This window comes from Lacerta agilis, chromosome Z, assembly GCF_009819535.1.
Source record: "Lacerta agilis isolate rLacAgi1 chromosome Z, rLacAgi1.pri, whole genome shotgun sequence".
Taxonomy (NCBI): Eukaryota; Metazoa; Chordata; class Lepidosauria; order Squamata; family Lacertidae; genus Lacerta; species Lacerta agilis.
Window position 1 is genome coordinate 29906400 of NC_046331.1, and position 286884 is coordinate 30193283.

General features: G+C 45.8%; 8 protein-coding genes and 1 long non-coding RNA gene across 23 annotated transcripts; 6 read left to right on the forward strand and 3 right to left on the reverse strand.

The window, feature by feature from the left end:
- Positions 1-24474: 24474 nt before the first annotated feature.
- LOC117039886 lies at positions 24475-89317 on the reverse strand. Its single transcript, XR_004425805.1, has 3 exons — positions 89164-89317; positions 71184-71357; positions 24475-24605 (listed from the first exon to the last, which is right to left on the reverse strand). It is a non-coding gene; the product is annotated as an uncharacterized LOC117039886 (long non-coding RNA).
- On the forward strand, positions 73300-105058 carry XPNPEP2 (X-prolyl aminopeptidase 2). Of its 2 annotated transcripts, none has more exons than XM_033137231.1 (21): positions 73300-73533; positions 77507-77580; positions 78317-78427; positions 79580-79643; positions 82375-82479; positions 84217-84303; positions 86863-87009; positions 87613-87714; positions 88744-88825; positions 89500-89698; positions 91527-91616; positions 92504-92613; positions 93164-93241; positions 97157-97228; positions 98998-99058; positions 100990-101059; positions 101872-101976; positions 102635-102694; positions 103236-103312; positions 104164-104262; positions 104855-105058. In XM_033137231.1, exons 1-21 carry the CDS (start codon positions 73485-73487, stop codon positions 105047-105049), a joined length of 2037 nt encoding a protein of 678 aa, XP_032993122.1. In that variant the 5' UTR covers positions 73300-73484; the 3' UTR covers positions 105050-105058. The 2 variants fall into 2 exon arrangements, with proteins under 2 accessions (XP_032993122.1, XP_032993120.1); XM_033137229.1 differs by lacking the exon at positions 73300-73533 and adding an exon at positions 73541-73632.
- Positions 105059-111301: 6243 nt separating this feature from the next.
- SASH3 (SAM and SH3 domain containing 3) lies at positions 111302-121405 on the forward strand. The gene is made up of 8 exons (XM_033137967.1): positions 111302-111395; positions 114647-114742; positions 116111-116263; positions 117850-117961; positions 118454-118611; positions 119418-119624; positions 120689-120839; positions 121127-121405. The coding sequence occupies exons 1-8, from the start codon at positions 111339-111341 to the stop codon at positions 121306-121308; spliced, it is 1116 nt and encodes a 371-aa protein (XP_032993858.1). The 5' UTR covers positions 111302-111338; the 3' UTR covers positions 121309-121405.
- Positions 121406-122946: 1541 nt separating this feature from the next.
- ZDHHC9 (zinc finger DHHC-type palmitoyltransferase 9) lies at positions 122947-145572 on the reverse strand. 4 transcript variants are annotated; one of them, XM_033137288.1, is made up of 10 exons: positions 145254-145571; positions 142718-142983; positions 129957-130117; positions 129080-129238; positions 128079-128216; positions 127864-127912; positions 127585-127687; positions 126689-126792; positions 125287-125437; positions 122947-125015 (listed from the first exon to the last, which is right to left on the reverse strand). In XM_033137288.1, the coding sequence occupies exons 2-10, from the start codon at positions 142882-142884 to the stop codon at positions 124914-124916; spliced, it is 1134 nt and encodes a 377-aa protein (XP_032993179.1). In that variant the 5' UTR covers positions 142885-142983; positions 145254-145571; the 3' UTR covers positions 122947-124913. The 4 variants fall into 4 exon arrangements, with proteins under 4 accessions (XP_032993179.1, XP_032993180.1, XP_032993181.1 ...); XM_033137289.1 differs by lacking the exon at positions 145254-145571 and adding an exon at positions 145148-145178; XM_033137290.1 differs by lacking the exon at positions 145254-145571 and adding an exon at positions 144708-144851.
- Positions 145573-146200: 628 nt separating this feature from the next.
- Positions 146201-166391, forward strand: UTP14A (UTP14A small subunit processome component). The gene is made up of 14 exons (XM_033137504.1): positions 146201-146371; positions 147600-147673; positions 148357-148421; positions 148898-149040; positions 150668-150823; positions 153477-153596; positions 153718-153812; positions 155011-155134; positions 155238-155315; positions 156481-156778; positions 161362-161717; positions 163950-164140; positions 164230-164329; positions 165641-166391. Exons 1-14 carry the CDS (start codon positions 146300-146302, stop codon positions 165929-165931), a joined length of 2163 nt encoding a protein of 720 aa, XP_032993395.1. The 5' UTR covers positions 146201-146299; the 3' UTR covers positions 165932-166391.
- Positions 166392-189169: 22778 nt separating this feature from the next.
- On the forward strand, positions 189170-231987 carry BCORL1 (BCL6 corepressor like 1). 8 transcript variants are annotated; one of them, XM_033137143.1, is made up of 14 exons: positions 189170-189230; positions 212530-212662; positions 215062-215152; positions 216564-218975; positions 220410-220548; positions 221503-221583; positions 222025-222438; positions 224278-224498; positions 225354-225560; positions 225660-225826; positions 227039-227184; positions 228269-228346; positions 229848-230001; positions 231380-231987. In XM_033137143.1, the coding sequence occupies exons 2-14, from the start codon at positions 212577-212579 to the stop codon at positions 231660-231662; spliced, it is 4479 nt and encodes a 1492-aa protein (XP_032993034.1). In that variant the 5' UTR covers positions 189170-189230; positions 212530-212576; the 3' UTR covers positions 231663-231987. The 8 variants fall into 8 exon arrangements, with proteins under 8 accessions (XP_032993034.1, XP_032993031.1, XP_032993030.1 ...); XM_033137140.1 differs by lacking the exon at positions 189170-189230 and adding an exon at positions 201973-202156; XM_033137139.1 differs by lacking the exon at positions 189170-189230 and adding an exon at positions 201973-202146.
- Positions 231988-236740: 4753 nt separating this feature from the next.
- Positions 236741-260052, reverse strand: AIFM1 (apoptosis inducing factor mitochondria associated 1). Of its 4 annotated transcripts, none has more exons than XM_033137402.1 (17): positions 259888-260051; positions 253589-253716; positions 252256-252349; positions 251825-251854; positions 250870-250994; positions 250643-250773; positions 249327-249417; positions 247812-247896; positions 247594-247670; positions 246394-246502; positions 244567-244674; positions 242735-242823; positions 242155-242295; positions 239891-240033; positions 237889-238013; positions 237323-237519; positions 236741-237017 (listed from the first exon to the last, which is right to left on the reverse strand). In XM_033137402.1, the coding sequence occupies exons 1-17, from the start codon at positions 259958-259960 to the stop codon at positions 236946-236948; spliced, it is 1818 nt and encodes a 605-aa protein (XP_032993293.1). In that variant the 5' UTR covers positions 259961-260051; the 3' UTR covers positions 236741-236945. The 4 variants fall into 4 exon arrangements, with proteins under 4 accessions (XP_032993293.1, XP_032993292.1, XP_032993295.1 ...); XM_033137401.1 differs by lacking the exon at positions 253589-253716 and adding an exon at positions 256917-257059 and having other exon boundaries at positions 259888-260050; XM_033137404.1 differs by lacking the exon at positions 251825-251854 and having other exon boundaries at positions 259888-260052.
- A 119-nt stretch (positions 260053-260171) lies between these two features.
- Positions 260172-266947, forward strand: MARS2 (methionyl-tRNA synthetase 2, mitochondrial). The gene is made up of 3 exons (XM_033137840.1): positions 260172-260440; positions 261236-261570; positions 265656-266947. Exons 1-3 carry the CDS (start codon positions 260191-260193, stop codon positions 266799-266801), a joined length of 1731 nt encoding a protein of 576 aa, XP_032993731.1. The 5' UTR covers positions 260172-260190; the 3' UTR covers positions 266802-266947.
- Positions 266948-272368: 5421 nt separating this feature from the next.
- Positions 272369-279447, forward strand: RAB33A (RAB33A, member RAS oncogene family). The gene is made up of 2 exons (XM_033138021.1): positions 272369-273145; positions 278853-279447. Exons 1-2 carry the CDS (start codon positions 272933-272935, stop codon positions 279288-279290), a joined length of 651 nt encoding a protein of 216 aa, XP_032993912.1. The 5' UTR covers positions 272369-272932; the 3' UTR covers positions 279291-279447.
- The last annotated feature ends 7437 nt before the right edge of the window (positions 279448-286884 follow it).

Sequence of the window (286884 nt, forward strand, 5' to 3'; positions counted from 1 at the left end):
CATCTATTCTGAGTAGAACTCAGTTGACTACTACTCACAGCATATCATGGAATTGTAGAGCTGGAAGGGACCACAAGGGTCAGCTAGTCCAACCCCCTGCAATGCAGGAATATTTTGCCCAACGTGTGGCTCGAACCCACGACCCTGAGATTAAGAGTCTCATGCTCTACTGACTGAGCTATGGGCAGATATATTATTTGATAAATTGTCCCTTTAAAACACTTTGGTTTTATCCTCTCTGCAGGAGTTGCTATGTCTGATAATTCCATCTAGTTCTGTCGAAAGGGAGTTGTTTTCTGATTTCTAAATTGTGAATATTTCTTTTTTTTTTGGAGGGGAGGCATAGGTGGAAAGGAGATACTCAGATGGACCAGAGTGAAATTGGGCTGAGCCTTTGGGGGCTTCTGGATGGCTTGTGGAATTTTAAAAGTATCACATCCAAACCAAAACTCTTGGTTGTTGGATGCCCCTGCCTTCTGTCATCATTTGAGTTTTCCTCTGTTTCCCTTTCAAGATGCTGTCTGGAAGGAGGCCGAAGCCCACTTAAACATAATAATGATTATAACAAAGCATTCATTCAACAGCCAGAGTTGAATGAAGATGATGTGCTGGGATGAGAATGAGATAATTAAACCATTCTGCAACACACACACACACACACACTCTGCAATCCAAACCCCAGTACTGTTATGAGGACAATGGTCACAACCACACATTTAAAGAACCGTTGCACTAAGAGTAACAGATTCACCCAACACATCCTGGGAACCTCTGTGTTAAAGATCTAACATCTCTCAGCACCCTTTGCAAACTACAGTTCCCATGATTCTTTAGGGAAAGCCTGGACTCTTTAAAAGTGGTGTAAGAGCTTTAAATGTGTGGTGTGGAACTCCTCCAAAATAACTGGGGAACTGCAACCCTCTCTCTCTCATGCTACGGTCCTGGCCCCAGGCTCAGGAGGAGGAGGAGGAGGAAGGCTCTTTATTAGATTAGGTTTGTATCCTGCCTTTCTATTTTAGCTGCTCAAGGCAGCTAAACTGTCAGAACTACATAAATCAATTATAATAATCAATACAATAAGAATAGCAATAAGAATTATTTACCAAATCTAAATAATCTAATAGAAAGTTGAGGGAGGGGTGATCTCTCCATTGGCTGCAGTCTTTGGACACAACATTTCAATGAACATTATTGTTGTTGTTGTTGTTATTATTTATTTCATTTCTATACCACTTTATATTTTCAAGAAAAATCTCAAAGCAGTTTACACTTTACATGTGGCGTTGTTTGGGATGCAAGTGGCACTGCGGGTTAAACCACAGAGCCTAGGGCTTGCTGATCAGAAGTTCGGCGGTTCGAATCCCCGTGGCGGGGTGAGCTCCCATTGCTCGGTCCCAGCTCCTGCCAACCTAGCAGTTCGAAAGCACATCAAAGTGCAAGTAGATAAATAGGAACCGCTCTGGCGGGAAGGTAAACGGTGTTTCCATACGCTGCTCTGGTTTTGCCAGAAGCAGCTTAGTCATGCTGGCCACATGACACGGAAGCTGAACGCCGGCTCCCTCGGCCAATAAAGCAAAATGAGCACCGCAACCCCAGAGTAGTCCACTACTGGACCTAACCGTCAGGGGTCCCTTTACCTTTACCTTAAAACATCAATTAAAGAATCTGAAGAAAGTCAAATATAGACTACAGTGGTGCCCCGCTAGACGAATGCCCCGCTAGACGAAAAACTCGCTAGACGAAGGCATTCGTCTAGCGGAAGGCTGCCCCGCAAGACGAATTTGTCAATGGGGCTGCCTCGCAAGACGGGAAAAAAATATTTTTTGTCTAGCGAAAACCGCTATTTGCATTGGTGCTAGACGAAAAAATCGCTAGACGAAAATACTCGCAGAACGAATTATTTTCGTCTAGCGAGGCACCACTGTATACAGTTAAAGCAACATAGTTAACAAAAAACTAAAATACAGTGGTGCCTCGCTAGACGAAAAACTCGCTAGACGAACGGCATTCGCTAGCGGAAGGCTGCCCCGCAAGATGAAAAAGTCAATGGGGCTGCCTCACAAGACGATATACTGTATATATATATATATATGCGAAAACTAGCGGTTTGCATTGGTGCTTCGCAAGACGAAAAAATCGCTCTACGAAGACACTCGCAGAACGAATTATTTTCGTCTTGCGAGGCACCACTGTATTAAATATTTCAAGATAAAACATTACAAAGGAAGTCAACTACAGAATACATATTTAACACAAACAAAGTTAAAAACAAAACAAAAAACTTAAGCATTCTCCCCCCACACACACAAACAACTGAACATTGCTAAGTACTGTAAAGTCAAATATAAAATGCACATTTAAAACAGCATAATTAACAAGAGAATAAAATATTATCTTAAGCATGACACGGGTGTTTAGCAGGCACAAAAAGATGGGACAAAAGAATCCAATAGTTGGGTTTGTTGTCAGGTGAGCAATGTCCCTCTGGTCTCACCAGGATCCTCTTTAGTAGAGCTGGTAAGTCTGGGCCCCGCCCACTCGGCCAGGTGGAAAGGGCCTTGCAGGGAGCTGCCTTCACAACTCGCAACCCGTTGATGGCATCATTATGACACACAGTTCAATAGGAATTCAATTACGATTCCAATCATAAACAGGCAACAATGTTTGCTAGGTGTAGTCAAAAGCCCTGTTCTTCTGTTTGCAGACTTCAGAAAGGTTTTCAAATTTTCAGTCTTGAGTTCGAGTGATACAGAGAGTCAGTTCCAGCATTGCAGTCTACAGGCCACACTTGGTTTAGGTCTCCTATTTTTGCAAGAGGACTTCGCTTCCTTTTGCTTGTAAGAGCTTTTCCTCAGCCAGCCACTTGCCTCTTAAAAAGTTAAGAAATGAGGTCCTTTCAGAGGCAGGGGAGCACACTGAGTAGAGTCCCAATGAGATGACACCACAGGTGTGGGGTGGGGAGATGCAGGAGGTACATTCCTTCGTTGTGTGCACACATGCACACGCAGGGAGAGAAAAGGGTTTTGTTTTTTTGCAGTAGGAGCTGCTAACACAGCCATTTACTTCACCCCCAGAGGCACACTCAATTGTCCCTTGAGACAGACATATGGCAGCAACTGTAACCTTTCCTGCAAAGTAAATGGGGCATTGAATAAATATCATGAAAGAACAACAGCAAACTTGAGCAACAAACACACACTTTCTCAGGCTGCATTCCTGGCCCCGCTTTGTGCTGATAATAAACAGAAATGTTGAACAACTCACTCTCTATCTCTTTCTCTCTGGCTACAATCCTGACCTATTCCTCATTAATAATAGCAACGCCTCTTTCCTCCTTCAAAATAAAATAATAAAAAAAACACCGAGGGTAGCCAAACAGGCAGGAGACACCTCAAGCCCAACCCAGGCACCAGCGGCGGGTAACAGGAAATCTGCAGCTGCCATTTGTGCACTTGTCATGTCCCCCCTACTGTTTGTGTTTTAAAAAATAAAATAAAATCAATAAAAGGAGACAATATGGAGGATGGGCCGCAAACGGCACAGACAAAGACTAGGCCAGGCAGGAGCAGGTAACAGGTGAGTCGTGGCAGTCATTTTTGCAAACCATTTTTACCCTCCTCCAATAATTTTTTTTTAAAAAAAAACAAGATTCAGGGAGAAGGTACCAACCAGGTTTGGGCTTCATGGGACAGGTTAGATGCCCGCCATCTTCACTCCTGACTGAATAAACAGACTAAAGGGGGTTTGAACCTCCAAGGGTTGTGATGCTCTGGACAGAAACAAATATATTGTAGGTCTGAGGGGGTCGGTCTGGATGAGCCCATTCCAATTCTTTGCATGTGGGTGCCCAATGAGGTTCAAATCTGACAAAAGGAAATTGCTGAACTAGTCATACAGGTTCCTTTGGAAGACAAAATATCTTAAGCGTCCTTATCAACTTCCTTAAAGAACGAGCAAGGCTGTTAGGGTTGCCATATTTCAAAAAGTGAAATCCAGACACAACTTGCTTTTGTTTTGCCAAAGTTGTTGAGCTTTTTTGCCTCATTCAAAGGAAACTGAACCCTGGGAAAGTGCCTAGTAGCCTACCCCTTACCACTCAGAGATTGGGGTAGCCTGTAACAATACACAGACGTCCTTGAACAGGATAATCTATGCAGGTTGTAGAATCTGGCATTTCAGGGAATATAAAAATATTATTGCTAGCAGGGCTTTTTTTTCCAGAGGGAATTTGCCAGAACTCAGTTACGGCACCTCTCAGGTGGGTTCTGGAACCTTTCAGGTGGGCCCCACTGCCATTCTAAGAAAAAGAATGGTGAGTGCCTGTACCTGTACCTCTTTTTCTATTAAAAAAAATAGAAATGATTGTTTTAGTATGATTATTAAATTTATGCTGCATCTTGGCTTGCAACTCAATCCTTGCTTTGGCTCATCAAGAGGCCTCTCAGCAAGCCCTGTTGCCAACAGCATCCCCAGGGCCCAGCAGGGTTGAAGCCAGGTGTTCCCTAGTCACTTCCAGAGCCAGTGGTTGCCACCCCATTTTCTCTGTCAGGCTACAGGCAGGCGTGGGCAGAGCTCAAGGTCCAACAGAAGGGCCTGGTTGGCGGTGGCCTTCAGTTGACGAGATCTGTGAATGCATTCAAGCGGTATCTTTCCACCCACCTTGTAAATAACAGATGGGCGAGGGGATCAAGACCATGGTACACAGGGAAGAAGGGGCTTATCCCCCCCCTCCCATAGTCCAAATGAAAACCGAACGTACACACACACCACTTGCAAAGCAGCTTTGAGGCAAGCAGTGGGGCAAACGGAAGACATCTTTTACTCATGCCTAGCAAGCACAGGAGAAACAGAAAACTGCTCGGACCTGAGCTTTCTAAGTACAGGACAAGCAAAAGCGTGGATAAGCCTTTTTTCATCTTTCCTGCTTGCTTCTGTTGAAACCAGTAACATATCCTCCAACATTTCTCCAGTGAAAATAGGGACATCCTAAGGAAAAGAGGAACATTCTGGGAACAAATCAGAAACTGGGATGGCTTCTGTAAATCTAGGACTCCCTGGAGAATAGGGACACTTGAAGGGTCTGCAATGAAACATTAATATTGGGTGTGTGAGAGAGATCTATTAAAATGTACACATCATTACAATAAAAACATCCTAATAACTCTCAGCACCTTTAACAAACTACAGCTCCCAGCATGCTTTGGGGGAAGCCAGGCCTGTTTAATAGTGGTGCCACAGTGCATTAAATATATGGCGTGAATGCGGCCTTAGTCTCTGTGTTGCTCTTGTAGAACTAGGCAGGGAGGAGGATGGGGGCAAAGCTAGAATTAGTTGGCTCTCTGGCTCCATACCCTCCAACATTTCTCCGATGAAAATGGGGATGTCCCATTGCATAATGATAATTTTACCATTTATACACCACTCATCTTACTGTGTTGTCCCAGCCACTTTGGGCAGCTTCCAACATATATAAAAAACATAATGAAACATTAAAGATTTTTTTAAAAATTCCCTATACAGGATTGCCTTCAGACAGCTCAGGAGAGGAGTCGAATAACTCCATACTCTCCAACATTCCTTCAATGAAAATAGGGACATTCTAAGGGAAAGTGGGACATTCAAACTAGAAACTGGGATGTCCCTGGAAAATAGGGATACTTGGAGGTTCTGTAGTAATGACACCTGACAGCCACAGGTTGTAGGCCTGTGACAGCCACAGGTTGACATCCCTGGTGTAGGCCTATATGATTTCATGCACTGTATCTTCAGAGTTAAGAAAAGCATTCTCTGTCTCCTTCCATTCCTGACCAGTGTCTAAAAGCTTAGTGCGTTTCCAACCCACATCCACCCAAAATAAGTGGAAACTTTGAACACTGAGATTCACTTCTGGTTGCCTTCTTGGATTCTCTTCTGCACAATCCAAACACATATTATTGCCATATATTCAAAATGGCTTATGTAACCCCTGTTTGAAAGAGGTGTATTTTTCTCCTGATACAACTTCAGTTCCTAAAATTTCTTTATCTCAGCTGTTTATCCTTTTTCACCCTCCCTGATATCAGAAAAGGGTTTGATCTAGCTTGGCATAGGCTTGTTGCTCATATCCTTTGCCCACATGCCGCACTGCACTTAAGTGTTTCCTAGTTAGATTGCAAACAAACACTTATCAAAACTATTAAATAGTGGGTGGACATAGTAGACGACACAGTGATTCTTCAAGCAGCTCTGTTTATTCTCAAGCTGGAACAGAACTGAAGGGCTCAGCAGCCTGCTTATATAGAACTCAGCTACAAGCAACAGTAACAACTTTCTGTAGTTACCCAATCCCTGAACATCACTTTCAATCCCTCATTTGCATGTGCGGACCTGAGTGAAAACTGCAGCAGAATGAACTATATACACACACCCCTAGTGGCCTAGGGTGAGAACTTCAATACATAACAAAAACAACAGCCTTCTTTCTGATGATTGGTGGCGGCTGACAGTGCCAGGTTCCAGCAGTAATTTATAAGCCATCGGGACTTCTCTGTTTTGGACATTCTATGGGAATTATCTTCTTCTAATTTTGTGGGACTGGCTGTACACCACCACATATGTCAGCAGCTGGATAGGTCCAGGCTGCATGCAGAAGGTCCCAGCTTGAAGTACCAGCATCTCCAAAAGGGGCTGGGAGAGACCCCTTGCCTGAAACCCTGGAGATCAGCTGCTAGTAAACAATGCAGAGTTAAATGGACCAGGCAGCTTGTCGTGTTTTACTCTGGCTGCTTTTGCCAGCACAAACCTAAATTATATTATTAGGAGGTGGTTAGGAAAATGAGGGCTCAGGCCCGGAGGAAATCCCCTGCCCATATGCAGCCTGTTGGACACAACCTGCAAACAAAATTCTCCAAAAACTGCACATTCACAGAAGCTTTTTCCTTACAAGTAATGCACAGTATTCGAGAGTACATGATCAGTTTGTTCAAGTGGTAGAGCAGCTGCCTTACAGACAGAAGGTTCCAGGTTCAATCCCTAGAATTTGCAGGTAGGGCTGGAAGTGTTCCTTGCCCGGCGTCCTGGAGAGTCACTGCCAGTCAATGTAGTCAGTGCTAAGTTTGATTTTCACAATGGTCTGATGCAGCGTAAGGCATATCCCTATGTCTAAACCTCGTGCATAATTTGCACTCATGAAGCTTAGAATGTAAGTTCTAATCAGTGCTATTTTTCTAGGAGAAGAGGTTCCGGAACTCACCGCGAAAACCCTCCCTTGTTCTCTTATAATGGCAACGGCACCCACCTGAGAAGTGGTGGAGCCGAGTTTCAGCAAGTTCCGGTTGAAAAAAAAGCCCTGGTTCTAATGCCTCTTTTAAAGAAAAGAATTATAACGCATGCCACATATTCCCTCCAAGCATAGCTTTTTTGCATGGCCCAAGGCTGCATCTCTTTATACCATCAGAACTATTAAGCCAATGGATCAAGAAAAGTCATTGTGACACTCCTTGAAGAAAATCATATTGTGACATCATAACAGATCCGATAACGGCATTAACAGATGTGGTACTTTCCGTTAAGGAGGCCTTCATTGTAGGCTTATCAACTGAAATCAAATCCAGACTACACGGGGGTGGTTCAGAGATATGGTGTTCTTCCTGCTGTGGAGAGAGATTTGGCCTCCAAGCATCAGGTTTGCAGCTTGGGGTGCTTTTTATATTTTTAATGTTTAGATTTGAAGCCAAATATGGGTGTGCAGGCGGAAGCTAGGATCGAAAGGTATTTTGTCAGTTTACATTGGTGTCACTAGCTGTGGCCCATCTTGAGAAGAGAGAGTCTGGACCCAAGTTATCCATGCTCTGATTACACCCAGACTACATTATTTTGTAGTGTGTTAAAGTTTAAATAGGAACTAGTTCTAATTCAACATGTCCGAAGAGGAACTAATTCCAGTTCACATTTGTCCCTTTGCAGAATGAATTAGTTCAGTTCACAGTTCAGGTTTATCCAAATGATCCTCAGCCACCACCACCCCTCCATGCTAGCTGCCGTGCTACTTAAGAAAGCTAAGAAAACATCAACATACACATAGCAGGATGTGAATTGCTTATTATTATTATTTTTGAAAAGCTTAAAGGCCCAAAGAGTCTAAGGAGTAAACAACCACAACCCACAGAGAATGAACTTGAAGAGGAACTCGAGATTGTTCAAAGTTCCGTTCCCAAAATGAACTTAATCCGCCTTCAGTTTACTCAGAAATTCTGGCAACAATTTTGGGGTGTAGCTCAAATAATCCATTAAACTAAGCTAGTTCACTGCCTTTTGAAGAACATACCAGAACTTGAACTGCTTCAGAATATGGCAGCTCCATATGTTACCTAGGACCAATATTACTGTTATGTATTGAAGTTCTCACTCTGGTCACCAGGGGTTTTGTGTATGTAGTTTTCACTCAGGTCCACGTCAATTAATTTAGGCGGGAAACCCTGGACTGTTGTTGTTACAATGTTGTCAGTTGGCTGCCTATAAAAGCAGGCCGGCTGAGCTGTTTGTGTTCAGTTCCAGCTTACTACCGGTATAAAGAACTTCTTGGAGAAATATCTGTATCGTCTGTTATGTCCACTACTTAATAATTACAGCATATCCACTAGCATCTATTCTGCTTTCAAGAACAATCTGGAGTGCTGGTTGTCATCTATAAAGCCCTAAACAGTGTGATACAATGGTTAGAGTGTTGGAGTAGTGAGGACCATGTTCAAATCTCCATTCAGCCATAAAGCTTGCTGGATGACCATTGGGACCAGTCCCTGTCTATTAGCCTCAGCGACCATAAGAGCAGTGGTGGAGGAAGGGGTGGGGGGGGTGCAGTCTGCCCCTGGTGTCATCACTGGTGTGGGTGTGGGTGTGACAAAATGAGTTTTTTTTAAAAAAAATGGGCTCACAAAACTTTTTAGGAGTGAGGTGGTGGCTTAGGCACCTGCAGGTTCCACACTGCCTGAAACATTTTGTGACCCCCCTTAGTGGTGACACCTGGGATGGGCTGCCCCCACTGCACCCCTGGCTGTTATTGGTATTCATTTTTTGCATATTTATATTAGATGTTATGATTTATGTTCCAATTGTTTTAATTTGGTTGTGTGCTTGTTAATGTTTTATTTATTGTTGCACACCAGCCAAATTTCTGAGCTTTGTGAGCCTTCAGGGGTTCAGGTTTTGTTTTGGAAATGAGGCACAGCGGAGACCGTGGTGTCTTTAGAATATATTGTGCATATGCACGCACATATGCAATCTGAGCCTACAATGGAGGGGTTAACAGTATTATCACCCCAAATGGTCTTGTATCTCCCATAGCTACAACCTTCAATTCAAGCAGAAATCAAACATTGCACTGACTCCCTCCAGCTTGCTGCTTTACTTTGAGGTCTCAACCCTGGCTTTTTCTGCTGAGGGAGGGTGCCCCACCCAGTTGCCATCTTGCACTGAGCCCCTTAAATCCCCCATCACCTCCCAAGGAAACTAGTTTGGCTATTTCACAGAATTAGAAGTCCTGATTAGCTTTTAACACTTGCTGGATCCAGGGAATAGCAAGGACTGACACACACAAACTGTGCCACTCAATCTCTTAGCACTATTATTTATGCCTACTTATGTTTTTTAATTAAGAGATGCAGGCGGCGCTGTGGTCTAAACCACAGAGCCTAGGGCTTGCTCATCGGAAGGTCGGCAGTTCGAATCCCCATGGCTGGGTGAGCTCCCACTGCTCGGTCCCAGCTCCTGCCCACCTAGTAGTTTGAAAGCACGTCAAAGTACAAGTAGATAAATAGGTACTGCTCTGGCAGGAAGGTAAACGGTGTTTCCGTGCGCTGCTCTGGTTCGCCAGAAGCGGCTTAGTCTTGCTGGCCACATGACCCGGAAGCTGTCTGCCGGCTCCCTCGGCCAGTAAAGCAAGATGAGCGCCACAACCCCAGAGTCAGACACGACTGGACCTAACGGTCAGGGGTCCCTTTACCTTTACTTACCGGTATGTTTGTAATTATGTGGGGTTTTTCATGTTGAAAGCTGTCTTGAGCATAGTTTTAAATATGGAAAGGCAGAATACAAATAAAATTATGAATGTGAGGCTTTTCTTTAGGGGGAACTCACTGGAATTCTGTTCCTGCACCTCTTAGGTGGGTACCTTTGTCATTATCATAGCTGTCAACTTTTCCCTTTTGTTGTGAGGAATCCTATTTGGAATAAGGGAATTTCCCTTTAAAAAAAGGGAAAGGTTGACAGCTATGGTCATTATAAGAGAACAAAGGAAGCATTCATGGTGAGTTCCAGCACCTATTTTTCTAGAAAAATAGCACCATATGTATGTATGTAATGCTACTTCAATCATATCCTGTTTGTGAGATTCCTCAAAGCCATCTCCTTGACCTCTGCAGGAACAGAACACTGGATTAACTGGACTCTTGATCCAGCACAGCTCTTGTTATAGTGCTGTACATAATGATCTGATCAAGGACTACAGTAAAGGCTGTACCCTGTCTTTTTGGGGCATGCAGCAGTCATGACAAAGGCTTTGGAGTACACCAAGGTACATGTAGCTATATTTTAATTCCTCCTGCTGTACTAACGCTTCAAGGTTGAAAGCAGCCCAACAATCTATGCAAGATGTCAATAACATTTCAGAATTCCAGGGGATTCTCCCGGGTTTGAAGAGGAATTGAAGTGCATCATTATCAGAGGGGTTTTTTTTTTGGGGGGGGGGGGGTTCCTGGCTTGATGTTTTTGTGGAGCTGTAGAGGCCATGATGCTATCTCAGCACACCTGCCATGTGCATGTGCTGCAGTGTGTTTCGTAATCCAAGGATGAGGAGATTGCACCCTCCCAGAAGTTGCTAGACTCCATCTCCCATCATCCTTGACCATAGGCCATGCTAGCTTGAGGCTGATGTCCAATAACTTCAGGGGCCTGGGCAAAGGTTAACTATTCTTGCTGTAATCACACCATGAGAGACAGAACTTAGGAGCCATAGGATAGCCCTGAATCTTATCACTGCTGCAGGGTTGTATTTTTCTTGGCTCCTTACCAGATTTCCTGCAAGCCAGGGACCTATTCTTGGCTAAATTGGGTACCGGCTGATGGGCCAGAAAACACGAGAGATTTGACAGAAATGTATCGAGGACCCTCTCTTAAACTGAAATGGAACCAATAAAATTGTGTGTGTGTGTGTGTGTGTGTGTGGTTGTTGTTTTTAATGAAATGGAAGTATTAGATGTCTATTGGCACCTGAAAGAGTGCATACCTTTTGACATTTTAGGGAGACTCCCCCCATTGCCTGACATTCTCCTTAGCAAGACCGTGACTCAGAAGCCCTAATGGAAGAGCCTGTCTGTTTAGTAGGACTGAGGAAACTCTGGCTCAAAGGCCCATTTAGCCAGAAGACTCACTGGGTGCTTGGGAGCCAGTCTCTCCCTACCCCACTAAATCTCTGCCTAACCCAAGGATGTGGGGCACAACATCATGTTGGAGGATTGGGAAAAATTGTGGAAAACTGGTATAAAATTTTCAGCATGCAACTTGCTTAGGGAGAATATTATGCAGATGATGTATAGGTGGTATTTGACATGTTAAATTGGCAAAAATTTATCATGGACAAAGTAATAAGTGCTGGAAATGTAAACAAACAGAAGGAACTTTCTTGCATATGTGGTGGTTGTGCCCGAAGGTAAAGGACTTCTGGGAAAAGGTTTATAATGAAATGAAAAAGGTGTTGAAAAACACTTTTAAAAAGAAACCAGAAGCCTTTTTACTGGGCATCCTAGGCCAAGAAATTCCAAAGTGTGATAGAACTTTATTTATGTATCGTTTTGCAAACCTGTAACCCCGCCCAAAGGTCTGGGCAGGGGTATTTATAACATTTCAGACAATGGATTTTAGTTTAACCAATCATATTTCATTACCTTATTTTAGTTTAGTACGCATGTACATTACCTAATCTAATACGCATGCGCAGTAAGCATTGCTAACTAAATCTTGATTCTCAGAGATTGTTACATTCTGTTAGTGTGCAAGGCATGGGAACCTGTGTTACGTGTAGCCATTTTCATTTAATAACTTATGTTCTAGCTTATGAATGCGTCTTTATGATTGAATATTTGCTTGTTCTTCTATCTCAGTGTGAGACGGCATCTTGCCAAAATCATCGGTTCCTTAAAGCAGCAGGTTACCATAATTCTCTATTAGAAGCATATTCAAATATTTATAGGGGTTCACATTATCACATTATTATCGCCCTTTGGACTACTGCCACATTCCCCACTTACAAGCCAAAGGTGTGAGATTACTCGCACCGATCAGCTTGACACTTATGTACCGGTAACTCATTTAGACCCCCCTGAGGCAGTTGGTGGTATTGCGAAAGTAACTGCTTTGGGGCCATGTTTTTGGGCTATATTGGGAAGGATTGATATACAGATTGTCACCTAAATTTGGTACAGGGTTGGCACCATTCCGTTTAGCCAATAAGACCAGTGACACTCCCTCTACTAACATGCAAAAATATATATCATTGCCATATTCGGGTGAGGGTGCTAATAATAGGGGAATTTTTTTAGATGTGGAGGTTTGTGTCCAAGAATCTTCAAGCTTCCTCTTCTGCATAGAGCAAACTAGCTTCTAGGGTGTTCTCTCGTCGCCTGTGCTGGTGCAGAGGCCATCAAAGGGGTATGCCCAAGAACCCACATGTGGAGAAAAAGAAACAAAACACGGGAGAGAGACTGCACTTGGTGACGTAATACGTATGTAGTTCACCAACCCAAATTATATTCTTTCAAAAAGAAAGAAAATAGATAACAACAACAACATTCACAACCTATACACTTTCTGGGCATTGTCCCGTCTCCCTGGTGTCTGCTGTGCCAGCTGTGCATTAATAGTGGTTGGCTCAGTCAGTAGAGCACGAGACTCTTAATCTCAGAGTTGTGGGTTCAAGCCCCACATTGGGCAAAATACTGCTGCACTGCAAAGTGTTGGGCTAGATGATCCTCGTGGTTCCTTCCAACTCTACGATTCTATGATTCTAGGTTGATCACCATAGCTTCCCCAAGGCCTTCCCTTTGGTATTTATGAGCTGCGTTAGGGGAAACCAGGGGGAAATGTAGAATCATACATGCAATCTGAACCTGCAATGGAGGGTCTTGCTTTTCCCATAACCACAGCCTTGGGTTCAAACAGAAATAAAACATCGTGTCCTGCCTCTCTGGCTTTCCAGCTTGCTGCTTTACTTCTGGGTCTCAACTCTGGCTTTTTTCTGCTGAGGGGAGGGGCCCCACCCAGTTGCCATCTTGAACCAAGACCCTTAATCTCCCATCACCTCACAAGGAGGCTAATTTGGTTATTTCACAGAATTAGGTTTGATTAGCAATTAACACCAGGACCCAGGTGGCGCTGTGGGTTAAACCACAGAGTCTAGGGCTTGCTGATCAGAAGGTCGGCGGTTCGAATCCCTGCGACGGGGTGAACTCCCGTTGCTCCGTCCCAGCTCCTGCCCACCTAGCAGTTCGAAAGCACGTCAAAGTGCAAGTAGAGAAATAGGTACCGCTTCAGCGGGAAGGTAAACGGCGTTTCCGTGCGCTGCTCTGGTTCGCCAGAAGCGGCTTTGTCATGCTGGCCACATGACCTGGAAGCTGTCTACGGACAAATGCCAGCTCCCTCGGCCTATAGAGCGAGATGAGTGCCGCAACCCCAGAGTCAGACACGACTGGACCTAATGGTCAGGGGCCTCTTTACCTTTACCTTTAGCACTTGATTAACACTTGCTGGATCCAGGGATTGGAGGGGTCTGGACCACAGCTTAACACCCCAAAGTGACTGGGAGATTTGAAGCCTGGTCTCCTAGGCTCTAGCCTTTATATTCCACTATTCCACAATGGCTCTGCTCGAGCGGGGGCGGGGGCGGGGGGATGTTTGATGTTCATGAAAGTCCTACAAGTCTCAGAAGCTATTGGGATTCCTAAATGGCAGTCAAGTCATAAAAAGTAATTTCCTTTGCAGGGTAGAGCTTTCAACAGCTATTCCATGCTGCAGTTTTTGTTAGACGTTTTTCATACATTCTGTTAAGCCACAAGGGGTGCCTCTATATTGTCAAGTGCTACAGTTAAGAGCTGCAGGCAAGATGTCTTTAGCTTACATGAATGTTCTTTCATATCAGCATTCTAAGTTTTTTATCTCATATATATGAATTAACAATATACCAATATTCCTATATCTGATGTCTTATACAGTAATAGTTTATATAACAAATCAATTGGCAGGAATATATACAACACTTTAGCGCAGGCTTCCTCAACCTCGGCCCGCCAGATGTTTTGAGACTACAATTCCCACCACCCCTGACCACTGGTCCTGCTAGCTAGGGATCATGGGAATTGTAGGCCAAAAACATCTGGAGGGCTGAGGTTGAGGAAGCCTGTCTTAGTGTATGATTTAGTAATGCATATTAATGGAAGATATTATGGATACAGGTATAAGTAATCTCAAAGTAATTTGCTTCACCCTTTCAAATTCTCCATAAATCAGTATTAAAAATACTCTAGTTTATATGGGGTGGGGGAGAGAGAGAGATGAAAGAGATGAGAGGGGTGGAAAGAGGAGAGAGAGTTAATAGGAGCAATTTGAGTACAATAATTCTAATACGACAGGCCGCTTCGTTGTTGAGCTTTGTTATTCTAATAGTCAATAAAAAGCCATGCTTCTATTTAAATAAATTCTGTAGTTAATTCCATCTCTTGCTCCTTTCTCGTGACCTAGCAAGTTTCGCGGAAGATGTTAAAACTCAGTTCGATTTTTCTCTGCTTCCTTTAAGTCAACTTTTCTCCAAATGGGACAAAACTGCACAACTCCCAGATTGAACTTCACCACAGACTGCCACTGGAGGGAGCTCCAGACATTTGAATGAGATATTTAAAGCCACCTTTCCCAAACCACACACACACACACACCCCAACGCACTTGTCTTCGCTTAAAACAGTGCTGACTTGCTGCAGCCAGCACATAAAAGTTACCGGTAGTCTAATTGAATTTGGTGGGACTTCTGAGTCAGAAGGGATGGAATTCCACTGCAAAGCCAGTTCCAGGTTCTGGAATGTCCTGAGCCAAGTCACCCACCATGGGCTCCTCCTTCAGTCTACCTCAACCTTCTCCAGCTTGGTGACCTCCAAGTGTTTGTTGCTGGACTACAACTCCCATCACATCCCTGACCATTGGCCATGCTGTCTGGAGTAATGGCAATTGGAGTCCAACAACATCTGGAGGGCACCAACTTGGGGAGAAACTGCTCTACCTGCTTGCCATATCTGGTTGAAACCTCTGCAGTTTTGAAAGGTTCAGCCCACCATCTTGATTCAAAAAGGTGTCCAGTTGTATCCAAACAAAGGCAAACTCTGTGTTCAGCATCTTAAGAGGTGTCGAAATGCATAGAGACTTTTCCCTAAATATATAGTAGATTAGGGAGATAGAGCTTGATTTTATTATATAAGAACAAAAATGGAATCGCATGTGGTGTGCATTAAGCACAATATACATTATTGTTGTGGGGCTAATCAAACACCAGCTACACTAAATAAGACAGTCACACAATTTAGAAGTTGGAATTGTTAAGCTGTTGAGACAAACTTTATATACTGTGGGATTGCCAAGTAGCATATGATTACTAGAAGCAAATTATATCTGTTTATATATCAGAAGTAAGAGGAAGATATTTAAAAGGTAATGAAATCATTAACTATGAACTTATTGATTGGGACAAACATCATGCAGGCATGTAACTGGAAAAAAGCCCAGGTATACAGAAGTATACAGAAATGGTTATTGAAATGCATGGACCTTGCAGGGTCCATTAACCAATATGAATAGGAACATAGGATACTTCATTGTATTGAGTCAGACCCTTGGTCCATCTAGCTCAGTATTGTCTACACTGACTGGCAGCAGCTCTCAAGGGTTTCAGGCAGGAGTCTCTCTCCCAGCCCTACCTGTGGCTCTTATCTTTCTACAATTCTCCCATGTACACTTTCAATATGACATCTCTGTAGCAGCTGTGCAGAACCTGTGGCCCTCTATATGTGGTTGGACTTCTACTCCCATTGGCCCCAGCCAATGAGCAGGGATTATGGGAGCTGTAGTCTAAGAACACCTGAAGACCCATAGGCTCCCCATCCTTACTTTATGGGACACCTTCAGCTCACAGCTGAACAGTTAGTGCATTTGCTCTATATGTGTTCATTGTTCTCTGATCTAGAAAAAATATTTTGATACCCACATTTTTGGCATTGAAATCTAGGGTGCTCTGTTCATTGGGTTGCCACACATGCCAGCTGGCTGCTAATGAACTCTTCACTCTCGTGGAGAAATACTTGCAGAACTCTCTTTTTCAAAAACCTATCCCAAAACATCCCCTATTCAACAAACGAGTTAAGCTTCCAGATATAGAAGCAGGGATTGAGTGCAGGAACTTCTGCATGCAAGACGTTAATGGAACATGTAGTTCAGCAACATTCTTTGGAGCCAAAGTTTCCCTACACCTGCTTTAATGTTATGAAGTTTGCTAGCCTCGCCTTTAGAACAGGGTGGGGAAGCTGTTGTACTCCAACTCCCATCAGCCCTGCAACCAGCATGACCAATGGTCAGAGATGATGGAGATGGGACCCACCATCTGGAGAGCCACAGGTTCCACATCCCTGGACTGCAGCATTTTCAAACAATTTGTCTTCCCGCTCCTTCCCCTCTATCACAATGAATTTTGAGAGGTGAACTTCACAGAAGCCACCACACTTTTACCATATGAACCTGTTGGGACCCAGAGATCATCATCCACGGTCCTTCTCTGCATGCCACCTCTGAAGTCCAGACAGCATGACATAAACGGGTAGCAGCTTTATGGTATGCTCTTCCCAGGAAGGCCTGGCTAGCATCAATCTTGTCATCATTTTGGTGCCAGGCAAAGATGTTTTAGTTTTCCTAAGTATTTGGTCCGCACCAATAAAATGATACCATGCTGTTAAAATTTTCTTTTAATGTAATGTGATTTTATGATTGCAAATTTTTTCTTGGTGGTAAGTTGTTTTGGAACTTTTTTAGTGGAATGCAGTAAACTAAACAAAATGGTCGTAGCATTTGTACCCAGGAGCCACAGTTAAATCTGGTTCTTGTCTTTCTCAGGGTCTTAGCCAATTCCTGTAACACGTCAGCCTCAACATAGTCCCAATGATGGTAAAGGAAGTTGGGATTGCTGGTCTAGAGCCATTCTTCTCACTTAGGCTCTGAGAGGATCCGGGTTTGAATCCTGGCCACATCCTGGTGAGAGAAAGATGCCAGAGTCCTGGGAAAGGAGCCTAGAGCCTGGATCATATACATTGATTAAAGGTTACAGGTTGAAGCATGGATACCTCCAGTTGAAAAGACAAGGCAGCCAGTGATGGGAAAGACCCTTCTCTGCTGGGCACCCTGAAGAGCCGCTACCTGTCTGAGCAGAGCAGACAATACTAGGCTTAATGGACATGAAGTCTGGGCCACCGTAAGGCAACTTCCTCTGTTCGCCAAGAGGGTCCCTATTCCATGGAGTGATTTCTTAATGCAGAGGTGTGGAACCTCAACAGCCACATTCCCTTCTGGGCGACATTCTGAAGGCCACCTAAGAGTGGTGGGTGTGGCCAGAGGCAAAACTGGGTGGAGCAATGAATGGAAACTTTTTCTTTGTACCATAGTTTAGTTTCCACACAAACTCACACTCAGGCAAGCAACAGGCATTGTCAGTGTCAGAATCATAGAATTGTAGACTTGGAAGTAGTCACGAGGGGCATCTTTCACACAACATGGGGCTCGAACCCATGACCCTAGGATTAAAGATGCTCTACTGACTTAGCTGGGACACAGGTGGCGCTGTGGTCTAAACCACAGAGCCTAGGGCGGGGGTCAGCAACCTGCGGCTCCGGAGCCGCATGCGGCTCTTTTACACGGCTGCCGCGGCTCCGGGGCTCCGGGGCGGATACGCCCGCCCACTTATCCAGCTGGCAGCGACCGCTCTCCAGCTGGCTGGCGGCCCGCCCTCCGGAGGCTGAGGGCGCTGCTCAGGGGCGTACCCAGGATCACCTGGCCTTGAATAGCGGGGCTCAGAGGCGGTGGGGACGCAGTAGAGGTGGCGCAGCTCAGCCGAGGGCTCTGGCGGGGAGTGCGCCTGAGGCGCGCACGCTCCTTCGGGAAGAGATGGAGCTGGGCGAGCGGGAGGGGGAACTTTGAAGACCCCGCCTCCGCCTCTGAAGCAGGCGCCCATGGGAGAGGCCGCCCCCCGAGCCTGCCTGGCGGGACCAACCCTGCCCAGCTCCGGGGGTCTTCCTAGCGTGGGAGGCGGCCTTGGGGCGGACAGGGGAGCTCCGGGGTCGGCGGGTATGTGGGACCCCTCGGCATCCAGAGGCAGCTGGGAGGCGGGACGGGATGGGGGCAGGAAGGGGGCCTTCAGACGCGTCCCCGCACGGGCACTGGAGGCCAGGACTCCTCGGCTGGGTCGTGGGACCGCGGGGGAGGGCTGGCCGCGGTTCCTCTCGGAAGGCTGCTGGCTGCTGCGTTGAGGCGACGACGAGGTAGGCAGCTGCGGGCTGGGCCAGGGGCGGCGGGCGAGGGGGGAAGCCCTCTTTTAAAAAATGATCGAGGAAGCGGCGCCTGTTTCCCTGCCGCTGCCTCCTTCGCTCCTGGTTCCGCTCGCAGCCTCAGACCGCGCTCTCGCGGGCGTGCGTCTCTCTCCACCCCGGAGCAAGGCTGGGACGTTTTGCAGTTTTTCCTCTGTCCTGAGTATGTGTTAGGGGAGCCTTGACAAAGCACCTGTTGGCGTGGAAGAGAGGAGTCCTAACTTGGATCTGTGCATGTGCAAAATCTATCGCCATTGTCATTAAGGCGGCAGGGAACTCCCCTAAAAAGGTTTGAACACTATGAACTACTACAGCCACCTGTATGCAAGTCAGCACAAACATCACAGGCTTCTCTGGTGCAATTCTGTGCTTTATTTAGCAAGAGATGAGGTTGGAAGAGGTGAACATAGCCTCTGGTCTGGAATATTAAGGGTAAAAGACACTAAGATTATTGTAAAAGCCAGCAGTCTTCAATAAGACATGGGACAAACATTTAACACAAGTGTGCAGTTGAGGACTCATTTTTTTAAAAAAACAACAACAAATCAAATATTTGTATGCTGTTGCAACCCACCTTGGATCAGGCTGTGACCTGGTAGTGGTCCCCAGGGTGGATAAAAATGAATGATTTTTTAAAAAAAAAAAAAATTGGATTTTTTAAAAATTTAAATCAGATTTTTTTATTTAAATCGGATTTTTTAAAATTTAAATCGGATTTTTAAAAATAAAATGCAGTGTTATATTTGTTTTAAATGTCGCAATGGTTTTGCGGCTCCCAGTTTTTTCCCCCCCTTCGGAAACGGGTCCAAGTGGCTCTTTTGGTCTTAAAGGTTGCAGACCCCTGGCCTAGGGCTTGCCAATCAGTAGAAGAAGAGTTTGGATTTGATATCCCGCTTTATCACTACCCGAAGGAGTTTCAAAGCGGCTAACATTCTCTTTTCCCTTCCTCCTCCACAACAAACACTCTGTGCGGCGAGTGGGGCTGAGAGACTTCAGAGAAGTGTGACTAGCCCAGCAGCTGCATGTGGAGGAGCGGAGATGCGAACCCAATTCACCAGATTATGAGTCCACAACTCTTAACCACTACACCACACTGGCGGTTCAAATCCCCACATTTGGGTGAGCTCCCGTTGCTTGGTCCCTGATCCTGCCAACCTAGCAATTCGAAAGCATGTCAAAGTACAAGTAGATAAATAGGCAGGAAGGTAAACGGCATTTCCGTGCACTGCTCTGGTTCGCCAGAAGCGGCTTAGTCATGCTGGCCACATGACCCAGAAGCTGTACGCTGGCTTCCTCGGCCAATAATGCGAGATGAGTGCCGCAACCCCAGAGTCAGACATGACTGGACCTAACCAGGGGTCCCTTTACCTTACTGACTGAGCTATCTAGCCTCAATGGGACATCCCAGCTGGGCAGAAACAATGAGAGTGCAAAGCAGGGTCAATGAGGCCTGGTGTGTGGCAGACTTTTGAGGGCCAAGGAGAGAGGCTTGGAGGACCATATCTTGCCCTGGGCCTGAGGTTTCTGTGGGATTTCCAGTCAGATTCACAAATCCATGATTGCTAGACAGGGACGTGAGGGGCCGACACTCCTAAGAGTCCCTGAATCAATACAGAAGCGACTGTATGGGGTCACTTCCTTAATGCTTTGGCGGGAATTTCTAACAAAAGAGACAATCCTTTGTACTTCCTGTCTGAGCTCTCTCGCTCTTCTTTCGAGCCAGCGAAGTGAGCAGACATACATGCTCAGAGCCCAAACTCCATTTTGGGAACTAGTTTTGTATTTTTGTAACCAAGAAGCATTTTTACTTGAATAATACTTAGAAGTATTAACTGGCACCACTGAATGTAAACCTTTCTATTCTTACAAAAATATATCATTTATTCTTAGGAAAGGGGACAGAGAGAGGAAAGGTCAGCAGATCACATATAAACAACGCCTAAGTGGGTTTACTCTGCTAAAAAGAGCTTCACAGCCTGATTATTCTCATATTTCTCGCACACAGGTGGGACAGGTTAATTTTTTATTTACAGATTTAATCCTCAATCCATCTGCATCAGTTCCCCGTTCCCAGCTGTCATGGCTCAGCCCACCAGTAGCCTCCCCACAAAAAGGAGGGCAAGGAAGGGAAAAAAAAACACTGCCTGCAAGTTCAATATAATAATAAGGGTTTATTGTTTTCATATTTCTTTATTATAAAGCTATATTTACATAAAACAAATCTTTACACACACAAACACACGGAAAACCCAGTTACCAACAAAGATCTGACACAATAAGATGTCCTCAGCTGGTATAAATTAGTGTTTTTGTACAAAGAAAGTCAACAGCCACCTGAAAAAGGTTATACAGATGTGAGCTTCCAGGCCAGGCTCCTGCTCATCGCCAACACATGCCATTTCCTCACAGCAAGACCCCTTGGCCAAAACCGCCCTCCCAGTGCAAAACAGACAGCAGGTACACCCACCTCACCTGATCCATGCACACACACACCTTAAATGCTTAACATGTGCCAAAGCCACAAGCAAAAGTGAATTAAAGAACCCCAAATGCCTCTGGTCAACCAAATCAGCCCATTACCACAACACTTGGCACTTACATAGGTGTTCAAAGTGTTTTTGTAGATATTTACCTCATTCATCCATACAACACCCCTATAAGGTAGGCCCATGTTATTAACCCTGGCTTGCAGATAGGCATATCCCTGTTCTCTCAGCCTAAGGTCACCCAGTAAGTTGATGATCAAGGTTTAAAGTCCGAACCAATTCTTTCTGACTTATTGTTTAGCTGGCTCCCACTAGGTCACTACTTCTGGCCTGCCTCTCTTGTCCTCTGGCCAAATAAAGTGGTTGCTGTACCCACATAACCTGTTACAGCTGCTGCTGCTGCCTTGAAAAGGTCAAGTTGCCAAGTGGGTTGGCCAGATATCCTGTGTCCTGGCTCCATGTGTTGGAGACCACGTCAAACAGTGGAGAGTACAAATTGTAACAAACCTTCCCAAATTGGTCAAAACTTGCTTTTGGAAAAGGCCAAGGGACAGGTTTTAGCAGAGGTTTTCCAAATGAGTCCTTACTTACAGTGACAGGATGCATGTGTCAGAGTATGTCCAAATTCTGCACCAAGTGGTAGCAGATGGATTGGTGGGATGGCAACACTCTCCTGACCTCCCATCAAGGAAGTCCCATCTACCGCCTACAAGGAGGTAGAGCGAAGGATGGTGTGGTGTAAACGCACCAGCAGGAGCACTGGATTGGCTCAGCTTATACACCGCATGGCGCCAACCACACCACTTCCCCCTTCACCTCCCAGTAAGCAGCAGCGACTCAACTGATGGGAGGTCAGCTGAGCACCATCTGCTCCTGGTACCAAGAAAGGTCTAGACTTGTAATCTGGCATAGAAAAGGGTTGCGATTTTTACCCTAGGCAGGGCTCTTATACCTAACAACTGTAGGGCAGGCAGTAGGTGCAGCTTTTCCCTAGGGTAGAACTGCATCTAGAGGAAAAGTTCTAGCGGCTGCATTGCTGCATTTCCGTGCATACGTCAGAAGCACAGGAGCCTCTCCAAAGGGGGAATGGGGAGCTGGCTGCCCTATATTAAGAGGGCCCAGTGATGGGTCAGATGCAAAATGGGGTGGCTGAGACACCTGGGTGCACATTCTGCGTCTGACAAAGTGCTTCTCACAAGCCAAAGGCCTTCTGGATCCAGCTGTGTGCTCTGCTGCAGCAGGGGCCCAGCAGCTGACTTAGGGGGACAGGAGTGCTTTTGCTACAAGCTACACCTTGGCACATTCCTCCAAACACGAGGGACATGACACAAGGTGTAGAGATCCTTGCAGGCCCGTTGCTACCTGTTTCTTCATCTCCCCCACTCCCATTCTGGGTAACCTCAGCATCTCCTTCAAGACACCATTCCCTATCCTGGTGCCATCCAGAACTACAACTACCCAGCAGCCTTCAGAAAGCACCAGGTTGCAGAAGGGTACTCTAAGCCTCAGCCTCTGGTGACACTAGCTGAGTTAAGGCGAAGAGAAGGAGGGATAGAGAAGATGAGGTGCAAGCAGCTGAAACCAGCCTGAGTAGGAGATAACACTAAGAGATAACGCAAGAGGACAACAACAACGCTGCACTCGTACATCCTTCCACTCGGTGTCATCTAGGCCGGTGGGGTCACATTCTACCATGGGTGGAAGCCCCATGCAAGCGGATAGTTTATCAAGCAGAGCAGACGCATGAAGGCTGGCCTTTCCTGTGCGGGACTTGATCCTGCAAACAAAGACAAAGGAACACTTAGTCAGGGAGCTTACCTGATTTTCTTACACTAACCGCAGGGTGGAGAACCTTTGGCTCTCCACAAGTTGCTAAACTACAACTTCCGCTATCCCTAGCAAGCCTGGCCAATGCCCAGGAATGATGGGAGTTGTAGTTCAGCAACACCTGAAGGGCCATAGGAGGTTCCCCACTCCTGCATTTCCAAGCCAGCCTCCTTCCAAAGCTGAGACAGGTATTCGGGTCAAGGCACCCATGTCTAACAACCCCTTCTGCCTGTTATGAAGGGGAGGATACATTTAGTTTTGTTTGGTATAAACAGCAAGACAATGTGGGCAGTTGACTTCTACTATGTACAGTCTCTAGACCAGTGTTTCCCAAACTTGGGTCTCCAGCTGTTTTTGGACTACAGCTCCCATCATCCCTAGCTAGTAAGACTAGGGATGATGGGAATTGTAGTCCAAAAAACAGCTGGAGACCCAAGTTTGGGAAGCGCTAGTCTAGATCAACTTTCCCCACCTGGTGTCCTCCAGATGCTGTGGGCTACAACTCCCATTATCCTCTGACCACTGGCCATGCTGGCTTGGCATGGTGGGAGCTGGAGTCCAGCAACATCTGGAGAACCCCACACTGGCTACCTCTGGTCTAAAATAAATTTGTACAAATACATCTCTGAAAAACTTCCCTTTTATACTTAGCTTTCCGAATGGGTTTTACGGTTTATTGTCTAGTCAATGCTGTTTTATTTGTTTAGTGGTTGTTGTTTTTTACAGGCTTGTTTCTTAATAGGGTGTTTATTGTTTGCCCATTGTGAGGGTTTTAGCTGGAATTTGCTTTAATGTAAGAGGAGCCCGTCTACTCCAGCATCCTGTTCTCACAGTGGCCTGTCTGATGCCCGTGGGAAACCTGCAAACAGGAGATGAGCACAAGAGCATTCTCTGCTACCCAATCAACTGGTCTTTCAGAAGCAATCCTGCCTCCAGCTGCAGAGGCAGATCACAGCCATCATGGCTAGCCGCTACTGGTAGCCTTTTCCTCCACAAAGGATAGGCTTGGCTAGAGAGTGGCTTAAACATGCTGTTCAACAAAATAAAATCTGGGCATTTATTTAGAGTCCTCTTTTTGGACGAGTGCTTGGGCAAGCAGCCCAGTACAACCCCCACCCCAATAACCTCAGCTGCCATCAGAATAAGGCCTACAGATGGATGAATGCACTCCCTTTTTATTCTTCCCCACCCCATGCCTTGGGAGAGACCAAAATATGAAAGCCATTCTATCATAAGCATTGTCAGAGGACCACAACACTCTGGATGCTGGCACTGTATTGTCCTTGATCGGGGGGGGGGGGAGGGAGAAGTTGCAGCTCAGTGGCAGAACACCTGCTTGGCATGCAGAAGGTCCCTGCATCTCCAGAAAGGGTTGGGGAAGACTCTCTGCTTGAAATGCTGGAGAGCCACAGGCAGGCAGTGCAGACAATACTGATCTAGACAGTCTGACTTAGTATAAGGCAACTTTGGAAGTTCCTATACCTGCTCTAGAAAGGCATAGGCCCCTTGTGCGAAAGGCGAGGACGAGGGCGCCGGTACTTCCGCCAGCCATTCTGCCGATGCCCCACAGCACTCCGAACTCTCTTGGGGTGCACCAGGTTCAAGACGTGTGCTTCCGCAGGTTCGTTCCCATCAGATGTTTCTGACAGAGGTCCTGAGAAGGGTGGAAGCAGAAAGTTACTGAATGAAAATGCACCCCAAAATCTCCCCGTTTCCACTCTCAAAATGTTGTATGCAAAGACAAGCCTTTGCCAACTCCAGATGTTGTTGGACTGCAGTTTCCAATTGTCCTAGCCAGCATGGCTAGTGGTCAGGGATGATGGGAGTTGTAGTCTAGCAACTTCTGGAGGGCCACAGGTTCACTGCCCTTGCTTTAAAGCAGGATTTCTCAACCTGGTGCACTCAAGATGTTTTGGGGCTACAACCCCCCCCCCCCCCCGCCGTCATCTCTGTCCACTGGCCAGGCTGACTGGGGCAACAACTGGATGACCATATGTACACCACCCCTGCTTCAAATAATATAAAGGATTACATATTTCTCAGGAATATGTGATGGCACAGCATAAACGTGTCTCTTGGATAACTGTAGGAGCATGCACTCACAAACACCTGCCTCCTCAGTGTTGGGCCATACACCTAACATTACTGCAATGAATCAAAAGATATTTGTAACTGTAAAAAAAAAAAAAAACCCTCTCCAAATACCATCCAACGAGATCAATTCAGAGCACAGCCTGGAATCTTTTAATCTACTTTTAAGACTGGAGATGGTGTTCTCCTTTTCCGCCCTGAGTGTTGAAGGCAGTGTGTGTGAGAGATACTGCTGTGTTTGGTGAGTACGCACTCATCTTGCCATCACTTCTGATAAACAGATTTCCATAGTTTGTAAAAAAAAAAAAAAAAAAAAACTCTTGGAAAAATAGCAGCAGCGGCGAGACAAAATAAATGTGCATTTGCACCAAGAACAACACTCATTCAGTCATGCTGCTCCCAGGTCTCAAAACGGCCAATGACAACAAGGACTAGAATCTTGTTTTGCGAAGGAGTAAGAGAAAGAGGTAAGAATATCAGGACACTGAAATGTGAACTATATACCGAATTACATGCACGTACGTGAAACGGATACACCCCAGGTACAAGTCAGTGCCTGGCAGAACAAGGTAAATTACAGGAGAACTTGGCAGGTGTTTCATAGTACTTCATCCCTTGCAACTGTACTTAACCAGGCAGCGGCAAGACTTACATTCTCAAAGTACAAGGTTCCTTGCATATCCTTAATCCATACTTAAAAGATGACAGGCATTTCTCCATCAAACATACCTAATTGCATAGCATGGTATCATCTTTTTAAGGCAGGAATGAGGAACCTGCTGTCCAACACATGTTGTTGGACTTCAGCTCCTACCAACCCTAATGGTTGGCCATGATGGCTGATGGCAGCTGGAGTCCAATAGTTTCAGACACAGATTCACCATCCCTGGTCTAACAGTAAATTGGCCAACAAATGCTTTGTCGGTTGAAAACAGCAAGTTCAACTGAAAACAAAAAGTCTCATGGAACCTTAATAAATATCATTATAGCATAAGCTCCATATAGCATATGCTATTCTGTAATGGCTGCTGATTTGTTATCAGGTTAAATTCAAAGTATTACTATTGGCACATAATGCCCACAACAGCTTGGGATCAATTTACTTGGAAGGATCGCCTCAACCCATCTGTGCCTAGTTGATCACTTAGATCTGCAGAGCCGGCTCTTTTACAAGCATCAGTTAATCTCCATTCTGTACTTGCAAAAAAATCAATCTCTTAAGTGTGGCAGCACCAACACTTTGGAACTCCCCGTCCATTGATATTTAATAACAACAACACCATTTATATGCCAGCCATCTGACTGGGTTGCCCCAGCCACTTTGGGCAGCTCCCAACAAAATATAAAAGACACAGTAAAACATCAACCATTAAATGCTTCACTGAATAGGATTGCCTTCAGAAGTCTTCTAAAAGTGAGACAGTTGTTTATCTGTTTGACATCTGGTGGGAGGGCAGTCTTCACTGAATTGTTTTCAGTGCCTGCTAAAATCTTTTACTATTCCAGGCATGTAATTATGACAGGTGATTTTTGTAGGTACAAACGTTTTAAAATTACTGCTTCTATTTTATATTTCAATGCAACTTGTTTTTAATGTTTGCTCTTATTGGTATTTTAAATGAGTATTTCAGATCGTCTTGTAAACTGCTTAGAGCTCTTTTGCTCTAGCAAGCGATATGCATGCACACTGAGTTAACTTAAATAAATAAATAAGCTTTCGTGGACTAGAGGCCACTTCATCAGGTGCACCGAATGAAGGCATAAGTGAAACAGCCGTTACAACCAAGCACATCAGAGACTTCAGAGCTTTAAGAATTAGAAATTTGCCTTCTTTTAACGTTGGAGATTCCTGCAAAACTGAGTGAGTACCATTCTGATTTCACACTAATACCATGAAATCACACACTGTGTGCAGTCCTGATCTAGAGATGTGTTTGAACGGGTGAGCTTAGAACTCAACCAACAACCAGATTTAAATGTTTTCGCTAAACCCAGAACACTGAATTTATAAGCAATGTATTGTCAGGTGGCCATAAAGCAGCATGCATGCCCCACAGGACCACACATCCTCTGTCTGCTATGGGGGAAAGTGCATGTTGAAATGAGGGTTTCAAATCTCCTTTGGAAGCGCATGTTCCTAGGGTCCACAATGACCACTCCTTACTCTGACGTGTGGGCGGACTTGCAGGATCCAGAAAGGGGGGGACACTGCACCTCTGGGAACAAAGGATTGTGCTCCTCCATGCTCCATCCTCTTAAGGAGGAAGCATCAATAAAAGGGGGGGGGGAGGATATTTCTGGAATCTCCCTGGGGACTCCTGACCTCATCAGGTCACACAAGTTCCTTATTCCTACTATATACATCCATACCCCTACTTCCTCTTCCTTCTGTTTCATCCGTGTCAACTTTCCGCCAGCTTTCCATCCCAGGTCTTGCTGCTCAAAGTGGCTTGCGTGGAGTCAGGGTCAAATGCAGTAAACCAGAGTTTACTGGTTCAACACAAGGGCCACATTCCCTCCCAGGCAACCTTCTGGCGGCCACAGTGGGCAGAGCAATGAATGTGTTGCTTTTGACACATTCCTCTCAGTGCTCCGTCCGGGGCAAACCAGAAGCACTGATCTGCTTGATATTTTGGAAAGCTACCACCAGTCCTGGGCTAGATGGGATCAGTGGTATGATTTGGACTTGGTACAAAACAGCTCCTTACACAGGGCTGAAAAGTCCAAACTGTGCCAACCCCTAAAGCAACACAAGCATGAACTGGCACATTCATCTGTCTTAAGCTTGATCTGCCAGGGCTGTGTTCATAATCATACATATGGAATATTTTATTTCTTGAGGTGTGGGAAGTTAAGAAGTCAAAACCATTGATCTGGAAGTCATGACTCTATATCTTCTAAGAGCCTGAGAGTAAGGTGTAGTTACTCGAGTGAGGCAGGAAACACACTGCGCATGCTCAGGAGCATTCTTCACCAGACACATATCACACACACACACACACGGCCTAATTCTGCAGCTTGGCTGAAATCAAGCCTTGCCAGTACAGATCACATTTTCTCATTCATAAAATGTACAAATGGGATTTTCAGAATAAAAAATTTGCTTGTGCCACACTGAACTTTTCATTAATAGGAATACATTTGAAAAACAATGACAACTAGCAGTGTTTGGTTTATAACACAGAGCACAACTACTTTATATATGATCGTGGGATATCCAGAAAGTATGAAACAATGCAACTACATAAAAACATGAATCTATTCCCAAAATATAATTATAAATGAGCCTCTTACATATCATGTACATTAAGTATGTATACAAACTCAGTGAGAGGTGTGAGATTGCTTTTAGGCCTAATTTGAGACAAAATAACTCTCATCTCCTCATTGATGCAAATTAGCCATACTCTTTTCTGATCTTTCATATTTGTCAGAATTGAAAATCCCGTTTCACAGCAATTAAGTTCTCAGCATCACTTGATGCTCTTGCTCTCATTTCGGGGGGGGGGGATTCATTTTGCATATAAAATTTTGTTTTGATTCTATACCGTACTACACTGAAATGTAGGGTTGCCAGGTCTGCTTCCAAAAAATAGCGGACAAGCCGGGAGGGTGTTAAATTAAATTAAATTATATATTTTCTTAGAAACATTTTAACACGTATTAAAATACCATTTCATCATAAAGCTTTTGAATAAAAAAGTCCACTATTTTGTGAAAAAAAATAGTGAACATAATGTGAAAAAGTGGACTGTCCACTCAAATACTGGACACCTGGCAACCCTACTGAAATGTTTAAATGTTCCCTTGATTGTCCTTCAATATTCCAGGCACACTTGACACCCTCTCCTGCCACATCAGTGTTCAAAACAGTAACTATTAATTACCAGTACTCATTCGTTCAAAATCCAGTTACAGGTAGGTAGCCGTGTTGGTCTGCCATAGTCAAAACAAAATAAAAAAAATAAAAAAATTCCTTCCAGTAGCACCTTAGAGACCAACTAAGTTTGTTCTTGGTATCAGCTTTCGTGTGAATGTACACACTTCTTCAGATATGAAGGAATTTTTTTATTTTTTATTTTGTTCAAAATCCAGCTATTAAACTATTTCGTTTAATTAATTCAACAAAGCTGATGAACTTGATTAACTTGATGTCAATGTCTGATAGTTACACCTCCAATTTTTTCCTCCCATTGCCTCTTAGCAGCCCCCTAGGTAATCCCCTTCCCCCCAGGAGCAGTAGTGCCCAGTTTGAGAAGCACTGCACTACATTTTCCTTAGAGTAGACCCATTCAAATTAACAGGCTTAAATTAATCATGTTCACTAATTTCAATGGGTCTACTCCAAGTAGGATTAGCACTGAATTCAACACCCAACACATTCCAAGATTATGGTTTGGCTTCCTTGTGCTATTTAAGGTAAATTGCCCAGTAGTCATGGCAATGGGCCCAGGCCTCAAAGCCCATTTCCTCAATTATCTCAAACAGGAGCCATTCAGTAGTAAAACTATTTCCTTCAGCCCCACAACCTGTTACTTCTTACTGCCAGCTCATAATGTGCTATCTGCTATGGCCACATTCACACCATTTTTAAAAAACAAACAAGCAAACATGATACCACTTTAAGCTGTAATGGCTTTCCCTAAATAATAATGGGAGCTGTAGTATGTTAAGGTGCCAGAAACTGTCAGAAGCTGCCTCCCGCAGCTACAATTTCCAGAGCTGTCTGGGAAGAGGGACTGGCTGTTAAATCACTCACAGAATTGCAGCTCTTCCTCTGTGAAAGAGCTCAGGCACATCTGGCCCAGGCAGCATAGCCAATAGCCAGAGATGAGGGGAACTGGGAGTCCAGCAACATCTGGAGGGTGTGAAGTCACAAAAACCCCATCTGCACTATAGATTTAAAGCACTATTATATCACTTTAAAAACAATCATGACTGGAGGGGGGGGGAGAAGAATCCTGGGAACTGTAGTTTGTTAAAGATGCAGAATGTTTTCCCCATCCCACAGAATTTGAAGTCCCAGAGTTCCCTGAGACAAGGGATTAATTGTTGAACCAGGAGAAGGGCTATAGTTCAGTGACAGAGAATCTGCTTTGTTTGCTGAAAGTCTCAGGTTCAATCCCCAGCATCTCTGAGTAGGGCTGGGACTCTCCTGAAACCCTGGTAAAAGGCAGCTTCCTATGTTCCTAAGCACTCTGAGCACCCTTAACAATCTACATTTCTAGTAGTAGTAGTTATAGTAATAATAATAATTTATTATTTGTACCCCGCCCATCTGGCTGGGTCTCCCCAGCCACTCTGGGCGGCTTCCACCAAACATTAAAATACATTTAAAATATCACAGTTTCAAAACTTCCCTAAACAGGGCTGCCTTCAGGAATTTTCTGAATGTCAGGTAGTTGTTTATTCCCTTGACTTCTAATGGGAGGGCGTTCCACAGGGCGGGCGCCACTACCGAGAAGGCCCTCTGCCTAGTTCCCTGTAGTTTTGCTTCTCGCAGTGAGGGAACCGCCAGAAGGCCCTCGGCGCTGGATCTCAGTGTCCGGGCTGAATGATGGGGCTGGAGACGCTCCTTCAGGTATACAGGACCGAGGCCGTTTAGGGCTTTAAAGGTCAGCACCAACACTTTGAATTGTGCTCGGAAACGTAGTAGTAGTAGTTATAGTAATAATAATATTTATATCCAGCCACTCTGGGTGGCTTCCAGCATGTATGGAAAACATAATAAAACATAAAACATCAAAAACTTCCTGATACAGGGCTGCCTTCAGATGCCTTCTGCAAGTTGTTTAGTTCTTTCTTTAACTGCTTGACATCTGACTGGAGGGTATTCCCCTAAGAGGGTGCCACTGCTGAGAAGACCCTTAGTAATTATTGGAGGAAAGCCACCACTGTTTTCAAAGTGCTGCAAGAGTGCTTCAGATGTATAGCACAGAGGCAGGGTTGTAATTTAATCCAACAACATCCAACACTGGCTGATGGAGACTGAGGATGCAAAACGAACAGATTGTCTGGAAGCGACCTTGGCTTTCTTCCTATAACTCCAGCACCCATGCTGCTAGGAGGTTTAGGTGCAGTAGCCAATTTGGGACCTCAGTCCTGTCTGGTTTTTAGCCAAGATGCCCTTTGCTGGCTGTGCCACAGTGGAGATGGCACTTTTCTTGGGGATGTTGTCTTGACTTCCCTTTCCAGACTGTGTGGCCTTCACAGGATGGTGTTTGTTACTGCCATGAAAAGAGCTTTGTCTGAGCTGTTATTTTTGGGTGGGGGGGGGGAAGGGAGGAAGAGCATAGGATTCCTGTCAACAAAGGCCCATCGGCCAGACCTGCATGGCGGCAAGCATCTGCCTGACACGCACCAGAACTAGACACGTTGCTACTGGAAGCAGCATCAGAGGCTCTTTTCTTTAAATTAGGACCCATGGCAATGGTCCAAGTTGAGTTCAGTGATGGGGAAAAAATGTCAACGCCGCTGCCTAGATGATATTGTCTTGCCTGTGCCTTGGACAGATATACCATTTTATTTATTTATTTAATGGTAAATTACATAATATTTGGCTGTATGAAAGGACATTTAATTTCCTTTTAAAAATTATTATTTTTATAATAATACATTTTATAATAAACAAATACCTTCCATTATCTCCTCAAAATCATTTCTCCTACATATTCCCTGTCCTACCTTAATAGCACTTGTTAATTTATCATTAATAGCTATATATCCCACACCTCTTTTTACCATTCTTTCATTTTATATTAACCTTGCCCCATGGCATTTCATTCTCATGCAGAAATGCCTCCGAGAGACAAGCTAGCACGAGAGATGGTCTAAACTTGCTGAGCAACATGCCCAGAGCTGGCCCAAGGGATGCAAGCACTTTATTGTGGACATGGTGATGCATGCATGGAAGTTTATAGTGTAGCATCCACACAACATAGTCCGCACTGAGGTGACATCCTATACTCCTTTACCATTTCATATGGATTTAACATTTCCACAGAAAATCCAGTAAGAAGAAAAACAATGCAGAAACTGTCCCGATTAAAGGGGGTGGAGAGAAATATGGGATGGCATTTTGCAGAGGGTGGCTTCATGCAGATGCCGTGATAAAGCTGTATGTGTGAACAGCACCAATTCCACAATAAACTACTGTGTGAAAGCCACACCAGTTAACATTCAGCATCTTATAGACAGTGGCATACCATCACTCCCCTACACCAGTGACAAAGAGAAAGACCTGCCTCCTTTGATGATATTAACCAATCCTCCTTTCTATTGGCTGCATTGCAACACCCTGTGTTACGTGAAGACACGTGTCCTCTTTCAGGGTTACTAACAGAAGCTTCAATAAGAACCTTCCAGAGGATAATAAAAGCAGGGGGTTGGGGGGGTGAGGTGTGTGTGGGTTTGTAGAAACCGTAGCAGTTGCTATTTAAAGCAAAATAAGGATACAGCAAAATCAAATACAGTTGAAGTAAAATTAAATTAAAAATCCTGTGACTCCTTTAGCACTGCATATCATTTTACCCTAAATCTCACAGTTTTGTTACAAATTTTCAGAACTATAGTGATTGCAAGAAGACTGTGAGATGACCAAAGCTGTAAGCAATTTGCCAGCGCCCTGTTTCACATTTCTTGCACTGCTGGGTGGATAGAATTCTCTGTCCTGTTTCTATTTCCTCTCTTTTCAGTGGGGACCTGACTCCTTACCACTCTGTAAAGCACCGTGCATAATGATGGCAATCATCATCATCATCTTCAGACTAGGATAGAAGTCTACATTTCAAACAACTGGCGAGAGATCCTGATTTTATGGCAGTTGCTACTTGCTAAGAATTGGCACCTCTGTGTAAAGACAGGAAAACAGGTATCCAATATCATATGCACAATGCAACATCCAGGTGCTCCAGTTTAATTAACCCATGCTCTGGTTCTATTTTCACCTGCATTAGTAATCTTCACTCTGTATACCTGTCTTCAAACGCCATCTTTTCAGCTCTTTAACTTTATTGACAATGTGTCAATAAAGTGGTTGAAGTGAATTAGTCTAACATAGATTTACCCTTCTATTCTGCACATACCTTTAACATGTCCTGCTATAATTCAAATGACAGGGCCCTGCTGAGCAGTGCTGGGAAAACACACACACATGCACAATTGTTCTGCTATGGATTAGGCAAGTGTATGCTACCCTACAACACACCACAATAAGCATCTTCTGCCTAGATTCCAAGTCCCAGCCCCCCTGTGGAGACACTCCTCCCCAAGAACTTTATTTCCCTCCCACAAGTGTCTGCACTCCATGGGACTGCAAAAGCTGTCCCCCAAAGTACTTGCCCATTTGTGGATTTAATTGAGGGTAATGGAACTTTTCGCCATCAGCATGCAGTAAGTAATGCAGGAAATGTCTTTTACATACACCTGTCCTCGGAGGAAGCACCAGCTTCACCTTCTAAGAAAGGGCCATAGCTCTGTGATAGTGCACATGCTCTGTGTGCAGAAGGTTTCAAGTTCCATCACTGGCAATCTCCAGACATGACTGAGAAATTTCTCTGAAAACACTGAGAGCCACAGCCAGTTAGTGTAGACCAGGGATGTCCAACCAGTTGATCGTGATCTACCGGTAGATCCCCGGCTGATTCTGGTAGATCGTGGGATCCTTATCATGCACTAAATGTTACGGGGGGGGGGGGAGTGAAAAAACTTTGTGCAATCCTCCCTCCTAAAAAAAGCTTGTCAATTCTGGGCAATCCACCCACCCTACGCACACTCCTCCTCCCTCCAATGACAATGGGTAGATCCACTGGCAGTTTTTTTATATATACTATACTGGGAGTAGATCACAGTCAGGGGATTTTTATACTGGGAGTAGATCAGAGCCTCTTGGGAGTTGGACATACCTGGTGTAGACAATACTGAGCTAGACAGACATAAAGCATCTTTCTGTGTTCCCAATAGGGTAAAAACATTCCCCTCTATCTAATAAGGTAAGGTGAGGAACCTGTGCCCCTCCAGGTGTTGCTGGACTTCAACTCCCATCAGGCCCCAGTCAGCATAGTTAGTGTTGAGAGAGGATTGGAGCTGCAGTCTAACAACATCTGTAAGGGTCACAGGTACACAACCCCTGCAACAACCCCTGTTTATTTGCAAATGCTTTAACAGGAGCCCTTAAATTTCCCTGTGCGCTTGACGGTCAGGTCATGGAAGACCTTTGCTTTCTCCTGCTCTCATCAGGACTCACATTCAAATGCTACAACAGTGCGACTTTTATGAAAGGTATGGCATAGGCACACAAAACACACCTCAAGGGGAAGCACTTGAAAGTGTGATGTTTACACAAGCGAGGCAACTTATCTGAACAGCTGAACTGTTAAGATTTTGGGGAGGCATGCTGCAGGGAATGCCCAGAGCAGGTCTGTCCTCCCCACCACTAATTAAGATATCTATTTTTCTTTTTCAAGCAGCACAATAACAAGTTCACCTTCCACTCTCATTTATCCTCAGTTTATTCTCCATCCCACACACTCCCCTCCCAACATGCTTTGCTCCTTTCCTGCAGCCCATCCTGGGCAGCTGTTCACGAACAGCTGTTGCTTGGGCACTTCCCATTCAAATGTTGCTACTCAGAGTCACTTCTTCACACACCGCAGAAATGCATTCCTTGCAGACTGTAAAGTGAAAGAAAGGCATAAGTCGCTAATTCTAAGCATTTGTACTTGGAAGTCAATCCTGCAGTTTTCGATGGAGCAGGATCTCAGTGAACAGGTCAGAACCAAGCTCAAATATAAACTCTGTCATTCAGTCCCTAGGTGTCCTTGTGAAAGCCACCATCTCCATGTCTTATATCTGCAGTATAAGGATAATAATACCAACCCCCTTGCATGGTTAACATTTTAATGATTACTGATACTGAAGCATCTTCAACAGCCCAATTACAGGGGTTGTTATTTTTCACTAATGACCAGCTATGGTACATACCAGGTTTTTCAACTATGACACATGACCTGGTTTAGATGATCCTATCTCACCTTAACAAGTTAACATATATGCAAGTCTTGTGGCTTGCTGGAAGTGTCCAAATAATCATCGTTTCCCAGTTCCTCAGGACTAGGAAATAACCCGGGGTGCTTCCAGACTGACGCTATTTTGGAGTGGGATTGAATCACATGCTGGCAAATTCAGGTTGCGCATTTAAGGTTGCATTTGGTGCTCTTGTGCAATGAAACCACTTCCTACAAAAAAAGCAAAATAAAAAATTCTTTCCAGTAGCACCTTAGAGACCAACTAAGTTTGTTCTTGGTATGAGCTTTCGTGTGCATGCACACTTCTTCAAAAAAGCAGTTTGTCTTTACAATAAAGAAAGTAAGGGGAAGTGCTTTGGAAAGTGTTGGGATAATAATTGCTCGATGCAACACCATCTAACTTCCCTGCAGACAAAACAGAATGAATGTGCAAGATACATTCGGTGTCATCTAACCACCCCGGAAACTATGTGCAAACAAATCAGGATGAATGTTCAATAAGCAGGTTTCCTGAAAGGACCACCTGTTTGGAACAAGCTAGAATCACAAAACATGCTTTGAAGTTTGTTTACAATCCTGGCTTGTTTCCCAACCTGGTAACCATAGTTTCCAAGTTCAGACAGAATAGGAAACTATAATTCTTGGTAGACTTATGCTGTAACTGACTTGTGCTGAGAAGGAAAGGGTGATGTACCCATCACAAAGCTTGTTCCCGGGTACCACTGTACAAACTGGATCAATGTAAAAAAAAAAATCATGTTCACCATCACATTACATGCTAAGCATGTATTTATGAGGCACATTTGAAATCTGACACACATACATATTCAGAGGGCTAAGATGCCAAATGCTTGAATGTCAGGCTCAGTGGAGAGGAGGATGCAAAGCAACCTTGTACAGTATTCTCTAAGATGGTCAAATGCTTGTGAGATCACCCTATTTCAGCTCCCTTCCCTACCCCACCCCTCTGGCTGTCTTCCAAACCTCCATCCTCTGGCTCTGCATCCCTTTGGGGCACTACCTCAGTCCCTGGTGCCTTACAAAATGCCCATGACCTACCTTGCCACCGTGGGGCACAAACTGGAGGAAAAGACAACAACAGAAAGATCACGAGTGGAAATGTCAACGGGGAGGGTAGAGAAGAGACAAGCACAGTGGCTCAAACCTAGTTAGAAGCCACACCTTTTGCTTCCCATCAGTTTCCAGATACTGTATGGGGAAGCTGGCTACAGATTTATAGTAGAGGGGAGCGCACAGTGCTCTCTGCCCATGCTCAGAGGCACTCCTTCTCCACAGGGTCCAAGGTGGAATGCCAGCACTGGAAATGGGTCCCAGGACTAAACCCTGCCTCAAATTAACCTTGGCAGTAGCCATTAACCACAAAAGAATCCCAAGTACACACAGAGGGACATTCTCAGCACCTGGCAAGCGGCACCAGCTTGAACAGCCGGAAAGAGTAGGCTAGTGCCAGCCTCCTTCCTCCCATTCCAACCTGGCCATGAAGTGGTACTGTACTAGAATGCACCACCCTGGGCAAGCTGGTCCTGGCTGTGCCAAGGGGGGACGTGCTGAGATCTCACATTGGCTACAGTCCTTTGGCATCTTCTGACAAGGAGTGGAGGGTCAGGTAGTGCTCCAGTCAGCTGTTGCTCTTTAAGCCCCCTAAGGGCAGCACAAAGCTGCCCTCTTTACTCCCTGCTGCTACAGGTACCATGGTGCACCATCAAGGTCTCCTCACCTTGAAAGCCTCTGCAGCCCCTTTCCCCTCAAATTGGAAAGCACTCCCCAGGCTAAGAGTTGTTCTATTTTCCCTGCCTCTTTGCCCCATTGCCCACATGTGGCTCTTCATTAAAAGAGCAGCCAGGAATTCAACAGATGAAGCCTTCCCCAGCAGGGGGTGCAAAACGTTCCCCTTTGGGACATCTGCTAGTGGAGCCACTGCAAAACAGGCAGACATTCAGCAGATAAAAGTATTCCCCAGAAGAGGTTGCATAGCCTTCAGCAGCTGAACCTACGCCAATTCAAGTGGCAGCCAATAGGCAGGCATTGAACAGATAGAAGTCTGCTGGCAGAAGGTGAGCCGCCTTCATCTGTTGAACATCTGCCAGCAGAGCGGAGGCTAACAGGCAAGATCCTTGCAACCTGCACGGGACTCGTGTTGGAACCCTCCCCGCCCCCAAGGCAAGCGGGTTCTGGACAGCTGCAGGGTGGCAGGGAGAGGGTGAAAACCCCACTTCCACCAAACCCACGCTGGTTTGTGATGTGCTCGCGTGCAGAGAAGCATGCCTGCCGCGCGCAGGGAGCCGGGGGGAGCGCAGGCTTTCCCGATCTTGCTGCAACAGACGCTGCCTGCCAGGGGCGCAGCAGAGAGCAGAGGAGGACCGGCGCTGCTGCCCGCCCGCCATCTCGCTGTCCGTGCCAGGCCGTCTCTTTCTGACTCTCGTAACCGGAGAAGGGGGCGAGAGGGCGGCGCGCCGCCTGGCACGTCCCCTCCTGGCCGAGCGGGCGCCCCGACGGCGAGCAGAGGGCGAGAGGTCGGGCAGCAGCTTGGTCAGGAGCGCTTCCTTCGCGAGGGAGAAGAGGCGACCCGGTCGACGCTGATCCCTCCTTCCCACCCCGCCGCTTAGCGTGCGTGCCCGGCAACAAGTGCGGCGCTCTGAGCCCCGATCCCGCCAACCCTCGTGGGTCAAGCGAAGCGAAGCAGTCACCCACCTCCGGAGCCGGGGCTGAGAGCCAGCCAGAGAAGGAGCAGCGCCAGCAGCCAACGCCGCACGCCCATCGCGACGCCGAGGGCCGAGCCACGCCAGCCGGCTGCAACAGTCACGCAGCGAGAAGCAGCAGCAGCAGCGATCGCACCCGCTCCCGCCGCGGCCCGCCTGCATTTGTAGGCGGGCGTCGGGGGAGACCCAGACCGTCCGCCTTGGCTCGCAGCCCGCCCGGTCATGTGGCTGCCTCCACACGCCCCCCCCCGCGCCTCCTGCCGCCACCTCCGCGCTCTCCTCGTGCAGCCGCCCTCCCCCTCACCCCACCCCACGCCCCACACAGCAGCTTTGCCTCCTGCGGTGGGCGAAGGACGCCCCCGCTAGGAAGAGCGGCTTCCACCTCCTCCGCCCATCTGCGGGATTTACCCCACCCCTGACAGAGCCGTTAAGGACACCCCCAAGAGATGATCACATCCCCTCCTCCATAAACACAACTGGTACTGCAGTTCCCAGCCTCTCCCCTCCCCCCAACCTGGTTCTCAAACCGGAAACCCCTTCCTCCCCTCCTCTTCAAACACTCCAAGGCACCCCTTCCAAGGCCTACCCCCAGGACTGTGTCTGTGGGTAAAGGTAAAGGGTAAAGGGACCCCTGACCATTAGGTCCAGTCGTGTCCAACTCTGGGGTTGTGGCGCTCATCTCGCTCTATAGGCCGAGAGAGCTGGCGTACAGCTTCCGGGTCATGTGGCTGGCATGACAAAGCCGCTTCTGGCGAGCCGTTTACCTTCCTGCTGGAGCAGTACCTATTTATCTACTTGCACTTTGACGTGCTTCCGAACTGCTAGGTTGGCAGGAGCAGGGACCGAGCAACGGGAGCTCACCCAGCCACGGGGATTCGAACTGCCAACCTTCTGATCGGCAAGCCCTAGGCTCAGTGGTTTAACCCAAAACGCCAAGTCCCCCTTAAACTTAAAGTGCATCCACTTGGCCCTCAAAGGGTTGTCCTGATAGGAATTTGGCCCTCGGACCATAAAAATTTGCCCGTCGTTGGTCTTTCCCAGGCATGGGGAGCCTCTTGCCCTCCAAATGTTACTGAAGCACCATTCCACTCATCCTTGGCCATTGACCATGTTTGCCACAGGCTGATGGGAACTGCAGTTCATCAATATTAGGGCAAAGAGGCCCCTACTCCATCCCCCAGGCATTTTGCTACCCAAGGCAAAGGACAAGATGGCTTTACCCTGCTCAGTCCTCATTCAAAAGCTGAGAGTGTCATTTCTGTACTGTTGATGACACAGGACAGCATCCCATAGCCTCACCAGAACTCTATAGCCTAGTTTGGCTGATGCAAGGACACACAGCCCTGCTCTTCACCTGGACAGCACTGCTAGTCCTCCAGCAGCTGTTGCCTGAAGCAGCTGCCTCATTCTGTCTAATGTTAGGGCTGGACCTGCTTCCTACCCCTGAGAACTGTCACCTTTGATTTACTCACCTTTGATTTAATTTTCCTCCTCCATCAACTATATTTTATCCATACGGAAAAACCACTCACTGCACAATCTAAACGGGCCATAATATATATGCCAGTATACTCGCCATAATATATCAAATTTAACGCATACCGATTTCTTTCTTGTAAATGACTTGGATTGAACCAAGTGCTCCATATATACATTAGAAATATTAAAAGCAACTGGACTCCCCATAATAACTCCATTTACCGGTACTTGGTTTTTATATTATATATATATATATATATATATATATATATATATATATATATATATATATATATCCCAGGCCGTTGGCTAATTAAGCAATCTGTGGTGTTTACAGGTTTTGGGGAGGGTGTTATTGTTTTGTTTGTTACTGCATTGTGTATTTCTGTGTTTTTAAATTGTAAACCACAGTATAGAAACGTAATAATTATACTAATAAAATTATTTGGGAGGTGAGACTTCTACCGCCACCACCCAGCTGCCAAGCATACATGTGAATGAACCAACATCCCAGGTAATAAATGACCATGGATAGAATGTCTGCACCAGTTTGTTGCTGGATCAAATACTTTGCAGTGGAGAGGCAGTTTGCATCATCAAGGAATGGTATGCCTGGGCTTGGGATGAAATGCCCCCCTGAGTCTACAGCAAAGGTATCAACTTGCTGTCTTTTGCTCCAGAGGAACTAATGGGTGGAAACAGCAGGGAAGTTGGGTTTTGAGCTAAAGATTGGAGGGAACTTCCTAGCTAAAGGAGCTGTGGAACAGGCTGCCTCAGGAGCTGGTGACTCTCTTTTGCTGGAGATACTTATGCAGAGGCTGGGCAGCTGTCTGTCAGGGATGTTGCAGTTGCATCCTGTATTGCAGATCCTACACTGAGGAAAGGGTTGGACTAGATGAGGTCCATTTCAAGTCTATGATTTGAGTCCATTCACCCCTTTGGGCCACAATCCCTTTTTGAGTGAGCATAATCATGGCATGCTTCCTTATTTCCCTTCTTCACTATTCATTTTCCCAAATGTCTCCCAGGTGTGTTTAGCATCCCTTCATCAGTCATCACTATTTGGAAGCCAGCCACTGAGTTTAGCCTCATTGCTTGTCACTCTTTGGTATGCACCGATCACTCCACTTAGAAGATTGCACTGAACCAAGTGGTGGGTACATATGCACACCAGAAAGGGAGGTGCTGTTGGACTCCCAAGTCCCATCAGCTCCCTCCCCACCCCACAGCATTCCCAATGGTCAGGGATGATGAGAGTTGTAGTCCTGCTACATCTGAATTCCCTTATTGTCTTAAGTCCAAAAGTTCATCTAGCCCAGCACTCTGCCTCCAACAGTAGACAGCTAGGGAATGTCCCGGGAATGTTGGTGTGCAAGAGACATAAGAAGATCAAAGGTCTTCCTAGTTTAGCATCCTGCTTCCACTGTGGCCAATCAGCTGTACTAAAAGAAGAAAACTAAATAAGGGAGAGAAAGAGCAAAATAACTCAGTATGGAGAAAAGCTATGAGGAAATGCAAAACAATTGTCACTTTAAAGGAGTTTGCTTTAAGTTGCTACACACGCCTCGGTGAAAGAAAAGATAATGGGAGCTGCTTCTCCCCAAAATCATCATTGCAACGTGGGTTGGCCCATCCCCTTTAGTTGGGAGGAGATCTTATGTGCTCATCTTACTCTTGAATCTCTGGAGCATTTCTGCTTCTCCAGGCTTTTGCAATTTGTGTCTTGGCAGCTGTTAACTACATGACAATTAGGCCTTTTCTGAGAAATCCTCCCAGATTCAGTGCAGTCAAAGCGTGCAGCCACTGAAGTAAAAGGCATTTTGAAATAGGTTTTTTTTTTTTTAATGGTTTGCTATCCTTCCCCCACCCCTCCACACTCACAAACCCCTAAATTCTCTCTTTCATCACCACCATCAAACATGTAATACGTGCAATGCAACCACATATTTTTGCAGCGTGGTTTAGAATGACCTTTCCGTAGTTGGTTTACCACTCATGTGAAGTTTCTCTTACGTTAATACAGAACAGGGAGGTGTTTTTTTCTGTCGAGGGCTGCATTCCCTTGGGAGTAATCTGTCAGGACCTGAATGCCAGCTGCGTGGGAGGCTAAACCAGTGATGGACAGGGCTGAAGCCAGTGGTAGCCAGGGTCAGTGAGCCAGGGCACTCCTTTGTGCCCTCCCCCTCCCCTCTTTTTCTCAGACCAAAGCCAGTGATGCCTAGGGACAGACCTGAAACTGAGTGCAGCATGACTTTGCTCCCTCTCTCCTGCCACCCCATTGTCTGTCTGTCTGTCTGTCTGTCTGTCTGTCTGTCTGTCTCTCTCTCTCTCTCTCTCTCTCTCTCTCTCTCTCTCTCTCTCTCTGCAGCACACCTCTCTCAGCTCAGTCTCTCAACATGAGACTTAAGCTCAGAGTTGTGGCTTCAAGCCCCATGGTGGGTGAAAAATCCCTGCATCGCAGGGGAGGTTGGACTAGATGATTCTCATGGTCCCCTTCCAACTCTGCAATTCTGTGGGTCTAGGATTCTGCCATTCTTTTTCTTCCCTCTCTCTCTCTCTCTCTCTCTCTCTCTCTCTCTCTCTCTCTCTGCCACACCCTTCCACCCCTGTTCCCTCTTCTTGCTACCTGCATGAACCTGGACTATTGATCTATAAGTTGTCCATGCCTGTATTGAAAAGAGGAAAAGAAGAAGAGCACTCCACCCAAAGAAGGTCTTCATGTTTTGTTTATATGAATGTACAGCCCAGCAGTGATAAAAGGGGCCATGTACACATGCATAGATAAATAGGTACCGGTACTGCTCTGGTGGGAAGGTAAACAGCGTTTCCGCATGCTGCTCTGGTTCACCAGAAGTGGCTTAGTCATGCTGGCCACATGACCCAGAAGCTGTCTGCGGACAAACACCCGGCTCCCTCGGCCTATAGAGAGAGATGAGCGCTGCAACCCCAGAGTCGTCCACAACTGGACCTAATGGTCAGGGGTACCTTTACCTTTACACATGCATATACCTGTTCCTTGGTGATATTTTCTGACACAGATCTTCAAGAAAATCACAGTATAGTACACATGGCAGTGCACATCCCAGAAAAATGAGCAAATCATAAGGTTGCTGGTAAAATAACAGTTCTACAAGCCCCAGCCAAGCAGCTACCCTTCCTACCCTCACTCCCCGAAATCTATCCTTTGTTGAATGATTCTTTATCTGAATGCTCTCAGAATTTGACAGAAACAAAAGCATGTTGAATTGTCGCCTTCAGGCTTAGACTGAAGAGAGTAAGGGGGCCTCAAGTGATCTCTCTTTCTGAAATTTGCTACTCGCTGTCAAGCTTCCATCCAAACAGCTGTGGTCAAAGGGGATCTGGGCGGAGGTGGGATAGCTGGCAGAGGAGACTGCCAGCAGAGAGACCACCAGGCCTTCAGAGGGTGTTGCTGGGTCAAACTGAGGGAAAGCCAAGTGTGCACCTACCCACCCACCCACCCACTCTCACTCTCTCATATAAAGAAAGCTCAGGCCTCAACCTCGCATCACTTAAGGGGTGAGTATGGGTGATTGTGTTAGGGCTGACATATTTTGAAGAGCAAGAAAGAGGACACGTTTGCCAACTTCTACATTTAACTATGACAACTCTTGTTTTACATACCCATAAAAAGAGGACATGTCCTGGAAAAAGAAGACATATGGCAGCCCTATATGTTAATCTCAGCTTTCTCCCCATTTCTTATTGTCTTAGTCTTAAACTCAGTTCTCTACACTTACACATCAGGTTTTTTTAATTAAAAAAGCAGTCCTCAATAAAACTCATCAGCAATTTACTGTGAACTTCTCCTGATCTATCTACCTATCTATCTACTTATCTATCTACCGTATCTATCTAATCTATCTATCATCTATCTATCTATCTATCTATCTATCTATCTATCTATCTATCTCTATGTAAGGCCACTGTCATGCTGCAGTTTGCATGGCTGCCAACAGGTGGCCATGCCAACTCCACTGTGAGGAACAGCAGGCAACCGAGCTGTTCAGCATTATACAGTGGTACCTCGGGTTACAGATGCTTCAGGTTACAGACACTTCAGGTTACAGACTCCGCTAACCCAGAAATAACGCTTCAGGTTAATAACTTTGCGTCAGGATAAAGACAGAAATCGTGCTCTGGCGGTGCAGTGGTAGCGGGAGGCCCCATTAGCTAAAGTGGTGCTTCAGGTTATGAACAGTTTCAGGTTAAGAACGGACCTCCAGAACGAATTAAGTATGTAACCAGAGGTACCAATGTAAGTGCCTGCAGCAAGGTTTAACAGAGGAGGAAGGCACTTATCTCCCACAAACAAAGCACAGGTAACCCAAGAACAAAACTTGATTACAGCTCATACCCTGTTTCCCCGAAAATAAGACATACCCATAAAATAAGCCGTAGCAGGATTTCTAAGCATTTGTGCGATATAAGCCATACCCCGAAAATAAGACATAGTGATAGGGGTGGCTATGCAGCATACCAACACGGAGCGGTTAAGAAGACGGTCAGCAACTGACATAATAAAAATAAGACATCCCATGAAAATAAGCCACAGTTGTGTCTTCCTGAGGAAAAATAAATATAAGACAGTGTCTTATTTTCAGGGAAACACGGTAGTTTGTCACAGCTTAGCCCTGGGAAATGGAGATTCACCCATCCCTAGCAAGAACTGTACTGCTACCACTTTCATCTACAGGTAGCCAGCAGCCAAAAGACATTCGTTTTTGCTTCCACTGAAGATTGCATCAAACTAATCATCTTACCAACAAGGGGAGTTGTGAGGAGATGGAGCGGGGGGGGGGGGGGCTCTTTTGCGCTAGTCCTCAGATCTCATGCCCTTTTACCGTTTTTAAAACACTGCTTACAGGGGGGTGGAAAAGAAAGAAGCTTGATGAGCTGTAGCCATCCAAACAAAATAGGAAATTCTTTCCAGTAGCACCTTAGAGACCAACTGAGTTTGTTCTTGGTATGAGCTTTCGTGTGCATGCACACTTCTTCAGATACACTGAAACAGAAGTCACCAGATCCAGATTCTGTAGCAGCCTCTCTTTCCCTGATATTGCCACTACAGCAGCATTTGAGGGACCATCTTACCCTGAGAGGGTGGGGAGGGGGAGAAAAAGCAGAAGTGCTGTCTTTTCCATTATTTTACAACTTTCATTTTTTAAAATAAATAAATAATGCTTATTGTTGTAAAGACCTTATGTGAACCACTTTCTGAGGTCCGCCTCAAAAGTGATGTAACTTTACTGTAAATAAATAGATAAAACAACGGTTGGTTTCCTTGCTTTCCATCCTACCAAATCCAATGGTCACCAGCCACAACTGCATGCAGCTGGAGGTTTCTGAAATTGTAAATTTTTGGAGTTCACCACCTCAGTTTCTAAAAGATCTGCCTCTGGGGGATCACCTTGTCTTTACTGAATGCATAGGTGAATGCATGACCAGAAGCAACATTAAATCAGTAGCGTATAGCCGGCCAGCTCACATACTGCAGCTGCTGAGCTCTCATTTGAACTGTTGATAACCTATTGTAAGATTATTATTTTTCTAGTGCTCTATTATCTAAGCAAAAAGGACACATGCTATCCTGGCTTTTAAATCGGCGGAAGACAAGGCTATTGCGCAGTAAACAATTGCCGCGCAATGGAAGTGTGGTGGACCTTTCAGCATTTTTGAAAGCTTCCATGATCTTCCCCACTATTAAATACTCACCCTTGCAAAAAAAAAAAAAAAAAAAAAAAGCCACCCAATAGCCCTACTCAAGTCTACTCAGAAGCAAGTTATACTAACTCCAATAGCTCTTACTCCCATATAAAATGAGGCTAGGATTGCCACCTTAGTAGCTAGGATATGGGGATAGTGATTCTGATCTGCATTACATGGTTGTTTTAAAGATCGCAGCAAGAGGATACCTGTAAAATGCTTGGCCCACTTGAAAAGCTCACTCCTTTGGGAGGAAGGGCGGGATATAAATTGAATAATGATGATGATGTTAAATATTTATATAGCGATTACATTTCCTGGATGTGTAATGCTTACATGAGCTAGAATGAACATACGGTTTTAAATGGGGACACTTCCTATCCTGCACGAATAGATGCATGTAAAACACAAGAGGATTAAGATAAGCTTTTAGGGTAATGTGTGAGAAGAGTAATACTTGAAATCTGTACAGTGCTTTCAAGTGTTTAAGGTATTTCTAAGATGTAAACCTTACCGCAACCTTGTTGTAAAGTAGGAATAGGTAAAACCTTCCAGATTTTCCTGGACTCCAACTCCCATCAGCCCCAGCAAGCATGGGGAGATGTGAACTGGAGTCCAATAGCATCAGGAGTGCCATAGGTTTCTTACCTCTGTTATAAGGTTAATTTGCTATTACTGCCCCCACATTTGCAGAATGAGGCTGAGAGAAGCCTTAGGCCACCAGGTGAGTTTACGGCAAAGGAGAGGTGCCTATCAGGGACTTCCTGGTTCGCAGCTCCATCTCTTAATGCTACAGCACAGCAAATATTCTATGCCAGAACCACCTCCAGCTTTTCACAATCTTTTTAAGAGCTGCAACAACCCAAGCAACAAAACATTTTCAGCCTTACGAGTTTGGGCCAATCAGCTGATTAATCTGTCAATTAGATTTGTGCACATCTTTATGTTGTTAGAAACCATAATGCCGAAGCAGGAAAGATACTTCCTTTGTTATTAGATAATGCATAAACGTGTTGCAGCAAGCATCACCTTAGAAGAGTATTTCCCTCCTGGGTACGGAAGAATGGAGAATGCCTCTTTTATTACGGGGCTCGTGGCATGAACTTTATGACTCCTTGTTTTTTCAAATGGAGTAATAATACGTTGGGTGCCCCTGTCCCTCATTTTCCCCCCTTGTCCAATTAATTGAGAACAAATTTAGTCAACTAAACGTATTTTAAAATTAGTTAATCTAACATTTATTTATTAAATTTTGTAGCCCTAATTATAATGTCAAAATGTCAGATTGAGAGGTGTTCTATCCTGTTCCGCACTCAAGGTTGGATTTCCTTATGGGCTGGCAATCTTTGGGCTTTTCCAGGCAAATGTTCATTATGGGATGGGCGTTCCTCATGAATGCACCCCCCCCCCAGCATTCACACAATGAGTTGTATTCAACAGAGTCCTACTCAGAGTAGAGCCACTGAAATCAATGTGCCTAAGTTGTCATGTGCATTAACTCCGGGTCCACTCTAGGTTTATTATCCGATGCCACGCAATACCCTTCCAGGGTGACCCGATGCTAAGAAAATCCAATGACCCATTTGTGATATCTGAACAACTCTGCAAGAGGAATGGGAAACCTATTGCCCAACAGCCATCTCCAAGGCTTGAGTCACTTGTGTCTTGATTGAAAGCCCTTACTGACATCTATCTTGGATTTTGTTTTTTTTGCTGATGTTTAAAGATTACAAGGGTGTTGTTTTTGTGCTCCAGACACCTGACAGAAACATAAAGAGGAAAAACGTTAGAGCAGTGGAAGCATTTTTGCAGCCCTTAACTGGCATGGGTTGCCAAGTTCCTCCTGCGACAGAAACATCTGCATCGCAAGCAGAGCCAACACAACAAAAGATGTAGGGCAGGGGATGGAGAGATTAAAGAGAGGGAGGGAGGGAGAGACATTGAAGTTCCTCAAGGTGTTTCTGCAAATGGCCTGGAGTCTGGGGGATAAACAGGAACCAGCCAAGGAAGTGCTCTTAAGAGGAAGGATGCTGTGACAGAGTTGGTCTCAAGACAGCTCATGCTCTTGGAATGTCAGTATTGACCTGGATGGAAAGAGGGGGGGATGGGGGGGAGCATTTCCCCAAACGCATCTGCCACAAAACCTCTTCTGCCCATTGCAATTTCGGTGGCTCATGAACCACTCACTCTGTGTCTTAATCATCAAGAATGTCTCTGGTATCTTTAAAACATCACTACTCCTGACCATAGGAAGCTGCCTTATATTGAGTCAGACCATTGCTCCATCCAGCTCAGTAGTGTCCACAATGATTGGCAGTGGCTCTCCAGGATTTCAGACAGTGGGAGTCTCTCCCAGTCCAACTTGGAGATGCTTGGAAATAAACCTGGGACTTTCTGCAGGCAAAGCACAAGCTCCGCCACGTCCCTTAAATGTACCCAAGGCTAAGTTTCTCCAGCAATTATTTTTTCTTTGTTCTGGGGGTAACAGGGCCCCTTTGAGAAGTGCCAACACTTGCTCACTATTCCATTTTGATTCCAGTGGAAGATAAGGCTTGCAGTGGGAGCTAATTCAGGCAATGACATATGCGTGTTTTGTTTGTTTATACTCAACTTTTTGACCCGAAAGCTCCCAAAGTAGCAAACAGCATGTTAAAACAACAAAATATGGAGTAGATTACAATACAAAATGCCTAAGTCAACCATCAAGTGACACACTCAGTGGCTAGTTTCACAAAGTCTGTTGCATTTCACCACGTGCTCCTTAGACACAGTCATGGTCAAGCAACCTATCCCAGGGGAGCAACCAAAGCAAAGCACTACCACTTAGCTAAGTATTTCCCCCTCAGTTGGGGTTCATGTCCTAGAGAGCATTCAGAAGTGGTGTGACAACTGGCTGGGGTAATTTTTGATTATTTATTAAAAGGAAACCCCATCCAGCTACCTATAGGCCTCTATTGGGGTTGGTTTCACAGAGCTTTCTACAAGGAAGGAGCCAAGGCTCAGTGGCAGAGCACATGATTTGCATGCAGAAAACCCCAAATTCAATCCCTGGCACCTCCAGTTAAAGAAGGAACAGGTAGCAGATGCTGGTAAAGACCCCCTAGACCCCTGATTGTCAAGTCGTCTGACCTGGAATTATGGTCCATGCCTACATGGTACTAGTAAGTCTTCTCTACATCACTGATATCTGTTTTTCAGAAGGGTGATGGTTAGATTCACTTGCGCTATCCTGGAAGGCAAAGTACTTGGTGCCAATGTGTCAAAATAAAGTGGAGGGGGGGACGGTAAGAGAAATATTCAAATCTAGTCTTCGCTAACCTGGTGGCTCTGGAGGTTTTGGGCTGCAACTCCCATCAGCCCCAGCTAACACAGCTTGGACTACTGCAATGTGCTCTGCGTGGGGCTGCCTTTGAAGGTGACCCGGAAACTACAACGAATCCAGAATGCGGCAGCCAGACTGTTGACTGGAAGTGGCCGCCAAGACCATATAATACTGGTCTTGAAAGACCTACATTGGCTTCCAGTATGTTTCCGAGCACAATTCAAAGTGTTGGTGCTGACCTTTAAAGCCCTAAATAGCCTCGGCCCACTGAGGTCCAGCTCCAAGGGCCTTCTGGTGGGTCCCTCTCTGCGAGAAGTGAGGTTACAAGGAACCAGGCAGAGGGCTTTCTTGGTGGTGGCACCCGCCCTGTGGAAGGCCCTCCCATCAGATGTCAAGGAAATAAACAAGTATCTGACTTTTAGAAGACATCTGAAGGCAGCCCTGTTTAGAGAAGTTTTTAATGTTTGATTTTTTTATCGTGTTTTTAGTAGTCTGTTGGGAGCTGCCTAGAGTGGCTGGGGAAACCCAGCCAGATGGGTGGGGTATGTTTGTATGTATGTATGTATGTATGTATGTATGTATGTATGTATGTATAAATAAATAAAGTTGTAGTCAAAATATCTGGCAGGCACCAGGCTGGCAAAGGCTGTTTTGTCATCTCTGTGATTTAGGGCAACCTTTCTCACCCACGTTGCTAAGGGCCAAATTTAATCTGCACTAACTGTGTGGATGTGCTTTTTTTTTTTAAGTGCAACAGCACAATCTGGATTGGGACCCTGGCAGGGGAGGGGAGATTTACCCCTTTGCCCCCACCAAGGTCCAGATCTGGATCAGGGAGCCTCATGCTTGCTGTTGGATATGTGTGTAACTCCATGCTGAGGCTTTATAGGACCAAACCAGAATGCATAAAAAAAATCAGACTGATCCTGAAACATCACTCCTCAGCCCACATTTCCGCAAAGATATAATGCTGACAAAACGCCACCTTCTCTGTGCGCCAAGTGAATGATGGAATCATCTATTTGTGATAAGGGGCAGCTGTCACCAGTGCAACCACAGTTGTGTGACAGCTTTATCTACACTTATATTTTTCCGTGTTCTTTCCAGGCACAGGTATGCACTTAAAAGCTCTGTGTCCAAGCAGATGCCGTTCCCTGCCCCCTGCTCCCCTCCTGCTCAGAGCTTTCCCCATGAAAACCCACTGTTTATTGTTAAATTAAGGTAAATGTCCGTTTAGGTTTTCTGCGAATTGCCATTTGCTCTGAGTCAGCTTGAAAGAGAGGGTGTGTGTGTGTGTGTTTTTTTGTAAGGAAAGCTCTGGAGCAAAAAGGAGGGGGGCACTCAGACATGAAACCTTAAAGTGTGGGCTACAGAGGAAAGGTAAGCATGGATAAGCCCTGAATAAGCACTCAATCAAAGCATGTCAACAGTAAAGAGACAGTATAGTCACCAGAAACAGCTGAGCAGGTCATATAGGGAAAAGAGAGTTTCTTTTCCCCCCTGTTCTGTATTGTATGCAAGGGAGCAGAAGCCAAGATGACAGGTATCTGTGCCACAGAGACATTTTCAAAGACCATGTGTGTGGCAGGGTTCTATAGAAGCACAAGAAACACAAAATGAGGAACAGAGGAACACAGAATTCAGCTCCCAGAAAATCTTTATTTAAAAAAAAAAGGAACCAAGTCTCTAGCACTTAAGGCTAAGAAGAACTGCTTGCAAGAACTGCTTGCAAGAATGTGGACACTGCCTGCTAAAATATCAAAAAACCAGAAGAGTAGCTGAAGATTTTCAGTGGTTGGTGGCTATGCCTTGCATAGTTCATTGCCCCTCCCCTTGATTTGCATAATTTGCATAATTAGAACAACTTATTGCAAAAGAGTAAGTATTGTGGAATACATTAAGTTAATTTTAAAGTACACAGCGCTTTGCTGGATATTTTAAATCTGCACAGGCTGCAGCATCTGGTTTGATCAGTGCCAAATTTTGATGGTCATGGGGCAGAAATTCAATATTATAAAGCATGGTGTATAGACAGCCTTGGCCACCCCTTCCTTTTCAGTTATCCTAGAACTGGAAGGTGCTTTGGATGTCATTTGATCCAACCCCTTGCTTCAATGTCGAATCTCTGATACAGGATGCAACTAGAGTATCCTTGAAATACAGCCTCCTAGCCCCCCCTGCTCAAAAACCCCCAGTGAAGAAGACCTCACCACTTCACAAAGAAGTTTATTCCAACTGGTGGGCAGGAGGCTCCATACCTATGACTCTGTGATAACAGAACTGGGGACAGATGCCCAAGGTTGTCTGTACAATGTCCTTTAAAAAAAAAAAAAAACTGCCCCCCCCAGCCATCCAGATTCAGAGGATGCAGAATGTCTCTGCAGAAAATCTCTATCTTCTGCCCACAATATCTGTGCCACCCATTCCCTTCAGTCACTTCACAGACTCACTTTGTGCACCAGTCTCAAGCTCCTGGGGCAGGGTCAGATGACTGGGACCCCCCAACACACGCAGTAGCCACTTAAAAGCTTTCTGTGCCGCGACGATAATCACATAAGGAGCCAGTCTTCAGTAGCCTTCAATTACAGTGGTCAAACTCACTGTTATCACTGCCACCCCACAGGCGCTAGGAAATCTAGGAGACTGGAGACCACCAAACCAGCCAAGCCTTTCCCAAAATTGCTCTGTGGATCTCTAGGATTTGTGTTGATTGTTGTCCATCAGCTAAAAGGGTTTTGCAGAAGCTCCTGCCAGGGTGCCAGCTGACCATCTGGCTCTACTGATGGGCAGTGGTGGGGGGTGGGGTGGGGTGGGAATGCTGTATCACAAGTCTACATCCTTTTCCACTTCTGTTAGTGAATTTTCCTTGCTGGGATGGATGAGAAATCCTGGTGATTCTCCAATACGTGTGTTGCTGTTTGGCTTTTTCTCATTCTGCTGCTTAAATGTTATTTTGTAATGGGGTGGGAAGAGAACATTGCACTTGTGTGCCACAAATATATATATGACCATAGGGAAGTGCGACATTTGCACAAGCACGAAGGCCCACACCTCCCCTGGCTGCACAGGCTGCAACCCTATGCACACTTACCAGGGGATAAGCCCCTTTTGAACACAGTGGAGTTTACAGCTGAGAAGAAATGCACAGGGTTGCACTGTTAGTTTAGGAATGCAGAGCGAGGCACTATGTCTGTCCTCCATTAACTGTGAACCCCCAAATCTGGTATCTCCCCCCCCAAAAAAATATGCCAAAGTTGTGTGTTGATATTATTAAAAATTGTGTTATCTCTGCTTCACCACTGCTGCTTAAACATGGGTAGGGGAAGTGGCAGGGCTGAGGGGGTGGGGGTGGGGAGGCTTATCTCTTAATTCTCTAAGTATAGCATCTTTCATATAGTTTTGGAGGGGGAATCTAATTGGAGAGATCATAGTTACTGAGGCAACAGAGATGAGCTGTTGGGCAGAGAAACCTTTTTAATAGTAGCGCTCTCTATATACAAGAGAATAAGGGCAAACACTGTTCCTTTTCTTCATAGCCTGAGGACAAAGTATGAAAAAGGAAGGATCCCGGAAGGGAAATGCTTTAAAAGGGAAACTAATGTGGGACTAAACTACCAGTGCTCACTTCCAGATGAATTGTTTATTGAGTGTTTATCCTGATTTGTTTGCATAAGTTTTGTGTTTAGACAAAGTTGGCTATTTATTGAGCACTCATTCTTATCTGTGGGGAAGTTAAGACACAGTGCATCAAACCATTGTTTTCCTAGGACATTTCTCTATCACTTTCCTTGTCATGAAAAGTCTGCTTTTGGGGGCACACTTGCTGCACAAATCCACTTTAATTGTGCAACCTAAATCTGCCGGTACGTGATTAAATTGCATTCAAAAATAGTGACAGTCTGGAATTACCCAGTACATGCAAAATAAAGATTGAGTTTACAGAAAAAGAAGCAGATTGGATGAAAACCACATCTCTTAGCAAGTAATGCCATCCCGCCTTCCACACTATTAATCAACCCACAGGTATATCTATACTATAGAGCTAACCTAGATGCATAATTTGAAATGCTCAGACAATATACCACTTTGATTTCTCTCCCTTCTGCCCCCACCCACTTGACAGTCCCACGTCCAACACTGCCAGATGTTTGTGTGTGTGCATAACATTTGGGTAGTGCATATGTACATAAAATTCAATGCACATAAGCCTGAATGGTGCAAGGAATAGCCCTTACAAAATCCAGGACTCAGCCATGCAATCCGAGCCTATGGATGGTAGGTTTTAAATGCATACGCCCCTCTTCAAATGTATGGGCACATAGTGGTGTCGGAGTCATGACAAGAGAACCAACTCTACAATTCTGTGCTTCTATTATCTCTATCACACATGGGAGAGCGATCTGGTAAAAGTATGTGATGAACTCAGCAATGGAGGCTTGGGTCACCTCCCTTTGGCCCCCTCCATAAAATATTTGAGGGGGCTGCCCCCCCCCCCAGTCAATGGACATTGCCATTCAAATTGTGTGTGCGTGCTGCGTCTTGTGATTATGTGGGGCAGAGCTTACCTGCCCTCCCCCCAATATTTTATTCAAGTTGGCAGCCCTGCTCCTATCGCTCCAGGACAAAATCTAAGTGGAATGGATCCTACTGACATCTAAACCAAAATCATTACACAGCCTCAGCAAGGTGATGATCCAAGGAGTACGGGGACCAAAAAGCAAATCTTGCAAGGTTTGTTAGAGCTCCAGGAAGAAATAGACAGAGCTTTGTCTGAAGCTTCAGAGGAGGCTTCAGATGTGACCAAAGGCAACATGAAGGCCCCAAAAGGTGGGAAAGTATCTGCCATAATGGAAGAGATTCAGTTGAGTACATTAAGTAGGGAGAGTGAGTTGCGCTCCTTGTGGGTTTCCCACAGGCATCGATCTGACCACTGTGAGAAAACAATGCTAAGACTACATGGGTCATTGGTCTGATCCAACAAGGCTCTCTCATTCTATGGGAAGTGGTTCATAAATGGAATCCAATAATGTTCTCATATTAAAACAAGGCTGCAATCTTAGGCATGTTTACATGACAAGTTAACTCCATCACCAGGACTCACTTCAGATAAAATATGCTTAGTATGGGAGTGTTAAGGTAAAATATGTGGCTATTTCTCTTTCAGAGAGCTAACATGTGAAACAAATCTCCCTTCTCCCTTCAGGGTAGTGGGAGAGAGGAAAGTGGGCAGGGCAACAGACATCTTTCTACAAGTAGGCAACGTTTCAACCATACAAAAGCCAGAGGATTGTATATGAACAGCTCACTTCATCCTCCATCCAGGCATTATCACAATTCTAAGGACACATTTCAATGTGGAAGGGTGTGGCCTGGCGTAGGGAGAGGCCTGGAAAGGGCCCCATTGACCAGTTTGAGAGGCCTGATTTGGCCCCTGTGTTTGTGGTTCCCCTTTCCTCTGTTACATGGTAAGGAAGCCTGAGAGGAGACCATCTGGTTCCCCGGAATGCCAAACCGTCGCTACAGTCCCTGGCAGCTGCTCACTCCAGATTCTCCTGAAACACCTTTCTCTCCCCCCCCCCCATCATAATCCACAATCAACTAATTTTCCAACATTCTGGGGAACTCTTCCTTCCACCAGAACCCCCCCCCCAATATCCGCATTCCTGCGTTCCTTGGCCCCCACCCCAGGCCACCTCACTGCCATGCATCCTGTTTCCTAGAGACATAGCAAGGGCCTGAGTCACGCCACCGATGGCTTCTGCAGGTGACGGAAGGCTAACAATAGCCAACAAAGGGAGGATGTCTCCCTTGCGCACGCTCCCGGGCCAACCTGGAAAGCATCCTGCCACAGTCCTTCGAGGAAACTCCAAACGGAGGACAGCAGCACAGATGAGCTTGGCAGCTCAAATGAACGTGCCTTTTCCAAGGAAATTCTATTTCCTGTTTGCAAAAGAATGTTTTGTTTGGGGGTGGAAGGGATGATGAGGCTGAGGGAATTGCCCTCCGAAGCAGGTGCTTGGCAGGGGCACCATCTCCACACCTTGCAACTAGGGATGGAGCAGAAATTTACTTTGGCTTGCATTTAAAGGCGAACCTACCTGATTTCCAAAACAATGCAGCCACTTGTTAGAAATCTGCCCTTCTCTTAATTTTGCGATGCAGTTCTCCTACAAAAGAAGGCATAGAAAAATCCATATATCCAGGGAAAGTGTGCATAAGGGTGCATGTGTATCTGAAAGCAGCATACAAGAACGCATCATAATGTGGAAAACTTGTCTGCAAAAATCTTTTCAATGATCAAAAACCACACATAGAAATGTGTTCATTTGTACTAAAATACTGAAAATAGTGTTTCACTTTCTTGGGTTCCACGATCACTGCAGATGGTGACAGCAGTCACGAAATTAGAAGACGCCTGCTTCTTGGGAGAAAAGCAATGACAAACCTAGACAGCATCTTAAAAAGCAAAGACATCACCTTGCCGACAAAGGTCCGTATAGTTAAAGCTATGGTTTTCCCAGTAGTAATGTACGGAAGTGAGAGCTGGACCATAAAGAAGGCTGATCGCCAAAGAATTGATGCTTTTGAATTATGGTGCTGGAGGAGACTCTTGAGAGTCCCATGGACTGCAAGAAGATCAAACCTATCCATTCTCAAGGAAATCGGCCCCGAGTGCTCACTAGAAGGACAGATCCTGAAGTTGAGGCTTCAGTACTTTGGCCACCTCATGAGAAGAGAAGACTCCCTGGAAAAGACCCTGATGTTGGGAAAGATGGAGGGCACAAGGAGAAGGGGACGGCAGAGGATGAGATGGTTGGACAGTGTTCTCGAAGCTACTAACATGAGTTTGGCCAAACTACGGGAGGCAGTGAAGGATAGGCGTGCCTGGCGTGCTCTGGTCCATGGGGTCACGAAGAGTCGGACACGACTGAACGACTCAACAACAACAACTGAAAATAGTGTTACAAAACACTGAGTGGTGGAAAAAGCCCATGGACTCCTAGGTATGTACACTGGGTCTGTGTCCCTTTGGAGAATGGAAGTCATGGCGGAGACTGTCGTGCTTTAAGAAATAGGGTTTATTCACCTACTTACACCTTCAGTCTGCATGGAGGGAGTCCAGATCTTACGGCATAGGCATTTCAAGAGGCAGCAACGCAGGCAGCCTCCAGTCTGCCTCTGCCAAAGATGGATCCCAGACCTTGTCATGTTGATTGTTCTATTGATAGCCATAGCTCAGCCATGTTGGTTTGCATAAGCCAGCCCAGGAAATCCTCCGCAGCTTGTATTTCTCCCTTCCCACCCCAGATAATCAAAATCCTGGAATTTATTGATTTCTAGGGTTTGCCCTAAATCTATAACAATACTAACGAGGCTTTTTTAAAGATAATGAATTAATTAACTTGCATCAGACAACTGAATTTAAGATAGGGAAAATGGTAAACTGAGAGAACCAAAACACCCTTACTTGCAGCTCATGCTGGCAAATGCCCCTCATCCCCAAAGGGACAGATACCATCACAGCCCCATTAAGGTCTTCAGAAAATGTGCTCAGCACACAGGGTCCTTTATTTGTGTAAAAATCATTATTATCAGACTTGACATGTTGGGGTCAGGCAATTGGTACTTCTAGTTCCAGGGTTCAGTTGCCAGCAGCCCCAGGAAAATTCATAAACAGGACAAGACAGCAACATTCACCCACTAATAGTAAGGGAAATCAGCAGAAAGTCTCTCTCAGCACATTTGCTCCAAGATTCAAGAGGCACTTAAGAAAACGTTGTGGCTCTAGACAGGGGGCTTCCAGAACTCCTGTTCCCACCCAGCAGAGGGGCTTTGAATCAGCTCCTCCTTTCAAGAGGTGGGATGGGGGACATCCCCCCTTCAGATTGGGTTGAGGGACATCTCCACCACCACTCCAGTGAAAAAGCTGGATGGCAGAAGGCCTCCCTTCTCACTGGCTTAGCATGAGGGGAGGTGTTCCACATAGCTTTGCCCTTAGTCTCCTCCTGCCCCTGGAGGCCAGGGAGACCAGTGGCAAAGCTAGGCAGTAGAACAGGGGTGATGACTCTTGGGGGGTGCCGCCTGAGGTGGCTGCCTCACCCCACCTCATATGTGGGCCAGCTCTGTCTCTAGATACCCAGATACCTTTGGTGGTATCCACCCACATTTTACTCAGAGTGGACCCTAACTTAGACTCAGAGTAGAACCTAAGTTAGGCCCATTCATTTCAGTGGGTCTACTCTTGAGTAAAGCTTAGCTGAATATTATTGTTATTATCCATTATTACAACTTCTTCGCCATAAGGTCCAAGGGCAGGCTGCAACAACATAAAAATGCAATATTAAAATCAATTAAAACAATTGACTGTACAGCCAGATGAAAATAGATGGATCCTAAGAATTATATAACTCAGGTATCAAAGGCCAAGGTAAAGAAGTGTATCTTCAGAACATAGGGAAAGCTACACCATGACAGTGCAAGATGCACTTCTGTGGGAACGGAATTCCGCAGCTCGGTGTCAAGTATCAATTAAATATCAACATGATGGACAGCGGTGGATGGCGCCCATTGGGACTGGAAGGGCAGAAGGCAGGGAGACCAACAGGAGATGAAGCCAGATTCAATGACAAGCAGACCCCCCACCCAATTGGCTATCAGTAAGAAGCCAGACAAATGAGGCTGGCTGACAAAAGTCTGAAGTTGGAGGTAACAACAACAACAACAACAACAACAACAACAACAACAACAACAACAACAACAACATACCCTGATAGTGTCCCAGTTGTCTTAATGGAGCAACATCCACTAATTACACTTTAATTAACTGTTTCCAGAGGGGTGGTCATGTTAGTCTTTTTCAGCAAAAACAATCAAGAGTCTCATGGCATCTTAAAGATTAACATGTTCATTATGACATAAGCTGGCGGGGATGTGATAAAATTAAAAATTTTGGGGGAAATATACACGAGGAACCGAAAAAAAAGTTTAGAACAACAATTGGTAAAAAGCCGAAAATATTCCTTTTAGGAATCATAACAAATGACATCCCCAAAGACATGAAGATATTTTTTTTATATGCAACAGCCGCCACAAGGTTATTGATTGCTAAAAATTGGAAATCACAAGAAGCACCATCAGTGATAGATTAGCAACATAATTTTTTTTGAAATGATTGAATTAGCAAAAATGACGGCAACAATTAGAATGCAATCTAATCAAAATCTCAAACAGGAATGGAAGTGTGTAGAAGAATACATGACCAAAAGATGCTCCAACAAAAATTTATTGATATGCATAGACTGATTTCTCAAAGTTAAGTTAAACAGATATATAAGAATCATAGCTGTCAACCTTCCTTTTTCTTTGCAGTGGGAAATGGTGCTGAAATAAGGGAATTTCCCGCAAAAAAGGGAAAGTTGACAGCTATGATAAGAATGTATGTTTAATTATTAAGACACAAAAATGCAATCACAATAATGGAGTTATAAAATAAAAACAGGGAAGTCACGCACGGGTGGAGGGAAGACACAGGGTAAGAAATAAGCAAATAAGAAATGACTAAATGCTGGTACATAATGAAATGTGAATTTACAAATATAATGTATATGTATTACTGTGTAAATATTTCATATATGTATCGTAACATCAATAAATAAATTAATAAAATAAAAAATAAATAAAAATGACATAAGCTTCTGTGGGCTGCAGCCTCTCAGAGGCATGATAATTCACAGACTAAAACCTGGTTCATTTTTATAACTCAGGAAAACATTTCATGCATCTGAAGAAGCAGACTAGGTCCCCCACCCCCACCACAAAAAAGCTTACGCCATTATCATTCTGTTACGTTTTTTAAAACACGGCTAAGGCTGTGTTGTTTTTGCATGAATTAACACATTGCATCTCGGGTTCTTGAAATCTCGAATGGCCCTGCAGAATCTCGCGATGGCATCCAGAGCCCACGCGAGAGTCTCCCAGAGCCTATATGCAGGTTAGAGAGCTTTAAAAGTTCTTTCCACACTGGGTTTTCCCACCACGGAAAACATTTCTAAGCCCTCCACTTTGCTTACTGGGCTCTGGGAAAGTCGCACGCAGGCTCTGGGAGCCTTAGTGAGATCTCATGAGATCTTGAATGCTCCTGTGAGATCTTGTGCTGGCTCCAGAAGGTAAGCACAGGGTGATGGTTCCAGGGGATTGTTGTGGCTTTACACGATTTTGCTTTTCCAACGCTACACCTCTGGAATGCAACCCCTACGGAAAATGCAATCCTCCCGTATTATATAAATCTGCCTTATATTGGGTCAAGACACTGATCCATGTATCCCACTTTCCTCTGCTCCGACTGATAGGGATCCTCCAGGAAGGATCGCATGTGGGTATCTTTCCCTGCACTTCTGTTATGAGATAGGGATGGGTGAATCTGTCAATTTTGGTTTTCTCTCAGTTTCTAATTTTGCCAGTCCTAAATGCAGTTCACCACATTTTCGTGTCAGTCTGCAGTTACAATTTTTGAAGTCCTCGTGAAAACTTGTCAGCATTTTAGTGCAATTGTTTTTTTTTAAATAATATGCACATTACCTGCATGCAATTTTCTCCAACATAATGCATTATTGTGTGTTATTTCCCCCCAATATAAGGTTTTCATGTTTGCATTCCCCTAATATACCCATTTCTGTACATATTATTTGCTGGGAGAACTACAAGATTTGGAGATGGGCATGGCTCATTAAAAGCATGGCTCATATTGTTTCAGGAAGTATGAAGGTTCATGGAAAAATGTAAACGGAACCACATTTCTCTCCCACCCTTAAATTCTGATATCCTTTTCACTGGTGATGGGAAGGATTGAACCTGGGAAATGCGTGCTCTACCACTGAGCAAAAAAGATGGACAATTATTTCACAGAGGGAATGTTGGGCACTGATTTGAGAATTCCATCTGAAACAGAAACACTCTAGCAATCCTTACGGTTCCACTTGCAATAATGCCCCTAATTGCTGCATAACAGACAAGATGTTGGCAAGAGAAGTTTTTCCCTGGCATGATGATGCAGCAATGGAAAATTTCACCTGCTGGTTTCTACCTGTTATGCCATGGCACAGGGCCACAGTCCACAAAAGACAGTGTCATACTTTGCTTTTAGCATCCCATTCAACAAGTGCCTGGAGTGAACATAAATATAGATCACCTAATCCCTGATCTATTATTATTTCACATTGCACTTTTATTCTACCTTTGCTCCACAGAGGTCAGAGCTCCACCCATTTTATTTTTATCATCACAACAACAACTGACCCAGAGCTTCAATGCCATCATGACAAAATAGAGATTTGAACCAAGGTCTCCCAAATGTAGTCCAACATGCCAGCTATTACACCAAAGGTGGGAAATCAGTGACCTTCCAGGTGTTGGTGGACTACAACTCCCATGATCCCTGCGTATTAGCCATACTAACTAGGGGTGATGGGAGTTGTTCACCTGGAGAGCCACATGTCCCCCATCCCTGTGCCACACACTATACTGGATCTGGGGCTGATTCACCCATGCGTTTTTCATCATGTGATCACTGCAGCTTCCAGTGAGGCCTCACACTTGAGTGTTAGTCTTTACAGATCAAATAGTAGAGAAAGCTTCCATGTCAACTTAAGCACACAGTGCATTTCAGCGTGGAGCCAGTTCAGTGGAGTCAGTTCACACTTTCGGTTACTGGTCAGCATCTGTTTGCTGAGTAACCCAGTAAGGAGAAACCAAGTGATGTAAAGGGATGTGTGAACCAGTGCTTTGTGTTCCTGGTTTTATTTTACTCCAGGGCTTTCTGGATCAAGGGGTGGGGGTGGGGGGAAATCCTAGGAGCTTTATGCTCCCTTCTTCAGCAGGGTTTCCAGGTATCAGCAGGCATATTGGAAAGACAGAAAAGTTGATGATCTGCCTCTTCAAAGCTTAACCCCTTTCCCCTCCAAGAAACCGATTAGTGGCAATCTCTTGTGCTGGGATAAAAGGACATTAACCAGCAGCCTGGGGAAGTTTATAGGAATGCAGGCTCAGAATCACTGACAAAGGGTGAGAGGTGCTGGCCCTGCCCTGTGGCCTAGGAGGCCACGACCTCTGACCTGGCTGTAAATGGTGATACTTTACAGGCTAAGTTGAGCAGCCAAGGAAGCACACACACAACCCTCCTTGGCTGTATTTTTGACTTGGCTGAGCGGCCACAAGTTGTTTGCCGAAATGCCTCCTTCCTATCCTTGCACAGCTGCATCCAAGCCCTAGCATCATCATGAGGCTTCCCAGGGAAACCCTTTTTTGTAATCCTCCCAGGGTTTGAACTAGAAAATCTGATAACAGTCCCCTGATAGTAACTTAAAGCAAAACGGGCACTTGTGCTGCTGCCTCAGTCAATTTATGTTGGTGTGACCCCTCTCCTGTGGACATCTGTTTATGCTCAGCTTAAGTAGAACATGTTCACAGCTCACAATCCATGCAGGTAAGGCTCAATGAACAGCATTCGCTGCTGACCCCAGAGACATTTTTGGGAAAGGACATAGATCTCTCCAATGAAGGTACTGTATTAGAATGTTGCTTTCCAAATGCTGCCAAGTTATTCAAATCATGCAAAACTGCACACATACACACAGACATTTCTATCATTTATAACTTGTTCTTGGTAGAATATATTATAAAGAGATCATTTGTTTGTTCGTTTCCTCCAGAAAGGGAGTGTTTGGTGCAAGGGTTTTAGAGGAGTTTCAATGCACTGAAAAACAAACAAAACAAACAAAACTTTAAAACTGCCCATTTTACTGAGGTTTGCTATGCAGAAGTCAACAAGTAAAGGCTACTTGCTCGTTGATCCAGATGGAGTTGCTGTTAACAGAACAACTTCAGTTCAAAGTTGGCAGCCCTATTTTAGTTCCATCTCTTATGTGGTGTTACTCTATGGCAGCATTGGGAAAGTCAGTCTCCAGCTGTCTCATCACTTTTTAGTTTCACCTGGCTTGATACATTGGCATATCTTTGGCTACTACTATTCGTTTATATTATTATATGTATCAGAGCAGGCCCTCCAAGTTTTCCAGGGACCTCCCTGATTTAGAGAAGCTGTCTCGGTTTCTGATTTGATCCCAGAATGTCCCGCTTTTCCTTAGGGTGTCCCTATTTTCATTGGAGAAATGTTGGAGGCTATGGAGTTTTCCAACCCCTGAGCCGCCTGAAGGCAATCCTGTATAGGGAAGTGGGTTGTTTTTTTTTTGGTATGTTTAATGTTTTATTATGTTTTTATATGTGTTGGAAGCTGCCCAGACTGGCTGTAGAAACCCAGTAAGATGTGTGTGGGGTAGGGTATACATTGTAAAATTATCATTATGGAATGGGACATCCCTATTTTCATTGGAGAAATGTAGGAGGATATGTCAGAGTGGGGGGAGCTTTTTCAACCTGAGGGCCACATTCCCTTCTGGGAAGCCTTCCAGGGGCCATATCAGTAGTGGGCGGGACCAGATGAAGAAGCGAGCAATAACAACGAAGGCAAATATTTCGTTCTATAGGCTTTCTGTACCTTTTCTATATCTAGATGGGCAAAATCCAAAAGGCATTATCCTATGAGGTGGCGTGGCTTGGGAAGAGTTTGAAGGGCCATAGAGAGAAGTCTGGGTGGCCATATTTAGTACCCAGCTCAACGCTTCCCCACTTATTTTATATATAAAGAACCTGTAAGGCTTTCCACTCTATAAATACTCGGTATTCCTGGGACAAAACGCCAAACATAAATATGGACTTGATTATATATATATATATAGTTTCAGATGGAAGCTCTCTATTCAGAAACCTGTTTGAAGGTCCAAATGGATTAAAGTTATTCAGAAAGCCCGTAGGTATTCAAATTCCAGACCACGGTTTGTCAAGAAATGACAGAAATACTCAAGCATCCCATCTCAACTTCACTGCAACTTTGATTCGAAATCTATGGGATGTTGAAAGGAAGTCCTGACGTGGATTTACTTGCCCGAGAGTGGAAAATCTTGCAGGATTTGCTACTTTTGGTTTTGTTATAAAAAATATGTGGAGTTTAGCCTGAGTTCAAAAAGTAACTCGTAAATTACCATGTTGCCAAAGGCTTGGAGGACCCTGAAAAATTATGTGTTGTTTTGTGGAATTTTATCTTATACTGTATGGAACAAATACACACACACAAGATTCCCTCCCCACAGTGTAACATGAATACAGTGTACATCACGGGCCTTTTAGTTTAGTGTTTGCTACACCAGCTTCATTCAGGTGGTCAGGAATGTTTCTTCAAAGATCAGCAGGAGCAGCACATTAAATATTCATATTGCTTTTTAATTGAATTTAATGCTTCTTTTCTTTCTTGTTGTGTATTTTATTACTTTCATAATGCATTCTATGAAATTCAAATTGCAATACAATAAAATAAAATATAAGCAATAAAAGAAGCAATAAAAGAAATACAATTAAAGCCATACAGCATCCAGCAGAGCAATTGCTACTATAGGCAGAAAAGTCATTTAAGTGGTCTGTCAAGACCCTAAGCAATTTTCAAGTGGTCTGCAGGGGGTGGGGGAGCTTGGAAACCACTGCTCTACACTGACTGGCAGCAGTTTCTCCAGGGTTTCGGGCAAGAGTCTACTTCAGTCTTTCTTGGAGATGCAAAACATGAAAAGCAGATGGTTTTTCATTGAACTATGCCCATTCTCCAAGGAATAAACTAAAAAGACAAAGCATCCAAGCCATCCAGTCCCCCTCTCCTAATGTGCATAATTAAATGTTACCTGATAATATTATTCCTATCTCTGGCATAAAATGAGTAGCAAAATATGAGACCTTTCCCCCGGCCGATGATTTTGAATAGTGCTGCGGGGGAAGATGATGCTAGGCTGAGTTATCTAGATTGCCATTAAAAGAATTAAGATCCTCAAACGGCAGGCTGGTCACCATATGAATGGCAGGCTAGAGAAGTGGCCAGTTAGGATGCTATTTTTAATTACTAACAGCAGTGGAAAGAAAACCCTTGCCTCCTTGTTGCCATGGCAACTTTCGTTCCCATCAACCTGAAACTTGGGTTGCCATAGCGACATGAACTGCCAAGCCACTTTCCATCACCAGGCCTCAAAAAGGAATCAAGATGGCTCCTAAAGTAGTTACTTGGAAGTTTTCCATACCTGAAAATCTTGGGTGCTGCTATTTCTCCAGGGAGGTGGTATAGGGAGAAACCAATCATTGCTTATTTGCCTATGATAATTAATAAAAATGGCAAAGCACCCCCTTGATTGAACTGAGATTGATTTTAAACACATTAAAAACCATTTCCTAAAAAAATAATGCTGTTATATGACACCCATTTGATGGCTAACACATGTTAAACAGGGGGGCTTCCTCCTTTCAAAGGATACCCCACCATTTCAACATGTCTCTAGCATTAGTTTCGCATTTCTCTGTAATAAAGTCCCCTGAAATCCCTATAAAAGTGGGGCCCTACTTCTCAGAACCCCATAATGGAGCTATCCTCCACTCAATACAGCCCCACAAGTCTCCATCAAATGCAGGAACTGTGGCATGAAAATGTAATAAATAATCAATAACTGTGTTCCAGGTCAGGAGCAGATCATTACTTTATGTGTCACAGGTTCAAGCCTTGCTAGTAAACTCAGGTGTTCTGGGATGGATCCTTGACTTATATTAGGGCCTTCCTGCTCAGCTGCACTAACACCAAACCTGAGATCTAGGGGCTGCCCCAGTAATATCATGGAGCTGAGCCCTGGAGACAGAGGTTAATTGGGAGAGGGAAAGAGTGGAGGGAAGACACCCCGCCCCACCTCAGAGTAATTTGTAGGCAGGGATAGCCCACCCATGAGGTAAGGTGAGGTGACTGCCTCATGGAGCAGGATCCACAGGGGCAGTAGACCTGGCCTCCAAGGAATGCATTGCCTACTGCTGCTGTGGTAAAACAGCAGCTGTAGCGCACTCCTTGGAGGCCAGATCTGTTGTCTCCTCGGCAGCTGCCCCCCAATGCCACCTCTGCAGCAGCCTCTTGGTGACTGGGGGCGCTGCTCTTCTTCTCCCACACTAGTTCTCATTGTAGATCTTTGGTCCCCCTTTGTTCCTAGTGTAGCTCTTCACAGGGGCGTACCCAGGATCAAAACTGGGGGGGGGGGGACAAGCCATGGTCGTTCAGGTTCTGACATTTCAGCACGGAAAGGCGAATGAAACCAAAATTTTAGGAAAATTATATATAATTATAGCAGTGCTTTATTACGGTAGTTATTACAATTATTTGCTTGAATTTTTTTAAAATTTTTATTCTAGTTACATGTCTTATACCAGGGGTGGCCAACTCCAAAGAGACTGGGATCTACTTTCAGCAGTGATCTACCCCCATTTTTGGGGGTTCAGCTCAAAGTTGTTGACCTTTTTGGGGGATGAGGAATGCCCCGTTTTTTAGGGGTTCAGTTCATTTTTAGATTACTGACCATATTATGTAAACAGCAAACAAAAACAGCTTCAAAAAACAGAAAAACTTTTTCCCCCCCAAACAGAAAGCCCCCAAATGGCTGAAAAACTCAGTTTCCTAGGATCCTCGGCCATCGCAACTCACTATGCAAGGGAACTGTTTCCAAAGCTCATTTGCAACAATCAGCCGGCGCAACACACACACACACACACACACACACACAGTGGCTGGCTGCCCGTCGGCAGAGCTCAATTGTTATTTAGATTTTGGGAGGGGGAGAAAGACCGGTAGTTGAGCTTTTTAGGAGAGCTTTTTTTTTCCTTTTAGGCTGCCAATAACCATTTAATTATGATTATTATTATTTGCTTCTAGGGGGGGCAGGTGCCCCCTCCCCCCCCTTGGGTACGCCCATGGCTCTTCACTCATTTCACTCATCCCTTCTTCCCTGGTGGAGGGAGGCAACATTTTATGGTTCACTACAGGAGTCAAAATGTATTGGGTTGGCCCTGTTTGCAGCCAGCTCCTGCTTCTTGCTGGACCTCTTCTTCTTCTTCTTCTTCTTCTTCTTCTTCTTCTTCTTCCATTTAATTAAAGACATTTTCACTCACTTGCAGATCCAATCCCGTCACCTTGAGGGGACCAGGCAGACCTAGAGGCGTTACGTCAGAAATGGAGGTCTGGCAACCCTAGTTCCAGGATCCAGCCCCAGCTATGAAAGCGGTCTTGACATCAATTAAACACAAAGGAACCCTACATAACAAACAATATGTTCTACCCCTGCTGTTGGAAATACAGTAAGGACCAGGCCTGAGTTTTAAGGAGACGTATCTCAGTTAAATCCTCTTTCATCCCCAATATGGGAAGGAGATGTGCGTCTTTGTGTGCTTTTGCAAAAACCCCTGAATTTTGTATGGTGGAAATGTACCCTCACTGTAGAGCATAGCTGTCAACCTTCCTTTTTCTTGCATTGGGAAACAGCACTGGAATAAGGGAATTTCCCGCAAAAAAGGGGAAAGTTGACAGCTACGGCTGTAGAGTCTCATCCGTTGCCCCACCCATTTTGCGTTTGACTTTGCCCACTGCTGGAATGTGGCCCTTAGAAGCTTACACTTAAGGGGATGTGGCCCTCAGGCTGAAAAGCTTTCCCCATCTGTGAGGTAGGTAGATGAAAGCTAGAAGATAGAGAAACAGACAGATACCCCTAGGATGGCAACGGGAATCAGAAGGGGGCCATTTCTCAAGAGTAGAGAGCATATTCCTTGGAAGACAACAGTCCCTTCAGTCCTTGGCATCACCAGACTCACAGGTACCAGGGCTGAGGGGAAACCCCATCTGAAGTTAAATAACCAGACACAGTAGGAAGCACCAGGCTAGACACACACCAGAGGTTTAACCCAAGACAGGACCACTTCATAACCGTTACTTCCTTGAACAGCCTTCTTCCTTGCAAAAGTATTCATTCAACCGGGGAACGCTAGCGCCCTCTGCTGGCTCACAGCAGAACAACATGTTTCACTGCCATCCTGCAAATCTCTCTTTTGCTTTTCACAAAAGGGCCTCAACACCTTTCTGAGGGCGCCAGCACCTGGCCAATATACAATGCGACTGGAGTGCCACCTAGTGGTTTGTCCAAGATGCTTCCAGGTAGTCATTTTTTTATTATACAGGACATTTTGTTATTTTAAATGATTTCTTCCCTTTATTGCAGGACTCTGTTTTGTCATCGTGCTTTTCTGCACCGATGGATACAACCATATCCTTTGGTCTTTGGATCCTGTGCCACTATTCATAGAAAAAATAGGGTCAAGGGAAACTGCCTAGGCAGACCAATAGTCCATCTAAGCTCAGTATTGTCCACACTGCCTGAAAGCAGTTTCCCAGGGTTTCATATAGAGAACACCTCCAATCCTACCTGGTGGTGGTGAGGATTGAACCTGGGACCTTCTGCATGCGAAGCAGATAATCTGTCAGTGAACTATGGCTCCTCCTAACATCAGTGCAGGAGACTCATCAGTGCAGGAGACTCACAGGGGACTCTCCAGCAAGGTGTTTGGAAATTTGCTGAGATATAGAATGAGAAAAGTTGACAACTTTTCTCTGCCATTAGTGTAAAAAGAATAAGACTCCAAGTTACATAGAATGCTTTGTCAGGCAGCTTCCATACCTAAGTACTTAGCAGTTTGAGACTTGGGCCTCCCCATAGCTTGCTTCCCTGTGTTCCATCATAATGTTAAGATAGGCATTCTTTTGTTTTGCCCCCACCCCATTCCTACCTTCTTTCCTTGTTCCATCCCTATTCCGATACTATTTTAGGTGGAATTGGTGGGGACTGGATTTAAGCACTGCCTAACACTGCCCCCCCCCTCAGGCCATCACTGGTCCCACCACTTAGCCTTACCCCTGGCCCATCTCAAAGAATCAACATAAAAGCACCAAGACATTTCAAGCAATCTTTGCAAGTCCATTAAGTTCTGGTCATCAGACGCCTTTCGGTTTCAACAGATTGCTGAACAAATGGCTGGATTTTGAGAATGTACAGATGTTTGGCTAAGGATAAGTCCTTCCCTTCCCACATCTTGTTTTGGATTCTAGGAAAACAAAACACTAAACAGCTTGAGATGCAATAACAGTTACAGTCACTAGTTTTTCCTCCCTGGCCATGGGCAGGCCTTGCTTTTTTTTTTTTGCTCGGCAAAGAGTAATTAGGGCTGCATATTTCCAATATGAGGGAAATGATCCAAAGGTCCGGTTTTGCTGCTGCAGCCATGTGCGGGATGCCAATGGCCATTCCTGTAGAAGGACGTCAAGCTGTAGAAACTGCAGCTGGACTTGTCTCTCTCTGTCAAGTCCAGCTCCTCAGCTTGAAAGCAGGTGGCCCAATGTCAGCCCCAAGGGAAGAGCTGGAGAATGCCCTTTGGAGACCTTGAGGAGCAGCTCTGCAGCTCCACATGCTGTCAGCCTTCCAGAACGAGAGAGCCTTGCTATGGACCTCTGTAAAGCAGGCCCCACTGGCAACAAGATTCTGCCAAATCAACAGATGCATCATCTTGTGGACACAACTTTTATCAGTATGGGGTAGGGATGGGTGGATCTACAAATTCCAATTCTCTCGATTTCCTGTTTTTCAAAATAAAATTAGTTCTCCATATTTCTGCAATTTGTGGTTTAAAAAACCCAACAACCTAAAGAAGGTTCATCAGCATTTTAGTGCAGATTTCATCTAATAAACACGTTTTTCTAAGCAGTTTGGCCTAATATAGACATCTTTGCAAAGCGATTCCCCCTAATATCATGCATTTCTATGTTATTTTCATAAATTTATGCAATATTATGCACAAACATGTTCAATTTCATATGTATTACTGGGCAGGAGAATTGCATTGCAAAATTCAAGTAATGCAAATTTCAAAGGATGGCTGTTCTTCGTTTTGCATACTGTTTCACAAAGTGCAAATTTGGTAATTTTTGAATTAAAAGAGAACTTAAGTGAATGCATCCCCATCCCTGCTTTCCCCTAGCAAAATCTGCTGATTACCACTGAATCAGAGCAAACATTAATGAGTTTTTCTCTAGGCAGCAATGTATATCTCCATGCTGGTGCTGGGAGCTTCACCTGCTCAGGTGAGCTGCTTTTTCAAGTACAGTCCTCTGAGTCCAAGTGTGGCAAGGAACTTTCTTCAGAAACAAGGTGTTGGCTATCCCAAGCCTGTTCTGCTCCCTCCCTCCTGTACATGATTTCCTAAGCACTTTGCATGTTAAGATTTGCATATGCTTTCAGGAGACCTTGATGCACCAGCTGAGCAAGCAATGGGAAGGAGTTAAAAGTGTTGAGCTGGCCGGCTTCTCTGTTTGGCAGCCAAGGAAGAGGCTTCCTCGGAAAGCTGCAGTGTAAGGGATCGGTTTCCCTTGGAATTTGCCTTTGACTGAGTGAACGTTCTTGAGGATACAAGAAGGCTCAGTGGTAGGCGGGAGACAGTCTTAGCTAAGGACAGCAACAATAGCATGTTCATTAGAAACCGAAGCAGAGCCCTCCAAGACGGTTCTAGGTGGTTCCCTAGAACAGGACTTTGTGACTGGGTGGCAGCAGCTGCAGCAGCACATTAGAAGAACAGAGGAAGCAAGCTGCATGCAATATCCAAGTTCTAACCCCTGGATTCAGCAAGCATTAAAATACACGCCAGGCTACTTTCCTGTATTGAGGTGATGTCCTGGGTTATGGGCCATTAAGAGAGCAAAGGGAAAATGAGAAGGCAACTCAGAGATACTCCTCCCTCAACTCAGAAAAGCAGCAAGCTTGAAAGAGAGTCAAATCAGCATTTGAGAGCCGTGTTTTATTTCGGCTTGAACCCAAGGCTGTGGCTATGGGAGAAACAAGACCCTTTGGGGGTGCTGATGCTCCGCACCCCTCCATCACAGCCTCATAAAGCCTCATACATCATAAAGACACCACTGTTTCCACTGTGCTTCATTCCAAAAGGAAACACAAACCTTGGGTACCCCCCCCCCAAGAATCTCACACCGCTCAGAGATTGGTGGCGTGCAACAATATTCAGAAGCTCAGGGAAAGCAAGGAAATGCGAATCCAAAATGTCTGAGGTCTGTCATTACATCTCTGGACAGGTGTTTGTAGATAGATTCAACAGCAGGATTGTTACTTCTGACAGATGCTGCTCACAGTTCACCAGGGGGTGTGTGTGGGGGGGAACAGTGTCTCTTTAGGGTCACTAAGGAGTTGAAACTGAAAGGCATTGAAATACCCTTCTTGCAGTTGGCAGCAGTTGTTGGCATAGGGCTAACAACACCCCTGGAACAGCCTGCAGGTTTTGATTGTGCCCTCCTTTCGCACAGCACTAACAGTCAAGGGAGAAGCAGACAGAAGATTATCTTAGGCAGCAAAACTCTCGCTGAAATAAGGGAGTGGCTAATGGAAGCTTTTCCAGGAATCTGTGCGTGCATTTCTGCACGTTAGCAAAATCATGAGAGGCTTCCCGCAAGGATCATAGAGGGAGGGAGGGAGGGGTGTGTGTGATGGTGTGCCTTTTGCCAGCACCCCCGGGTAAGGATTGCCATGCCCAGAAGGAAATAAATGATGCACCAGCTGCCCGCTGAGGGCAAGTGCCTTGGCATAGCCCATGGAAAGGAAAGCAGCTGACTCTCCTGCTTTCCTAGAGAGACTCCTGTTCATAGTCACGCCTTGCAGGCACAGCCGTCTCCACTGTAATTTGAAGAGCATTTATTAGACTTACATAACCCAGGCGGATTGTGGCACTCTCTGCCAGCTGCCTTCTTGAACAGCAGAGTCAGAGCAAGGGCATGGATGGCAATTGAAATCCTCTACTGTTGAAAGACAATCTGGAAACGGCCGGGGGGGGGGGGGGGGGAAGCAGAGGTGTTTCTCTGGCCCTCTCGGCTACTGTACAAGCAGTGAAAGAGGCGGCAGCAACGGAGCAAAATGTACCAGTCGTAAGAGCCAATGCCAGGCTGTTGATGCTGTTCCCATGGTGACAGCATCCCAGGGGATGCCTGAACGCAGCTCTTCCACTTCTTTACCCACAGAGGTGTAAGTAGCAACCCTTGCATTATTGCCAGTGCTTGGAGTTAGCTAGTTTTGGGGGTTCTTTCCTGAAATGTTTTATTTGGGCGAATTAAGGCCCAGCTCTTTGGACTGGAGATTCGCCTTTAAAACACCCAGCCCTCACAAGTTTGGGGAGGTACAGCCCCAAACCCCTTCCAAGAGCATAAAGGAACTCCCCAGGATCACCTTGGTAGTCTACGGCAGGTGTGGAGAACACATTCCCAAAGCGGTTTAACTACTGATCCCTCTTCCCAGCTCTGTGAAGGGAATAGGTGTCTCCTATCAACTTTCAGCACCCTTAGCAAACTACAGTTCCCAGGATGCTTTGGGAGAAGCCACAACTGTTAATGTGGTATAACAGTGCTTTAAAAGTCTGGTGTGGATGGGGCCATTGTTTGGTTTGCTTTAAATTGCATCTTCTTCTTCTTCTTTTGGATTTTAATATTATGTGCTTGTAACCTGCCCAGGGACCTTATAGTTAAGGGCAGGCAAGAAATTTCTGAAATAAATACCTAATAATTAAATATTTAACAAATCAATGATGACGACAATAATCATCACCACCACAGCATGCAACATAAAAGGAGTCTGGTATATACTAAAAAAATAAATATGCTTGAATGGAAAATCTATTTATTTCACAAGATTCATATACCTCTTGTTGTAATAAAACCTCAAAGTGGTTTACAAATCATACATTTGGACACAATTTATTCACATCATTGTACCCTTAGTTAAACGAATGTCTAAGGAATGACATTTCCTAGTGTTTTATTCAATAATGATTTCGTGCTTAAAACACAAAAACAAAAAACAACTAAAAAAAACAACTACCTTGTAATTTATTTCTTCCTTTACCACCAGGTTTCAGGCTGACTGTTTTCAAGAGAAATGCAAAGCCGACCACCACCAACTTCCTCTATTAAACGTCAGCAGCATCAAAGGACGATTTCCTCTGTTTATTACCTTCAGCTCCTTTCAAGTTGCTGCACTTTGGTTTTAAGCAATCTGTGTTAGATGAAACCACAGAGCAGTTCAGCTAGAGTACATTGACTCTGATAGGACAAAAAACCTTCAACAGTCTGCGTACTCTGGTTTGGGGCAGGACTTGCAGTTTGAGATAAACACGGACTTCCCCAATAGCTTAACCCTTCTCCTGCCTTCAGCGGTTAGGTAATTTTATATTATGGAGTTATTGGGGTATGGGCGTTTGGGGTGGGGAGTGCATTAACTCCACGTACTTCAGAATAAACAGCTGAGCTTCAACGTGGGGGGGGCGGGGCGGCGGCTTTTGTTCATTCTGCTACGTGGGACCCTGGACTTTTGCCCCAAAGTCCCACCCAGACGGTGCCACTTCTTGCCTGCAAAGTTCAGTTCTCTCTTCCGATGCTTGTAAGCTCATAAATAAAAATTCCGTTGAGGGGGAGAGAACAACTTTGAGGGAGGGGGTGTTTTTTCTTTCTTTTTCTTTTGCAATAACTTTTTTGTTTTCCAAAAAAATAACTGGGTACAAGTCTAGTAATGTAATACAATCTCCACCAAAATCATTTTTTTAAAAAAAAAAAAAACCCATTGAGTGTCATTTCAAGCATATTCTTAAGACGTTAATGGTTAACATAGCCTCTCCACAGCCAAATTTGAGTAGTTGGTGGGAGAGAATTGTTATCTTCTTCCCTTACATATGAAAAGAAAGAAGATCAGGTTTCAACAAAGGTATCTCTCTTTGTAACAACTTTTGCTACCCTCCTAAGTGACAGCCAGATCCCAAATGTTGTTGAACCATACCTGGAGGCATAGCTCAGCCTGGAATTTCCAAAACTCTGTTTATCTTGAGCAGATTTTGCAATTTCACACATTCCCTACACTAAAAAGGAGAGGAAACCTGAACTAGCGATATCTGCTCCTTGCCTATACCGTTTCTGTGATGGTTTCTCCATAGAAGTCAGTAGTTCTTATCTACTGTAATAGTCGATCCATTTATGACTCTGCTTTAGTTAGGTAGCTTAACAAGGAGAAAAACAGGAGTACTTTTAAGAGTATTTGCAAGTAACAAAAGAGGAAGGTGAAGGAGAAGAGGAGCTTCTGGCCCCAAAGAAGGTGTTTTAATACAGTTTGGGCAGTTTTGCCTAAGTATGGAAACTGAGCACATTGTAACCTTATGTACATGCCATAAATAGCATTTCAGTAAATGCTATCTCTGACATTGCCTGTCACATAGGTACTTAATAAGCACAGAACCTCACATGTCTGATCTCCTGCTTTTTTCAAATCTGACATTATCGTTATCAGCTTTCCAACTGAACAACTTTTTTTTTTACAGTTCCACATTTTGTATCCACCTGCACACTAAAAAGACAACAACAACAACCACACACAGGGTAGTGACATCCCGCCAGGTTAAATTATTTTAGCTTATTACATATAACAAGACAAAGGTTTGAGAGGTACAGAAGAGAGCAATGGCTTGCCTCTTTGATATCATCTGGTCCACAGCTTAAGAGAGAAAATGATTCTGAGCAGAGAAATGGTTATTGCAGAGATATAAACAACGCCACAAATAATAAGATCATGATTCCACACAAACGGGGTGGGGTGGGGGGTGTATTTGCTGGGAAGAATTTGTGGGAAAGAGAGGTATTAATCACCACACCCACCCACCCACCTGCCAATTTCACCTACAAATACCCCTCCCCACCTTGAATCACATTATAACAGCAAAAGACACAAGAATGGGAAAGGACTTTTGAGGATAATGTGTGGTTAACTTTTGCCCTCAGATCTTTGAAGCGTTTGACGAATAATTTAAACTAGCTTTCTTGCTTAACTGCAAAAAAAAAAAAAAAATCACTAAAGGTGTTCCCAGAGATAACAGGACTTCTCTGCTGCCTGGAAGTTGGACTTTGTATCCCTATCATGTGCCTCATTATCTGTTTGTTTTATCTGGGGAACAGAACCTGATCTCTGGAGCACAGAGACAGATGTAATCTGGAAAGTTATCTGGGCTCTCTTGGGCCACTCTGCCACAAGAAGCACACATTTGTATTGGCAGGACACAGGTTTTCTAGCGCTGGCCGGGTGTTTTAATCTTTCTTCAAAAACCTTACCTTGCTGAAGAGTCTCCATTCTGAAAAGGACATGGTCTGCTCCACCTGCATCGTGGGAGTCTGGATTTTTCTTCTTCATGGTATGTATGCTGGTGAAACAGGGACCATGGAAAGAGGGAGGGCTTGTCTGCAGAACCATCCCCAAAGACCAGGCCAGTTCATATGGCCACATGTTCATGGTGAGTATGGCAGAACTGAATGGATCTTCTGGACTGATTTGTCACACAAGGCTGACAAAATTTTGGTTGCTTTTCTCCTGAGCATCCAGTTTCCCATGCCATTCCACTTCCCTCAGATTGCTCAGGGCCTGCAGATTCAACTGCTTCAGCACCTGCTACCCATGAGGAAAGCCTTGGTTTATTGAGCATTCATCCTGATTTGCTTTCACAGAGATTAGATTATAGTATTCATTTAGCATTAGGGATGGGAGAATCTTACAATTTCAGTTCCTGTTTTGTCATTCTTAAATTTAGTTCACCACATTTCTGCAGAGGTTTGCTACTTAGGGAAAAAAGTACTCATGGAAATTACGGTATTCAGCATTTCAGTGCAATTTTTCTTCTCATAAGCACATTTTCATATGTAGCTATGACCGGTGTACATATTTTTGCAAGCAATTTCTTCTAATGCTATGCATTCTTGTGTGTTATTTTCACTAATGTATTCATTTTTACACACACTTTCTCCTAATACATGATTTTTTTTTGTAAACACTCTGGCTGGAGAACTGCATTCTTTGTCATTTTCCAAACTGCAAAAAACAAAACACCATTATGCATTATATTAGGAGAGTGTGCTTTCCCAAATGTATATATTAGATAAAACAGCACACAAACAAATGTATACAGTATTAGCACAAATGCTAAAATGCTGGTGAATTTTCATGAGGGCTTTATTTCCCTTTTTCAAAAAAAAAAAAGGAAACTGGTGTAGAAATATGGAGAACTGAATTTAAGATGGAAAAAAAGATAAGAAAAGAAACAGAGAGAGAGAGAAAAATTGAGAAATTCACCCATCCCTACTCTTCATAAAGGGAACCTGTGGAAAGAGCAGAAACGTCCTGCTTCAAGTCCTGGCTAACTCTGGTGCCTTGTCAACTCAGACTCTGGTAAACTGCTCAATGGCATTCTCCAGTCAATTTATGGCAGTTAAAATTATAAGCCGGAGGGATGCTCAGCAAATCCTACATTGTGCCAAACATAGCCAAGAACCATCCGATCTATGCTTGTCAGGTTCCATGATTTGTGTCACTGGGCTTCCACCCTGTTATCAGCTGCTGCTCCCTTAGGGGCAGCGACAGAGAACAAGACACTGAGTTGTCATTAATTGCACCTGTCAACGCAGGCACTGGATGCAGGCATCATGCAGGCTAACTCTCCAAACTCACAACAGTACAATGCAAATTATCTCCCCTACCCCATTCCCAGGCCTCCCCCCCCCGTACCTCTTTTTCTAGAAAAAAACAACAACACACTGCCCGTTCCCATGGCTTTTGCAATTTTAAAAGCAGCAGAATCTGGGAGGAAGATATAGTCAACAGACGCAGAGGAAGCCTCCTTGCTACCTGGGGCGGTGAATGGAGGCACCCCCTGGGGGCAGGGGGTCGTGACATTGCGTCGTGACATCACGATGCAATATCAGGACAGAGTGCGCATGCACGAAATCCGGCGCATGCGCGCTCCGTCGCTGGGCCGCCACTGCTCCCGCGGCGACCTTTCGAGCCGCTGAGCGGTCGGCGGCTCATGGGGTTGCCACGCGTGAAAAGCAGCATGGCCTTATGCCCGCCGCTCGCGCTCAGCAGCCCCACGAGCCGCCAATCACTCAGCAGCTCGCAAGGTTGCTGCAGGAGCACCGGCGGCAGCCCACGAGCTGCCGATTGTGCGCGGCAGCCCCATAGCGGTGCTGGCAGGTGGGCCGCAGGGCGGACTGGCCTCACTCTGCGGCTTGCTCGCAGGCCGCCGAGCAGGTTTGCGAGCAGGCTGCGGGGCGAGGCTGCCTTGCTCCACGGCTTGCTTGGGGCCTGCCGGCGGGGCAGGGCAGGGCCGGCCCAAGTGTCACCCCCCTCCCTTGGAACCCATGGCGACCTGCCCCCTACACCCCGCCCTTACTACGCCACTGATAGTCAAATTACCATTAGTTGATTCTGCCTGCCATTGGCTCTGCCTCCATTTACTTCTCTCCTCTCTGTTCCACCAATCCCAGTAGGCACCAGCCAACACTGCCCAGGAGCCTAAAAAGAATCCTAAGATCACAAACCATTTTCCTTTGTTTACTGTACCTACTTATTTATTTATGTGTCCTTTAACAGTGTCTCAGCATGCAGAACATATTAGGGAAAGGGAACTTTTCCTGGCATGAAGATAAAAGTGACAGATATAGTTCTCCTTGTTTGATTTCTTCCTGTCATCAGGTGACTGTTAATTTGAAAAGAAAACCCAATAGGAGCAAGGCCGTAAAAATATAAGCAGACCCACCCCCCAAAATTTCCATGTGCTCTGTTAACTCTATCTAAATATGCTTTCAGCCCCTGGGCATGACTAGCTGCATTTCTAAGGCTGCAGCACAGAGCCAAAGTACTGTATAGCACTGCATGCTCCTCCGATGATGTAAACCTCTGCCTGCTGCCAGCAGGGAAAACGTGGCACATCTGGTGCCAATTGTTAGAGCTGATTACTCTCTTGCCATCCTTGCTAATGGAACGTACCACACACTCTCACGCCAAGTGTCATCCCTCTTAACTGGAAACCAATGGTAGCATTAATCCAACGGGATCAGCTCTGCTGAAGCCTCTTCTCAACAGGCGCAGTAAACTTGAAAAAGTTCAGGAAACTTGTACAGTTTGCCTGGGCAACTAGGATCAGTGCAATACACCTGAAATCAACGAAGAAGCAAAGGCAAATGGTCATTGGGACTCCTACACTCAGTGAATAGGGGAAGAGCCATAGCTCAGTGGCTTAGCATGCAGAAGCTCCCAGGTTCAGTTCCCAGCTTCTCTGGGTAGGGCTGGGAGTGCTCCCTGCCCGAAACTCTGGAGAGCTGCTGCCAGCTAGTGCAAGAAATACAGAGCTAGATGGACCAATGATCTGACTCCACAGAACAGCAGTTTCCTACACCCCAGATTTAAATATTTATGTACCTTGTTGGTAATTTTTTTGCAAAGTTAGGCTCATTCACACGTGCAGGTTGATCACTGCAGGACCAACTGGTGATTTGCATGTGTGAATAAGCCACCACTGAGTTAGCCACCAGAGGTCTTGTCTAAAGTTTGTAATGTGTCTTAATTTGCAATACAGTCCTCTGTTTGAAGGATTGCCAGAAGACAGCCCTCTCTTTGAAGGGCCGTCAAGTCCAGTTTAAAGATATAGAACCAGGAGCACTGGTTGGTTATGAAAAGACTAGAGGGGAAAGCTGAAGTGGTGGAGCATCTGCCTCACAAACAGGAAGATCCCAGGTTCAATCCCCAGCATCTCCAGATAGGACTGGGAACGTCCCCTGCCTGAAACCCTGGAGAGCTGCTGCCAGTCAGGGTAAACAATATTGAGCTAGATAGGACAATGGTGTGACTCTATATAAGGCAGCTTTCTATGCTCTGAGAAGACTATACATATGTGGAGGGTTCCCACCCACCCCCCAAGCATATTTACTTTTAGAGACTTTCCTATTCCATGAAGCATGATTCCTGCAGGGGCTTGACTTCCCTGCTCACCTTCCCCAGATATTTAAGGCTATCTTCTCTTCCTGTTAAGTATCTTTCTGATACAAGAGGAGATGCGAAATCAATATTCCATGCAAGCGCTCAGTGGATTATAAATCTAACCCCTGGCTTCCAATGATGGTCCTACTCAGACTAGACCCAATTGAGATCATAGGCATAACTGCCTTAGGTCCAATGATTTCAATGGGCCTATCTCTGAGGAGGACTATAGCATTTTAGCAAACAACTGCAACAGGACGGGTGAACAAGCATTTGGCCATACATCCTCTCCCCCGCTCCCCATACACAACTCAGACATTCTTACTTGAATATGGATGGAGTGTTTCATTCTTTTTTAGGCCTCATCACAGGTTACCCCAGGAAAAGAAGTTCTGAATCAGAAGACATCAGAAACTGTACAATCACCCCTCCGGTGAGATCCTTAATATTGCTCAAAATGGAGAAATCGATTATTTGTGTTTGTGTGTGTGCATGAGAAAGAGAGGGGGGGGAGAGAAACACCCTTCCCAAAATGTCTAGCATCTAGGGATGGCAGGGAAATTCTATTCAGTTCACATTTAAAGGCAACTTCATCAAATTCACACTTAACTGAAACAATACAACTACCAAAATACAGCTGTGCTCTGAAATTTGCACTTACCTGAATTTTGTGGTGCAGTTCTCTAACCAACCTTTAAAAAATAATAATGTATGTATTAGGTTAAAACATGCATACAAATAAATATACTAATGAAAATAACATGCAAAAGGGGCATCACAAAAATGTGAATTTTAGTCCAAAACTGAATACAAAAGTGTGCATATTGGGTAGAATTGCATACAAATCTGTGTATATTCAGAGAAATTTGCACTACAATGCTGATGAATTGTCATGTGTATTTAAAAATAAATAAACTGCAAATTGCTGCAGAAACGTGTAAAAATGAGAAACCAAGAGAACGAAAACTGACAGATCCCTACGAAGGTGTAGTCCAGCCCTATGAAGCATCTAGCCTGGCAAGCAACTTCTGAGACCTGTCCAAGTTTCAGTGTTGTGCTGAGACCATGAGGCAACATAGAGAAGGGGCCGGTGGAGCAGTGTGAATGGCTGCCCTGACCCCATTTTGTTCTCCTCTGCCCTTGCACTGATTATCTATTTGTGCTTTCAGCACTTGCCTCCTACAGTCACCAATACGAGTGAGCGCCTGACCACCCTGCGGCTGCACATGCAGTCTCACAACCTCTCTGCCTACATCATCCCTGCCACAGATGCACACATGGTAAGGCAAAGGGTGCAGCAGCTCCACCTTTATCAGGGATGGGAAGGGACTGGGTTCTGCCCAAAAAAGAAACACTACGTTTCCAGACCTGAAGCTACAAAGATAGGATGGGCAAGTGTGTGTCAAGGCCTCATAAGATACCTTGCCTTGTATGTGACTTCAGATTCCCATGACTAGCAGAAGCAGGATAGGTTATACAAAACAATCTTTGTGCATATGGTAAATGTGTGGGTGGCATTGTGGTCTAAATCACTGAGCCTCTTGGGCTTGCCGATCAGAAGGTCAGTGGTTTGAATCCCCACGATGGGATGAGTTCCCATTGCTCTGTCCCAGCTCCAACCTAGCAGTTTGAAAGCACACCTTGTACAAGTAGATAAATAGGTACCACTGTGGCGGGAAGGAAAATGGCATTTCCGTGCACTCTGGTTTCTGTCATGGTGTTCCATTGCACCAGAAGTGGTTTAGTCATGCTGGCCACATGACCCAGAAAGCTGTCTGTGGACAAACGCCGGCTCCCTTGGACTGAAAGCGAGATAAGCACTCCAACCCCATAGTTGCTTTTGACTGGACCTAACCATCCAGGGGTCCTTTACCTTTTACCTTTAATTTGAATATATCTGCACACTTTGTATAATGTACAGTCATACCTTGGGTTGCGAACGTGATCCGTGCGGGAGGCACATTCGCAGCCCGCAGCGTTCACAACCCACAGCGCCGCGTCTGCCCACACATGTGATGCAATTCAGCACTTCTGCGCATGCGTGTGACATCATCTAACACTTCTGCGCATGCTCGAGCACCAAAACCCGAAAGTAACCCATTCCGGTACTTCCGAGTTCGGCGCAGAGCGCAACCCAAAAACGCGCAACCTGCAGCGTTCACAACCCGAGGTATGACTGTATGCAGATTGCAGAATTTTGTCTTTCTGGACACATAATTTTGATTTCCTAACTGCATATGTTTTCTGTTTTGTTTTGGGTTTTTTAAGAGGAGATAATATACTGCTATGTTATTAGAAAGGGGAACCTTTCTTGCACTTAAGTGCATTGCAGGGGGTTGGACTAGACGGCCCTCAGGATCCCTTCCAGCTCTACAAATCTATGATTCTATGAAGGCAGTTCCCTGCACTCAGAGGGCTTTTCTGTTTCCCAGAGTGAGTACATTGGTGAACGGGACAAGAGGCTATCCTGGATGACAGGCTTCACAGGATCATCAGGTGAATACTCTTTCAGACTTACCACCCCACTTTTCCTGGTCTACATTGGCCAGTACCCTAAGATACACAGATCCTGGACAATAAATGGGGGACGTGTGGCCCTTTGCAAGTTGTTGGCCTGCAGCTCCCGTCAGCCCCAGCCATCATGGTCAGTTATTGGGAGGGGGGGAGCTCTGTAGTTCAGCAATATTTAGGTCCCAGGTTTCCAATCCCCAGCCTAGGCTTAATATAGACTTCTGTTCACAGGGAGTTAGAACCAGCACCTAATTTGAATGCCAAGTAATGGAATGTGCGTGGAAATATCAATAGCGCATTATTGTTAGCAAAGTCGCTTCTATAACACAGGAGTCCAGAGTGAAATGAAATCCTGATAACACGTTACTCAGAAAAGCTGAACAAAATGGTATATAAATTGGGAAGAAAAGAACGAAGAGATTTTATCTTTCTTACTTCACAACATCCACATAACCAAACATACAGAGAAAAGAATTCTCTCAGAACTACACAGCCTATCAGGGCACGTGCTATCTCAGCAAAGATCATTCCACCCTGCCTGCCTTCCCTAGAGACACTTCTGTGGAAATATGTCTTTAGTTATTGGATAACACTCTGGTTTAGATTACCTAACTATTATATACCCCAATGCCTCTGGCGCGATGAGTTTAATAGCCCTTGGGCCAGTAAGATTCATGCTAACCTTTTATCTATTGGAATCTCGCCCACAGAAGTCTTGAACTATGATCTTACCTTAGCAAGGAAGATTATTAATCAAAGATTGGACGACATAAAGTGGCAGCGTAATCTTATGCTTGGTGGGGGGCTATGTTCCCCACGTCAGTTGGGCGTCATTCCACCAACTCATGTGCCATCTTACCTTTCATCTCTCTCTATTGCCAGTCATCATTTTGCTTTTATTAAAGCGCGTTTCAGTGCGTTCCCTTCGAATACCCTTTTTCGTAGATTTTCTAGGGGTCAAGTCTCGGTTTTATGTTCCTGTGATAATAGATCGATCGAAACACTTCAACACATAGTGCTCATATGTCCTTTATATATTGTGCTGTTCGGAAGAACTTACTGTTACCATTAATCCATAAATGGCCTGGGCATCTGGCAGACTTTTGCTTTCGTATTGCAAGATACAGATCAGTACGTAACTCTTCAAATGGCGAAATTTTTAACTTCTGCTCTGACATATAAGCAACGTAAAGGACTGCTGCTTGGAAAGTGAAATTTCCTTATAATTCCCATATTTAATTTTGTATCCTTATTGAGGCTTTTATTGTCATTAATTTTTAAATTTAATGTGTGTGTGTGTTTTTCTTAGTGTTGTTTTATATGTGCTTAAAGCTGAAATAAAGTGATTGATTGATAGATCGATTGATTGATTGAATGCATGCATGCATTCCACCCTGCCTGGCTGTTCCCCTCTTGGCTAGTTGACTTTAGCATTAACAGAGCTAGCCCTCTTAAGCCATATGTGGGGAACTGCTGATCCTCTGGTTGTTGCTGAACTACAATTCCCACCAGCACTTGGCATGGTCACTGTCTAGGATTTCACTGTCAATTGACTCATTTTGAACATGTGAAGGAAGGAAGGCAGAGAATAAATGTATTTTCTGAATTTTTGAATAAGAAAAGTACCTGCATTTAATGTTTTAAAGATGTTAGGATGTGTGTGTCGTATTCAAGGCACTGTATTTGCTTGTTTAAAATAAAATAATAATAAAGGGGGGGACACAAACAGCAGAAATTTGATTTCTCACACCTGTAATATAAGTGTGAAGCTTGTATTGGCAAAGATGCACATGTGGTCTAAACATGGCTCTCAAGTTCTCTGTGTCTTTTCATTGACATCATTTATAAATGATGCACTTCACATGAAAGAGCACTCACAACATCAGTTGTGAAAACACATTGCCACATCCATTATACACCATGCATATAAAGGACATTTAAAGCACATGGCTCCCGCCCCCACTGCAATGAACCCTGGGAACTGTAGTTTATCATCACAGAGCTACAGTTCCCAGCACCCTTAATAAACTACAGTTTCCAGATTTGGGAAAAGACATGTGCTTTAAATGTATGGTTTGGATATGACCTATTTAGGACGTGGGTGGTGCTGTGGTCTAAACCACTGAACCTCTTGGACTTGCCAATCAGAAGGTCGGGGGTTCAAATCCCTGTGACAGGGTGAGCTCCCATTGCTTTGTCCCAGCTCCTGCCAATCCAGCAGTTCAAAAGCACGCCAGTGCAAGTAGATAAATAGGTACTGCTGCAGCGGGAAGGTAAACAGCGTTTCCATGCGCTCTGGTTTTCATGGTTTCCATCACAGTGTTTCGTTGTGCCAGAAGCGGTTTAGTCATGCTGGTCACATGACCCAGAAAGCTGTCTGTGGACAAACACCGGCTCCCTCAGCCTGAAAGTGAGATGAGCGCTACAACCCCATAGTCACCTTTGGCTGGACTTAACCAACCAGGGGTCCTTTACCCTTTACATTTTATTTAGGACTTGTTTAGCTCTGGGATACCAAGATGTAGTAAAGAAGCTTCTAGGCATGTACAGAGTGTATTTCCTTCACCAAGTAGTAACCAGTTTCAGCAAGTGCTTAGGAAATAGGGCTGATTGCTTAAGGAATGTGTTTTCCAAGCAAGCTCAAGTCATAGCAACTCTGATTTTAGGAATTAATCATGATATACACACATGAAATTGTTGTGCTTGCTTGTTGTAGGGACCGGTGTGGTCACTTTGCAGAAGGCTGCCCTCTTCACTGACAGTCGCTACTGGACCCAAGCTGAGCGCCAAATGGATTGCAACTGGGAGCTGCAGAAATCAGGTTAGTGCCGCCCACCATAAAAATGTATTGGGGTGCAGGTCCCCCTCTGGCCACCAGGACTGCATAGAGATGGGGAGAAATTCAATTCAGCTCACAATTAAATGTGAACCTTCTTAATTTGCTTTTCCTGAAACAATATGCAGGCTGAAACACAGCCATCTTTCAAAATCGGCACTTCTGAATTTTGCAGTGGACTCCTCCAGCCAAATAATGTGAAGAAAAATGCATCTACTAGGGCAAAATGTGCATAGAAATGCATATATCAGTGAAAATAGCATACAAAGATGCATTGTACTAGGGGAAGTTGCTTTGTGAAAATGTGCATACGAAAATGCGAAGATGAATATATTTGCACTTAAACGCTGGTGGATTTTCATGAAATATATATATATATATATATATATATATATATATATATATATATACATCACACCCAGATGTGGAAATGCAGAGAAGTGAACTTAAGATTAGAACAATGAGAAACTGAAATTGACAGGTTTGTTCATCTCTAGTGCCACACGCCAGCGGACAAGCCCTTCTAGACTAAGGCAGGTGTCCTAGGAGACCTCAGTGTGAAATGGGTGACCAGGTCAAACAGATACTCCAACCACAAGTCCTCGGCTGCTTCCACCGTGTGAATTTCTTGTGAAACAGCTTTTTTAAAGGAGGCACCTGCATAGCTAATTAACTAATTCCATTCATTAATCAGTGCCCATAAAATATCTCAATATGATTTCACAACAAATTCACACCAGGAATAAAAGCAATTATGCTATTTCATATATGAAAAACAGGCAAGCAGACTCGGGAACCACTGACAAATGACACCTACATCTCGCTAGGATTCAGACTCAAGTCTGCCGACCTTCATCAAGCCCATCACAGAGCAACTGGCCCAGGGCTAGCACAGCCTCTCCTGATTGCCTCATATAGTTATTGAATAACACTGGGGGCAAGATGGTACTATTTGGCACCCCCCAAGCACAGCGGCCAGGGAGCCAGAAGGTAATCACCCAAGGCTATTCTCTGAAACCAACCCTGGAAGTGGTATCAGAGCCACTGTAAAACAGTGTCTCTTGCACCCATCCCTCCCCCCCCCCCGCCCCCTGTCTGTTCAGGAGGATACCATGCACAGTGGCAACAAAAGCTTCTGAGAGTGCAAGGAAAAATAACAGCATCACCCTATCTTTCTCCTGATAAAAGACATCTGTTGGGGCAACCAAGGTCAATCCAGTCCCATAACCAGGACTGAACCCAGATTGAAATGAATCAAAACAATTGGTTTCATCCAAGAGCGCCTGGAGCTGTTACAACACTACCCTCTCAATCCCCTTATCCGAAAAGGGAGTATTTGTAGCTGGGCAGTAGACACTGCAAACCAATGAGTCCAGTGTGGGCTTTTTCAGGAGTGATCAAATCACTGCCCCTTTGACAATCACCATGACCACTCCCACCCCCACCCCTGAAAAGATGCCTTAGTCACATCCTGGACCCACTTGACCCATACCCGCTGCCCCGCCCATACTTCATCTAAGTATGCTGCTGTGGTGTCAGCAACAGGAAGGCAGCTCCACCCAACGACATTGGGTGCTACTGGCTCTGCCATTGAGCTATGGCATTAGTTGACTCAATGGCCAATGTTACCAATGGAATTGCAGCTAGCTTCTTCTTCTCCTGAAGTGGTCCGTGCAGTTGCTGGAACACTCACCAAAGTGTTCACTCTCCTTTCTCTTGCAGCCTGGATCGACTCTATTGGGCAGTGGATTCTTCAAGAAATTTCAGCTGGGGAGAGAATTGGATTGGATCCCTTACTCTTTTCTATTGGTAAGAAGCACTGTTTGTCACATCTGCACTATGCATTTAAAACACATGCTTTCCCCCCAAAGAATTCTGGGAACTGCAGCTTACCCCTCACAGAGCTACAATTCCCAGCAGCCTTAACAAACTACAGGTCCAGCTCACACTGCCCTTACTCCGCCTCTGGTCTGTCTCCTTTTGGAAAAATGAGGCACAGCAGAGACTATGGTGTCTTTATGATACATGGTTTATTTACATATATATACAACCTGAAGCCTAGCTAGAGAGGGATGCAGAGCACCACAAGGCTTCTATTTCCCCCCTTGTTGCAGCCTTGCAGCTCAGCAGCAAATCAGTCATCTCTAACTTTCCCCTGACAGCTTGCATCACTCTGTTCCTCTCAAGCTTTAGTTGTCTCGGCCTCACTCAGGAAGAGGCCCCACCCTTTCATAATGCTAATGGCTCATTATCCTCAGTGTTGTGTATTGATTCAAGGGTGGTGTAGTGGTTACAAGTGGTAGACTCGTAATCTGGGGAACCGGGTTCGTGTCTCCCCTCCTCCACATGCAGCTGCTGGGTGACCTTGGGCTAGTCACACTTCTCTGAAGTCTCTCAGCCCCACTCACCTCACAGAGTGTTTGTTGTGGGGGAGGAAGAGAAAGGAGAATGTTAGCCGCTTTGAGACTCCTTCGGGTAGTGAAAAGCGGGATATCAAATCCAAACTCTTCTTCTTCTTCTTGTCATATCTGTATTACTATTGTCTGTATTCACATTAGGGGAAAGTAACTGCCTTCCTGTTCCAGAAGGAACAGCTACTATTGGTTCATTCAAGTTGCTGCATTTGGATCCTCAGTCTTATTGGTTCCCACCAAAAGGCAGCTTTGTGATTGCTTGAGATTGTTCCCTCCAAAAGGTATCCTTTCTAGCCAGTTTTCTGTCCCTATAAATGTAGCTTCCCTCTCCTCAGTTCCCCAGTCTTGTTTGCCTGAATAAAGAGTGTTACATGAAGAAACTGTCTCCTGCCTGCTATGTCAGAGAGCTGAAATCACTTGCTGAATCACTATCCCCACGCTACAACACTCAGGCCACCACCTCAAAGGGAATTAAGATGACTCCATTACCTTTCAACTCATGCTGATTTCCCAGCATTAAGAAGTGCCTAATACACAACATAGGAAGTCTGCCCAGCATAATATGCTAATTAAATGATTAGGACACAGGCCAAATACACACATGGAGTTAAACACACATGAGTGCGCCTATTTCCTGGTTCTATTATCCCAACTTTAATTAAATTCTAACACTAACCCGATCCAGAATTCAGGGTGTCTTGCACCACAGATTCGTCATAATGCAATAAATAAAACAAGATTACTTAAACAACATGCAGCATCCAATAGCAAAAATAACAAGAGAGCTTCACAGTTTCAGCTTAGTGCTAGAGATACCCCTCCCATTATGTTGCTCAGTGTCCCTCTCCTGCATTCACTTGCAAGGCTCCCAAGCAAAAGGAGTTGGGTAGTTGGAAACACCCCTCTTGTGAGATTTAAACATACTACTGTGTAAATTCACACTTAGCTATGGTGCTCAGTGGGTGATTTTACCGTCTAAAGAGGGACGGAGAGGCCTAAGTCCACCCAGAGTCTAAGAGTAACTGCTCTACTACAGGTGACTTGCTCTTCCTCTCTCCCACAGAAAGAAAGGAAAGCTGTGCTGTACCTGTGGGCAGCTATGGAGTCATTTTCAGTCCCTGGATTGAACTAATTCAGTTTAATTAACTCAAAAAATGAATGAATGAATAACGCATGAAAGCAGTTGCTATAATTTCCCAGTGAACTGAATGTGAAAGAAGGGCTCATCCCCACTTCCATCTGTCCAGTGCAAAGAAAGCATGATGGGTCTGACCAGTTTCGCCTTTGCTCCCCAGCCCAGCCCACTTCCCCCAGAAAACATGCTCTTTAGCGATTAATTGGAACAAATGGCAATCTGCAGGAAACCTGATTGTCGGTTGCTGCAATGCAACTCTAACCGTGGGTTTTCCCAGGGGAAAGCGGTGGGGGAAACAGAAGTGAGACAATCCCTAAGTTCCTTCTGAGTGGAACTTTGGGAGGTTGTATTAATTCAATTCAATTTTCATTTTCATTCAATAATTTTATACATGGGGCTCCACCGCGCTTAACTCTGTGTTTGATTGTGGTCACTGCGTTCCACATTTTTTACCTATCTAAAAAGTAATGCTGCTATTCAAGTTCAAATATCATAATTGTTGGGGAGGAGGAACAAAACAATCACTCATATTACATAGTGTGTTTCAATGTTCTTTTAAGTACAGTATATTTTCTAATTTAGCAGATACTGAAGGCTGGGGAGAAACCACCGAGGACGACATGAATAAACTGAATTTAACTGTGGACTGAACTGGAAGGGAATCAGTTCCCTTTGGGAACAAAATTAGTTCTAATTCCTTTTCTCTAATTGTTCTTGGCTGCTGTTCAATGTGAACTGGAACTAATTTCTTCTGGAAATGATATTTACAATCACTGGTGGTTTTTCTGCATCTACCTGCCTGACATACTCTTTCCGCAGATAACTGGGAGCTCTACAACCAGGTCCTGGCGGGTTCAGATATTATCCTCATTCCCCTAGAGGACAACCTGGTGGACCAAGCATGGGGGGCACAGAGACCTCCTCCTCCCACCAACACCATCTACCAACTCCATGACAACTTCGTTGGTATGTTCTTGAGCCATGCATGAAGACTGGTGCCTGCCTTGGGGAAGCACCACACCTCAGTGGCAGGGCTCCTGTCCAGAACAAAGTCCCAGGTTCAATCCCCAGCATCTCCAGGTACAGTGGGGAATATCCCCTGACCCCTGTCTGAAACCCTGGAGAGCTGCTGTTAGCCAGTGTATACAGTGCTATGACTATAAGATGGCTTCCTATGTTCATATATTACACTAGAGTTACTTGGCAGGATTGGCCTGTTTTCTCTAAGATTAATGAAGTGCAGGGGAAGCAAGAAAAGACATTCAAGTTGGCATGCTTCAGTGTCCTAATATTCCCTGGTTCGACTTGGCACCAGGAGATAAGTTCTTATGTATATATTTCCTATTTTCATCTGTTTGGTTTATCTCTCCTCCCATTGCTTATATAATGTGCCCTGTACACTGATAGCCCAATGCTGTCCAGGTTTTTACAGCTGGCTCTAATAACTTGTTTTCTGGACCATTGAAACTGGTTCTTAACTGCACATGGTCTTGTGGAGCCACAAGGTTAGCGAAGGGACAGGCAGGTGCCAACCAACCTCCCATTGCATCTCACCTCCTCTTCTTTCAGGGAGCAGTTGGCAAGAGAAGATTTCTGTTATCCGGACTCAGATGGAGAATCATGGCAGGAAGCCCACAGCAGTCCTGCTTTCTGGTCTCGAGGAAACCGCCTGTGAGTGCTCCATTGTAATCAAGTTAATGCACAGCTTGCTTTCTATATTCCCACATTGCCTGTTTCTGCAGCCTTCTCAGCTATGTCAGTACACATTCCCTTTGTTGTCTTCACTAGCTGTTCCTGAGCTACTCCCACCAGGGCTGGCTCCAGAGAGTGGCATTGTTAGGAAGGTTTCAGATGCTTTGGAAGCAGAAGGTCACATGTTCAGTCCTGTGCTTCTTTAGGTAGGGCTGGGAAGTTGCCTTTGTGAAACCCCAGAGAGGTGCTGTCATTCACTTTATACAACACTGAGCTAGATGGACCAATCACACCCCTGCCAATTAAGATTGAACAGTGGAATACATAGAGGGGAGGGGAGGGATGTGGGGAGGGGAGGGGAGGGAAGAAGAGATAATTGGCACGTATATTATACTTTGTGTTGGCTATGTAAATTATTTTCATTATGATTCTCTTATGTTTAATTTGTAATGACTGAAATGAAATAAAGAATTATTTTTATTATATAAAAAAAAGATTGAACAGTGGATTGGGAGATATTGCACGTCAAACTCTTTCTCCCCAAAAGATCAGACTTTTTGTTATAAGGAAAGCGATTGGGAAATGCACTGGAGAACGTGTTGATAACATTTGCTTTGGCGCAATGTCATCTAACCTCCCCACAAACAAATCAGAATAAATGCACAATATATCCACCATGGTCTGATTTCCCTGCAAACAATTCAGAATGATTGCTTAATAATAATAATAATAATAATAATAATAATAATAATAATAATAATAAAAGGTCATGTGAATGTGCCCTTATATACAGTTGCACACCACCCCAATCTCTGAGCTGTGCAAGATTCCAGGGATTTCAGGACGACCCATGTTCATGTCAGAGCCTTCTCCTCTGCTTCCCCCTGTGACTCTAATCCTGTCTCCGTTCTGCAAGCCACTTTCCCCATAACCCTACGCTGCTTCCTTCAACCACTTAAAAGAAGAAGGGGGGGAAGGAATTTGTAAGAAACTCCTGCCTTTCCACAGGGCTCTTCAATCTTCGGGGAGATGACATCCCTTACACACCTGTCTTCTACGCTTACACACTTCTCACCAAGACAGATATCAGGTACTTGAGCAACTTACCATCTCAGACAAGGGTCTGGTTCAAACAAGTGGGATCCAGAATAAAATTGCTGCAGTGTGAGATGCTCTCCTCAGGGTGTATGCCAGCCAGCCATGCCCTCTTCCAGAACACTCCATTTCCTATCCTCCAGGGATTAAGTCATGATTTATTTCTGTTTTACCTCCCCTCCCCCAAAACAGGAACTCAACATTTTGTCCTGACTAAGCATTAGGGATGAGGGAGAAAGTCTATGCAGTTTGTATTTACAGGCAACGCTACCAAATTCTCACTTTCAGTCTTCGTATCGTTCCAGAAACACAGCCCTCCTTTGAAATTCTCACCTATCTGAATTCTGTGGTGCAGTTCTCCAGCCAAACGATGTTTACAAAATTCCCATAAGTTCCCTGAGAAGAGGGATGGGCTGTTTTAAAACCACTCTTGAAAACTGGAGCTCTGTGAGGGGAATAGAGGCATCCAAACAGCTCTCAGAGCCCTTAGCAAACTATACTTCCCAGGGTTCTTTGGGGCAGGGGAGGCCATGACTGTTTAAAGCGATTTTTACTGTTTACTAGCACAGTAAATGTATAGTGCCAGAGGGAGCCAAAGTGAATCAACAAAGCAACACTTAGTTGTTTGTTCTTCCAACCTCACTTGGTTTGCCCCCCACCCCTCCTTAGTCTGTTTGTGAATCAGAGTCGTCTGAGCAAAGAGGCATCCCAGTCACTGGTCTCTCAGTGCCCAGGGCTCCTGTGTGTGCAGTTGGAGGACTATGATCAAGCAAGGGCAAGTCTGAGAAAGTATGCCCAGCAGGATGGCGTTCGAATCTGGATTGGGACTGAATATACCACCCTAGGACTCTATCGAGAAATCCCCCTGGTAAGTAAGAAAGATGGAGGGACTCTTGTACAGGGGAACCGTTGAACCAGAGAGGAGGCTGCATTGGAAAAACTGGGGAAGAAGCATAGGTATCCGCCTTCCATTGAGTCAGGCCATTGGTCCATCTAGCTTAGTATGGTCTACTACACTGACTGGTCAGGGATGTGGATGGCGATGTGGTCTAAACCACAGAACCTCTTGCGTTTGCCGATCAGAATGTTGGCAGTTCAAATCCCCGTGACAGAATGAGCTCCCGTTGCTCTGTACCAGCTCCTGCCAACCCAGCAGTTCAGAAGCACACCAGTGCAAGTAGATAAATAGGTACCATTGTGGCGGGAAGGTAAACAGCGTTTCCGTGCGCTCTGATTTCCGTCACGGGGTCCCAGTATGCCAGAAGTGGTTTAATCATGCTTGCCATGATCCGGAAAGCTGTCTGTGGACAAACACCGGCTCCCTCAGCCTGGAAGTGAGATGAGCACTGCAACCCCATAGTCGTTTTTGACTGGACTTAACCATCCAGGGGTCCTTTACCTTTTACCCTCCCTTACACTGACTGGCAGCTGCTCTCCAAGGTTTCAGATAGGGGGCACCCCCAGTCTCACGTGGAGATGCCAGGGATTGAACCTGGGACTTTCTCTGTGCAGAGCAGTTGCTCTGCCACTGAGCTATGGCCCTTCCCAGGTGAAAAGGAAGAACATAGAGACTGAGCCATCATCTCCACTCATGGTTTGGAAACTTAGGATAGGAATCTGCCTTGTACCAAGTCAGACAATTGATTCACCTAGCTTAGTATTGTCATTCCCTGGGCCCATCCATACGGAAACCCCATTTTGTTTGCTAAAAGCAAAAGTTTTGTTATGTTTTCACATGGCACCGAATAGTGTATCGCCTCCATTCACTGTGCAATTTAGAACAGAAGAGCTTGCTGGGTCAGGCTAGTCCAGCATTCTGTTCTCAGTGGCTGACCAGATGCCTGTGGGAAACCGGCAAGCAAGACCTGAGCACAAGAGCATGCTCTCATCCTGCAGTTTCCAGCAGCTGGTATTCAAAAGCATGCTGTCTCTGAGAGCGTAACCAACATAGCTCGTAACTTCCTGCACAGGAAGCTCCCTGCATGGTTTTTGCATGCTGTTTGCTGTCTTAAATCCTGAAAAGTTTCTGTGCCACCTGAAAATGTTTGCAGTGGGTGGCTGTGCATGACAACTGAGCTGCCGAGCCTTGCTTTTTAGGTCACACAAGCTATTATTAGGCACACCTCTCCTTTCACTCTGGTTAGGGCATATGCATTTGCACAGAAAGTTACCTTTGCAGGGATGTGTGTGTTTTTTCTGGGTGGTGTAAGTGAAGTCTCTTTTTTCTGCACTGTATTTCACCACAATGCCTTGTAGAACTAACAGGGGGAAAGTTGTGAAAATGAAATAAAATGCCATGTGAATGCAGCCTGAAATTGGAAGATTTGCTAATCCCCTAAACCTAGATAGACCTTTCATCTGATCCAGAGGGACTTTTCCTCATCTTATGTTTGTTACTTCACAAGTGTTTTGTGCTCTGGGATTGAGACCAGAGCCCTGCTTCAAATGGAGCTCATTGAGGGACACAGCAGAAATCAGGAGATGACCGTGCATGCATGCATGCATGGAGGCACTCTAAGATATGCTATGGGAATTGCCACATATAGAATGCAGCATAAGCAAAGGGGAACTGCACAAAATGCTCTGTGAGTGATGACAAAGGCCTGCTTCCAGCTGGTCTGTTTCAGGGTAAGCCGACAGGTGCATCCCCCCTGAGAATGGCCTGTTGACATGGCTGCCTCCTTCCTGTCTTACAGGAAAAACTCTTGGCAACGGACTACTCTCCTGTCATGCTCACCAAAGCAGTGAAGAACTCCAAGGAACAAGAGATGCTGCGAGCTGCCCATGTACGTAAGCCCACCACGAGTGCAAATAATAATAATAATAATAATAATAATAATAATAATAATAATAATAATATTTATTATTTGTACCCCACCCATCTGGCTGGATTTCCCCAGCCACTCTTCCAACAAAAATCAAATACATTAAAATATCACACATTAAAAGCAGTGGAACGTTGTGGTGCAATGATCTTTGTGAGTTTAGATTGGGGTGAAAGCTCAAGGGAGTTCTCCTAAACCACAGCAAGTGGACCCTTTACCCATGACTGGTCTGGACAGTGTTGCCTGAAGCCTTTAGGGCTGGCACCCATCAGGACTGGTGGGGGAGAGGGTGGCTCCTCATCTTTGATAGTTTCAGGGGTTCTTCATCAAGTATCAACTTGGGGGAGGACCCACAAGGGGATCTTCAGCATTGGGGACCCTGCCTGCTCCCCAAGATCCTCAACCGATGGGGTGTCTGTTTTGTCCTTTGAGGACTCCATGTCCAGTACCAGGTCAGGGCTAGGCATGATGCTGGAAGAGATTATACCATAAGCCCATGTTGCAGCCATATAGTGCGGCTCCAGCCAAATATGATGCCTTCTGCAGATGAAAACTTGATGCAGGGTGTAGACAATCAAAATAGGACACCTGTGAATGATGTGTGCATTCCAGAACAGACATGATGATAAAATGATATTTGAATATTTATTGCAATCATGTGTTCCATTTGGGAGGGAGGGAGAGAGAGAGAGAGAGAGAGAGAGAGAGAGAGAGAGAGAGAGAAGGGTGTTTTTTCGGTCATGCTCATAAATTTTCAACGTGGCTATTTATTATTTTGCCGTAAGTTTCTCTCTGTACTTATTATAGAAAGGCAGGATAGAAATACTAAACAATGATTACAACCACAGGTACGAGATGCCATTGCAGTGATTCGGTACTTGGTCTGGCTGGAAAAGAATGTTCCCACCGGTTCTGTGAATGAAATCTCTGGCGCCCGTTATGTAGACCAATTGCGTAGGTCAGTCTGAAAAGGGCAATGCTTCATTTAGGCTAGTTTTGCCATGGTCTGATGATTATGATATTGTGAGAACGTGGAGGAAGGCCTTTTCACTGGTGGCACCAGTGTTGTGGAATGTCCTCTCTGATGAAATATGAGAAGCCCCATCTATATTGGCATTCCCCCAGCTATTGAAGGTGCACCTGCTCAAACATTCATTCCCCTGAACTTGAACTTCTTGACCTATTTATTTTAAATGGGGTTTTTAAAAACTGTCTCATTCTTATGCTTCGGGTATAGGGTGGCATAGAAAATAAATAAATAAATAAATAAATAAATAAATGATAAATTAGATAAATGATAATGATATTAAATCTGAGTGGTTTTACTATTTTGGTAGAGTTGTTTTATTCTTTTATTTTAATTATGCATCTAATTTATAGTAGATTTTATACTTGTAAATGGCTTAGAAGCTATTGTGGCATGTGAACAGTATGAAAATCAATCAGTGGTTATGATGCTGCAGAGGGTGGAAAGGGTGCCAACCAGAGTTTTCTCTTTCCCTCCACAGTGAAGAAGCCAACTGCAAGGGACCCAGCTTTGAGACAATCTCCGCCACTGGTCTGAATGCAGCTCTGGCCCATTACAGGTAGGGATTGAGGAGAAATTGGTTTTGGTTTGCAAACCTACCTGATTCACATTTACCAAAACAATACAGGAACACAGGTAACCTTTGAAATTAACAGTTCCACAACCCAAAACATATGGACAGCTCCCTCTCTCGGAACCAAAGTAGTGGAGGACTCTACCATTTGCTTCTCATATCACTCACCATTTCCATCTCCTTAACTAGGGCCTATAATTAGGGATGGAGGGCTCTGCCCTTATCAATTCCCCCTCGTTCCTCATTTTTCCACTCTTAAATTCAGTTCTCCACATTTCTGCAGCGATCTGTGATTTGTGAAAATTCATCAGCATTTTAGTGCAAATTTCTTCTAATAAACATGTTGGGTTGTTTTTGTTTTTTTTGTTTTTTTGTATGCAGTTTCGACCGATGTACACATTTGGAGGCTCCATCTACATTATACATTTAAAGCAGTATCACCCCCACTTAAAACAGTAAGGGCTTCCCGCAAAGAATCATGGGAAATGTACGGTGATTTGTTAAGATTTCTGAGAGATGTTGCCCCTTCCCAGAGCTACAGTTCCCAGAGTATTTTAACAATCAATCCCTCGTACCAGGGAACTCTGGGAATTGTAGCTGTGTGAGGGGAATAGAGGAATCCTAACAACTCTCAGCACCTTTGACACAGTTCTCATGATTCTTTTGGAGGAAGCCATGATGATATTACTTTAAATTATAGTGCAGGCAGAGCATTACAGTAGGCTACATTCCAGCAACACAGAAATCAGGCGGGAAACACACGATCCTATCCAAACGATAAAATTTAAAGCACATCTATGCCACTTGAAAAGTCACGGCTTGCTCCCCTTGAAACCTTGGGAACTGTAATTTCCCCCCAACAGGGCTACAGTTCCTAGCACCTTTAACAAATGACAGCTCCCAGGATTCTTTGAGGGAAGCCGCGTGACTGACATGCATCAGTGTGGCCTCTTCTCTCCCTCTTTCAGCCAGACACAAACGCCCAAGGAGGAGCACAAAATGGGGGTGGTGAGAAGCATGGCCAGGGGAGAGGAGGTGTGGCCTAGGGAGGTGGCAGGTCCAAGGGAGAGCCCCAAGGGGTCAAACAGAAAGGCCTCGGGCCTGAGGTTCCCTACTTCTGCCTTACTGCCTCCTTGCATTCTCCACGAGAACAGTTGAGAAATTGGGTTTGTTAAAACTAACGTCACAGCCTGTGAGAACTTATTACCACTTGCTTTGGCTCCAGTGCAATCCCACTGCTGGTGTCTGAAGCGATGCACACATGATATTGAGCCACGATCCCTATCCATGGAGTTTACTACCTGCTTTGGGCTGCATTCCCAAGCAACCCGACTCTGAGAAGACCCGGTCCTGGCGTGCCGGGGGCCTCTACCGGCCTCACACCGTCCACGGGCACCTCTCAACAGTTTCACGCCCTCTTGAACTCTCTCTTCAAAGTTCTTTTCAACTTTCCCTTACGGTACTTGTTGACTATTGGTCTCGTGCTGTTGTTTCTTGAGATATACTGCTGTTTGATGCAGCTTCTACCCGATTTGAAAACCTAAGCCATGCTCACTTCACAGTTAAGCTGAGGCGTGTACATTCGAAGCAGATGTTGCACATGTACAGATGGCAGATTCACAAATAGCAATGCTGAGCCGGGGATTGGGGGGGGTAACCAAACAGTTAATGTGCATCAGCTGAAGACATCCCCCCACCCCCTCACTGGTTTGAACAGCAACATGCAAGTGCGATGTTTTGTGTGTGAGAGACAGAGAGACTTTGTTGCATTTTAAGCTACTGATGTGCACATAGCCTTGGTCTGCAATGCTCACATAAAGGAGCCCGTCCTAAAAGCCATGAGCATGAAAAGGGAAACCACAGAGCTGCCAAGAATCTGCACAAACGGGGGGGGGGGGGCAGGATCTAAAAATGGCATGCCCAAATATAGGTTGTGGTTTGTGCACATGGGTTCCTGAGCGTGCATGTCACACCTGCCTCTGCAAAGCATAGGGAGAGAGAGCTCTGCTGGTGAATTCAGCATCCTGTTTTCTCACAATGGCTAGCCCCATGCCCCTCAGATGCTTCCAGGAAACCCACAGAAAGGCACAAAGGCAATTATACCCCCTACCCACCTGGGAGCCTTAGGACATGGGGGTGCCACTAGGGAACTCACTCCCACAAGAGGCAATAATGACCACCAATTTCAATGGCTTTAAAAGGAGATGGTTCGTGGAGGATACTGATGGTTGCTAGCTCCTCTGTTTGTATGCTGCCTCCAGAATCAGAAGCAGGCTGACTCTCTGGGGAGCTATCCTGGGAGAGAGCTATCACACTCTTGCTCTGCCTTTGGGCTTTCCAGAGACACCCAGGTGTGGACACCCGGTGCATTTAAGTATCTGGGAACTCTAGTTTCTTCAGGGTGCTGGGAGTTGTAACTGTGAGGGGTAAACTCAGGGGCTGGCCAGGTTAGCCCACAAGGGCACAGGCCTAGGAAGGCACAAGAATTGCACCTCTGGCTTGGAGTGGCTAGGAGCCTGCACATTCCCTCCGCTGTTTGGGCAGCCTGGTCAGGCATACAGGCTCCTCTGGCCATCTCTGCGGAGGAATGCAGTTGCTGGTGTGTACTGTTGTAGCTAGGTGGGCAGGAGCGCAACTGGACCTAACGGTCAGGGGCACCTTTACCTTTACCTTTACTGTTGTTGTAGCAGCCCTGTGGAACCCTCTCCACTTGGCTGGCAGAGCTTTTAGAAGTGTGAGCAGGGGCTCAGAGAGAAGAAAGACAGAGAGAGCGGGGAAGAGTTGTAGGAGGAGGGAAAAGGAAGGGGAGGAGGAGGAGGCAGAAGGGAAAGCATGAAGCAGAAGGAGGCAGGCAGGCAGACTGATGGGGGGGGATGGGGAACAGAGCAGACCCAACTCTGATTGCCAGGGAGAAAATCACTGTCGAAGTGCAAAAGGTGAAGAAAAGCAAACTTTAAGTTTCTGCTCCATAGTTCCTCCTGGCTTTGGAGGCACCAGTACAATTCCTTGCCAAGGGCACAAATGAGACTAAGTTTGCCTCTGGGTAAACGGTGATTCCCAAGATTCTTTGAGGAGGTGCTTGAAATGTTTGGTGTGTACATAGCCCTGGTTGGTCACTGTAGAAAACAGGAAGAGGGTGCTGGATTAGTCTGTCCTTTGGTCTGATTCAGCAGGGCTTTTCTTTTTTTACTAGCAGACTGTGTGGTGAGGTGGAGCAGCCCTCCCAAAACCAGCATCCCTGCCACTTACTGGGTGGGACCACATACTGGGTGACCCATGCCATGGTGGTGGCTCGGATGGGATGCACCAGTGAGAGTGGCAGGTTGGCACTCAGTGCAGCCACACAGCCCGGCCTTACCACAACCTCACTCCACACAAGGCACATTCAGATAAGCTGCATCAGCCCCAGTGCTAGGAGGATGGCTTTGCAGCACATTCCCACCCCTTGGGCCACTATAGCTTCTTACATTCTTGCTCTGTTTTTCTGATTGTAAATTGTTGTGATCTTTTGTTTCTATATTGTTGTCATCTGCCATGGGACTTTATGGTGAAGGGCAGGGGAGGAATAAAAACCATCATCTAAACAGAGGCTGTGTACAACCCATGCCTCTAAAGCACATGTCTTTCCCCCAAAGAATTCTGGGAACTGTTTGTTAAGGGTGCTGGGGATTATAGCTCTGTGAGGGGTAAACCACAGTTCCCATGATCCTTTGGGGAAAACTCTGTGCTTCCAAATAACAGTAAGATTCCTTTACTCTTATTGGGTGAATGTTGCCACCTTATCCTGTTTTCGAATTTCCCTGCGTCTGCTGGCGACTGAACACTGAGCTTGGAGGCACAATTGCCTGACCCAACATGCTAATTCTGATGTTCCTCTGTGTCTTTCTTTTCCTCTTTCAGCCCATCCAATGCTACCGCCCGAAATCTGACTGTGAATGAAATGTACCTGCTGGACTCAGGGGGCCAATATTTGTGAGTATGGGATGTCCTCTCTCTCTCTTTGGCCAGGCTCAGGTGCCTGTATCTGGCAGAGGGTTTTATGGAGAAGCAGCTCACCTTGCGGGGCAGAGCCTCTGTACTGGGTTGCTGGCAGGTAAATCACTGTACCATAGGAGGGAGAGGGGAACATGGCAGGAAGGTCAGCGGAGTTCAAACACACTGGCAGAGCCAATGTGGCACTCCTGCTGATGTGCTTACACATCACCAACTTCCCCACTGCCTCACCCCTCCTCCTCCTCCTCCTCCCTCTCCTGGTAAACACCAGTGAGCCATCTGCTGAGAAGGTAGCAAAGAGACTCCTCCCCACCTAGCAAGCTGCTTCTGGATTTATGGTGCTTCCTCCTATCAAGGATAGCACTCTGAGTATGCCCAAGTGACACCTCCTTGTACTCTAGGGTTTGGTTTGATCTATTGATCTCTGAAATACAGCGTCCTTCCCTACAGACCGTTTCAGAGGCAGATTTAGGGAAGTGCAACTGGTTTGGTTGCACTGGGCGTAGAGCCTGGGGATGCCACAACTATTACTGGTATTTAGAATGCACTGAAAGAGGCAGGGGGCACCAAATTTTGGGGTCACACAGGGCACTGCTAAAGTTTGAGAAACTCAGCATCTGCCACTGACCATATGGAGTGTTAAGAGCAACAGCTGGGACCCTCTTGATAGTTCTGCTGCCCTCACAGGCTTGTGGTGGTAGAATAATAGAATCATAGACTTGTAGAGTTGGGAGGGACCCTGTGGTCATCTAGTCCAACCCCCTGCAATGGAGGGAAGTCCCTGTGGCAGCCTCTAAATTGTGGAACTTCCTCTCCACAGAGGTACATATGGTGCCTATATTATGTAGTTTTTGTCATATGCTGAACACATATTTACCTTGGTTTTAGGACTCACATGTGATTTGTTTTAACTGTTTTTTAGGACTCACCTGTGATTTGTTTTAACTGTTTTAAAATTGTTGTAACCCACACTGGGACCTGCTGGTGTAGGGCGGGTAATGAATTTGTCATAATACTTGTTGTTACAAATTATTGGCCGCTTTCTCTATAAAGTCTGTAAAATGTTGTAAACAGGTTACAACATATAAACAGCCAGAATATTTACTACCCATCACAAGATACAGATGAAATATCAAACTATGCCTAGGAGGAAGAGCAGAGGTGCTCCCAAATTGTCATTAGTTTTGTTGTTAAGATTCATTTGCAAGCAAATTAGGGTCCCTGCTCAGGTCATGTGGAGGACCCAGGGTTCAGGCGCAATAAATGATATTTTAAAATACAGCTACTCAGAATAAAAACAGGTAACCAGAAGGAAGAACAAAGGCATTGCTAAAAAACCGAAACCCTCACTTCCTAAATCAGGGTGAAGAATCAGACAAGTCTCTCGGAGCAACAGGTTCCACGTTGCAAAGGGGGAACTGCTGCTCTCAAAGGTTCTCCACGTGCTCCCCTGAATATATTTGGCACAACTTTGAGGCTAAGTCAGGGGAGCCCCATTCACCAAACAGCTCCTGACAACCTAAAACTAGGTAGTTTTATACACTCTGGACTCCTTAAGGAGTGGGGGACATGCCTCTTTACATGGCAGTTGTATTACCTGACTTACTTCAAAATGTGGTAAGCCAGCCTTGCTACATTTTGGGAAGTCCTCCAGCTCCTTCTGCCAAGTGAGGCTGTGTACCTCTGCTGCAAAATCATGACCATTGCCTGACAAAGCTCCCTTTGCTTTGCTTCTCTCACCTCTGCAGAGATGGAACAACAGACATAACCCGGACTGTCCACTGGGGGGAGCCCACAGATTTTCAGAAGGTACTGTTTCTTCTTCCTACACGTACACCTGGATTGCACACCTGGGGACTCCGGGACAAAGTCTTGTTTTCCTTCTGCTTTATTTCCACCCCCCACCCCCTTGTCTAAGTTACTTTGCCCTTCTTTTCTCTTGCTACCTTCAGGATGGCTATGGTAAAGCAGGTGGCTCCCAAATGCTTTATTATTATTATTATTATTAATAATAATAATAATAATAATAATAATAATATACCTGGAGGTTTCAGGGTGGTTCATAGAAAAGATCACAACATATATAATCAGAATAAAAACAACAACCCAATAACACCCACCCCACCCCTGAAAAGAGCCACATTTTTAAAAGGTATACGACAGGCATAGGCAACCTAAGGCCCATGGGCCGGAAGTGGCCCATGGGGGTCGTTTAAGCAGCCCATGGACCCCTGCCGCCCACTCAGTCAGCTCCTGTGCGCCGTGCTAAACTGGCGCGGATCAGAGCAGGGACCGCCTTCCGTGACACTGGGCAGCTTCCCATTGGCTGCAGGAAGCTCCTCCAGCCAATGGGAAGTTGCGCACACCTCCTCCACGCCTGGTGCCTAAAGGTGTCTAACGAAGGCTCCATCACTTTGGGCAGAAATATCTCAACTGGTTTACCTCCTGAAACCTGTCCCCACTCTAGGGAGACCCCAGCAGTAACCAAGCCAAGCGGTATATTGATTCCCATGTGGAACCGATGTCTCTGGTACCTCTGCCCATATTGGGCACTTGGTGAGAGTTGGTACAGGTCTCTTCCCCCCCCCACACACACACCTCACACCATGCATTTAAAGTGTACCCCTCACAGAGCTGCATTTCCCAGCACCTTTAGGAAACGACAGTCCCTAGGGTTCTTTGGGGGAAGTCGTGTAATTTAAATGTGCTTTGAATATATGGTATGTTTGCAGCCCACAAAATGCAAAGTGCAGTACCGTTCCCTCTGTTTCTGATGTTCAAGTGGCACATGCTGTAGCTGCCCATGTAGACAGAATGGCACCACCCATCCATAAGAAGGAAGTATCAGCAGGCCTGGGGAACCCTGAGGTTTGCAAAAGTACCAGAAACAAAAAACACACAACCAACAACACTTTTCAGGGGAGGATTCTGGGAAGGGGAGGGGACAAAAACAGCTGAATAAGAAATAAGTATGCTCAGTGGAATGTCCACAGAATGTGGAGGGTGGGGCTGGAATGGTAAAGGAATGGACTGCAGGGAAGGGCAGCGGCCGGGCAGCAGCACTCAACACTGCAACATTTTGTTGCAGGATTTGCATGCCGGTTTCAGTTCATGACTCTGAATGGAAACTCATCTGCTGTGCTCCGCAAGGGGCTTCCCAAACCAGACAAGGAAACTGGATGCTTCATAAAACATATCTTTCACAACAGCAAGTTGTTGGCATCCATCTGTCTCGAGAGACAATGGCGTGTGCCTCCGAGGGTGAAGTCAAACCGCTGCATTAGCACCAAAGTGACCTCCCTGAGGCACAAACCTAGGCAGTTTGTATGGAGGTCCTGGGCTGCCCAAACAACAAGACCTGTACACACACACAAACACACACACACCTCACTGGTGTGGTCCAAAGGAAAGGAAAGTAATACCTTTGGTTGAGGAACAACAAATAAGGGATTGTTCTGTAACTCAGGGAATTCTGGGTGAAGGGACGCTGGGTGGGTGGGTGAAAGAGGTCTTGGAAAATATGCTTTCCCCCCTTCATCCCTGAGTGCTAGGTCAGGGTTGGGTTCCTCGCCCTTCCCTGCTGCCCCTAGTACTAAATAAACCAGTGGTTTAACAGTATAGGGCAGGTTTTGTGTGTTCTTATGGCAAATAAATTTTCCATGAATCTGGCTCATCTTTTTTTTCCATTTCAGACATGCTTCCTTTCATCTCATTATTTCTTCTTCTCTTCCACTTCTTAGGAAGCCTATACCCGTGTGCTGATGGGAAACATTGACCTGTCCAGACTCGTCTTTCCACTCAGAACTTCAGGTAAGAGGGGGCACCAGATAAAGTCAGCCCAGCTTCTGATATAGAGGGTTTGCCTCCTCCAAATTTAATTTCAGCTCTAGGAGGGGCAGCCCAAGGTTACACCCACACCATACACCTAAAACGCATTTAAAGCACGTAAACGTATGGTGTGGATGTGGTCCAAGACGTTTTGCTTCCTGAGGCAAATGAAACGATTCCATGGACAGAAGCTGGCTGGACTGCTGGTTGAGTCTTACACAAACACCAGTGGTGTTTTCCACCATAACTGACAGCAGCAGTCTAGTTTAGTAAGGGTGGTTAAGGCAGACTACGTGTGATACACGTGATACTCTGTCTTCCAGCAGCTTGCTGCCACTGCCATCAGCACCATTCTTACCTGCCGCCTGAGGCAGCTTCCTCACTCTGCCTAAAGATAGAGCTGTCCCTGGGAACATGCTTTGGGCATAGGTGAGAGTCTCTCTGCAAGTTGTTCTGTTCCTGCTCCCACACTGCTTTCCTCCTGTGTCTCAGTTTTATTTAGACCCTGACCCAACAGGCACTTCTCCAGACCTACAGCCTCAAGGGTCACCTCTCAGGCCATGTCACATAAGATGTAGTGATGGCTGCCAACTTAGGTGGCTGTATAAAAGAATTAGACAAATTCTTGGAGGATATCAGTGGCCACCAGGCATTCTGGTTATGTTCTACCTCCACTGTCAAAGGAAGGATGTCTTTTATTACCTGTTGCTGAGATTTGCAGGTGTGGGAAAGGGTGTGCGGGAAAACTAAGTGTTCTCTCCTGTTTTTCCTCAACAAAACTTTTTCTGTTTTAGGGAGAGTTGTGGAGGCCCTTGCTCGCCGAGCCTTATGGGAAGTTGGACTCAACTATGGCCATGGCACCGGTCATGGCATTGGCAACTTTTTGTCTGTTCATGAGTGTAAGTCACACCAGGTTCAGGTTGAATTGTGCTTATGTTGCCCTTCAACACTGACGAACAACGAAACAAACATTTTAAAAATGGTAATCCACATTCTACGCTACTAGAAGCTAGGTTCTGGAATCTCTATATAACAGCCTGCCCTACACATTTGCTTATAGATTGGGTCTGCTGTAGCAAAGGCCAGTAATCTGCACAGGGCACTGAAGCTTTTCCAAGCAGGGGGGTCACCGGAGGTGTGGCCAGTTTGTTCCAATTTCCTCCCCGTCCTCCTTCCTTGCAGATATGTTGTTGCTGTTCAGTCGTTCAGTCGTGTCTGACTATTCGTGACCCCATGGACCAGAGCACGCCTGGCACGCCTATCTTTCGCTGCCTCCCGCAGTTTGGCAGATATACTATGGGCATTTAACTAAGCTCAATCCTATCAGGATACTTTCAAGCTGATCTCTGTAATCTTCATGACCAGAAACTTGGGGAGTTTTAACATGAAAAAAAGAAAACCGAGATTTCTCATGATATTATGTCTGTTTGCGGGGGTTGTGTAGCTTTGGTGAAATGCCATGGGAGAATTGGTTTTCATAGTTCATAGTTCAGTAGGGGGTGGCAAAATCTCTTGGGCTGGTTTTCTGATAGCAATAACTGATCCTTTCACCTTTAGGGCCTGTGGGCTTTCAGGCCAACAATGTGCCCTTGGAAAAAGGCATGTTCACCTCCATAGGTAAGTGCCACATGATCTTCGTTGGTTGTGATGCCACGAAGCCTTGCTTCTCCCTCCCCATCCTGAATCGCAGGCAGGGATTCTTTTTCTTTCTGGAGTTTGTAACTGGGGACTGCTAGATGTTTTATTCACTACACCATATTCTAGAGGGGTACTTGTGTTGTTAGTCTGTTACAGCGAGCAGAAATAGGATTTTTTGCAGTTCTTTAAAACACATGAAATCACAATAATGTGCATGTTTACCAAAAGTCTTAGTGTGTCCATAGTAAAAGCTGTCCGCTGTTTCAGTCTAATAAGATTTATTGCAGCATAAGTCTTTGTCATTCAGAGCCCATTTTGTGAGACCGCCTTCCCTCTGGATTTCCACCCTCCCCACCCAGGAATTTGCATTGCTAAAGAGGGTCTCGTTTAAATAAACAGCCTGACTGGTTTGGGTAATAAAGTAAGAAGATTTGCGAGATTGGTGGGGAGGAAGAGGCACAGAAGCACTCTGAACTCTCTCTCTCTCTGCCTCCTCTCTCCTTTGCCCCATTCTCTCCAGAGCCAGGTTATTACCAGGATGGTGAGTTTGGGATCCGCTTGGAGGACATTGCGGTTGTGGTAGAAGCAAAGACCAAGGTGATGCTCCTTCTCTGCTTTTGATTGGTCACTAATGGGTGGCTGCAGGACAACCTGCAGGACATTTCCTGTACAAACTGTGAGCTGTAACCTTTAAACAGGTAGAGATTCTGCAACATACAGGTCAGGCCTTAAGGTATTTGGAATCCTCCTCAAAGTCTCTTTCATTCCCATTCCCCATTCTAAGGAGGACCTTTCTGCATGTTCAAAGGGGGAGGGGAGCATTGATAATTGTCCTTTGTGGGAAATGACTGCAGCCCCTAATCCAGGACCAATTGCATAGAAAAAGAACAAAGGGGAACTATTTACCAGTAGGGGAGCCTTTTTGGTTGAAGTGTGGTGCAAAAATACAGCTCCCATCATCCCTGACCAATGATCATGATGGCAGGGTCAGATGGGAGATGTAGTCTAGCGACGACTGGGCAGCCACAGGTTCTTCATACCTTCTATAAATCAATATCCAGGGCAAGGGTAGGTGGTCATTGTCACCCGTAGGATGGTGGGGGACAACCCCATCATCCCTTGGGTTTCCCTGGGGCTAACTCAGTCGTGTATGGACAACATTTGACTTATTCACGCTATAACTTGACGACAGGCAATTATATCTGTGAACAGACTTCACTAAGGGCCAGACTAGATGTTGTTGTTTTTTAAAAGAAAAGTAAATGTGGTGTGTAATTTTCATTAGGACTGTAGTATGTGAGGAACCCCTGAGTCATTTTGGCTTGTTCACACGTCCGAGTTGCCCTTTGATTCTACAGAAGAGAGAACGTACATGCAAAACTCAACCTCACAAAATCGATGCAACTGCTAAAAAAATGTGAGCCGCCTTCTTTCTTTGTCTGCCATAGTACCAAATATCTGAAGAGCCTTTCCTGACCTTTGAGGTGGTGTCCCTAGTGCCCTACGAACGGAACCTCATTGATGTGAACCTCCTGTCCTCGGATCAGGTGGGTGCAAGCTAAGGGTGGGCAGATCAGTCTGTTTCTGGCATTGTTCATTCATTCCAGCCCATTTCTACACCCATCTGCAATTTTTAAGAAAACACATACATTATATTTGCATGCACTTTTATCCCAAAATATGCATTTTTGCCCTGATAGGGGTACATAAATAATCATAAAACGTGCATTTGGTGTGCATCTAAAACATGCATTTTGGTATATTGAGCCAGGAACTGCAAAATTTGGAGAAGTGCAAAAGCTAGAGGAGAACTGTGCTTGATCTGTGAACTAGTATTTATTTAATTTAATGGGATTTCTTACCAGTCCTTCAGCATAAGGTCCTGGGTGGGTTGCAAACATGCACTCATAGAATATTAAAACCCAATGAAACAATTTGAAACAGACCAAAGAAGGGCACAGGGTGTATGAATTAAGATTTGTTTGCTTAAAATTGCAGACTGATTAAAATCCTCAAGCATCTCTAGCAAAAGCCTGGTGGGTAAAGACAGCAGGGTAGTGCAGAGGGGAGGAACCTGCCACGCCAAACACAGTGTTCCATCTGTCTGTCTCTGTCTCTCCCACTCTGCCCCCCCCCCAGATTGAATATATCAACAGGTATTACGAGTCCATCCGTGAGCACATCGGCCGTGAGCTACAGAGACGCAACCTGGATGAGGAATACTTGTGGCTGGAGCAGAACACAGAGCCCCTTTCTCACACCAGCATGCTGACAACATCACTAAGTAGCCTGGCTATAGGCAGCTTGACCTCTACTCTTCTGCCTAGGGTGTAGGGCTGTTTGGAGCATGGTCCACATCGCTGCACTTAAGCCTGCCTCTTCTTGCTGTCCCACCTCCAAACGTAGCCTACAGTTAGCAGCCATCTATGGCTGCCGGACACTGTTGCTTCCAAAGCCTTCTCCCCATCAAGTCTCCTGCTCCTTACAGGACAAAATATATGCAAACAGCCCTTGATCTACAGAGATCCAGTCTGCTCTGAGAATTTGGAGAATCTGTGCTCATCTGCACCTATATCCATTAAAGGGCTCCGCTGTTAGGCCTTAAAAAGAAGGAACTGAGATGTCCATGTTCATTTTATGCCCTTCTTCATTCTTACTGCATGATGTATCAGTGTCATTCCCCCCCCCCAACTTAAGAAAAAAAATACATCTGTATGTAAATATGGCACACAGAAAAAGATACATCCTTGTTTGACATCAGGATTTAATACAGCAGTATATATAGCCCCAAAGAAAAAGAAAAACCCAAAAGGAGGAAATAATGTACTTGATTCCCTTGAGTCAGCACCCCATCTGCGCATGGGATTGTCTTCTTCACGTTTTACTAACTAACATGGAGCATCTGGGGCTGTCTCAGCCTGGTTCCCTCCAGATTTTGGACTACAGCTCCCACAAGCCCTTGCCCACTGGCCATGCTTGTTGGGAATAATGGGAGTTGCTGTCCAACGACATCTGGAGGGCACCAGGATGGGGGGGAACATCAGTTTGGATTTTCTGTGGATTGCCATTTGCTCCAATTGAGTTTTAAAGAGTAGGGTTTTGCAGAGAAAGCTCCTAAGCAAAAACAAAAACAGACACTTTGACATGGAGCTTTAAAGCACGGACTGTTCCTGGGAAGAGCAATGGTAAATGTGGATAATCCCAATTTCAAGTGCATATTGTAACTTCAGTTTTTTTGCAGTTTGGAAAGCAATAGAGAAATGCCTTGAAAGTGTGGCTTGAAACAATGATTAGCTAGATGCATTAACACCTGCAAGCAAATCAAGATGAATGAGGGACAAACACTCGTTGTATAAAACCACCTTGCAAAACAGATCAGAATGTCATATATTTTCTCCCCTCTTACTGCACTTACGATCATGATCTCTCTGCCCTGCTGCGATTTGGGGGTGGGGGAAGGGTACAGAGAAACAGATCTGAAAACAATGCTATTTGGATAAGGAACGGGTTAAAGTGTATTCCTAGAGAGGAGAGATGGACTATAGAGAAGGAAACGTTGGGAGCAACCCATACAGGGCCATAACCAGACAAAATAGCTGTGCAATAGAACATCTAAACTTGGGGGAAATGCACAGCAATTCCATTATGCTTTAAATGTCCGCTTTTCTGAGGTGAGAGGAAGGTGAATGGACCAAAACAAGAGAGGAGCATATTTTGATTATGGTGTCATGTAGGTGTCCCATAAAAAGCGAATGAACACACAAAATTCCATAATAAATGTCCAGTGTGGAAAAAGCCAAAATGTCAACTTCACGTGTATTTCCTGGAGGCATGGTACACTGTTATGACTTGCTTGGACAATAAACCCTTTACTCTTTTTTAAAATAAAGCTCTAATTATTCCAGTATTTGTTTACGTGAACAGCATGTGTCTTCCATTCCTGACATTGCATGGAGCCTGATTGCAAATGTCACACAGACCCATAACATTTTGTATGTTGTGTGTGCCTACAATCTCCTTGGCAGGGCTGGACTGTAATGAATTTCTCCCTCTTTTTTATTTCCTCTCCCCCACCCCTCTTTTTTTTTAAAAAAAGACATCCCTCTTTTACTTTCAGCCTGCGACTATTATTCATCCACTTTGTTGGATTTCATTTTTATTGCTTGAGCTTGCTGCTTCAAATCACCAAGGTCATACTCATCTTCTGTGGGAGAGATTCATTGTGAGGAAAAATAAGATGGTCGCAGTAGCAGCTGCGACACGGAGCGCATAACACGGGCACACACAAAACACATGCACAAAGCGCATACGGCAGGGTTGTGCATATTACTGTGCGGATAGGGCATGCCATTTTAGCGGGTGAAACTTAATTTTTGTGAATTTCTTCAGTGAGGAGTTTTAAAACTATGTTTTTGGGTGTGAGGAATTCAAATCTGCTTTTATTTGTGACTAGACGTTTAGCTTGGTAAATCTACATGTGGTGAAGAAGCATAAACTGCTCTCAGAAAATCGAATAATTTTAATTTTATCTTCTGAAAAAAGCCAGGTAATGCAAACAAACAAACAAATGCAAGTATCTGGCAATCATTTTTAATGATTTCTATGCAATTTTACAATTCACTTAACCAAGCAAAACTAAACTACTTTAATATAACCGAAGTATCTTTTGAATTCCCAAGTTATGTTACAACCTTTTAGCACCTCCCATTTGCTGAATTTGAAAGCTGAAAAATTCAGCATGTCCTACTATGCTGGCCAGTATTGCTACCAGACTATTGTTTTATTCTGGGTGTATTCTGTAACAAGTTATTGGCACAATAATCATGCACTAGTGCTGTATTTAGTCTGCTTTAGTTTACTCTGTGATGCATCCACAATGCTACCACCTTATTGTTGTCCAGAGGAGCAAAAGTGCAGCAGAAGTAGCCCATGAAACCCCATTTGTGGCAATAACAATTACAGGTATTAAGTTACGGGATATGTACTTACTGAAAATGAAGCAGTTTGATCACCTCAAAACTTTTTCAGGTGAAAAACAGTATTGAAAGTGAGATTGCACACCGGGGGGGGGGGGACTTTGGTAACATGGTGCCCTGAGTGAGGACAAAATTTGGCTCACCCCCACTCCCCACCCCAGATTTCTTATTTTCACAATAATTCATTTTGGTACAGTTGCCTTTTTCTGGATCTTCTCAATAGTGCCCTAGGCCCATTGCTATTGCACATGACCACCCTAATAGCATTGTGGGCACAAATCATCATGAAGGCACATTAAGAAGTACCAGTATGTCTGGAAGTTGCCTGCTCAGAATGGAGTTTGTGGCAAAATATAGTATCCTGACAGTGCGAAATCATGCTGTGAAATTATAGACTTTATGAAATCAGCTGCAGTATTCACCCAGGAAGTGCTATGTTGCTTTTAGTGCTTGTGCAGTGAGCAATCTGTCACTATCCTGCACAGGAAACTCCCAAGGCCTCATTCCAACTTATAAAGTTAGATGAGCTTAAGCCCGTTGATTTCACTAGGCTTCAGCACGTCACACTTGTATTGTGGTGGCCTGTTTAAGCTGTTCAGAAGACTACAAAGCCCATGATGTAATGTGACTTTGGAGGCTGACTGGGTGACTTTCAGCTAGACACTCTCTGAGCCTATCCTACCTCTCATGGCTATTGTGCAGATGAAATGGGGAGGAGCGCCTGCTAAATTCCTTACAGCGGGTGGTGCAGGTGACCATTGGATCTCCAGATGTTGCCGGCCTGCAGTTCCCATCACCCCTGGCCATTGGGCATGTGTGTGCTGCAGCTGATGGGAGTTGTGATTCAGCAATATCTGGAGAACAAGCTGGTCATCACAAACACTCTTTTCCAACAACACAAGAGACGACTCTACACATGGACATCACCAGATGGGCGACATCGAAATCAGATTGATTATATTCTCTGCAGCCAAAGATGGAGAAGCTCTATACACTCAGCAAAAACAAGACCTGGAGCTGACTGTGGCTCTGATCATCAGCTTCTTATAGCAAAATTCCAGCTTAAACTGAAGAAAGTAGGAAAAACCACTGGGCCAGTAAGATACAATCTAAATCAAATTCCTTATGAATACACAGTTGAAGTGAAAAACAGGTTTAAGGACTTAGATTTGGTGGATAGAGTGCCTGAAGAACTGTGGATGGAGGCTCGTAACATTATACAGAAGGCAGCAACGAAAACCATCCCAATGAAAAAGAAATGCAAGAAAGCAAAGTGGCTGTCCAATGAGGCCTTAAAAATAGCGGGGGAGAGAAGGCAAGCAAAATGCGAGGGAGATAGTGAAAGATACAGGAAATTGAATGCAGATTTCCAAAGAATAGCAAGGAGAGACAAGAGGGCCTTTCTAAACGAGCAATGCAAAGAAATAGAGGAAAATAACAGAATGGGAAAAACCAGAGATCTGTTCAAGAAAATTGGAGATATGAAAGGAACATTTCGTACAAAGATTACCACAATTAAGGACAAAAGTGGAAAGGACCTAACAGAAGCAGAAGACATCAAGAAGAGGTGGCAAGAATACACAGAGGAACTATACCAGAAAGATATAGAGGTCTCATACACCCCAGGTAGTGTGGTTGCTGACCTTGAGCCAGACATCCTGGAGAGTGAAGTCAAATGGGCCTTAGAAAGCCTTGCTAACAACAAGGCCAGTGGAAGTGATGATATTCCAGCTGAACTATTTAAAATCCTAAAAGATGATGCTGTTAAGGTGCTACACTCAATATGCCAACAAGTTTGGAAAACTCAGCAGTGGCCAGAGGATTGGAGAAGATCAGTTTACATCCCAATTCCAAAGAAGGGCAGTGCCAAAGAATGCTCTAACTACCGCACAATTGCACTCATTTCACACGCTAGCAAGGTTATGCTTAAAATTCTACAAGGCAGGCTTAAGCAGTACGTGGACCGAGAACTCCCAGAAGTGCAAGCTGGATTTCGAAGGGGCAGAGGAACCAGAGACCAAATTGCAAACATGCGCTGGATTATGGAGAAAGCTAGAGAGTTCCAGAAAAACATCTACTTCTGCTTCATTGACTACGCAAAAGCATTTGACTGTGTCGACCACAGCAAACTATGGAAAGTTCTTAAAGAAATGGGAGTGCCGGATCACCTCATCTGTCTCCTGAGAAATCTCTATTTGGGACAAGAAGCTACAGTTAGAACTGGATATGGAATAACTGATTGGTTCAAAATTGGGAAAGGAGTACGACAAGGCTGTATATTGTCTCCCTGCTTATTTAACTTATATGCAGAATTCATCATGCGAAAGGCTGGGCTGGATGAATCCCAAACCGGAATTAAGATTGCCGGAAAAAATATCAACAACCTCAGATATGCTGATGATACAACCTTGATGGCAGAAAGTGAGGAGGAATTGAAGAACCTTTTAATGAGGGTGAAAGAGGAAAGCGCAAAATATGGTCTGAAGCTCAACATCAAAAAAACTAAGATCATGGCCACTGGTCCCATCACCTCCTGGCAAATAGAAGGGGAAGAAATGGAGGCAGTGAGAGATTTCACTTTCTTGGGTTCCATGATCATTGCAGATGGTGACAGCAGTCACGAAATTAGAAGACGCCTGCTTCTTGGGAGAAAAGCAATGACAAACCTAGACAGCATCTTAAAAAGCAAAGACATCACCTTGCCAACAAAGGTCCGTATAGTTAAAGCTATGGTTTTCCCAGTAGTAATGTACGGAAGTGAGAGCTGGACCGTCAAGAAGGCTGATCGCCGAAGAATTGATGCTTTTGAATTATGGTGCTGGAGGAGACTCTTGAGAGTCCCATGGACTGCAAGAAGATCAAACCTATCCATTCTCAAGGAAATCGGCCCTGAGTGCTCACTGGAAGGACAGATCCTGAGGCTGAGGCTCCAGTACTTTGGCCACCTCATGAGAAGAGAAGACTCCCTGGAAAAGACCCTGATGTTGGGAAAGATGGAGGGAACGAGGAGAAGGGGACGACAGAGGATGAGATGGTTGGACAGTGTTCTCGAAGCTACTAACATGAGTTTGGCCAAACTGCGGGAGGCAGTGAATGATAGGCGTGCCTGGCGTGCTCTGGTCCATGGGGTCACGAAGAGTCGGACACGACTGAACGACTGAACAACAATATCTGGAGAGCCAAAGGTTCCCCGCGTCTGCCTTAGAGGAAAGGTGAGCTAAAATGGAAATAAATATGGAAGTGTTAGTAGCTAATCCTTTCCTTTGGCTCTCCAAACAACCCCTGTGCTCCAAAGACCCACCACCACAGCAAGGGCCCCCACTGTGGTGTTTTCAGGGGGAAGAGACACCCTTGTGAGTCTCTCATTTCCAGAAGACAGGCATCAACCTCTCACTTGGTCTTGGGTGGAGAAGTCTGCCTGTGCATGTAAGTTGCCACTTCCTTCCTGTGCAAATGTGCAAGCGTGGGGCTGGGGCCCCGACTTCTGCTGCTTGAGGCCCAGTTGCTGGGAAAGGAGCCCATGTGATGCAGTGATTTCCTGCCTACTTCCTGGCCTCTGTCGCTTCTCATACTCGCCTGCTGCCTCTCTCCTGCTTACTCTCTCGCTCTGCCCGACACTTAATGTACTCTTGGAGAGAGAGAGCACCATGTTGCGCCGGAAGCCATCCAATGCCAGCGAGAAGGACCCAGTGCAAAAGAGGAAGGTGAGTGGTTGGGGAGGCAGGGACCAGGTCCTCAGCTCTTGCCCAACAGATTGCTAGTAGGGGCACAACAGCAGCGCTTGACTTATGGGATGAGGCTATGAAGAGCACCAGGGCCTGAATTGCTTACGTTTGATGCCAGTCCTTTGGTACCTATTGTTTTCAGAAGGCTATTGGGGGGGGGGGTGCATAGTTTGCCAGCCAGAGGCTAGGGTGTGGATTTCCTTAGGGGCCACACTTTGGTACAGGGGTTGCTGTAGCTCAGTGGTAGAGCATCTGCTTTTCATGCAGAAGGTCTTGGGTTCAATCCCTGGCAACTCCAGGTAAAGCTGGTAAATGCTTCTTAGCTGAGACCCTGCAAGGCCACTGCCAGCCAGCATAGACAATATTGAGCTAGCTATAGCAAGGTTCTGAAAATATGGCAGATTCTATGTTCCCCTTTCCCCCATAGTGCTTGGCACCTGCTGTTCTAAAAGCTGTCTTAGGTCCCTTTTGTGGTTGTGCTATGTTAGGCAAAGCTGGATCCAGCTCGGTTCACAGCAACTGCACAATCCGCTCAATGTTTCCTTGGGGTGAGGTTGTCACACCAGTGAAATTGAGTGCCACAATCCTAGAGGGGTTCTCCAGGACAGTTGACAGCCCTGCAGCTATCCAGAGTACCAAACTGTCTAGGACAGATGCTTCTTAGATACGAGTCCTCCAGTTTGCTTCATGGGCAGGGCAGGGGTGGGTAAACTGTGGCCATCCAAGCCTTCCATCTCTGCTTTGGGAGGGGGGGCTCAGTTTCCTCCAACAGGCACCCTTGTTATGCAGCGTCTGCGTACTGTATATGTGGATGTGTTTGTTTTCTGACTCTGAGCTTGTTCTAGTTTAAGTGGTATGATGGGCAGAAAATCATCAGGGACATTTTCCACACCACGGAAAACAGCAGCTGATAAATAGTGCTGCACTTATGCCAGGGCATAGGGGAAGGAAGACTTCGTCTGTAACCAAGAAACACAGGAGAAAAAAGGAGTGAAATGATCAAGCCATAGAAACATAGAAGATCAGAGCTCAGTGCCCACTTTGTTCTCTGCAGCCAGAGGGTGCTCTTTCTTAGGCCTATTAAATAAATGTTAAAGAGTTTATAATATGAGTATTGGTCATTAACCTGTCAATTAAATTTGCACACGCTAAAAGCAAATGTTTATGAAGCAATAAGTCTGTTTTTGGAACAAGAAGCTGCATTCATGCTGACTATTGGGTCCATCTAGTTTAGTATTGTCTACGCTGGCTAGATAGCAGCTCTCCAGGGTTTTAAGCAGGGATCTTTCCCGGTTGTACTTGAAGATGCCAGGGATTGGACCTGGGACCCCCTATATGCAAATGTAATGCCCTATGGCTGTGCTATGGCTTTCTCCCAACTTTTAGCCTATGCGCATGTGTTGTGTAGCTTGCATCATCTTCAAAGCTGCTTTCCTCCTGGCCCTAAAACAAGGAAGATGGTGTTTGTCATCTGCAGGTTTTATATATTTTCCAAACAGCAGCCTGATTGATTTCAGGGCATATTATTTCCCATTTATCTCACTCATTAGTGGATTAAATGATACTGCCCCAGTTTCTTCCTCTCTCATTCTGGGGGGGGGGGGGATGCTGTTCCTCTCACCTCTTCATCTTCTCCTGTCACCCCCCCTTTTCACTTCCTCATTTCCCTCTTCCAAAACCAAACAATGGTTCAAATTCCCACAGAACAGCACCCCCTCTAGAATATCTTCTTGCTGGCTTCTTACGGGGGAGGGGGGGGAGGCAGAGCTTTGCTAGGCAACAACCTACCTCATCAGATGCATCTGTTCTCGGATGCATTTGATGAAATGGGCTGCAGTCCGTGAGATCTCAGGCTGCAACTCAACTACAGACCGCAAGTAGAGCTGTCATTGCACGGTTTCGTTGCGGCCGGCCCTCAGTCCCGAGTTTTGCACAGCGCTGCAAGCTGCAACTCCGACAAGAGCTGAAGCGAGCCTTCCTACGTGTGACCGGAGGGCTACCGCAAAAGAATTGACTGTGCGTGTTTTTGGTGTGACCGGCTGATAGTCCTGTTCGGGGGCGGGGGCGGGCGCAATGCAATGATGAGCAGCTTTTGCATCGGAGAGGAGTCGTGGGCTTCGTATTGTGTGGATGATCTGGTGTAGACTTGCCAGCAGCTCCCAACTCCCCACATCCACCCGTTCCTCCTGCTTTGCTTATGCACCGAGGCGTGAACTCTGGTTTGCAAGCATTTGCATTTCCAGACCTCAATACCCGTCCTCTGACTTCGGCGGCTTCTCTGTTCGTAAGCTAAGCCCCACCTCCCGCAACACCTTTGCCGCTCTAGCGCTTAGGCTCGAGAGAACTTGCTGTTGTTGGTGGTGGTGGTGCCAAACCACACACTTCATTCGCTGAGTGGCGATTTTTGTAGCGACCTTACAAAAGAAAAAAAAGAGATGCTCGCCAAGATGTGAAAGCGGGAACGGCTAAGTTGGCTTAAGGCCAGTGACTCTTTCGTGCACCCCTGTTTCCCGTCTCTGATGGCGGGCAGCGCCCCGCGCTCCAGACCCAGAGCAAGGTATTAATGCAATGCGTGTATATTGCGGGGGGGGGTGGACTCCAAGTGATGCTAACATTAGGCCTACACTAATTGGAGAGAGAGCAGGACAGGAGCGACTTGGTCTTTCCTCTTACCAAAATGTATAGTCAGATCGTGAGCTGGCGAGGAGGAGCGTAGACGTGCAGCTTTCTACTTCCCTCGTAACAACAGTTCATGCTTCCTTCCCGAGCCACGCCTTCCCACAGTTCCCCATTTACACACACACCCCAGCCAACATATTAATAACAGAGCTTGATGTGGGAGAAGTTGTTGTTGTTGTTGTTGTTGTTTAAGGTATAGCCATTGCCAAGTTAGTACCCGCCCCAGCTATTTTGGACTACAACTCCCATCAGTCCCAGCTACTCTGACGTGAGTGCCACCATCCGTGCGCATGGCACTTCATAAGAGGCCAGATCTCTGCCCCGCGGAGCTTTCAATTCTAAAAAATACTGCACAGTGAGTGGATGCAAGAGAGGAATGAGGAAATGAGAGGTTGGGTTAACAGGAAGAATCTGTATTTTCTCCAGTTACACCAGCTTGGATTTGGTTGCAGAATTAGTTACAACACGAGGACTAGGAGGCCGTTTCCCAATGTGTGCTCCCTGCTTTTTCCTATATTTACTTGCTGCCCTCTCTTGCTCCCCCTTATCAGCTGTCCCTGCAGCGATCCAGCAGCTTCAAGGACTTTCCTAAATCCAAACCCAGCTCCCCTCTACCAAGTGAGAAGGAATTCAACCTAGAGGAGGAGGTGAGTACCCCCATTTATTTGCTTATAACAGGGGTCAGCAAACTTTTTCAGCAGGGGGCCGGTCCACTGTCCCTCAGACCTTGTTGGGGGCTGGACTATATTTTTTTTTGGGGGGGGGGAAATGAATGAATTTCTATGCCCCACAAATAACCCAGAGATGCATTTTAAATAAAAGGACACATTCTACTCATGTAAAAACACACTGATTCCCGGACGGTCCGCAGGCCAGATTTAGAAGGCAATTGGGACGCATCTGGCCCCCGGGCCTTAGTTTGGGGACCCCTGGCCTATAACATTTGTAGGACACCTTTTCCTCCAGGGAGCTCAAGGTGGTTCTCCCAGTTTTATCCTCACAACAACCCTGAGATATGGTGACTGTCCCAAGGTGAGCTTCAGTGCTGAATGGGGATTCGAACCCTAGGCTCTAATACTCTAACCATATCACCTTCATCACAGAGCATCTGGCTCTGCCCAGGCTTATTCACATATTAATCTGTTTATTTTCTTACCCTAATATCCCACCTTTTAACCATTATGGAATGGTCACATTCTTTTCTCCAAAGAATTCTATCTATGGACTGTGATTTATTTAGTGTACTGGGAATCGTAGCTACAAATTATAATTCTTTGGGGGAAGCCATGACTGTTAAAGCAATATAAGCGAGTTTTAAATGTATGGTGCTACCAGGCAACATCTATATGGCTCCGACCAGTCACCTTCCAGGTGCTGACCAGCAAGGCAAGGAGTCATCTCATGTACCTTGGGACCATACCTGTTTCCATCCACTGCCTACAGTCAGTCCTGCTCTTGCCTGCCTTGGGCTTCCATTGCTGCAGCCCTGAATCAGCTGCATCACATTTGCCTCTCATATTGCAGCTCATGTTAGCTTCTCCTACCTGTGACATCCAAGAGCTGTTGGGGCTCTCATCAGCCTCAGCCAACATGGCCATTGGTCAAGGATGACAGGAGCTGCATCCCAAATGGCATCCAAATGGTCACGGGTTCCACATTTCTGTTTTATACTGACAACGTTAGAGCTCCTGCCCCTTTCAAGGGATGTCGCCTGATCCTTCCGTGGTTCCTGCACTGTCCGAAACGCTGTGCTGTCCATCTCTGCCCCATCTCAATAGCTACAGTTCAGCAATTGCACATATATTTATGTGCACTTTCCCCACTCGTATTCAGTGAGGAAAAAAGGTGTCAGGACAGCATTGCAATAGCACAGCCTGTCTGAAAAGGCAGGCCTCTTCATATCTGTTGCTGGGGGCATATGGAAGGTTTGATTCATCCCCATCCCAAACCCAGCAAGGAGGCATCCTCCTCCTTTCCAGGCCAGCTCCTCCCAATACTTTACCTCTTCTGTACAGGTCCCAGAAGGCAATCAGACAAACTCTGTGCCCAGCTCAGATGACTCAGGCCGAAGCAGCACCTCAAAGCTGGGTAAGAGATGGAGAGCTGCCATCTCCCGTACCATGAACAGGAAGACTGGCAAAGCAGCCGCCAAAGCTCTCGCAGAGCAGGTGAGAAACGAGGCAGTGTGACCAGCCGACTTTACTTTCCCACTGGACCTAATCTGCGTCATTGCCTAAAGGGAGAGGCTTGCTCTTTTCTTGCTCTTTTCTCGGCCCTCATGCTTGCAAGGGGAAAGTGAATAGGCAGCAACAGAAACGGAAGAGCAACGCCAGAAAAGAGGCTCTAGGGATTAGCAATGGGCCCCTTGTACAACTGCCTGATGATGTCAATTCATGCAGCAAGGCCTGGGTCTGGTGTCCTGTGCAAAACAAAACCACCAAGGTCTGTGATGCTTTGACACGTAGCACACCTTGGGTCAAGGAGCCAACAACCTTATGCTTTCAGCACCTGCTAAAGACTTTTCGTTTCACCCTAACCCTTTATGGAGTAGCTCTCTGGCTGTGCATTTTATTGTCTCTTACTTGGCCACTGTGATGCTTGAACAGGTTTTATTTCAGTGGTTGGCACCGTGTGCCTTTTATCCTTTTCTACACTGCTTTGCGATTTTTTTGGATGCTAAGTGGCTTATAAATACTTTATTAATAATAATAACTCTTTGAATACTTGCCCAGAGCCTGATAAGACTGAAGCCTAAGCACCCAACAAGAGATGACATTTAAATGCATCATTAATCAGTTTGCTTGTTTTTTTAAAAAATTAAAAATTAATAACAGGTGCAGAGATCCATGAGCTGCTGTTAGCCCATCAAGAAAGCACCAGCAGGAACTTTTCTTGAGCTTAATAGCAGCTTGGGCAAGGGGATATTCATCTAGAGCAGGGTTTCCCAAATTTGGATCTCCAGCTGTTTTTGGACTACAATTCCCATAATCTCTGACCACTGGTCCTGCTAGCTAGGGATGATGGGAGTTGTAGTCCCAAAACAGTTAGAGACCCACTTTTGGGAAACCCTTATCAAGAGCACAGGGCAGGGGGAAGAAATGGCCAGAATGCTGCAGATAGGAAGCTGACTTACACAAAATCACACCTAAGGTCCATCTAGCTTGGTACTGTCTCTACTTGTTAATGCTTTCTGGAGTTTCAGACGGGGTTCTCTCCCAACCCTACAAGGAGATGCCAAGGACTGAAATTGGGACACATGCAAAGCAGATGCTCTGCCGCTTCCCTGTGTGGGTGTGTAAGAACAGATACATGATTGCTAATGACATGTTAAGCACTCACAGCTAACCATAAAGTTTAGGACTTTAAATGAGAAATCCAGATCGGAACTCAGCAGCATGGCATCTGAACACTTATGTAGGGTTAACATACCATATTTTGAAGGGAGTGACATAATTCATGATACCCTCTAAAGGTTTGGGTGTGGGGAGAGAAGGAACATACAACCATTAATTCCAAAATATATGGGCCCTAATAGCTCAGTGATGTACCACTGGGCATACAAAGCACATGTTCTAAGTTCAGTTAAAGGGTTGCCCAGCTGGGAGACTTTTGGTAGTTAGGGGAAGAACAGAACCAACCAGGATGCTGCAAGAACACAGGGTCTAGACACTAGACCCGAGCAAAGTCAACCCGCCCTTCTGTCTCTTCTTCAAGCGCAAAGGGGTGTTCATTGTGCCTTATTGCCCTAATGCAGGGGGAGGCTGAAGACGAGGCTGCTGCATCTCCCATCAGCAGCCCCACTGAAGACGAAGGCCCAGTCTTTCCAGAATCAAGTGAGGAGACCAGCAGCTCTCAATCGCCAAGTGGTGAGTCCAGCATGAAGGCTTAGCACTGAGGCTGGGCTATATAAACACTTCAGACTGCAGACAGAAGTTCTCATAAGAGGACGCCTGTCTGTACAAATAAAACCCCGCAACACCAACACCAAGCTTCCTCCATACAAGAAGCAAGGCATCGTGGAGGAGGGTTTAAACATTACTTTTTTTCATTGGCACACTAGCTTTTTGTTTGCAGGGATTTCTTTTTCTGGATGGAGGAAGCAGGAGAAAGACCACAAGCTGGAGGGTAGCTTTATATCAGCACACACTGCCACACACTGAATGATGTGGCTTGGCGAGATCTCCTAAACCCTGAGTAGCTCACCCCCTGCTGAAAGGGGAGGAGACAGTTTGCCTCCATCAATCACTCGGTCTCCATTTCACTGAACCTACCAGAGGTCCAGTGTCCAAACTTTAAGCCCCAGCAAAAATCAACCCACTACAATTTCTTCCTTCTGATCTGAGCCTCTCCTTCTGCAGGGACTGAATTGTCCAATCCCAGACTGATGGGAGGAAGCAGTAGCAAGAAGGGAGACGAGGCCAGCCCCATACCGTACGTTGGCCCTTTTTGTGGAAAAGCCAAAGTTCACACAGACTTCCTCCCCAGCCCGTATGATAAAGACTCTCTGAAACTTCAGGTGGGTAACAATGCAACACTTGGCATTTCTCTTCCCGTGCAAGTCTGCAAAGGCAGACCTGTTCTAGCAGAGAGATCTCTTTTGTCATCAGCCTACAAAAGAAATATTTCATGCCAAGTTATTCATCAAGCCAATGTGGCATCATCCTGAAAAATGGTGACCCATCGTAGGGTTAGGACTGTGTAGCAAGAGTTGGCTCTCCAGCTGTTGTAGGACTCCCAAGTCCCAACACTGCAGCCAGCATGACCAGTGGTCAGATATGGATAATATAGTCCAGCAACACCTGCAGGACCATAACAACTAAGAAGGATAAATTAAATTAAATCGTCATTTCTCAAGTGTTGGTTCTGGCTGTCTTCCCTGCACTCAGTATAACAGCAGGTGAGAAGCCTCTTTTTTCTAGCCAAAGGGCCTCATTCCCTTAGGCAACTTACCGAGGTCAGCACACCAGGGGTGAGCAAGGCCAGAAGCAAAAAGTGGGTGCAGCAACAGATGTGTGACCATTACTTGTGTACAGCTGGCAACACCACAGCAACATGAAAAGAGTGGGACTAGTTTTCAGAGGGTAGCTATCTCAAACAATACAGATCTAGGCTGATGGCTCCTCTCTTGGAAGGCTGTAGCTTGACTGAACCATACCTGAAGGTTACAGAAACCCCGCATCCTCAGTTCGGGGAGGGGGGGGGAAGTAGAGAGATACCAGGCTGATATCAGCACCTGAATAGTCATGCTGTGTGGTGCCCACAGACAGAGCAGAAGAGCTGTAATATCAACTAAAAGATGTAATGATTTTGCCTTTGGCATAGAAAGGAGATGTCATCCACATCATTGCAAAGGCACCTGCAGGCACCTGGACTGGTCTTTTGAACAACAGAGTGGGCTCCTTCAAGTTCATCTATGTGGACATCATCCCAGAAGACCCTGCGCCAGTTGCAAAGAGCAGTTCGCGAAGCAGGAGCAAGAGGCCCAAACCCAAGACCTTGCATGAACTGCTGGAACGCATGAATCTTGAGGTGAGGATGTTGCCCTACCAGCAGAGCAAAACAGCAAGGCTACTAGAGGGTTGGGTTTGTGGTTCAGGGACTGGGCACACATTTTGCATGGAGGAGATCTAGGGGTCCGTCTCTGGAATCTCCAAATATGGCTCAGAAACAACACCTGTCTGGAACTCTGGGCCTTACTGCTAATTAGCAGACTATAGTTAGATAGACATTGGATGGGCTAATGATTTGACTTGGTGTTGTTTTTGAGGAATGTTTGTAGGGTGCATGTAGCTCTAGTTCATTGCTGGCATTTTGCTGTACAGAGAGGCTAGGAACAAATGTGATTAACTAGCCCACGCTAGCATATAGTCCACATGTGTACATACAGCCATAATTCATTCCCTGTAAAGGAACAATAGGCCAGCCTGAATTTTAGCAGCCCAAGTTCACCCATATAGAGCTGTCATAGCCATTGCATAAAATCTCTTGCAGCTAGTACAAAAGTGCAGCAATGAAGGATCAAAACTTATTGGCAAAAATTCCACAAGAACTAGCATTTGAGCTCCATTGCTGAAGATCTGTTCTGATTGCATCTATTGTACAGATGTAGGGTATTCCCCCCCAAGCTGCTAGTCCTCACTTTTTAAATCCTCCCTCTCTTTAAAAACACTTATTTATGTTGTTGCACAGAGGCCTCTGTCAGAACTGTTATTGCCTCTGCTCTTGTTTCTCCCTTCAGGGGTTTACAATGAGACTTACTTCTTCAGTGAAGCCTTTTATCAGCATGTAGGACCCTAGGGCAGTTGTTGGGGGCAGGGGCTAGATCCTTGCTTTGGACTCCACTTGAAGAAACAATTTGCTTCCTTAGCACTGGGTGATTGGGTCTGGTAGCCACCAATAAATTTCCCTCAATGCTCAGGACTTCTGGGGCATTGTGGGAAATTTAAATGGAAGCAACCACAGCCCAGCACAGTTCAGAATGCTGCTGTGGCCAATATCAGGTAAGTCTACCCATCTACACATGAAGTCCCCCAGTCACTGAACCTGGCTAGCTGCTAATAGCCAGCACATTGATGCCCTTTCCCATTCATCAGGAGTATGCCTCTACATTGCTACTGAATGGCTACCAGACCTTGGAGGACTTCAAAGAGCTGCAAGAGACCCACCTGAATGAACTGAATATAACTGACCCACAACACCGTGCCAAGCTGCTAACAGCAGCAGACCTCCTGCTTGATTATGACAGTAAGTGCTTTTATTAAAAAGCTTGTTTCTTCCCCTCCCATTCACAGACTCTTTAGCAGATCTTCTGCTTTGCCTGCAGATGGTCCTAGATTCAAAGCTTACAATCTCCAGTTAAAAGGATCAGGTAGCAGACAATAGAAGATACCCCATTCTACTTGAAATCATGGGAGGCCACTGCATTCAAGGGCAGACAACACTGGCCAAATAATCTGGAATCATGTCCAACAGCTTCCTACTTTCCTACAGGTGGGCTTTCCAGTAACAATGGTTGCTTTCTCTCTCCCCAGCAAGCAGTGAGGCTGAAGATGAAGAAGGAAGCTTGGGGGCTCTGGGGGCCCCTGGAGAGCCAAAGGGAGACATTCCCCGTGATTCTGGCTGCTTTGAAGGGACAGAGACACTGGACAGCGGGCGTGAAGACTCTAAGCTGGGGGAAGAGCTACAAAATCTCTCTCTGGGTGGCTCATGCTGAGAAAAGGTTTTTCCTTCTTCATCCTGGGGGTTGTGTTGGCAAATGTAAGCAGTCATCCAAAATGCATCTGCCTCCAAGACAGAAGATCCAGCTGCAAAATCAAAAGCTCCCTCTTCAGAAAGAGCAAGAGCATAGCTGCAGCCTTACTACTCCCGGAGTATTGGCTGGATAAATCAATAAATCTGTCAGGTCCCAGAAATTCTGCCTTTCCCCAGGCTAGAGATTTTAAGAACAGGTTTTTGCATTTAGAAAGGCTTGTTGTTTAGCCTTCTTGCATGCAGTTGGCTCAAGCTCTCCCCCCACCACACGTACTGAGAATTATTGAACCTGCTGCTGAGCTGAGGATGGTTACTGTTCTCCCCATAGGCTCAGTACCTTCTGGCTCAAAGGACACCCCCCTTACTCAAAATACAGAAGCAACACAATAGAGGTCATGACTGAAGGCTGGAGGTAGAACTAAATAATTGTGGTCTGTATCCCTGAAGAAGAGCAGCAGATGCAGAGATTAATGCTCTGAATGTAGCCATTGCTTTCCCCTTCTTTGTATCGTGGAATGGAAAAAGGCTCCCCAGGAGCAACAACAACCTAAAAAGCAGAGTGGCTTGCTCTAATGTGGGGAGGAAATGAAGATGGACAATTTACTACTTTTTCGTTTTGAATATACCCATAATTATCTTGTTTAAAATGACGTGTGGTACTGCAACAAGAAAAAAAAGCAGGGAAGGGCCATAACTCAGTGGCAGAATGCATGTTTTACACAAGAACAGTCCCAGGTTTGATTCATGGCATAGCCAGGTAGGGCAACAAGATGCTTCCCATCTGAAACTCTTGGGATGCTGCTGGCAGTGTGGACTAAAGCTCGATGGACCATTGGCCTGGCTAAATATAAGGAAGCTTCCTGTGTATCTGGTCAACATCAGGTAGGTGTAATTCCCAGGCTAGCTGAGCTGCCTCTGAGAAGCAGCACCATTTGGACTAGGAGGTTTGCACTTTACTGGCTGGGATGTTGGGCTGTGTTTGGCAAATTGAACCAGGGGTTCTTGGGGGTCAGATTTAGCCTCTTTGTACAGGATCCCAATAAAGTACATTAACACCCCCCCAAGCACAGGTCTGGTACAGTACCTTTTGGGAAAAGTGGGTTTAAAACCACCACTCTCTACCCCAGCAGCAGAAAAAAGAAACCCTCCACTCTGCTGTGGAGTGAGGCATACTGGCCCCTCTCGCACAACAACCAGTTCATCCTGTTTGTTTCCATCAGCCCCTCATCCAATTGCCCTACGCCAGCCTACACAGAAGCCATGTCTTATGAAAACTTGAAGGCAGTTCTCCAAGCAGGCTTCCATGATGATGACTGGCAGCAAGAGATGTCAAGTATACCACACCTGGTTCTCCCGCTTTGCCAACAGTTATGGCCACTGGTTCAGTGTGGCTTCTCTGTATCAAAAAGGTGGTGTCCTGGCAAAGTTCCACTTCACAAGGCAGGCTGCCTCTTGTTTTACTACGGAAGATTCAGTTTAAAGTAAATGCTGCACCATAAACAGAGGCAGGGGAGCCAGGCTACCTACAAGCCTAACACCAATAATGGAGACTAGCAGTGGAGACAAACTGGTGCCAAGGCAACACACATAACACACCAAATAAATTCCAATACCTTCATTGAGATCAGAGGAGCACACCAAAGCTTCAAGGCAGCCAGGACCATCCTGCTCCCTGGAGCAATTTGACACAGTACATTAGAAAATATAATCCAAACAAGATGGTTGCAACACTGGAGATTTGGTCAGTAATTGGGGAAATATGGGAGTAGCCTCTACCTTTGCCACAAGGAAGGAGGGCAGCACTGGCAAGGCATCAAGCAATGATGGTTGGAGATGCTTCTGCCTATTCCTGGCTCCCACCATGCCCAGTGGGGGAAATAAGGAAGCTACATGGACCACACCACCACGCTAGAAGAGGAACCACCTTTCTCCCAGTCATTGCAGGGGACTTGCTAAACACACAGATTCTACCCCTGCAAATGAAGAGAGCACAAACTTGGCTAGAGTACTTCACTACTTAGAAACACAGTGGGAAGAACTGGTGATGCGACTGTCCTAAGCCAAGTGGGAATACACTGAGATATAACCTCTCACAGCTGCAGACCATCAGGGAGAGAAGGTGAGGGGAAGGTAAGCTTCTCTGCTGCCCTGACCTGAACAGTTAGCTAAATCTTAGGGATAGGCTAAGCAATGCTCTGCTCCCACCTCAGAAATGCTGTTCATTGCACTTTGGATATGGTCTACTCAGTGACAGCTGAACTATGCTAGAATTGTGTGATGCAGGAAGAAGGTTAGTTTTTCAGGGAGTGAGGGTTCCAGCTAGTTTTCTCCGCCATGTAATTGGCTTCTTATGGGGAGGGGGAGTGTTAAAAAAGGAGCATGTCCTTACCAACAGTCTGACCAGCAGTCACAAAATTATCCTATGGTGAAGAATCCTGATAATGTGCAGTTAAGCTGTATGAGTCTTGCTTGAAATGGCACTGAAGGCTACTTCCCCCGCCCACCCCAAACATACTACCACTCATTCAGAGCCCTTTTTTGGCAACTCCCCTCCGCTTATAAACAAGGAGGGATTGGGAGGCACAAGAAGGTCTGGACAGAGCAATTACCATTTAGCCAGATAATACAAAGAGCATCACTCAACACTCGATCAACTGAGCTGAAGAGCACCAGGTGGTTTATGGGCCACAAGGAAGTAATGGAACAGGGGCACACCTCCTATGCCTGTATAGTAGTATCCTTTCCAAGCAAATGCCAATGGCTCTATTGCTCCCACGTCACTTTACCACCTTGTGGTCCACCCTGCCCCTTCAGTAGCCCTGGCTGAGCTGCTTAGCAGTATGGAGGGGTCAGCATTTACCAATGCTACCTCAGAAGACTGGAATGGTGGGGAGGAGGGACTGAGAGAAGACCAGGAAGACATACTGGGAGAAAAGAGGAAAGAGAAAAACGTACCAGAGTTTCAATATCTAGACAAATAGAGGGAGTTGGGGGCAAGGACAAGCTAGAGCTCCCTTGGCTGGTTGTTTGATAATTTAGGACCACTTGGGGTTCAGAGGTACCATACGGCACGGTCTGGCAGGGAACATTTGGAAGGAGCGCTACGTAGAAACCTGGTTGTCTATGTTCCCATTATCAACTTGGTTCTGCTGGCTGCTGAGTTCAGCCAACATAAAATACTGCAACCACAGGTAGAAAGACAGTACAGAAAAATGCCATCAGCTCCATCTTCTACCCAGCTGGCTCCATGCTTCAACGATGTCAGGCTAGAGAGGCACTCGCTTAGAAGTGTTAAGAGACCAAAGACAGGGGAAGTGGGCCTGCCCTAGGCAGCAGCAATTGCCTTTTGAGGGGGGAAGGGTCCCTCAGCAGCATAGTGGGTGCTCAGCATCCATTTAGAAAGGGGAGTGCTGGCACTCATCAGTTTGTAGACACAGGTCACAACCACTGGTGAACAAACAGCCAAAGGGAACAGCAAGGCCACTGTCCTGCCAAGCTGTTCCCTGCCCTGGTCCTCTCCACAAGGAGTATGCCAAACAAAAACAGCGTTCATGTCCACTTCGAAGGCTAGTGCGTTGTATGCTTGTGATCCAGGGATGGAACAGATGGTTCTGCTGCAGAAGGGGGCTGCACTGTTTCCTGTGGCACCTTGCCTGTTGGCACAGGGAGCTGGAGAGGAGAAAGGAAAAAGAGGGAGAAGAGAATGAAGGGTGAGTCACAGCAGATTATTTTTTTAAAAAATCTATTTCAGAAGGAAAACTGACAATTCCCGGAGGTTTCTTTTAGGACTGCAAAGCAGAAATGACACGCACACGCACACACACACACACACACACACACACAACCAAGAAAACCCCAACCAAATTCCCTGCCCATGGCCACCAGGAGATTGCAAAGCTGCTGAGTACATTCAAAACAAGCTGGCATCTACCACACTTACCACACTCTCCTCTGGGAGGGCACTGTCACCACTGGTTTCCTGGGCACTGGGTTCTTCTGTGGTCCCCTCTTCTTGAGTGTTGGGCTCAGGTCCAGCACTGCTTTCAAGGGCAGCACTCTCCTGCTGCAAGATGCCTCGCCTATCCAGCACACTACAAGGAAAGGATGTGGTGGGGTGAATCAAGAATAGTAGTATACATTTTTTATCTTTCTAAAACATTTTATTGTGTTTTAATCAGTGGAGCGTGGATCATTAGGGTCTATGCTTGGTTTGTTTTTTTTTATTCCCCCCTTCCTATGTTTTTAGCTGTTCTTATTTCTTTCTGTAAGCTGCCTTAAGTCCCTTTCAGGGGAAAAGGTGGGGTATAAATAAATAATAGTAATAGTAATAACTGGGTCACAGTTGCACCAACCTCAGTTGCTCTCAGCAAGCCCTCACCTACCAGGAAGAACCAGCTGCACAAATATAAGATGGGGGACACCTGGCTTACTAGCAGTACGTGTGAAAAGGATCTTGGGGGTCTTAGTGCGCCACAAGCTTAACATGAGACAACATTGTGATACAGCAGCAAAAAAGTGAATGCTGTTCTAGGCTGCACCAACAGAAGTAGTGTCTAGGACAAGGGAAGTAATAGTACCTTGCTATTCTGCCTTGGTCAGACCACACCTGGAATACTGTGCCCTGTTCTGGGTGCAACAGTTTAAGATATTGACAAGCTAGAATGTGTGCAGAGGAGGGCAACCAAAATGACCAAGGGCCTGAAAAACAAGCCTATTGAGGAACAGGTGAAGGAGCTGGGTATGTTTAGCCTGGAAAAGAGGAGATATGAGAGCCATCTTCAAGTATCTAAAAGGCTGTCACACATAAGCTTTTGTGCACGTGTCTGTAAAAGTATCTTCAGCCATATGCCTCAAATAGGAGCATAATTGCTATCAATTCTCCAGATTAGTAGAAAGAAATGCTTCTGCCATTCTAACTGGTTGTTTTAAGTTATTTGTTTTATCTGCTCTTATTTTATATTACTGCGCTGATGGATATTATTTGTAAATTGAGTTATTGTACCCCACCCTGGGATCACCTGTGATGAAAGGTGGGCCAAGAATATTTAAAATAAAATAAATTAAATTAAATGGACTTGAAACAGATGGATCTGTCTGTCTCTCCTTGTGACCTCAACCTGAAGCAAGACAGGGAGATGGAAACAGGAGGAATTAAAATATTGAGCTGGTAGTCAAGGAGGAAGATTATCTCACCTAATTCCCAGAAGCTGCAGAAAATGCCATTAGTCTCTCATCACTTAGATGCACATGAGGGCCTTCAGTCCAAGCACCCCATACCCTACTATGCCCAGCACTATTCTCAGAGGCATAATGTAATATCCAAGCCCAAATCAGACCATTACCTGGGAGGCAGAGGGCCACACAAAACCTCACAGCAGTTCTTCATAATGTTGCCATGGCTATAGGGATTCTGCACACGGTTCTTCCCTGTCCAGGAACCTTTGATCTGAAAGAACAGCAAGAGGTGGAAGGAAGACCAAACACCGAGACCTCCCCCTCACAGACCAAAAAAGCACCTGTCTTGTTATCCTGTTTCTCCCTCTCCCCTTACGCTTCTCTAAGAGGATGGTCCCTGCTGCTTTCTTAATTACTTTGGTCCTAATAGAAGCCTTCCTCATTTACAGAGCAGATTTACTCGCAGAACATGAGCACAGCCGGGGGTGGGGGTGGTGCAGCTGCCCCCCATCATATAAATAAATAAAAATACTTAACTTACCAATTGCATCACAGATAACTTATTCTTCCCCACCACAAAGCCAACCCCTCCCCTGCTAACATATATCTTGGCTATGCCCATGTCCCAGAATCTGGTACGTCACTGCAAGACTTGACAAACTGTTGTCCAGCAAAATTGTTGTCTTGCCTATTAATCTGCACTTGAGAATGTTTCTTACTGTTTGGTAGTCTCTGGAGGCTATGACTGAAAAAGAGGCTCCCAAAGTAGAGAAGCCAGAGCTGCACCTTCCCCCCACCTCTAAAACATTTCAGAAAGAACTAGGGATTTAAAAAACAAAATAAAAGAAAGGCTCTGCAATGTTATTTGAAGGAATCCAATTTATTTCAAATCCATCCAAGAGATGTTTTGGACTATGTTCCAATGGTATTTAACCACTCCTGCCCATCAGGATTCCCAACCCATGTTTTCATTTAGCAGCATTTCTACAAAGAGCGTGAGGAGTCAGGTATGAAGCTGGAAGGCTGCTTGCTGGAAGGGGTATATCTTTTTATTGACACTCACATCTTCGTTAGTTGTCTGGTTCAGCGCTACCAGAAAAGTGTGGAAGCCAGTTAAACCCACCACAGACCATAGTGTGAAGAAGCAGATCAAAACCTCCAGGACTGTGAGCAGCTGAGTTAGGGATCAAGAACTGCACTACAGATGGCTTATCTTCCCCCCACATTGCAGATAACCCCACCCTGATGCCCCTCCATTGGAATAAAGATGGAGATGGTCTCTCTCATTCTCCTCCTGCAACAGGCAGGTTAGAGACAGCTGCAGCGGAAGCAAAAAGGATATGTCCCTGGGGTTTCTTTCAGAGTATTCAAAAAGCCAATCTTCAGGGATTCTATGTGAAAGGAGAAAAGTTAGTTAGTCTACAGATGCCAAACGAACCAGGAAGAGCAGGGATTGTTTCCCAATAAAACCACCCCCTTCCCAAGTGCTTTTTCAATCCCCAGCAACACAGCCCCTCTTCTCCTCCTCCGCCCCCCCGCCAAAAAACATGGACTCACTCAGGGCAACGTAGACAATGTTGAAGGAGAAGATGTAGATTGTGAGAAGAGACAAGGAGAGGATGAAGAGGTAGAAGTAACGATAGTTCCTCTTTCCCACGCAGTTGCCCACCCAGGGGCAATGATGATCAAACCGCTCTGCAAGAGCCAGACAAGCATGTCAGCAGAGCCAAAGCTGTACCTCTCCACCCTAGCCGTATAACTCTCAGCAAGAAGTCAGTACATACATATATAAATATATATGTATTTGAATTCCACTAACATGTCAAAGATAAATTGCAATTTCCTGTACTAAGTTGCTAAGGGACAGATTCACACACCCATTTTTGGGGTGGGAGAACTGCCATAGAGCAACTTTTCCCTTTAGAACCCAAATGGTAAAAACAGCCCTTTTGTAAGTAGGCTTTTGTGATTATATCCGAAGTGGCCACATCCCAGAAAAAAATACACTTCTTTTCTAATCTTTCACAGGTATAGAACAAGCACTTTTACCACATGGATTTTTTTGGCGGGGGGAGGGGATTGGTGTAGGGCAATGCCTCCTCCCTCTGAATCTGTGACAACTCTTAAACACAACTGCTAATGCACTACTCTCAGGAAGATGTAACCTAACCTTGCTATTGGGTAGGTTCCAGATCATAGCACACCCAGACTGCTTGATGACGGTCTAGGCACCAAGAATAAAAACTGAGAATGTAAAAAAAACTGAAAACGCTTTTACGTAACAAAACCAAAATCAAGTTCCTAGCCTTTATGGCTGAACAGAGGACTGAAGGTGTGGAGACCATGTCTGGTCAAATTTTACATATCTTAAAGATGGAAATTCAGTGTTCCTTCCATGACTAACAGAACCAGGACACAGAATTCGGCCATTTACAGCAGGGAACTTCTTTATTTGTAGTAAATATACAACAGTTTCCTTGTGACCTCTGTCACAGATTATCAGGAGAACTCCTTTATTAAGCTTCTTTTTCAACCACAATCACAGTCCCACTACTCACCCACACAGTTGTCACAGATGCTGCAGTGCGAGGCACGTGGTGGACGGAAGATCTTGCATGTGTAGCAGTACTTAAGCTTCACTATCTGGTTATTGATCTGAAAGTTTTTAATGCGTGGGGGTGGCCGCTGACCTGGAGGCACAGTCCCATTGGTTGCCTCTGCAAATGAAAACCAGTTTGAATAAGGCAGGGGTGGCTACCATTTTCAGTCAAACTTCTGAGAGGTGTATGCCAGGGTAAAAGTGAAAGTGGGCACTACCATTCTACACTCTCTCACACAGAATAATCACCACCCACCCACCCAGGCAGACAACTATACAGATATAAGTGTATCTTTCTCACACACAATGCACAAACCACTGCACAAAACTTAAATCTCTGCTCTTTGGAGACAGTGGTTTTCTTCATAATTTTATTCCCTATCACAGGGCTGGGCTGGGAGGAAGCAAAGGCACTTCTTCCTGCTATTTCCAGTGTTTATTCTTTCCCTTGTGCTCTTGCTAATGGCTTAGAGGTGCTCAGGAAACAGGAAGGAGCACTTCCTGTTTCCAGAACACTCTGATGTCATAGCAAAGGCAGTGCACAAAGGGAGGGAAAGGTGCATTTACAGGGGGGCTGACAAGCCACTTTGGACAGCTTGGCAGGCCTGATTAAGCTCATGGGTTCAGCACCCTGGTACGCAGCATAAAGCTGTACGCCCATATCTCTGGGCAGGACCCTACCCTCTCATACCCTTCATCATCCAGGAGCAGTGGGGGAATGCTTTCCATACCTGCAGACTCAAGTGGTTAAACTATGCTTGGAAGGTTTGAAAAAGGCACCACCCAACAGGCTGGAACTATGTTTGGAAAGCTTGAGGAAGATGCCGCCCACTCACCAATCTCCATTTCAATGAAAGCTGCCTCATCAGGCATGGCTCGAGGAATCACTCCTGGGTCACTGAAGCTTGTGCGCAGGAGGGTAGCCATTGCAAATAGGAAGAGGACAGCTCCAAAAACAGGGATAGTTGGGGACAGATGGACAGCAAGATAGCGACACCTGCAATGAGAGAAAAGCCCATAGCAACTGAAATCAGACACAAAGCCTGTAGTGTGCCAAATTACACTGGGGGGGGGGGGGCTAAAAAAACTCCAACATAATTGCTTTAAAATGTTGCCCTTTGACTTCATGTCTCCTTGATGCTCAGAGGCAGTGAGGCATCAAGGAGAATCAGGATTAAAGCAAATGCCATAGATTTCCCAAGTCCCCTGAGATGGAGGGTAGAAACTGATATTTGCTGCAGATTTCTGTGTTTTTATTTTCAGAACCCCTCTTTTCAAAACAAGATTTTAATTCTGCCATATTTTTTTTTAAAAAAGTACACTTTTCAGTCCCATTGTTTGTTGACGAGAAGAACTAGGAAAAAGCTGAGCAAATGCTACTGAAGTCTGATAATCGAACAAAGTCTACACAGCACACTTTTGGGGCCTTCTCATATACTTATGATTGAAAGTTAATGTTTGAAAGCATTTATCTGCCCCAGGAAGCACTGAAATCAAAGGGCAGTCTTTTAAAAGGCAAGACACTGGCAAAAGCACTTGTTTGCACAATGTTTTTGAACAGCCCTCAAGTACAATGTACTGTATATACCCGAGTATAAGCCGACCCGAATATAAACCGAGGCACCTAATTTTCCCACAAAAACCTGGGAAAGCTTATTGACTCGAGTATAAGCCGGTTCACCTTTGCTGCTGTGGAGGAGGAGGAGGAACGGGCAGCCCAAAAGCAACCCTTTGGGCTGCTCCTTCCTCTTCTTCCTTTGCCAAGTTTGCATTTATGCGAGCAGTTCAGGAATGGAACAAGCTGCCTAGGGAGAGTAAAGAACCGCCGTTCTTGTACACTTCTTAAGGAATGGTTGACTGGGGAGAGCGGGTGGCGGCACGAGCGGAGAGAAAGGGCTTCTTTCTCGCCACCCCCACCGCCCGCCTCACTCGAGTATAAGCCGAGGGCAGCTTTTTCAGCACAAAAAATGTGCTGAAAAACTAGGCTTATACTCAAGTATATATGGTATTTGCATCCATAATACAGGCTGGACTTTCCATTCTAGCATCCGAGCCTTTTGGGCAGCAAAATAAAGGGAACTCAAACAGCAATTACTTTTAGAGATGCAAATGGGGTGGGAGGGGGAGGAAAAAAGCCCTGTATGAGAATAGGCACACTGTACTGTTTTCTACCAGCTAATGACACCCACTCCCAGCCACCACCTGGGATTTTATTTCCATTTTATATCCCACCTTCTTCCAGTCAGAACTGAGGGTGATGTGGGGAGGGTTCCTGGATGTTGAAAGCTGTCTTATACAGTCAGATCAACAGTCTATCTAATTCAGTATTGTCTTTTTTTTTTAAACAGAATTTATTGACATTTTCATAATATAACACAAACCCAACCCCACACCTACAAATACCAAAACAAATACATATACACATAATGTCAGGATTCTTCTTCTTATCTATATACTTTACAGAAAAAAAAATTTTCTAGTTCTGAATCTTGACGTTTGACTTCCCCCGCCTATACACCTTCGGTTTTAAATCAATATACCATTTTCTTAACAACTTTTCTCTATAAAAAATTTAACTTTACTTAAAAAGAAAAAACACCATTGTCTTAATCTTTGCATTATAACCTAAATCTTAACCAAGTATTCTTATAGCTAAACTTATTTCTTCTATCCTTTATCATGCTGCTTATAACTTAAAATTCAATATCTCCTTACTTATTTAAAATAAACTTGTAATTAACAGACTTCACACTCCGATTTCGGATACCATGGCAGACCATTCAGATTATACATTTGAGGCTTCAACCCACTCCCCCTCTGTCCATTGTCCTTTTCTGTCTTTCTCCACAGCCAAATCCCTCATTGTCTTCCTCTGAGTGTCCACAGATCCAGGCAGCGTCCACATCAAACCCAGCATCGAGCCTCAGGGCGTTCCACATCTCCATTCTGGGCGATTCTTTTGCTCCTTCTTCTTGTAGAAATCTTAATTCCATGTCTCTTGCCCCCGAGCTGCCACCTCGGGGTCTGGATATTGTAAATTTTCCTGTTTCAGGTTCCTTTTCCATTCGCCCAGCCATTTCCGACCATCCTCCAAGCGCCCCTCCCAGCTCTTTGCCAAGGCTTGATTCCATTGTGTAGAACTTTTGAAAAGCCTCCTCTGTGGAAAGTACATCCTTTTTATGAATAATTCCACTCAAGACCTGTAGTTTCCGATTAAGCAATTCCATCTGCAAAATAGTGAGCATTTCCTCATCCCTTAAATCAGAGCTCGATGCCAGTGCGATCACAAAGTCCAGCATTTTGAGAGAGAGGGTGAGTATCAGATTTCAGTTCCTGTCTCTTCCTTCCTTTGTCTCAATTTTTCCCACGACAAACCAAGTCGCCGCCATTTCTCCGAAGCCGGAGTATAAAGACCAAAACTTCAAACGGAGATATTTTTTCCCCAATTAACCCCCGAAGGGAGATCTCAACAGACTCAGTTTTCAAATTCCAAGTACTTTCTATAATTGTTGTAGCAGCAGTCACTTAAAGGGTTAATCTCTTTCACCACTCGAAGGGAGGGAGGCGGGCTGCCTTTCTTCTTTCCCCCAGAGCATTCCAGGAATACAAAGAGTCAATCAATTACTCACAGCCTCTGGGTTCTTATCAGCTCCTTGATGACAGGTAGAACTTAGACGCTCATCACAGGCTTTGCCGCCGCATTTACATCCCGGTTGGGGCATGTCCCCTATAGCCCGGCTCCGTAGTCCCTTCACCCCCACTCCCCCTTTACAGGGGGCGCGGGGGAAGGGTTCGGAGCCACAACGGGCACAGCCGGGGAGCCCAGGGCACGGGACGCTCTTCCCGCACCCCAACCGGAGCCCCGCTATGCGGCTGCAGGGCTCCTGACCCCCGGGATGAACTGGGTGCTTCGCAGCCGAAGCAACCCACGACCACCCATAATGGCGTCAGCCGCCGGAAGCCCCAGTATTGTCTACACACTAACAGGCAGTAGATCTCCAGGGTTTCAGACAGGAAGTCTTTCCCAGCGGCCTACCTGGTAGGACTGAGTCTGGGATGTTCTGACTGCAAAAGATGTAACCCACCCAAGTGCTGATTGGACTGGGACCACCAGCTTACTTTCAGAATGGTTGCTACAACATGCACCTTTGCATCACTATCCTGGCCTTTTACAGTTAAAAAGAGAGAAAAAAGGACAGGACAGGAAGCAGGGGTTTGCAGAACATCACTGTGTCTATCCTATGCCTATCTTAACAATGTTTCTGCCCAAAAGGACAATATCACTAAGACAACAAAGAGGTAGGTAAACTGTGGAGGAAAATCTAGCAAGAGCAGCAAGAACAAGAGAAAGAAAGGAGAGGGGGAGACAACCCCTTTCCCCGCAGCTAAAGCAGGAAGTGGGATGCTGACAGTAGCTCTGCGGCCTCCACATCCCTGCTGGAACCAGCAGGGAACAACCTCTGCATGGAACACAACCCATGAAGAACAGCTGATTCTCTGGCACTGCTGAAGCCTTCTCTTCTCTCCCCCCCCCCACCTTGTTTTCTCTTTTTTTACACACACTCTCCTATTGAATTAATATCTAACAAGAAATCCTGCGACACCATTTCCAAGTTTCTACCTCTGGTTTAACTGCTCACTGATATGACAAGACCCCTGTATTTGGAAGTCAGAATAATTAATCATGGAAGTGTGCCCATACTTCTTTTGCACAAATAATTCTGCTTTTAAGAATGAGGTGTTTGCAACAGTACCTGTTTTAACAACTGTTAGAAGGGAGGGAAGGAAATATAATTGAGATAGGAGTCAACTTGAAAGGTCAAAGCAGCTAATTAACAGCCTTCGGAAATGGAAAATCACTCTAAATGTTCCAGTGCCTCTTGCACCATTTTAGAGTATTTACCGGTATTTGGAAGAAAACAGATGATATTACTAGTATCAAGGACAAATTTTTACAGTTTTCAAACAGAAACCTGAGGGCTAAATACATGTTACATTATTTACACTTCATAAAAAGTATGTGCTTAAATATTAGCACTTTTATTTGGAAGAAAAAGTTGTGGGGCCCCAATCTAGATCAGGAACCAGCAGCAGTTTTCTGTTCAAAAACTCCTACCTTTCAGGAGTACATTGGTATGGGCCACCAACCTGGAATGGGGCCTCACGGCTGCTTTCTCTAAAATAAAGGTGGGTGAGTTTTAAACACACTTTAAGAAAGAAGAATGAATTATATTGTTATTTGGCCCCATGTCTAGTACTTTAGAAATCAGTAGCTTGCACAAGCCACCAGAAATCCACTCCAGCAGCTACATTCTCCCAGCATTCTAATGTTGCTTCACACATATTTTTGGCATTCCAAACATTCAGAAGGCTTGTTTCATTACTCATCTGATATGCTCTCTTTAGCGAACTAAAATTAAACTTTCAAAACAAAAACACCACCATATGAACAAGGGCGGGGTCATGTGCATCAGCCAGCTAAACTTGTGTCACCATTAGAACAAATCAACTGGAACTGACAGACAGAATTTCCTTCCACGCCCTCATTAGAGAGAATATGGGAAGAACCCCAGAAAGAGGACTCTTTAGCTGAATGTCCAACATGCCCATAAGCCAAACAGAAGCCCCACTTGATAGTGGCTACCAAGTAACAAAAACAGTCCATGCCTCTCCCTCCATCCCTTAATAGGAAATTTTCAGTATATGGACCACACTTAAAATCTTTCCAACCAGCACCCAGGCAGCTTACAGTAATAGAAATTCCAACCAATCAATACAGTTAAACACAAAAGTAGAAAGAACAGATGAAGTCGCAGCAAGAGCGGCAGCAACCACCACCCAAATCCAGCCAAGTGGTGACTTTCCCACTCCACAATCAATCAATGCTGAAAGCTCATCAGCATCCACAGTGAAATGCTTTTCAATGCACTCTTCTGCACTCCAAGCAACCTTCACATTACTAGCAAGTGGGATTGCCAGCCACAACCCTTTCAGTGAAAACATGCTTCCAATATCTGAGATCAAATATTTAGCCAAGGGTGGCAGAAGCAGCTTAGTCATGCTGGCCACATGACCCGGAAGCTGTACGCCGGCTCCCTTGGCCAATAAAGCGAGATGAGCACCGCAACCCCAGAGTTGTTCACAACTGGACCTAATGGTCAGGGGTCCCTTTATCTTTACCTATGGAAATTTTGATTTGAAAGCACTAGAAGTATGGAGGCAGGCAGGGAATATGTTCAAATTCAAAGGGCACTTTAATCATTCATGGAAACATGAGCAAAAAACTTCCAAAAAAAACACAACTTATTTGTAGGCACAACTATGACACAGAAGCTTGGTACTTTGACAGGAATTTTGCATACTATCAATTATGAAACTGATGTAGCCAAACCTGCAGGTTCATTGTGCATCACCCTAAAAGAGAATCTCTGTTCTTGGTGTCAAGTAAAAAAAGCATGTTCTTTGTCATTTCTTGTTCCAAGACTCACATTTTAAGACCTGTTTTTCTACATGTGCACAAGTCACTTAATATATCCAGATCTATTTCACCAGACAGATCTCTAGGTAGAATAACTTTAGAAACAAATTGGACAGAGTCATGACTCATCAGGAAGACATACACATCACGTGAATCTCTTGTCAGCCCACTAGCTTCCTTGGGAATTCCATCTCCCCTCTCAGGATATAATATAAGGGTTCTTCCCTATTAAATAATGTTTAGCTTGCCGGGCTTTCCTCCACAAAACCAAACACCAGCCAGTGAGGCACCACTAGCAAAAGCAACAAGCAAGTCCCACTTGTGAAGGAAACATCTCCTGGCCCCACCATTCCTAAGTCAAACTGTCATATAACTTCCTCACATGCTCTTCAAATGCAAAAAGGTATTAAGATGCCTACCTGGGAGACTTGAGTTACCTGCCCAACTAGCTCTGGCCCCCATTGGTTAGAAAGAGTCAAAGGTCAATCCCTCAAAAGAGAGGGAAAGAGCCTTTAAAAAGTTGAGCTGCCTGCCTTGCAGTTGAGTCCCTGGAGAGGTGGGGTTGAAGATTGGGATTTCCATGCCACTGGGATGCTGACCATCCTTGCAGCCTACTCTTAAATATATTAGAAGTATTATATTGTAGTGGGTGAATTAGGATTAGCCCAGTTTTAGAGCCACAGTGCTATGGTTTATTTTGTATTTAGTTTTCACCTTCCACCTGCTTCTCCTCTATAAAATTTCACAATTTGGCCACTGATGTGTGTACAATTGCCAATATCAGGATTCTAAAATCTCCACGTGCCATCTGGGTGAGTCTTAGGGAGTGTGGACTGCCTTTAAACTCTGAATAACTTAGAAGGTAGCTGTCTGGGAAATGAAGAGTGCATTGGTCCCAGAATTCCTGGGCTTTAGGAAGTTTGGGAGGGGGGTATGTCAGGGAAACAAGCAAGCTGCTTTGATATCAGAGTAGGAGAAGGCAATTGGAAGCTAGCCATGATTTTCCTAGAAAGTTGTGTGCAAGTTGAACCAAGGAGTGCAGAGTACACTGGCTCAGAACCTTTTTAAAATTAACTTTTTTGTGCATCCTCAGTTTCCCCCCTTGCTTCTGGGGCTGTGGGTGACAAAAAAGAAGGGTGGCTGAGAGCAGGACCCAACTGATAATACTGCACAGCTGTTGTGCAGAGTTGGGCAAAGAAGGGGATGTAAGAGGCTCTCCTGGGCATGCCTCCTTTGCCACATCACTATCATAATAGCAAGGCTTAAATAGTCATGATCAAATTGTACCAGGAAGCAAATGTGTCTTGACACAGTCGCATCGCATTAGCAAAATAGCAAAACACATTACTGAAAACAGACTACATGGCATACCAGCTGGGCAGCAAAGAGCAAGTCACACACCCACTAACACAGCCTTGTGAAGAAGAAGAAGAAGAAGAAGAATGTTGGGGGTGATCATTCATCTCCTGTTCCACTTGTCTATGCAGCTTCTTCTCCCTATCTGTTATATACAACTGCTGGGTCATTTATTTTTATTTTATTTTTATTAAAGATTTTCTTGATTTATAAAGGTGTATGCAATGTCTCTCTCCATGTAACATTTTTACAAATCAGTTTTGGTTGTTGAGACATTAGGAAGAAAAGGGGGAAAGAGGTGGAGAAGGGTGGGGGTGGGTGACAATGTTTCTATTTTACTTAATATATGTAGGGTTTGATGTCAGCTTCGCTTGTGCAGGTTCTCTGTTGTTCGCTTGTGTTCCTTTAATGGTGAGAGAGGTTGGGGTTGGCCTAGGGTGTGGTTGTTCATTTGTGGTTGGCTGTGGTGGTCTTTGTTTTCATGGTGAGTGGGGTGGGTGGGTGTTTTGGATCAGGTTAGCCATATTGAATTGTATGCTGTTGGTGGATTTTTGTCATTGTCTTGTTGGGCTGTGTGTGTGTGATGAAGGGGAGCCATACCGGTGTCTTCTTCTGTTTGTCCCCATGTCAGTTTCAGGTTACTGGTTAGTTTTTCTAGTAGGGCTGTTTCCCACACTACTTGGTACCATTGGTCCATGCTTACTCCTGACAGGTCTTTCCAGTGTCTGGTTATGATGTTTCTGGCTGCTGAAAGTAGGTGGGTTATGAGTTCTTTGTAGTATAAGTGGGCATTATTGTCTTGGAAGATGTTTAGTAGGGCCAATTCTGGCATGATTTCTAATAACTGCTGGGTCATTTACAGTCAGGAGTGGCTCTGCACTTCTTTCCCATGCAGAAATCCCAAATATGCTGGTTGTGCCAGTGGCACACTCTCTCAGCACAGTCTCTCACACTTCTTTGCTTTAAAATGCCAGTACCGGTAGCTCTTTGAAAGCTACAGAACCAATACACACCCAGGGGGATTTAAGCTGCTAGTCCCAGGTTTAGGTGCTAATGCTAAAAGGTATAGCAGTGTCAGCAGGTAATCAATGGCTGATGTGAAGCAAAGTGGCCAGAGCATAGGAACATGGGGGTCAGGTGAGCATGGCTACACTAAGATTAAACTGAATGACCGTTTATTTCCCTTTCTCTTTCGCTTGTGCAAGTATTTCCCAATAAAATACATATTTTCAAAGGTTTAATTCACTGCATCAGGTTTGGAAGAGTCACATTTTGGGAGGCACTCTACAAATAAAAACAGAAGGGCAGATGGTGCATATACAAAACATGACTACACCTTGCTGGGACAAAAGCCAAGTTGCCACATGACAACAGTAACAGAGCAAACTGAGGTCATGCCAAACAGAATTTAATAAAACTTACATTAGATAGTTCTTGTAACTAGAGAGCACACATGCATCCCCAAAAAGAGTAATTGAGAAGCTGACTTTCACCAAAGGACTGTAGCTCTAGGACAGCACCTGCTCTGCAGGTAGAAGGTCGCAGATTCAGTCCAGGTGTCTGCAGACAAGGCTGGGAGATACCCATCAAAAACCCTAGAGAGCAGCTGTCAAGCCAGTGTGGACAATATTGAGCTAGATCAGGAGTGGGAAACTGGATCTGTCTGGTGGGTCAGATCATCACCACACTATGGGTAGGGCCTATGGGCCCAATCTGACAAATGGATAGGGCCACCAATCTGTCAATCACCTGATGACACAATGCCAAGCAATGCCAGGACTTTAAAACACTATGCAGGACTCTTTACAAGTTTCTTACAAAGAACTCTGACCTGTACTTTGAAGCTGCTAAACAGACCAATGGTCTGACACAGTATAATTCACAGTATGTTTCTAATCCAAGGATAAATGGATAGAAGTGTCCTGAGATTTCTTCCATGGCTTGAACAAGCTCTTAATTCAGTTTCAGCAGGCAATTCAACATCGCTATAGTTAAAACAGCAGCAAATAGGCACTCTTCTACCCAAAGAGGGACTCAAGTAACAGTCAAATGAATAGTACATTAAGATTTTCAGGAATCTGTGACACTGATTTGACCTCCTTTAGAAGACAAGTTCAAACACTGAACATTCCAGACTTTCTCCACAACTCCATTTCAAAAGTGAAAAGGTTTTTTAAATTTTTTGTTTCACTTTGACCACAAGAAGGGGAACAAATTGCAATAAACCAATTAACCTAACCTCTAAGGTTAGACCAATACAACAGAATCAGCAGTAAGTTGCAGGGTATGTACACACTGAATGTACATAGCTGTCCTTGATTTTACCCTTCACCATGTCCTGTTCTCATTTCTGTTATTGTATTTGCATAAGGAGGTGGTGCCCAGGACCTTAGAGAAACACAAGAGAAACGGAGTGGTACCAAGATTCAAACTCTTCTTTTCCCTTTAAAAGCACTCCCCAACATTACAGATGAAAAAAAAATCCCTGCACAATCTGCTTTCAAATGTGCATCAGGGAAATAGAATGGCTGGGGAAACCCAGCGAGATGGGTGGGGTATAAATAATCAAATTATTATAGTGCAACAGCTGCACAAAGTGCCAGGACCTGGTTACTCCAAAACCTCTTCCCATCCATAGTCAATTATTGTCAAAAACACTTACCAGTAAATGGCTTGACAAATGTTCAGTGTTCTCAATTAGGGATCTACCTTATCCAAACAAGGACCCATCAAGGAGCATGGGTCACTCAACAAGAAGATGCCAAATCACACAACAGTCAAAGGAGTCTTGGGTGTTCGCTGTTTTATCAGAATCTGCTGCTAATTTGGCAATAACTTGCTGGGCACTACTATGGTGGTAGTGATGATCGTCACTCCCAACCCAGGATCAGAGGGCAGCTTCTCACCAGTCAGTGAGGTATAGCAGCTACAGTAGTGTATGTACATCAAGGGAGACCCTGGTTTGAATTCCTATTTGGCAATGAAGGTCACTAGATCACCTTGAGCCAGTTACCATCTCTTACTGTAGCAATAGGGAACCTGCAGCCCTCCAGATGTTGTTGCATTACAACAACATTACAATTCCCATCATCCTAACCAATGGCCATGCTTGTTGGCACTGACAGGAATCCAGCATCTTGATGGCCTCACCCCTGTCTTAGCCCTGTCTTAACGGTGGCACTGTGAAAATAAAAGTGGTGCTGGAAGAGAACTATGTATACCTTAAGTTTATTGGATAAAAGGCATGATTTAAAATATAATAATAAACTATTATGCTAGTTCTGAAGCATCAGTTCATATGCTTCCCACAGGTAGCTGGGGTAGATCTGTCAACTTGTTTGCATCATGTTTAGAAGAGAAGTCAAAGTAAACCTTCAGGCAGATAAACCTGGAGACTCAACATGCATGGAATTTGAACATAAGAAGACCCTTCTTGATTAGGCCAATGGCCCATCTAGTATAGCATTCTGTTCCTAAAGTAGCCAACCAGATACCAATGGGAAGGCTCCAAGCAGCACAGGAGCACTCTGCCCACTTGTGATTCCCAGCAACTGGTATTTAGAGGATTACTACCTCAGACAGTGGAGATAGAACATAGCTATCATAGCTAGTTGCTATTGATAGATAGATTCACTGAGGATAAGGCTAACTCTCTTTTAAAGCCATCCAGGTTACTGGCCATTAATGACTCCAGTAAGTGGGAGTTTCATAGTTTAACTATGTGCTGCGTGAAGAAGAACTTTATTTTATCTGCCCTGAATCTTCCAAGTGGGATTAGAAATGCTAGCTTAGTTCTACCTACCCCTCCCTCCCTTGAGTGCTTAGCTAGGTGAGCTGCCAATGATGTGAGTGCCAACACACAATCTAGTTTTGCGCAACAGCTGCTGGGTAGAAACTGGATCAATCAGTCTATTATCTGCCAGAATGTCACATGCACAGTGTCTTAAGGGGCTCATTACAAACATAAGGTAGCAACATCTCTAAGAAAGAAGGCTGAACCTGTGGCAGCACCCATTATTTCAGGATCTTGATATGACTTCTTAGACATATATATAGATTAAGAAATCAAAGGATCATAACCCTTAAGTGATTGTGCGATTCTATGTTAACCTCTTTGTGCATAATGTACCATCTTTAATTAATTACTGGGGATTATTTCCAAGTAAATGTACATAGGATAAGATCATAATAATGATTTTAGAAGATACATTCAGAATAAAGTAAATATGACCATGTTTAGGTTGCAAATCAGAATTCAAGTTTGCTATTGCGAAGATGTGCCTTCTAAGCTGATTCTTTATGAGAGCAGAGTTAAATCTAGCATCCTGCACTGATATAATTAGTAGACAGACTTCATGCTTGGCTACATAAAATGTTGATATCAAAGTTTAGAAGCCTTCACAAACATTGTGTTACATCACAAAAAAATCGCAGTCTCAATAACTTCTTCTTTGTATCATTTCTTGCAATGACACATGAACTCAAAACAATCGCATCTTAAGAGTTAAAAATCCAACACATATTTCCAGGGATGATCCTAATTTCAGCTCTCAACAATGCAATCAAGGTGAAACTATGGGATTCTTAGCAATATTATTTCTTATATAATAGAGTTGGACCATAAAGAAGACTGGTCGCCGAAGAATAAATGCTTTTGAATTATGGTGCTGGAGGAGACTCTTGAGAGTCCCATGGACTGCAAAAAGATCAAACTTATCCATCCTTAAAGAAATCAGCCCTGAGTGCTCACTGTGAGGACAGATCCTGAAGTTGAGGCTCCAGTACTTTGGCCACCTCATGAGAAGAGAAGACTCCCTAGAAAAGACCCTGATGTTGGGAAAGATGGAGGGCACAAGGAGAAGGGGACGACAGAGGATGAGATGGTTGGACAGTGTTCTCAAAGCAACTAGCATGAGTTTGGCCAAACTGTGGGAGCCAGTGAAAGATAGGCGTGCCTGGCGTGCTCTGGTCCATGGGGTCACAAAGAGTCGGACACGACTGAACGACTGAACAACAACAATATTGCAGCATGGTTTCAATAGCTCCTTCCAGAAAAGCACACTCATTTGTCCTAGGTAAGTGACCAGCCACAAGTTTATTAACCTGGACATTCAACAATCTGAGTAGATAAACTTCAGACCCTCTGTGTTACCAAATGATTCATAAGCTCTAGTGATGAGCTGTTCAGTTAGCAAGCCAACGGCTCTCACAAATGACGCTGTAAGCATATTTGGCAGAAACAAACTGAAGTAACATCTTCTGCAATGCCACTTCCTAGTTTACAAGCCATCATATTCAGATCATCTTTTCACAAGCAACTCACACGTATCAAATCCACAATGGCAGCAGCAAACCACTAAGAAACAGTATTCATATCTTCTGTCATCAACCAAAAACAACACCTTTCAGAGGTTGTACAGTACTTTATACAGGCTAACAAGGCCCTGTGAATCTAAAGGGCCTCACCCTTCTTCACCCCCTTTGCATGGGACAAAGGCAAAATGACTTCCAATAAATTCATACAAGTTTGAGTTGGCTGGGTCAGATTATGAATCAAAAAAGGATTTTAAAAATAACAGAGTTTCACAAATACGTCTCAAGACTGATAAAGAAATCTGATTACCAATCTACTCTGCCCTTACAATTTCCAATGAATATAGTCTCTTCTAACAGTCAAAGCAATTCAAAGAGTAGAGCCATTCCAACCAACCACAGCCTTGAAAACACCCACACAAGCAAAAGTTTCAACCACTGTGAACTTACTCAAAAGCAAAGAAGAGAGCACAAGTTCCCACAATGAGGAAGAGGGTGAGATAGAAGATGCCTTTCTGTCGAGCCATCATGATGCGCCCATCACAACAGAATGTGTTTCTTCCTGGCAGCTTCTCCCATTTCCGTATCACTTTCTTCCTTGCTATCATCACAGACATGGCTGCACCTTCACAGAAGGCAGGACAACTGAGCAACAGTTGATCTCCACACTAGCCACTGGGATTCACACACCATTCTCAGAGATCCAGCCTCAGCCCCTGGAGAGGTAGAAGACAAGGAAGTTAGTTAGCACGGTTGTGCACGTGATACCTGGATTTTAAAAATTGTCTGAAATATCATTGCGGGGAGCATTTCCTTCCTGGTACACTCACATCCTACTCCCAAGCTTAAGTCACTCACTGAACAGCACTCTTTTAAATGACATTAAGTGCCTGTCTTATCCCACAGGAAGCACAGAATATGGCTTGTGCCATAACTCTAGTATGAGGAAGGCGTACACACTCCCAATGCTTTACAGTTCATCATCGATTGCAATAAAAGAGACCTCACACACACTTGTGGCTGGGTGTGTTCCTCAGAATCGTTCCCTATACCACAACCAGGATGGATGCCAGACAGGTCCCAAGAATTGCAATAGATTTGCTCTTCTCCCAATGACTTGCCAGTTTGGATCACAAAGAGCAAAGTCTTACCCTTGAAGAAATAATGTTTGACATTCATTACATTATAGTATAGTATGATCCATAATGGCACAAGGGATTTCCACACCAAATGAACATCAACCATTTTCACACCCTGCATCACACAGATCACAGAACTCTCTAGCAGGCTGCTCCTGGACCCAGCCCAGGGTTTATGGCTCAGCAGTTAAAAACAAAAAACAAACAAACAAAAAACCTCCCTGGTGCTTTGCCCCAGAATAATCCAGTGATTGAACCCACTCAGTTTCTACAGAGTATTGTCCAACAGCTGTTAAAAATCACCTTCCCATCTATTTCTTGGTTCTCTGTTGATGCCCAGCAATAAGAACAGACAACCATGAAGAAGAAGAAATCCCCGCTTTCCACCTTGGCTTTACAAATAGCCATCTCTCATAGCCATTGCTCTCTAAACTATCCAACAAGGATATATGGTCGATACACTACAGTACTGTATAGGTTTCTTCATGGTGTTCTGGAAATGAAATAGGCCACTAATTGTCTGGGATTCTGGACCCAGGCTCAATAACTTAGAATATATTCTTTCCCATTAGAATTTTCTAGCCACCCTTTGTAGTAGCAACAGTAAAGTAGCAAGGGTTTTTTGTATTTAATAATTTTTCACACCTTCAAGAAGCAGGTTGATTAATTGCACTACAATTGCACTACAATGACTGAGCAGTAGGGAGAAATAACCCAGCCTATCTAAACAGAAGCGAAGCTTAGGCTCTTATCGATGTGACATTTGCCTATTCTTCCTTTTCCTTGGTCGTTCAGCACGTGGGACAGCAGGAGCCTGTTTGGGAAAGGGGAATGTGCGGGGTGAGGGGGGGGGGGGTCGAGGCTATCGATTGTACTGACGCGCCTACCCATGAAAACACTCGAGAATCTGCCTTTCTTTCTTTGGGATTAAAAAGCACCCGCCCAAGACACCCGCTTTGTTTATTTTGGTTTCGATTACTACAAGGTCTATCTTTCTTCAGCGGCTCTCTGCTGTCTCCACGTTTAATGCCTGTCGTTCTGCACAGACAATTAAACGTACAAAAAACAGTAACAACAACATGCATTACAAAACTGAACGCGATTTCTATTCTCGTCCCACCCCACCCATGCCCACTCCCAACCCGATCACAACAAAAGCAACCACCATTAACACGGGTGGTTATTAATACGTGAATAGTAGCAATAGTAGTTATACAATTAATAAGGGGGAGAGGGAAAGCCGAGTAGACACAACCGAATAAAACAGACACAGACAGACACACACCACCTTCTCTTACAACCTGGCTCCTGCAACGGGCTCCCCAGACCCACGCGCGGCTGCCGCCCATTGTTTCCAGCTGGGCGCTCCGCGACCTTGCACCATCCGCAAGGATCCCGACGACAGTCCGACACGTGTCTCTCCCAACTCCCACGTGCGGCGCGCGAGAAGAACCGCCGCACAATGAACGCAAACACACACACACACACACACACTACGATCAGCGGCAGCAATGCGCTCCTGCCGTGCACGGCTGGCTCCACGGAGCAGAATGACAGCAAGGGAAGCTCGTGTCGGGGTGACAGGGAAAGGGGCCCACTCGCGGACCACGCCCCACGCGTAACAAAAAGAAAGAGGGGAGGGGGACACCACGCCCACCGCCGCGACTGGGAGCAGGACAGGCCGTTTGTGTGAGGAGCAGAGTGCGCCGTCCTGAGGGAACACCCCGGGCCCCGATCTCACCCGTTCCAGGAACGGGTATGGGGGTGCTTCATTCTCCTCTTTTTTCCATTGCCGTTTTTCCCCGATCTTCCTCCCTTCCCCCGCTCGCGTATTTCTGGCCCCTCACCTGCCGCTCAGCACCTTCGGGGCCGAGGCTGGGCTGCGTGCCGCCGAGGCCTTTTCTCTGGCAGATCGGCTGCTTATTGGTTGAACTGTGCTTCAGCACCGCCTCCCAGCTCAGAGGGGATGGCTCGATTGGCTGAGCTGAGGATCGCTCACTCACAATGTGGTGAAGGGAAGAGGGTGAGGCTAAGTTGCTGGGCCTTTTCTCGCTCCCTCCCACCTCACCCATTAGGATCTTGAGTGGGGGACGAGCAGTGGTGCGCTTGGCTCAGAGGCCGCTTCCTAAGATCAAGAAAGCGGCTCACCAGCAGCGGGGCGGCAGGTTGTTTACGTCAGGATCGTAGTAAAAAAAGGGGGGAGAGGTTTTTTCCTCTCCTGAGGAGAGGAACTAGGCTTTCCATTGGGCATCTCGTTCTCAAGATCCGCCTGCTATCCCTGGTTCCGCATTTTCACTGGCCGAACCGCACGTCATTAAAAAAAAAGCCACGAGAGGGGCGGAACGGCCTGATGGGCAGAGATGAAGGGCAGGACCCAACCTGAGTTTTTTTGCGTCAATGGATCAAAGGCGGGCATTCACGTGGTTGCTGTTTCGGGCACATCATTGGCCCTTGCCAAGCCCCGCCCTCTGTGGTCTTGTCCAGATTCCGAATGAGGCGTGGTCATGAGCTGGTCACGCCCCCTTATTAAAATAGCAATTAGCCTCAGGGAAGAAGCCTTTGTACCCTTCTTGCTCGCTTCCCTTTTAGATTGCGAGGTACGGGTGTCGTTGCACGTATTTGCATAACTGGCATATTTAAATGAGGGCGGGTCACGTGCGACATGTCCTTGCCCTCCCAGAGCAGCGCAATAGCGGCCCCTATGGCCTCACCAGTGGGGGAGGGAGGGGAAGTACTGCAAAAATTTAGGTTCGCAGCCGGAAGTGCTGCTGCGCTTTACGGCGCGCAGGGTGCTATTTGCTCCCTGCCTGGGCTTGACCATCCACGTGCTCAACCTCCCTTCCTAGACTGAAGAAAAAGGGAAGGGGGTTATTGGGGTGTCTGAGCTCCCCCCATGGCGGCTGCAGAAGAGGAACATCCCTTGAGGAACGAGCTGGTCATGAGTGAGGACGATGAGGAGAAGGAGGTGAACTTTGAAGCCCAACCGTATTTATTTCCAAAGCTGTACTCTTTTGTGATCCCATGTGTGTGGGAGGGAGTGGTTTAGAGCCATCCGCGCGTGGGGGAAGCGCTCTGTAAGCTCGGGGGGGGGGATATTTTTGTTGCCTTCTCGGGGTGCTGCGGTATTCCTGTTGAGCCGCTTTAATACAGTTGGCTTTAAGGATTTCTTTGCCCGGTGCCCCGTGAAAGATGCCCAGGACAGCATGCCATAGGCGTAGCCAAGGAGGAAGGGGGGGAACAATCACTTCGGTTCTGCCCCCCAACAAAAGTCCTGCTCCCCAACGAAGTCCTGACCCACCGCCCGCAAAAATTCTGGCTACGCTCATGCAATAAGGAATAAATATATTAAAGCTCTGTGAGATTAAATAGCAGAACTGGATTGATGCCTCCTTGCAAAGGCTTAAATGGCTTTTGAAAATTCTACTCCTAATCCTGAGTTTTGATCCCTATGTCTTTGTCTTCCCTTGTCCTTTTCTTTTTGCATTTTTCCTTACGACCACTCTCCAAAGTTATAAGCAGTGAGTTTTTCTATTAAAAGAAATGCTGGAACTCACCATGAACTCCTGGCACCCACATGAGAGGTGCAGGAACTCTCATTGGCACCCACATGAGAGGTGCAGGAACTTAGTTCTGGCAAGTTCCAACGGGGGGGGGAGGCCTGGCTATAACGCAGTAAGTCCAGTGAGCAGGTCAGTCTGATCAGCTGGCAGCTGCATCTCCTCACAGGTTAGCACTGTCATGCTAGTGCATGGGTAGGCAAACTAAGGCCCAGGGGCCGGAGCCGGCCCAATCACCTTCTAAATCCAGCCCGCAGAATGTCTGGGAATCAGCATGTTTTTACATGAGTAGAATGTGTCCTTTTATTTAAAACACATCTCTGGGTTATTTGTTGGGCCTGCCTGGTGTTTTTACATGAGTAGAATGTGTGCTTTTATTTAAAATGCATCTCTGGGTTATTTGTGGGGCATAGGAATTCGTTCATTATTTTTTTCAAAATATAGTCCAGCACCCCACAAGGTCTGGGGGACAGTGGACCGGCCCCCTGCTGAAAAAGTTTGCTGACCCCTGTGCTAGAGGCTAGGTATGCTCAGTGGTACCCTTTGAAGTTATTATTCATCTTGTTGCAAGGATAAGTTCAGTCCTCCGTGAGACGGTCCTTGGCCCTTATTCATTGGTAACCTTTTGTTCCCCAGGTAGAAAATGAAGAAGCAACAAAGAAGCACCACCAGCTTGTGGATTCACTCACTGCCTTGGCTGGAGCGAAGAGGTAAGAAGGAAGGAAGACTGTTTCATGGCCCTGGTGATGGAGACAAAGAATGAGCGATCTAAATAGCTTGATTTTCCATTCCTAACTACGTCAATGTCCTTCTCTTTTTTTGCAAAACAAAATCGAAAATTCTTTCTAGTAGCACCTTAGAGACCAACTGAGTTTGTTCCTGGTATGAGCTTTCGTGTGCATGCACACTTCTTCAGATACACTGAAACAGAAGTCACCAGATCCTTAAATATAGTGAGGGAGTGGGGAGGGGTATTGCTCAGAAGGGTGGTGGGAATGGGTGATCAGCTGATAGGTGTGGAAAATGGGTGATCAGCTGATAGGTGTGGAAAACCTGTTGAGGACTCTTAACGGCTGTAATTAGTCTTGCAGGGAAAGGCAAGTGGTGAGATGGCTAAAGATAGCTTTGTTATGTAAAATGAGATAAGAATCCAATGTCTTTGTTCAGACCAGGTTTCTCCGTGGTTTTAAGTTTGGTGATTAGTTGTAATTCAGCCACTTCTCTTTCCAGTCTATTTCTGAAATTTCTTTGTATTAAGACAGCTACTTTGAGATCTTTTATAGAATGTCCTGGGAGATTGAAGTGTTCTCCTACTGGTTTCTCTGTCATGTGATTCCTGATATCAGATTTATGTCCATTTATCCTTTTTATGTCCATTTATCTTTTTTTGCAGACGGAGGGCAGTTGAACGCACTGAGGCGAGCAGACAGATCTCGGAATTTGATCTTTGTGGTGGAGGTGAGAGCTTTCCCCTCAAGTTCTTGCAGCATAGAAATTGCTGGCACAGATGTATCCTCTGTTACCCATGGGGCATGGCTAGGAGGGAGCATTTGACCAGATCCATGTACCATTTCTCAATCTCTAGCAGAGAGGCATGACTATAGAACAAGTTTGTCCATCCACATGTTACTGGACAACAACTCCCATGATCCCTAGCTATTGACCATGCTTGCAGGGCTGATGGGAGTTGTAGTTCAGCAACATCTGAAGGTGCCAGAGGTTCCCCACACTTGCTATAGAACATATGCTTTGAATGCAGAAAAAAGTCCCTGGTTTGGTATCTCCAGGTTAAATGGTCACAAATCAGGTGATGGGGAAGGTCTCTCTGTCTGAGACCCTGAAGAGCTGCTGCTAATCAGAGTGATGATACTGGACAAGACGATGCACTCAGATCTGGCCTATTATCCAGTGTTACCATGTGTTGTGCATTGCAGGTGCTAGAGAAAAAGTTCTCCTCTCAGAACTGCTGCAACCAGCTTCCAGCTCACCAGCTCTGGGTTCCATTCAGAAGCAGCTGAAGAAAGCCCAGAACAAAAAAGCCACCCAACTCCCACTGAGCAAGGAGGAGAATGAGCGGGTGAGTTCAGTGGGCTGCTTTGGGTGCAGCTGTGCTTGGGGTGGTGGCAGGGAGGAAGATGTTGGCATTGGACGTAGAAATGTGAAGGAAAGGACACTGGAGGGAGAAACCAAAAGGAGAGAAACAGAGGGAAAGTGTGTGTGTTGGCAGAAGTAGGATAGACTGGCAAATGTACTTATTCCTGTGGTACAGGTGATTCTCAACTTACACAGGTTACGTCCCGCCGTTACAGCATAAAGCCAAAATCACATATAGTCACAGCACATTGGGTACAGTGATGGGTGGGATTGCCATTTCCCCCCATATGCACCCTGCCTCTTTCAAGTTTTTACAAAATTTGTTCGCCAAGCACGTGAAGCTGAATGCACGGAAGTTCAAAGTGTGTATATTGTGAGTTACCTGTACTGTACATCTCTTAATTTATGTTGTGAAATTCATTTTCTCAAGGTTTGCTCCAAGGCTTATCCTTTTAAAAATAAAAATAAAGGGTCCTATAAATTAATGAGGAATAGCTCCATCAGGGGTTATCGGCTGTAACAGAATAATTCAGAGGCAAAAAAAAAAAAAAATCCTTCCAGTAGCACCTTAAAAGGTAAAGTAAAGGGACCCCTGACCATCAGGTCCAGTCGTGTCCGACTCTAGGGTTGTGGCGCTCATCTCGCTCTATAGGCCAAGGGAGCCGGCGTTTGTCCACAGGCAGCTTCTGGGTCATGTGGCCAGCATGACAAAGCCGCTTCTGGCGAACCAGAGCAGCGCACGGAAATGCCGTTTACCTTCTCGCTGTAGCAGTCCCTATTTATCTACTTGCACTTTGACGTGCTTTCGAACTGCTAGGTGGGCAGGAGCTGGGACCAAGCAACGGGAGCTCACCCCGTGGCAGGGATTCGAACTGCTGACCTTCTGATCAGCAAGCCCTAGGCTCTGTGGTTTAACCCACAGCACCACCTGGGTCCCCACCTGGGTCTCTAAGTAGCACCTTAGAGACCAACTAAGTTTGTTCTTGGTATGAGCTTTCGTGTGCATGCACGCTTCTTCAGAGGCAGTATGCTAGACAGAGCATAAACAGGAAAAAGCCATCACTATTGTGCTATGCTGTTGAAGGTGGAATGTAGAACTAAATGTTCTTGTCTTGTGTGATAAAGCAAGTTTTTTTCTGCCTTATGAAGAGGAGGGGTTCATGGACGTGAATTTAACTTGGGTGTGCTGTGTTAATGGTTTCAGATCAAATAGATGGAGCGGAAGTGATATCTGGCTACATTGCCAGCTGTCACTAAATGAAGTATTGAGATTCCAACAATGGGATTCTGTCATATCCTGGGTGAAGTAATGCCTTCCTAAATAACTTATACTGAGACTTGAGTATGGGCATCCTTATACTGGGTGCTCTAAAATATGCCTCTGGGAAAGCTCACTGTAGTTGGTCCACCATATATATATATTTATACATATATATACATACATGCATGTGTGTGTGTGTGTGTATTCAGACTAGTCAGAGCCAACAAAGGGTCACACTGCCAGAAATGTGTTCTGGCTTGACAACTCCCACGTCTCATTAAAGAAATACCTGTGTGTCACTGGGATCTTCCTACTGAATGTTATGCTTGTCTTATCTGTCTACCTGCAGGTGGTGAGGGAAGCTGCCTATACTCAGACATCTCAAGCCCTGGCTAAGTGGCATCCAGTGGTGCAGCAAAACAGATGTGCTGAGCAGCTAGTCTTCCCATTGCAACAGGAGAGAGTGACTGTCGCGCCCATTGAGGAAGTGATAAATGGATGGCAGGTGGGTGTTGGTTGACCTCAGAAGAAGTATTAGGCTTGAGTTGGACCCAGCTGTTGCATGGTGCTCTTGCCTCATGTTCAAGCCAAGCTATGCCCCTTGGAGTGTAGGAAGCTGCTCTTCTACTGTGTCCCACCTAACTTAATATTTTCTGCATTGACTGCCAGCAGCTCTCCAGGGTTTCAGGCACAGTTCTCTCCAAGCCCTACCTGGAGGTGTGTGGGTGTATCAATCATCTACTGTGGCTTCTGTAGCTTGTGGTGTGGTGCAGAGGCATAGCAAGCCCAAGTGGTACCCGGTGTGGATTTTTTTTTTGTCACCACCTCCCACAACTGCCCACGCCCTTTCAAGTCACAGCGAGCATTTTGCGTTCCCCCCCACACACAATGCTCTGTGGCACCTCATTTGCATAGGGGTGTGGGCGGATGGTACCCCAGTCCACGACTGAGTAAAGCAAGCACAGCTAATGCTTTTGCAATGCTGTGGTGAGTTTTAAGCCCAAAGCCACTGGATTTGCTCTGGCTTGTGCTTGAGGCTCTAGGTGGAGGTGCCAAATGTCACCCCTTGAAAATGGTACCTTTGTGCCCCCTGAGAGGGCAGTGCCCTGGTGAAATGTGCCAGACTGCTGGGTGGAGCCCTGGCTGGACAGAGCTGTGCTTCTGTGGCTCTTCCCAGCAGGAAGAAAAAAACAAAGTATGTGCTGTATAAGCCAGCTGCTGCACTGAGCAACTTATGAGTTGTGGGGTGGGCATGCTGAGAGTCACCCCCCTCCCCTGGAACCCGGGGCAGCCCGCTCCCCTTAGCAATGCCCCTGGTGTGGTAGACGGAACTCTGACTTAGCTATTCAACTTCTTAGCTCTGATCTCCTATTTGAGCAGAACTTACCAAGTGGCTGCATATAAGTGACCCTCTCTTTCTCAGTTCCTCCTCTGAAAAAAAGAGAATTGGAGAGACACTTACCTGTTTTATTGTGCAGATTAATACCTAGAGAAGATCAGCCAATATTTGGGAACAGTCACATTATCCATATATTTGGCACAACCCTTGAAGCAGTCAGTGGACAAATAAAGATAAATTGGGGAGCAGGTTTTATAAGCAGCAGTCATGGAGAAATCTGCATCAATATCTTTAACCTGAAGTTTAAGAATACATTTTGCCCAGTAGTGGTACTGAGTAGGGAAAAAAATCAACAAAGGTCTAATAACTGTAATTTATTGATACAGGCTTTGGAATTTTCTTCTTTTTTGTTGTTGCTAGAAATAATATATGGCAATTATGTGGTAATGCTGTCTTATATGGATTATCCAGTTCCAGCTGATCTTTGTCCATACTTCTGAGTTACTTTTAAAAGGCAGCTGAAGAAAAATCTAGAGAATTTAGCCACAGGTGCATTTTTCTGGAAGAAAAGTACCCTTCTGAAAGTTTTGTAAGTGTTTACATCTTACTTAAGATGATGTGGCACTTTGAAAACTGGGAAGTGCAACAGAAAAGGAAAAGGTAGCAACCAACCACTTCCCTCTGTTTCTGTGCCCATTCAAGCTCTGTCACTTTAACTGCTCTTCCTGCCTCTATCATGCTATTTGGTCTCCATGAGCCTGTTCTTTTATACAACTTTGCCATTTCAGCCAAGGCAGCCCTCCCTCTCAATGTGTTTGGAGAGCACTCATTCTTAAAACTTCCTGTCTGTATTGGAACTAAAACCTATCCTTACTAAAGACTCTGAAAGGTGTGGTATTCTCCCTCTCTTGAAAAGGGGGATCCTGTAGAAATTATTCATGAGTTGTTATTCAGTAGGGGTGCAGTATAAATGTAACAAATAAATAATAATACATTCTATCTTTCTATCTATCTGCCTGCTATGGTTTTTGCTCGGCCAATAACTAACATTCTCTTGGTACAATGAAAGCAGTGAAACAATAAAATAGGAAATAAGTTCTAAAAAGTAGTATTACAACAGTCTGCATAGGGACAGAGGAAAGCTAAAACCACAATGACAACATCTAATCACACACCAAAAAATTTCAGGGGTAAAATAAACAGTTTGAATGCCCATGGGGGGGGGGTTCTCCCCCCCCCTTTTAAAGGCTTTGCCTGGTTCTAAAACAACATTAGAGCTCAAGCAATCCCCTCTTGCGGAGGGTCTTATGCAAGTCGGGGCCACTTCAGAGAAGGCCCTCCAATGATAATCTTGGGGCACTTGTGGATACACAGTGAGATAATAATAATAATAATAATAATAATAATAATAATAATAATAATAATTTATACCCCGCCCATCTGGATGAAGCAATCCTTCAGATACTGCAGCCCTAAGCCATGAAGGGATTGAAATGTCAAAACCAGTCGAGCCTTGGAACTAACTTTGAGCCCTTGAATATGGGAAAGCACCTGTGTAACATGCTCATAACTTCGTTAGTTCCTATGTTGCCTCAAGTTTACAGATAGTCTCCAGAGGCAGCAAAGACAAGCAAAGTCTGCAAAGCAGAGGTGGCATCCCTTCGCCTAAAATCAGACTCGCAAATAAAGTGTTTTGAGGTCGGGGGGGGGGGTCCCCTGTTTTGTTAGTGACCTTTTGCAACCTTGTTGGACTAGTCTTTAGAGTAAGCTGAAACTTACCTCTCTCTGTCCACCCTTCCCTCTTCTGACCCGCTCTAAGGCACGAACACCCCTGGAGCAAGAAATCTTTGATATTCTACACAAAGGAAAGCAGCCAGTGAAGGACCCGCTCCTGACGCCACAGGAGAAGTCCTCGCTGCAGGCCATGAGTCTGGAGGAGGTGAGTCTAGACCTACCTGTTTCTGTCCCATTCTCCATCTCTCCCTCCATCCTGGATCCCACACTGCCTTGCTCTGTAAGCTTTTACAGTCGGCCCTCCTCTCCGTTTGTGCGCATTTCAGGCACAGTTGCGACGTATGCAGCGCCAGAGGGCTCGAGTCCTGCAGTCCTACTACGAGGCTAAGGCACGACGTCAGCGGAAGATCAAGAGCAAAAGGTAAGCAATGGTTGTAGAGCAGCAGCTGGGAACCTACAGTCCCATTAGTTCTGATAGCAGACCACAGAACTGCCCCCGTCCCCCGCAAGCACAGTTAACCTGCTCCATACCTGATATCAAATTTTACATTGTGTGTGGGGGGCAGGTAAAGACATGGCTGTGGAAGAACAATTGGGAAGCTGCAAAGTATGCTCCTAGTTGTTCCTGTTCCAAGAAAGGCTTGCTATTAGTGCTGATCAGATGATTGGTCGCGACAGTAAGGCTTGAAGAACTCCTTAGTTCAACTGATCCCTGCCCAAAGCAGGCATTGCTGTAAGTGCTGATCAGCAGAATTAAGTTGGCTGCCGAAAAGAAATGAAGGTGGGTGGGAAAAGTCCTCTTCTCACTTTTGTGGACAAGCCCTGTTCAGTTTCTGCATAGTTCCTTGCAGCCCACAAAGGACTAGGCATCTTGCAGCTTGCTATACTGGGCCCCTTTGGGAGGGAAGGGCAAGACATAAATGTAATTTTTAAAAAATTAAAAAAGTTTGGAGTGTGTTAGAATGAGGAATTCTAAAACAGATTCAAATCCCTATGCACGCAAAATGAAAACATGCAGCCCCATGCATGGTATCTCTGTTCCCCAACATGTGTGGGCTCTGTTTATTTTTTGCATTTTTCTTCCAATGATCTCTCGAGAAGATGGTGTACATTGCTCTCCCCCTCTCAAAGTCCCCATGCCCATTTTATCTTTATCCTGTGAGGTGGGTAAGGCAGAGACAGTGACTCAGTCAGGGTGACCCATTGAGCTAGACAGCTAGCAGGGATTTGAAACTGAGACTTTCTGGTCTTAGGCTGATACTCCAAACAAGGGGTGGGGAACTAGTAGCCCTCAATAAGTTGGTGGATTCCAACCCCCATCATCCTTGGCCATTGGCTGTACTAGCTGAGGTTGAGGGGAGGGCAGCAACATTTAGAGTCAGTTTTCTTGTCCCTTCTCTAACCACTTCACTGACACTCTGCTGCAGGCTCTGGCCCTCCAGATGTTGCTGAACTACATTTCCCATCAGCCTCAACAAGCATTGCCAATGGCCAGGGCAAACAGGTTCTACACACCAGCTCTATTGCCTCCCTTGAATCAGGAGGTGGCAGTGATGTCAGTTAGCTGTGTGTCCCCTTTCCCTCTGGCTTCTGACATTGCTATCTTCCTCTTCCTGAAGGTATCACAGAATGCTTAGGAAGATCAGGAAACGCAAGGTGCTGAAAGAATTTGAGATGTTGCAGAAAAGTAACCCCGAGGCAGCTCTAGAAGAACTAGCTAAAATTGAGAAAGCGCGTATTGAGGTGGGTGCAGCCCTCTTCCTGTGGTACCAAGATGAGGCCCCTCTGCCTAGTGGAGGGCACTCTCTTACTGTACTCCACTATTTTGCCTTATTTCTCTGTGCAGGAGAGGATGAGCCTGAAACACCAGAACAAGGGCAAGTGGGCCAAATCTACAGTCCTCATGGCAAAGTACAACCTAGAGGTGAGAGATGTGTGGAGGGAGGAGGCTTTATCTGCCAAAACTCACTCTTAACATGTAATTAAACCAAGGCAGGTGCTTGAGAGATTTGATCGAGCTGAAATGTAGCTTCCAGAAAAGGGTTGGCTGAAAATATCAGGCTATTCCCATAGAAGTGCTTTTTAGAGCACCTTTAACAACATTTGCAAGTGGGTGATAAAAGGTCTTTCTTTTGTCTGCTTGCCTGCCCGCCATTGGGTGGATTTACACCCAAAGCAAAAAACAGATGGCAAATCATTTTCTGGCCAGTTGCAATTCATACCCTTTCTCCTGGGAAATTGACTTTCTTTGAAGAGTATTGTTTAAAATTCTTACTTGGGAGGGGGAGGAAATAGTAGTGAATTATTCTAAGTTGCGCTGGGCTGTTAAATATTTTACTTGCTTCCTGGGTGGTTGGTTATTAGATGGATGTATGCCTTGTGGCTGAAAATACGGGATACTGTAAGTCAGAGGAGGGGCAAAGATAGATCTACAATCTACTGGTAGATTGTTGGACAGTTTGCAGTAGATCAGCAAGGGTTTCTGACTTCTGATTGTTTAACAACACCTGTGTCAAAAAGAATCCTCCGGCACCAGACCCTTCAAGCTCTTATCTGAAATAATACAGAAACAGGTTTGTCTATGCAAACCATCTCAGTATCCATGTTGGCATTTGGGGTGCAGCAGATAACTGTCTCCTCCCCCTAAGACTCCATTTTGCATATGGCGCCACCTTCAAAGGTAGAGTTGTCATATTTCAAAAGGTGAAAATCCAGACATAAAAGTTGTTGAGATTTTGGGTGGTTGTTTTTTTGCCAGAGTTGTTGAGGTGTGTGTGTGTCAGACATTTTTAAAGGTATTTTATGGAAAATAGGCAAAAACGACAATGCTGACATGAGTTACCATACATCCAGATTTTCCCGGACATGTTGCCGATTTCCACCTGGATACTGCTTCCAACTTCAGTATTCCAGATTTGTCCGGGAAATTCCAGACGTATGGCAACCCTATGCAAAGGCTCTACTCTTTGCATCTGGCTTTGGGGGTTGGATGGACCTGGGGGGTTCTACTGAAGAAGCAAAGAATAGATTTTGTAAGCCTAAGGTCTGCAAGTAAATGCTATTGCGTGCCTGCCTTCCTGCCTTTCTAGGCTAGGCAAGCCATGCAGGAGCAGCTGGCCCGGAACAAAGAACTGACCCAGAAAGTACGCCCGGCATCTGATAGCGAGGAAGGTGGCAATGACACTGACGCAGAGGGGGATCTTGTGCCAAGTGTTATCAATGAGAGGCCTGCTGGGCTGGATCCAGACAACCCCTGGATGTTGGGATGGCCCCACGCAGAGCCCAAGGAGGACCTTCCAGCTGCACCAGAAGACAGCGAAGAGAGTGATGAAGAGAAGGAGCCACCTGCAACTGAGGAGGAGACTTTGCTGCAAGGCTTTGTTGCAGGTCAGCAGGGCCAGGGCCATAAAACAATGCATGGTGTGGGGGAAATGAACAGATGTAATACAAGGGCAGGGTCATCCAGTTAAAACGATAGGCTGTATATTATTATTAATTTTGTTTTCTCATAACAATTATTCAATATCATCATTTAACACCCGTTTTCTAGTTTCCCCCCTCCCTGTTGACTTCCCCCAACTTCTATTTCTGGTTTGTTATAACAAATGTTGCATTCTGCTGTTTATACATAATGTTCAGTTATCACTAATTATATTTCTTGTTCTCTGTAAATAAAGTTGTGAATGTTTATTTAAATCCTGCCAACGAGTCCATTATTGTTGTTGTTTCCGCAAGTATGTTGTAAAGGGTTCCCATTCTTTTCCAAAGTCACTATTTTCCTTTTCACACAGTTTGTCCGTTAATTTTGCCAGTTCTGCATAGTTCATCAATTTTTCTTGCCATTATTATTTAGATTGTATTTCTCCAGTCTTCCAGTTTTATGCTGTTAGGATTCTTGCTGCCATAGTAGGGTACATAAATAATGTCCGAATTTTCTTCTGCATTTCTTATCCTAGAATACCTAACAAAAAAGGCTTCTGGTTTTTTCACAAAGGTTATTTTAAACATTTTTTTCAATTCATTATATATCATTTCCCAGTTTTTTAAAATAATCTTACAATCCCACCACACGTGATAAAATGTACCTTCCCCTTCTTTACATCTCCAACAGTTCTTTTGTTCTGTTTTGTACATTTTGGCCAGTTTTAATGGTATAATGTACCACCTGTACATCATTTTCATATAATTCTCTTTCAACAATATACAATCTGTAAATTACAAGTTCACTTTCCAAAGCCTTATCCAGTCCTCAAATTGTATGTTATGACCTATGTCCTGTGCCCACTTAATCATTACTGCTTTAACTTCCTCATCTTTAGTTTCCCATTCCAACAGAGTATTATACGCCTTCTTTAACAATTTAGAATTATCATCTATGATATCCTTTAGGAATTTGGAAACTGTAAGTGAATCCTCTCTTGTTATCTTCCTTGAAGATTTCATTTAATTGCCTATAATTCAACCAACTCTGAAGGTGTTCCTTTATCTCATCGTAGTCTTTCAATTTCCACTTTCCTTCTTGTTCTACTAATAAATCTCTATATGTTGACCATATTCCTTTCGTTGTTAACGTTTTAAGTGATAATACTTTGATAGGTGACAACCACCACAGAGTTTTGGATTCCAGTAATTCTTTGTATTTTTCCCATGCCCTTATCAGGGACTTTCTAATTATGTGATTGTGGAATCCTTTGTGTACCTTTGATTTTCCATACCACAGTATGAATGCCAACCAAATCTGTTATTGTGTCCTTCTAACTCTATTGCCTTCTCTTTTTCCAATTTAATCCAACCCCGAATCCAAGTAAGGCATGCAGCTTCATAGTAAATTTTAAAATCTGGAAGAGAAAAGCCTCCTCTCTCTTTTAAGTCTAAGTATTTTGTGCTTTATTCTTGGCCTTTTCACTTTCCAGATAAATTTTGAAATATCTTGCTGCCATTTTTTGAAGCAAGCATTATTAGTTATTGTCGGCATTGTCTGAAAAAGGAACAGCATTTTTGGCAATACATTCATTTTTATTGCAACAATTCGTCCTAAAAAAGAGAGATTCATCCAATTCCATATTTCCAAATTCCTTTTTATTTCATTCCAAATTTTTTCATAATTGTCTTTGTAAATATTAAGATTCTTTGTCGTCAGCCATATTCCTAAATACTTTACCTTTTTGTGGATTTCTATATAGGTCTGGTAGTTCTTTCTTTTCTAATTCTTTAAAAATTTTAACTAGCAGTTTTGTTTTGTTTTTATTAAGTTTAAAACCTGCCACTTGTCCAAACTTTTGAATTTTTCTATTACTCTGGGGAGAGAGGATCTTCTACAGTAATAACCAAATCATCTGCAAAGGTTTTCAATTTATGTTCCTTTTTCTTTATTCTTATCCCTGCTACTTTATCCATTCTAATATTCCTTGCCAGAACCTCCAGGACCAGAATGAACAAAAGCAGTGATAATGGACATCCTTGTCTTATTCCTTTTTGTATTTTACATTGGTTTGTTATCACCTGGTTAATAAATAGTTTTGCATTCTGTTCTGAACAGATAGCTTGTATTCCCTTGTTAAATTTTACTCCAAATTCCATTTCTTCAAGCACTCTTTTCATGAAGTCTCAATAAACATTATCAAATGCTTTTTCTGCATCTATAAACATCAATGTTGTTTGTTTTTCATTTTGCACTTCCAGGTATTCAATTAAGTTTTAAATGTTTCTGATATTATCTTTCATTTGTCTACCTGGAAGAAATCCTGCTTGGTCTTGATGTATACGTTCCTCCAAAGAACTTTTCATTCTGTTAGCAAGGATATATGCAAAGTTTGTAATCGTTGTTTAATAGTGAGATAGGCCTATAATTTTTTACTAATGTTATATCTGAATCTTGTTTTGGTATTAATGTTATATAGGCCTCTTTCCATGTTTCTGGGACATCCCCGGTTTTTAAAATCTCATTCATCATATCTTTTAAGGGAATCACAAGCTGTTCATTTAATTTTTTATAATACTTTGCTGAAATTCCATCTGGCCCTGGGGATTTGCCTGTCTTTGCTTGATTTATTGCATCTAATATTTCCTGCCATGTTATTTCGGCATTTAATAATATCTGTTTTTCATCTTTTATTTTTGGGAGATTGCTACTTTTTATATATTCTTCCATCCGTGTCTTCTTTTCAATTCCTTTTTTATAAAGATTTGTAAAGTACTTAATGAAGGCTTTCCTTATTTCCTTTGGTTTGTCAGTGACCTTACCATTATGTTTTATCTTATTTATATAATTTTTTGCTCACTTTTCCTCATTGACCATGCCAGTAATTTCCCTGGCTTGTTGGCATGTTCAATATACTTTTGTTTCATCCTTTTAATTTCCCAACTTATTTCCTCATTAATCAACATTGAGTATTGAATTTGTAATTTAATTGCCTGTTTAACTGTGTATTTATTGGGTTTTTTATTAATTCTTTTTCTTTCTCTGAAATTTCATCTAAAATTTCTTTCTTTTTCTTTTTTCTTGCCTTTTTCTTAATTGGGTTTTGTTGTATAGCTAAACAGTTCCCTCGTGACTGCTTTGCTAGTGTCCCATACTGTTTGCAGCCTGGTTTAAATTATTAAGATTTAATTCAAAGTAATCTCCCAGAACCCTTTTTGCCTTTTCTAACAAGTTTTTATCCTCTAATAGATCTTCATTCAATCTCCATCTAAAGTTGTATTGACTTTCTTTCAGAATTTCCATTATTATAGGACTATGATCCAACAATTTATTTCATTTTTAAAAAAACTTTTTATTCTAATTCTTTTGAAATCCAAACTGCATCCAGTCGGGCACTACTGCCATGTACATGTGAAAAAAGGTGAACTGTTTATCAAACACATGTTTTACTCTCCAGATATCTATTAAATTCAATGTCTCTGTCGTATCAAAAAAAGCTTTGGGTAGCCTACCTTCTTTGGTGTCTTTTTTTCCTAATTGTTCTGTCCATCTATAATGATGGTACCCCATTCAGATCTCCCATTAGTATTACCTTCTCATCTGCAAACTCCAAAAGATCTCTTTCCAATTTTTGAAAGAATTTTGATTTATTTTCATTTGGTGCATATATTCCCACCAATACTATATTTTCTCCTTGGACTTTGATTTGTCCCACTAGAACAGTGTTTTTCAACCAGTGTGCCGCGAGATGTTGCCTGGTGTGCCGTGGGAAAAATTGAAAAATTCAAGAGAATTACTTTATATATAGTCAATATAGGCACAGAGTTAAATTTTTTAACATTTTCTAATGGTGGTGTGCCTTGTGATTTTTTTCATGAAACAAGTGTGCCTTTGCCCAAAAAAGGTTGAAAAACACTGCACTAGAATTCTCCATTTTTCGTCTTTTTGGATTAGCTTGGGTTCAAGTGCAGGTTTAATGTAAAGTACTACGCCACGTCTTTTAGCATTGTCTGATGAAATAAAATCCATCCCTAATTTGTTATTAATCAGAATTCTTTTGTGTTTGTTTCCTTCGGGGGGGGGGAGTATATTTTGACTGCTGTAAGAAGCAATCGTTTTATTTAGCTAGTTGACAAAAGCTTGCATACTGCTTAAATCTCCACACAGTTTTAGAAGGAACAAACTGAAATATTTTATTTTAAAAATACGGACAAATGCAAAAACAGGTCAACATTTATTTTAAAACTCAAAAGAAATATAAATAAAATTGGTTGTATTAAAATGATATGCCTGGGTAGGCTTGCTGGGGGACGGAGGGGGAATGTATTCAAAAAAGTTGATTAGTGAAAGTTTTGGGTCTGCCGATATTAACCATGATGGGAATATGGAGCATCCACATTCCAAGGCAATGTACCCTTGAGTACCAGTTGCTAAAGAGGAGCAACGGAGAGATGCTGGGCTAGAGTGGAGAGATGCTGGGCTAGAGTGATGTCTGATCCAGGAGTGCCCTTCAGGATTTTTGTTAATTTGTGTCGTGTTCTTGCTGCAGGTCTTAATGGTGAAGAAGCGGTGCCCATGCTGACGGACGTGGTTTTACCAGCACCTCCAAGTCCTGTGCCAGAGGGGCCGCTCCTGAGTGAGAAGCTGGAACGGCTTCGTACCTTAGAGGATATGGAGGCCATGGAGCCAGAGGAAGTCCCACAGGAAAATGGAATGCCAGAAGTCAACGGTGCTGAACTTCATCAGCCTCCGGAAGCTGAGTCCTCGCTACACCCCAAGGGTGGCAAGACCAAGACCTCCAAGAAGACAGCCAAGCGCAAGGCTCTGATTGATCTGAAGGCAGTGCTGGCTCAGCCACTTCAGCCCATGCAGTGTCCGTTTTTGCCTTCTGCTGTACAGGATGAGGTGAGCACCGTTAGGAGGGGCTAATCAGGGGTTCCATGGATCCGGAAGAACTAACTGCTAACACTTTACTTGCACTGTGCCCCTTCAGGCTAATGGCGTGGGAAGCATTCATCTTTGAATGCTCCCTAATGGGAGAAAGCTAGTATGTCAGGGAGAAGGTTTAATCTCATTTGACGTGTTTGTTTTCCAGCTGCTGGGAGCCTTATCCCAATGCATCAGGGAAGAGACCAGTGGTAGAGAGCATGCTTTACATTAGGGACGGGGCGGGACTGTGGCCCTCCAGGTGTCATTAGTCAACACCCATCAGCTCTAGTTAGCATAGCCAACTATGCTAAGGGTTGTTGTAGTCCAATAACATCAGGAGGTGCACAGGTTACCCTTGCATCACACATAGAAGAGCTTTGGTTCATTCCTTGTTTTATTTCTCGTTAAAAACTGATTCTGGGCAGCAGAGCTGGAAGCAGTATTTGCCTAGAGTTATTGGAGAGCCAGCACTGTGCTAAAAGGCCCAACTGTTTCACTGTATGAGAAAGCCAATCATTGCCTTCACAGATTAGCTTTTTCAGAGCAGGTTGGCCCAGATCAGAAATGAATGGCAAACTAGAATTTGTTGTTAGAAGAAGAAACCTGAGGCTCATGCACTCTTCCACACGTATGAGAGGATCCTGAAAGCTTCTACTTTATCCCCTTTAAAAAAATGTTTTTATTTGAATGCACACACATTTTGTGTGTGTGTGTGTGTGTGTGTGTGTACATACTAATAGAGTATTAAGAATGAATAATAACCTGGTGAAAGCACCTAAATATCAACAACAGCAATTACAAAAAAACAAAAACCAGGCTATTAACATTAGTACGAATTATATGCATAGAGAAACTTAGACATTAAATAGAAGTAACTTAGAATACAGTGGTACCTCGGTTCTCAGATGAAATCCGTTTGGCTTCCGAAACGTTCGAAAACTGAGGCACAGCTTCCCATTGGTTTCAAGAGCTTCTTCCACTCAGCGGAAGCCACATTGCATGTTCGGCTTCCAAAAAGCATTCAAAAACGGAAGCATTTACTTCTGGGTTTTCGGTGTTCGAGAACTGAAATGTATGACAACGGAGGCATTCGGGAACCGAGGTTCCACTGTATAACCAAAGGGACAATATTATGCTTTCACTATTGAATTAATCACAGTTCCCTGCTAAGTCCAAACTTGAGGAACTCTGGTTAGTTGTCTTCAATATGCTGGTTTATTTTTTAATGAGCAGCAGATAAAACAAAATTGTGTTCCACAAGTGCAGATATAACAGGGAACTGTCCAGAGCTTACAAGCAGGTGATTTGAACCTCCTTTCACATAAAGAAGGGGGAGAGGAAGGGACACCAGCAGCACACTGATGCTAATACAATCATAGAAATTTAGAGTTGGAAGGAACCATGAGGGTAATCTAGTCCAACCCCCTGCAACGCAGGACTCTTGCCCAACAGGGGGCTCGAACCCACAACCCTGAGATTAAGAGTCTCTTGTTATGCAAGTGTATTAGAATCTGATCAACCCTCCAGGTGTTGTTTGACTGTGGCTCCCATTATCTGTAAGCATTGGTTTTGCTAACTGGGGGATGATGGGAATTTGAGTCCATCAGTATTGAGGAGGGGGCACACTGGGGTAGGCTGCAGTGTGACAAAGCAGGCTTTGTCATTTAGTTTGAATCATGCCAGCATGTCTCAAACAGACAGCTTGTGTACTACAGGAAAGTATTTGAGGACCGAACTGCTCCAGAGAATTCTTGCAAGCGAGCTGAGTCACATGCTGCTGGGAAAGGGAAGGAGGTGTTTTAAAATCCAAACACCAGAGCTCCTGGACAGTCCTCTGGGCAGAGAAATTCCTTCCTGCTCCAAATCCCCGCACTGAGTCAGACTCTGTGAGCAGAAGCAATTCAGCAATCTCCTCGAATGAGCTTTCATTGGATGCAGTTCCGTGCCACTCAGCAGTATCTTGCTTCTCGTTGGTTAAGGATGCAAAGTGGGGAGGAGACTCATTTGTCTGTTCTCTTCGTTCAATGTACACCTGTCTTCAAGGGCCTTCAAGAAAGCTTACAGCACCTTCCATAAAACAATTCCAATTCCAATTGAGCATCAAGGTCACTGTTAGATTATACTCTTCCTGTGTTAGTTACCTATTGTCTGGAAATCCTGTGAGACTCTCTTGTCTACCTGCCTGCTGATCTTTTTTCTCCCTTGCAGCTAGAGATGGGCAAAGACCAGCGACGGGTGATCCAGGAGGCCTTTGCAAGTGACAACGTCATTGCCGACTTTATGAAAGAAAAGCGTCGGGCAGAGCAGAACAGCAAACCGAAAGTTATCGATCTGGTGCTTCCAGGATGGGGCGAGTGGGGAGGCGCGGGACTACGGCCGAGTAAGAAGAAGAAGAGACGGTATGTTCAGGGAGGAAGCTTAGTGGTCTGTCACTGCCAGCTGTTACCTGCTTCATCTCCCTTCTTCCTTTTCTTTTTTTGCCCTCTAGGTTCCTTATCAAACCAGCAGCTGGGCCCCCAAGGAAAGACAGGCACCTGCCCAATGTTATCCTGAGTGAACAGCGCAATATTTTAGCAGCGGTGCATCAGGTGAGTTTATCACTCTGCCTGGTAGGCTGCCCTTCATGCTTTCACCTGCAGAAACAATGTGGGGAAAAGGAGATGCAGTATAAATGTTCTCAGAATCATGGAATTCTAAGCTGTTGACTTCTTATTCTTATAGAGTTGGAAGGGACCACAAGGGTCGTCCAGTCCAACTCCCTGCAATGCAGGAATGTAATTAAACTCTGTGAATTTAACTGAGGAAAGACCATAGCTCAGTCAGGAGAGCATTTGCTCTGCATGCAGAAATTCCCATCTTCCATCCCCTGCATCGCCAGTTTAAAAGGATGAAGTGATGGGAAAGATGTCTGCGTGGATTGCTGAGAAGTAGACAGTTCTGGGACAGATTGATAAATAGTCCAACCTGTTATAAGGCAAATTCCTATGTACTTGATTGGGTATTGTCAGGGATTTGCCTTCTCCTCGTGAGGAGAGCCCGGGCGGGAGTACTCCTCGCAGGGAGAGCGAGGAAGGTGATCCTGCTAGTGGGGAGGATCAGGGTAGGGAACCTCCTCAAGAGGAGGTCTTGCTGAGGTACAGGGAGCCCCAGCCACTGCTGTCATCTGACTCTTCTCAAAGCCCATCGCCAGAGCTCTCTCCCGCGGAAGAGGAGGAGGAGTCGAGGGTCAGGGATGCTGGGCAGAGACCCAGCAACGCCAGCCAGAGGCGATCAGAGGGGACATTGCAGCTTCCGGCGCCAGCACAGCATCGGGGGGTCAGGGGACACAGAAGACGTCGTTTCAGGGTGCCGAGGCTTTGGTGCTGGGCGGGAAACAGGAGAGGGGCACTTCCGGATGCTGCAAGTGACTGAGCGGTCATGTTTTTAGCTAGCTCTGCACTGTAAATAGTTATGCACAATAAAGTAATCTTTAGTGTAAGAGGACCCTGACAGGTATATACAGGCAGGTATATACAGGCAACACCCTGTTTGCATGGGGGTTGTGTTCCGGGTTATTGCACGCGTCAGCAGTTGCGCATAAACCCGTTCTGCCCTGTTCTGTGGCCAAAAGCAGCATGCATGTCAGTGGCCAGGTGACAATCAGATGTGCAGAAAATGGTCACTGCCTGTACTATGTACCTGGTAGCAATTATTTTCTTTTGGTATTCTTTATAAGGATTGTTTTATCTACCTGAAGGCTGATAGAGCAGGTTGCAACTACAAAATAATAAAATGCAAGCAGCTCACCAAGGCTTTGTGCATGTGCCCCCTCCCTCCCAGGAAGTGCCTGCTTAGCTGTGTGTTGTTCCTAGCCTTCCACTTTAAGGGTGCCATTAAACTACTTCTTCACTACACTGCAGGTGAACCAGCTGCCCTTCCCCTTTGAGGACAGCAAGCAATTTGAACGCAGCATCCAAGCACCCGTGGGCCCCACTTGGAACACCCAGCGTGCTTTTCAGCGTCTGACAGCTCCTCACATTGTCACCCAGCCTGGCCACATCATCCGGCCTATCAGTGCTGAGGACAGTGAGATGCTCTGCAAAGTGGAAAAGGCAAAAGCCATGGGAAGGAAGCCGGATTTGGCACTGTCATTGTCACCCCGCAATCATCACCCACGCCACGCCTCGAAGAGGAAGGCTCGGCGGAGCTAAGTCCTACAGTGGCTCTGCCATACAGGCCAGACTCCTTGGGCTAACTGGCGTTGTCGTCTTCTTATTTTCTTCATTCAATTATATTGATTTTCAGTATATAACACAGAAACACATACAACAAATGTCTTCGTTTCCCCTCCCTCCTTCCGTTTATTCCCACAGAACAAATCAGTTTATTAAATTCTGCCAGAGTCCATTGAGTGAATCAGGTGGATGCCGGTCATCAGGGTTATCATTTCAAAAACCCAATGAAAGGATGACAAGTTTCAGTTAAGTCATCTATGTCTTCTGTGCTGTTCAGTACTTCTACTCTGCTTGTTCGTTTTTCCAGTAAGGCAAATTGTCCGTGCATCTTGCTTCCACACACAATTCTGTAAATGATCCAGTCTCTTCCATTTCTGTGTCACCAAGTGGAAAGTGAATCAATTAACTGTTTGTATAACATCGTGGAACAGTAAGAGTTTGAAGGGATCTCAAAGGGTGACCTAGTCTAACCTGCTGCAATGCAGGAATCTCGACATGCAGTCCCTCATCCAAATTGAAACTATACCAGACCCTGCTCAGCTTTACAAATGTGTTAGTAGTTTTATTGCTGCAATTGAAATTAAGCTGTTCTTCCCTGGAAATGGTTAACATTCCTATACTTGATGTGCATTCTGCATGTTGCCTCTTGATGTGGCTTCCACCCCCCATGAACACCTTTTGCCAAAAAGGATGTACATAAGGCACATGTGGAACATTGTACCAATTGTATTGTGAGCTTACAAACACAAGTATGATTTATTAATATTTATTAATATAGCTGCATGTTAGTGGTGTCAGATGCCATTTATGTAACAGCTTAAAGCAATCACTCATATATGAGTTGAGACTGATGCTAAGAGTTTTTTGGCCCATAAATTATTCCAATCCGTGTCTTCACTTTCTATGCTACATCAGCTTCCCACAGCCATTTTACAGGATCATGTTGTCCAATTGTTAATTGGCTGAGTATTTTGAAGAGCATAGGTTTGTATTGCATATTATCATTCTAATTGCATTTTGTAGATGAGCCACATCATTATACTTCTGGAAGTGTTGGCAAATCACTGTCAGTCTTAGGTCTTTTGCCTTGATAGACAAACCTTACCAATAATTTTAAGAGTTTTGATCAATATACAAATAGGAACAGTCTGAAATGAAAACAATTTTTGTAATACCATCATTTTTACCGATGATGCTCTTTATCGAGTTTTACCCAAGAATTCCTAGATATTTTACATGCTGTGGACAGATCTTAAAGCCTGTGATCACTTTGAATGTATCACAATTTACAGGATAAACTAAAACACAACTACTCATTAAGAGATAGCACAGCAATTTTACCATATGCTTTCCATCTCCCTGATGGCCTCTGACAGTGATTATTCTGGATCAGAGCTCATCAGTGCGATATAATCAACAAATAAATTGAGAGGGTAAGTCTGACAGTTGCACAGATGATGTCACCACCACCCTGTCTTTTTAAATAAGTGTTGTTTTTTGAGAAATCAGTAAACAAATTTAACAAAATACAACTTGCCAGTTGTTCCCTCAATGTCAAATTTTCAATGTCATTTTCTCCTGCTAACTCAACAGCCCATATGCACGTATATCATGAGGCAAGTGTCAGAACCCATCACCAAATTTCCAACATTTAGTTTTTTGAGGCCAACTGGAGTTTATCCTAGTGTTCAGCTTCTGCTTAACTGAAGAAGCTAGCTGACTGTGAGTTCAGCCAGTTGTGTTTTGTTGGAGGGAGAGAAGGGAAGGTGGGATGGGGTATTGCATGTGAAGACAGGTCTACTAGCCACGAATTTGGTGCCAAAGTTGGTTGGTTTAAAAGTGGAAGTTTGTATTGAAAAATATGTTTAATACCTGACTCTTTTTCATAACCAAATTACGTTAAAAATAATGTAGTTGGGTTTCTTCATCTCTTCCAATATTAATTGCCATACTCTACTCAACCTACTACAGGGGAAAACTATAAATATACTGCTATTTCAACATTAACATGTATTTATCTCCAATAAAACTTCTACATTTGATTGCATCATGTGTGGGTTTGTTATTGTTGTGACTTCCTGAGGTGCAAATCTAACAATCGGTGCTGAAAGCTTCCTATTAATATTTGCACATTAAAAATGTTGTTTATTGCGTGCACGTGTGTGTAGAAAACAACTACACCTTGTAAGCAGAAATGGGAGTGAGAGTGCAAAATACAAATAATTACAAATGACACTTCTATGGCAAATTGTTCCTGTGTTGGCTCTAAAGACAGAAAGCATATTTTGCAGACCAGCACTGTCACGCTATGTGTTTCCATTGCCCCTGCTGCAACATATGAACAGCCTGCTATAGAGATAAGGAGTGTTCAGGTATTTGCCTGAACTCTCAAACTCCGTATCCAGGGGCAAAAGCAGGGGTTTGCATGGCAGCCCAACTCCCAAGGTGCAGTGTGCTAAGTGGGAAAGGTATATCAGAGTCCTCAATGTGAGATGTTCTATGTTCAAGAAAACAGAAGTTTTTAAAAAGCCCTACAGACCTTTCTTGCTCCACACAAGGGAGGTTGGGGTCACAGCAAGGGTGCTGCACAAAAGGATGTTAGAGCATGTCCACACTTGTCAGCTGCCCAGTTACATGATTCACACGACCAAGTTAATGCCTGTAGCATTTTAAGACCTGGAGAGGAATATTATTATTATTATTATTTTTTGCAGGACCACACAGGATGGTAAGATTAAACACTCCAATTCCTATGGTCTGGAGGCTGCTATTTGCATATTTAAAAACATGCATGTTGAGAATGTAAGAATAGCCTGACTGGATCAGACTAGTGACCCACATCGTCTACCATCGTGTTCTCATAGTGTCCAAGCATATGCCTGCAGGAAGCTTGAAAGCAAGACATGAGCACAATAGCACTTTCACCTCCTCCAGCTTCCAGCAACTGGTATTCAGATGCATTTCTGTTTATGGGAGCAGATTAAAGCCATCATGGCTAGTACCCATTAACAGTCTTCTCCATGAATTTGCCTAATCCAAGTTGGTGGGCCATCACTGCCTCTTGTGGGAGCCATGCGACAGACTTGCTAAATATAGTTTTCATCCTCTCAAGTTCCCATTTTTGGAAGAAGGCAAGATGTCTGGCTAGGAATGCATAGTTACCCCTGTGAATTGCCAATATCAAGTCCACTGGGAGATGTTTGTTCAAATGAGGACTTTCCCCCTTCCTACCTACCTATCTGCTGCTGCTCCTTTTTTGTTTTAAACTCTCCATTGCCCCAACAATGGCAGACAAAAACAACCAAATGCAACATAAAAGCAAACTCCATGCTGGGAATCATTAGGAAAGGGGCCACCAATAGAGCCACCAATATCCATTTATTTATACAAATCTACAGTGTGATTGCACTTGGGATACTGTGCAGAGTTCTGGTCACGGCACCTCGAAAAGGATATTGCAGAGCTGGAAAAGTGCAAGCAAAATGGATTAAGGAGCTAGAGCAAAGGCAAGGGGCAAACATGATAAAAGGTACAGTATATAAATTTAAACAAGGAATGGAGTTAGTGGACAGAAAGGAAATTGCCTCCCTCTCGTAATACTAGGGCCCACCCAATGAAGCTGAATGTTGGGAGATTCAGCACAGACAACAAGGAATGATTTCTTGGCAGAGCACATAATTAAAATATGGCATTTGCTACCACAATATGCAGTAGTGGCCCAACCTACAACCTGGAGAGCTTTGGACATTTTCATGAAGGATAAGGCTAACAATGAGCACTACTAGTTAGGATGGCTAGATACTACCTCCAGGCTTGGAGATAGTATACATGTGAATACAGATTTCTGGAGACTGCAGGAGGTGACAATGATTTAATGATACTATATCTGCAGTTTTATTCTCCTTTCCCAAATGATCTGTAGGATTGAATTTGCCTTTTTCACAGCTGCTGAAAACTGGGTCGACATTTTCGGTGAGCTATCTACTACAACCTCAAAGACTTGCTCCTCCTGGTCAATCACCACCAGTTTAGACCCCATGAGCATATGTATATGTGAAATTAAGATTATTTGTCCTGACTTGCAGCACTTTACACTTGTTTACCCTGAACTGCATTAGCCATTTCTGTCGGATAACCAGCCTCATATAACCAACCTGCTTAAGTCTACTTAATGCATGAAGGGGCTAATACCATACTGCAAGCTGTCCCACCAGGCTTAGCTCACCTTGAGAGGAATTAGGTCAGGCATAGGCAAACTTGGCCCTCCAAATGTTTTGGGACTACAAATCCCATCATCCCTAGCTAACAGGACCAGTGGTCAGGGATGATGGGAGTTGTAGTCCCAAAACATCTAGAGGGCCGAGGTTGCCTATGCCTGAACTAGGTAGACAACCATTGTTCCTATTGAGTCTACCAGAGAAGCTCAATGTGTGAGGAAGTCTGAGCTGGCTGCTGCAGCTCAGATCACATGGCTCTTACAAGCCTCTATTGAGCTCCTGACCTATACCAATAATTTAGGGACTTTCGCCGCTTTGCAACTAAACTTTTACTGCCTATGCAACCTTTTCTGAATGCTATATGGTAAAGCACATGAACCTGACCTTTGGAGAGTGTGTAAGTAAACCATTTTTAGCTTACCAAATGAGTGGCCTTTTTCTATGCTAGGGGAAGTGGGAAGCATTGGAAGGAACTTGGAAGGGCTTATTTTAAAGGTCTAACAGCCTATATCTCCATGCTTTGCTTTGGTGCATTTTTTGTGTGATTTTAAATCTCTGCTGGGGTTCTCTCATCAGAGTACTTGCCTCAGACTTACATCCAGGGAATTGTGCTTTCTATATACCTATTTTTTAACTGGAACCAACAATTTTAATTGTCAATTTCCTCAATTTGGAGATATATTTTAGGATATCTTTGCAATCCCTTATTAATGACCCTGAACTGCTCAGTATCATAAGCAAACTTGGCTACCTCACTGTTCATCCCTAACTCTGTCAAGTTAAAAAGCACAGGTCCTCTCCAGAAAACCAAAGACTAGTTCCAAAGGGTTCTACTAACTTGTGGACCACTTAATAAGAATGTGTTTTACAGATGTATACTGTACTGTTAAAAGTTGAGGTGCATGTATGGGAATACTGCTTTACATAATGTATTTGGGTGGAGTATCCAGGGAAGTAAAAAGTAAAATAAAATAAGCACAGGTCCCTGTATCAATCCTTGGTGGGCTGCATTTTCTAAATCCCACCATCATAATCATTTGCTCCTATGCTCTACTTTCTGTTACTTAACCAGTTCCTGATCAATACCTCACCTCTCATTCCATGATTGTTAAGATTACTCAGTTTTTGGTAAGGTACTTCGCTGAAAGCTTTTTGGAAGTCCAGCACACTGCATCAACCACAACACCTCTATCTGTATTCTTGTTGACACTCTCTATAGGTTATGAGACAGGACTTCCCCTAGCAGAAGCCATGCTTGTTCTGCTTCAACAAGGTTTCTTCTTCCGTACACGGTGCTAATTTATCTTTAACAACACTGTCCATCAGCAAAAGACATTAACTAACCTATAATTTCCAGAATTCCTCCTGGATCCCTTTTGAAAAATTGGTATTACGTTGGCTACTTTCTAGTCCTCAGATCTGAAAGCTAGTACTAGGGATAAGTTACATATTCTTTTTGGAAGACCAGTATTTTCACCTTTGAGTTCTTTGAGAACTCTCTGGTGGATACCACCCAGACCTGGCAATTCGTTGGTTTTTATTTTGCCTATTGGGTGTAGAACTTATTACTTACCACCACTGTTTGCCTCAGTTCCTCAAACTGCCTTTCTGCAAAAGTTACTTCAGGCAGAAGGGTTTCTCTTATATCTTCCTCTCAGAAGACAGATGCAAGAAGACGGATTCAGCTTCTCTGCAATAAGTTCCAGGACTCCCCAAAAGACATGCATATTGTCTCCTACAAGGGCTGTTAAATTTAGAAACCTTTATTACGGCAGAACATGAGCTTTTAATAACTAACACAGGCTTTCAGACAGATGTTTATGTTTTATTTTGATGCTGACTTAAATTTCAGTGAGTTATGCAGGCATGAAGTTGCGGCATTTTGGAAAGCGTAAGGAAGGTGATCGTGTTTAAAAAGGACCGAGGTTTTGAACCAAACATCTGGATTGATGTGCTTAGAAGAGTGAAGAAGTTGTGGCTCTCCAAGTGTTGCTGAACTCCCAGTTCCCACCCCATCCCCATCAAGCAAGGCCCATGGCCAGGAATGGTGCAGGATGCAATCTAGTAACACCCAAGGCCAGCGGCGTAGCAAGGGGGGGGGCGTAGGGGACAGTCCACCCCATGTTCCATAATGGAGGGGGTGGCAAATTATCAAGGAACAATTACTGCCCTACTAGGGCGGTTCATAAAAACCTTTTTTTAAAAAATGCCTGCTCCAAAGGTCTTATCTTACTATACTAGGGATTATATAGCTATATATGAAATTTCATGCATATTGGTTAATATCTTGACCCTCCTCCACCAAAATAGCTGTTCACTTGGCTGTCTTCCTATGTCGTGAAGGCTGAAATTTCAGTTCAGTGGAGCACTTACTGTTCCCAACCCTAACCCTGTGGAAAGCCATCTAATTAGACTTTAATTTGATTTTCAGATGTTTTCAGGAGGTAATTTAATTATTGTTTGATTTTATACCAATGTTATGTATCTGATGTTAGCCACCCTGAGCCCAACTTCGGCTGGGGAGGGCGGGATATAAATAAAAAGTTTTTTTATTATTATTACTTGTTATTATTCCTTTGTAAGAAAATATGAAATAACGTAAAACCATTTTTGCAGGGGGGGGGGGGAATCAATGGGGGGGGTTGACAAGAAATTTTCCGTACCGGGTACCACCTGACCTTCCTACCCCTCTGCCCCAGGCCTAGTATCTTATGACATGTACACATTAGCAGCTTAAAATACAGGAAGGTAATTCCCCACACACATACACACACTGTGTTTCAAGCTGCGTTTTATGTTGCTGCACACACCATTACCTGCTCTCCACACACACACATATTACCTGATTTGTTATCCCAAACCTCCAAACTCCTATTCAATGAAGCTGTCAACAGCACATGCGCTGCCATTTGTGCATGTATAATGGCTTTTTGAAATGTATCAAACAGCAATATTTCTCAAGAAGCTACAGGATGCAGATGGATTGTGGCAAACATCATGTGCGCTTGGTTTCAGAAACCAGTGGTGGGAGCCAGAGTAAACGGCAATGTGTACACAGCCTAAGAGTGCTGCTGCGTTTCAAGCCTGTGCGGATGACGCTGTTTCTCAACTGGAAACCCACCTCTTCTCAAACCTCCTGATTTGGAAGGAGGTGGGACCGTGCTTACGAAATGGGAGAGGGAAATGCATTTTGCAAACACTCAGAAGTAGGATTTCCCTCCCTCATTTCTTCTTCTATTTCTACTGTGGCCAAGCCTTAAAAAAATATTATAGGGCTGCATTCGCCCCACCCCAAGACCAGCTCAAGCACAGATTATGAGCTCCTCTCCACCGGGGACAGATAATTGCAGCAGGCACAGAATGAATGTTAAATGAACTAGCGGGCTCAGGGTTCACCTTTTCCCCCAAACAATTGGACTGACAACTATCACATGCAAATATTTTGAATTGAGAGGACTATAACACCGGAAGGGATCTTCAAGGTTTAATCCAGCCACCTGCTAGGGGCAAGATCTGCAATGCAAGCTATTAGCAATTGAACCTGGGGGCTTCTGCATGCAAAGCATATACTCTGCCAGTGAGCTACAACTTTTCCCAAATGGCAAGTGAAGTGTTTGCACACCTATGTGTGAACGTGCCTTTTCCCAGTGTTTGGAGGCATCATGCCTCTGAACACCAGGTGCTGGGATCTGTAAGTGTGGAAGACTGCTGTGCAGCTCGGTTCCTTCTGGCTGGTTTCCCATTAGGCATCTGGTCGTCCACTGTGACAACAGGGTGCTGGACCAAAAATGGGCCCTTCATGTACTTCCCATGTGATCCAATTCACACCAAATGCACCATATTTCATGCAAAGAAGTATTTCGAAGTAGATAAGAGGGAACATGTGAAGCAGCTCCCCTCAGCTTCTCCGGTCTTCAGTTGCCTGGTTTCTAGAATGAGAGGTCTCAGAACTTGCTACTGGAGACAAATAACCAGAGCTGAGCCTTGTTAAAAAAATAAAAATAAAAAAGCCCTGAACCTCTGTGTTTATTTAGCATCATATGTGAAGAACTGGAATGTGGCTTTGGATGTGCAGGTGTTTCATTTTTAAAGAACTGAGTGTAAGGACTTGATTCCACATCTAGTGGAGGTGGCCAAATTGGAACTAGCACAATGTTGGGGATTACACCCTTACTTCACCCTGAAAGGCTGCTGGAACAGTATCTGGAATCTAGTCGTTATAGAGAAGGTAACAAAACTAAATATCTGAAGAAGTGTGCATGCACATGAAAGCTCATATAAAGAACAAACTTAGTTGGTCTCTAAGGTGCTACTGGAAGGTATTTTTTTATTTTGTTAAAACTAAATAGTCAAGTTAAATGAGCCCTAACTAAATACCATTTCTCAACCACCTGGCATCCATTTACTGAACATGTAATCTGACAGCAGGGCGTTTCTCAAACCTGTGACGCACATCACCCTTTAAGGCAGGGGTCCTCAAACTACGGCTCGTGGGCCAGATCCGGTCCGCCAGGGTCCTGAACCCGACCTACCCGGGGTCGGGAGAGGAAGATGAGTTGTCATGTCTTTGGAAGAGGAGGCAGTTAGGGAGGGAGGGGATTGCGGAGGAGAGAGGCGCCTCACGCACCCCGAACCCCATGTGCCCCATCTCCTGCTCACTGCCTCCTCACCTGCCTGTGAGTAGCAACCAGAGCAGCCCGGGCCTCTCCCTGCCCGCCCGCCTGCCTCCCCACCCCGGAGGGCTGCTCCTGCCTGCCTGTCTTGGCTACAGCCGCCCGCTGCAGGCAAGGACGAGCCTCGGGCACCCACCTTGCCCCTGGCCGTGCCGTCAGCTCTGGCATGCCTGCAGGGCCGCAATGTGGAGTTTGTGATGCGCCTGGTGACAGTGACGATCAGACGCAACTCGTTGCAGGGTGCCATGGACGTGAAAATGGGTGTCTTCGTCAACGGCACCTTCTGGAGGAGGAGTGGCCCAGCCGTGCAGCTGCCCCTGCAGTGAGTTGGGAGTCGTGGGGACGGGTGACATGCGGGCAGGCTGCACCATGGGGATTGGGGGTAGGGAGACGCGCAGGCAGGCTGGCGTGTTGGGATTTGGGGTTGGAAAACAGGTGTGCTAGCTGGGGGTATGTGGATGGGGGTTAGGGAGACACGCGGGCAAGTTGGGTCGTAAGGATGGAGCTTAAGGAGACATGGGTGCAGGCTGGGTCGTGGGGATCTGGGTTAGGGAAGCACATGCATAGGCTGGGTCGTGGGGAAGCGGGCTAGGGAGATGTTCTAAGCTGGGTTGTGGGGATGGGTGTGTGCAGGCAGACACGTCTATAGGCTGGGTTGTGAGGATGGGGGCATGGAAGGCCTGCATGTAGACTGGGCCATGGGGGTGAGGGAGACCCATGTGTAGGCTGGGTTGTAGGGACGAGCATTAGCGATATTGACCATCTCTTTAGCCAAAAGCAGGCCCATACTTCCCAATGAAATACTTCTAAGTTTATGTTGATTAAAATAGTTCCTCATTTTAAATATTGTATTTTTTCCTGTTTTTTGTGCAGTGTGCATAGGAATTCGTTCTTATTTTGTTAAAACTGTAGTCCAGCCCCCAACAGTGTCTGAGAGACAGTGAACTGGCCCCCTGTTTAAAAACTTTAAGAGGACCCCTGCTTTAAGGTCTAATGTTATACCCAATCATTTCTAGCCCCTTGCTTAATTTCAATAACTTTTCTGTATGCAGATCAGGGTTATACTGTATTTGCAATGTCCATTGCACAGTATTACTCTTTAAATTTATTCCTTTTCTTTACCTGTACCAGTTTTGGTTTTGCATTTGGTTTTGCAGCCAACCAAATTTCACTTGAGCAGAGACCCATTAAACTTAATAGGCATAAATCAGTCTGTTAATAACCATGAATTTACTCTTCCTAACCATTTTACTGATGCTTTTCCTGTAATGTGTTGTTGTAAATTTGTAAACTGTCTTGCTGTGTTTTTATGAAAAGTGCAGCTTATAAATTTATTTATAAATGTCCATTCATGAGTATGACTATTGCTGGAAACAACCCATCATAAGTTCTTTTTTTTCAAAATTAAAACCAAACAAACAAATGCATAAAAGTGTGCGTGTGTGTAGCAAATAATTTGAAGCTTTTAAAGAACATTATAAAAGATACCTAAAAGATATGTATAAGATCTGCCTGATTTGTGTCATTTAAAAAAATACAAAATCAGAAACACATTCTAAATAGCTTATTCAAGCCAGACAATCAGCGCACAGAAAATAGCTGGGACGTTTTCTTGCACTTTTTATGTCACCTGCAAGGAGAGATGTTCTACCTGATGCACATCACTGGCCTGCTGTCCATCATTATTGCAATACAACAGTGGATGTTCCGGGCAGGCGAATGGCAGAGGGTGAATGGGAAATGAGTTTCTCTGCTTTTGCATTCACTGGAAAGTAACGTGGAATCCTTAGCAGAGGGTGAAGCTGCATTTGTAGGCAGAGGGTTCATGAATTACCGGTAAGTCTGTGCTTCTCAGACTGCAGATGGGAGTATTGCATCCACTTCTGGTCAACACATTTTAAGGATGGGAGCATTTGTCAATAGGAAGGCAGCTAGGATGGTGAGGTGGTCTGGAAGCCAAGCCCTGTAAGGAATGGTTGAAAGAGGTATGTCATGTGGGAAATGGAGAAGGATTTGGTTTCAATTGCAGCAGAGGTTGGGACTAGAAACAATGGATGGAAACTCATAGGGATTCAGGGGCGTACCCAGGATCAAAACTAGGGGGGGGGGCAAGCCATGGTTGTTCAGGTTGTGACATTTCAGCACGGAAAGGCGAATGAAACCAAAATTTTAGGAAAATTATATATAATTATAGCAGTGCTTTATTATAGTAGTTATTACAATTATTTGCTTGAAATTTTTTTTTTAATTTTCATTCTAGTTACATGTCTTATACCAGGGGTGGCCAACTCCCAAGAGACTGTGATCTACTTTCAGCAGTGATCCACCCCCATTTTTTTGGGTTCAGCTCAAAAGTTGTTGACCTTTTTTGGGGATGAGGAATGCCCCGTTTTTTAGGGGTTCAGTTCGTTTTTAGATTACTGACCATATTATGTAAACAGCAAACAAAAACAGCTTCAAAAAACAGAAAAACTACCCCCCCAAACAGAAAGCCCCCAAATGGCTGAAAAACTCAGTTTCCTAGGATCCTCAGCCATCTCAACTCACCATGCAAGGGAACTGTTTCCAAAGCTCCTTTGCAACGATCAGCCAGCGCAACACACACACACACACACGCAGTGCCCGGCTGCCAGTCGGTCGGCAGAGCTCAATTGTTATTTAGATTTTGGGAGGGGGAGAAAGTTGAGCTTTTTTGGAGAGCTTTTTTTTCCTTTTAGGCTGCCGATAACCATTTAATTATTATTATTTTTTGCTTCTGGGGGGGCAGGTGCCCCCTCCTGCCCCCCCTTGGGTACGCCCATGTAGGGATTCATATAATCATAGTGCTGGAAGGGACCATGAGGGTCATCTAACCCAAACCCCTGCAATGCAGGAATCCTGCCCACAACTGCCTTGTTTACTCAAACCAACAAACTTCTAGCCAACAACCAGATGCACTGACCCTTCGCACCAAAGGCTCCCTTAGAAAGCCTACAGCACCCAGTATTCCCAGGCAGTCTCCCATCCAAGTACTAACCAGGCCTGACCCTGCTTAGCTTCTTGCACATTTTAGCTCAACATCAGCAGGGCACTGAGAACTGCACTCCCTTCTGGGCAATCCTCCAAGGACCACATGACAGTGGTGGGTGGGAGCATAGGAAAAAGCAGTCAGAGCACACATACAAAATTTTGCCTTTCTGCAGTACTGTAGTCCTTCATCTAGGCACATATACTTATTATCAGGGTTCAAAGACACAATCCAGCCCTTGCAAAACTACCTAAGGAATAAAGTGGAGTGTACTAATGGGTGTCACTGGAGAGGGTGTGTGGCCTTGGGAGAGTCCCAAGGGCCAGAAAGACCAGGAACACTAGGCCCCTGGGCCTGAGCTCCCCCATCCCTGCATTAGGAGGCTGTGGAACAGCTTGCCTCGGAAGGTGATGGGGCCCCTGGGTGAAGGTTGGGTGGCCACTTGTCAGGAATGTTACTATGCTACAGTTCAGGTGTTACTGGACCCAACTTTCATCATACCAAGTCAACAGGGCCAACGATCAGGGGTGAAGGGGAGCTGGAATCCGAATCCATCCACATCTGGAGGGCAAAAACAGTAGCCAACACCACCTGCCTACAGACAATCCCACAAATTATACGTGTGAAGGCACAGCAACCAATGTGCAATGGGCATACACGCGTGAATCAGAAGTGTTCCCCAAATGCTCCAACGGTATTGGTTCCCCGTCTCTCCTTTCCATGAACCACTTGAACATCGCTGATAAGTCTTGATGATTTTTTCCCCTGCCTGTTGTCACAATTGTAATGTGCCGTGCTAAAATGCTGCATGGTTTTCGGTTGTATTTTTACTGTTTTGTTTTGTTTTTTTGCATTATGATCCGCATTCCATAGAATTCAATTTCAAAAAGAAAAAAATACAATATAAGAAATTTTAAAAGCCAGAAAGATGCAATTAGAAATCAATATGAGCATTTAATGTGGAAATGCCATGGGCCACCTGAATGCATCTTGTGGACCAATGGTGGTCCTTAGACCACAGTTTAGGAACCCTTCCTCCAATGTGCACACAGCCTATTTAGTTCACTAAGCATCCTCAGAAAATTAAGAACAGTATATTTTCCTGGTAGGTGTGGGACCCCCCCCCCACCCCACCCTTCTCTTTTTTTTGACAATACATATTTTATTCTCTTTATAATTACATTTACATCCCACCTTTCCTTCAAGGAGCTTGAGGTGGTTCTCTCCATCCTCAGTTTACCCTCACAACAACCCTGTGAGGTAGGCTTAGGTTGAAAGAGGGATGGTACCTAGTGAGTTTCACGGCTGAGTGGACAAGTTGAGCTCTGGTTTCCCAGGTCCGAGTCTGTTCCTCTAACCGTCATACATGCTGCACGGGAGAACAGCAGCGATATGGATCGTTGTTTTACCGCGCATTTAAATGTTTCTGCCTTCTTCTTTTAAATGTACTCCGGCAGCGCCCTGCCCCTGGCAAGCACTGATCAAATAAATAAATAACCAAGGGAGAAGCACCGCCACGCGGTTCTTGGCGTCACGTGTGGAAAGAAAAGCCCCTGAGCAACGACATCCCGCCTCCGCTTTCTCTTGCGTGCTACACAATGATCCCGGGGGGCGCAGAGAGGAATGCAGATTCTGGCGGAGAAAAAGGAAAGTGAAATAAACACGCAGCTTTTGCAACCAGACCCGGAGGATGGAGTAGTTAGTTGCGGAACCTCCCTCCTTCCTTCCCTGCGACCGCTGGATCTGCTAATGCCAGCCCCTCGCTATGTGTTTCTCCGGCTCCGACACACTCACAAGGCCCGCCGCCTCCCCACCTTGCAGGGCGGGTGGTGCCGGGGGAGGGTTCACTTGCGGCAAAGGCGAGCGGAGCGGCCGCAGCAGAGCCTGCCTGGCCTACTTTGCAGAAGCAAAGCGCGCGTCCCCTACCAGCTTCGCGGAGCAGATTGGCGGCGGGGTTTAGAGAGAGAAAGCAGCCACAGCAAAAAATAAAAATCGCAAAGAAAAGAAAAGAAAAGGAGTCGCTTCCCGGTCTTTGGTTTGCCGCCCTCCCTCGCTGCGTGCTCACCCGGATACCCTCCACCCTCTTCCCCGACTACACGTCGGGGCCGGGCACATTCGCAACCAAGACGGCCTTTCCGCAGGGGGAGAAACGCGTGTGCCGGAGCCGCTCCGGAGTCAGGTTTCCACCGGGGTCAGAGAAGCGGCCGTTTAGAAAAACACACACAAACGCCGCACTCACGCCCTTAGGTGGCGGACTCCTCCTCCTCGCCGTCTCCTGGAGAGAAATGCAAGCCAAATCAGCCCCCAATCCTTCCCTCTAGGCCAGGCACAGCAGCTTCACACATTACACACGTGTCTTTTACCTGGAAAGGAAAGCGCTTCCTTGCAGGCAGTAGCGTGCGGGCAACCTGCATGTATAAATCGTCAGTGATTTGGTGCCGTCGAGGATAGGTTTTTTTTTTTTGCAGTATGCCCTCTTCGTCACCCCCGTTCGTCCAGCCTCACTGAACGTCTGAAGTGGGGACGCAGTAATGTTCGAGCCGCGGCTTCTTCCACAGTTAGGACCGACAAGAAAAATGAATGCATTCCCTAGCCACGGAACTAGGTACACGCACCTATCTCTATTCTCTGTGTCTCCACTTTATGTCATAACGCTGCGCACGTCTGTAAAGCTCTTGCGGGAGCATAGTTAAAGGCGACTTTTCCCGCTGTGGTAACGAATGTTTGGCGGGGTGGGGGCGGTTGACAGTCACGAGTGCAATTTGCTGTAGCCACGTAACTCTAGTTTGGCTGAGAGGCTTCCCTTGCAGGTATGCCAAATGCACGTGTGTGCTGTCATGCCATGTGACGTTCGACACGTGGGTAGCCGCCCCTTTCCCACAACCTATTTCACACAACCTGCTTTCTGCGATGGAAATGCAAAACATGGGAAAGGAGCATTAGGCTTTTCAGGGGCCAGTAGATTTCAGCCTTCTCAGACCCAGGATCCACTTTTAACCCAAACGTTTCTTATTTTTTGTTTGTTTAGGCGAATCACCAGCCTTGCCTAAAAATGGCACCTCCAGACTTGGAAGCCGTGAAAGTGAGGGTTGCTCCCATGAGAGCCCTTATTGTATGTTGGTGGTGTTGCTAGAGAAAGAGGCTAGGACAAGGAATTGAGTGGCAAGAGAGAGAATACAGTACTCTGCTTATAGCAGGTGTTCTGCTATTCCACATTTCTCAAGGAAGAGTCCAGGACTCCGGGCTTTACAAAAGCATTTGCTCCTTCCTACTCCACCCGGAACTGAGGTTGGGCCACCAAAGCTGATTCAAGGTTTGAGTAAAAAAGAGTGATAAAATGATGGCTGCTCCACAAGGTTGCTCAACCTTTTCTGACCACCCGGGTCTATTTAGCAGCTTGAAACCATAGATAGTGCCGCTGAAATTCAGCGGGATGGGTCAGGAAATATGGCAAGAAGGAAGGAAAAACAGGTTGTGCGGAGGCTTGGCCAGGGCAGCCAGACAGGTGGAGACAGGACAAAGCAGGGAAGAACCATTTCTGGCTTTGTCATAGGAAGCTATCTTATACCAGATTAGCCCATTGGTGCATCTGCACCCCCTGGCAGTGGCTGTCTGGGTGTCAGGTGGAGCACATTCCCAGCCCTACCTGCAGATGCTGGTGATTGAACCTGGGGCCTTCTGCATGCATAGCAAATGCTCTACCGCTGAGCTACAGCCCTTCCCCAACATTCTGTGGTGCTGCTGCCATGTGCTCCTGTCCATACCAATGAGGCTTGCACAGGAGAAGTTCCCTTAGTGAATTGTGGCCTCTCTTTGACTTCTTTGCTGTATGCTAGGGAAGCTTTTTGTGACCCTTGGTCCTGGATTCCTGAAATGCAGCCTCTGAAAAGGGGGGGGGGCCGTGTGTGTGTGTGTTTTATGGCCACATTACCGCATGGGGAGGATGTTCTGCTTGTTACAGCTGGTTATAGCTGAAGGTGGTGGTGGTGGGGAGCTGTTTGCAACATATTTGGAGGGTACTCCAGATTTAGCTGCAAGTAAATCCTTGTTGCTGTAAAACTCCGGACCAGGAAACTTTGAATTATTGGAGAGTTTGACGTTCCTGCTGGAGTAGTTTAGCAAGCTCCATTTTCTCTTTTACGGAAAGCCATCCTGTGTGTGCTTTGGAACAAAGCAGCAATCTCGCAAGTAGAGGGAACTGTGTTTAAAAAGGGGGGGGGGTTGTCGCTTCATTCCTAAAGTCCCCACCCTCTCCTGCCACAGCCCCTCTGTCTGAGGTCTGAAAATTCCTAAGAACTTAAAGTGCATTTACCATTATAACAGTAAATAATAAGACGGCTTATACCAGTGGCTTCCCAACTATTTCTTAACAGACTGCTTGAAAATTGCTGAGGGTCTTGGGCCACTTCAGCGGAGTTTTCTGCCTGTAGTAGCACTTGCAGTGTGCTGTGCTAAATGCTGTATGGTTTTAAACAATACTTTTATTGCTTCTTTTGTTTCTTAACTTGTATTTCATTGTAGTACAATTTGCATTCCATAGAATTCAAACTACAATACAATAAGATATAATATTTTTAAGCAGTTAAAGTACAATTAAAAACCAATATGAATATTTAATATAGATATGCCACAGCCGCCTTATTGAAGCTAGCAGACCACTGGCAGTCCACAGACCACAGTTTGGGAACTCCTGACTTGTATCAACTGGGGAATTTTACTCATGGCACCACGCTCTATATAGTCCAGTGTTTCCCAAACTTGGGTCTCCAGCTGTTTTTGGACTACAACTCCCATCATCCCTAGCTAGTAGGACCAGTGGTCAGGGATGATGGGAATTGTAGTCCAAAACAGCTGACGACCCAAGTTAGGGAAACACTGATATAATATTACAGGCAGTAACCCCCCAAGCACATTTTTTTTTGCTCCTGCTCTGCACTGTGGAAACTCCTTCCTTATGCCACATACTCCCTCTGCCAAAGTGATTTATCAGTCAGCCCCCCTTCCCGGGGAACTCTGGGAATTGCAGCTCTGTGAGGGGAAAAGAGGTCTCCCTATCTACTGTATTTTTAGCACCCTTAACAAAATACAGTACAGTTCTAGGATTCTTTGGGGGAAATCACAAGTGTTTACAGTAGTGCGATACTGCATTAAATGCATAGTGCAGATGTGGCCATTCTTGTACAGGGATAGGGAGCCTATGACTTTCCAGATGTTGTCTGAATGCAGCTACAGCTCCGATCACCCCTGACCAATGGCCATGCTGGCTAGGACTGACGGGAGTTGAAATCCAGCAGCATTGAACACCTGGAGGATCACAGGTGCCCCATACCTGCTCTAACCACCCCACCCCACAGGTTCAAATACAGGAAGCACAATAAACTGCTTTATCAAGCTCAGCAGCTCAGTCCACACTGACTGGCAGCAGCTGTCAAGGGTCTCAAAGGCCTTTCTCACCCAGTGTATTTAGAACTGGAAATGCCACAGGCACTCCCAAAGTTTTCATATCACCAATTCTGATTTTAAATCTGATTTAGTCAGACAATTTATTTGTGAGGGCGAAGCAACCCTAAAGCTTTGTTGTTAGCTTGGCATGATAACCACATGTAATAGGAAGCCCCACTATGCAATGGCCACATTTCCAACCCAGAGAATTATATAGTTACCTGTTATCTTTGGCAGTTTATATGGAATGTACTACCTAGTCATCAATTTTGTATAATTCTCTACAATTGAATTTTTTTACAGTGGAGGAGTCAACAGAGGGAAGGCAGAAATGGGAGAGGCAAAGGGAAGAAAGAATGAATATATGCAAACATAAGATGTACGTACATGTTACCTGGGAGATCCATGTGACTGGCTGCTTCCAGACTATTGCTACTTTATAATTCAGTTGTGCATGGTCAGATTCAGGTTGTACAATTAAAGTGGATTTTGTACCCTTGTACAATCAATCCACTTTTTAAAAAGGGTTTTGTTTTTTTTGCAGTAAGGAAAATGATGCGAAAATGCACTGAGAAGTTTGAGATTATAACTGCATGACATAACTTCATGGTGCAAACAACTACACCACCATAGGGCTGCTGTACAGCAACTCTTTCTGGTATTTAGAATTACAATAACATTATTGATTTACAAAGCTTTGATTAATTTGTTGCTGTTGTTTGCTTTATTTATATGCTGCGTGTGTATGTGTGTTGGGAGGATGCAATTTGGACTGGGACTAGGAGGATGAAATTCCATTCCATACCCTGCACCAGTTCCCCTTCCCCAATGCAAATTGCACCTGCAAAAATTGCTGTTTGTTGCCCAGCTCTTGCTCTGTCTTTTATGTCCCCCCCAATACAGCTAATATCAGGTGGGAGAGGCTAGGATATTGAATTTTAGTATCGGTATAGGGAGGACAGTCCTGATCAAATCACCTCCCATTCTACCCATGATGCTTTTAGGAAATCCAAACAGAACTCTCCTGCTTTAAATGCAGTCTGAGGCTTTCTGGCAGAGTGGTTTGTTACACTAGTGTACTGAGTAATCACGCACCTCTGGTATGGGAGACAAAAGTGTAGGCTTTGTTTCGTTCCATTGGGCAGGGGCGAAACTTGACTTCATTTCACCCGGGTCAAAGACCCAGTTTGACGCCTCCCATCACACATTTGCGTGTGTGCGCGCGCGCACGCACACACACACACACACACACACAGGCTGGGAGCCTCACTGACACTCCTCTGGAAGCTTCACCCAGGGCAAAAAACCTGGCTAGACCCCTGGAGCCATGGCCCTGCATTTGGTGAAAGTGCTGCAGCTCACCTGTGTACAATAAGTCCCTGGTTCTATCCCCAGAATCTCCAGGTAGATCTGGGGCAGACTCCTGTCTGAAACTCTGGAGAACCACAGCTAAGAGAGTGCTGAGCTACATCAGCCAATGGTCTGATGCAAGGCAGTTTCCAATGTTCCATCTGCACTATCTCATTTGGAGTATTGTGGTCAGGTCTGTGGGTCACACTTTTTATATGGTGATGTAGTGGTGACCACCAGTATGTGTGTGTGTGTGTGTGTGTAGCTCAGTAGGTTTAGACCGTGGTGCTGATAACACCAAGGTTGCAGGTTCAATCCCCATATGCAACAGCTCTGCATATTCACAGTATAGTAGTAGGGGATTAGACTAAATTAGTGTTTTTAAAACTTGGGTCTCCAGTTGTGGTTGGACTACAACGCCCATCATCCCTGCCCACTGGGATGATGGGAGCTGTAGTCCAACAACAGCTGGAGACCCAAGTTTGCTAAACACTGGACTAGATGACCCTCAGGGTCCCTTCCAACTCTATGGTTTTGATTCTAATTTAGATAGCTCAAGAATTAAGCAAATTCATGGAGGGTGGGGTTGTCAATAGTCACTAGCCACTGTGGCTTGGCTCTGCATCCACAACTGGAGGCAGCAATGCTTCTGAATATACCACTTGCTGGAAACTTCAGGAAGGGAGAGTGCTATTGCACTCAAGTCTTTCTGACAGTCTTTCCACTTGGGTTTCTGGTTAGCCACTGTAAAAATAGGATGCCGGATTAGATGGCGCTACTGGCCTGCTCCAGCAGAGCTGCTATTATGCACTTCTGAAAGCATTTTCATTTGTATTGGTCAAGTGACTAGCAACAAGGTTATTAACCCAGGTGCTCAATGAGGTAAGTGGGCAAGCTTGAGACCTGCTGTGCTACCAAATGGTTCGCTTGCTCTAGAGATGAGAGGTCTGAGACTGTGTGCCTCTGAATACACATTGCTGGGAATTACAAGTGGGGACAGGGGACAGTTGCACTCAGGTCCTGCCGATCCAGCAGGGCTCACCTTCTGTTCTTATAAACGGATTGGAATAGGTTAAGAGGGAAGCAATGTAGATGGTCAACAGTATGGAAAGCAAGTTATTTCAGAAAGGATGAACAGAGTTTGGTACGATTAGCCAAGAGAAGACTGGGAAGTCAGGGGGCAATGATTACCACAGCAACATGACAGCAGTCTTCAAGTATCAAGTATCTGAAGATAATTACTCTCTGCTGCCCCAGAGGGCAGGGCAAGAAATTGAATAGACTTAAGTAAGAGGAGGGTGAATTTTGGTTGAATATTAGGAGACACTCCTTTATGGTCAGAGCAATTTGACATTGGAGCAGTTACTGGCAGGGTTTGGGGGGCACTAGAAGACTTCAAGGAGAGGCTAAGAGAGACTGGCCCAAGGCCACCCAGACAGCTTTACGGCTTAGTGGAAACCCGAACCCTAGCTTCTCAAGGTTCTTAACCCAATACAGTAGTCTAATTCAGGGATGTGGAACCTATGGCTCTGCAGATATTGCTGGACTACAGCTGCTGTCATCCCTGACCATTGGGTGCACTGGGAGTCCAGAAACATCTGGAGGGCCACAATTCCCCCACCCTACTCTAACTATAGAATCATAGACTTGTAGAGTTGGAAGGAACCCTGAGGCTCATCTGGTTCACACACTCCCCCAACAATGCAGGAATCTCAACTAAAGCATCCATGACAGGTGGCCATCCAAATTCTGCTTAAAAGCCTCCAAGGGAGGAGAGCCCACCATCTCTTGTGGGAGTCTGTTCCACTGTCAAACTGCTTTTACTGCCAGAAACTTCCTCCTGATGTTAAGTCAGAATCTCTCTCTTTTTTCCCTTTCTTTTTTTGTAATTTGAAGCCATTGGTTCAGGTCCTAACTTCTGGAGCAGGAGAAAACAAGTTTCCTCCATCCTCCATCCCACCACTTTAGATGTCGAATGTCTTATAATTGCAGTTTTAAGAATATATGAAGAGCCCTGTTGTATCAGACCAAGTCTAGCAACCTGTTTCTGAGAGTAGCCAGCCATTTTTTTTTCAAGGAAGGCTTTGAACCTCTCTATTTGCCCCCAGGATCTCAGATATGGAGGTACACTGCAACTGCAAATGGAGGCTCAATTTTCAATCATGCGTAACAACTATTAGCCATTATAGTTATAATATTGTGCTTTAAATTGCCCTGGGAATCACTCTGGGGTAAGAGTTTGTGGAGGGAAGTGTGTGATTACCCTAAATAAATACACAAACCTTCCATGGATCCATCTATCAGAATTTGCCACTGTCTTATAACCCACTACACATGCTAATGCTGATACAGTACAAAAAAATATTTGAACATGGTACTGTTGGGTTTGTGGACTTTTCTCCCCTGCCCCCCGTTCTTTTTCTCATGGCTGTCCTCTCAAGAGCCCTGTAAGGCAGGTTGCTTTCTTTTTGCAGAAGGGGGAGCAAAGGTCGAGAGATAAGTGACTTGCCTAAACAAAGCCATGGGTCTGAGGCAGAGGCTGACGCTGCCTTTCCTGACAGAGGCTTCTGTGCCCCTATGCAGCCAAAATCCAACAGGCTCTGCTTCTCATGGCAGTAGCTCCAAGACACATAAAACACTACTGGTTGAGTTTCCAGCTGTCACATTACTGCTGCAGCCTCTGTCAGGAAAGGAGTTGAAAGTACACCAGCAAAAAGTCTCCTTTTTATTGTTTCCCAGCAATCTGAGATGATAACTCACCTCCTCCATGGGAATGAAAAAATGCACCTTTGATATTGGCAAATGTATTAATAGGGGAAAGTAGTAATTAACAGAAACTCCAGTACGAAGGTGTGTGCTCGGCATTCCCATGGAGAAAGATGAGTTGTCATCCATAGAGAAGGTAAGTTATCACCTTGCATGGCAGCCAGGAATTCAGCACAGGACTGTTTCTCCATCAATGCACATTTATGCTGAAGAAAATCTTCCCCTGTGGAATATCCACCTGTTGTGTAGCTGCTGAAAGCGAAAGAAGGAAGAAGAAGAAGTTGCCAGCTATGCATTATCTCAGTTCACTGCCAAATAAAAGGCAACTTTATATTCTGCTCTGAGAGCATCACCTGTTCTTGCGTGACCCCTGAGAAACACAGTTCTATTCCGTTAGTGAACTTCTCCAGGTAAATGTTGCTGCACACTCTGCTTACCAGGAAGGAAACAAAGGTCCCCTGGCAGTGGAGGGTCTGTTTGCCCTAGAGCAACCTTGGTCTGCTCTCAGCCAGTCCACCAACTATCGTCTTGCTTACAAGCAGAATGGAGTGGCTCTGCCTATCATTGGCTCAGACTGGAACCAGTCACCACGGGCAAGGGGGAGACCACCCTGGGCTCCTAAGAAACAGAAGTTACAAGAAGCTTGCGTCCCTCACCCTGCCCAGCCCCTCCGCCCTGCCCTTCCCAAATAGCACTCGGCTCCAACTGACAGTTGCTCCAGGACTGCAGAGCGGAAGGGAAGTACGTACAGTACTGTACTTCTGGTCCCATAGTCAGGGGACTAAAGACCGCTGGGTTGGGTAGGTTTGAGGCTTGTGTATATACGTAACTCTCTCTGTGTGTGCATTATCGCAGTCTATTGCAAGTTGTCCTGGGGACCATTGGGGTTTTGAAAGGCAAGGTAAAAACATATTAATTAAATGATAATTAACAAATAAGGCAGAGGCCACCCACTTTCCCTTTAACTCTGCGCTGAGCAAAGAGGATACTCATGAAGCCCAAATCGAATGCCAGCTCGGGTATGTTCGTCTCTGAATCCCTTAAAAATGAAACAATTCTCTCTTTGCCCCCTTCGTGTACACATCCTGCTCGACGAAGAACTCTGGCCAACTCGAAACCTCGCCACTGTTTTTGTGACATTTTGGCTAGGTCCTAATACAAGCACCGCCCTGCTGTGGAGTTTAGGGTTCGTCCGAGCGCGGTTCGTATTCTTCTACAACTCCCACCAAACCCCTCAAATTTTCCGATTCGTGCAATCTGAGAACTAGCCCCTGGCTAGGTACTCCCAAATCAATCACCATCCTTTTGTTCTCTTTGCCTCCCCAAGAAACGATAGACACAAACAGAGCCGTTCAAGAACTTTTTGATAATTTAGGGGCTTGAGCGACCCGCGTAAGGAAAGGGGAGAGAGAGAGGCTCGTTGCGAATCCGAAAGCTTGCGGCACTTTAAGAGAAGCAGCCGGAACCGATCTCCACATTCCGTGCCTCCCTTTTGCGCGTGCGGGCGTGTTAAAGCCCCGACCGGTTCGCTCCCCGCTTCCTCCTCGCCATCCCTCCCTTTCACACGTTGCCTCGGCCCCGCAGACCCCTCCCTGGCCATCTTCCCCTAAACTCCCACAATCCTTTCTCCGAAAGCCAATCGCACGGTGGTTGCTTGCGTACATTCTGCCACAAACTCCGCCCTCTTCCCTCTTCACGCGACCAGCCTTTTTCGCCGAGGATGCGGTGGAGCCGAGGCAATCCTGCCCCACGGACGCGTTCCGATGCCGCTGGAGGACGAAGGTGGAAACACGTGTTTGTCTGCCATTGTGCCGCATGAGGTAATCCTTGCACACGACCCGGGAAGTAACACATTCCGCCGCTTAGCTTGCACGCACCGCACGCGGCTGCGTCTGTGTATGTTTGTTTGTGTGTATGCATGTATGCATGTGTGTTTCTCTCTTCTAATGTGGAAGCTCGTGCAACTTTGCAAAAAAAAAGTTTCTTGTTATTGGTCAAAATAAGACGCATAGGGATAAAATGTGGGGCGAGGAAAGGGAGCACTGGAATACCTGTGAATACAAGGCTGGGTTTTCGATGGGGTGTGCAATCTTATGTATGTACAGTGCAATCTCGTGTATGCCTACCCGGAGGTTATCCCTACTGAATTTAATGGGATTTGCTCTCAGGGAAGTGTGCATGTAGATATAGATATAGATGTAGATATAGATGTGTGTGTATAGCATTTTTAATGCCACCTTTTCTACAAGGACCTCAAGCTCGCACTTAATTCACTTGTGCCCCCCTTCCGTTTATCCTCACAAGAATCCTGCGAGGTAGATTAGGTTGAAAGAGAGAGAGAGAGTGACTGGCTCAAAGTCACCTGGCAAGCTTCATGATCCCACATGATCATGAAGCTCACTGGGTGACCTTGGGTCAGTCACTGCATCTCAGTTTAAGGTACCTTACAGGGTTGTTTGGGGGATTAACTGAGGAGGAGGAGAACCATTAACCATTAACCGCCTTGAGCTCCTTGGAGGAAGTGCTGGGATATAAGTTCGCTAAATGCATAAAGAAGTGGATGAGTTGGGATTTGAACCCTGGTCTCCCTTGTCCTAGTCTGACATTATGAAAACTGCATTACACTGTCTTACTTACCTGTGCCCACTGACCTGAGAGCAAGTTCTCATGGAACTCAGTGGGGTTCTGAGTACACATGCATGGGATTGTTCTGTCACTTTTTGTTTTTGTTTTAGCATTTATATTATGTCTTCCTATGACAAGTATGCTCAAGGTGGCTTGCAGAATTGTGTGTGTGTGTGTGATGAAGCGAGTGAAAACCCAATTGTTGTATTCAATATGCAGCGATAACAGCATCGTAAGAGACGCTAGGGGAGGGAGGGAAAATAAAACTGCCAATAACCTAACACCGTTATACAAATCTGTGGTGCAACCGCACATACAATGTTGAGTTCTGGTTGCTGCACCAAATTCGTAGAAATTGCAGAGAAAGGTTCAGTAAAGAGCAAGCAAAACGGTCATGGGGCTGGAGCAATCCCACGTGAAGTAAAGCTTACAATGTTTTGGGCTTTTTAGTTCAGAGAAAAAGGCAAGTTACAGGGGACATGACGGTGTTGAGGAATCTGTATGGGGTGGAGAAAGTGGGCACAGTGGAGACTTTTCTCCCTTTCTCATATTGTTAGAACTTGGGACCATCCAGGGAAGCGGAACGTTGGACGATTCAGGACACACAAAATAATAGACTTCTTCATAAAGTGCGTAGTGAAACACAATGGAATTTGCTGCCACAGGATGTGGTAATTGCCACAAATTCATGGAGGATAAGGCTTTCAGTGGCTACTAGCCCCGATTCCTATATTCTGCCTCCGCTGGAGGGGACAGTCGTACACTGACAAATAGCTGTTGCTGGAGAGCGAGCACAAGAGTGCTTGTGCGGTTCATGTCCTGCTTTCAGGCTTCCTTTGGTCTGATCCAGTACGTAAAACACATTGCTATATATAAGCTGTAGTTAAAACAAATGAAAATAAAAACCTGCTAGAATAACATCACTTTGGGTGCTTGTTCAAAAGCAGGCAAAAACGGAACCCTTGGTGAGGTACTTTCCTGTTTCAATGCCATAGCTGGAAAGGCCATGCTATGTTGTCCCTGCCAATTGCGCTGTTTCCTCAGAGGGGACAAAGAGGAGTATCTTAGAAATTGAACATAGACCCGAGAGAAGTCCAGAAGTTTCTCTTTGCTGCTCACCATGGACTGCTTCAGGTCTGAGGTGGCCCTGACCAAAGTGGGGAACTTCTGTCACTAGGCCCTGGTGAGATTACTTGGTTGTGTTGGCAGGAAACTTTACTCAGAACACAGCCAGACAGCTGATTTTAGCCGCCATTTTGATTTGCTGCAGGATGCTACATTGTTGGCATGGGTGGAGCAAGGGAAATGGGAGCTAAAGTCATCTACCGGTATATGGTGCTGCTCAGGGCCACCCAGTGATGCTGGGAGCTGAGACTGGCCCTTCTCACATGACACTGGCCCTTCTCCTGCAACTCAGCAACTGAGACCCTGGTCTTGCTGCAATTCTCAAGTCAGTATGGATTGGGGACATAGGAACTGGTCCATCCTATCTATATCAATAAGTCTTCTCCAGGGCTTCAGACAGGAATCTCCCAACCCATGATGGGGTTTGAACTCGGGACCTTTTGCATGCAAAGCAGATGCTCTGCCACCGAGGCACAGCCCATTTCCCTGAAAATCAGTATCTCCCTTACCTTAAGCTCTTTCCCAACATGATAACTGAAGCAAACAGTTGAAATTGGAAGTATACTTGGGGCTAGATTGAGGGGCATGTGTCACAGCTGACTGGCAAACCTCAAGGGGCAGGGGTGAGGGAATCAACACATAGTAGAAACAGTCCGTTGTAAGGCTGGCACCAGTGATGTTCCCGGCCAGCATTGCATTCATGTTGCTGTTGTCATTTAGGTCACATCTGCACCATACCTTTAAAGCACTATGACACCATTTCAACCGCCATGGCTTCCTCTAAATCATTCTGGGGACTGTAATTTGTTAAGGGTGCTGAGAGTTGTTTTAGGGGCCTCTGATTTCCCTCAAAGAGCTACATTTTCCCTCAGATTTCCCTAACAGAGCTACAGTTCTCGGAGTTCCTTGGGAAGAGTGAATTTTAGTTCTTTGAGGGGGAAGAGGGATCTCCTAATGCCCCAGCTGTTTTTGGGACTACAATTCCCATCATCCCTGACCACTGGTCCTGTTAGCTAGGGATGATGGGAGTTGTAGTCCAAAAACAGCTCGAGGGCCAAGTTTGGCCATCACTGTCCTAATGGCTCTCAGCATCCCTAACAAATGACAGCTCTTGGGATTCTTTGAGGGGAGGGAAGCTATGACTGTTATAGTGGTATAACAGTGGTTTAAAGGTGTGGTGCCGATGTAGCCTTAGAACCACAGAGCTGGCCCTGACTTTCTGCAATGGGGCGGTGTACACAATATTCCTTCAGAGCAAAATAATTTCCTCAAAGAATTCTGGGCACTTTAGTTTGATAAGGATTGCGGGGAATTGTAGTTTACCCCTCATCAAGTTACAACCCCCAGCAATCCTTAACAAACGAAAGTGCCTGGAATTCTATGAGGAATCCTCAGCAACACTTAACAAATGATAGTACCCAAAAGTCTTTGAGAAAGAGAATGTGATTTGAATGTGCTTTAAAGCTATAGTGTGTACATAGCCCGGGGCAGTGGAGAACAAACCTTTTTCTTCTTCGGTGTGATTCAACTATGAGTAGTTGAATCATAGAACCATAGAATTGCAGAGTTGGAAGGGACCCTGAGGGTCATCTAGTCTAACCCCCTGCAATACAGCAGTCTCAGCTAAAGCATCCATGGCAGATGGCCATCCAACCTCTGCTTTAAAAACCTCCAATGAAGGAGAGTCCACAACATCCTGAGGGAGACCATTCCACTGTCAAACAGCTCCTACTGTCAGAAAGTTCTTCCTGATGTTGTTTCGGAACCTCCTTTCTTGGAACTTGAAGCCATTGGTTACCAGTCCTACTCTCCAGAGCAGGAGAAAACAACCTTGTTACCTCTTCCATGTGAAACCCTTGAGATATTTGAAGATGGCTGTCATATCTCCTCTCAGCCTCCTCTTTTCCAAGTTAAACATACACAGCAAATTCAACCGCTCCTCATAAGACTTGGTTTCCAGACCCTTGGTTGCCCTCCTTTGCACACATTCCAGCATGTCAACATCCTTCTTAAATTGTGGTGCCCACATTGGACATTGTATTCCTGATGTGGTCTGACCAAGGCAGAATAGAGTGCTGCTATTACTTCCCTTGATTTTGACACTGTACTTCTGTTGATGCAGCCTAGAATAGCATTAGCTATTTTTGGTGCTGCAGCACACTGTTGACTCATGTTAAGCTTGTGGTGCACTGAGACCCCAAGATCCTTTTCACATGTACTGCTAGTAAACTAGGTGTACCCCATCTTATATTTGTGCATCTGGTTTTTCCTGCCTAAGTGCAGAACCTTACATTTGTCTCTGTTTAAATCCATTTTATTAGCTTGGGCCCAGTTCTCCAATCTGTTAAGGTCATTTTGAATTCTGATTCTGTCTTCTGTGGCATTATCTAACCCTCCCAGTTTGGGGTCGCCTGCAGATTTGATGAGCATCCCCTCAATTCCTTTATCCAAGTCATTTATAAATATGTTGAACAACAGTGGGACCAAGACAGAACCCTGTGGCACCCCACTTGTCACTTTTTTTCCAGAATGACAAGGAACCATTAATGAATACTATTTGGGTTTGGTCAGTCAACCAGCTACAAATCCACCTAACAGTTACCTTGTTCAGCCCAGCTTCATTGCAAGAATATCATGGAGGACGTTGTCAAAAACCTTACTGAGTCAAGATACACTATGTCCACAGCATTCTCCTGATCCACCAAGCTTGTACGGTAATTCCATCAAAAAGAGAGAGAGAGAGAGAGAGAGCGCGATTCATCTGGCATGACTTATTTTTGAGGAAACCCATGCTGGATCTTAGTAATCACAGCATCCAAAGATTGTTATCACGTCCTTCCTCAGTCTGCTTTTCATGCAGAAGGTCCCAGATTCAAATTCTGGCATCTCCAGGTAGGTCTGGGAGAAACCCTTCCCTGGAGCCTTGCAGAGCTGCTGCCAATCAGTGTGAACGATTCAAACATCAATATAATGAAGAGATTGAAATGCAATAAAAATGAAGATATTTGGAAACTGAGCAAATGGAGGAGTGCTGAAAACTGAGGCTTTTGGTTTGGGGTGCAAAAGATTCACTTTTGAATTGTGTAGGAAGAAAGAATTATGTTCCGTCAAGAGGATCCCACTTCAGGAGCCACGACTGACACAGTAACTATTATGGATAGATGCACTGGAGAGGTCTAGTGCAAGTAGCTGGTATCCTGTTACTCCAGCCTAGCAGTACTGCCACCTGCCTTAGTCTGTCTTTATAGGGTAGCTGCATCCATGAGCCTTCATTTTAAATTTCCCATAATGCCCTGGAATGATACTCTGGAAGTGCTGCTGCTGCTGCTACTACCAGGTAAGCTGGGAGGGAGAACAGGATAGGGGGAAACTTAATGGGGAGAGAATATCTGCTAAGAGATCAGGTTGACTCTGGCCCTGGCAATGGGGATCTTCTTTGCAGGAAGGAAGCAAGACCAGATCACCAAATTGTGCAGATTTTGGATTTCAAAAACCATCACTGGATTTAGAAAAGCTTTTCAGTTAGGGCACTGCCAAGAAGCACCCCACTTTAACAACTCCTTTAGGAGACAAGTTGATCACAAGAACATAAAAAGCGCCCCACTGAATCAGGTCAAAAGCCTATCTAGTGCAGCATCCTGTTCTCTCAGTGGCCAGCCAGATGTCTGCAGGAGACATGCAAGCGGGAGACAGGCAAGCATGCAACACAGCAGTGCTTTCCCCTTCTGCAGTTCGCAGCAACTGACATTCAGAAGCATACAGCCGCTGACAGTGGAGGTAGCACACTCCTGTACTGAGAGGCATTTGATGAGGGAGCTCATCGAAGCAATTGGAAATGGTTCTGGTTTTTGTTCTGACTTCTGTCAATATGTTACTGCGAGCTATTTTAAAATGTATGCTATTAGTGGTTCAGTCCTGTGCTGCTTTATTGGACTGTTTATGTCTTTGAAGATGGTTTTTCACCACCTGGAGAGTTCTATTAAGAATGGAAAGGCAGGAAAGAGATGTGCTAGTAATGAAATGGCGTTTGATAATTTATCCACTTTTCAGAGGTTAATTTTGCATTGTGTTACTCAGGGCTTATTCCCCAGCCGGAACTCACTGGAACTCAGTTCTGGCTCATCTCAGGTGGGCATCATTGCTGTTCTAGGAGACTTAGGGAGGCATTCATGGTGAGTTCCAAAACCTCTTTTTCTAGAAAAATAGCACTGATGTTACTAGGTTTGAATAATATGCATATGTTTATGACACTTATTTTCCATTCTTCTTCTGAGGGATTTGGAGCAGTGTACATGGTTTCCTCCCCACTACTTTATATTTGCAATAACCCTGTGAGGTAGGTTATTCAGAGAGAGAGAAAGAGAGAGAGAGAGAGAGAGCAAAAGACAGAAAGAAACAAGGCCAATATCACCTAGGGAGCTTCCTGACAAAGTTGAGATTTTAAACCCAGTCCTACCAGAACACTTTAAACTAACTTTCCCCAGCCTGGTGGTCTCCAGATGTTTACCTCTGCAACATAATATAACTTAACTTGCCTCAAGACTTAAAAGTCAGAATTGCTTATCCAGATCCACTGAATTCCACTTGCCTGAGAAGTATTCCCCTCCCTTAAATTCTTGTTGCATGAACCCCACTTCATCTTCCCTAATGAACGCACATTGTCTGAAAAAGTTCCTTTCCATCTCAAAACAAAACCCAAGGCCACTGCAGTTATTCAACTGATTAAAACATCACCAATAGCTTGAAAAGATACCGGGCAAAGATACACGAGCTGTTTTGACTTTGCCTTAAAATTCAAATGGCTCAAATGTTGGGCTTTGGGAAAGAGTGGAAGCGTTATAGGGCCTGTTCCTTAATGTTCCGTTCTCATTTTTCCCTGTTAAGTGGGGAAAACAGTAAAAAAAAAAAAAAACCTGCTAGAACTTTGGAGGCCCTCAGTAGGTCTCCCTTAAGTGATGGCGGGGGGCGGGAAGGCAGGCATGAAAGCAGAAGAAATTTGCCAGAGTCCTCTGGGGCACACTGTCAGTTTGCGCAGCGGACTCCTTCTCCCCTCCCCCAGCATACAACTGGCCTCTGGCCTTCCAAACACGCATACTCCCCCAACCCAGTTTTCTGGGCATTGCAGAAAACTCTGGGTGTGGGTGTGAGTGCAAGGGGGAGATTTGAGACAGAAGAACCATAACTGAACATCCTGTGCAGTCTACAAATGTATTCTCTCCCCTCCCCATTTCAAGAGGTGCCTTGTCATCCTCTTCTCTTCTTCCTCTTCCTCAAATAAAAGTTAAAAATGCAGGCAACAGAATGCAAGGCACATGGAAACACAACAAGATGACTAAAGGAATAAAGAAACCCACTGATTACAATCCTTAATATATGTCATGCTTGTGGACAATTACTTCAAAAAAGAAAGAAAATAAAATGAGTAAAGTAGCCTAAGGAGAACCTCCCTAATTATTTGATACATATGTTATATTTGATGATATAGACATATAGTCATCTGATTGGCAGTTGATCAGAAGCTTGAAGGCTGTCCATAAAGTAAATAAAACTGAAAGCCACACTGCATTATTATTAAAAATGGGGATTCATTGCTTCCTATGTTAAGCTGAATTAAGTTTGTTCCTAAACCTAATGTCCCAAATTTTATTAATCAACAACTATTGAGAGGGTTGCGTTGGAGACTTCCAGCTACATGCTGTACACAACTTTGCCATGGCATACACATAGTCTAAGAAGGTCTTTATGCAGGAATCCTGGGACACTAGGTTCAAATTGATGAGGAAGCATTGCTTTGGGAGCGATCTGTAGTCTAAGATTGTGACGTTTCTGGCAATAAATGTTCCAAAACTCTCGTACCCATCAAAGGAGAAAGAAACAATCTGAGCACACCTCTTCTAGCAATACTGATTATAATTTGGACATAGTAAATGAAGCCTTCTCCTTTTTTCTCTTCAGCAGAGAGCCTACTTTCTTGGGTTTGGACCCATATGCTCAAATAGTTGTTCATGTTGAGTGGAACACAGGAAGCTGCCTTAGATGGAGTTAGAATATTGGTCCATGTAACTCAGTATTGTCTACACTGACTTGACAATTGCTCTCCAGGATTTCAGGCAGGAATCTTTCCCAACCCTACCTAGAGATGCCACGGATTAAACTTGGGACCTTCTACATGCAAGGCAGATGATCTGCTACTCAGCATCATATCAAAGCTTGAAATCCCGGCTTCAGTCAACAAGCTCATTCTCCTAAACTTAGGGTTTTTTACGTCTTGATGATACACAGTGCTGCAGGGAAGTACTTTGTGCATGCTCAAAGGCACCCTTGAATTTCTGTGTAGTCCAGGCTAACCTTGGCTGAACAATTCTGCTAAGGCTGTCATCCAGACCTATGATCTGACGTATCAGAAGAGGTTTGCATGCCACCAATTTAGCACTGGTGGATTACTGGTGTACGCACCCCACTGGTGGGTTTCTGCATTTTGGATTTCTCTGTTCCCCTGCTGTTATTTCAGAATAAATCATCCTAGAGTCAAAGCAGCACCACACTACTACTCCCTCCAGGGAGCATGAACACAATGCATTAATTACCACTGCCCTTCTCCTATGGAAAACTAAGGTCAGTTTCAGGAACCAAAATGCTTTTTCTGTGCAGCCTGAGCTGGAGCAGTGGACAACATTATAGTTAATGGTTGTCACTCATCTTCACATACCCCACCCCACTTCCCTGCTCACAGTTCTGAATAATATTCCCATGATATGAATGATCCGTGTCACCATTAAGAAAAAGAGGTCAGAATAGGCCAGTATATATGTGAACTGTCCTTGGATAAAGTGGCTTTTCTTCTTTAAGTTCTCAAAATTCTTAACCTAGCTCAAGGTTGTCCTCTGAACTAGCCAGATGTTTAACTGAGAATCGTAGTCATTTGAAAAATAAGACTTGCCCCAAATAGCAACTAGACATTCCATTTTGGTGACCTGTAACCTTGGTTTTAGGAGCCATTTTGCACCTGGCTTATATATTGTGAGTTTCTAATACTGCCTCCACTTAAATCACAGAAGTCTGTACTGCAGCCTTCACCAACCTGGCACCTTTCAGATGTTTTGCGCTACAAAACCTCAGCTGCGCTGGCTGCTGTTGATGGGAGTTGCAGTCCACATTTTCTGGAGGACATCCAGTTAGCAAAATTTTGCATGGCCTTTCTTTGTCACCACTGTAACAGCATAGGAGAAGTTTTGTTCTTTCTCCTTCTACTCTTTCCCTTCAGTCTCTATCAGGATCTCACCGCTCTTGTATTGTTCTCACTCAAGCCATCAGTTCAGCTGCAGTAGGATTCATCAGTTATCTGGTGTTTGCAAAAATGTGTGCCTGCCTGCCTGGTCAACTCCCATAGATGAAGGGCTGATTCATACTTGCATGCTTCTTCACTTGATTACTGCACCACAAGATGTACAATTTGCATGTGTGAATGGTAGGCAGAACACCAAAGGTAGAACTTTTAAGAGGAAACCTAGCTCAGTGGTAGAGTACCAGCTTTGAATGCAGAAGGTCGTAAATTGAATCCCTGACATCTCCAGGATCTAACATAGCAGCTTTGGGAATTATCTTTAGCTGAAGTTGCCAGTCGGAGCAGACTGTTATCCGTAGCAGCCTAAAGGGCTGACCCTGGTATAAAGCAGCTTCCTAGCTTCTGTTTGTCATAGGAATATGGAACCCATAGTCCAGCAGATGTTGATGGACTACACTTCCCATCATTCCTGACCACTGGCCATGTTGGCTGGGGCTCCATCCCTGCTAGATCACCCCAGAAACTGTTCTTTTAAACTTTTCTGCTAACCATAAAATAGCAATATGTATAGTCGTCCGGATTATCATGTTTGTTCCCAAGATACAATATAGTTATTTAACTGAATCTGGTTTGCCAAGCAAGAGCAATCAGGAAGCAGGAATTTTGAATGGAGGCAGTTCACATGTTCAGCAGCCTGTGATCAAAAGCTGATTCATCCATTGGCATCACCCAGTTACTGCATCCTTAGTGAAGGCTGTGCCCCTACAGTCGCTTTCCACCGAAAATATTGTGTTTGAGGTAATATGAGATGATGCCAATGTTCTGTTGGTGTTATAAGAGCTCTTATCACCCATTCAGACATGCATGCTATCATTTGATGTTAAGCCATCCACTGGAAAAATCAAGCCATGTACATGTACACCCAAGAACCATCTCAAAGCTGCTCTCCAGCTGGGGTGTGATTTCCCCCAGCAAGGTCAGACTAAAAAAAGTGGTGGTGGGACCTTTGAAGATGTTGGGACTCCAACTCCCATCAGCTTCGGCCATCATGACCAATAGCCAAGGATGCTGGGGGCTGTAGTCATCTAAAGGGCATGGTGTCGCATAGAATCATAGAGTTGGAAGAGACCACAAGGGCCATCCAGTCCAACCCCTTGCCAAGCAGGAAACACCATCAAAGCGTTCCTGACAGAGGGCTGTCAAGCCTCCGCTTAAAGACCTCCAAAGAAGGAGACTCCACCACACTCCTTGGCAGCAAGTTCCACTGTCGAACAGCTCTTACTGTCAGGAAGTTCTTCCTAATGTTTAGGTGGAATCTTCTTTCTTGTAGTTTGAATCCATTGCCCTGTGTCTGCTTCTCTGGAGCAGCAGAAAACCACCTTTCTCCCTCCTCTATATGACATCCTTTTATATATTTGAACATGGCTATCATATCACCCCTTAACCTTCTCTTCTCCAGGATAAACATACCCAGCTCCCTAAGCCGTTCCTCATAAGGCATCGTTTCCAGGCCTTTGACCATTTTGGTTGCCCTCCAACTACCAGTCTCCTTTCCCAGACCCTCCGGTCTCTGCTAACATTTACCTACAGAAAATGCTCACATGACCCACATCTTCTCCTTCTCTGGTGCTGATCTCATCTTGCCCCGACCCACCCCCCCTTGCAGAGGGTTCTCATTGGCCCCTAAACTGGCTGGGATACCATTAACTCTTACCTTTCTTTCAATTTGTGAGAAATGTATGTGACTGTTCTTTCGTTGCTTTATGCCAGGGGAACAGCAAGCATGTTCTGAACTGCAGGAACCTTAGAGAAACGTTTTTGTGGGGAGCACAGTGAGCATTCTTTGCTTTGGAAATGCTGAGAGTCTGTGAACGCTACTCCATAGTTAGTGCAAATCATGGTTTGGTCTGCACTAAGCCCAAACCACTATACCTGAAGGAGCATCTCCACCCCCATCGTTCTGCCCGGACACTGAGGTCCAGCGCCGAGGGCCTTCTGGTGGTTCCCTCGCTGCAAGAAGCCAAGTTACAGGGAACCAGGCAGAGGGCCTTCTCGGTAGTGGCACCCGCCCTGTGGAACACCCTCCCACCTGATGTCAAAGAGAAAACCAACTACCAGACTTTTAGGAGACATCTGAAAGCAGCCCTGTTTAGGGAAGCTTTTAATGTTTAATAGATTATTGTATTTTAACATTGTGTTGGAAGCCACCCAGAGTGGCTGGGGAAACCCAGCCAGATGGGCAGGGTATAAATAAATAAATAAATGATTATTATTATTATTATTATTATTATTATTATGCTTTACTAGCTGTGAAACCAGTAAAGTGACATAGATCAGCAGAGCAGGTATACTTCAGCTATGCCCATTATATCTAGAAAGAAAAGAGTTGTTGTATTAGGCCCGTTATCCATGTTAGGGAAATCCACCACTGAGCAGTTAAAGGGCAACATGTTCCCCCAATTTCTAAGCAGGTTCATCCTATTCTGGTCTACATCTTACACAAAATCACCTGGATATCTTCTTACTGTGCAAGAAACTTCAGCTGGAGCTTGGTGTTGCTTTGGTTGCTGAATTACAGACTTAGCTGTATATTTGTTAAAATTTATTTCCCTCACTTCTGAAGCATACCACTTTTGAATTCACAGGTACGCTGATGGAAGAGTTTGAGGCATTGTATCTGAGCAACTTTGTCCAATAGCAACACCCAGGAGGTCATCTTCACGGACCCGTCTTGTTCTAACTTTCACATCCTGTGTGAAAGTTTCTGGCCACTGGCAGAAACGTAAAATACAGGTGGCCTTTCAGCAGGTAAGGAGGCATTTAGTAAGAAAGATGAGGCAGAAGCACAGAGATATTGTACTGCTAGAAGAACAACGCGTTGTGCACATAAAACCAGGGAAGTCATACAAAAAGTAAACTTCCCCTGAGCACAGGAGGTAATGGAAGTTTAATTTTAGCCCCCAGTCCACAATGCTCTCTAGATTGGTACATACAGTTTAAAGTAGTGTAGTGGAATTGCCTCTTATGACTTTATACTTTGAGCACCTGGTCAGGAATCTTAAATGGGCCTTCCCAGAGAAGTTTGAGTAAAAGCAAGAAGCAAGGGTGGGGGGAGGTAGGAGCAGAAATAATAAATGGAGAGGGGGAGCCATCCTGATGGGAAGTCAATCCTGATGGGAAGCTATCCTGATGGGAAGCATTTGTCTTCAGTAGTAAGGGTTGTTGATCAGGGTTTGTTGGGTGGGTTTTGCCTGATCACAGTTCCATCCATCTCTGTAAAAAAGTTTTTTTGCAAAATGCAAAGCATACCTCAAAGCTGCAAAATGCAATGCAATACAATACATTCCCTCCTGATTTTAGGATCCTTTAGAATAATTCCCGATTAAAGAATTCTTGGGGGCTGTTTAGGAAGCTTACTCGAGAGTAAGTCCCACTAGCTTACTTCCCTGTCGCACAGTTTTAATAGCCCCAGATTGCATAGTTGCTGCTTGGTGGCGGCTGCGGTGGGGAGTGGGCTTGCCTGTGCCGGCCAACCAGGTTGTGGTAGAAAGAACTCCTAGCCCTGAGGCGGAATACAAAAAGCAGGAAGAATGGCTAGGGCAGACGATGTAAGGCGCTGGGTCCATACAGAGGGGAGTCGGTTTAAAGCTCGGGAAAGCGGAGGTGTGGCAAAGAGATCGAGTCGCTCGGACGGCACACTGGTAAGGAGAGGTGTGCGCGGGTGTAAAGACGTGCGGAGCTGCCAGAAAAAAGGGAGAAACTAGAGGGGAAACGGGATCAACGCCACTCGTCCTAGATGGACTGCGATCCTGGTAAGGGAGGGCGCTGGGCTAGGGTAGGGGGCAAGACGGCTCGGGTGGGAAGGCACTGGGGTGCGAGAGGAGGGTCCCGGCCGAGCAGAGGGGGAGGGCCTTGGGCAGTGGCGAAGACGACGGGCCCAGGGGAAGCCGGGCTCGATCGTCGCCGAGACGGCCCACAGGGGGGCCGGACTGAGCAGGGCGGCGCGGCGTGGGCTTTCTGCTTGTGCTGCCGACGCGAGGTGGGACTCGCGCGGGCCTGGCCGGCGATCGCGGCCTTCGAAGCTCGAGCAACTTCTAGGGCAGGCGCTGCGAGCCCGGACAGACGGGCGGTGAAGGAGAGCGTGGCCGCCAAGCAGGCAGGCGACGGACGCTGCCGGCCGGCTGGGGGTCAAAGCCAGCAACCGATCCTCCGGCCGAGCTGGGGCGCCTCCCTCCGGCCGCATCCCCGAGAGGAGCCGAGCAGGCGACGGAAGGAGGTAGGCAGGCCAGCCGCTCCCCGGGGCGCGTCGGTGCTGATCACGGCTTGCGCCGCCCAGGGAGCGAGCGAGCGAGCGAGCGGGAGACAGAGAGACTCGGACGCCGCGTTGCGCTGCGACCCCGAGGGGGCGCCCACCCAGCGCAGGTGCGGAGCCTGGAACGCGCGCAGTATCAGCTTGGGCTGATCCAGGTACCCCCGGCACGGGCACCCTGCTTCTTCCCATCCGCGTGCTGCAGCCCTCCCAAGTCGCTTGCTGGCTGTCTCCGTCGGTGCAGCCACCGGACAGCACCGCTCCGGTCTTCGCCTCTTTCCCCGCTGCGCAGAGAGGCGCGCTCGCCAATCTAGGCACCGCGGAGCCCTCGGCTGATCCGCCGCTTGACCCTCTTGGGCTCCGTGCGCACCCGGGGCTTCTGCTTCCCCCTCCCTTAACGCCACGCGGATTCCTTGCGCCCCCTTTATCTTTTCAGGCCCCCGCTTGATTACCCAAAATTGTAGATCTCTCCCCAGAAAACACCTAACTCCCCCCCCCCACCGCAATGTTTGATGTACCCCGACCCCTCCTCTTTTCTCTCTCCAGTCCCGTGACCTCATCGGTGTGGAGAGCTAGCTAACAGTGCATATTTTTGGGATGGGTGCCCAGTACCACCCGAGGACTTGGTTTTGTGCGTGTGAATGGGTAACCCCGGGGGGGTGGAAAGAGGGGAGGCGAGCAAGAGCCTAGGCGCAGCAGCAGCTGCCGCCTCCTCCCCTTCGCCCCTTCTTATCTCTCCCTCCCCTCGGGTGGAGGACGGTCCCCGCCCTCGCCCCCCGCCCTCGCCCAGCCCCTCCCCCTCCCCGGGCAGGGCGCGAGGCCCCTCCCCCTCTCAACCCCCCCAACACTCCACCCCCCCTTCTTTCCCTCTCCGGACTCGGCTGGCTCAGAGCAAACCGCCCCTCCCGCTCGGGCAGGGCTCGCCGCGGTGCAGCCTGGGAGGCGTAGTCCGCAGGGTAGGGCCCAGCTCGGGGTGGGCGTGGGGGCGGCCTGGCGAATGGACTACACTTCCCGGCAGGCCCCGCAGCAAGCAGCAGTCGGCGGCGGCTCGCTCTCGTCCTCACACTCGGGCTGCCGCTGCCAGTGCCGCCACCGCCGCTGTTCCTTGCGCTGCGCTGCTGCTCGGCGGAGCCGCGCTGACCGGCCCTTGTGCTCCTCCGGCTCCGCTTGGCTGGATTCCCTCGGGAACGAATGCCCCTTGTACCCCGGCGGGGGCCCGCCCTGGGAGCAGGTGCGTGTGGACGGTCCCCGGCGATTCCCTTTCCCGGGCCCGCTTCTCCTCCCCCCGCCCCGCCGCCGCCTCCGTCGCCATCGGGGAGGGAAGGGGGGGCGGCGTGTGAGTGAGGTTTCCATGGAAACGGGGAGCGGGCCTTGGACCGCGGCCCTTTTCTCTCCCTTCCTGACCCCCCCCCCCCGTCCTTCCTTCGCGGTAAGGTCCCGTCCAGGACGGGATGGTGACAGCAGGGCCGCTTCTGCTCCGGACCCGACGGCGAGGGAGGAAGCGATCGTCGCTTCAGGCTAGCAGGCAGATTATTTCACTTTCTGTTCTCAGGAAGGGGTGTTTGGGCTTACCCCCACTACTTCGACCACCGCCACCCTCTTCTTCCTCACACTCTCTCTTTCCATTTCTCCTCTGCTTCCATCGACGGGGCGGACAGGAGGGGGTCGACACCCTTTTCGCTCTGGCCTCCGGAGGCGGATACGGTGGTCTGCGCGAGTCTCTGCGCATCTAGGGCGTGCGGTGAGCCTTCGGTATGGGGAGCCTGAGCTGCACCACCCCGTCTAAATTCTGGGCTTAATTTTTTGAGCAGGGGGGGGGGGTTATTCAGCGGCCACCCACTCCGGGCGCACGTTGCGGGGCGATCCGCAGATAGAAGAGACCTAATAATGGCATATACTGTACACTTCTGAATGGCAGAGACTCAAGCTTGGTTGGTCCCTCTTGTCTGCTTCCTTCCAGGCGTCTTGGGTTGCTGTTTTCCGCCGCCGCCGCCGCCGCCTCCCTCTTTCTTTCCCCTACCCCGCTCCCTCCCTCCAACAAGAGACAAGGGCGATGCCCGTGACGGTCCCGAAGGGACGGGCAGCCTAGATCGTGGTGCGCGGGGGGAAAGGAGAGGAGGAACGCGGCGCGGCGGCGTGCTAAACTCGAAGGAGTAACCAAATGTTAGACGGTCGGGAGGCAGAGATGGGCTGCTGAAGGCGGAACGGAGGCGACCCGTTCTCCCGGAGGTTGATTTCTCTGAGTCTCGGTAGAGAATGTGTCCGCAAGAGGGGAAGAGAACATAAGCTTGATTTCAGAAAGAGGGGGACAACTTTTGCCCTATTTGGAAGAGTGGGAAGTATTGGTTGGCACCTTTGCAGTGTAAATGACCAGCCCTTTTAGAATGGGCCTGCCTTTTAAAATCAGATGTCTTGGTGGGAGGGTGGCTTGAGAATGCTTGCAAAGGACAAGAGGTGTCCGTGTGTCGTGTGTTGGTGAGGAGGATAGAGTTAGGGATTTGCATGCTATCCCAGTTTGCCTTGCCTTGTCCAGGTAACACATGAGCAACACACACACACCCTCCAATTTGTTGTAATCATGGCTCTGCCTCCAGGTTGGCCCCACAAATGGCAGCCCCCGGAGCTAGTCGTTGTGCATGTTTACTGTCGTGTAGTTCTCAGCCTGCCAAGAAAAGCGGAGCCTGGCAGTGGCAGCAGGGAAGAGTGAAGGGATGGGACGTTTTTTGAAGCTGAAATCGGGATGAAGGGCGGTTTGCGGGGTGGGGGGTGGGAAGATGTGCTGCAGGCATCGCGTCATCGGCTGGACAGTGTGTGTGCGCTTGGGGTCTGGAGGAGGTTTTTCCCAGTCTTGGTAGCCTGTCTTGTGTTTTTTTTTAGAAACGTGATGTTAATCTGCAGCTGCGACAGGTTTCCACGGTGAGGCTTCCCTTGCCAGGCTGCAGTGAGCAAACGAGTGATGGTTCTCTCTGTGCCATTGCACAGTGTGAGTAAGAGAGATGTTTTACCTGGAGACCGTTGGAAAGTTTGCAAGTGCCTGGCTTCGGTGGAGATGCATTATTGTCTTTGCATGCTTAGGAGTGCATTGTCCCGGCCGCACATGCTTTAAGAATAGTGTGCAGGCAAAGATTGTTTTGGCAGTCATTCTGTATACATACTCGCAAGCAGAGTGTGAGGGAGAGGAGTTGGTTTTAAATGGGGACTTCCACTCTGATCCCGCACTCCAAATGCATGCCTTCTATCGAAGCCAGTTGGAAGTGGTTGCTGACAATATTGTGATAAGGCCTTCCACTGGGTATAGTGGTGGTTTGTTTCTAAAAGTAGTCAAGCCACTGTAGGCCTAGAAACTTTGTTCCTTCAACCTGGATGTGTAGAATGGGAGTTGTGTTCTCTCTCACTTCATGAGGAGAAAGAGGCACTCTGTACACTCTCAGAAGTGCTGTGTGCTTAATTGCAGGTTACCAGTGCTGAGTCCTTCCTTCACTTAAGTTCTCAACGTCCAGATTTCCAGGTCGTTATAAAGTGCAGCATAAGTAAATAGGGTAACTTTACCTTTTCCATATTGCTAAAGTTTTGGCAACTTTTGCTAGCTGAATTTATTTCCTACATGACGGTTGCTGTTTTTCATGGGATGGGGGCTGGAAAGTATTTTTAAAGAGAAAAATGTAATATATGGAATTCGATGCAGGAGCATACTTGTTTATGTACCAAGTGTCCGTCAAAGGCTAACTTAAAGAGATTGCAGGTTGGGAATAAACCTCTTTCTTCATCTGGAGGGCTGACCTGAAAACACAAGAGCTATAAGAAATGTTGTTAATCCGTCTGGCCTTTAACTGTTGACGGAGCTCATTTCCTTTTGGCCTTTGTCTCTGCAAGCACCAGCAGAGATGTCAATTTTGACTTTTTGTGGGAGCTACTGAAGCTCTCAAAGCTTTATAAGCCGTTGGCTTTATAACATACAGTATATATGTATGTTGTAAATTTTGCCCTGATTCTTAGTAAATATGTTCCAACAACATCTAAAGCTTTATTCAGACATTGGTTTTCCCTCTGTGGCAGAGGTGGGAAGCCTGTGGCGCACCAGAACATACTGGACTACAACTCCCATCATCCCTGACCGTTGCCCATGCTGGCTGGGGCTGATGGGAGCTAGAGTTCAGCAACATCTGGAGGGCCATAGGTTCTCCTGTTTCTGCTCTGTAGTCTTTTGGGATGGAGGAGGAATTCAATCAGCCCCGTTTTGTGTGTGTGTGTGTGTGTGTGTGTGTGTGTTTTGCAATGTATTGACCAGTTCAACAGTCCTAAACTTGTCTGTGGATTGGAGCACAAGTCCTCAAAGGATGAACTTAACTGGATTTTGCAACGAAGTTTTAGTGCACAAAAAGAGCACAGACAAATGATGTTGATGGTTAAAGCACATGTAAAATGTATCTTTTGTGGAAAATACATTGAAAAGCATTGAAAAATACATATTTTGGGGGAGTGCATATAATTTAAGTACAAGTTTTTCATGCTATCTTTAAAAAAGAATTGCACAAAATAGGACGGAACAGACCTATGACTGGGTGCCAGTGGAAAGGAAAGGGACAGCCTTGGGCAGATCTGTCCATTACTAATAGTCACTTTTCTGAGACAAGTTTAGTATAAGGGCTTTGAGACTGAATTTAGGAAATCTCCAGTTAAAATTCTGCTCTGTCGTGAATGAGGTGCCCTTAGGAAAACCGCTGTGTTTGCTTTCCCACCCATCCTGGATCTTAATATTGACCTAACTTACAGGATTGTTGTACTGTATGAGTTATTGAAATAATGTATCTTAAGTGCTTTGAGCCTCTTAAAACACAAACCTGAATTAAGTATTCCTATCCTGTCCATTGCTACCTATGGCAACCTGCGATTTGAGCTTTCTGGATCATTGGGTGTAAAATTTAAATGGCCCACTTGGAAGTGATGGGAGAGACATAAAAAGGAGGCTAAAATATCTCCCAAGGACAGCAGGGGAAAGCTGTGTTTTGTCTTTTGTTGTGTCAGAGGAGGCCAAATGTTGTCTAAAACCAGAGCTGGTGTTGATATCTGTGAATGGTGTGTTATGGCTAGAAAAGTTTATGTTGTCATTCTTCAGATAAAATGGTGTTTGATCATTTTGGGTATGCAGTAGGAGGAGAAGGAACTAGGGGGACAATAAGTTTAGGTATTTGGCTATAGTAAGACAACATGTGTATTCAAGGCAACATGCGGTTTGAAACTTTACTGCTGGAGTTTTTGTGTCCTGCTATTTCTTTGGGGATTTTATTTTTCAGAAATAAGCCCTCCTTTTACAAATGGACACTTCTTTTTGTCTGTCTCCTTTAGATTTGCATCCTTTTTGGTATTTTATTCCTTCTTTCTTTTCCATCTGTCCTAGGAGAGTTTTTCAGGGCATCTTAGGCAAGAAACCCAGTCTTTTGCCTTGTCCCACTTTTGCCCTTTCCTCTCTGCTAGGACTAAGCTAATCACTTCTATTCAAGAGACCTCCTTGCTGTTCCAGCCAGTAGCATTGTGAGGCCCCTTCACCTGTTTGGCACCCTTCAGAGTATGTCTGGACCCTTCAGCAGAAAATTCAGGTCATGATATCCAGGATGAAATATATGTTCTGCAGAAAACAGATCTGGGCAGGATCTATGCAAAGTTAGGGATATCAGACATCATTTCTACTGAGGACAAAGCAAAAAGCAATGGGTTTTAAATCCAGACTTCGGAAAATACATAAAATTTCCAAGCACCAGCATTTATATAACATTGGAGTCCTGTGCACCCTATTTTGTATAATTATGTGCTAGAATTCAACTTCTGCCGTTTCCCTAGCTTTGTAGTGAACTTCCATGACAGATGTAGACTAAAAATGATTTAAGAAGTTTGGAGAGCAGTTATGCAATAGAGTTAACTTCCTGTCTTTCTTGGATGCCATCTAAGAGATCTTGTCTCCTAGGGTAGGAGGTTATTTATTGTTACCATCAATCATGTTTGTATCCTGCTCTTTCTAGGATGAGTTATGGGCAATATAACATGAGGGTTATCATAGTTTATTCTCACAACAGCCCTGTCAGGTAGCACATGCTGAGGATGAGTGACTAAGCCCATGGTCCTGCAGTGAGCTTCATGACTTAACACGGACTCAGACATGGGTTTTCCAGGTCCAGGTTGACACTTGTACCAACTACCTACATTTGACTGAGATTACACCGAGATTGTATTAGATGACCCACTGAGTTCCATCCAGGGTTGGAATTCCTTTTCACATGTTTATTTTGAAGACGAAGAAATGTGCTGCTGTGGCTCATCTCTTGCACAGGATCAGGGCATTTTCCCTTCTGTTCTGAAAGGGTGTTGCAGTCACCATCACCCCCATCCTTTCTGAAAAACACTGATGGAACCATATTGTTGTTGGGAAATTTTAAATTATTTGCTCAGCTGGGTAAGGGATTGCTATTTAGAGTGCTGTCTGGAATGTGGTTGTGTGAGTGCAATGGACAGCACTCATGACTTCACTGATGAGGTACATTGTGGAAATTGTTTAGTCCGGTTGTGTACTTTCTGATGTTTTGTTTATTGTTTGTGGCTACTTTTGCTATGTTTGTAATTATGTAATATTTTTCATGCTGTAAGCTGCCTTGAGTATGGTTTTAACTATGGAAAGGCTAGTGGTCCTTAATTCTAATGCCACAGCCTGCAAAGGCCCCATGAAATTGACCAGGTTGAAGAGGACAAAAATCTAGAGAAGTCCTTTTGTTTGTTTGCGCAATTCTCCTCCCACCTGTTCAGATAGATGGTCAAGGTGTTCCTCCAGACTATCTTGAGACTAGTTTCTCTTGGTTCCAGCACAAGCGCCCTCTTGCATCTTTCCTGACCATTAGGAAGGGGTGTGTGAACACAGTTGCACCTCTCTGCAGCAAGGCGGACCTCGCCTCCCATCCGTTAGGTTTTGACTAGCTATTACTCTATTGCCGTTGCACCAGGACTTTGGAACACAGAAAGCTGCCTTATACAGCAAAATGAAGCATGGCAGCCCCTTGTTTATGCAACTCTCTCCTGAGTATCGTTGGATTGTCCACCACTTTGGTCACATTCGGGCAAAATTTTAAAAACTCACTAATCTGTCCTGGCATTTGGGGTAGGGTGAGGACCAAAGGGTGTTGGGTCTATCTGGTGCTGTTTATTGTACTGATAGTCAGTTGTGTCATATAGTTCTTTTCATGTTATGTTGTTAGTCACCCTGTGCTCCTCTTTGGGATGAAGGGCAGGTTACAAGAACTATTGATGAATGAGTAGCAGGCCATTTCCTGACTGGTAGCAGCTCTCCAGGATTTGGGGCAGGGCTCTTTCCCAGCCCTACCTGGGGATGCCAGAGATTGGACCTGAGAGCTTTCACATACAAAGCACGGTGCTCCTCTGCTGATCCACAGCCCCTCCCTGACTTGCAGGACTAACCCCTGCAAAAGCATAAATAGCACAAGCAGTTGTGCTTTGAATTGACTCTTTGGGTAAGCTACCAAAATCCCTTCCATGCTTCCAGCAGCCCTCTTGAACCTCAACATCCTGGACCAAGTGCAGCACTCCCAAGTGATGATCGTTCCAGTATTATCGAGTGTGTTACTTCTTGAATAACTCTGCAATGAAAAAGGAAAACGGCAAGCATTTCTGCATGGGTTCCGAATTGGATTCATCTCTGGCAATTGGAACAGGCTTCTGAAAAAGGCAGCTGAGGCAGGGGAATGGAGAGAACTGGCAAAGTGGGAGGCAGCTTTCCCCTTTCTCATGAGAGCTATGTTCAAAACTCCATTGCTAAGGTATTTACTAAATTTGGAAGACCCTACAGATTGCAGCATCCTCTTCACAGTTAGCCTCAACTGTGCTGAAAGCAGGGCAACTTCCAAGTAAACATTTGTAGGCTTGAGCTGCTTTCCTGGTGCCTGTGTTTTGTTGTAATTGTTTACTGTAGATTGGCAGAGAGGGAGCTTTGGGTCATGCAATCTGCTAGGCTACACAAGCTGACATTATAGGACCCCAAGAGGTGTACATGACCAGCTTCCTTCTGAGGGAGTAGCATACTGAGGATTGGGAAAGAAGGTGCTTGCTGCTTCTGAAGGCTCCTGACTCCTGACAAGGGGCGCTTGCCATCAGGGTGGCTTCTCAGTGGGCTTGGTCGAGGGCACTTCTGCAAATTCCTTTGTGGAATTCTCTCTGCACTTGGCACCTCCCTACTTGCTGCCTGCCCAGAAGGGAACTCCTCGTAGTTCCTTGGGAACTTGCACTTGTACTGCCTAGCTTGGAGTGTGTTTCTATGTGTGCGTCTCTCTTCCTCTCCCTCCCTCCCTCCCTCCCTCCCTCCCTCCCTCTCTCTTCCCCTCTACCCAATTTTCAATCCCTGGGTTTTGTTCCCCTGGTTGCGAGGGATTCCTGCTCTCCCCTTTTCTCTGTTCCCTGGGAATGGTTCTGTCTGGCTCACATCCCACATCCTCCCTGGGAACAACAAAAAAAGAATGCACTCAACAATGTCCGTTTCTGTTGCTGCATCCTTCAAGGGGCCTTCATGCCTCTGCCGTTGACCCCCATCCTTCCTCGCGCTTTCGGCAAACACACGGCTGCCCGTGCAGCCTTGGCCTCTGCTTTTGGCATCTTTCGTCCACGGAGATCCTATCCCATCTGTGCTCTCTGCTTCTCTCCCAGCGCCACCTCCCATTTTGTATGGTACTTTGCTTTCTTCTCGCCTTCGGTATCCCATGAAATTTGCATGTTAAGTCCCCCACACATCTGAAGCTCTCTGATAATCATATAAAGCACTGATACGGTACATGAAACAACATGGGAGAAGGAGTTCACACTTGCTTCCCTCATCTCTCCCCCCCCTTTATTTCATATACTGCATTCAACCCCCATCTTTCCTCCAAGGAGATCTAGGTGGCATAGATGATGCTCCTCCCTGCCCAATTTTTACCCTCACAACAACCCTGTTAGGTAGGTTAGGTTCATACATGACGTTGGGTCCAAGGTTCATGGGTAATTGCGATTTGGACTTGGGTCTCCTTGGTTTCAAGCTCTAACCACTACACCACACAGCTTCCTTGTGAATTTGAATTTCCCCTTGGTGTTATGTTTTGTACTAACTTCTCTTCATCATGAGAAGTTACAGTACCCCCCTTTTTGGGTTTCCCACAATCCCTGTATGGTCTTCCCACGGTGGCCCCAGTCTAGAAATTCGGCAGCTCATGTTTTGCATAGCTGTACTGGGAATTGCTTTGCTAATTAATTGCCTGGCAGTGCTTCAGCGCGAAGAGGGAATGACTCTTTATCTGAACAGAACTCCACTCAAGGAATTTCAAGCTGACATGTGTGCCTTTGCCTTTTGTAATTCTTCTCCTGCAGTGCTCCATGCTTCCTCCAGCCATGGGCTTCCACAAAGGAGGCAACCCTGCACCCCATGAACCATAACTCCCAGATTCCCCACTTTTCATTTTAAACAAGCTAAGTTTCAAGCCTGAGATACGAGGCAAAAAAGTACAAGAACTAATTATTCTCATTTTGTGCGGCAGAGAGGTTAGCTTGCTTCCCCCTTTTTGGTGTTTTAACTCCACCTTCCCAAAAACATTTCTGCAGATGCCCTTGCATGGCAGCACCCCACCTTAGCCAAGGGTCAGTGTGACTGCCCCCTCTTTATCTGTCTGAACTGCCCATTGGAAGCTGAAAACAGCAACTGTCAAATCTGGCCCTAATGCTTTGCGTTTCGTTTTTTTTTTTTCAATAGGCAGAGCCCGTGACAGGATTGAGACTGGCTGGCACTGAGCGGCTGTCATGATCTCTGCAGCGCCTCTCTACAGCGGGGTGCACAACTGGACTGGCACTGAGCGGATTCGCATGTGTGGCCTCAGCGAAGAGAGGTGAGGTGCGTGTGGCCTCCACAGGCCGGGAGGGAAGAGGTTGGGCAGCTGGTGTGTGTGAGGTGGTCGGATTCCTTGTTAGAGGATTCTGGGAAAAGGAGTGTCCTCCAGTTTGCAGAAATGCAGTTCAGCTGACTTAATTTGTAAGGCGTTTTAGGCAAAGAGACTCCGGAGCAGGGACCTGTGGACCTCCAGACTTTGCTGGGCTACAACTCCCACCATTCCTGATTGTTGCCTGGGGGCTTTTAGGAGTTGCAGTCCAGCAACATCTGCAGGGACACAAGTTCCCTGCACCAGACATCAGCCTTCAACTGTTGCACCAGGTACCCGCTACTTACCTACAGTGGGTCAAAACAATAGCTCTACAACCATACAAATATATGGTAAGAAAAATAATAAATGGGTCAGCATATGTATGATTGAGCTAAAGGAATTCCTAGGTCTGAAAAAACTGGAAGACTACTGCTTCAAAAGTAGCTATCTTGGTACCCACCAGATGTGCTGACTACGGCTCAGATCAGCACCAGCCAGCACATTTTATGATCTCTGTTAATTATTTTAACTCTCTCTTTTTTGCTGGATGTGTGTGACTTTGTTGTTTAATAGTAATGAAAGTTTTATCCTTTCCTCCAAGTATCTTGTGGTTCTTCTCTCCCCTGTTGCTTATTCTCACAACAACCCTGTGAGGTAGGCTACTTTGAAAGAGAGTGATCAGCCCAAAGTCACCCAGGGAGCCTCATGGCTGAGCCAGGGTTTGAACCTGGGTCTCTCCTTTCCTAGTCTGCTCTAACCACTGCATCACATGGTATCGAGCCTTTTTTGTCATTAAGTGGTACATTGAATAATAATAATAATAATATGTTGTTGTTGTTATCATGATCACCATTAGTTTAAAGTATGAATTTGGCCAAGTAGTACTCAATATTGCGAGATCTATATTAGGATGGTAGTTTTTAAGCTAAAATCAGAAACTTTCAATGCATCAGGTTTGAATGGAGAAGCTTTGCTGGATCCTTTGAATTTGTGCAAGATGTATGACGTTTCAGCTGTAGCTGTATGCATCACCAGCAGAGGCAAAGGGGGACAAATCACTCCTACATGATCATAGTTACCCCTCTGAGTTTCTCATATGCATTGGTGCTGTCAGGGCAGGGTTTGGAGATGCATGTCCAGAGCCCCACTCCATAGCAAAAGGAGCAGGAGGGGTCCAAAATGCAGCAGGACTGGATTTCCACATTTTTAAAGTGATGTAATGTACAAGATAACTAGCAAAAGTTCCCCACTGCCCCCAGCAAGACCAGTGTTTCACGATGTGTATATACCATAAATCTAAAGCTCATTTGAAACATATGATTTCCCCCCAAAGGATCCTGGGAACTGTAGGTCGTTTTTAGTTGCCAAGGATTGCAGCTTTGTGAGGGGTAGACTACAGCTCCCAGGATTCTTAGAAGAAAGTCACGTGCTTTAAATTTATAGCGTGTATGCAGCCTGAAATTACCTGACAGCACCACCACTAACCACATGTTTTCGAAGAGATGGTGCTGCTCTGCCTCCCCCCAAAATTTTGGGGTGGAGGGAAAGAAAGATTACTTTCTAAAAACATGACCAGGCTTTCCACTCAGAAGGCGATTGAGGTCAGTCCAAGTGGATAATGTGGGGTGTTGGATGCTGGTTTTCTCCATGGTTGAGATATGAGCGAATTTGTGGAAAGTCTGGGAAGCTTGAGATGAGGGATCTCAGGAGGGGAAGGTAGATGGAAGAGATCTCTTCTTTCATCATCAAGATTCTTGCCCTCTTCTCCCCCCCCCCCAACACTAACTTTGGCCACAATCTCACCTGCTACTTCACAAGTTTACTTCCATCATCCTTGGTGGTAAAGTTTGGGAAGCTGCAGCCCTGGACCCAAAACAGCATAGATTCGGGAGTGGGTGCCACAATGAATCGAGGTGAACAGGTAGAAAAAGGTTTTGGAAGGGGCTGGTGTCTGTCCCTTGTTATGGCTTTTTTAGTGTTCTTCAACCTTGGCTTCCCTGGAGTTGCAGGACTACAGCTCCCATCATCCCTGACTCTTGGCTAAACTGGTTTTGCATGATGGGAGTTTTAGTCCAGCAGCACCTGGAGACCAAGATTGAAGCATTCAGTGATTCTGAATTTCTCGTTAAGTTATACAGGCCCACTGCTGAAGGTTGGGAAGCCAACCTTGCCTTGCTTGCACATCCTTTAGGACATGCGTGAACTGTGTATGACTCATGAACTGCATCTGGCTGACGAAGCCCCCTGCCTACGTGCGTCTGCTCACAAGAGATACCCCCAAAAGTGGGGTGGGGGGTGCTTTGGGTCTTGCAGGCTTGGGAGATTGTTTCTCAGCTTCACTGTTCTTTCTCTTCTTCCTGCAACAGGAGAGCCCCACTTTCTGATGAAGAATCCAACACCAGCAACTCCCAGCATCTGGGCTCCCCTGACTTCTGCACTGGCAGCAGCTTTTCCAAGGTAAGGGCAGCTGGTATTAGCAGCTGTATCTAAGGAAGGAAGCTTTGACCGCTTGCTGAGATACAGAGGGCCTAGGTGGTTAATTATCTGGCCAGCTCAAATGGAACGGGCTGCCACAGGGTGGACTGATGGCCATGGACTTGGGTGACTTTTTATATAAAGGGTGTTATGCACATTCATGGAAGAGAAGGAGAGATTTGTTAGTGGCTGTTTACCCCCTGACCAAGAGGTAGAGCAACTGCTTTGCATGTGTATAGACCCAGGTTCAATCCACATCAACTCCAGAGGATCAGGTTGCAGGTTCTAGGAAGGGCTCTTGCCTGAGACACTTGGAAGCTGCTGCCAGTCAAAGAAGACAGTACTGGACTAGATGGGCCAGTCATCTGAACCTGGTACAAAAGGATATATTCCTGTTTCTTAAGCCAGGATAGCTAAATGGAACCTCCACGTGCTGAGGCAGTCTATCCCCGAGCACCAGATATTGGGGACAAATAGAGATCTTTGATCTGATGAAGCAGGAAAGGGATTCTTATGTTGCTTTCTTCGAACAAATGTTGCATAGTGGCTATTAAAACAAACAAACAAACCAGAACATGAACTGGACCGTTCTCATTTCAAATCTTGCCTTTGCCATGAAATTGCTTGGTGGTGGTAATAATAATAATTGTTGTTGTTGTTGTTGTCTGGGTGGCTTACAGCATACATCAGAACATACTAAAACATCAAACATTAAAAACGTCCCTCCAGATGTCTTCTAAAAGTCAAATAGTTGTTTATTTCCTTTACATCTGATGGGAGGGCGTTCCACAGGGCGGGCCCAACTACAGAGTAGGCCCTTTGCCTGGTTCCCTGTAACTTCACTTCTTGCAGTGAGAGAACCACCAGAAGATCCTCGGAGGAGGACCTGAGTGTCTAGGCTGAATAATGGAGGAGGAGACGCTCCTTCAGGTATACTGGACCAAGGCCGTTTAGGACTTTAAAGTCAACACCAATACTTTGAATTGTGCTCAGAAACACACTGGGAATATCCTTTAGGACTGGTGTTATATGGTCCCGGCAGCTACTCCCAATCACCGGTCTAGCTGCTGCATTCTGGATTAGTCGTAGTTTCTGAGTCACCTTCAAAGGTAGCCCCATGTAGAGCTCATTGCAGTAATCCAAGTGGGAGATAACTAGGGCATGCACTACTTTGGTGAGACAGTCTGAAGGGAGGTAGGGTCTCACCCGGCGTACCAGGTGGAGGTGTGGGTCAACCTTGTTGATTCCAGGTAGCCTTAGGCAAGTAACAAGGAGACAATAAAACTGATTTCTAACCTGCTTTAGGATTCCTGATATAATTTGCATGTGAAACACCAGCCATGTGCTTATACAAGAATGTTATTGACACAATTGCCTTCCCTCGTTGCTGCAGGTGGAGCTCACGGCAGTCTCGAGTAGCGGCGGCAGTGCCCAAGGGTTTGAGGCAGAGGGCATCGTGGAGGAGGAACTCGGACCTACGCTTAAGGAGCAGCCCTGCGAGCCAGACTGTGCTGAGAAGGCCTTGAAGGGCGGCAATGCCAACCCAGGCAAAGTTAGGGAGGGCGGACTCACAAGGCCAGAGAGCAGCGGCAGCCCGGACTGTGCACGGCCGTCTGCTAAGGAGGCGGCAGAGGTCTCCCCCGCTTGCCCAAAGGCTCTGGAGAGCGAGCATCCAGGGAAGGAGAAAAGCACCCCAGCTGCTGGCACAACCCTGACAGCTGCTGCCACGCCTGCTGCTGCCACGGCCACCAACAGCTGCAGCACTTTGACCTCTGCCCCAGCCACCTTCACCTTGAAAAGCGTCTGTTTCTCCACTTCTCAGGCCCCTGCTATGCAAAAAATGGCCCTCTCCTTCCCACCTGGTGCAGTCCTCGCCCCCAGCCAGCCCCTAGTTTACCTCCCACCTCTTCCAAGCCCGCTCGGGGTCCCGTCTGCCCTTGCCCTGCCTGTCATACCCACCTTCCCACAAGACCCCTGCCTGCCTAGCCTTCTCGCCCCCTCTGAGCTGCGCTCTTACCCGTATGCCTTCTCCGTGGCCAGGCCTTTGGCCGCAGATCCCAAAGTGGCACCTGTGGAGACAAGCCAGCTGAACTGCCCTGCCCCGTCAGGGGAAAGCAGCACCCCTGCGGTCACTGGACCCTCCTCTGTTGTCGATGGCTCGGACCTCTCGCCTAGCACGCCTGCCTTGGCAGCGGCAGGTGCCAGCCCTGTCCCACTGTCGGTCGCCGCCAGTGTGCTCGCCAGGTCCCCGACAGTCCCGGAACAGCTTCCCTCAGGCGTCCTGGCCTCCATCTCCCCACTGAAATCCCCCCCACAGCTGGAGCGTGAGATGGTCTCCCCGGAATGCAGCGAGATGCCCCTCGACCTTTCTGCCAAGTCAAACCGCCAGAAGCTGCCTCCTCCGAGCCAGCGCAAGACGCCCCCGATGCCTGTGTTGACCCCAGTGCACACCAGCGGCAAAGCACTGCTCACCACGGTCTTCTCCAAGCCTCAGCGGGTGGCTCAGGCCATTGGCGGCCCAGGCACTGCTTCACCCTTCGTCATCTTCCCGGAGTTCCTCCGCAATGGAGAGCAGGGCTCCTGGGTGAAGAGCTCGACTGCCCTCATCAGCACCATCCCAGGCACCTACGTTGGGGTGGCCAACCCAGTCCCAGCTTCTGTGCTGCTGGGCAAGGATTCCAGCATCGGCCTTGGCAGGGACTCCCGCCATCTCGCCAAGCAGGAGCTCATTTCCATTGTTGACCAGGGAGAGCCTCGCAGTGGTGGGCTGCCTCCCGGGAAGAAGAGTGGTGGAGAGGGGTCGCCCGACCCCGCAAAGCAGCTCCTTCGTGGCCGGGGTGTGCCAGGGGCCCAGTTGCACCCCTCAAAGGAGCTGGCCATTTGGAGCCCCAGCCAGGGAAGCGTTTACCCTCGGTGCTCAGTCAATGGGAAGCCTGCCAGCCCCCAGCTGCTGCCTGTGGGGTGGTCGCCTTATCATCAGGGCCCTCTGCTTTCCATCGGCATCTCGGCAGCCGGGCAGCTGTGCCCAAATCAAGTTGCCCCCTGCAAGCCGGCTGGCACAGGTGAGCTGGCCACGTTCCCTGGTGTGCAGCTGATAGAGTCCTCCGCTGTGGTCCAGAAGCCCCCCGAAGCTCCCTCTCAGGGCAAGGGTTGTAAGGCAGCCTTGCCGAACACAGCCAGCCCTTTGTGCATCTCACCAGCTCTTCAGACCAGCCTCCCAGACGCAAGGGGCTCCGAGGGTCTCATCCCAAAATACGACTCTGACAGACTCGAGGCTGACTCGGCAGCACAGGCCACCCTGCAGCCCAAAGCTCCCCCGGAGGGCTGTAGCCGCAAGCGCCCTGGGGATTCCAAGCCTAAAAACCAGGTCTTGACTGCCTACCTATCTCACAGCCTTTCCTTAGCTAGGCAGCCAAGTGTGCGGACAACCTCTGAGGCTCCTCTCCCAGGGAGCAAGCGCAAGGACCGGAAGTGCAGCAACGCATCTCGGAATCAGCCGGCGGCAGAAGTCCCTCTCCGCAGCATGCACCAGGTTGATCTCAGCCGTGTGAAGAAGGAACGGGTGGAGCCAGAGGTGCTGATCACCGCCGCCACTTGTCTGCATGCTGGGGCTGCCTCGAGAAGCCCTCCGAAAGCCAAGCTCAAGGGGGTGGCCCACATCAAAGTGGAGGAGGGCTTCCCCTGCAAGTCCAAGCGGCAGCATGACGAGCCAGACCGCCTGACCCACAAGAAGCAGAAGTGCAGGGGCAGTGAGGAATCTCAGGCCCCCTGCAAATCGGACAACCAGAACCTGCACACCCGTAAGGTGAGTGACTTGCCCTGACCCAGAGTTTCCTGGAGCAGCATCTGAGATTGGGCTGAGAGTTAGGGAGTCCTCAGGGAGGACTAACCTCTTGCTGAGGACAAGGAAAAAGATGAACTAGGATTGAAAGATGTTGGGAGTAAGCTCCTGCAGCACTGATGGAGTTCCTGCAGAGGTGCTTCCAATACTGCAGGAAGGAGAGAATCTTGACTGGGACAGCAGACAGAACCAGGAATTTCATGTGATAACACTGTGCATCTTAAATTATTTTGTGACTCTCCCTCATGAGAAGTGCTTGTTTGATGCGCGAGAGCACTATTAGGATCATTGTCCATTGTTAACACAAATGTCTTGGTTGGTTATTTTTTATTCAGTTTCTTATTTTCACTGTATCTTACCTAACAGACAGAACGGATGCAGGGAAAATAATTACATGACGAGATGCCTCTGATGTTACATTTTAAAATGTAGTTTGTCCTCTATACTTTAAAAAACTCTGGCCAAGTTGAATCTCTGTGTAACACTCTAGTTGGAGGTGAGGCTGATATGTGAATCCCAGATGTGGTCTTGGAAGCATTTCTGGTTTTGTTTGGTGGTTCCAGCCTTACCAGAATGCCTTGGGCTTTTCCCTGGGTTTGACTTTACTTGAGCCAGAGGTTTTTTCGTGCAGCCGGATGGAGCATGTGACGTCAGAAGAGGCTCAGAGGCACTTGGTTGTGTCATACGGCTTAGGGCAGGTCTGTTTTAATTGCCCCAAGTGTGTTCCCTGTTGCCAGCAGCTGCTTGATTGAGACACAGCCATTAAGAAGCCACGGCCTGGCTTCTGATTCCTTTCAGAGTTCAGTTCATAGTGGCCCGTGCTGATCATTTTAAAGCACTTACGTGGCTTGGAACCCAGATTATCTCTTAGACTGTCTTTCTCCATACCACTGTGACTGAAGTTCACTTCTGTAGCCTTTCTGAGGGTGACCCACCCTTCAAAGGCTAAGTGAGTGGCAATAAGGGCAGTGAGAGACGTTTTCAGGTATTCCCGCGTTATATATATGTGTGTGTGTGTGTACACACACACACGCACACACACACACACTTCCCCCAAGTGGAACCTGATTTGATGTCATTTCATCACCAGCTAAGACCTTTTCCATTTTCCCAGGTTGTTTTAATTTTATTTATTTTTTTTACCTGTTAAGCAGATTGGGGTGGTGGTGTCACTGCTGTGCGTTTTTAAATCTGCTGGATCTTCTTAGCATTTCGGTTCCAGAGTTTTATTCTGCCTTTCGTTGTATTTCTGAAGTTTCATTTCAATTGCAAACAGCCCTGGGGATATGGGAGCGTTGGAGGTGTGGGGCACAAACGTGGAAAAAATAAACGTGGAACAAACCTGGCAAAGACCTCTCGCTTCCTCTCACTGCCACTTTGTCTCTTTTGTGTCCACAGTGGCGGAAGTATCACAGCTCCCACGAGGTCAGCAAGCAGGAGAGCCGGTCGGGCTCCACGAAGGAGCATGGCAGCCCCCGTGCCAAGCGCAAGCGCCGGAAGGCATCTCCAGGGCATCATGGGCACAGCTGCGAAGAAGGTACAGGAACCGGGTCTGGGCTCTGGCGATTGCCTTTCCTAAAAGTGTCCAACATCCATGGAAGACTCTCTTAACGCTGGTCCTGTAACCAGCAAGGGTCTCTCTATGCTGGGCACAGCCCATCTTTGCCTACCTTTAGAGAGAGGGATCGAGATGGGAGCGAGCCACCCTTAAAGGGCAGAGCTGCTACCTGCAGTGTGAGGGGTTCTGTCCATCCTCTCTGGGATATATGAGGCCCTTTCTCTGAATTTCTGGCTTGCTTCCTTAAAATACAGTAGCGTGCCTAGCATTTTCCTTTTTTGTGAGGAAGCAAAATACATGTAAGCAAGCCTATTAGACATCTTAGATGTAGGTTTTTATTTTATTTATTTTATTTTTTTGCAATGTCCTCTATCTCGGTTTTTGTTCGTGCAACCACAGCAGGACTACTTGCCTGTTGAGCTGGGCATGAGGGTACAAGCTGATGATAATGCAAATCAGAACACAACTGTCCTTTGGATTTTGCACCTGTTCAAATTTTGCAATACAGCTCATAGCTAAAAAAATAATAATAAATGGGGGCGGAGAGTACCAAAATACATTTTAAATGTGTATTTTAGGTGGGCAGGAAGGGAGGGACAGAAATGAAAATTTTAAAGCATATTTTCCGATTAATGTGGAAGTGGGACAGAGCAGACTGAACGACTGAACCCGTGCACAGTTTGATCTGTTGTTCCCTAATCTCGAGTTGTGTGTCTGAAAGCCTCCTTTTGGGTTTGTGGGCTCACTTTCCCAGCTTCACACCTGCTTGTGGCTAAGATCTCCTCTGGGGATGGGGGCAGGACAGAGGATGTACAGCTTCTCTGGACTAATAGTATTTTTCCAGGTGGCAGTTTAGTTTTCAGAGCTCTCTCTCTAACTCTCTCTCTCTCTCTCTCTTTTCCTTCCCCACCCCCACCAAACAATCCTCCTCAGTTTTTGTTGAGAAGAAATCAAAGAACAGTTTCCGGGACTTCATTCCTGTGGTGCTGAGCAGCCGGACACGCAGCCAGTCAGGTGAGTGGCTGATTCCTTCGACCTGAGGTGGGGGAACCTGGCTATTTTTCAGGGGGTTGTGGTCTGTCTGAAACATACGCTTGTGTGTTGTGTGAAATCTTCTTAGCTTAGCTGCCTTGGTCCCCCAGTCCCTAAACAACCATGCAGAAAGAGACAAGCAATATCTGTGCTTTGGGTCAATTTAATTTTGAAACCATGTGTGCAGACTTTTGAGTTGCACAGGTCTCTTCCTCAGAGTGAATTTTGGAGATAAATCAGCATCTGGATTTGCTAATTGTTTTGTTGTTGGTGGTGAAATGAATTCTATATTAGGGGGTTCTGAGAGGAAAAATGGGGCACAAAAGAGGGAGGTGTTGCTAAAGCTGAAATCCCGAGGTATAGTGCTTAATTCTGATTCAAGAGCGGGGGGCGTGGTGTCCTTGCCTTTTTTTCTTCCTGCAGGAAGCATGGGAGGCTCTTCTGTTAACATGTTGGAGGAGGAGTGTGGCCAGGAGATTCTACCACCGGTGGATGAGGAAGAAGAGAATGTCGAGGGGGAAGATGAGCTCGCCTTGAGGCATCGCAGGCTGAGAAAATCCCACCGCCTCTCCCCCCACTCTGGCTGCAAAGACAGAGAGCGGTCGCGGTCAGAGAAGAGCAGTTTCCACTCACGCAAGAGTCAGGGGATGCCGTGGCAAGTGGACGCCACTGAGCAGCTGTGGAGCCGCAAGGAGGCGGAGGAAGAGAGCAGCCACATCAAGAGGAAGAAAAGGAGGAGGCAGAAAAGCTGGAAGTACCAGACTGGAGACTACTTGATAGAGAGGGAGAAAGAGGAGCACACGAGCTGTTGCCACAAGCGGCGGAAAATGAAAGCAGGTAGCGTAGGGGAGCCCCCGGGAACGGCACGGGGGGTGACTGCAGGGCAGGGGTCCTCAAGGCGGCAGCCCCAGGTGCAACTTCTGCGCTGTCAGGGTAGCGTTACTTGGCGCTGTGGCAGCTTTGCATTTAACAATTCACTTAGTCGCCATGGGCAACCAGGAATCCCATGCAGGCGAGTGAGTGGGCTTGCAAAGGAGGCATGGACCTTTCTGCCTCTCCTCTGCCAACCTGCTTGGCAGAATGTGATTTTTAAAGAAAGCATAGCCCACGTTTCTTGCTGGCCGTGGGGCAGGCTGGTAAATAAAAAACACAAATTTGTGGGCTGTGCCAGCCCATGCCAATACCTGTGACTGGGAGGGTTGTAAGGAGCAGAGAGGGAAACATCGTTCATCCTGTGTGCCCCAGCTGCTCACAATGGTTGCCAGCACTCTTATAGTTTGCCCACCATGTTTCTGTGCATGTGCAGTAGTAATACCCCATGGAAACAGTGTGAACTTCAGACTGACAGTCTCCCTTCCTCGAGTCTTCTGAGATTTTGCCAAGCATTGACCATGCATTTTGAACCATGTGGTGCAGTCTGAAGTTTGAGGTCCTGCGCCAAGTGCTGCACAAACCGTACACAGCCCTGCCTGTGCCTGAAGCACCCCTGGTGGACATCCACCCAACTTCACTTCCCTAGAGGTTGTCCAAAATAGACCTCGCCAGCGTCTTAGCCTGCTTATTTGTTGCTGAACGGCTGTTAAGTCTATGGAGTGCCCTTTGAACAGCTTATGCTGCAGCCGTCTCCTCCCTAGAATTTTAAAAGCAATGCTTTACCAGAGAGGAAATAACAAGCAATTGTTGTCCCTCTCCTTTTTGGCATCTTTCTTTTAAAAAAACAAAAACAAAACACCTCTTTAGGCCAATAGAAAGAAGAGGGACAATTGCTCTTGCAGGCTTGCCAAATTAATCCCACTGTCGGCTGCAGGAAGGCGTCCCTCTTCAGCCTGACTGAGGACAAGTCTTCCGTAGTGGCATGGAGCAAGGCATGACTGTCCAGTTTGCCAGCTGCGGTAGCCACCAGGGGGCAGCTGCTTCGGCTTGGGCTCTGCTAGCATGGGTGGAAAAAGCTGCGGAGTGCTTCGTGAAGAGCTTAAAGGCCTGGAACCCTTAAGGGAGTACAGGGCCGCATGTATTGTGGGAAAGTTCATTAAGCAGGAGGAAACCACGTAGAACTTCAAGCGAAGCTTCCCTTTGGGGCGATTGTGGATGTCTGTGGTGTATCTAACGGCGTGTGCTGCCAGTGGTCCACCAGTCTGCTTCTCTCTTCGCCCTCGTTTGTATGCTAATTCTTTGCTTCTGGTCAAAGGCATCAGTTTCCCAGAATCCTTTGCTTTTGCAGTCCTCTGGCCCTCTGATCCATTTCAAGTTGTTAGCAAAGGATAACGTACGGCGATGGCATAATAATAAATGCAATAAAGCTACGGAACTCATTGCCACAGTAATGTGGCAGTGGCTCAGAATAGAAGGGGGCTAGGGAAATAGGTGCAGAAGTTGTGATGTTAGTGCCGTTTCAGTTGGCTAAAATGGAGCAATTGCTTAGCAGCACTCCATAGGCTGAGGACACTGGACAGCTTCCTCTGACGTACCCACAGCTGCCTGATGGTATGCAAGCGGAGCTAACCAAGAAGCTTGCTCTGAAGCCTCTGCTGTTTCTTTCTGTTTCTACTCCCCACTTCTGTTTGCATGTTCGGGAGCTGATTCTGAGGCTAGGCTGTCTCCCGGAAGGGCTTCGCAGGGATGTGTGCATTTGAGCTTCTTTTGTTCTGTTTAATCCCCCTCTGGCTTGCCTTGCAGACTTCAGGTACCGAAAGCACAAGGATGCTGTGCTGAGCAAAGGCTCGGACCTGTGCTTGCGGAGTAGGCTTTCTCCAACCCTCCAAGGACGCCTGGACTTCCACAACGGATTCCTCTTGGATCACCCTGACTCTGCTCCCATCCAGGATGTGCTGGAGAAACCTTCCGGGAAACGCAAATGCAAAACCAAACACCTCTCAGGCAGCTGCGAAGAGGGGAAGGTACAGTATTGCTTAGGAGGTGCTGGTGTCGATTTCGGGATAGGGTTAGACGGGTGCTGCACCCAGGGCTCTGTGGGAGTGTGAGCTACAAAACCAGGCTCAATCGCCAGTTAAAAAGTTTAGCTAGCAGTTGCTGGGAAATAACTTCTCTCAGTTGCCTGGGGCCTTGGGAAGTTGCCAGACCAAGGATGGGCAACCTGTAACCCTCCTAGCTTGGGTGGGAGGGAGCTGAAGAGCTACAGGCAGCACATCCCTGTTGTAAACGGTACTAATTTAAGCAAAACAAAGAGTCTCATCCTGGTGTACAGCTGCTTCCTCAGTTCCTGTGAATGTATCTGCCAGCATTTTTCATTTTATTTTAAAGGGCTCTCAATATGATCAGAAGCCGTGTATGTGTATGTGTTCAGAACCCAAACCGGCGATCCGCCCTGGCTATGCCCGCCTATGCACAATGCAAAGGCAGAATGGATTATTGGGAGCAGAATTCAGCATTTGGAAGTCTCGGTTTTCTTTTTTTATATTTTAAGATTTTAAAAAATGTGAGTGATGCCTGTGAAATCCCAGGAAACTGGGCTAGCATGGTGTTGGAGAGGGTGATTTATATTGCTGAGATTTCCGGACTTCCATATTGTATATCATTTTCTGCCCTTCTCCATGGCTAGCAAAAGCAGGATTGAGCGTGCATACAAAAGTAAACGTGTTACTGATGTAAACTGTGACCTTGTGGAATGCAAGCTTTTTTTTTTTTAAGAGGTTCAGAATTATTCTTCGCTTAGCTCTGTTCTGACACTACTCTTCTTCCTTCACAATCCCCCCAATCGTTCTTTGTGTTTCTTTCTTTCTTTTTTTTTAAAGGCCAAGGCACGCCTGAGCCAGTCCAAGACACGCTCTCCAAAGAAAGCTCGGGAACCCTGCTTGTTGAACAAGTCCCGGCAGCACAAATCAGAAAGAGCCCCCGAGTCCCCTGCAGCCCCGCCAGTGCCCCCTGAAGCTCGCCGACTGATAGTGAACAAGAATGCCGGGGAGACACTGCTGCAGAGAGCAGCCCGGCTTGGCTACAAGGTGGGTGCCAGTTCTTGCAAGGGGGGAGGGAATAGATAAACAGCAGGAGACAAGTGCTGCCATTGTTTACTAATCTTGGGTTGGGGGTTCTTTCGCTAGGATGTGGTGATGTACTGCCTGCAGAAGGAAAACAACGATGTCAACCACAGGGACAACGCAGGCTACACAGCCCTGCACGAGGCCTGCGCTCGCGGCTGGGTGGACATCCTACAGCTCTTGCTGGAGCATGGTGCAAACGTGAACTGCAGTGCGCAGGATGGCACCAGGCAAGTTCACCACTGCTGAGGAACCACAGTTGCCAGGGGCTTGGCCAGGGGCTAAGTTGTCCACTGACTCTGGGCCTCACGTGGCCCGTTTTAGCTTCTGGATCTGTAACATTGACGAGTTAAGCCAGTGAGAGCTGCTGTGGTGCAGTACTTAAGAGTGTCAGATTTAGGGCAGAGGAGAGTCAGGTTCCAATGCCAACTCTGCCACTCTCTGGGTGATCTTGGACCAGCCATACCCTTCCTACCTAACCTATGTTGCATGTTTTTCATGAGGGTAAAGAGATGGGGGAGACCACGTGAACTTCCTTGAGATCCTTGGGAGGAAAGCTGGGGTGGCAATTAAATAAATACATGCAACCTACCTTGTCTGTGTGCTCTACGAGGGGCATCTTGCGCTGAATTTCAGCCAGTTCTGCAGGTTGAGAACTGTCTGCTGAAGTGGAGCTGCTCTCTATTTAAAAATCCCTGCACATAGAAAATAGCATGCTAGGGAGAAGGCCTCAGCAAGGACCCCTCTGCGATCTTGAAAGCAGACCAGTCCAGGCCACACCCCATGAGAAAGACATGATGGATGGGCCGTCTAATGCACTCATCTACCCTGAGGGGCAGCGGTTCTGCAATGTCCCGAGCCCAAAGTGGCAGTGCCTGCATCTTTTATCGAGTAATTCTGGGGACTAAATTGCTGTCCCGTGTACTTGAAAGGCATGTGCTTTGCCATTGAGCTGTGGCTCCTTCATGTCTGGTACTTAAAATCCTTGCAGCTCGGGATAATTATTTATTAATAATATGGTGGTTGCTCAGTTACCAAGGACAGACCAACAGTGGACATTTCTCCATATTCATTTCTCCCTATTTAACATATATAGCAGAGCACAGGACCCTTCCATCCACCTCAGCATATTGTTCGCACTGGCTGGCTGAGGCTCTCTGGTTTTTCAGGCGGGTCTCTCCCAGCCCTACCGGAAGCTCCTAGGGATTGAACCTGGAACCTCTTGTAGGCAAGCAGATGCTGAGCCTACCACCTGTCATTAACAGAGAGAGTACACAACACTTCACAAAGGCAAACAGGAGGGGTAGGGTCCCTTGCAGGTTCCTTAAGGGTCCCCCGATGGCTGGCCTATGGGGAAGCCCAGGGAGGAATGGGAGATCCCTGGTCAGCTCCAGCATTTTGACTCTATGAAATCCGATTTAAAACTCTTTGTCTCTTGGCAGGCCTGTCCATGACGCTGCAGCAAATGACAACCTGGAGATCATGTGGCTCCTGCTTTCTTACGGTGCTGACCCAACCCTGGCTACATATTCGGGGCAGACTGCCCTGAAGCTGGCCAGCAGCGAAAACATGAAAAACTTCCTTAATGGTAGGTTTCCTTTTGTCAAAGGTAAGGCAGCAATTTTATTCCCCTGCACACACACACCCCGGCCATTGGATACTAGATATGATGTGTGTGTTGCTGCAGTCGAAAATGCACGTGGGTTTTGCAGGAAAAGTGCCTGATTTGCACTAGAGGACCTCATTCTGCAGGATATATGCATGCTTCATTGGGTTGATTCTGGTGCATAGTTTTCCCTCTAAAGAGGGATTTGGACGGATTCATGTTGGAGGGCTCTACCTTGAAAACATTAGACTGGAATCCCACATGAATATTGCTAGAAGGTACCCGTGAGCAAAAGACGAAGATTTTTGCTCCATTAAAGGCTTGCAAAGTTCAATGTGGATTTATCATAACATCACAATCTTTCATGATAAATCCACATTGAATTATGCCTTTAATCCAGGGTTTCCCAAACGTTGGTCTCCGGCTGTTCTTTTGGACTACAATTCCCATAATCCCTGACCACTGGTCCTGCAAGTTAAGGATGATGGGAGTTGTAGTCCAACAACAGCTGGAGGCACAAGTTTGGGAAACCCTGCTTTAACCAGTCTTTATGGCAAGGATTGTGGAACCTTCATCCTGCAGGCCAGTCTTGGGTCCAGTTTGGCCCATGAGGCCATTTCCCCTAAACTGTGCCCTCTCTGGTCAATCACCTGACATCACTTTGATGGGTGGATGAAATCAGCTGGTGGGCTGTTCAGTTCTGCATGGGCTGTGCCCGCCTGTTCCCCACATGGAGCTGGTATGCTCAGCCAAAGCATCAGTATTTTAAGTACCCACCCATCAGCTGATGAGAGAGAGTTCATTTCTGCTCCTTGCTGCTTCCTGGTGACTTTCTCCTTCCACAAATTAACTTAAACAGGTGAGCAAGATTGCCTACTTAATGGTAACCCGATAGCAGATGGGTTGCCTCTGCCTACCTGTAAAAGTTCAGCCACAAGGATGAGGAGAGATAAAATATCTGGCACCCCAGGTCAAAAGGTTACCCTCTTACTCTGGGAACCTTGCGTAAGCACCCAAAAACACATTGACGTCTCAGCTTCCTTTATTCCATTTTATCTTCTTGCAGATTACCTCTTGGATCTGCAGGGTCGAGCTGAAGGAGACCCCCATACAGCCTGGGATTTTTACAGCAGCACTATATTAGGTGAGTAGACCCCACCTACCTCTTTTCCCTGCTCCCTGAAACAACAAGTAATGGAGCTGGCGGCTTCCCTCCATCCTTAGAGGCAGGACGTTTAGAGCAAGTACAGGGCATTTTTTTATCTGTTTCCCAAGCACTCTGTCTTTTGGTCTGAAACCACTTGCTCCTGCAGCATACTGAGTGGAGGAGAAAGATTTTCAAAGATGTGTTTGAACCATTTTCTTCAAAAGGTGGGTGATTTTGCCCAGTTACTGCCCTTCGAAGAAACTGGTTTGGTTGCCCCTGTGGAAGAGCCTTCAAGCTCAAGATGTATTGGTCTCACAAGTGCACCTTGGGATGTTTCCTCCGTTCTTTGTTCCTTTGCTGGTGCTTCCCTTCTTCAGCCTAGGCAGGGATAGGGAACCTGTGGGCTTCCAGGTGCTGTTTGACTTCCGCTTCCATCATCCCTAACCGTTTGCTTGGGCTGATGGGAGTTGGGAGTCCAGCAACATCTGGAGGGCCACAGGTTCCCCGTCCTTGCCCTAACAGCAGCTCTGGGCAAGCAGTAGGCAGCAAGAGGTGGGTGACTTTTGGCGTACCTTGTGCCAGAATTTCAGCCATTCTCTGTGGGAGAAAAGAGCCTGCTGCTCCTGTGTCTGAGGAAGTTGGCCTCTCCCATCCTGAGGGTGGAGAGAGTGGGGAAATGAGAGGCAGTATGTATCTAGGACTGTTTGTACTCCCTGTTTAAATGTGGGAAAGAGGAACCCAGCATTTTTGCATCCATGCAGTCTAGAAGAGTTGAATTTTCTGCCTGCCGAAAGTAGCCTCCCCTCACCTGGTGCCTTCTAGATGCTGCATGATCCCAGCTCCCATCAACCCCAGCCAGCACTGCTGACAGTCATGAGTAATGGGAGTTGTAGTCTAAAAACAACTGGAGGGCACCACCTTGGAGTAGGTAGCTCTAAAGGACAAGGATTGAGCACTGTGCATAAGTTTCCTTATTATGCACGATTTGTTCCACTGTTCATTGGGGGGACGGGGACGTTGTCATTTATTCTAGCTTTGCTGATCCTGGGAGGGGCTGATGAGCTATGCACCCCAACCACTGGAAATCTTACATTCTGACTTCTGAAACATCAGGAGACCCAGCTCACTTCCACTGCCAGATGTTTCTCTGTACCTAAAAAGGCTAGATGCATGGGGTTTTTTCAAAACAGGAACTGTCATTCTTGCAGAGCTAAATTCCTCACCCAGCCTGAGCCTTCTGCACTCCTGCAGCATTGCAGCATAACACAGCCCCATAGTGGTCTCTAAATTTCTATTGGCTTCTGCCAGCTGTTCCTCCAGGCATCTCCATACTGGGCTTCTTTTGCAGCCCGTGGTTGGGTTGCTATGGCGATGGCTGTCCAGCAAGTGATCTGGGCACAGAAGGCTAGGGAGCAAGGTTGTGCGTGCAGAGTTCTTTGAGCCCATGGCGTTTCCTCTCCCTCACCTCCCTCTCTATTTCCCATATCCCTTGTTTCAGAGGGGAAAGATAAAATCAGCTGTGACCTTCTGCTCAACCCTCCTGGGAGCTCTGATCAGGAGGAAGATGAGCAGGACTCGGACCACCTAATGTTTGAGTTCTCCGACAAGCCGCTGCTCCCCTGCTACAACCTGGAAGTGTCTGTCTCCAGGGGGTGAGTAATGGCGGTATCTGCTTGTTGGGAGAGCTTGGGGAGCTTTTGAGAACGGGTCAGATTGTACCACCCCACTGCTCGCTGGGAGAAAAAGGAGCCCTGAAGTCCGAAGGCCAGTGTCATTGGAAGGCAGTGAGCAGGTGGGACAGAAGGACGGGTCTGTTGCAGACAACAGCTTTTGAGAGCCTTGGAGAAAGGGTGAGGAGACACGCGTTTGCTTGCATGTCAACTTTCCCTTTCCTTCTCCAGCTCACACAGGCACAGCAAGGTATTGCCAGCTGCTCGAGGAGGGGAGGGGCATTCAGAGAGCTTGCTGTGACAAATGAGAACCTGGCAAACCATGGCAAAATAACAGGCTTTGGGGGGGGGTATGTGGTGCCTATTCTGCATATTAAGCGTGGAAGTAGTGGGAGCTCCGTGGTTCCAAAAGGACAGGGCTGGGGGCAGGTAGGGTCGTGGCCAAGATCCTGCATCTGCAAAAGCACCATTCCAAACTGCTGGTGCTGCAGTCGTTACAATGCTGTGACCCAGATAAAGGATGCAAAGGAAGCAGATCTCAGAATGTCTTGTGCTTTTGCATCATTGGTTCTGATTTTTATTAGGCAGGGGGTGGGGGAGGGACGCACAGCACAGAGATGAGCTACCCAGAAGCCCCACTACCTGACCCAAGTCTTGTCTCCCCCCTCCTCTGCCCAGCCAACTGCTGAGATGTCAGTAGGGACAGGCTGCAGTGTACTCAAGCATAATGGGCACCCATGAGGGTTAGAAGCATGGTGTTCAAAAACAAAGCACTGCCATCCTTTTCACTTACTTGTACCAGGCAGTTGTGGCCCTGGGTGATGTGAGGTGGGGGCTAACAGCTGGGGAGAGAGGTTGCGTGGAGTTGCAGCACAAGCACTTTTTAAATAAAAACACCCAAACAGTGTTTCCCAAACTTGGGTCTCCAGCTGTTTTCAGATCCCAACTCCCATCATCCCATAGCTAGCAGGACCAGTGGTCAGGGATGATGGGAATCATAGCCCCCAAACAGCTGGATACCCACTACTGGGGAAACACAGCACTAGAAGATAGGGCAGTTCCTCTGAGTACATTAGGGATGGGGAACATGTGCCCCCCCAGATGTCATTGAGCCCCAACTCCTGTTGGCCCCAGCCAGTTTGACCAATGGGAAGAATAATGGCAGTTGTGATCCAGCAACATATGGGGAAAATGGGCTTCCATCAAGATGGAATGGTGTTGCTTATGGGTAGGTCTTGCATTTCAGCTTTTAGAGCATTGACTGTGGGGGTGGGAGGGGGAGAGTGAAATGGAGAACAGGGGAGGGATGGGCACAGAGAGCATGTCCCTACTGACGGCCACACTTCTCCCCTTTGCCCAGGCCCTGCAACTGGTTCCTCTTCTCGGACGTGCTGAAGCAGCTGAAGCTCTCATCCCGCATCTTCCAGGCCCGCTTCCCACACTTCGAGGTGACCACCCTGCCCAAGGTGGAGTTCCAGCGCCAGGTGTCATTGAGCCAGGTGCTGGCCCCAGAAGAAATCCAGGAGCACATGGCGCCCCCCTTGGCTCTGTGCGCTGCAGAGACGGTGGAGCTGGTGCGCCACGAGCCGGAGTTGGCTCAGCTGCTGGGCTCAGAGGTGATGTTGGAGGCCTGGAGCAGCTGACGGGGGGCCGGGCATTCCCCTCTGTCGGCGTCGGACTGCACTGCGAGGCAATAATCTGGACCAAGGAGAGAAGGTGGCCTTCTCGCGGGCAGGGCTTCTGTCTGCCTGGTCCTCCCTGACGAACTGCAACGGGTGCTCACCGCCTGCCCTCCTACCTTCCCACCCAACCTGGGGGTAGGAAGCTGCCGTCCCCTGTGCCCTGGACTCTGCACTCGTTTACCTGCTGCAGGGCCTTGGTGGTTTGGAAGCCTCTCCATGGAACTGCATCTCTTTCCCCACCCCCAAGCTCTTCCAGAGTATTTATTTAAATTAGTATTTAATTTGTGGTGTTCTTTTTCTTTTTCTTTTTTGTTCTTGCTAAGTCTGTATCACTGTGATTCGGGGGTGGGGTGGGTGGAGAGACAGGGGACGAATTCCTGCAGCCACCATCGCCTCTGGGATTCCCCTGAATGACTAAGCTGGGGCTTCCTTTCTCCTGTCCTCCATGAAATAGCCGGAGGGAGGCTGTTATTTCTTCTCTCCCCTCTGTTTTAGAGACACCCAGCTTCTGTTGGGTGCATAGGAGCCAAACTTCAGCTTCCACAATAAAATATTTGAGGGGCCGGGGCCCCCCAAAGTTGAGGAGCATAACCATTCAAATGGTGTGCAGTCATCACGTCTTGTGATCAGCTAAGCAAGGCGACACCTGCCCCCCCCCGCCCAGTACTTTATTCAAGTTGGCACCCCTGGTTGGGTGCATTTCCCCCCTTGCCTTTTTTGATCATATTATTTTGTTTCTGATGTCCAGCCAGCCACTTTTCGAAACAGAATTATTATACAGCCAAAGGCACCTGGCGGTCTCAGCTATTTTATTTGCCCCCCACTCCCTCTTAATAATTTCATCCTTGTTCAATCAGTTCGGATGGCAAGGCAGTACAGTCTTCAAAGGGGTGGGGGCAGCAGAGAGAGAGGTGGGGTCATTTGGAGGGTAGGGGGGCAGGGTGTGGGTGTGTGCGGTACAGTTTTATTGTACAGGTGCTAACAAGGACTGGACAATCTCTTATTATTTTGGCTCTTCCCCTGCTCTGGGGAGGTTGTTTTGGGTGGTGACATTTTTGTTCTTTTGTGTTGTGTTTCCTGCCCCCTTCCCACTCGGGGAGCTGCATTTCCTTGCACAGCCCCAAAATCAGTTTTCTAAACAGGCTGCCTCTTCTGGCCCCCTTCCTTGGAAAAAGCGAACAGCGATCCCTTCTCCCCGCCCCCATCTCTCTCTTCCACCAAGGCTTTGGGCCTTTGGGGCGTGTGCTGCAGCTGCTGCTTTTTCTTTTTCTTCTTCTTATTTGTTTTAAGCAATGCTTTGGTGTCAAAAACACTTATGTACAGAAAAACCTGCATCAGGGCCTCAGTCTCCTGTCTCGTATTTTGGGTCTGGCCTCTCTTACTTCTGAAGCCTGGTGGGCAGGGGGGGGGGGAGCAGCCCCGTCACAGAACCACTTCTGCTCCGAGGGGGAGCATGAAGCTGTAGCCAGTTATTATTACATGGTAGACTAGAATACCCCAATTGTTTCCCATACAGAACAACTGACTAGATTGGGTGGCTGCAAGGGTTGAGGGGGAATTCAAGGACATCATGTGCCACCAGCAATGTGGAAGGAGGACACAAAAGATAAACCACTCCCCATGCCCCATATCAGCCAATGAGCTGCAAGGGAGAACACTGGTGCGTGACAGGCTCAAAGAGGGCATGGCTTGTCCTCACTGGTCAGTCTTCAGTATATGACAACAAACTATATATCTAGAGCCAGCTAAAAACAGGCCCTTGGGCAGCTGCAATAGTTCGCCTGAGCTCATGAAAATCCTTCACATCGTGTGGAACATTTCAAAACAAGGGTGTTGAACAACAGGAGCTTAAGTGTAATCTTAAGAACTGAAATGTGAAATTGCTGATCGGCTACCAAAAGTATGCAACACCCTAAGATCAGCCTCTGTGCTTGAGGTCTTAAAGGTAACACCAATTTTTTAAAAAGGGTAATTGGGGAGCTGCCATGAAATTTCAGGCCAGTTAGCTTAACATCTCTACTGGAAAAGCTATTTCAGAGCATTATTAGAGGTAGAATTACCAAGTGTACAAAAGAGAGAGCCTTGCTGAAAAATAACCAGCACAGTGTGTACGTCTTGCTTCCCATACCAGTTATTTTAAGAGCGTCAATATCTGCAGAGGTGCTGTGGTAGATACCGGTACTGTATTTTCAAAACTTTTTGATCCAGTTCCTCACCAAAGACTAATGAGTAAGCTTAGCAGTGATGAAATAAAGAGGATATGGTCTTATGGATCAGCAGCTGGTCAACAGGAAGCAAAGGGTAAGAATAAATGGGCCGTTCTCACAATGGAAGTAGGGCCCCCCCTAGGATCAGTTCTGGGACTTGAGCTTTGAACTATTATACTAATAACCCGGAGTTAGGGATGAGCAGTGAGATTGCCAAGTTTACTAATGGCACCAAACTGATCAGGGCAGTAAGAACAAAAAAGATGGTTTCAAACTGGGCATTCAAATGGCAAATGTTATTCAATGTAAGTAAGTGCAAAGTAATGGCCATTGAGGCAAAAAATCCTGGCTTCAACTGTACACTTAAAGGGGCCTGAACTAGTGATAGACTGACCAGGAAAAAGGTATTGGGAGACATTCAATGGAAGCATCAACCAGTGTGCCACAGCTGTGGAGGTGAATACCATCTTATGGACCATTAAGAAAGGGGTTGAAAACAACTGTCAGTATTACAACTTACTATACAAATCTGTGGTGATACTGCACTTTGAATACTCTGTACAGATCTGGTCACTGTCCCTAAAAAATACATTGTAGAACTGGAGAAAGGTTCAGAAAAGCAACCAAAACAATCATGGGACAGGAACAAATCCCCTCTAATGAAAGGATACATTTGTAATGCTGGAAAAAACGGTGTATGTGGGAACGTGACTGAGTTGTATACAATAATGGCAGGATGTGAAGAAAGCGGGTAGGCATTTTCTCTCCTCTAATACTAGAACTGGGTCATACAATGAAACTTAGAATATTCAACACGTACAAATGTATGTATGCACCACATACTGAAACCATGAGATGTGCTACCACACAATGCAGGCATGACTGTGAATCTGGGTAGCTTTAAAAGGGATTCAGATTGAGGATAAGACTTTGAATAGCTACAAGTACTCATTACTGTACTACTGCCAGTATTGGGGGCAATATGTCTCCAAATAACACTTGCTAGGAATCGAAACTTGGGGAAAGCATTGATGGGCTCCCCGAGGCCACTGTGAGAATGCCAGAGGAGATGGTCTTTGGGGCCATTTAAGGCAGGCATGGCCAAACTTGGCCCTCCAGCTGTTTTGGGACTACAACTCCCACCATCCCTAGGACCAATGGTCAGGGATGATGGGAATCGTCCCAAAACAGCTGGAGGGCCAAGTTTGGCCATTCCTGATTTAAGGCAACTGCTTCATTTAAGACTCCACTGTAATAGCCTAGGGCAGAGGAGTCCTCTTTCCCTGATTGCTTCATCCCATCCAGGTGCAATTCTAGCTGGACTAGGGTGTAAAGCAGATAAGGATCTAGTGGTAATTCATTGGGTATCTTGCTGTAGATCAGAAAGGTTCTCTCATATACCCAACTGCTTTAACAGTAGCAATGGCATCCCCCCCCCCAAAAAAAAATTAGACAGCTGAAATGAGCAAATCTTGGAGGAAAACCAGGAAGTATTTTGGAGTGAAAAGGACTCTGAAGCCAGGTCCCCTGTCATTCCTCAACTCCAGGCCTCTAAATCAGGGGTGGCTAGTTTAATGCTCTCCAGCTACTGCTCAACTGCAACTTCCATCAGCAGCACCAGTTGTCCAGGATCATGCACCACATTTGGGAGCACATCTTAGCCACTTGTGCTCTAAATCAGTTTCTGAGAGAGACAAGAGGAAAGGAAAGGAAGGGAAGAACGGCAGGTTCCACAGTTGGCTCTACCATAAATCACGAGAGAGAAATCCATAGCTCTCTGGCTGTTGTTTCCTGACCGCTAACTATGCGGTCTGTGGCTTGATGGGCCTGATGTCCAGCAACTGGTTCCCCAGCCCTGCCATGCATCAAACCCACTAGTAGGTTCCTTCTGCACAGTAGCACCTGAACGTGTGAGTCAGGTATTAGCTGAAATTCAAAGTGGCAGGAAATCAGCCATAAACACCAGATAATAGTTTCCCCAATTTAATATATCCTCTTTTAATGGTGGTTATTGTCAGGTTACACCTGCTTGCTTCAGCACCAAGGTTCTCCAAATTACTTCACCCTGTTTTACAGTGCTAGAAGATAGATTCAACACCAATTTATTGGGAAACTTTTGTTGCATGCCATCAGCAGCGAAACCAAACCTGCTCCTTGTATATTTTTTTAGGGGGGGGGTTCAAGAAAAGGAACATGAAAACCCTCAACCTGAAAATAACTCCTTTTGTCTCTACCCAAGAAGCTCCCTGCTCCCCTTCAGCTTTTGAGAAAAGAAGGTGTTACCCCCTTGCTGTTAAAAGGCAAAGGGATTTCCCTGAGACTCTCCAGTGTTCATTCTCTCAAGCCTCCCCTACAGCCAGAGGGGAAGCAAATATGGACAGAAAGTGAGGAGGAGGATGTTACCAACTCTGATCATCTCTTGCCATTGGCCATGCTGGCTGAGGCTGATGGGAGTTGGAATCCAACATCAACATTTCGCACATCCAACAAATCCAACATTTCCCATACTGTTGCAGCTGGTCTCTGAAGCTCCTGATTTTCACTCCTACCCAGCAGTTGTTCCCTCTCAAAGGCTGGTGTCAGAAAGGAGTGGCTTGTTTTACACCGTGACTGCCCAACCTCAACCTTCACATGACCATTGCTCAGTGCTTTTTCCCCAGGGGGTACTCAAGAGTATGCAGTACAAGCACCTCATTTTGTTGTTGTTTCAAAAGTGTGGCACTTATTGGAACAACTTCATGGTGAGTACCAACACCTATTTCTCTAGAAAGAAAGAAAAGCATTGCCAGTGTCCAATCAGCAGCAGGGAGGTTACCAGGAAACAGGCCCCGGTTGCTATTTAGAATCCAGTTTAATTCATGGTGCAAAGAGAGCCCAAGTCTTGGGCCATTACAAACATTCACAAATATTCACACATACTGTGGTGGGCAGGACAGGGAGGGGGCACACAAGCAGACAAGCTCACGCAGCCTGGTGCCTAGGCCTTCATCTCTCCAGTTTCCAAATGCATCCCAGACTGAGGCTTTGGGCGGGACACTCATTCCTCATGAATGTTGAAGAGCTTGGCAACTTCGTTGAGGTCAGCGTGCTCTTCCCCATCCTTGATGATCTGCAAGAGAAATAAAGCCACTTCTGCCTTGTGTTCATTTACCTGCTATGAGCCTACACTGTTCAGCTGAAGCTCCTGAACTGCCACTTAACTCCACTCTGCTATCAACCTCCATGGGGTGTCCTTTTTGAAAAGCTTCCCGCCCCCGAGCCAATCTCAGCACTGCTACTATCTCAGAAAACAGATTAGATGCAAAGCAACATACTTAATCTGCAAAACCTGGGATGAGATACAGTAACGGCAGCCACATGGGTGTTGACGATACACCCCACGAATAAACCGGCCCCCAGACTCATGCTGCTTACCTTTCGAGCAATTGGCATCCGGTTAAAAATGTTCCACAGAACAATTCCCACCACCACTTTATCCCTGAGGTAGAAAATGACGCCTTTCCCGTAGTCCTCTCCCTGCTGTGGGGCCTGCAGGCTGGAAGGCGAGGCGGCCGAGACCTTGAGCTCTGGTGCTTCTAATTCCGTTTCACTCTCAGAGCGGATTCCAGTTCCTAGAATAAACTTGGTCTTAGCCCTGTGCACAGCCCGTTGGGCTCCCCTCTCCTGCCTCCCTGCCAGGGTCCCCCAACCTGTGGCCCTCCCTATGATGGTGGACTACAACTCCCATCAGCCCATGTCAGGATGGCTAATGGCCAGGGGTGATGGGAACTGTAGTCCAATATGGAATGACACAGATTGCCTACTTCTGGGGATAATCCTTAGCAGACTGCATTTCACTCCAAGGGAGAAATCAAAAGCTATCCCTATGAGAGGGGGAAAAAACACTTCCTCCAACCCAAGATGACTCTTTTATGAATCAACCAGTGGAAAAACTGAAGCCAAGTCCCCAAGCATAGCATGGTTAAGGAGCGAAGTCTCACCTGATTCCTCTGTGGCTGATCTTGGGGTGTCCTTTGCTGTTGCTTTAGCAAACACTCCCACAGTGGGCAAGCTGCCATCCACAAGACCAATAGCTTCATAGCCAACATCCGGGCCCAGATCACTCCTAAAGAACCAAGCAAAGACAGTAAGGGCTAGCTCAGAAATCCAAGGCAGGTTGTGACTGGCTTTCTCAAAGCACAAAGAAAGAATGACTGAACACAGAGAGGCTCTGCAATATCTTGAATATAGCCCAGGAAGGTTGGCATGTCTTTAAAAAACACACCCAATTGCATCCATGTTTTTATAATGTGGGCTGAAAGCAATGTTTTGGATTACAAGAAAAACAAAATGCTGTCACAGGTATTATGTCATTGATTGTTTTTAGATGCATTCATTCTACTCATGTGAACATGTTTTTAGCCATATGTGTTTTATCCGTATTTCATTTTTGTGAGCTGCCATGATTCCCAGTTCTATGGTAGGTAGATGACAGACAGATAGACAGACAGAAAACTCATGGGAAGTAAGGGGCAGGGGTAAAAGTGCCATCCACAGAAAACCCAACAGATATCCAAAGCTGCCTCATCCAGGTCAACTGCTGTCCACCAAGCCTAGAACTGTCCACTGTAACTGGTAGTGGCTGTCCAGGATCTACTGTAACAGACTTTCCCTATCAACTGCTACCTGAGATCCTTTAACAGGTAATGCTGGATTGAACCTGTAGCACTCCCTGCTCAACCATTTTGATGCCCTAAGAAGTAGAACTTTCCTCTTTATTTTAAATAAAAGCTGACGCATCAAGGACACTAACCACCACACCAAATCCTAGTTCGGCAGAATATGTACAGCTTTTCGTTATAGCAGTCCCTTCTAACTTGGTGCTCTCCAGATGCCGTTGGATTCCAACACCCATCAGCTGCATCCAGCAGGGCCAATAGTTAAGGATGGTGGAAACTGTAGTCCAACAGCAACTGAGATGCGCCATGTTGGCTACTCCTGCATGTAGCAGAGGTAGGAGCCTTGGGAGAGATGTCTGGAATTCTGAGATGAGGAAAGGAATATTCCATTTCATATTGCAAGGGGTGAGGAATAAAATAATAATAATAATAATAATAATAATAATAATAATAATAATAATAATAAAGTATCCTAGAATTAAGAAAGAAATTAAGAAACCTCTCCTTGCTTTCTACTTGTGTGTTGTTGGGTGCAGGTTTTTTGTTTTTGTTTGTTTTGTATATTAAAAAGATAAAGGGACCCTGACCATTAGGTCCAGTCGCGGACAACTCTGGGGTTGCGGCGCTCATCTTGCTTTATTGGCCGAGGGAGCCGGCGTACAGCTTCCGGGTCATGTGGCCAGCATGACCAAGCCACTTCTGGCGAACCAGAGCAGTGCACAGAAACGCCGTTTACCTTCCCACAGGAGCGGTACCTATTTATCTACTTGCACTTTGACGTGCTTTCGAACTGCTAGGTGGGCAGGAGCAGGGACTGAGCAACGGGAGCTCACCCTGTCTTGGGAATTTGAACCGCCAACCTTCTGATCGGCAAGCCCTAGGCTCTGTGGTTTCTCAGTCTACAGCCTAACCATCTTATCCCCACCTTATTCTATTCTCAGATGAACATTTAGGATGTGACACAGCCATTTAGGCTCCTGTAACAGAGCTTGTGCTTTTTGTGGCAGCTTTTCCACACTGCCAGCAATGGTCCTTAGTGCATACTTAAGTGCATAAAGTCCCATGTTCAGTTCCCAGTATCTCGTACCAAGGATCTCAGGCACAAACACAGGGGGAAGATACCTCTGCCAGAGACCCCAGAGAGCCACTTTCTATCAAGAGCAGACAATACTGGGCCAAATGAACCAACAGACTGAAGTTAATATGAAAGGCAGATTCTATGACTTTGCTACACCAAGTTGGTGCAAATGCAGCACGTTGAAAAGGTCCAGGAAGATCAGCTAAACCTGAGCAAAATCAGACAGAACAAGAGAATCCACATTACCAGAACATGGACTGGTGCCAATATGGCTTTGCTGCTCCCGTCATGTTCTCTCCTGCCAGCCTTCCGCTCACCACAGCGTGATCATGGTGCTCCACACGCCGCCTGCCTAGCTTCATGTCATAGAAGCAAGCAGCATCCCCTGCCTGGGAAAGGTGCAAAGGGTGAGGACTGGGCAGAGAAAGGTCAAATTAATGAGAGATTTATCAGGTCCTTCAAAGCACCACAGTGGCTTCAATCTGGGCATTGTTGGTCTCCAGCTGGGAAAGGTGGCCTGAAACTCTTTTTAAGAATGCTTGCAGCGTTGGTGGAGATGGAAAAAGAGGAGATGGACTTTTGGAGAGTGATTAAAATTAGAGCGAAATGAAGCTGTCCCATATTCAGTACTGAATATGCTGCTGGTCACAGTCAGGAACCCTTAGCTATTTTCTTTTGGGGGTTAGGAAATTTATAGCACGATGAGAACCAGAAGCTTAACTTTCTTCCCTTTAAATGGGAACAGTTTCTCAACATCCCATGCACATTACTAGATTCCATGCCAACAAGCATGCCATGCTCCTTTAACCCCTGCTCCTCAAAAGCAACATGCTTGGATGTTCCTTCCAATTGTCATCATCCAGAGGTAGAGAAAACAGCCACTGGGCACTCCTCCATTGTGATTAGATAAAAACAGAGCTTAATCTCCCCCACTTCCTCCAGCAACCAATATCCATTGCTGAGACCATTCAAGGGAGAAACAACTGCGGCCACCTCATTGTACTTAGACCCAGGTCCATGACCTGCTGAATTACTGTCTGGCATACAGGTGTGAAGAGTTTTGGAGGAAAATTAAGACAGTCTAAAAACAGACTTCTCCAACCTGATTGCCTCCAGATAGTTGGGACTCCATCTCCCATCGGCCCCAGCCAGCAAGGAAGATAGGAGTTGTACAGTAGTACAAGAACATCTGAAAGTCTCCAGGTTAGGAAACACTGGTTGAAACTATATCCAAAACAGACTGCTGTTCAATTTCCAAACCCTTTCCACCTTTAGAACAAAGTTCTGAGGCACTGGACCATCCAAGGAGAGAAGCAGAGACAGGGCAGGGGAACCACTGATTTACAGACACAGTAAAACAGATCACAGAGTGATGGATAAATAATTGGGGGTGGGTGGAGAGGGCAAAACTGTAAGCAAGTGGATTATTCTTCAGGTCATTTATAAGCATAATGTTCATGATGTGTATGTAAAGCTAGTTCTCTTTTGTAAACCACATTGGGAGAGCTCTGCCCTGGAAAGCTGCATGTATGTAACCACTTTAAATAATAATTGCTGTTCTTATTATACAAGTGTTCCCCACCCCTTAAGCATGATTGATTTGTGCGTGGTACTGGGAAATAATTGAACAATTATTTCAAACTTGGAAATGGTGGGAGAGAGCTGGAGAGTCCTGGTGGCTCTCTGACAAAAGTCACTGAAGAGTTCAGTGAGGGTGGATGTAGCCCCCAAAAGACCGGAGGCACAGCAGGGATTTGTATTGGCTGCTCAGCCTCCTTGCCTAACAGCCAAAGTGCGGGGTGGCTCAGGAGCAGCACTGCTTTCCCGCGCATCCTCCAGCTATCCCCAGAGCTTCAATTCCAGTTATAGATACTTTTGGATACAGTATTTTTTTGTATGGATTGAAGAGAGAGTGGCAGAGGTGTTTAAAGAGTGTTTAGGGTGCTCCCCAATTTATGCAATTTCACTTATGTGCACAGGGCCCCAGAACATAACCACTGCATTAAGTGGGGAGTTGCCTATACTAAATCTTTACAGCTGAAACTCGAAAAATTAGAATATCGTGGAAAAGTCCATTTATGTAAGCAATTGTTTTCATGAGCTACTGGAGTTTAATATATGAGATAGACTCATGACATGCAGAGCAAGATATGTCAAGCCTTTGTTTGTTATAATTGTGATGATTATGGCGTACAGCTGATGAAAACCCCAAAGCTGAAATTGTTAATTTGGGGTTCTCATCAGCTGTACGCCATAACCATCACAATTATAACGAATAAAGGCTTGACATATCTCGCTTTGCATGTCATGAGTCTATCTCATATATTAGTTTCACCTTTTAAGTTGAATTACTGAAAGAAATGAACCTTTCCACGATATTCTAATATTTCAAGTTTCACCTGTATATTCAGTGAACTCTCCAGCAGTTCAAGCCCATTCAGACACTCTCTCCATACATACGTACATACATACATACATACATACATACATACATACACAAACACACTTACCACCCAGATATTGGAGCGAGCCTGGAGCTCTGCATTGACCCTAAAGCCCCCGAAGTCTGAGTCCACCTCCAGGCCAGCTGACTTGGCCAGTTCAACATTGGGCTCCAGGCCCACAGCTGCCACAATGTGATCGGTCTCCACCTGAGTAGCAGAAAAAGCAGACCATTTTTTAATTCCTCTGAAACTACCTGCACTATGTGACTGCCAACACTTAGAAGTCTTAGCCCCGAAGTGCTTACAGTCAAAAATTTGACAGAGAGGAGAAAGCAGAGGAAAAGGAGTGAAGCAGGAGTCAGCTTAACGGATGGAGAGGGGAAAGTATGCATTTACTTCAGTTACACTGACTTAAGTTGGTTTCAGTAGGGAGCAGGAACCGAGGGTTGAGTTATATTATGATCACGATTCACTCCTTTTGTGCGCAGACAGACACACATAAACATAAGAAGCAGGACATGATCACAATAGCACTCCCCTCCTGTGGTTTCCAGCAAAGTATTCACAAGTGTTATACTGGCTCTGCCAGTGGAGGCAGAACATGGCAAAGGCAGGTGATCCATCTTGTCACGTGCCCAGTACTCACTTTCCTTCCATCCTTCAGTCTTATTTGCAGCCGGTTTCCAACAACAGATACAGACTTGACAATGGCATTGGGCATCACATTCACTCCCTCTGCAAGTAAAGCACAGAAAACAACTACTGCCTGATGGCAGGAGGCAGAGAGATGCAGTGGAGAAAGACAGCAATGCTAGGGCTCCCAGATGTCTGCATTTTTCCAAACATTACTGGGATTTCAAAGGTGGAATTGACATCTGGGGGGAATTTCCAAAAGGTGGTGCTTCATCCTGGATCTTAGGCAGGTCAATCGGCAGGTGTTTCAGGCAGCACAACAACTTTGGGATCTTCTTTTTTTAAAAAAGCTCAACAACTTTTTTAAAAGAGAAAAGACACAGCAGCAGGGTTGGTCAAGACCTGGACGGCATCCAGCTCACCTCAGGGGAGCAAAAGGAACAGTACTGGTGCCGCAACACCTTCGATTTAAAGCTTGTCATCAATAACTTGTGGGCCAGGTTTGCTTCCCCCATGCTCATTGTAATTGCTAGCACTGCACTCTTGCCTGCCACCTTTCCTTTCAATACCGGAAGTGTGCACATGGACGCTAATTTTATGAGCGAGTGCCTCTACATGCCTTGACTTCCTGTTCTTCCCCGGTCCATTTGTGCTTTCATATCTATTAGGCTCATCAGCCTGCAGGCAGGGACTGTGGCATTTTAATAAATCTGTGCAAACTTTAGGAGCTTCGTAAACTAAGCATGCAGGGATGGAACAGGAGTGCCACCAACCATTACAACGCAGCAGAAAGAGAGAAGGTGGGGGATTAGAATAATAGTATTTTAGAGCTGGAAGAGACCACGATGGCCATCAAGTCCAACCTCCTGAAATGCAGGAATCTTCTGCCAAATGTGGAGCTCAAACCCATGGCCCTGAGATTATGAGTCTCATGCTCTGCCAACTGAGCTATCCCAGCTTTTGCTTAAGGGGCAACATTAACAGCTGAGGCAGAAAGAGACTTGGCAGGACAATTACAGAGGCATGGCAGGCTGGGATGGAGTTTACAAAAAGGGATCTTGCCTATGGTTATAGCTGACAGCAGGGAGATCAAAGGAGGGGTTGCAATGCAAGTTGCACAGAAGTGGGGAAGCTTTTTAAGGCAAGGGCCACATTCTCTCCAGGGTATGGTGGGGGGAGTTACATACCAGCAGACATTTGCTTTAATTCTGTTTCTGCCAGTCCGACACCCCCCCCCCCCTAAAAAAATCTTTTTCTTTCTCATGGCTCAACACAGAAACAGAACTGGCTCACCAGGAGAGGAACACAGCACTTGCTCCTCATTCCTGCAAGTTGCTGGAAGAGATGAGGTGAGACTGCAGCTGGGTGGGAATCTGCCGCAAGCCGGATTCAGCCTGCACAACAGCAGTTCCCCACTCCTGAGCTGCAGGAAGGAGCTTACACCTGGCTGTCCAAAGAGCGAAAATGCAGAGTAGCAATTGCACAGGGAGTCAGAATGCAGATGCTAGGTGGCTGTTTTGGATGTAAGTGGCAGGACAGATATGCTTTAAGCAGCTAGGAAAATGTGCCATGGCCATACTGCAGGCATGAAATAAGGATGTTGGGATGGCAAGCCTCAGCTCTGCCTCCTAGGATCAAACTGCAGAGCTGCCTCATCACACAAGGACTGTGGAACAGAAAGATGGCTTGGAGACAATTCTCATGCAAGTCTTCCTGCTGACAGGCTGTTGCAGCCTCAAAATCAGGCCATGTCAGTCCACAGCCCAGGCTGACATGTGTCTGGGTGCTTAAGGATAGCCTCCCAACAGCTCCAGCACAAAGGCAGAAAAGGGGGGGGGGGCTTACCTCGCCTGACTTTGTTGGTGGTCCAGTGGCTCAAGTACTCAGGAAGAACTTTGCCCATGTTGCCATTCTCTGGGAACATCTGGATCACTTCTAGGCCCATTGACTGTGCTGCAAAGGGAATTGGAGAGTGTGGGCTACAATTTGTTTTAGGGCATAATTCAAAGTGCTGGTTTAAGCCCTAAGGCCTAGGAGCAGAGTACATGAAAGATTGTATTTCTCTCATTTAAACCTGTCCGTGATTTAAGAGGCCCTTCAGGTGTCCCCACCTTCACAGAGTAAGCAGGAAGAGACCTGGAAAAAGGGTCTTTTCTGAGCTAGCACCCATAAACCATAAAATTAAAAGTTGGAATGTGTGTGAGAAGGGTTGAGCAAGTGAAGGCTATGTTTGCAAGGGAACCACGAGAGAAGGATGGCATCACATGTACACAGGACTATAGCTGTAATTAGAAGGAGGCAAAAGATAAGAAAGTTGTTATGGCTTGCGATTAAACCAGTGGAAGCTATGGACATAACAAAAAGGCTTGTGCTTTTTTTCAAATTTGGGATGCCACCCTTCAACTACTTGCTGGTTCAGGTTGTGTTGCACCGGCCTTGCAACATCTAAATAAAAATCCTGCTTGACTGACAATAGGTGTTTGGGTTCTATTGGCTGTCCAGGCTGAAACCACAGGCTATTGGGTATGGAATCCAAAATTCCCCCAACAGCACCATCAGTGTTAGCTTTTGGCATTGTGTCACTAGAATTCGCTGATCGTTTGGGGGGTATCATTTTACAATTTTCTCAATTTGCAGGAAGACTGCAGATGTTCGCTTCCATTGCGTTATCTTCCCTTTCTATCTTCAGTGCTGATGCTTTCTGATACTGTTGCTTCTTGATGCTGCATGCATGCATGCGTGACAGATTCATTGTAAGACACCTTGGGAGCAAAAGACCAAGAGGTGGCATATGAATATTTAAACACCTGTGCATGCGTGCGCACACACAAGACTGAGGCTGGGAACAAGATTAGTCACAGCAAAAGCCAGTAAATGCATGTACTCCTGCTTTCTTTTATGCCCAGCAGACTTCTGCACACTCAAAAGTGAGAAACTCCTCGAGGCTGGTGTCTGTCTGCTTGGTTTCCTGAGAAATTGGTCACATCAGCACTTAGGCAGGGCTGTTGTGCTCCAAGCTCCCAGAATCACCTATGCAGGAGAGTAGAACTTCGGTGTCTTGAGAACAGCCACATTTAATACATTAACAGCATTCTAGTCTTCGTAACTGCAGAAGAGAATTGGGGGGGGGGGGAGTGGCTGGGCAGCCTCTGGTGCAGTTTCAGAACCTGGGAAGATATAAGCTGGACCTCCAGTCATCAGCAGTGAGGATGGAGGGCTAAGAAGCCAGTCATTTTTTTAAAAGGACAACAGACATAGTGCAGCTAGTCTACAATTAACTTTAATAGTTCTCAAGAGAGTGTGTCACTCAACAACAACTAAGGAGTAAATCAAAAGGCAAAAATTTGAACATGGGCACATGAGCAGAACGTGTGAGATTTTACATGCTGCCAAACTGACCTGATTGCAGTGACAACAATCCAGACCTGATTGATTCATTCAGAGCAAGGCAACTCATTGTGTTTATTCTACTACTCTCATTTCTAAGTCCTTGCATTGTGGCAGAGTGGTTTAAAATTCTTGCCTTGTTCATCACCACAGCAGTAGGTTTGAACAGGGAGTAAGAGTGGTTTAGCCAAATAAGCTTGATGATCCAGTGGCTATTTATACCCTAGTCTCACACTCTCAACTCCTGCTCTTTGAGGACTCTCACTAATCAGAGGTCACACTTACCTCTTCGCCCCAAAGCACAGGCTAACTCACTACCCAGGAAACCACCGCCAATAATGGTGACTGACTTGACTTCTCTGGAAATTTTCTCCAGTGAACGGAAATCTTCAACCTGCAAGGAGACAGGGGAGCATTTCAGTGGTTCTCTTTAGTCCGTGATAGTAACAGTGTCCCTGCTCAGTACATTAATCAGAAAAGTTCTTAGTTTATAGTTTCTCACTGAGACCAGTGAGCTACAAGGTGAGCAGAGGACCTAGGAGCCCATTCTCCTTTGGTATTGCTTGAGGTCTACAGGTAACACAAGACAGGGATGTGGGCTTTCCATAACCAACAGGTGAGAATCTGCTGTTCACTCAAATTGTGACTGAGCAGTGCAAAAACTACAAATCCTCCCCCCCATTTTTTCAGTTCAATATCCACACCCCATTTTTTCCTTCTAAAGAAACCTTCTAAAAGCAACATAGCAAAAACAGATACAATATCAACACAATAAAGCAAAACAAGAGAAGACATTATCAAACATTAAAGTCAATGCAAGCTAAGCTAGAAGTTTGAAGGAAAGCCAAGCATTTGTTGTCTGTTACTAGTTGATTTGGTAACTATGAAAACTCTTGTGGACAAGATTTCAATCCAAATTAAATGGGGCACAGAACCTGTTCTTTGCGGATGATAGTCTAGAAAAATGTTTTTCATTTGCTGCACATTTTTTCATTTTTTAAAATGTTTTTTTACGTTTTTAAATGTTTGTGATTTTTTCCAATGTTTTTAATACGTTTCTTTTAAATCAACTGCACTGTTCCAACCACTTTGTTGTTTGCCACCCTGGGCTCCTTTGTGAGGAAAGCAGGATAAAAATTAAAACTCTCTCCCTCTCTCTCTCTCCGCACTCACAAACTCAGGAAAAACAACACATGAAAGACACTTGCATCTAATGTTATAAATTTGGGGTGGCAGGGAGGCAGAGAAGAAGACAAGGAAAAAATGAGAAATTGCTCTGGAATTTTCTGATATCTTCCATATCTTGAGGTGTTCAAGAAACACTAGTGCCTGTCTGCTTTGCATTTTTTCTTTGTTTTTTTTAATATGCTTTTTAGTGGGGAATTAATAAGCTTTCAGTTCAATACAATTTCTTAAAAACAAGTCCCATTAATAAGCATAAATTCATCACGGCAACTGGTGGATGAATTGTTGGTCATGGTTTACCTTCCGGAAAAGGGTGACCCTCTGCTGCACCTCTTTGCCTGCCCTCTCAATCACAGGAAGATTCCTTGGAGAACCACCTGAAGACACAAACGAAATACCAAAATCACATCTAGGCAGAATATCAGAGCCCTCTGGCATCTTGGCTAATACTTCAATACACCCCCATGTCCACCCAGTGTAGACTGAAAGAGAAAAAGCAGCAGCCTCCACATCCTAACCTGTGGCAATTAAGCACTTGTCGTAGGAGATCTCTGCACCGTTGTCAAGTTTCACTATGTTGCCTCTGATGTCCATGTGGACCACCTGCAAGTCAAACACAAGCTCATGTTTCACACAGAAATGAGTGAGCACACAGAACCTGAGCATCATTCCCTAATGCAGCCTTTCTCAATCTTTCCCAGATGTTGTTGGGACTACAACTCCCATTATCCCTGACCACCAGTCCTACCAGCTAGGGATGATGGGAGTTGTAGTCCAACAATGTCTAGGGACCTAAGGCTGGGAGGAGCTGCCCTAATAGATAACCTTTGCATGCCAGTGGTGTGTGGGGCCAGAGGCAAAGTGGGCAGAGCCAGTGTGGTGTAGTGGTTAAGAGCAGTAGACTCATAATCTGGTGAACCGAGTTAGCATCCCCGCTCCTCCACATGCAGCTGCTGGGTGATCTTGGGCTAGTCACACTTCTTTGAAGTCTCTCAGCCTCACTCACTTCATAGTGTGTTTTTTGTGGGGGAGGGAGGGAAAGGAGAATGTCAGCCGCTTTGAGACTCCTTCGGGTAGTGATAAAGCAGGATATCAAATCCAAACTCTTCTACTCTTCTTCTTCTGTACAGCTGGCTTCATTCAGCCATGCAAAAGCCAAAGATTCCCATTCCCTCTATCTCTACATTCAGGCAAACAGGGTGCATCACTGCAGTTCAAGGATGCATTCCAGCCAGGAAAACACACACACAAGGAGCATAAAAAGAAGGGCTGGTATGAGTCATGGCCTGTGGGGGGGGGGCTAAACAGAGAGGCTTGGAGGGCCAACATTGCTCCCAAGGCCTGAGGTTCCTCATCCTACATACATCATCTTGAGAGGACCTCCAATGGGCTCCCTTGACTTGGGTGACAATAAGAGAAATGGAGGCAACCACTGCTATGGAACAAACTATCCATTGCCTGGTGCCAATTCTTATCTTCTGGCACCAGGCAAGCCCTTTTTAATTTTTGCATGGCTTTTAACATTTCTCCTCCCTAGGAACATAGGAAACAACCTTAGGCCAAGTCAGGCTAATGATCTATCTACACATTGTCTATGCACTGACTGGCAGCAAAAGCCCTCTACCATTTCCAACAGAGGTATTTCCCAGCCTGACTCGGAGACTTAACCTGTGACCTTCCACAGCCAACATATGCACTCCGCCAATGAGCTACGACCCTTCTGCCAGCCCCCTGCTAAAATTGGGTGTAATGCTGTTTTATATACAGCAGCATCTCTTTCAGTTTTGACACTGATTGGATTTGTTATTGATTCTGCTTTGGTTTCAAGAAATAAATAAAGGAGAGGATATAAATCCTTTCAGATACGGTACTGATGAAACAGATGTAATTTCTTTTTTACTGTATGTGTGAAATGTGTAATGATTTTAATTCTTTTTTTAATGTATGATTTGAATATTTAATAAAGATTAATATTTTTAAAAAAAAGAAAAAGAAAAGAAAAAAGAAACAGATGTAATCAATGCTACACTAACCTTCCTTCCAGTGAGGACGGCCACTCCACCATTCTCTAAGTGAGGCAGGTCACATGCAGATACATAGAAAGAAGGTGGCTGGAAGTATATACTGCAGTGGGGTGATAAATAAGAAGGGAGAAAGTGATGTTCCACTCTAAGTAGCCATTACCTTCAGACTTGCTTCCTCCCATGTATACCTCCACATGCTCAAACCCAGCAGTGACCAATGTGGTCCCCTCCAGATGCTGTTGGATGAAATTTCCCATCAACCCTGACCACTGGCCCTGGGGCTGTTGGGTTTTGGTAGTCCAACAATGTCTGGAAGACCCTACACTGCTTATTCCTGTTTTAATATCCTGCTTCAAAGTGCTTGCACTACTCTCCTCAAGTTAGACAGCTGAAGATTAGGACTTCTGGGTAGTGATACCCTCTGGGTGGAATTCACTGCCCCATGAGGCCAACAAAAGTCAATCCTTGATGAATATTTAAAAGCAGGTAAAATCTTAGTTAGGAACAACACTTGCTGCTTGAGACTGGCTGCTGCTGTTATTTTATTGTTGTAGGTTATTATTATGCAGGGTGCCCATTTTTATTGTGCTTACTGTTGAATTATTATATCATTCAATGGGTCATAAGCTGCCTTGAGAGCCCTTAGCTTTTGGTCAACAAAATTGGACAAAAATACTAAACTGCACATTAAACTTAAAACTCAAAAGCAATTCTTGGGGAAAATACCAGAATCCTTCATGCCAGGGATGGGTTGACCTCATACTTTTTTTAAAACACAGAATCTTCATGGTCCACCAGCATGTTTTAAAGGTACGAAGTAAGCAATTCACAATCTCTCAATACTTAAGCCGTAACTGATCTGTGTTGAGCAATCCTGAGTATACACTCTTGCTCAAGGGCATATAATGAGCCATGCTGGACCAAGAGCCAAGAGGTCCATCACTGTTTGCAAGGATCCCGGCAACGAGCAGGTCTAGGAGCCAATGCCCCAACCTGGAGATAAAAACCCAACTTTTTTGCTCCAAATTTATTCAATGGGGAAAGAGCTGCAGCACTTGAGGGAGGAGGTACCTCAGGAACAGCTAGCAAATCCATACAGGGAGCAGGGAACAGAAAGATTTCAACCAGCAAAGTAAAGAGCTCTGACCAGGCATTTAGGGACCTATTCTGCACCACTCATTGCCAAGCAGGAACATGAGGCACCTATTTGGGTGACAGCAGATACTTTCCAGGGCATTGCTTTGGATTCCAAGTCTCAAACCCTCACATTATCATTTTGGCACATTTTGGGGGAATACGTAGTGAGGGAGGAACAAGAAACCCACCTCCTCTGTTTACCATTCCATTGCTTGAACCTCAGCGTTTCTGGGACATCTGGGTCATCTGAAAACCACAGTTCTTTGGAAAGTGGCGGCCGCATGTATGGAAGTTCAGGGTCTTCAGACACAATCAGTACCTTGGACACGAGGCAGTGGAAATATTTACCTCAAGAACCTCAACAAGTACAAGAAAATTTGACGTCGCAGCCAAACTCTGTGCTTCTGTCACTTACCCTGGCCCCAGGATCTCGAGCTCGGATGGATCTGGCTGCAGCAAAAGCAGCAGTGCCTCCACCAATTAGGAGGAAAGGAGCATGGGACGGAACTTCTGGGCGAGAGGCTGCTTCTGTTTCTTGGGCTGCAAGCAACAGATAACCAAGTGGACAGTGAAGGCAACCACAAAGGTACACCCGAACAGAAAAAGGTCTCTCATCCAAAATAAACAGAAAGGGGAAAGAGCTAAGTCTCCTCTCTCTGCCTGAGAACAATTTTAATATCGAACAAACAATATTAGTGTGTAATATAGTGACTTCATGTATTCAAAATGCATCTGATATTTTTGTTGTTGTAATCCTCAGAACACCCCTATGAAGTAGGTCAATAGTGCCACCCACAGATTGGAAATGAGGGGCTGAAGCTGAGTTACCTAAAACCACCTAACTCCAACTCCTATCAGCACAATAAACCATCAGGTGTGATGTGAATTGTAGCAACACCTGGAGGGCCACAGGTGCTCTGCTTTACTAAAACTTAGCAAACCCTCCAAAATAATGGTGGTCACACCAAAGAAACAAACAGGGTCAGCCTAAAGCTTAAATCCCGGGTTAAATTCCGACATCACCATGTAGGGATAGGAAACCCTGGAGAGCAGGAGATAATATTAAGCTAGACAGATCACTGCTCTGACTCTGTAGAAAGCAGCTTCCTGTATTCGCAGTAGCATCAAAACCACTCCAGGATCACAAGCCAAAGCACAGGGGCAAAATACAGAACTTTCCTAGGGGACCCCAAAAACGTCTCTTCCTTCCTTATGATCCAAAATAGAAGAGCGGACAGCAGCTCCATCATAGCCTCCACTGCAGCATTTATTTCCGAACCAGCACAAATTGTAAAAATAACACTATTCAAAGATACTTTGGTGGTGGTGGGAAGGATACAAAGTCTGTCTGTCTTGAAGCACTCTCTCACCTGCTGTGCTCTGGGAGGCAGCATCTGCTTCTGGAAAGAGAGGAGATGCAATTTGGAAAGCTGCCCTTTGCAGGTAAGCAGAACACAACTTCACATCACACGCAGATCAGGCCAACATGCTAATTTGATGGGGATGTCTGCTACAGCTAACAGAACAGGGTCGTATTTGCTCAGAATCTTACCGCTACAGGCCTATTTCCCCTCTGTTGACAGCTTCATTTCCTTACATGATGGTAAAACCTTTTTAAACAGCGAACCTCATTTGAACTCTCTTCTTTGCAGATCCCAGCTTGCAAACCTACACTTTATAGCAGGGACCTGCTTTGACTCCTATCAGCCCCAGCCAGCATGAACAGCTGTCAGAGGTGATGAGAGCTTGAGATCAACAACATCTAAAGGTTGAAGCAATCCTGATAAAGCTGGATACATACCTGACAGGGGTTTTGCATCCTGTTTGGGGCGCTGATCCATTGTTGCAATGCGCTCATTATACCGCTTTTGATCTTCTCTTAGTGTCTTGTACACCTAGACAACCAAACAGGTGACAATTTTGACATACATTGGGTTTATCTTTGCATTTACTGTTAGCTGAGCAATTGGCTTTCGTCCACCCGGCACACTCAGGAAAAGTGGCTTCATTCCAAGGAAGTAAAGCAAAAAAAGGGAAGCATCTGACTCCCCAGGGGAGGGCAGTGGGAACACATTTTATACAAGGATTGTGGGCTTGAAATGCAAGGGGGAATTTGAGAGTCCCCTTTTGCAGATGGGAGGGAATTTCTGCAACTCCAAGTAAAGGTTGCTACAGAGGACTGGCCAGGCTTAGATTCAGCAAACATATAAAGGTGCAGACAACTGAAAAACCTGATCTGTGGATCAGCAGCTACTGGCCTCAGGGGCCAAATCCAAATGTAGCTCCCTTAAGGCACCATCAATGCAGGGGCAAGACAACTGTGGGATGGGGGAAGCAGTGGCTGTGGTCTTGAGAGGCTAGATAAGTCTCAGCAGGCTAGTCGTACTCAAAGGTTGCCTCTAGTGAAAGTCGCTGCCAACTGGAGATATATTGCTGAGAAATAAGTTGGTTCAAAGTGTTCCTGTGGACTATTTCTTCCCCTCTCAACAAAAAGTAAATAAATAAAACCATGTATACTTCCCCAAAGGGGGGTCTGAAAAAGTAACAGGATACCCCAACTCCATGCAAAAAGTGAATTAAAGCATCTATTAGCAAAAAGCAAAAATAATACAAATATGAGGAAGAAGTGGGGGGGGAAGGAAAGTTAGCAATTGCTAAAAATGAAAAAGTGTGCAAGGTTCTTCTTAAACAGGTAGAAAATTATGTAAGATAAAAGAATAATGATGGAGAGACAGAGAGAGATAGACAGACAGACAGACAGAGAATCAACAACCATCAACACAAAAGCTGAGCCTTCAAAGACAGCAGGAGCAAAGACAAGCATCTGATTTACCACAACCAGAAACAGGAACTCCAAAGCCAGCCTTCCCCAACCTGGCACTCTCCAGATGTTTATCTGGACTCCCACTAGGCCAAGCCAACATGGCTGAAGGTCAGTACTGATGGGAGTTGTAGTGCAACAACAACAACTAGAGAGCACCAGATTGGAGAAGGTTGGAATAAAGCTCGATTTTATAGAAAGATTACTGGTAGGTTGTGAACATTTAAGTCTGCCAGCATGAAATGGCAAGCTTCAGTTATGTCATGCACCACCTACCAGCCCCAGCAACCAAACTCAATGGAAAGCAGCTTACATAAGCGCCTGCCCCTGTAACTGCTCCTCCTACAATTAAGGAGTACATTAGGTTGCTGCTGCCCTTGCCAGGAGCACCTGGAGACGTTAGCGATCTAGAAGGGGGTCTGAGATGCAGGCACTGCAAAACTGTAAAAGGAGACAGGGAGGAAAGAGAAGAGGGAAAGGAAGCAGAGAGCTCTGAGTATGAAATTAGGACACTGGATTATACAGATCTTGGGGTGAGCAAGGGCTATGTCAAAACAGTATGCTAAAAGACAGGTGTTCATTTATAGTAAAGAAAAGGACTCTTTTTATCCCTGATTCATTGCAGATTTAGCTTTGACCATGAAAAGAAAAAGCCTTGTTCAAGAACAGCCACTGCCCCCCCTCCTGCAGCTGAGGCATGTGAGAAGGTGAGGTCCGCACATAACATCTGCTGTTTCATGAAATTATTCTGCAGAAGAGAAAGTTAAAGCAGGTGTTTGTTTTATTCCCAGATGCCACAATTCTTCCCCATTACCACCAGCAGTTGCAAAGGTTCTGCTGCTTCTTTGGCTTGAGTCCTAAATATTTTGACATGATGATGGTGATGTATGAAGTGGCAACAATGCACAAGAGGTGCACACTATTCCAAAGGTCCTTTCCTATCATTCAAAATAAATGAGAGGCACACTCTGAATCTCCATCTAGTTGGTCTCTGAAATTATTCACATCCCTCTGTTCAAAGAATCCAGCATAATGTCTTCAGCTGGCAGGTAACTGTACATTTACACAATGCACTAGATTTACCCATGTCTCCACCAAAGCGGGTTTCAAACTGCCCACCCCATACCCTATACTGTTTTTTTTTAGAGGAGGAAGCACATACAAAGAGTAGAGTGTGTGCTTTGCATACACAAGTCTCCAGTTCAATTGCTGGCATCTACAGTTTAAAAAAGTATCGGGAAGTAAGTCATGGGAGATATCTCAGCCCCAAACCCTGGAAAATTGTCACCACTCAGTTGCCAAAACAATGGGCAGCTTACTAGGCCTCTTTTCATTTACAAGATCGGTTATTAGCTCCTCTGAAGAGTGTTTTAGGCTGTCCCCAGCAGTTTCCCTTTAGAAAATGATTTTGGTGTGGTTCCACGGGCAGATCCTCTGAATGGTTTGGGAAGCATCTGATGCTGCATAGGTGCTCAAGCTAAGAAGGGTTAGACTTTGGTCAGTCCCTGGGATCAGAGACCACTGGGAACCTCAGGTTAAAAGTGGCTAGTATAATAAATATTGCTTACAACAACATCTTTATATATTGTTTTGTTGTTTAGAATACCTAATGCTTTATATAAGCAAAGTCCAAGGCAAAAGCTTTCCTAGTAAAAGGGTTTCAACAAAGAGACAATGGATGACTGGTAATACCAGACTGGTAATAAGAGTGTGACTTGGTAATAGCCCTGGACAGATCAACTACTTGTCTGACCTAGTAAATATTTCTTACCCCCATTCTCCCCAGTGTCACAGTTCCTGGCAGCTACTCCCAAATCAGCACAACTCCAAAATAGCTGATCAGTAGTGGCACCAGTGGCTGATGCAGGATTTCACCAGGGTTGGGGGCAAAAAGAAGAGACACTGAATAATAGCAGCTTTTCTGTTTTAAAAGGGTCTCCAGTGGGCCATGGAAAGCTTGCTGAGATAGAGCAGCATCAAAGCAAGACAAATGAGCCAAGAACTAAGAACATGTTGCACAAACGCAATCAAAGCATCCTGCAGATCCTGACTGCTTAAAGACTCAGGGGTTCGATTCTCAGAGAACAGACAAACCAATTGTTCTGCTATCAAGTTCATGCACCAGGCTCATGTACCCATTCTTTCCTCAAAGTTTTCCAGTGATGGCCTGGAATCATGGTTTGAAATAGATTTCCAAATCTGTTTTGGAGGCAAACCATAGTTTGATTGAGTTGAACATAACAGCCACCCATGGTTTACTCAAACCAGGAAGGGAATCAGAGTGTGCAAGGAGTGCAACAAGTCTGAGATCTGATCCTGGTGACCAAACCATAATTTAAGAACCAAGCCAATTTTCCTTTTTTGCCCTCAGTTAAGTCCTGTTATTTAAGAATCTGATTTTAAATGATAATTCATAACTGATCTTCTTTTGAAAAAAGGGTATCGTGGGAGGAAAATTCTTAGACCAAATTTGCATATACCCAATCTCCAGGAATACCAGAATACCAAATCTGCAAGTTTCTTGGGAGACTGAAACAATGACTTTGTCTATTGTTAACGTCATAAGCTATGGCATTTACAGCATTCTACAATGCGTCTGGAAAGCAGCAAGAAACAGAATTCTCAAGCTAAGCAAGTGTATCAGCCTGTGTTTAGAGACATGCTCAGTGTATAATTATAATTATTATTATTAGTATTATTTATTTATTTATTTATTTATTTATTTATTTATACCCCACCATCTGGCTGGGTTTCCCCAGCCACTCTGGGCGGTTTCCAAAAGAATATTAAAATACAATAGTCTATTAAACATTAAAAGCTTCCCTGAACAAGGCTGCCTTCAGATGTCTTCTAAAAGTCTGGTAGTTGTTTTTCTCTATGACATCTGGTGGGAGGGCGTTCCACAGGGCAGGTGCCACTACCAAGAAGGCCCTCTGCCTGGTTCCCTGTAACTTCATGGCTTTGCATGGTGCAGACTTTGTGTCTTCACGCTTAAGCCCCCAAATAAACTTCTGCCAACTTTCCACTATGATGCAATAATTGCTAAACAAAACCTCTCCTTTACAAAAAATATCAGAATTCTTCCAACCAGCAAGAATAAACATAGAATTTCAATCTAGTTTCTGTACAAACTCAATACAGTGGTACTTTGGTTCCCGAACAGCTTGGATCCCGAACACCGCAAACCCGCAAGTGTTCTGGTTTGTGAATGTTTTCTGGAAGCTGAACATCTGTTTCAGCTGTCGGCATTGTTTCTGGGGCCAATCAGCCAATCAGAAGCCGTGCCTTGGTTTGCAAATGTTTTAGAAGTTAAACGGACTTCCAGAATGGATTAAGTTCAAGAACCAAGGTACCACTGTACAGCAGACAAAGTAGACATTTGCTTATGTGTATATAGTGTTTGCCCTTCTGGTGAGATAACTGAAACAATGAGAGAAAAGGTTAGCTTTTGAGCCAGGCCTAACTTTGCTCCTTTAGGGTATTAAGAACCCTGTGAGATTTTGCAGACGGAGAAGAGAAGCACATAAACAGAGATGAGAAGCAGGAAGAGCAGAAACCAAAGGAGAGCTTAGAGGAGAAATGACCACCGTGTAGCAGGAGACATGTTGCTGTTTTCTTGACCATCAGGCCTTTCTACTTACATAGGCCCCTGCTCCTAAGGCGGATAAGCCCACAAGAAAGGCAAAGACAGTATTTTCGCCTTTGCCTCCCGGAACACCAGAACTAGTCATTTGTCTGCTCAGCTGAACTTCTAAGGGAACTTTCCATCGCTGAAAGAAGTTGCCTGGAAACACAATTTGTTAGGAGGGAGAATAGTCAACAGTGTACCTTAACACACTAGCTAAGTTATAAATTTGACAGTTGAGCAATCTACTTGTTTCACAGCCAGTGCTACATTGGTACTAAAATTATTTCACTGAGACCCCAAAAGATAAATATTGAGCTGTTTACCCTCTAATGCAAAGCACAAAGGTGGGGCTCGAATTTAAAATAAGGGGCTCAAGGTGGCTCACAACAAGGTTCCTCCTCTTCTCCCCACCCCCACCCCCTGGTCTCTATATTCATAATCACTTTGCGATGAACGTTAAGTTGAGAGACAAGGGCCACATTAACACATAATACCGGTAGATATTCTGGCTTACCGTGGTTTATTGTGAATGTGAAATAGGCAGGTACACATGCTGTCCCATCACTCCCACTTTAGTCTACCCTGGGGCAAGCAGGATAAGCAAACCAGGAAACCTTGGCTCCCTGTTATGCCTGAACCAAGAATCATGGTTTATAGCTCCCTAAGAGGCCATGATCTCCAAACCATGCCTTCAGGTTGGCTAGCAATTATGGCTTGTTAGGAAGCAACAAAGAGCAATTGCTTCAACACCTGTACTTTGAAACTCCCTGCCTATTGCTATTAGGCAGGCACCATCACTATAATCTTTTACAGGCTTGCTGAAAAATTTTTGTTTCAATCTTATACCTATCATATGCAATCATATACATGTATATTAGCCACACTCAGTGATACTTCCTCCCAGGCAAATGTGCAAAGTTACTTCGTCAAATTCAGTTGGCAACTGGGTTCAGCAGCATACACTCAAAGGTACCAATAGTAATCTGTACTAATCATCACTGAGTAATCATCACTGGCTACTCTGAGGCCACAACTTAGAACCATAGCAAGCTTTGAGGCCACAGCTAAGAACTAAGTTTAACACCAACTAAAAGCATTGATTGACAACTTGGCATTCCATTCCTGTCCATAGGCAAGTGGACTGATTTTCAAAAACAAGAGTAACTGTTCATAAGCACCCATTAACTTCTCCCTGTTACTAAGTCACCTAACATTACAAACCTGTAATAATTTTTACTCACCTGCTTTGTACTCATAAGGGACATTGCTCTTGTGAGTGAAAAAAACAGACTGGTTTGTTTGTTTGTTTGTTTGTTTAAAGCAGGCTTAAAAGTGCAACAAACATGTGAAGGAGTGGCAGAGAGCACTCTGTCTGTCCTTCATCAGCTTGCTAACTCGCCTATGTGGAATTCCTGATCCAATACAAGACTGCTTCAGCTGTGATTTGACACCTTCAATGACATAAAGGTTAAGTAAATGGGAGTCTGTTTTCCCCATCATGCCTACTACAATTTAGTCACATGAGTTTTGCAGCCCAAGTCTATGCAGAGTTAAGGTATTCCTAAGATCACTGAAATCATTGACTTTAAGCACCATTAATCTGTACAGAATCAGACTTTTTAGCAGAGAGAGATGCAGAGAGCTAAACTTTAAATATTCCAGCATCCCCACTCACTTCTTTCTTCATTACTATAACCACATTTTACTTGAAAACAGAAGAAGCTACAACTAACACACACTCCATTCCTCAACAATCAACAGGGAAGTTGCACCAAAATGATTTCAGACTTATTTCCAGGAAAACACTTTTATAATTGACCAGGTAGAAATATAGGCTTACATTCTTGATTTCAGAAGTGAGATCATTTTAGTAATTCAACAGCCAAATATCTACACTGACCAATTAGTTAGATGTATGAACACGTCAAGTGCTGGGTTCTTCTTGAAATCTTTCATTTGATTTACCAACACCAGTAGGGTGTGTTGACTCTAGGCACTGTACTTTGATATTTGCCCATTTAGGTTTACCAAATTCTCTAACCAATTTGAAAATAAATAAATAAATGTTCTCCAAAAATGTAGGCTATTAACATATGGTTGCCAACAAAAGCTTTTTAGAACGTAAGCAAAGGCACCGACCTGACTCAGGTCTGCTCCCGGGTCCCCCTCTACTGACTGAAAGATGCCCACGCAACGCCGGCAGATGAAACAACAGTAATAATTGGTTGCAAGACCTATAACGCTACCTTTTAGGATAGAAAAGTGAGTTCCATTCACTTGGAAAGATCTGGAATTTTTGTTGTTGGCAGCCATCTATTTCAAGAGACAATGGAATGTCCCTTGGGAATGAAATGGGTAGCTACATATCTGTACTTTACACATGCTTATTACTTAATTAATAAGCCCCACTGAAATCAGCAGGGATAACTTCCAGGTAGACCTGTTTGGGAATATTAGGTTGGTCCTCGTTTTTTATTTTATTTTAAGAGCTTTGGGGGAGACTTGACATGCACAGCAACCTTTGCAGAAGTATAGCGTCATAACGACCCATAAACTTCCTTGGAATAAAGCGTCAGTTTCGCATTGCCTTTGTGCATTATGCGGTACCTCGGGTTTTGTTTTTTTTTTTTTTTTTTGTTTAGCTGGCAATTCCATCCTAAATAGCTCTCCTTGGTCCACCCCCAACCCGAGAATCAAAGCAGGTGGAACTGATTTTCTTATGTGGGCAATTTCGTAGCTACAAGTTGTGAACATGTTTCCTACGTTCAGAATTAGCGTGTGTGTGTGTGTGTGTTTAATGTACCCTAAAAACAAAGACATGTAATTTATGGCAGTCGTACTGCCGCAAAGGAAGCACTGAACCCATTTTCCCGAAGAGGAGACTGAGGGACTTGGAAAGACCTTCTGGAGATTCGCACCCCCCCACACACACACACCTGCCCTGCCTTCCCCTTTCAGGCCACGCCGGCGAAACCCCCACTCACCTGTTCCCGCACGACCCCGTGACCTTGGGCCCAGCGCCCGCACTAGCCTGGTAGCCACGCGGCAGCGGAACATGATGGCGGCGGCAACGGGCACCGACCCGACTCAGGTCCGCTCCCGGGTCTCCCCCTCTACTGACTGAAAGACGCCCGCGCAACGCCGGTCTCCCTGCGCACGCGTGTTCCCTGTCAGCGCGCGCCGCCGCTCTAGGACTCTGTGACTCTACGGCAAGGGGGAGGGGCGCCTGGGGAGGGGCGTGGTCTCCTTGTCCTCCGGCGGCGGCGCCCTCCCCGCGTGCGGCGATCATGCTGCTGCTGCTGCTGCTCCGCTCCCACGCCGCGCGCCGCCTGCTCCGCGCTGCTGTCCTCCCCGGGAAGGGTTCGTGGAGAGGCTGCCACGCCTCGGATCGGAACGGCCGGCGGCGGCTGCTCACCACGCCCATCTTCTACGCGAACGGCCCTCCGCACATCGGGCACCTGTACTCTGCGCTGCTGGCTGATGCGCTGCACCGGCACCGGGAGCTGCAGGGCCGCGGAAGAGGGCGCTTTACCACGGGTCAGTGAGAGGACTGGCAATGGGGGTTGTGTGAATGGGTGGTGGGTTTTCTTCTCGTGTGTCAAAGGCTGCTAGATGCTGCTGATCAATGGAGGCTTTTCCTTGAGCGTTCTTTAAAGCGGTTGTTTAAAGTTTGTTGTTTGTTGTTGTTGTGTTCGTCTCCCTTGTGCGGAGAAGACAGTCCCTCAAGCTTACAATCTTATCTGAGGGGAGATGGGTAAATAGCAGGATGGAGTTTCAATGAAGCACGTGTGCATGCAAGTGTGCGGAACCAGCCAACTCCCGAGGGAAGGTGAGGCAGTCACTTTGTGGGCAGGATCCACAGGGGCAGCAGATCCGGCCTCCCAGACAGTAATGCATCACCTGCTGCTGCAGCAGCAGCAGCAACAGCTGTGACACACTCCTTACCCACCCACCCACCTACCAGTAGCTGCCAGTTGCTATTGGGCTGCAGCTCTCATTAGTCTCAGCCAGAATTCCCAGCAGTGATGATAGATAGATGCTGTAGTCCAACAACATATTTGGGGAGGGGGGTTCTTTTTCCTTTAATATAACCAGTTTTCTCCATTTTCCAGCCCTAAGAACATCAGATCAGCTGGATCACAGTAGAAGCCTGTCTAGTGCAGTCTTCCAACCTTGGCTACCCAGATGTTGGTTAGCTGCAGTTCCCATCATCCTTGATCATTGGTCAGGCTGCTTGTGGATGAGAGTTGTAGCCCAACAACATCTGGAGGCCCACAGATACCAGGTCTGTTGGATTCTTAATTCTTTGCACTATTCTATTTCTCTGCACAGGAACTGATGAACATGGTCTGAAGATCCAGATGACAGCAGCAGCTGCAGGCAGTTCCCCTGAACTGTTCTGTAACCGTATATCAACTAAATTCCAAGAACTCTTCACCCAGGCGGGCATCTCTTATACAGACTTCATCCGTACTACAGAACCTCGGCACAAACGGGCTGTAGAGCATTTCTGGGCTGCTCTGCAGGACCAGGGCTGGCTCTACCAGGCCCACTATGAAGGCTGGTACTGTACTGCTGAAGAAACCTTCTTGGCTGCTTCCCAGGTCACTGAGCAACCTGATGCTCAAGGCCACAGGCACATGGTCTCACTTGAGAGTGGCCACCAGGTAATGAAAAGCACCTCTGTACCTTTTCAGTTCTGATATGGAAGCCCTGTTTTGTAGAGTTCCATCACTCGGGAAAGTATCTTTTGAGATTTGCAGCAGAGCCTGCTCTAGGATGGCCCCTGTGATCTCATGCAACACATCTCAACAAGCATTTGGGGCAAATAGGAAGCACACAAATGCAGTTATATTTTAGAAACACTTTTCACCTGACCTCTGCCTTGGCTTTAAGCAAGAAAGGCTTCAGTGATACTTCTGAAATTTAATTATTTATTAACCATAAATATTCCCAGGTTGATTCACATAAAAAAAACCTCATACAAAATTTTTTGAGTAAGATTGAGAGCAGTGGATTAGTAACTGTAAACAATTAAATTGTTTCAGTTTTCAGAGTTAGAAGCTGGTGGGTGGGTGTTAAAGAAATATATTTCCGTGGTGCTGAAAATTTAGCAAAGTAGGTATCAGGTGGGCCTCCTTTGGTAGAGCATTTCAGAGATGGCGAGTCACAAAGTGAGAAGACCCTGGCTACATTCACAGCATATATGTGAACACCTCCATTTCCCTACCATCCTGAGACCAATAATTTATTAAGGGTGCTGGGAACTGTAGCTCCGTGAGAGATAAACTACAGTTGAGGATTCTTATTTGGGGAACAGGTGTGATTTAAATGTGCTTGAAATGTATGTTGGGTACACAGCCCCTCACTTTGATGTTTGAGGAAGGCCTCTGATGATGACCTCAGCACATTGGCAGACTGATGTGAAATCTCAAGTTCGTAGACGTTGCTTTGATTTTTTTCCCCTCCAACCTTTGATTATTATATTTGAAGACTCACCTCTTTTCATCCTGCTAAGAAATCATCCTCTGCCCCTTCCTTTTCATGCAGTAGGAAGAACACAGTCACATTGACTTTACTGCATGGCTGATTCCCAAATGACTGCAGCCACCACGATGTTACGTAGTGTCACCAAGCAATGCTGCATCTTGCAAAATCACTCCAGAAGTGCTTCTGCCCAGCCATTCAATTTCAAGCACACAAACCACCTGTGTTGCTGAGTGAGGCTAAATGATGAGAAATGATTGCTATGTGAGTCGTGGCTTAGAAATTTGCCTCCTGTCTTTGGCATAGGAAGGGGCATTGGGAAAATGCAAATGTCTCTTGCAGCATTGGTACACACACAATCTCAAGCTTTTTTACAGGTGGAATTACAGCAGAAATGACTGAGCAATTAAGTCAGGGTATGAGGCCAAATATGTGTGTGCTTCACAATCGTGCTGCACAAGCATAGAAATTTGATAATTGGTGGAAAATTCAGCATCCTGGGAATTTCCTGGGGATTTGAAAAGCAAGTTTCTAGTCCTTCAGTTTGCAAAGTTAGTATGTAATACCTGTTGCAATCTCAGAAGTGAGCAAGTGGGGGTGACCAAGATTTCCAGTAAGAAGCCCTTAACACAGGGGTCAGCAAACTTTTCCAGCAGGGGGCCGGTCCACTGTCCCTCAGACCTTGTGGGGGGCCGGACTATGTTTTGAAAAAAATATGAACGAATTTCTATGCCCCATAAATAACCCAGAGATGCATTTTAAATAAAAGCACACATTCTGCTCATGTAAAAACACCAACCAGGCCCCACAAATAACCCAGAGGTACATTTTAAATAAAAGCACACATTCTGCTCATGTAAAAACACCAGGCAGGCCCCACAAATAACCCAGAGGTGCATTTTAAATAAACGGACACATTCTACTCATGTAAAAACACCAACCAGCCCCCACAAATCACCCAGAGGTGCATTTTAAATAAAAGGACACATTCTACTTGTAAAAACACGCTGATTCCTGGACCGTTCGCGGGCCAGATTTAGAAGGCAATTGGGCCGCATGCGGCCCCCGGGCCTTAGTTTGGGGACCCCTGCCTTAACAGTTGTGTTTCTGTATTCTATGAGAAGCAAAGAAAAATTAATCCTGTACATTAATAGTGAAAGTTCTCTGACTCTGAATCTTTTTTTTTCTTTTTTCTTTTTTCTTTTGCTGAAATATCAAAACTGCTTAAGAAGGAATTAGCAGCAGGCTCAGAGGAACCTTGTAGAAACACAAAAACCTTAAGGGAATAAAAGATATAAAGGTGACAGGTGGGAACTAAGTGAGGATTAAGCAAATTTAGTGGGCACAGAATGATGATGGAGTTTTGTGTGGGAGGGGGAATGGAAACTGGAAAGATGCAAAGAATGTGGCTGGCTGGGACCTTGAACACTCTAAGCCGGACACTTAGCACTGCAACATTTTGTTGCAGGTTCGACTTGTTGATGTAACATAAGCAGACACATTAAGGTTGCTTAATTTGCACAATTTATGCAGGCTATAGGATTTGGTTTCTCTTGGCACCTAACAATGCAGCATATGCACAGCTTTGGATTAGGGAGAAACAACAATTTGTCCTTTAATTCTGCGTAGACATTTTCTGCATGTTACGAGGAATTTATTTCTATACATGGTTTAATACTTAATCCATTTTGGAGGGCATAGCTGGTGTTTGTGTGAATAACCCTGCTTTATTATAGAAAGGCGTGGTATAAATACTGAAACAAAATGAATAAGGGTTCCTGGTTATTTACTGAAGCAGGGCGGTCCAACTTTTCATACTAAGTGGGCCGCAAGAGTACTTCAACACAGAACCTGCAAACCGCACTCTGTGTTGTCATGGGGACTGGAAGGCCGAAATGTGATTGCCCCCCCCCAATGCTACCAGATAAATGAGGTGCTGGTTTTTGGCAAGGGGGGTATGAGGCTTAAGAAGCATCATAGAGCCTCCCACCTCCTTCCCAAAGCTGGAGAAGCAGTAACAAGGTTTTGGAAAGGAGGCAGGAGGACTTGAGCACTCTATCAAAGCCCTCATGCCTCCTTCTCAAAGCCTAGTGCCTTGCTTACCTGGTTGGGGAGAGTCAAACGTTGCTGAGGGCCACCAAAAAGGCCTCAAGGGTGACATGTGGCCCTTGGGCCATGTGTTGAACCGTCCTGGTATGAAGGAATATCATGTAGCAATTTTTCTGGAGCTTAGCAAGTCTGAGGACCCATGTGTGCTATACTTTCAGTAAAATGCCCTGGGAACTGTAGTTTTGGAAGGGTGCTGAGAGTTTTTAGGAGACCTCCCCCATTACCTTTGCAGAGCTGCAGTTACCAACACCCTTAACAAACTACAGTTCTCAGAATTCTTTGGGGGAAGCTAAAGCCATGATGTTGCTTTAAATGTATAGTGCTCATGGGGTTTGAGAGTGGTCAGTGCCTGGATGGGAGGCTACTTAGGAGCTCTATATATGTCGCCTTAAACTTTATGAAATAAAGGGGGGATATAAATTATGTATGTATGTATGTATGTATGTATGTATGTATGTATTTGGTTTTTCAAATTCAAGTTTTAGAGTCATGTGTCCAACTTACAACATAAAAACAAGATTCCAAGGAATCTCTTGGACTTCCCTCCTCTTCTTTGTGGGTCCTATTGTTAATCATTTCCTCCTGCAAATCCAAAATCTTTTACCTCTACATTGTGTCCAAAATTCACCATTAAAGTGAATTTCCAACCCTACTAACAATTTTAACTGTTTACAATAAGTTATAATCCCCCCCCCATTCCTTATTAAAATTTCGGTCTTCCTAATTTCTGATTCTTCTGGTCATTTTTGCCATTTCAGCATAATCCATCAACTTGATCTGCCATTCTTCTCTGGTAGGGACTTTATCTTCTTTCCATCTCTGGACCAATAACATTCACACAGCCATACATAAATAGTCTTATCTGCTCCCTTGGGATTTCTGCATGGGGGGGAATATAAATGTAATGCAGATGTGGAGGAACTTCTGGCCTTGCAGATGTTGTTGGACTCGGTAATTCCCATCAGCCCCAGCCAGCATAGTTTGGGGTGATAGGAGCTGTACTTTGAACTATAAAGGGCAATGGGAGTAATAGTCCAGCAACATCTGGAAGGCCAAAGGTTCCATCATAGATGCAATGAATATAAACAAATGAATAACTATTTGTAGGGGAGACAGCAAGAAAAAGGTTGTGACCAGTTTCTCTCTTGTATCTCAGGTGCACTGGACCAAAGAGGAGAACTTCATGTTCAAACTGTCCGAGTTCCGGGAACCTTTGCTGAGATGGCTCCAGGATAGCAAGGCAGCCATAACCCCTGAGCCTTTCCACCAGCAGGTGCTCCATTGGCTGGAGCAGGACTTGCCTGACCTCTCTGTGTCGCGTGACCGAAAGCGGCTGCAGTGGGGCATCCCTGTCCCCCACGACTCGACGCAGACCATTTACGTCTGGGTCGATGCCCTGGTGAACTACCTGACTGTTGTGGGTTATCCCGACACACACCACACCTGGTGGCCCAGTGCAACCCACATTGTGGGCAAAGATATCCTCAAGTTCCACGCCATCTACTGGCCTGCCCTGCTCATGGCAGTGGGGCTGGAGCCTCCAGAGAAAATCTTGGTGCACTCCCACTGGACGGTGCAAGGGCAGAAGATGTCAAAAACGCTGGGCAATGTGGTAGACCCTCAGGCCTGTTTCCAGCGGTACTCAGTGGACGGCTTTCGGTACTTCCTGCTGAGACAGGGTGTCCCTGAGCGAGACTGCGACTACTATGATGAGAAGGCTGTCAACTTGGTCAATTCAGAGTTGGCTGATGCCTTGGGGGGTCTTCTTAACCGGTGCACGGCCCCCAGCCTCAATCCCAGCAGAAGCTACCCAGGCTTTTCAGAGGCATGTTTCCCTCAGGTCATGGATGCTCCTAATAGGAGAGGCAAAGCCTTGGCTGAGGACTACAAACTGGTGTCATCAGTGAAAGACCTGCCTGCCCATGTGAGCGACTGCTTCGAACGCTTTCAGATCTACAAAGCTTTAGAATCGATCCTGGACTGCGTGAGGCAGACAAATGGCTTCCTTCAGAGGCACGCGCCTTGGAAACTACGCCGTGAAGATCCCGAGCAGCGGCAGTGGCAAGACACCATCCTCCACGTCACTCTGGAATGCCTCCGGATTTATGGGAGCCTCCTGCAACCAATGATCCCAGACACCGCTGATAAAATCCTCACCAGGCTGGGTGTTAGTCCCACGGAAAGGTCTCTAAGCAACTTGAACTTTCTTCCTCGCTACTATGGCGAAAGGTCTCCCTTTGAAGGCAGGAGGCTTGGGCCAGATGCTGGGCTCCTATTTCCAAAGCTGGAGAAATCCAAATGAACCCAATTTCCAAAGCTGGAAAAATCAGCAGATGCTGCAGAAGATCACCCACAAGTAGTCTCTTTTTATGCTTTCAGAAGGAGAAAAAAAGATGGCAGCTTGTGCCTTATGGTTACATTTTAGTAAATGGTTGCCGGCAAGGTGTAGGTATTTACTCTCTTAAGTTCATTCACTATAGTGCCTAGTGACAAGGTTCATTCATTGAAAGGGAGAGCCAGCTTGGCTCTGGTGCATATTACTCTGATGGCCCCACTGAGGATAATAATTCCTTTTAAGGCACATCTCTATCAATCCTCACACACAGAAGAATTAGGATAGCGCTCACTTCTCATTGACAAGTCTGGGGATGTGGTGTGGTGTGTTGGTGATGGCTGACTCTCCTACAACAACAAGAGGCTATATCCAGTGTTTTCTGCCCATTGACACAAGAGTTTGGCACTGGCAGATGGGTGAGTTTGAATGTTGTGCAGCAGAGGAATCCAATGCAATCAGTTGCACTGGTGGACACTTGCTCAGTCAATTGAGGAACAGTCTGGGAACACAGAATGAAAAACGTCTGGAGGGCACCAGCATGGGAAATAATACTGCTCTAAACCTTTCCAATGTTTCACTGTTGCCATTGCTGAGAAATGGCTACATGGAAAAGGAATGGTGCATATTTAATATTTGGTAGACAAAACCCTTTGTGCACAAACTAATTGTTGTGACACTGCTGTAAGGTAGGCTAGTATCTGTGTTGACTACCCCCCTGGTTGCAGCTCAGAGATTCATGACTTCTGAATTATGGGTTCAGTTGTACCTGAATCAGTGGAACTCACTGCTGCAAGATGGTGGTACAGCTTAGATGGCTTTAAAAAAAGGACAATGCATTCATAGCATCAAAATATACAACCATAATATCATACAGTCATAATATATAATCATATAATGTACAATCATGATATCATACAATCATAATATGCAGTTGTAATTCATACAATCATATCACACAATCACCATCACAATATCAAATAATCATAATATCACACTATCACGCAATCCTCTTGTACAATCATACACTATCATCTCATACAATCATATAACAAACATATCAGACAACCATATCTTACTACATGAACATTAATAAATTGGTGCTGTGGACATGCATCTGAAAGAATCACAGCATATAATAGGTAAAATTCATCCTGCACTTGCAAATAAAACTATTCCCAGGGCTGATTGGAAGGAATTTTTGCTGAACATCATCCAGGTGTCAGCAAAGCAGAAGTGGCAGAGTATGGCTTTACCCACACACTGGTTGAGGAAGACAGTCACAAATGGTGAGCTGGGGTTCTTATTGAACCAGATGGGGTCCAGCCTGTGGGTTTTGATTCTGGTAGTGAAAACAAATTGCTACCTGAGCAGGTGGTGCTTTTCTTTATTCTAAATGCATGTCCAGGAGCACTACCCAAGCCAACATTCAATGCATGGTTCCTATGGGTGGATCTCGGGGTCCTATTAACAACAGGATCTCATAAACTTGGAGTCTGCCTACCCCTGCTCACGTATGCTGGTCTTCAGGTGATGGGTTGGAGCACACAAGTGGCTCAAGCTCTGATCTGTAGTATTTGTAGCACTAGTATTATCACCACTATCTTTTTTTATTGAGAGAGTGGAAGAACGAGTGATGAGATGAAATGACTATAGGAATCTGGTAGCTTTAAACTTGGGATGGGGAAACTGGTCCTCTAGATATTTTTGGGCTCCAACTCTCATCAGTCCCAGTCAGCAGGCCAAAGATCAGAGACATTGGAAAGAGCCATAGCTCAGTGGCAGAGAATCTGCTTTGCATCCCTGATACCTCTAGATAGGGCTGGGGATAGTCCAGCCTGAAATCCTGGACAGCTACTGCCAGGCAGTATAGACAATACTGAGCTAGATGGCCCCATGGTAAAGCAGCTTCCTATGTTCCTATCATAATGGATATTAACTGATTCATAAATGTTAATTTGAATAAAGTAATAGTTCTGCTTTTAGATCAGGAATTGCCTTCCAGATGTAGGGCTCCAGTTCCCATCAGCCACAGACAGAACAGCCAATGCAGAGATTATGTAACTGCAATCTAGTAACTTGCTTTGTTGCTAAGAAGGTTATCTTGCACATGCAACTTTTGTAACCGTGTATGTGTAAAAGGTAAAGGTCAAGGACCCCTGAATGGTAAAGTCCAGGCAAAGGAGACTGGGGTGCAGCGCTCATCTCGCTTTCAGTCCAAGGGAGCCGGCGTTTGTCCGCAGACAGCTTTCTGGGTCATGTGGCCAGAATGACTAAACAACTTCTGGCGCAGTGGGACACTGTGATGGAAGCCAGAGCACACGGAAACACCATTTACCTTCCCCCCACAATGGTACCTACCGGTATTTATCTACTTGCACTTTGACTTGCTTTCGAACTGCTAGGTGGGCAGGAGCTGGGACATACCAACAGGAGCTCACCCTGTTGCGGGGATTCGAACTGCCGACCTTCCAATCGGCAAGCCCAAGAGGCTCTGTGGTTTAGACCACAGCGCCACCCGCTCGCCACCTTTTTACCACACACACACACACACACACACGGTATATATCACATGCAAAATTAATTGAGAGTATACTTTTATAATTAATCAAATACCCCAGTAATGAGAGGTTAGAGCAGGGGTCCCCAAACTAAGGCCCGGGGGTCAGATGCGGCCCAATCGCTTTCTAAATCTGGCCCGCGGACAATCAGGGAATCAGCGTGTTTTTACATGAGTAGAATATGTCCTTTTTATTTAAAATGCATCTCTGGGTTATTTGTGGGGCGTGCCTGGTGTTTTTACATGAGTAGAATGTGTGCTTTTATTTAAAATGCATCTCTGGGTTATTTGTGGGGCATAGGAATTTGTTCATTTCCCCCCAAAAAATATAGTCCGGCCCCCCACAAGGTCTGAGGGACAGTGAAAAAGTTTGCTGATCTTGGATTAGAGCTCTGCTAAAGAATGGAGTATTGTAAATGTGTGTATATGTGTGCGCGCCATTGCTACTGAAACACACCTGACTGTATATATGCCATTGGATGAAGTTAGTTTTCAATTCTTCCACATGCTTTAGCCCTAGTACCTGCTTTAAAGGCCAAAATAGTCCTGGGAAATGTGTGTGAATTAGAGTCTGCTACAAGCAGAATTTGCTGCTTGTGTCTATCTCTATTTTCCTAGCAGCAAGTCATACAGGTGTCAAGGTCCCAGTTTATTATCTGTCTATCCAGCCTTTACAATAAGGAGCTTAAGGCAGTGTCCATGGACTCTTTTATCACCAAACCCCTCATTTATACCCTTGCAACAACCCTACTTAAGAGAGAGATTGACTGGCCTAGGCCCCCACCCCACCCCATCAGGCAGCACACACACTCCACAAAAATGACACAGTTGCTTGGCACTCCTGGGTTACCAGGCAGTCTGTGGAGGGAGAGTCCCTGCTCTTCTACCTGTTCACAACCATTTCGTAAGGTGATGGGCAAGGATCATAGATCTGGGCAGTGTGTGGCCCCTTTAGGGAGTGGGGTGGGGGAACAAAGAAAGGACTGAGTGCACAACTTTGGGGGATCTCAAACTTGTGGTGTGAAACTAACTGGTTGTCTGCTTCCTTTCTGTTGTGCTCAAGGGAAGGGAAGGGAAGCGCACAGGAAAATGAAACTAAGTTTTTGCCTCCACAAAAAGGATGACTGGAGAGGGGCCCTAGTTCTGAGCATGGAGTTGCAGTGCAAGCTATTTACTAAATGGGTACAGTTGCTGAATCCCCAAGAGCAGGGCATCAGCCTGCAGACTGAAGAAGATATGAAAGATATAGAAGTTGCCTAAAGCACTTTGTAAACAAAAGGGAAGGGTGATGGTAATGATAAACAAATAACAGCCATGATCGTGCTAATATCATTTCTGTAGCCCAGGTGGTGGTCAACACTTTTTGGGACCCAAAGGCACATTTGCAATATAGAGCAACATATTTTGGGCACCACATATAATGTGAGCACTGATCTAAGGCTTGGCATAATTCTAAGATCGCTTCATTAAGAAACAACTGAGCCTAAGCTTTGTATAGTAGCAGCAGCAGCAGCAGCTTCATCCTAACTGTCATCCTCACCAGCATTGTAAGATGCTGCTTTGCTGAAGCAGGCGCCAACCTCTTCAGCAGTTCTGCCACAAGCAGGAGAGCTTCTGGTTTCACCTGGTCTTCTGCTCTGGAATTCTCCAAGAATGACAACAGAGTCACAGCTGAAAAACATCATGCACCCTTTAACATGCCAGGAGAACAAAAACCCTGTTTACCATCAAGCATCATTTGTGGAAGGCGGCTGTCTCCTTCTGTAGTAGCAGGGAAAACCTGAGGATTTTCATCTATCCATGAGGCTGACCTCATTCAGTTAGAACTGAGAACCACTTGCCCATGGTCTTATTATTGTTTCTGGTTATCTTATGAATAGGTAAAGGTAAAAGGGCCCCTGACCATTAGGTCCAGTCGTGTCTGACTCTGGTGTTGGTGTCCAACTCTGGGGTTGTGGCGGCGCTCACCTTGCATTAATGGCCGAGGGAGCCGGCGTATAGCTTCCAGGTCATGTGGCCAGCATGACAAAGCCGCTTCTGGTGAACCAGAGCAGTGCATGGAAATGGTGTTTACCTTCTCGCCGGAGCGGTACCTATTTATCTACTTGAACTTTGATGTGCTTTTGAACTGCTAGGTGGGCAGGAGCTGGGACCGAGCAATGGGAGTTCACCCCGTTGCGGGGATTATATTGATCTGCGCCAGCTGCAACAAAACATGTCTCTTCAGCATCAGTCTCTACAGGCATAGCACTGCAACCTTTTGGCTTCACATCCAAAGGTGCACTCCTCCATTGTTACCTAAGACAGACAGATGCCAACCAGTTATATTCCATTTAGTTTGTCGCTACTTCTAGACCAGATTAAAACAGCAAACCTAAAATTATATACCAATCCCAACAGAATTCGCATTGGATTCACTTATGGGTAAACATGTTTAAAGATGACAACTCTGCAGCACAATCTTATCCACTCCAACAATAAAATCCTAACCAAATCTCAGAAGTAAATCTCAGTGAGTTCAGTGGAACTTAGTCCCAAGTAAATGGGGTTAAGATTGCAGCCTAACCTGAGAGCATATGCCATTGAATCTTCTGTGTTGGATCAAGTCCCCCCCCCCAGGGGGGGCATATGCAGCTCCTTGCCAAGGGCACAAGGGACCCTAGGTAGGCCAATGGCCAGGGCTAGTCAAATGTGGAGCCCTCCAGATGTTGGGATGCAGATTCCCATCAGCCCCAGCAAAAATGGAGCAAAGTCAGGGATGATGGGAGCTGAAGTCCAAGAAGCATCATTTTCTGCCGGACTTGCCCAAGGTCAAGGTCATGAGTGAGGATTTTAGCCTGGATCTTCCCAGTCTTATCCCGACATTCTCACTAATACAGCCCTCAGCGACGTTGGAGCGCGTTGTTTAGGCAGCATGTGTTCCATCACTGTAAACATGCGAGGCCTCCGTAGTGTCTTCTATTATAATTGTTTTTACATTTCTTTGAGCAGCAGAACGTGGGTCACCACGCACCCCCGTCTCAGATGTGAGCAAGAGCTAAGGAAATGAGCACATTCCCATGCGCAGCAGGGGATGAACAGTTAGGAGCGAGAGAGCCGGCAAGCAAGTGGGGGCCACCCAGGCTTATCGGTTTCCCTCGTCCTGCCTTTTAGTTGGCTAAGCGCAACACAAGGCGCCGGTGGGGTGCTGCTAAGGCTCCGCCTTTGGGGGCTGTGCGCTGGAAGCCGGCTGGGTGTCGGCAGCCAATGAAAGCGCGGAGCGATGGGCGGCTCCTGGCCGGTGACTCGAGGGTGCTCCCGCAGCTGCGACTCATCGCTTAAATGCGGCTGGCTGGACCGATAGCTTGGAGTCTTGTAGGCAGGGAGCTGTGTTTCGCCCCTGTCGCCATGCCGGCCGTACTGAGTCAACCCTGAGCTTTTCAGTCGAGTACTGCCTCCGTTGGGTTTTATTTGTTCCTTTTGCGCTGCGCGTTCCTCCGCTACGCTCTCACGTTACGGAAAAGCCGAGCCTTATCCTCGCCTAGCCTGCTAGCCAGCGCTGATGGCGTGTCCTCCCAGAATGGAGCTGGAAGCCTCGATGGAGCAGTCTGTTCAGACGCGCATCTTCAAGATCATCGTCATTGGCGACTCCAACGTGGGCAAGACCTGCCTGACTGTGCGCTTCTGCGGGGGAGCCTTCCCGGCAAACACCGAAGCCACCATCGGCGTGGACTTCAGGGAGAAGGCGGTGGAGATAGAGGGAGAGCACATAAAGGTACAGCAGGAAGAAAAGCAGGGAGGGAAGAGGGAAAGAACGGGGGAGCCGGGCCTGGTGCACACAGCCTTTCTGGGAGCTGGGTCCTCCTTCCAGGTGGCTTCGTCTGTTGTTATCGGGGTGTTTTTTTTAGCAACCATAATTCAGGATGCTGCTTCAGAAAGCTCCGCTCGTCTTCTATTGCTGCCATGTCTGAAAGGATGTAGGGCGCCCCATGGAGGTGAGGAGAGCTGGGGAGCAAAAAAAAATCAAAAAAAAATATCGATGGACTCCCAGAGAAGCAGGCTATAGAACCCTGTTTGGTATTGGAAGAGTAACAGGAAACCCTTATAAGACAGGCTTGGGTAGAGGAGGAGCAACAGTAGGCAATCCACCCTGAACTGCAAGCTTCTTATGGCATGGTGTGTAAGATGTATATATTTTGTCTAATCCAAATCCTGGTGCTGTTCTCACCACCACCATCTTAATATGCTCACAAAAAACCCTATTGGGTGGGAAATGATGAGGGAGGGAGAGACAGCAAAACGGGGACTGGCCCAGTAAACTTAATGGCTAAGTAAGGATTTGAAGGGCCGTAAAAATCTCTGGTAGAGCCCCTGCTTTGCATGCAGAAGGTCCCAGGTTCAATCCTTGATAAAGCTGGAAGAAAGAACCCTGCCTGCAACCCAGGATAGGCTCTGCTATTCAGTATAGACAGACCAATGGCTGACTCTGTGTTGCATATATATATTCTCCCTAACTACTTACATCATTCTGGCTCTAGGTTGTTCTGAAGGTTGGGGATTAATTTCACAGTGGCTAATTTCTAAAATTACAAGTGTTTAGGGCTTCACAGTGTCTGGAAGTCGTGTGGTGGAAGCATTCCCCATCCTTCACCCCCAGCTTGGCAACTCCCGATTGCTAAAGCTGGTTGTGATGCCCTATAGTGGCAAGAGAAAAAGAAGGCCAGGACATGGTGCCCATTGCATTTACATCACTTCATTACTCAACTACTTGATGACTTGCATCTGTGAACTGACACCCTCCTCCCCACTGGAAAAATGTTATGCCTGATATGAAAGTTCTGGCTTCAGTGCCAGAATCTGTGATGGCCTGTTTCTACAGGCAGTTCACTACCATGTCCATAATCAATTGGCATGCATGAATGAACCAGCCTCCATAACTGTACTGTGCTCAGATGCCCTGTTCTTTATGGCTATTTCACATGTTTCACTAAGCAAACACCTCCTTCCCAGTAGAATTCAGAAGGTGTGTGGGGGATACAATATAAATTAAAAAATTATGATTATGATTATTAGAAAGGGAAGGTATGAGCAGGGCCAAAATTTCAGTGCATTCTCATGGTCACATCACAGCCCAGAAACTGTACTTAACCCTGGTGCTTCTGTTATGTAGACTTCTGTTGAGGTCTCTGTGTGGTTGCAGAAGGACTACCTATACTGTGGGATTCTGAAGCTGTTATTAACTCTGGATGTTTTAGTTTTAGATCACTTTTGCACACCAGGAATTAAGGACTGGATAAATGTGTGCTGGTTCAGTCCTCTCTGCTACATCCTTGCAATGTTAGGCCAATCGAGAGCACACATATTGACAGTGGAGATGAGAGAAGAAATATATAAAATCCAGAATATTTAGATATCATAAAATTGGCATACGCAGAACTGTTCAGATTGCTCAGTTACAGTAAATTCCAGGGCAAAGTATACATTACATACTAATGCCATACTCAGTTTAAGAAGGATATTGACAAGCTGGAATGTATGCAAGGGTTTGGAAACCAAGCCTTATGAGGAATGGTTGTAGGAGTTTGGCATGTTTAGCCTGGAAAAGAGGAAACTGAGAGGAGATATGATAGCCATTTTCAAATAATCTTAAGGACTGTCACATGGAAGATGGAGCAAGCTTGTTTTCTCCTGCTCCAGAGGCCAGGACCCCAGCCAATGGCTCCAAGTTATAAGAAAGCAGATTCTGACTAAACTTCAGGAAGAACTTTCTGACAGTAAGAGCTGTTTTGACAGTGGAATGGACTCCCTCAGGAGGTTATGGACTCTCCTTCCTTGGAGCTTTTTAAGCAGAGGTTGGATTGCTACCTGTCATGTATGATCTAGCTGAGATTCCTACATTGCAGAGGGTTGGACTAGATAGTAGTAGTAGTAATAATAATAATAATAATAATAATAATAATAATAATAATATATTATTTGCATCCCACCCATCTGGCTGAGCTTCCCCAGCCACTCTGGGCGGCTCCCAAATGAATGTTAAAACAATACAGCGTTAGATATTAAAAACGTCCCTAAACAGGGCTGCTTTCAGATGTCTCTTAAAAATAGGATAGCTGCTTATTTCTTTGACATCTGACGGAAGGGTGTTCCACAGGGTGGGCGCCACTACTGAAAAGGCTCTCTGTCTGGTTCCCTGTAACCTCACCTCTCGCAATGAGGGAACCACCAGAAGGCCCTTGGCGCTGGATCTCAGTGTCTGGGCTGAACGATGGGGGTGGAGACACTCCTTCAGGTATACAGGACCAAAGCCACTTAGGGCTTTAAACGTCAACACCAACACTTTGAATTGTGCTTGGAAACGTACTGGGAGCCAATGTAGATCTCTCAGGACCGGTGTTATGTGGTCCCAGCGGCAACTCCCAGTCACCAGTCTAGCTGCCGCATTCTGGATTAGTTGTAGTTTCCGGGTCACCTTCAAAGGTAGCCCCACGTAGAGCGCATTGCAGTAATCCAAGCGGTGACTCTCAGGGTCCCTTCCAACTCTATAATTGTATGCTTCTATGAGTCATAGACCTTTAAAGAGCAAAAACTCATATAAGAGATTGCCTATACTAACCTTTCTCAACTTGGTGCTCTCTAGGTGGTTTCGATTACAATTAACATCATCCCTTACCACTGGTCATGCTGGCTGGGACTGATGAGAGTTATAGTCCAAAAATCTGGAGGGCACCAGGCTAGGAAAGGCTGGTCTACATGGACAACCAGCAGGGTTTTGACATGGATCTTTCCCAACCCTACCTGAAGATGCCAGGGCTTGGACTTGGACCCTTCACATGGAAAACATATGCTCCATAACTGAGTTACAGCCCCTTCCGAAAGAGCAGCTGCTCTTGGAATTCAACCCCACACTGCAAACTCTACAGTGCAATTTCACAAGCATTCAGCCACAGCATCTCACCTGTCCACCACTCTCATGTCCACCTTTCTCCTTTTTCTCTCCAGTTTCCAAGTGCAGTTCAGGACAGTAGGGAATTCTGTTCAGGAGAGGGAGTTTAGTGTAGTTGCAGTTATTTTTACCTAAGGTTAACAAGCTGCTGCAGTCAACATTGTCCCCTGTCCTGCTCAACTGTCAAAGGTAAAAGAGCTCTGCCTTCCCTTGCATCTGATAGCTCATTCTTTTCGTTTCTCCTTTTTAAAGAAAACTGCAGATACCCCAGTGGTCAGGGTGCCATGCAGTTGTGAGTTCTGACCAGGAGTGCCCAAATAGATGTAATGTTTAAAAACGTTTTTCTTTCTTTTTAATGCTTTAGAAAAGGGAGGTTGACAGTGGAGAGCTGGCAGGAAACATTTTGCTTGACCCTTTCCTCGCTGCAATTTCTTAACTGCAAATCTCTCACCCACAGCAGCTTTTTCCTACCACACAGGGTTGTAAACGCACATGTTACCCTCTATATGGCAAGCTTGCATCCTCTCCCAACCACATGAACATGTTCTCTAAAAATAACCCCATATAATGTGAGCGTGTGGGTACACACAGTCAAAATGACTGTTGCTCTCATTCCCCATAGCTAAGTGATGGTTTGGCTTAATGTTAAGTCTGAACTCTGAGGCTCAGGGTTTGTCTCACTCCAAACAAACCATGAACTGTAGCCAAGGTTTGCTTTTGGATTACTGTACTGTTCATGCCTTATCTGCAGGAGGCAAACCATCATGCAAAGCCAGAGCATGCCTTAGTTTCAGGTACTAGCATGGGAGCAGGATGACCCTGGGAGGAAGTGAAGCATCCATTTTTATTTTTTACTGTGAGAACCCACACACTAGTGGGATATAAAGCCATCACAGCAGACCAAGATCTGCATGCAAACCTTTCTCCTGGAAGAGCCTGCCTGACCTAGGTTACAGAGAAGATGCAGTGTGTGTGTGTGTTTTTAATTAAATCATAAAAAGCTCAGCAACTTCATTCCTAAAAAAAAAAAAGCTCAACAACTTTGGTTGGCCCTCATGCATGTTCCCTTCATCAAATCTGGCCCTCTTTGAAAAAAGTTTGGGCACCCCTGTCTTAAGCAGTGCAGTGTATTCCTATTGCCTCATGAATGCAGACCCAGTTTCCTTGAAGCTCCTCTGACTCCAGGCCCTCAGAAAACCTTCTGAGGAAAAAGATTGGCCATTTGGCCTTGTTTGGCTTCAAGACCAGATTACAAAGGCTAATATGTGGAAGAGATTGCTGGTTGTGGGAAAAGATTAGGTGAAGGGAGGTCAATTCATGTTTACTCAGCTAAGAAAGGTGTGGACTAGGAAGTAGGCCCATGTCTTCTTGTTAATCTCTCCTTGTCTCAGCTGGGGAGAAAGCTGACCCTACCTATGAAATGGGTCATATTAGGGAACAATAACTGTATAATTGTAGAAAAAACTTTAATTGACTTTGATTTTATTGAATTCATAATATTTTAGGCTTCTATATTTGATTTTTATTGAATATACCTCTTCATCATATTTTTCTTGTGAAGCAGTTTATAAATCCACATATATTTTAAACTAGGTCACAACCAATACACACTTTTACCACTTTAAGTTAGAGCTTCTCCCAAAAAAATCCTGAGAACAGTAATTTACCCCTACAGAGCTACAATTTCAAGCACTGCAGGCAAACTACAGTTCCCAGCATTCATTACGGCAAAGCCATGTGCTTTAAATGGTGTGGATGGATATGACCTTAGATAATGTGGTAGCCTAAGTATGTCAGAGTAGGGTTCAGCTTCAAATCGTGAATCAGCAGCAAAGCTCAGAAGATGAATTGGGGGAAATCTCAGCCATACTAGGAGGGTTATGAGAATAAAATAAAAAAGGGAGGAAGAACCGTGTGGGACACTCTGGGCTTCCTGAAGGAAAAGTTGGATATAAATGGAGGCTGAACATTTTCTGTCAGCTGTTAAAAGATTCTAGCATTTCCTCCAGAGCTCATTTGCCCTGGTTCCTGTCTTGGGTGCGTACATGCATGCGCGCACACACACAAACACACACAAACACACACACACTGGCTGGGTCTGTGAGCTTCCTTGTTAGTTTTCCCACAGTGCCTCTGGCATTGCGATGATAGTACAGCACAGGCATTGTGGGAATTTGTTTCAGTGGCAACTTGTAGCTTCCTGCTGCCTCAGATGGATGAGCCCAGAGCCTGCCAAAAGCACTTTACTGAGGGCCTTCATATGACCATAGATAGCTGCCCTATACCCAGTCAGACCATTGGTCCTTCCAGTTCAATATTATCAACAAAGACTGAGAGCAACTCTTGAGGATTTAGGCAGGGACATTCCAAGCTCCACCTGTAATTCAACCAGGGATTGTCTACAGGCAAAGCAGGTGCTCATACATTGAGCTATGGATGATCTTCCATGTCAACCCTTAATGCTGGAGCTGATCCTACATGAATGTACTCTCTAACTGGCTTGTAGACTCTTCAGAAATTCTGCTCTGTTCCACAGGTGCAGGTCTGGGACACAGCAGGCCAGGAAAGGTTCCGGAAGAGCATGGTGGAGCACTACTACCGCAATGTGCATGCTGTTGTCTTCGTCTATGATGTCACCAAGATGGCTTCCTTCATCAATCTTAAGACCTGGATTGAGGAGTGCAATGGCCATGCAGTCCCTGCCCTTGTCCCTAAAGTGCTTGTGGGAAACAAGTGTGACTTGCGGGACCAGATCCAGGTGCCATCCAGCACGGCCCTGAAGTTTGCTGATGCACATAATATGCTTTTGTTTGAAACCTCAGCCAAGGACCCCAAAGAAAGTCAGAATGTGGAATCTATTTTCATGTGTCTGGCTTGCCGGCTGAAGGCCCAGAAGTCTCTACTTTATCGGGATATGGAGAGGCAGCAGGGGAAGGCACCAGATGGGAGCAGCAAAAACGCCTGTCCCTGCTGAACTGTTGAGGTTGCAATTCCTGACCATTTAATGGGTATGTGTGTGAGTGTGTGTGAGAAGGGCAGATGGTTTTGTCCCTTGATGAACTGAATCAAGACCTGCTTGTCTCAATCTTAAGTTAAATGTTAAGTTAATAATAAAATTTGTATGGCATTCAGCTGGTTTCGTTGTAGCTTTGTTTCTGCTGGCTTGTGATCTGAACAAGCCCTTGTGATAAACACCTTCGCCAAAGATGGGTGCTGGGTAACATGACTGGTTTTATTGGTGTGTTAATAGAAAAAAACAACAATCCTGTTATTAACTCAGGAGAAGTATAGACATAGCTGTTTCTGGTAGTATTTATGATTACACTGCCAAGCAAGGTGGTGTACTTCTGCAAAAGCTGCACAATATCCACTCATTTCCCATGCATAGGTTCAAAGGATGAGAAGACACTTTGGTAACAAAACTGAATGTTTATTTAGTTAAACACTCTATGAGAGTGTAAAGCATGATAGAGACGCTAAGGGAGACACAAACTCTATACAGAGAATTTAAAACAGCACTCTTTCAGTCTTAAGATTCGGATAGACTTTTCCCACCTAGAATGGCTATTAATGTTCCTAACCAGCAACACCCACCCATTCCCTTCTGGAATTTAAGATCTCTTCAGGGAATCAAAACAGGGTTGCCCTGCCTAGCTAACCCCACTCAGATAGCCCAAACCCCAACTGCCCACACTGACAGTTTCTCCCTATCTCCAATGTCCCTGTCTAATATGAAGACCAGAGCATTCCAAACTGTGTGTCACAACACATTAGTGTGTTGGGTGCAGTGTGTAGGTGTGTCATGCAAATGCTCAGAAAGGGGTTAGTTTAACCTCTGGTTTGCTATTAAACTGAACTACTGCCTTGCAAAACAATGCATGTCTAAAAAGTATGCCACCACCAACATAAAAAGTTTGGAAAGCTCTGCCACATATACCGTAATCTACATTCTTGAGTACCTATCTGACAGTTAAAACTGTAAGCCTACACTTAAAACTTCCCCTCTCTTTCTCCTGACTGGCTGTTGGTTTCACTAGCTGTCACTGGTTTCTGAGTCACCAGGAGGCAGGCCCAGGGCTTGACTGTCACAGCCTTGTCTATGAATGGTGGCTGTAAATGGTCTGGTCTCCTCTCTTCCTGACTGGATTAACTTGGATGCTCAGTACTGAAAAGAGCAGTGCTCACTGACTTGAGTTGGAGCTGATCTCTGAGCTGATCAGTGTGAAAAGTTCACCCATCAAAGATTGGCTGAAAGGTTGAAACCTAGTGCTCCTTGATGTGTCACTTCCAATATTGCCAGTTTGCTTTAAAAGGCCTGGTTCCTAAACTATATTACCAGGGGATGGAGGAGCTACTATGTCACAATGATGCCCAATCCCAGCTACATTAAATGTCATGGTTTCTCAATTAATGTGCTTGAGCAGCCATCTCTTCTATCCTTGGGGACATTTAAAAATAGCCACTTCAGTTTACCTAGTAGTTGTCTGTATTTTCTCCACTTACACAGCTAGTTAGCTATTAGGGGGTCGGCATTTTGTAGGGCAGGGCGGGAAGAAAGAATAAGAACATAGGACTTCGCCTTATGCTGAGTTGAACGAATTGGTCCATCAAGCTCTAGAGTTTTGGACAGGGTAAACTACAAACCATACCTGGTGATGCCAGGAGTTGAACCTGAGACTGTATTCATGACACATGCCCTATAATAATAATAATAATAATAATAATAATTTTATTTATACCCCGCCCTTCCCAGCCAGAGAACCGGGCTCAGGGCGGCTAACATCAATTAAAATCACAACAAAAAACATAAAAACGATCAATTTAAAATAACAGATTAAAATACAAATTTAAAATTCAATTAAAACTGCAGGTCTCAATTTCAAAATAACCCACCAATAAAAGATGAAGCATAAATATTAAACAGAAACCAACCCAAAGGCCAGGTGGAACAGCTCCGTCTTGCAGGCCCTGCGGAAAGATGCCAAATCCCGCAGGGCCCTGGTCTCCCGTGATAGGCTGTTCCACCAAGTCGGGGCCAATATTGAGAAGGCCCTGGCCCTAGTTGAGGCCAACCTAACGTCTTTGTTGCTCGGGACCTCCAAAAGATTATCACTTGAGGACCTTAAGGTCCTACATGGGACATACCAGGAGAGGCGGTCCCTTAAATACGAGGGTCCCAAACCGCATAGGGCTTTAAAGGTCAAAACCAGCACCTTAAATCTGATCCTGTACTCCACCGGGAGCCAGTGCAGCTGGTAAAGCACTGGATGAATGTGGTCCCGCGGCAAAGACCCGGTAAGGAGCCTCGCCGCGGCATTCTGCACCCGCTGGAGTTTCTGGGTCAGCTTTAGGGGCAGCCCCGCGTAGAGCGAGTTACAATAGTCAAGTCTGGAGGTGACCGTCGCATGGATCACTGTGGCCAGATCAGGGCGAGAGAGGTAGGGGGCCAACTGCTTAATACGGCGGAGATGGAAAAATGCCACCTTTGCTGTGATTGCAACCTGTGCCTCCATAGAAAGAGAGGCATCAAAGGTTACACCCAAACTCTTGACGGAAGGCGCTGGCACTAATTGGGCCCCCGCAAGAGATGGGAGTTGGCCTCCCAACCCCATGTCGTCCCGACCCAGCCAGAGGACCTCTGTCTTCGAAGGGTTTAACTTCAACCGGCTCCCACGCATCCATGCAGCCACAGCCTCCAAGCACCTGGCCAGTGTGTCTGGGACCGAGTCAGGGCGGCCGTCCATCAACAGAAAAAGCTGGGTGTCATCAGCATATTGATGACAGCCCAGCCCGAAACTCCGGACAATCTGGGCAAGAGGGCGCATAAAGATATTAAAAAGCATCGGGGAAAGGATTGTGCCCTGCGGAACTCCACACACCAAGGAGTGTCGCGGCGACAATTCCCTCCCTAGCACCACTCTCTGTCCCCGACCTGAGATAAAGGAGCGCAGCCATTGTCGGACTGTGCCCTGAATCCCCACGTCGGCAAGGCGGTGGTCTAAAAGATCGTGGTCGACCATATCGAAGGCTGCTGACAAATCTAAAAGAATCAGCAAGCCCGAACCGCCTCGATCCAGCTGTCTACGAAGATCATCTGTTAGCGCCACCAAAGCTGTCTCGGTCCCATAACCAGGGCGGAAGCCGGACTGAAACGGATCCAGAGCCAATGTTTCATCCAGAAATCCGCTAAGCTGTTCAGCAACCGCTCTCTCAATTACCTTACCCAGGTACGGAAGATTCGAAACTGGGCGGTAATTGGATAGATCTAAAGGATCTAAGGATGTTTTCTTTAAGAGTGGACGCACCACTGCCTCCTTCAATTCCTGTGGGAAAGTCCCCGTGCCAAGGGACAAATTTATGATCTCACCCAGAGGGGCCCGTACCTCGTCTGGACACGCTCTAATCAGCCAAGATGGGCACGGGTCAAGGGGGCAAGTGGTGGGTCTTCCAGCTTGGAGGAATCTGTCTACATCGGCAGGGAGTATCCGATCAAAGTGGTCCAATACTGGACCCGAGGACAGTCGAGGGGCCTCCAGTTCCATTATTGTATCCAAATTGGCAGGGAGGTCACGGCGGAGCAGCAAGACTTTCTCTGCAAAAAAGCTCGCAAATGCCTCACAGCTATGAGTCGAATTTGTATTTAAATTTGGTTGTCCCTCTAGGGTTGTTAAAGACCTAATTATTCTAAAGAGTTGTGCTGGGCGAGAGCTAGCAGATGCAATGGAAGCTGAGAAGTAAGACTTCTTTGCCGCCTTCATTGCCATCTCATAGGTTTTCATAAACATCCTATAAGATGTTCTTGAGGCTCCGTCGCGAGCACGCCGCCATACTCGCTCTAGCCGTCTGAGCTCCCGCTTCATTTTCCGGAGCTCCTCAGTAAACCAAGGGGTCCGGTTTCGGCGGGGTCGCAGAGGGCGCTTAGGTGCGATCTCATCAATGGCCGTCAAGAGTCGGTTATTCCAATCTTCGACAAGGTCATCTAATGAGTCGCCAGGGGGGGCAGGGTCCCGCAAAGCCTGACGGAATCTATCTGGATCCATCAGCCTTCGCGGGCGAGCCAAAATAGGCTCGCCACCCGAGCAGGGGAGGAGCGGAAAGTCAATCTTGGCTCTCAGAGCGTAGTGATCAGACCATGGCACTTCCACAGAGGGGAGCATGATCACATCTATGCCAGCACCAAAGATCAAATCCAGTGTGTGGCCTGCTTGATGTGTGGGGCCCAAAACAAACTGGGAGAGCCCTAGTGTCGCCATGGAAGTCACTAGGTCCAGAGCCTGTGAAGAGGGAGTGTCATCGGCATGGACGTTGAAGTCTCCCAAGACCAGTAGATTTGGGAACTCCAAGGCCCAGCCTGCCACCACCTCCAACAGGTCTGACAGGGTGGCTGCTGGTGCGCTGGGTGGTCGGTACACCAGCCAGACAGCCAAGTTCTCCTTGGAACCCCACACAAGACCAACACATTCAATACCGGAGATCGCCGGTACTGGCAGAGCTCTGAAAGAGCAACCCTCCCGGATTAACAATGCTACTCCTCCCCCCCGACCCACAGTCCGTGATTGGTGGAGGACGGAAAAACCTAAGGGTGCTATCTCACGTAGGGAGACTACTTCACCTTCCCGCACCCAGGTCTCCGTCACGCAAGCCAGGTCAACCCCCAGCGAGACAAAGAAGTCACGCATGGTGGCGGTTTTATTGCCAATGGACCTGGCATTGCACAGCACCAATGACGGAGGTGGATAATCCCTAGCGCTGAGCATCTTCCTCAATGCATCATGGGGAGGTGTTTCCCCTTGCACATTTTTTTAACTATCTGCAAAACTCCTGGTTAGCCTAACTCCAGTGGTCTCTGTCTTTTGTACAAGGATTGTGTTGTTTTGGCTCCAACTCTGTAAGCATGAAAGGACTTGAATTGGCATTAGTATATCATAAAATCAAAAGATTGTAGAGTTGAAAAGGACTACAAGGATCATCTAGTTTAACCCCCTGCAATGCAGGAATCTTTACCCAATATGGGGCTCAAACCCACAACCCTGAGATTAAAAGGTCTCATGCTCTACTGACTGAGCTATCCCAGCAAATCCATCCAAACCTGCAACGGAATCTGCAAGAGAATGTTGCATTATGAACTACTACTGCTCAGGATACTCCATTCCATTCCCCCTCCTTCCTAATTTTCCACCCCACTGCTTCCAGCTGTCAATTAGCATTCTGTGGCATCTGATCATGCTCAGAGTCTTCAATGGTTTTCCCATTTAGGGGCTTTTTCCCACAAAGATAAAATAAAATGTTTTGTACTTTGTAAATCTTGGAGTTAACCTGATCCTGCTGGTGCCTCCCTATCACAAATGGGAAGTACTATTTTGGTTACATATGCAATGACACTCACCACCAGAACATTAAAAAAATAGAGGGGATTGTGATACTTTCATCATGGAGATGAGGAATCCCATTTAAATTTCTCTGCTCAGGCATAAAACTAGCCTGGGTCATCTCTGAGGAGTGTATTATTAATGTGGTTCTTCTCAGACCTGTCCGGCTCTCTGTGGGAGGAGAAACACCATCATGGGAAGGAACCACATAATTGTGTGGATTTAAGCCAGGATCTATCCACATCTTATGCCCCTCTTTGTGCCACGACTGGGCCAGGCTAGAAGACTGGAACACCTTCAGCTCAATCCGGATAACTGGACTCACAACGGTGTGTCATGAGCACCTGTAGTAACTCCAGAGGTCTAATAAATGCGGTGGCTACGTTAACTTGAAACTGTTCTTTTTTATTTCTACAAGCTACAATATATACAGATTATACAGCCTGTGGGGCTAAATTCCTTCCACACATCTTATCTACAGCAGAGATAAAATAGCACAGAGACTACACTGTCTGTCCGAACTGACAAGACATAGCATAGCACAGAGAAGTTAAATAGGGAGATCAAAGACTCAGTTCCCTCCCCCTTCTCTCAGACCACAAGTCATACGATTCTCACAAAGGGAGGGGTGAAATGCTAACAAATTGATGGGGTCCTCATGGATCTTGTGAAACATTTTACTGGTGCATCAGCTTTTATGGATTAGAGCAGAGATGGGGAACAAGCAGCTCTGTATATGGGGATGGGGTATATAGCTCCGTGGCAGAGCATCTGCTTTGCATGCAGAAGACCTCAGGTTTAATGTTGACATCTCCAGGTTGAACTGGGAATGCCCCTGTCTGACACCTGGAGAGGTGCTGCAAGCCAGTGTAGCTACTGTAGACTAGGTGTAGGGTGCCTTTGGCCAGATGTTACTGAACTACAGCAACCATCAGTCTCAGCAAGCACGGTCATTAGTTAGGGAATGATTGGAATTGTAGTTCAGCAACACCTGGAAGGACAAAGGTTCCCCTTACCTGCTGTAGACAACATTGAGCTAGCATTTTAAATAAAAGGACACATTCTACTCATGTAAAAACACACTGATTCCCAGACCATCCGTGGGTCACATTTAGAAGGCGATTGGGCCGCATCTGCCCCCGGGCCTTAGTTTGGGGACCCCTGTCTTAAACTGTGCTTGGAGATTAACTGGGATCCAATGAGGCTGACAAAGCACAGGTATTGTATGGTCAAATATCTGCAGTTCTGGACCAAATGGCCCCCACCAAGCTCTGCCCTCAGCAAGCCCCAACCTGCACAGTGGAGGAGGAAGTTGACAGGCAATTCCACTCTTCTGACTGGTTTAAAATAGGAAGGCAGGCAGGTTGGGTACAAAACAATAATTGGTTGGCTCTGCCTATTATTGGCTCTGTATCTGCTATTCACTTTGCCTCCGTCTCCTGCTAGCCTTCCATCCTACCAGTCCCAATGTACACTAACCTTCCCTGTTAGTAGATCTGTTTTTCCGTTGCAACAGTGTTCCCTCCCCTCCTTGCAAGGAGGTAATAGAGGCCCAGGACAAAGTGTGCAGAAACCTTTAAAGGCTTTTGAAATTGCCAACCCCTTAGCCCGACAACCCTAAAATCATCATAGATACATCACAGGAGGTGGTCTACAACAGAATCCTGTCCGCCAAGATACCTGATAATGTTTTGAAAGCATTTCCTGGGCAGTCAGGCCAGGGGCAAAGGAAGGTGGCATGACACCCAGAGCGGGTGTCACCACATACAACACATGCGCTGTGCTGCATGCGCTGTATAGCGGTTTGCCAGCACCACCACTCCAGTGCCGTACGGATGGTGCCAGGATCCCTCTGTTGCCGCTACAGCTGTGAACAGAGGATCCTCTCTGTTCATGGCTAGCAGAGGATCCTGGCTCCATCTTTATGGTGCTGGAGCACCGGCGGCGGCAAACCGCTATACAGCACATGTGTGGCGTCACTACATACAGCGCATGCGTGCAACGCTGCACATGTACTGTACATAGCGGTTTGCTGCTGGCGCTAGGATCCTCTGCTTGCAGCTGCAGCCACGAATGGAGGATCCTCCACATGTGGCTGCGGCGGCGCGATGGCTGCTCGTGCTGCCGCGAGCCCCTGCAGGGTGACTTCTTGTCACCCCCGCAGACATGGAAACTGGGTCGCACCGCCCCTCGCCCCCC

Coding starts and splice junctions, on each gene's coding strand:
- SASH3 (XM_033137967.1), top strand. CDS start 111,339: ATGTTGCGCCGGAAGCCATCCAATGCCAGCGAGAAGGACCCAGTGCAA. Junction 111,396..114,646: donor ACCCAGTGCAAAAGAGGAAG/GTGAGTGGTTGG, acceptor CCCCCTTATCAG/CTGTCCCTGCAGCGATCCAG. Junction 116,264..117,849: donor CCAAAGCTCTCGCAGAGCAG/GTGAGAAACGAG, acceptor GCCCTAATGCAG/GGGGAGGCTGAAGACGAGGC.
- ZDHHC9 (XM_033137288.1), bottom strand. CDS start 142,884: ATGTCTGTGATGATAGCAAGGAAGAAAGTGATACGGAAATGGGAGAAG. Junction 130,118..142,717: donor GCTCTCTTCTTTGCTTTTGA/GTAAGTTCACAG, acceptor CTCTCATTGCAG/GTGTCGCTATCTTGCTGTCC. Junction 126,793..127,584: donor ACCAGACAACTAACGAAGAT/GTGAGTGTCAAT, acceptor CTGTTCTTTCAG/ATCAAAGGTTCCTGGACAGG.
- MARS2 (XM_033137840.1), top strand. CDS start 260,191: ATGCTGCTGCTGCTGCTGCTCCGCTCCCACGCCGCGCGCCGCCTGCTC. Junction 260,441..261,235: donor AAGAGGGCGCTTTACCACGG/GTCAGTGAGAGG, acceptor TTCTCTGCACAG/GAACTGATGAACATGGTCTG. Junction 261,571..265,655: donor CACTTGAGAGTGGCCACCAG/GTAATGAAAAGC, acceptor CTTGTATCTCAG/GTGCACTGGACCAAAGAGGA.
- UTP14A (XM_033137504.1), top strand. CDS start 146,300: ATGGCGGCTGCAGAAGAGGAACATCCCTTGAGGAACGAGCTGGTCATG. Junction 147,674..148,356: donor GCCTTGGCTGGAGCGAAGAG/GTAAGAAGGAAG, acceptor CTTTTTTTGCAG/ACGGAGGGCAGTTGAACGCA. Junction 155,316..156,480: donor TGGCAAAGTACAACCTAGAG/GTGAGAGATGTG, acceptor CTGCCTTTCTAG/GCTAGGCAAGCCATGCAGGA.
- BCORL1 (XM_033137143.1), top strand. CDS start 212,577: ATGATCTCTGCAGCGCCTCTCTACAGCGGGGTGCACAACTGGACTGGC. Junction 215,153..216,563: donor CTGGCAGCAGCTTTTCCAAG/GTAAGGGCAGCT, acceptor TCGTTGCTGCAG/GTGGAGCTCACGGCAGTCTC. Junction 227,185..228,268: donor CATGAAAAACTTCCTTAATG/GTAGGTTTCCTT, acceptor ATCTTCTTGCAG/ATTACCTCTTGGATCTGCAG.
- AIFM1 (XM_033137401.1), bottom strand. CDS start 259,960: ATGTTCCGCTGCCGCGTGGCTACCAGGCTAGTGCGGGCGCTGGGCCCA. Junction 251,855..252,255: donor GGATGCAAAACCCCTGTCAG/GTATGTATCCAG, acceptor CTCTCTTTCCAG/AAGCAGATGCTGCCTCCCAG. Junction 250,995..251,824: donor TGCCTCCCAGAGCACAGCAG/GTGAGAGAGTGC, acceptor TGTTGCTTGCAG/CCCAAGAAACAGAAGCAGCC.
- RAB33A (XM_033138021.1), top strand. CDS start 272,933: ATGGCGTGTCCTCCCAGAATGGAGCTGGAAGCCTCGATGGAGCAGTCT. Junction 273,146..278,852: donor TAGAGGGAGAGCACATAAAG/GTACAGCAGGAA, acceptor TCTGTTCCACAG/GTGCAGGTCTGGGACACAGC.
- XPNPEP2 (XM_033137229.1), top strand. CDS start 73,560: ATGGAAAGAGGGAGGGCTTGTCTGCAGAACCATCCCCAAAGACCAGGC. Junction 97,229..98,997: donor GACTCAGGGGGCCAATATTT/GTGAGTATGGGA, acceptor TCACCTCTGCAG/AGATGGAACAACAGACATAA. Junction 101,977..102,634: donor CTTTTTGTCTGTTCATGAGT/GTAAGTCACACC, acceptor TTTCACCTTTAG/GGCCTGTGGGCTTTCAGGCC.